The following is a 288,358-nucleotide window of genomic DNA, read 5'->3' as shown; positions in this document are numbered from 1 at the left end:
GTATTAACTTAAAGTGGCTGATAATATTGCACGACCCACTTTTCAGTTTATTATTTTTTATAAAAGTTTAAAATAAGCAATAAATTTCATTCAACTTCGCAATTGTGTCCCACTTGTTATAATGATATATCGTCAGGGTCACGTAGTTAGTGACGCACATCCGGCGCCGTTAGCGACATCGCAGCGTGTGACACCTATGTGCGACCTTAAACGATCTCAAAAGAGGCAAAAATCGTTGGCTGTGATACATCGTTCATTTACCAAAACTTGTTGTCTGGTCAGTAGCGAGGTTGTTTGTCGTTCCTGCGGCAGTATACATCACTATGTGTGACACCACAGGAACGAGGAACAACCTCGTACCTGCGGCTGCCCGCAATGAGGAAGGAAAGAGGTGGGCGGGATGTTTGTCCCGTTCATCTCCGCCCCTCTTCTTCTAATGGACGGCTGCCATGTGACGTAGCTGTGACGCCGCACGAACCGCCCCCTTAGAAAGGAGGCGGTTCGCCAGCCACAGCGACGTCGCAGGGAAGGTAAGTCCGTGTGACGGGTGTTAGCGATGTTGTGCGCCACAAGTAGCGATTTACCCGTGACACACAACAGACGGGGGCAGGTACGCTTGCTAGCGATATCGATAGCGATATCGCAGCGTGTAAAGTACCCTTAATACATACTGCAGTCACATGCTCTTCCTATTACCTCCTCTCTTTTTTTTGAGTTCTAACTTTATGAACAGCACACAAACCAAGCAACTGAAAACTTATAGACAGGATTGGAGTTGTACTAGACATACAGCATGCCAATATTATTCTTGCCATATAACCTGCAGGTTTCGCCATATGCTGGACACTTGCTTTTGTCTCTCTCATGTCTTGTGCTTGATCTCATCTTTCCTCTCATAGATACTGCATTTATCATTCTCACTGGTGCCTGCCATCATATCCAAGCTGTATTTTGTCAGCTCAGCAGCCCTGCAGATTTGCATGCATTTCGATAAGGTCATTTCCTCCTCTCTCAGTAATCTTTCTCTGAGACTGTTAAGGGCGTGACTCAACCGGTCACTTTTTCGATCTGACTGCTGTTTCAAATCATAATGTCATGAGTGCACGCGAGAATGAATGATAACAGACACTATATCGGTTATGGACCTTCTCCATGACAGACCCTGAGGCAACTGGTCTTTATTGTTTAAAACTTTTCACAGCTCTTCAGAAGTGAAGGGTGTGGACAAAATACAGTCCAATCAAATATCGTGGGTCGGGGCTTCATGATATATAGAAATCTGCATAATCTCTTCCTGATTGGTCAGTCCAGGCTTAGGAATGTCTTTGTTCATCATCTCCTTTGGGTGTTGTCTGGGATATAGCTCGCCATCTTCAAGTTACATAAACTGATATATACTGTGTTTAAAGAAAATCACTAAATATGCAATATACACATATATGTATTTGTAAAAGAGAACAAAGACATGCATAAATATGTGTGTTAGTTTACATCTACTAAACTATATACCTGAGTCTATGAAATGGCTGAATTAAGTATTTTTGGATACTCAATTCTTATCCTCAACAGTCCCCCCCTTAAAAACTTATTTCTGCCATTTCTGAATTCTAAGGGTACTGTGTTCCCTTAGGAAGAGAGGTAGATAGATCTGTTGAAAAACCTGCCTAACTGAACGTTGAGGCATGGGCGGAAAGGGAAAGGGGTTTTCTTCACCGGTTTGAGACCAAGGACTCCTAGGCGAGTCCTTACCCTTTGTAGTTGGACTTTCCCATGTCTCAAGGTTCTCTAAGTCCTCTCTTCTAACTGTTTTGGCAATAATGGTCTGAGACTGTACAGGTTTTTTGAAAAGGATAAGTATGAGCAGAACGCTCAGTGCAGCTCTGGTTGGTCGACCCTTTTGCAATGCGAGGCGTGGATCCATAGATTTTTCTACGGTTGGATCGGCTCATCTAGTGTTAACTCATGGCTCTTTTTTTCGCTTGTCCTTTAGGATCAATCAGTCTCCTGACTGGAGACCATATGCTACTACCTCTGATTTAAGATCTGGAATTGTAGAATACACCTGTTTATCACACTGTTTAGTCAATCATATAAAAATTGCACATGCCTGTGCTAAACCAAAAAACATCTTATATAAAAACCTGTTTATTACGAAAAGAAAACAAAACAAACATTTTGTACACGATTTGCCAGTTTCCACTTTTCTATAAAATATACACCTTTCTGTAAACCAATTTTTTTTTACATACCACCATCATGTACTTCTCAGCAATAATGTCGTTTTCTGTACTGAAATGCCTCTGACCAAACCTGGAGAGAAATCTATACAACACGCACAGACTTGCAAACAACGTGCTCATGATATACATCTATCAGTTTGCAGTCTCTAAAAATGGGTAGAGCAGGTGCAAGGTGTTTCTGCGGATTCTTTACAGTTTTTTCACACTTAGTTCTAGGCACATGTCTTACAAGACCGGGTGAGTCTGCCCACCTGAGTACTGAACCTTGGTGTCACCCAACCACACACTGATAACTGTCTTACACAGATTTTAGTCCATACGTTACCTGGGCCATCATGGCAGAGAAAGCTTACTACCCTTTATCCACAGACCTTCCTCAGTCAGTTGGCTCCCTGCATGTCACACTCCATTCCTTGTTGATTTGCTTTGTTCCTGTAGGGATTTAAGAACACAGGAGTGACAAAAGTCACTGATGTGACAAGTGCCACCGAGGTATGGTACTGGTCTTGGTGAAAGACTCTCAACTCTTGGCCCGTTCACTGCTTCTTGGTCAGCTGCACCTGTGCGAGGATCTCCATCCGATTCCATCAGCTCAAATCTAGACTTTCTCTTCAGCATACCTAATTCATTTGACAACAGGAAAAAATCTACAACCTACAAACACCTCTAAAGACTCTTACCCACTCCTGTTCTACCCATCTAGAGAGGCATTTAATGCGTCACTGCCTCCTATACCCATAGGATGGGAGGGAGTGGTCGAATTTAGACTACCTCATGTTGTGCAAACCGCAGCATATCCAGTGTAGAATCGACCAACATCTTGTTCCATCTATAAAAAGAAAAAAACTAAAAAATATACATTAGATTATTGTTATAACTTTAACTCTGACCATAATACAGTTAATGGTCATCTATACTTCACATGACTGACAATACTAAATAAATAAACAAATAAACATATGAGACAAGACTTTCCTATTTCATTTAACAGATATGCCTCATACGTTTTGAAACTGGTTTTATTACTATCTAATATGCCTGCTGCGCCCTCTACTGTTGGAGAATATAATTAATACCTTCCCCCTTGGTTAATTGTTTATTTACCAATGTAACAAAATTCAGAGTTTTTATGCTGGTATTTCCTAAAAGGAAAAAAAACAAGACAGCAGGTAATAAATTAGCTACATACTAAAACTAAAAGTGAACAAACACTAAAAATAACGTATATCTTACAACAATATACATTGCTGGGGAATTTTAAAACCTTACAACACGGTTCATATATATATTCTGTATCTATAAAAGAAAGAAAACTAATTAATATTGGCAGTTTGTATGCAAAAATACAAAACAAAAACATAACCATAAAAAACAAAAACCTTATTCGTATATTTTAAGAAATATAATTTTTCTTGCAAAATTAATTAAACCATTCAGGTATTAGCAGGATACTATTAATAATTTCTTGTGAAATTTTGAACTCTAAGGGTTAAACAGAACTTACGTCACTATTGGGGAAAAAAAACACATTCCATTCTTATCTGTTAGTAAAAGCCAGAGAGAGAGAAGGAAAAAAAAAACCTCATCCTTTGTTTTAAACTCTGGACAAACATCTCCTTCTGCTCCTCGGATACACTGCTCAATGCTCTTACAAATGGATATAATACCTCCTGACATCAGTAGGGGTAAGTCGTTTACAAATTTTGTTTTAAATTAACTAACATAGTACAAAGATATATATTTACCTTCATCTATTCTATTTTATGATATAATGTTGCAGGACTTCTAAAATACCAATTGAATTTATGTGAATAGATACCTCTTACTATTTATCAATTCTGTAAAAATTTACTTATTTATCTTTGACTTGCATGTATTGGATAGCTGAGTAAAAAAATATACTATTTTACACTTATTCAAATGTGTTAGTCATATATACCAGAGAACACCTCCCACCGGGGATGGGTGGAGAGCCATTGTGAGGGGCGTGGCTTATGAGGTGTATTGCCATCAGTGGGTGAAGCAAGATGGCCACCACAGGAAGTTCCAGGCACCTGACCTCCGGGTGTAGCATCCATGTTGTGACTCCCTGGGTGTAATGGGAGTGGCTGCAACTAGGTAGTGAACCAGGGGTGTTACTTTTAGTGCCTCTAAACCAGCATGCATTCCAGCATACAAAGGAGAGGCTTGATTAGTACCAGATATAATGACTCCTAAAGAAGAACAATGAGGCACAGCTAGAGAAAAACATTAGTAATTCTACAAATAGCAACAGACAGTGAATGGGGTCTTTGTTCTTCATTATAAACTCACTGGAGATTAATATGGACGTCCGTACATGGGTTGCAGCCTGCCATCTGGTGTTAGTCCAACTACTTTACACAATTATTCACAATCTTTTTGTATACTGTTTCCCGCTTTTTTTTTTTCTTTTGTTTTCCTCCGGAGAGCTGTCTAGCCCCCCTTTACAAATGCGCGGGCAGTGTGCATTCCAGCTTGGGAAGGGAGGGGTCGTGCTGCTCATATTTTTCCCCATCTTTCCTTTGGAAAAGTATCCTGTTAGGAGAGAGTCTTTGAAACTGAACTAAGGACCGATAACTTCACAATCTCATCATAGATTCTTTGTACTACCCATGTCCATCATAACAGACAAATTTATACAACCTCTTGCAATTCTCAGCTCCTACTTAAAAAAAACATATTTCTTTTTGAACAGAGAATATACAAAGTGCTCTAATTGGACCGGCCGGTTCCAACCGGAATTCTTTCAGGTCTCGTCTGCGTGTCTAATGCAAACAGTGACTCGCGTCTAAAACGCAGGGGAATACGCTAATTCCGACACTTTCAACTGGAATTCTTTCCCACCTCGTTTGCGTCTGGGAGGCTTCCCACGCAAACAGCGGCACGCATCCATTACTAGAACGCAGGAGATACGCTAATTCCAACACTTTACTAACTGGAATTCTTTCCCGTCTCATTTGCGCAAACAGTGACTCATGTTTAAAACGCAGGGGAATGCGCTAATTCCACTTTAAGTTACCTTCCCTCCTCGCCTATTATCTATTCAATATTTAATATTTAATATCCAATAAGCAGTGAATGTGTTATCTGCAACACAGGGGAATCGCTAGTTCTAACACCTGAAATACTGAAAAACGCATACACCAGTTTGTTTCTCTCTCTCTCTCTTTGTATGTATATATACAGTTAGGTCCAGAAATATTTGGACAGTGACACAAGTTTTGTTATTTTAGCTGTTTACAAAAACATGTTCAGAAATACAATTATATAGAATATAGAAATGTGGCACTCCTTCTATAGTCGCTGGTGCTTGGATAGGGTCCCACCCCAGATCAAAAAATTGAAAAAAATCCAGCACTCAAAGCATTCAACTGGAATTGTTTTATATTTTATTCATTGTTCTGTGTAATTATTAAAGACGTTTCGGTCATCCGACCTTCATCAGTTTACACTACAATAAAAAGATACATGAAAAATTTTTTAAGTATACAGAAATAATGGCATTATACAATCATGGTAACAAAAAAGGACAGAAATATTCACCACATTATAATGCATGAACCATAAACTATGATATACAAAAAATGTCAACAAAAAGACAAAAATGAAGAATCTGTCAGTTGAGCCGCTTCACTAGCAGATATACTGTCCACCTAAAGATATAATTGAAATACAGATAAAATGTAACATAATAGAACCATTATACAACAAAAGGGGAACCAAACAGGAAACCCAAAAATTTATCCAAAAAATGTATATCTTGCTAATATAGAAGGACAAAAAGCCTAAGCACCAGCACTGAGACACTATTCTAATCTAATAAAACAGACAATACACAGAAATGCCATGTAATGAACACTCACCAGAAAGGGCTCTGTAGAAATATATGGAAAAGCTGGACCAGAGGAAAAAGCTGCCCGTCCGGGTCTGCAGTCAATGTAATCTGACAGTCCAATGTCCAGATTTAAATAGACCGCTCAATTAGCTCATTAACAAGTTACAGAGCGTCACTTCCGGTCCGAAAACCGGAAGTGACGTCACGGAGCGTCACTTCCGGTCCGAAAACCGGAAGTGACGTCACCGGTTGGCAAAGTGTAAATCCTGATGGTTGGCAACTGTAGACATACTCAGACAGCCACTCCTCACCGCAGGACGTCACTTCCGGTCCGCAAACCGGAAGTGACGATCCTGGTTGGCAAAATATAAACCAGATGGTTGGCAATTTAAAAACAAATTACCTAAAAGATCAAATAAAAGAAAAAATAGAAGAAATAAGATAAGAGGATTAAGGGAATGGTGTATTTATTCAGAATCAATTTAATAATTTTTTAATTTTTTATCAACTATAATCAACCCTAGTAAAAAAAGGAAAAAAAGAAAAGAAGAAAAGAGAAAAAAGAAAAACTATGAGGAATATACATCCCCCCCCTCCATTTCCTTATGTATATTCCTCATAGTTTTTCTTTTTTCTCTTTTCTTCTTTTCTTTTTTTCCTTTTTTTACTAGGGTTGATTATAGTTGATAAAAAATTAAAAAATTATTAAATTGATTCTGAATAAATACACCATTCCCTTAATCCTCTTATCTTATTTCTTCTATTTTTTCTTTTATTTGATCTTTTAGGTAATTTGTTTTTAAATTGCCAACCATCTGGTTTATATTTTGCCAACCAGGATCGTCACTTCCGGTTTGCGGACCGGAAGTGACGTCCTGCGGTGAGGAGTGGCTGTCTGAGTATGTCTACAGTTGCCAACCATCAGGATTTACACTTTGCCAACCGGTGACGTCACTTCCGGTTTTCGGACCGGAAGTGACGCTCCGTGACGTCACTTCCGGTTTTCGGACCGGAAGTGACGCTCTGTAACTTGTTAATGAGCTAATTGAGCGGTCTATTTAAATCTGGACATTGGACTGTCAGATTACATTGACTGCAGACCCGGACGGGCAGCTTTTTCCTCTGGTCCAGCTTTTCCATATATTTCTACAGAGCCCTTTCTGGTGAGTGTTCATTACATGGCATTTCTGTGTATTGTCTGTTTTATTAGATTAGAATAGTGTCTCAGTGCTGGTGCTTAGGCTTTTTGTCCTTCTATATTAGCAAGATATACATTTTTTGGATAAATTTTTGGGTTTCCTGTTTGGTTCCCCTTTTGTTGTATAATGGTTCTATTATGTTACATTTTATCTGTATTTCAATTATATCTTTAGGTGGACAGTATATCTGCTAGTGAAGCGGCTCAACTGACAGATTCTTCATTTTTGTCTTTTTGTTGACATTTTTTGTATATCATAGTTTATGGTTCATGCATTATAATGTGGTGAATATTTCTGTCCTTTTTTGTTACCATGATTGTATAATGCCATTATTTCTGTATACTTAAAAAATTTTTCATGTATCTTTTTATTGTAGTGTAAACTGATGAAGGTCGGATGACCGAAACGTCTTTAATAATTACACAGAACAATGAATAAAATATAAAACAATTCCAGTTGAATGCTTTGAGTGCTGGATTTTTTTCAATTTTTTTTTTTTTCAGAAATACAATTATATATATAATATGGGCTGAAAGTGCACACTCCCAGCTGCAATATGAGAGTTTTCACATCCAAATCGGAGAAAGGGTTTAGGAATCATAGCTCTGTAATGCATAGCCTCCTCTTTTTCAAGGGACGAAAAGTAATTGGACAAGGGACTCTAAGGGCTGCAATTAACTCTGAAGGCGTCTCCCTCGTTAACCTGTAATCAATGAAGTAGTTAAAAGGTCTGGGGTTGATTACAGGTGTGTGGTTTTGCATTTGGAAGTTGTTGCTGTGACCAGACAACATGCGGTCTAAGGAACTCTCAATTGAGGTGAAGCAGAACATCCTGAGGCTGAAAAAAAAGAAAAAATCCATCAGAGAGATAGCAGACATGCTTGGAGTAGCAAAATCAACAGTCGGGTACATTCTGAGAAAAAAGGAATTGACTGGTGAGCTTGGGAACTCAAAAAGGCCTGGGCGTCCACGGATGACAACAGTGGTGGATGATCGCCACATACTTTATTTGGTGAAGAAGAACCCATTCACAACATCAACTGAAGTCCAGAACACTCTCAGTGAAGTAGGTGTATCTGTCTCTAAGTCAACAGTAAAGAGAAGACTCTATGAAAGTAAATACAAAGGGTTCACATCTAGATGCAAACCATTCATCAATTTCAAAAATAGACAGGCCAGAGTTAAATTTGCTGAAAAACACCTCATGAAGCCAGCTCAGTTCTGGAAAAGTATTCTATGGACAGATGAGACAAATATTAACCTGTACCAGAATGATGGGAAGAAAAAAGTTTGGAGAAGAAAGGGAACGGCACATGATCCAAGGCACACCACATCCTCTGTAAAACATGCTGGAGGCAACATGATGGCATGGGCATGCATGGCTTTCAATGGCACTGGGTCACTTGTGTTTATTGATGACTAGAGATGAGCGAACCGGTCGCGGTTCGGCTCGAGGTTGGTTCGCCGAACGGACCTCCCGTTCGAGTTCGGTTCGTCGAACGTTCGACGAACCGAACTCGAACTGCATAGGAAACAATGGCAGGCAATCACAAACACAGAAAAACACCTAGAAAACACCCTCAAAGGTGTCCTAAAGGTGACAAACAACTCAAACACATTGGAAAGTGACAAGGACATATACTCATGCGAAAACAAAACAGCTGGACAAGGAAAAAGAGGAGGACACACAGATATAGGCATGGCACGCCCTTCTAAAATCATGTAAAACACCGCAAGGTGACTCCAAGCGGAGTCTCCATTTTTTCCAAAAATTGGGCCACACACACACCCACCCCTTCAGTGGCAGCAGTTGTGCCCCAGTTGTACACTTCACAGCTACATTTGCATCAAGCACATTCAAAAATACGCCATTCTTATCCATCCCCAGGATGACACCGGGGTAGGTAGCAAAGTCTTTGCTGACCCATGACTTGTTCATCTTGGCTTCTTTTAAAAACAATGTAAGCAAGAGTTACTCCAAGCGGAGTCTCCCTTTTTTCCAAAAATTGGGCCACACAGACACCCACCCCATCAGTGGCAGCACTTGGGCCCTAGTTGCAAACAGGATGTTTTGATTTGCATCAAGCACATTCAAAAATACGCCATTCTTATCCGTCCCCAGGATGACACCGGGGTAGGTAGCAAAGTCTTTGCTGATCCCAGCTCTGTTCATCTTGGCTTCTTTTAAAAACACATCAAGCAAGGGTTACTCCAAGCGGAGTCTCCCTTTTTTTCCAAAAATTGGGCCACACAGATACCCACCCCATCAGTGGCAGCACTTGGGCCCTAGTTGCAAACAGGATGTTTTGATTTGCATCAAGCACATTCAAAAATACGCCATTCTTATCCGTCCCCAGGATGACACCGGGGTAGGTAGCAAAGTCTTTGCTGATCCCAGCTCTGTTCATCTTGGCTTCTTTTAAAAACACATCAAGCAAGGGTTACTCCAAGCGGAGTCTCCCTTTTTTTCCAAAAATTGGGCCACACAGACACCCACCCCATCAGTGGCAGCACTTGGGCCCTAGTTGCAAACAGGATGTTTTGATTTGCATCAAGCACATTCAAAAATACGCCATTCTTATCCGTCCCCAGGATGACACCGGGGTAGGTAGCAAAGTCTTTGCTGATCCCAGCTCTGTTCATCTTGGCTTCTTTTAAAAACACATCAAGCAAGGGTTACTTCAAGCGGAGTCTCCCTTTTTTTCCAAAAATTGGGCCACACAGACACCCACCCCATCAGTGGCAGCACTTGGGCCCTAGTTGCAAACAGGATGTTTTGATTTGCATCAAGCACATTCAAAAATACGCCATTCTTATCCGTCCCCAGGATGACACCGGGGTAGGTAGCAAAGTCTTTGCTGATCCCAGCTCTGTTCATCTTGGCTTCTTTTAAAAACACATCAAGCAAGGGTTACTCCAAGCGGAGTCTCCCTTTTTTTCCAAAAATTGGGCCACACAGACACCCACCCCATCAGTGGCAGCACTTGGGCCCTAGTTGCAAACAGGATGTTTTGATTTGCATCAAGCACATTCAAAAATACGCCATTCTTATCCGTCCCCAGGATGACACCGGGGTAGGTAGCAAAGTCTTTCCTGATCCCAGCTCTGTTCATCTTGGCTTCTTTTAAAAACACATCAAGCAAGGGTTACTCCAAGCGGAGTCTCCCTTTTTTTCCAAAAATTGGGCCACACAGACACCCACCCCATCAGTGGCAGCACTTGGGCCCTAGTTGCAAACAGGATGTTTTGATTTGCATCAAGCACATTCCAAATCCACAAGCATTTACTCTCCCCAGGATGACACAGGGGTAGTAAATTCTTTCTGGATCCATGACTTGTTCATTTTGATGAACGTCAGTCTGTCCACATTGTCACTGGACAGACGCGTGCGCTTATCTGTCAGCACACACCCAGCAGCACTGAATACACGTTCAGAGACAACGCTGGCAGCTGGACACGACAAAATCTCCAAGGCGTAACTGGAGAGCTCTGGCCATTTTTCTATGTTTGAAGCCCAAAAGGAGCAAGGCTCCAGTTGCACAGTCATGGCATCGATGTTCATTTGGAGATACTCCTGTATCATCCTCTCCAGCCGTTGAGTATGTGTCAGACTTGTTGTCTCTGGTGGCCTTGCAAAAGAGGGTCTAAAAAAATTATGAAAAGATTCCATAAAATTGCTGTTACCGGCACCAGATACGGTCCTACTGGTACGGGTAGACTGGTGAAGATGACGAGACCGTCCCATGTTTGTCAAGTTACAACTGGGAGATTCCCTCCCTGCACCTGCACGGTTGTTTGGTGGAAAAGCCGAGCTAAGATCGAGTAACAGCTTCTGCTGATACTCCTGCATACGTGCGTCCCTTTCTATGGCTGGAATTATGTCACAAAATTTGGACTTGTACCGGGGATCTAATAGTGTGGCAATCCAGTAGTCATCATCACTTCTAATTTTGACAATACGACTGTCATGTTGGAGGTAGTGCAACAAAAAGGCACTCATGTGTCTTGCGCAGCCATGCGGACCAAGTCCACGCTGTGTTTGTGGCATAGAGGTGCTACCCGTTCTTTCTTCCTCTGACATCTCCCCCCAACCTCTTTCAACTGAAATTTGACCAAGGTCTCCCTCATCCGCTGAGTCTTCCATGTCCATGGACAGTTCGTCCTCCATTTCTTCATGTTCTCCTGCACCTTGCTCAACATTTCGCCTGCTACTATGCGCCCTTGTCGATCCCTGTTCCCCATGGTCCCATGCCTGCTGCGTTGGTGATGATGAACGTCTGGACCTTGGTGATGTTGTTGTCCCTTGCACATATGAATCCTCCTGTAGTTCCTCCCCTTCATGTTGTCCCACCCCCTGACTCCGAATAGTGTTTAGCGTGTGCTCCAGCATGTAAATGACTGGAATCGTCATGCTGATAATGGCATTGTCAGAGCTAAACATATTCGTCGCCATGTCGAAACTGTGCAGAAGGGTGCATAGGTCCTTGATCTGAGACCACTCCATCAGGGTGATCTGCCCCACCTCTGCATCTCGTTGGCCCAGGCTATACGTCATGACGTATTGCACCAGGGCTCTGCGGTGCTGCCACAGTCGCTGTAACATGTGGAGAGTTGAATTCCAGCGTGTCGCCACATCGCATTTCAGGCGATGAACCGGCAGGCCGAAAGACTTCTGTAGCGATGCAAGTCGCTCAGCTGCGGCGCTTGAACGCCGGAAGTGAGCAGACAGTTTTCGTGCCCTGTTCAGAAGGCCATCTAGGCCGGGATAGTGTGTTAAAAATTGCTGCACGACAAGGTTCAACACGTGAGCCATACAAGGTACGTGTGTCACCTTGCCCAGGCGAAGGGCCGCACCCAGGTTTGCAGCATTGTCGCACACGGCCTTACCAGGCTGCAGGTTGAGTGGAGACAACCATTTATTAAACTCGGACCGCAGAGCTGACCATAACTCCTCAGCTGTGTGACTCTTATTACCAAGACATGTCAAGCTAAAGACCGCCTGATGCCGTTGCGCTCGGCTGCCAGCATAGTAATGAGGCGTGCGTGATTCCTTCTGCGCAGTGAGAACGCTGGTGGCCTGACCAGGCAGGCTTGGGGCGGAGGTGGAGGACCCAGATGAGGTGGAGGATGCAGAAGCTGTGGCGGAACTTGGACAGACAGAGGATTGACACACAAGTCGTGGGGACGGCAAGACTTGTGCAGCAGACCCTTCACCATCTATCACCATAGTTACCCAGTGCCCAGTCAGCGACATGTAACGTCCCTGTCCATGCTTACTGGTCCAAGTATCGGTGGTGAAATGCACCCGTTCACACACAGAGTTTCTCAAGGAAGCGGTGATGTTGTGTGCAACATGCTGGTGTAGCGCGGGCACACCTTTCTTAGAGAAGTAGTGGCGACTAGGCATCTGGTACTGGGGCACAGCGACAGACATAAGGTCTCTAAAATCCTGTGTGTCCACTAGGCGGAAAGGCAGCATTTCGGTAGCCAACAGCTTACAGAGGGATAGAGTCAACCTCTCAGCTTTGTCATGGGTCGGAGGAAGTGGCCTTTTATTTGACCACATCTGAGGGACAGAGATCTGGCTGCTGTGTGTAGACGGTGTTGAGTAGGGTGTCCCTGGAAAAATGCAGGTTTGTGAGGAAAGTGCAGGCGGAGACATGATGTTGCCTTCATCCAACGTTGGTGCTATCGATGTCTGAGAGAGCTGTACACACTCACTTGTTTCCCCTTCCAAACCAACTGACGACCTTACAAGCAAACTGCCTGTTGCGGTTACAGTGGTGGAAGTTTTGCGTGGAAAAACAGGTGTGACAGCTGTCCCCACAGTCCTAGAAGATGAAGAGCGCGCGGATGCACTGGAAGGGGCGGGCGGTGGATGGTTCGCTCCGCTAGCCGGTATTGCAGCACGGTGAGCTTCCCACCGGGACTTATGATATTTATTCATGTGACGATTCATGGAAGAAGTTGTCAAACTGCTGAGGTTTTGACCTCTACTAACAGAATCATGACAAATGTTACATATCACATGAGTTGGGCGATCTTTTTCGATGTGAAAAAAGGCCCAGGCTAGGCAAGGCTTAGAGGCCATGCGACCTGTTGATCCACCCCGAATAATGCTCATAGGCAGAGTGGTGGCTGAGGATGCAGTTGTAGACGTGCTACCAGTGCTCCGACTCTGTCCAGGAAGGCGCAAGGTAACTTCGTCGTCGGTTGCATCCTCCTCCACCGCCTCTGTTGACCTCCTCGAGTGCCTGACTGGGGGTTGACAGTAGGTGGGATCTAGAACGTCATCATCAATTGTTGTGTTCGCACTCCCCTCCCCCTCAGACCGAGCCTCTTCTTGCCCTGACCGAATATTTAAGTTGTCATCCCAATCGGGTATCTGCGTCTCATCTTCATCAGTATGTTCCTCATTGTCTATAACCACAGGTGTTACAGTTTGTGACAAAGGGTCAACATTATGCTCAGAAACTTGGTCCTCACGGCCTGAATCTGAGTCACAAAGGTTCTGGGCATCACTGCAGACCATTTCCTGTTCTGTACTCACTGTAGCTTGGGAGCAGACCTCTGATTCCCAGGCTATAGTGTGACTGAACAGCTCTGCAGACTCAGCCATCTCAGTTCCACCATACTGTGCAGGGCTGATGGAGACTTCAGAGCTGGGAGAAATCAAGTGTGATTGGGATGACAACTCAGAGGAATGGTGTTTTTTGGATGCGGTACTTGAAGTGGCTGAGAGGGCACTTGTTGGACCACTTGAGATCCATTCAAGCATTTTCCTTTTTTGCCCATCATCTACCTTTGTTCCTCTTGTTCGTGTCCGTAAAAAAGGGAGCACATCGGATTGTCCACAATAAGTAGTAGACATCTTACTTTTGCTAGTAGATGGTCTATCTTCAGCAGATGATAATGGAGCTTTGGCACCTTCCCCACTGACAAAACCTTTTTTTCCTTTTCCACCACGCCTCTTCCCCTTTCCACCAGCATCTGTCATTTTGCCACTCATGTTGATTGCGACAAGATTGTGGACTGAAAATGTGGTAGTAAAAATTGAGAGGTGGTGAAGATTGCAGTGGTGGTCTAGCTTTATTAACAGCAGAATAATAAAGAATAAATATCCCTGACAATGTAACTTAGTTATAATTAGTTGGAGTGTGCAACGCAGGCAGATGCGCTCTGCAAATGTCTTGGCACTAGTAGGACTATAGCAAAGTCCAATAGCCACGTATAGGATGCCACTAGGTACACTGAGTGTGTGCTAGTATAATGGCTTAGTTATAATTAGTTGGAGTGTGCAACGCAGGCAGACGTGCTGCAAATGTCTTGGCACTAGTGGGACTATAGCAAAGTCCAATAGCCACGTATAGGATGCCACTAGGTACACTGAGTGTGTGCTAGTATAATGGCTTAGTTATAATTAGTTGGAGTGTGCAACGCAGGCAGACGTGCTGCAAATGTCTTGGCACTAGTGGGACTATAGCAAAGTCCAATAGCCACGTATAGGATGCCACTAGGTACACTGAGTGTTTGCTAGTAAAATTGCTTAGTTTAAAAAAGTTGTAGTGTGCAATGCAGGCAGACGTGCTCTGCAAATGTCTTTGCACTAGTGGGACTATAGCAAAGTCCAATAGCCACGTATAGGATGCCACTAGGTACACTGAGTGTGTGCTAGTATAATGGCTTAGTTATAATTAGTTGGAGTGTGCAACGCAGGCAGACGTGCTGCAAATGTCTTGGCACTAGTGGGACTATAGCAAAGTCCAATAGCCACGTATAGGATGCCACTAGGTACACTGAGTGTGTGCTAGTATAATGGCTTAGTTATAATTAGTTGGAGTGTGCAACGCAGGCAGACGTGCTGCAAATGTCTTGGCACTAGTGGGACTATAGCAAAGTCCAATAGCCACGTATAGGATGCCACTAGGTACACTGAGTGTGTGCTAGTATAATGGCTTAGTTATAATTAGTTGGAGTGTGCAACGCAGGCAGACGTGCTGCAAATGTCTTGGCACTAGTGGGACTATAGCAAAGTCCAATAGCCACGTATAGGATGCCACTAGGTTCACTGAGTGTGTGCTAGTATAATGGCTTAGTTATAATTAGTTGGAGTGTGCAACGCAGGCAGATGCGCTCTGCAAATGTCTTGGCACTAGTAGGACTATAGCAAAGTCCAATAGCCACGTATAGGATGCCACTAGGTACACTGAGTGTGTGCTAGTATAATGGCTTAGTTATAATTAGTTGGAGTGTGCAACGCAGGCAGACGTGCTGCAAATGTCTTGGCACTAGTGGGACTATAGCAAAGTCCAATAGCCACGTATAGGATGCCACTAGGTACACTGAGTGTGTGCTAGTATAATGGCTTAGTTATAATTAGTTGGAGTGTGCAACGCAGGCAGACGTGCTGCAAATGTCTTGGCACTAGTGGGACTATAGCAAAGTCCAATAGCCACGTATAGGATGCCACTAGGTACACTGAGTGTGTGCTAGTATAATGGCTTAGTTATAATTAGTTGGAGTGTGCAACGCAGGCAGACGTGCTGCAAATGTCTTGGCACTAGTGGGACTATAGCAAAGTCCAATAGCCACGTATAGGATGCCACTAGGTACACTGAGTGTGTGCTAGTATAATGGCTTAGTTATAATTAGTTGGAGTGTGCAACGCAGGCAGACGTGCTGCAAATGTCTTGGCACTAGTGGGACTATAGCAAAGTCCAATAGCCACGTATAGGATGCCACTAGGTACACTGAGTGTGTGCTAGTATAATGGCTTAGTTATAATTAGTTGGAGTGTGCAACGCAGGCAGACGTGCTGCAAATGTCTTGGCACTAGTGGGACTATAGCAAAGTCCAATAGCCACGTATAGGATGCCACTAGGTACACTGAGTGTGTGCTAGTATAATGGCTTAGTTATAATTAGTTGGAGTGTGCAACGCAGGCAGACGTGCTGCAAATGTCTTGGCACTAGTGGGACTATAGCAAAGTCCAATAGCCACGTATAGGATGCCACTAGGTTCACTGAGTGTGTGCTAGTATAATGGCTTAGTTATAATTAGTTGGAGTGTGCAACGCAGGCATATGCGCTCTGCAAATGTCTTGGCACTAGTAGGACTATAGCAAAGTCCAATAGCCACGTATAGGATGCCACTAAAAAACACTTAGTGTGTGCAAGTATAATGGCTTAGTTATAATTAGTTGGAGTGTGCAACGCAGGCATATGCGCTCTGCAAATGTCTTTGCACTAGTGGGACTATAGCAAAGTCCAATAGCCACGTATAGGATGCCACTAGGTACACTGAGTGTGTGCTAGTATAATGGCTTAGTTATAATTCGTTGGAGTGTGCAACGCAGGCAGATGCGCTCTGCAAATGTCTTGGCACTAGTGGGACTATAGCAAAGTCCAATAGCCACGTATAGGATGCCACTAGGTACACTGAATTTTTGCTAGTATAATGGCTTACTTAGAATGAGTTGGAGTGTGCAGAGGACAAGAGGGTACAGTGGCAGGATTGTGGTGCTCTGGGTAGAGGAATGGAAGACTGCCTTTCTATTCCCTCCTAATGGTGAAATGCAGGGAGGAAATCCCTGACCTGGGCTACACAGACGCTGTTGCTGTTTGCAGGACCTGTCACTTATGGCTCTCTGACCCTGCCGCTTTGAGCCCTTAAAAGGACTGCTAGAATGTGCTCTCCCTAAGCTGTCTAACGCTGTGTATGCAGCGCATACAGCTGTATCGGCTATAGGACTCAGGAGGACGGAGCTGCGACACTGATGTCTGACACCAAAGACGCAGAAGGCAGATAATGGCGTTCGTGAAGAAAATGTCCGGTTTTATAATGCAGGGACATGTGACATGCAGATCCTATCACACATGCCGTTGCTTCTCTGGCTCAAAGTCCACTTAGGTGTGTGTGTGTCTGTGATTGGCTGACATGCTGGCCCGCCCCACAAGACGCGCGCGCTTAGGGAAGGAAGACAAGAAAAAAAAAAAAAAAATGGCGATCGCCATTATAGAAACAGCAGTGATCTGAAGGCGCTGTTCACGCACACTATACACTGAAATGTGATAATAGTTTGATTCACAGAGTGACTTACACTATTACAGCAGAAACCAAGCTAGGATTTAGCTGTTTTTTGGCTGCTAGAACCGTTCTCGAACGTTTCTAGAACTATCGAGCTTTTGCAAAAAGCTCGAGTTCTAGTTCGATCTAGAACATGCCCCAAAATCACTCGAGCCGCGAACTGGAGAACCACGAACCACGAACCGCGCTCAACTCTATTGATGACATAACAGCAGACAAGAGTAGCCGGATGAATTCTGAAGTGTACCGGGATATACTTTCAGCCCAGATTCAGCCAAATGCCGCAAAGTTGATCGGACGGCGCTTCATAGTACAGATGGACAATGACCCCAAGCATACAGCCAAAGCTACCCAGGAGTTCATGAGTGCAAAAAAGTGGAACATTCTGCAATGGCCAAGTCAATCACCAGATCTTAACCCAATTGAGCATGCATTTCACTTGCTCAAATCCAGACTTAAGACGGAAAGACCCACAAACAAGCAAGACCTGAAGGCTGAGGCTGTAAAGGCCTGGCAAAGCATTAAGAAGGAGGAAACCCAGCGTTTGGTGATGTCCATGGGTTCCAGACTTAAGGCAGTGATTGCCTCCAAAGGATTCGCAACAAAATATTGAAAATAAAAATATTTTGTTTGGGTTTGGTTTATTTGTCCAATTACTTTTGACCTCCTAAAATGTGGAGTGTTTGTAAAGAAATGTGTAAAATTCCTACAATTTCTATCAGATATTTTTGTTCAAACCTTCAAATTAAACGTTACAATCTGCTCTTGAATTCTGTTGTAGAGGTTTCATTTCAAATCCAATGTGGTGGCATGCAGAGCCCAACTCGCGAAAATTGTGTCACTGTCCAAATATTTCTGGACCTAACTGTATATTTACAGTCAGGGCCAGAAATATTTGGACAGTGACACAAGTTTTGTTATTTTAGCTGTTTACAAAAACATGTTCAGAAATACAATTATATATATATAATATGGGCTGAAAGTGCACATTCCCAGCTGCAATATGAGAGTTTTCACATCCAAATCAGAGAAAGGGTTTAGGAATCATAGCTCTGTAATGCATAGCCTCCTCTTTTTCAAGGGACCAAAAGTAATTGGACAAGGGACTCTAAGGGCTGCAATTAACTCTGAAGGCATCTCCCTCGTTAACCTGTAATCAATGAAGTAGTTAAAAGGTCTGGGGTTGATTACAGGTGTGTGGTTTTGCATTTGGAAGCTGTTGCTGTGACCAGACAACATGCGGTCTAAGGAACTCTCAATTGAGGTGAAGCAGAACATCCTGAGGCTGAAAAAAAAGAAAAAATCCATCAGAGAGATAGCAGACATGCTTGGAGTAGCAAAATCAACAGTCGGGTACATTCTGAGAAAAAAGGAATTGACTGGTGAGCTTGGGAACTCAAAAAGGCCTGGGCGTCAACGGATGACAACAGTGGTCGATGATCGCCGCATACTTTCTTTGGTGAAGAAGAACCCGTTCACAACATCAACTGAAGTCCAGAACACTCTCAGTGAAGTAGGTGTATCTGTCTCTAAGTCAATAGTAAAGAGAAGACTCCATGAAAGTAAATACAAAGGGTTCACATCTAGATGCAAACCATTCATCAATTCCAAAACTAGACAGGCCAGAGTTAAATTTGCTGAAAAACACCTCATGAAGCCAGCTCAGTTCTGGAAAAGTATTCTATGGACAGATGAGACAAAGATCAACCTGTACCAGAATGATGGGAAGAAAAAAGTTTGGAGAAGAAAGGGAACGGCACATGATCCAAGGCACACCACATCCTCTGTAAAACATGGTGTAGGCAACGTGATGGCATGGGCATGCATGGCTTTCAATGGCACTGGGTCACTTGTGTTTATTGATGACATAACAGCAGACAAGAGTAGCCGGATGAATTCTGAAGTGTACCGGGATATACTTTCAGCCCAGATTCAGCCAAATGCCGCAAAGTTGATCGGACGGCGCTTCATAGTACAGATGGACAATGACCCCAAGCATACAGCCAAAGCTACCCAGGAGTTCACTGCTGCAAAAAAGTGGAACATTCTGCAATGGCCAAGTCAATCACCAGATCTTAACCCAATTGAGCATGCATTTCACTTGCTGAAATCCAGACTTAAGACGGAAAGACCCACAAACAAGCAAGACCTGAAGGCTGCGGCTGTAAAGGCCTGGCAAAGCATTAAGAAGGAGGAAACCCAGCATTTGGTGATGTCCATGGGTTCCAGACTTAAGGCAGTGATTGCCTCCAAAGGATTCGCAACAAAATATTGAAAATAAAAATATTTTGTTTGGGTTTGGTTTATTTGTCCAATTACTTTTGACCTCCTAAAATGTGGAGTGTTTGTAAAGAAATGTGTACAATTCCTACAATTTCTATCAGATATTTTTGTTCAAACCTTCAAATTAAACGTTACAATCTGCACTTGAATTCTGTTGTAGAGGTTTCATTTCAAATCCAATGTGGTGGCATGCAGAGCCCAACTCGCGAAAATTGTGTCACTGTCCAAATATTTCTGGACCTAACTGTATATATATATATATATATATATATATATATATATACTGCAGCAGTAGGTAATTGACCCCTCCTTCCTCTCTCCCTTTGGCTGCTCCTAAAGAATTCCTCTCAGTCACTCACACAAGCCTCCCCTCCTTCTTGCTTCCTCAATGTAAAGACTGCAGGCATGTAGCTGCGTAATTCGACTCCGCTCTCTGCCCTGTGTAAGCGGCTAATGAGCATATGACCCCCTCCTTTTCTTTCAATGTAAAGACTACGGCAATGGGGAATTGCTAACACACACTGACCCCCCCCCCCTTGCTTTCTTTCAGCTAGTCCTTTGTATACAGCAACAGACAATGAACTCTTTGAGAACTAAGTCAGAGCGAGGAATTTACAAGCTTTCTACGGAGCTGAAAGCCTTTGTTTACAACTCAGAAATACAGACAGTCAGTCAGATCGTATGACCCACGGACCCTATGACCCTATGGGGTCTGGGTCCTTTCCTTTGTTCTAGACTACCGGCAAGAGATAGGACCACGTTGAGGTCTACAACGCCAATATCCCCCCCAGATCAGAAGTCAAACCTTTCGCCAAAGGCCACCGACTCACAGGAAAAATCATATACATTGTACATGAAACTCACCTGTGGCTTTGAGAGTGATCAAATCTCATTGTTGGGGTCCCGGGTACTGGGAAATGGTCTCCTGGATCCGAGAGAGAAATTCAGCCAATCTTTCTTACGGTAATCTCAGCAGTGCCTCAACTGTTAAGGGTGTGACTCAACCGGTCACTTTTTCGATCTGACCGCTGTTTCAAATCATAATGTCATGAGTGCACGCGAGAATGAACGATAACAGACACTATATCGGTTATGGACCTTCTCCATGACAGACCTTGAGGCAACTGGTCTTTATTGTTTAAAACTTTCACAGCTCTTCAGAAGTGAAGGGTGTGGACAAAATACAGTCCAATCAAATATCGTGGGTCGGGGCTTCATGATATATAGAAATCTGCATAATCTCTTCCTGATTGGTCAGTCCAGGCTTAGGAATGTCTTTGTTCATCATCTCCTTTGGGTGTTGTCTGGGATATAGCGGCCATCTTCAAGTTACATATACTGATATATACTGTGTTTAAGGAAAATCACTAAATATGCAATATACACATATACGTATTAGTAAAAGAGAACAAAGACATGCATAAATATGTGTGTTAGTTTACATCTACGAAACTATATACCTGAGTCTATGAAATGGCTGAATTAAGTATTTTTGGATACTTAATTCTTATCCTCAACAAGACATGTTGCAGCCAATGTCCTCAGCTCTATCACATATTTGTCTACATTTTCACCATCCTCCTGCTGTCTTGTGAAAAAATTGTGTCTCTCCAGTCTTATTTTTCTTCGGGTCACAATGTATTTCTAATGCCTCCACAATCTCTGCTAGGACGAGGCGGTCTGTGTCTGGCAGTAAGGTCTGGGCTAGTTCTCTGCCTTTTTCCCCAATAAGTAATAAAACAGCTTTACTTTACGTTTATCATCACTGGGGGCCACTGTCAGATCCACAAAGGGTAAACTCTTCTTTCCAATGTCTCAATGTCTTCAGACCAGTCTCCATGTTGTAGTAATGACAAGCAATCTGTTACAGTGATATACTGTACAGTCCCAGTCTCACACACAAGCTCTGAGGATTTGCAGATGTGTCACATGAAGGTTCTGTGTCCAGCTGCCACTGTGTTCTGTTTGCTCTCTCTCAGTGGATATGTGTCGCCCAGGGCTATGGGGTACTCGGTCCCGGGCGGTGTATTGCTGGGGAGATGTCACTGGGTGACCATTGCCTGGTTCCGTTAGCCAGGGGACCAGGGGCATACATAGAAATCATGGGACTCCATAGCAAAAGTCTGAATGCCCCCCCCAAAATAAAAAAAATAAATACAATAAAATATTAATATAATAAACAGCATATATATTACTGGGGGGGCCATACAAGTTAGGCTAGATTCCCATTTCCGCCAAAATGTATCAGTCAAAATCCGCAGCTCTGGTAAACAACGGAATCCGTTTAGCGGATTCCGTTGTGTCCCATAGACTTGTATTAGTGGCAGATTGCGTCTGATGACCTTGCGTTACATCCGCTGCGCAGCGGTCAGTCGTTTTTTAACTGACCGCCGGGCAGAAACAACGTAGAATTTAACATTTTTTGGGCCGTCAAAATTAACGCAGGAATCCGTCGTAATCCGTCAATCTTGTAATGTTTTTCTATGGTGCTGGATTCCGTCGTAATCCGTTTACGACAGAATCCAGCGCTGGATCCTGTCAATTTCTACTGAGCATGCCCAGGAAGTAAGCAATCAGATAGCAAGCTCCTAAATTAGGAAAGGTATATAAAGAAGCTGTAATCAACAATCAGACAATGCTACCTGACCAGAGCCAGAGCAAACCAGCCAGAGAAGACCTTCAGCCAACATCTACACAAGGAGGAACAGCCAGTGCCAGGATGAGGAAATTCTGCGACCTGTTGTCACCCATATTTTGTGCATTTTATTATTTTTTGTTTTGCTTTTCTTTTCTTTTTGTTTAGTTTTTTTTATTCATTCTTCTGAAATGTATATATTTGTACTGTCAATTTCTTAAATAAGGAACCTCTGCTTTTTTTTTTTAAATTTGCAAAAAAAAAGGAATTAAAAATATGCACAATCTGTTCATTTTTCATAATTTTGCGCCTGTTTAGTGTTTTTATATGCTGGAAAATTTGGGTTTTGAAAGATATTGGTTTGTGGATTTATCCACACTGCTCCAAACAAAATGGTAATGCACTTTGGTGCTGGGGAGATCTTTTAAGGTTAAACGTTACCCTGGGCGTGGGGTTAGTTAATGGTGTTTGATGAGGTTTGAAAAATAGAATTACAGAGGGAGGGAAATTTTGGTTTGCCCAAGGGAAAATCGTATTATTGTGGTGGCTTAAGCAGGCTTTACATGCTACGAGATCGCTACAGCGATCTCGTTGGGGTCACGGATTTTCTGACGCACATCCGGCCGCTGTAGCGATGTCGTTGTGTGTGACTCCTAGGAGCGATTTTGGATCGTTGCAAAAACGTCCAAAATCGCTCCTCGTTGACATGGGGGTCCTCTCCCAATTATCGCTGCTGTCGCTTGGGCGAAGTTGATCCTCGTCCCTGCGGCAGCACACATCACTACGTGTGACGCCGCAGGAACGAGGAACCTCTCCTTACCTGCCACACACCAGCAATGAGGAAGGAAGAAGGTGGGCGGGATGTTCGTCTCGCTCATCTTCGCCCCTCCGCTTTCATTGGGCGGCCGCTTAGTGACATCGCTGTGACGCCGAGCGAACCGCCCCCTTAGAAAGGAGGCGGTTTGCCGGTCACAGCAACGTCGCTGAGCAGGTAAGTACGTGTGACGCTGCCGTAGCGATAATGTTCACTACGGTAGCGATCTTCACATATCGGCATAACGATAGGGGCGGGTGCTATCACGCTCGCCATCGCTAGCATCGGCTAGCGATGTTGCAGCGTGTAAAGCCACCCTAAGGGTATGGATTTCATCAGCTTATGGGATTATTGTAGTTAGGTGAATTGGGTTAATGGGATTATTGTGGGTAGGTGGGTTAGCATGGCGATATTGATGGATTTTTGGGGTTAGTTGGGTTAGGGTGGTTATATTTTAAGTATCTTTGTTTGCAGGCCAATGTATCGGTGATTAGCAACCGGTTTGTTTTTCTAATGTGTGTTTCATCTCTCCATAGCGCTGAAAGTCATCAGTGGTGATCCGTTACCAACACATGTAAGTGTCTATGTGTTCAGGCCAATGTACCGGTGATTAGCAACTAGTTTGTTTTTCTAACGTTTTTTTTGTCTCTCCATAGCGCTGAAAGTCATCAGTGGTGATCCGTTACCAACACATGTAAGTATCTGTGTGCAGGCCAATAGATTAGCAACCGGTTTGTTTTTCTAATGTGTTTTTTGTTTTATTTTTTATAGCTTATATTTGACAAACATGTCTTCTTCTGGGAGCCCCCCTTCAAGGCGACAGCGATTGTAGGTAATTATTAACAACATATTAACTTTGTAATCTGAGATGAAATATAACAAGATTTGTCTAACTTGCATATAGAAGGAGGAAGCTGAAGCACAGGGGAACCCAGAAGAAGGCGAACGGGGTGGCGAGATGCCTGGTGCAGTCTTGCAACATGTAAGTACATTCATATAACTTATATCACAAACATTACACCACAGAATAGTTATCCAAAAAACCCATACATTGCACAATTATTTTGAGGCGATATCATTCCAAAACTATTGGGGTAAGTAGACAACATACATCACAGCACATACGTTCCTTCAAAACATAAAGAAAAAATATCTTAGAAAAATAATATAACTAGTTAATATGTTGTTGGTGCTAATGTTTTTGATTCTATTTTTAGGTGCAAGGTGGTGACCGCCGTAGAGATCCTCCCAGTGACACCCAAGGGTTGTTGTGAGCGTGGCGGTGGTCAACAGCGTGTGAGTTTGTTTTTTCACTATTTTTTTATTAGCAATTTTGAAAATGTATTATCAAATACATGTTTTTAATGTAAAATATGGTTTTGATTATACAGGTTTCACAGCGGTGGCAGGACAGGGAGTCTGATGGGGAGCAATCAGGACTAGATGTCGACTTCCTCATCGACCTCGTCCATGAAAGGCAGCCGTTGTGGGACATGCAAGACCACCACCATGCTGATGCTGTAGTCACCTGACGGCTTTGGGACGAAATCGCTGTAATCCTGATTGATGGATGGGAGGATCTCAACACGAGGGCCAAAAACAAAGCACGTAAGTATAGCTAATTCACTGAATGTACTTGTCAGCTTTACACTGTAATTCGCTGATTCTTGTGTATTATCTATTTTCAGGTACAAAGCTGATCACCCGGTGCGGTCCCTACGTGAGGGACTACAATAAGGAAATGCAGGCTCCTAGTGGATCACCACGACGCAAGGGCTCCAAATACAAGTATGCCGGAGCCCTTGCGTTCCTGAAATTGACCATGGTTGCAAGAAGGTAATTGCACTATCTTTGAGTTCATTTGTAATGTATTTATGCTTAATCTATTTTGACAACAGCATGCTGCTGAAAATTAAAAAATAATTTTAAGTTTTTTTGGTTTACTCCCACCGAACATTCAGTAGCACGATGGAGCCTGCAGCAGTCCTGCCCCCTCCTGGAGCGATGTCAGAAGAGACCGTCACCAGTGACCCCTGTGATCCCTCCCTCTCTTCCACCTCTACTTCTGATCCCTCACTCCCTTCCACCTCTACTTCTGATCCCACCCTCCCTTCAACCTCTATTTCTGATGCCACCCAACCTTCCACCTCTACTTCTTCTACCTCTTTACCTTCCATCCCATCTTTCTCAGCAGCATACTGGCAGACCTCAGTACATGCAGCTGCTGCTCAGCAGCGAGTAGGTGTTCCCTTATCCAACACCTTGGACGCTTCTGACACTCGAATACCTTTTGGTTCGGTGCGATAGCGCCCAAGAGGACAGGATAGGGGCAGCTCCGAAATCTTACATCTGAACGCATCCATTCATAGCTTCATGAAGGTTCTATCAGAGCAAATGATTGCTGGCTTCAACCTGATAAACCATAGTTTCCAGGAGTTGTCCAGCAAGATGGATCTGATGCGTTCAGAGGCAAGACCCACTCAACATTATTTCCAATCTATAGTCGGACAGCTGGAAAGCCTACCCTCTGAGCATCAACTGTATGTGATGCAGGCCTGCCAGAAAGCTCTTTCAAAAGTGCGTTCCCATTCCTCTATTACTTTGCCCACCACTTCACCACCTCACCCCGCAGCCCCACCTCAACCACCTCACCCAGCAGTCCCTCCTCAACCACCTCACCCAGCAGTCCCTCCTCAACCACCTCACCCAGCAGTCCCTCCTCAACCACGTCAGCCAGCAGCCCCTCCTCAACCACCTCAGCCAGCAGCCCCTCCTCAACCACCTCAGCCAGCAGCCCCTCCTCAACCACCTCAGCCAGCAGCCCCTTCTCAACCACCTCAGCCAGCAGCCTCTCCTCCACCAACACCTGACCAGTTCCAGCCACCTGCCCATTACCAGTACCAGTGAGCAATCTCAACCCCAACTGCAATCCCTGCCCATCATCCACACTCTATCCAAACTTACATTCCTTCTCCATCTCCACTTTCTAGCCCACATATGTCAGCCCCAACTCCATCCCCATCCTCATTGTCCGCTCCACGTACACAACATTACCCGTACCATCATTCTGTGTCTGCCCCCTTTTACTACAAAATCCACCATCTCCCAGCCCTCATCCATATTCTCTCTCAAACCTCTTTTCTTCCTAACACTTCTCTTAGCTTTACCACACCTTCCCCTTCTGTATTACCTTCCGCCCAACCTTCACCTTCCCCATCCTCTCTTCATACCCCATCTGTTGAAGGGGGCAGCCCTGCAAGCCTCTCCAGCCTTATCCCCACCCCCAAAGGCATATGAAAATTTGTAAAATATTTTTACACCACTGTTAAATTTAAAATAATTTATGTGTTATTTAAATTTAATTTTGTGTCTGTTTTTTATATAAAGTACTACAGTTTTCAAATCTGTTTTATTTAAATTTTAAAAGTGTTTTTGAAAAATCAAGTGTTCGAAAAAAATATAAATAACATTACATTACAAACACATCACAAAAAATACAATTCTCAATATTACTCAATATGACGCTAATTGTGCAAAAATTATGCAAACATTATAAAACATTTAAGCCTGCTTTACATGTTACGATTCTGCATACGATATCGTCTGCGATCATAACCGCCCCCATCGTATGTGCGGCACGTTCAATTTTGTTGAATGTGCCACACAAACGATTAACCCCCGTCACACGTACTTACCTGTCCATACGACCTCGATGTGGGCGGCGAACGTCCACTTCCTGGAGTGGGAGGGACGTTCGGCGTCACATTGACGTCACGCGGCAGCCGGCCAATAGAAGCGGAGGGGCGGAGATGAGCGGGACATAAACATCCCGCCCACCTCTTTCCTTCTGCATTGCTGGCCGGGAGCCGCAGGACGTAAGTAAGATCTGTTCATCGTTCCCGTGGTGTCATACACTGCGATGTGTGCTACCCCGGGTACGATGAACAACCTGACGTTCAATTCATGAGGAATGAACGACGTGTGTGCGATGATCGTTTTACCGTTCATTCGCAATCGCATGTAGCTTTTACACACTACAATGTACCTTACGATGCCGGATGTGCGTCACTTACGATATGACCCTGCCGACACATCGTAAGATATATTGTAGTGTGTAAAGCGGGCTTAAGTGTGAAAGATGGTACAAATAATAGAAATTTAAAATAAAAAAAATCACACCATTTGATCCTGCCAGTCCAGTCTGCCAACTGGAGAAACAAAGTAAGTGGCGAACTGTTCACGGACTTGCAAGACATCTCGACTGCTTTGAAAGGTGATGTTTGTATACCCTGGCAATGGATTTGTAGAAAGTTGTTCCTCAGTAGTAATTTCACCGTGTGATAAAAGAAAGTTATGTAAAACCACACATGCTTTCACAACATGGTCAACATTGTCAACTTTCAAATTTATTGCACTTGACAAAACTCGCCATTTTGCAGTTAGTATGCCAAAAGCGCATTCAACCATGTGGCGAGCTCGACTTAACCGATAATTGAATATTTTCCTGGTGTGTGATAGGGCACGGCTTGAAAACGGTTTCATCAAATGTTTGTCTAGTTGGAATGCCTCATCTCCCACACAAACGAATGGCATCGGTGGTCCATCGGTGTTTGGAAGCGGTGTGGCTGCAGGGAAGGAGAAACTGTCTCCGTACAAATTGTGTCCCATTGCTGATAGTTTGAAAACCTGAGTCATTAGCTCAGCAATAAACGTATACTCTGCGTCAGCTATTGCCATCAACACAATGGAAAAGTACTTCTTGTAATTAAAGTATTCGGAGCCTGTGAGAGCTGGCTTGATTATCCGAATATGCTTTCCGTTTACAGCCCCGCAAGTTTGGGAACTGACATATTTCTTGAAATTTGGATGCAATTGACAACCAATCTTGTTGTGTGGGATGTGGGATATATTCGGATTGCAGACTATCCCACAATGCTTGGCATGTTGTTATACCAATTCCAGCAATTGTTGATTTTTCAACACTGAATTGGAAGTGCAGAGATGCAAAAGACTCCCCTGTTGCCAAAAAGCTGTAAAAAAATAAAGAAAAAATAATCAACAATCACCAATAAGACAGGCAATAAATTACATTACAGTATGGGTAGGACATAGGCTACTATACAATTGGCTTACCAGAGTGTTATCATTAGCCGCTCTGCAGAAGGGATTGCCATGCGGCAAAATGTATCCATGCGGCGTATGAATGGGTGCACCTTCTCAACCAAAATGTCGAACATTTGGCCAGACATCCGTACGTAACTGTGGAATTTTTCATGGTGGCTTCTCAGTTACAAGTACAGGGTATTAAAAACCCCAAGGGACATCCTCACTGAGTTGATAGAGTGGATCCAAAACCGCCTACACTGTTGATGCTGCTCCTTTGCAACCGTATATGCCAACATGTTGGCTTGATAAGAGTATTCCATAAAAGCCATCATAATTTTAGAAGTAACAGCATCCAACTTGATTCTTCTTCTCCAACCCCTAAAGATGACCTGTGAAAACACATTTATATACATCTCCAAAAGTTCTGCCACTCCCATTGGGCTGCCCAAAAAAAATAAATAAATTGACGGATGACGACGGATCCGTTGCAAAACGGACGCATAACGGATGTAACGGACGCGACGCATGCGTTATTTCACAGGAATCCGCTATCGGATTCCTGTGAAAAAACACAAAAATTTCGTCCGCTGCAGAAAAAAAATGACGGTTCCGTCGTTTTGATGCAGCGACGGACCCGACGCAACAGAAAGGACGGAAATGTGAACCTAGCCTTACTGGGAAGCCAGTGGGGGGCATAAAAGTTACTGGGGATGCATGTACACATTATGAATTAATCTTTATGCTAGCGAGGCTCTACATCTACCAGTCCAGTAAGTAGACTATTACTGGGCGCAGCTACGTCTGCAGCGCACCAGTCTAGGCAGTGCTGTGTGCCTGTGCTCCTTTCTTGTGACTGTGTGTGATGCACTGGACACCACAGGGCCTGACGTTCGCTGAGTAATGCTGTGACAAAATAGTCATACAATTACCAAAAAACACATACTATATAGTGTTACTGAACAGAACCCACCATACCAAGACCAATAATACTACTATACATTGCAAAATAATGCCACCACACCATGACCAAATATTATCAGCACATGGAGTCTGAATATAACCACTGTCCTGTTCCTGAGCAAAGTCCATTGCACAAAGACCAGTGGGTTTACACCGCAAATCCCTAAAAAATCTGCAGTTTGTGAACTTGGCCAAAGGTAGCGGTGTCCTCCTTCATGCCCCTCACCCCACACACAATATAAAATTTTCAGATGTCTCTTCCATATAACAGTAACGATTATCACCCTCTTTTAGCCTTAGGTACCATAATAAATCACTGCACAGCACAGGGATAACACACACAGTGATGTCACAGCACAGGGATAAAACACACACAGTGTTGTCACAGCACAGGGATAAAACACACACAGTGATGTCACAGCACAGGGATAAAACACATAGTGATGTCACAGCACAGGGTTAACACACACAGTGATGTCACAGTACAGGGTTAACACACAATATTATGCTCAGGTCTCTAGCTCCTTCTGTTCTGCTTAGCTCCATATTTTCAATCTCCTGCGCTGTACTGAACAAGCTCCGCCCCCTCTCCTAATTGGCTGTTCTCCTGGCATCTCTTACACCTCTCTGATTGGAAGAAGATGCTGCCTGTCCACTCCCTCCTCTTCAGCAGAGGCCGCGTCATGTGCAGTGTGGGCGTGTCTGCTCCTCTGTGTTGCGATGGACTACAGCTATACAAATAGTGCAGGCCCCCTGCAAGCTGCAAGCTTAATCTGCTGCTTGGTGACTGGGCAGCCCATGCCGGGAATGAGAAAGTGAAATTGCAGACACAGCGGGCAGCCATCACGGGGCCCCTTTCAGGTCACGGGCCCCATAGCAGTGGCGTGGCCTGCCTCTATTGACGGTACGCCACTGCTGGGGACGCTTTTTAAAAGGGGTATATTTACAGAGGAGATTAGATAAAAGTTTATATTGTGACGCCACTTGCTGGTTAGTGGAGCCGCCGCTGCATAGTTCTCACTACTGGGGCTGGTGTTGGTGGCAGCCTGGATGTTGGGCTCTCCGCAAGTAGGGCCAGGCCCCAGAGGATAGGTGATGTTTATGGGTGCAGAAAAAAGGTAGGCCACACAAGGGTTTTCAGTGTAACTGTTTCCTTTACTCACAGTGAGAAGGAAACTGGTCACCCGAATAAGGCTGGTCTTGACCGCTGGTCTCCTTTGTCCCAGTGCCAGTGTAGTGACCTGGTGTCTTCTTTCTCCTGCACCTGTCTTTGGTTGGTGGGTCCCCATGGCTTGGAGCGTCTGGGGGTCCCCTCCTGGTAGTCTCTCAACTGTAGTCCGTATGATGGTAGCGTGAACCCTGTGGGGTCAGTTTCTCTGGTCCGGTTCCCCGATTCTCCCGTTGCTATGGTGTCCCGATTGTCAAGGTCAGTGAGGCCCTTGATGGTCCCCTCACTGTGCAGATTTTATCAGGTCTGCCTGGAGCATTTGCCTGACCTAGGATTCTGTATCACGTTGGTGCTATGGTACCGGGAGTGCTCCACCGGCAACCAAACGCCTAGGCCCTCAGGTCACTGTCACACTCCTGTCAGTGCTTCCTCTCTCTCTCACGGTCACTGACCAGCTCCTCTTGCTGTCACTGACTGACTCCTGTCCCCTCCCACCTGGTTGTCATCTAGTGGACTGGATCAGCTCCACCCCTGGGTGGCCATCCACTGGGTCCAACCCTAGTCTGTCATCAGTCATTGGGGATGGGGAAAAACAGGGATTAATTGTGATTTGCTGGTACCGGCACTGGTCTTCTGGGTCCCTAGGGGTAGGCCCTGCATCCTGGTGGGGATGCAGTACCTTGAAGCTCCCTGATGGTATCAGGGGCACTACAGATATCTTCAGGCTTTATTACAAGTGGTGTTGTCAGCCATTACATCTGTCTCCTGCCTGCACCCTCTCTGCTGTACCAGCAAGTTGCCTCTTTTCTGTGGTGCACACATACAAGTAGTGAGACACCTGGAAGCTCCTAGAGGCCATATGTGGCGCCCCTGCAGCTTCAAGCGCCACAGGATACTGCACCATATTTAAGGTGCAATATTCATCTTGGAAACAGAGGAGGTCATCGCTGGTAACAACCACAAAAACACTCATCCAACACATAAAAATGGGAGCTCTTCCACTGGGACCGAGCTAGGGTAGGTGCTTGGGTGGCCATTACGAGGTATGGGACCTCTTGCCCACTAGTTCATGAACCCAGGAGGTGGGGCATCCACAGGGGATGTTAGCAGCCATATAACACAGAAGACAGTAGAGAGTTAGCACCGGACAGCGTCCAAGTGAGGACGCACTTGGGAACAAGCAAGCACAGACACAAATAGTTCGGGGCCCGTGGACTGGAGCTGGAGGCTCGACCCAGGTTCTTAGGAAAGAAGGGGATCCCAGGTTTCACGGGGAGTGCAAAAGGCACCCGTTACCCATTCCAGCTGGGGTGGAGGAAAACCATCAAAAGGTGACACACAGAAGGAAACACCGGCCTCGACCGCCGATGTATGTGGGATTGGCTGAAGCCCATCACAGCATATCCCGGTACTCCAACAGCAGTGTGCTTCCCGTAAGTAAAGAACTTGAACTGCACTATCTGTGTCATCTCATCCCTGCCAGCGCTCCCATCATCACGCCCCTGCGCCATAGGCGACAACTATAATCATCACCTCCCTGGGGCATAGCTCTGCCTGTGGAGAGCTGAACCATCCGAGCTACGTTGTCATCCGCCCCAGCAAAGAAGTCCCGCACTGGCGGTTGATATTGGCTGCACACCACAGGTGGCGTCACAAACAACTACCGCCATCATTCCCATCCAAAAAGCTTTATTGACACCGCCGGGGTCACAGAACCGGTCAAGGCCACCACGGCGACCCAGAAGAAGAACCGCGGCCCGGTAACGAGTAGTCCCCGACTCGGTGGGAGCGTCACAACCATCACAAGCAACTCTAGCTGTGGCCAGCAGCAGTCGCGGGTTTGCAGTTCACTTGAGCAGCAAGGGTTGCCTAGCCTGGGCCTTTATTGAGACCACAAAGGTTGACTAGACTTATATTATCTGCCAACTTTGTAAAAAATACCTTGGAAGACGCAGAAATTCCAATAATTTGAAAAACATGCAGGAACCACTACATGTGCATGCATTATTCTGGGAATCTTACTGCACAAAAACCCCAGCCTAGCATGCCTCACCAACCACCGGCCGCTCCATCAATACAGATAAGTATTTTTATGAATAGAAGAATGTTAGTTACCTATTTGAAACTACAGCTAAGTATCTCTTCTATTCATGAATGTCAGTTACTTATTCATGAACTAAAACTTATTCTACTTAGCCCTAAGCATAATTTGTTTCGGTTATACATTCCGTTAATATTTCAATTAGGTATATGTGGAGAAGCAATACATAAAGCATTCAAAGGACAGATTATCTTATTATCAAACAATTCATAGCCTAGGCTTTCACAGTCCCCCTTAATAAGGTTATCTGTCTTCTAACTCCGTGAGGGCTACCCAGAGACTACAGTGTCCCACAGCTATGGTATATAGGTGAGTGCTAAAAATGCCCTTGGGCCTTTCCTAACATCTTCGTCTCAGTTCCCACAGAGGGGACCCGAGCCCTGTGGCACCCTTATATAACAACCTCCTAAGTTTGAGTTTGGGTTGTCGAGCTTTGATGGTAACCATTGTGTCAGTTTAGGAGGGGGCTACTGGTGTATGTAATGCTGAAGGGAAGTTTGCCATGGCTATAGACTCGTTTGCCCCCTTATTACAGCATGGCAAACCCAGTAAACAATAATTATAGCAAAAACCAACACTAGAAGGGTTATAAATTTAATCCCTATCTGAATTAGCATCCCTTGAATAATTAACAAACCTTTGCTGATTGTAATACAGATAATTTATCCATGCAACATTTTTGTTAACCGTGGTGATTGGAATAAGAGACTCAAACCCCTGCTGCTACTTCGTCTCTTGCTTTATACTCATTTTGGACCCCCCTTGGTACTCCAATTACGTCTATATACACATGTAGATCCTCCAGCAGATCATTAGTCGACACAGCTCTCTGGGCCCTAGCCATACCTTCTACACTGATTTTTATCTGCTCAGGAGTAACTTCATGGTTTACTGGTGCTATAAGGATGGGCAATAATTAGAGATAAGCCACCCCCTAGAGTTCGAGTTCGGTTCGGTTCGTCGAACGGTGTCCCGTTCGAAGAGTCATTCGACAAACCATTCGACGAACCTCTCAAACCCCATTGAAAACAATGGGAGGCAATCACAAACACATAAAAACAAATTATAAATGTACACATACAGTTAATAAATATTGCCATAACACTTACCTGTCCATGCGATGCGTCCTGCACGCTGTCTCCTGCCGCTTTTCCATCGGTAATCGCTGCATCCTCCCGGTAACCAGCAGTGATGACAGCACCTATCGTGACGTCAAAATAGCCATGTGACCAGTCACGTGTCTATTATCTCATTGGCTACAGACTGGTCACATGGCTTTGATTTCATGCTAGGTCCTGTCATTGCACTCTCCGGTACACGGTGCACGTTTGTGTATCGCCGTGTACCGGCGACATGCTCTAGCACACGGTCGACTCCCCGTTCTACTTCCCCTTGACTGGCTGACACAGCTGGTCAATAATGGAGATCACCGTTGTCATAGCAACGCACTTGTTAGCGGTGACGTCACCGCTTACAGCCGCAACGGCACCGGGAATCACGTGATCGGAGCACCGTTGCTATGGCAACCCGTCTATCAGCGGTGACGTTACCGCTAACAGCCAGCAGCACTGATCACTCATGGAGTGAAAAGTCTGCACGGAGAGCAGCAGCGTCTTTCTCCCATGCAGTGCTGCTGATGGAGCAGAGCTGCATGGGCTGAAGGAGGAAGAAGACAGAAGACCATGGATCGTGGAGGGGTAAGAGGGAGTAATAAACATGGAGTCTCTAATGTGTCTGTGTATTTATTTCTATGAAAGTATTTTTTCTCTGTGTGGTGTCTTTTTTTTAACCCTTTATTGGAGATTCTTAATGGCAGGGTCAAATTTGCCTGACATTAAGAATCTCTGACTTAATACTAGCTAGTAAAACAATGCTAGTATTAACTCATTATTACCCAGCAAGCCACCGTCACCAGGGTAGCTGGAGGAGTTGGATATAGCGCCAGAAGATGGCGCTTCTATGAGAGCGCCATTTTCTGGGGCGGCTGCGGACTGCAATTCGCAGAAGAGGGGCCCAAAAAGCTCGGGCTAACCTGTGCTGTGGATCCAATCTCCAGCTGCCTAGTTGTACCCGGCTGGACACAAAAAGGGGGCGAAACCTACGTCGTTTTTTTTTTTTTTAATTATTTCATGAAATTCATGAAATAATTAAAAAAAGGGCTTCCCTATATTTTTAGTTCCCAGCCAGGTACAAATAGGCAGCTGGGGGTTGGGGGAAGCCGTACCTGCCTGCTGTACCTGGCTAGCATACAAAAATATGGCGAAGCTCACGTCATTTTTTTTGTAGTTTTTTGGCAAAAAAAATATAAAATGCTTCCCTGGATTTTCCATTGCCAGTGAAGGTAACACCAAGCAGTGGGGGTTAGCAGCCAGTAGCTGCTTGGATTACCCTTAGCTAGCAATACAAAAAATGCAGCGGGAGCCCATATATATTTTTTGTAATTATTTATTTAAATAACTAAAAACAAAAAGGGCTTCCCTGTATTTTGATTGCCTGACATCACAGTGCTGTAAAAATAAATCTTTAAAAAAAATGACGTAGCGCTCCGCGGTATTTTTCATTCTCAGCGCAGATAAAGCAGACAGCTACTGGTTGCCACCCCCATCTGCCTGGTGTTACCTTAGCTGGCAATCAAAATATAGGGAAGCCCATTAATTTTTTTTATTTAAAAAAATAGTTAACCCCTTAACGACCCTTAACGTACTGGGTACGTCATGGTGACATGGTGCAAAACGACTCATGACGTACCCAGTACGTCATGGCGAAATCGTGGCCCCGGAGCCCCAGTGAGTGCAATCGGTTTACAAAAACCTTAGATTCAGGGAGGAGGGGACCTCTGCCTGACCTCAGGAGGGGTGGTGCCTCCTCCCCGGACCTACGATGGCTGTGATTGGCTGACGAACACCGCTCAGCCAATCACAGCCAGTGTAATGTTTCAGCCATTGAAAATGGCTGGAACATTAAAATCCAGCCCTGATCAGTGCAGCTGTAGCACTGGCAATTGGCTGGAGCTGGGTGATCGTTGCTTCACCCGCCCCCAGCTCTGATTGGAGAGATCGGCCTTGTGACCGATCTCTCCAATCACCTTGGACCTGGGGCTGGTGACCACTCCCCTCCGCTTTACTCAGTCCATGGAAGCCGAGGGGAGCGATCCCTGCAAGTGCCCTGGTAAGCCCCTGGCCCCGATCCGCTGCCACCGACGCCACCGACGCTGATTTGCTGCCACCGCCGCCGATCTCCTCTATCTGCTGCAGCTGCCTCCATCTGCCACCGCTCTCCCTCATCAGCCGCTGCCCCCCTCCGTGATCTCCTGCCCGCTCTCTCCCATCCTCAACTGCTGCCCCCTCCACCATCTCCCACCCTGTGCAATCTGCCGCCGGCCTCCGCCATCTCACCTGCCCAATCTGCCGCCGGCCTCCGCCATCTCACGTGCCCAATCTGCCGCCCGCCTTCGCCATCTCACGTGCCCGATCTGCCGCCCGCCTCCGCCATCTCACATGCCCAATCTGGCGCCCGCCTCCACCATCTCACGTGTCCGATCTGCCACCGGCCTCCGCCATCTCACGTGCCCGATCTGCCACTGGCTTCCGCCATCTCACGTGCTTGATCTGCCGCCAGCCTCTGCCATCTCACGTGCCCGATCTGCCTCCAGCCTCCGCCATCTCACATGCCCGATCTACCGCCGACCTCCGCCATCTCACTTGCCCGAATTGCTGCCTGCCTCTGCCATCTCACCTGCTCGATCTGCCGCCCACCTCCGCCATCTCACCTTCCCGATCTGCCGCCTGCCTCTGCCATCTCACCTTCCCGATCTGCTGCCCGCCTCCGCCATCTCACCTTCCTTATCTGCCGCCCACCTCCACATTCTCACCTTCCCGATCTGCTACCCACTCCCCCATCTCACCTGCCCGATCTGCCGCTGGCCTCCGCCATCTCAACTTCCCGATCTGCCGCCCGCCTCCACATTCTCACCTTCCCGATCTCCTGCCCGTTCTCTCCCATCCTCATCTGCTGCCCGCCTCCGCCATCTCACCTTCCCGATCTGCTGCCCCCTCCCCATCTCACCATCCCCGATGTGCTACCCTCTCCCCCATCTCACCCTCCCCGATCTGCTACCCCTCCCCATCTCACCTTCCTTGATCTGCTGCCTGGTCTCCCTCATCAGCTGCTGCCCCCCTCCCTGTTTTGCTGCCCCCTCTCTCGCCCTCCCTGATCTGCTGCCTGCTCTCTCCCATCCTCTTCATCTGAAGCACCCTCCCCCACCTCTCACTCTCCCCGATCTGCTGCCCCCTCCACCACCTCTCACCCTGATCTGCTGCCCGCCCTCTCCCATCCTCCACCGCTCTTTCATCTGCCGCTCCCTCTCCCATCCTCCGCCACGCCCTCTCCCATCCTCCACCGCGCCCTCTCCCATCCTCCGCCGCGCCCTCTCCCATCCTCCACCATGCCCTCTCTCATCCTCCGCCCATCTTTTTTTTCATCCCACCTAGTTCCCCCCTTTTTGCAGCACATCCGTGCGTGCGTTTTGATTTTTTTTCTGTAAACTAAGAAAGAAATACAAATAAACTTAGTTTAGGGCCAGTAATATTATACTGTAGTAATCGGCAACTACAGTATTTTTTACTGAATATTGTAAGGGTCAGATCAGTGCCACACGTGAGAGCGATGCACGAGTCTCACATTGCATCATCCGGCACGGTCGCTCTCTTCCAGACAGGAGTGTGCGGCTGTGCCGGATGATGCGATGCAAGATTCGTGCATCGCTCTCACGTGTGGCACTTGCCATAGTGTCAGTTGCAGGCGCTCATTATTTTATTATTTTTTTTACTGACATCCGTAATTTTTATTTCGCCAAACTAATTTTTTTGTATGGGGGGGTTTAGTTTCCAAAATGGGGTCACATGTGGGGGAGCTCCATTATTTAGGCCCCTTAGGGGGTCTCCAAATGCAACATGGCGTCCACTAATAATTCCAACCAATTTTGCTGTGAAATGGCGCTCCTTCTCTTCTGAGCCCCGCTGTGCGCCCAAACAATTGATTTCCACCACATATGAGGTAAGTGCGTACTCAGGAGAAAATGGACAATACATTTTATGGTGCATTTTTTCCTGATACCCTTGTGAAAAAAAAGCTACCTAGTTGAAGCAACAGTTTTGTGGTAATTTTTTTTTTCTTTTCACAGCTCAACGTTATAAACTTTTGTGAAGCCCCCAGGGGTTCAAAGTGCACATCAAACATCTAGAAAAATTATTTGAGGGCTCTAGTTTCCAAAATAGGGTCACTTGTGGGGGAGCTCCATTGTTTAGGCACCTCAGGGGGTCTTCAAACCCGACATGGCGTCCGCTAATGAATGCAGCTAATTTTGCACTCTAAAATTAAAATGGCGCTCCTTGCCTTCCGAGTCCTGCCGTGTGCCCAAACATTTCATTTCCACCACATATGAGGTATCTGTGTACTCAGGAGAAAATGGACAATACATTTTATAGTGCATTTTTTCCTGATACCCTTGTGAAAAAAAAGCTACCTAGTTGAAGCAACAGTTTTGTGGTAAAAAAAAATAATTTTCTTTTCACAGCTCAATGTTATAAACTTCTGTGAAGCCCCCAGGGGTTCAAAGTGCACATCAAACATCTAGAAAAATTATTTGAGGGCTCTAGTTTCCAAAATGGGGTCACTTGTGGGGAAGCTCCATTGTTTAGGCACCTCATGGTGTCTTCAAACACGACATGGCGTCCGCTAATGAGTGCAGCTAATTTTGCACTCAAAAATTCAAATGGCGCTCCTTGCCTTCCGAGTCCTGCCGTGTGCCCAATTATTTGATTTCCACCACATATGAGGTATCTATGTACTCAGGAGAAAATGGACAATACATTTTATGGTGCATTTTTCCTGATACCCTTGTGAAAAAAAAGCTACCTAGTTGAAGCAACAGTTTTGTGGTAAAAAAAAAAAAATTCTTTTCACAGCTCAATGTTATAAACTTCTGTGAAGCCCCCAGGGGTTCAAAGTGCACATCAAACATCTAGAAAAATTATTTGAGGGCTCTAGTTTCCAAAATGGGGTCACTTGTGGGGAAGCTCCATTGTTTAGGCACCTCAGGGGGTCTTCAAACACGACATGGCGTCCGCTAATGAGTGCAGCTAATTTTGCACTCAAAAATTCAAATGGCGCTCCTTGCCTTCCGAGTCCTGCCGTGTGCCCAATTATTTGATTTCCACCACATTAAAGGTATCTATGTACTCAGGAGAAAATGGACAATACATTTTATGGTGCATTTTTTCCTGATACCCTTGTGAAAATGCTAAATTTTATGGCTAAAGTAACATTTTTGTGTAAAAATTTCATTTTTTCCTTCTACATTGCTTTGGTTGCTGTGAAGCTCCTAAAGGGTTAATAAACTTCTTTGATGTGGTTTTGAGCAGAGTGAGGGGAGCAGATTTTAGAATGGGGTCACTTTTGGGTATTTTCTGTCGCCTAGGTTTCTCAAATCACTCCAAATGTGATGTGATACCTAAAAAAATTTTTTTTCTAAATTTTGTTGGAAAAATGAGAAATTGCTGATGAACTTTGAACCCTTCTAACTTCCTAACGGAAAAAAAATTTGTTTAAAAAATTGCGCTGGTGTAAAGCAGACAAGTGGGAAATGTTATTTAGTAACTATTTTGTGTGACATATCTCTCAGATTTGTGGGCATAAAATTTTAAATTTTGAAAATTGTGAAATTTTCAAAATTTTCGCCAAATTTCCGAAATTTTCACAAATAAACCCAAAATATATCGGCCTAAATTTACCACTGACATGAAGTACAATATAACACGAAAAAACAATGTCAGAATCGCCAGGATCCGTTGAAGCGTTCCAGAGTTATAACCTGTCAAAGTGACACTGGTAAAAATTGCAAAAAATGGCCGGTCTTTAAGGTGAAAACAGGCTGGGGGCTGAAGGGGTTAAAAAAAATGGCGTTGGGTCCCCCCATTCTTGATAGCCAGCTAGGGTAAAGCAGAAGGCTGGAGCGTGAAAACCACAGCTGGCAGCTTTACCGTGGTTAGGGATGTGGAGGTCACCCCAGGCTCTTTTTTTATAATTATTTTATAAATATTAATAATTACAAAAAAAAGTAGGGTCCCCCAAATTGGATCACCAGCCAAGGTAAAGCGGACAGCTGTGGTCTAGTATTCTCAGGGTGGGAAGGTCCATAGTTATTGGCCCTTCACAGCCTAAAAATAGCAGGCCACAGGCGCCCCGAAAGTGGCGCATCCACTAGATGCGCCAATCCTGGCGCTTCACCCCAGCTCATGCCGTGACCTAGTGCGGTGGCAAACGGGGTAATAAATGGGGTTGATACTAGCTGTAAGGTCACCTGACATCAAACCCAGCAGTTTGTGATGTAATGGCGTCTATCAGATACCCGACATCACAAACTATCAGTACTAACAAAAAAAATAGACAAAAAGAAATGTATTTGAAAAAACACTCCCCAAAACATTCCCTCTTTCACCAATTTATTGTAAGGAAAAGAATAAGACGGTCCCACGATGACTCTGGACCGTCTAGAATATGGGGGGACACACTCACGGAACGTATCCCCATTTTCTAGGAGTGCAGACCCTCCATGGGAGGAGTGTGGGTGCAATGAATCTGCACCCACTCTCCCCGGGTCCACAGCAGCAGAGTCCATGTCGTAACTGTTGCTACCAAAGCTGCAATGCCCTGCTCATGAGGTAAGGGCATGCCTAATCAGAACTATACTAAATTTGCTAATATAGGTATGTCCTAATATTATTACTATTCCACCTACTGTAAATTGGGGATAGGATCTTGGAGATGGAATACCCCTTTAAGTCCAGTTATCCAGCTGAATGAATACAAAACAACAGAGCTCGCTATTTAGACATGTTTTCTTGTGGCGTATAACGGACTCTCATGTTTGGTAGTCGTTCAGCAGGGCAACTATAAAATCAATTACCTCCATTTGGAAATGTAGTATAGCTCTCCTGATCAACTTCGTTCCTTACCTCATGAGCAGGACATTGCAGTAGCTTACAGATGCATGGTTACCGCCACTCACTGTGTCTAAACACAGGAAGCTGAGCTGACAGCCGCTCTGTGCATGCGGCAGCATCTATTGTGAAGGAGGGGGCCGCAGGGGATCAACGCTGCACAGGTACCGTGGGACACCGGGGAACACCGGTGCGGTTATAGAGGGTGACCTGGCAAGGCCTGGGGAGGAGTTTTCTGTCGCATGTGTCATGGCATATGCGACAGAAATCAGAGGAGTAGGGTGTGCACGCGGCCATCTTGGATTTCTGGGAGGGGGAGGGGGGGCACTTTGGCGAGATCGGGGGACCGGAGGGGACCGGGGAGGAGATTTATCTCCCATCTGACATGTTTGTTCATGCCAGTTGGAAGATAAATAATTTTTTACCGGCGCTGTCATTTACTGTAACGTGATCATCGGTATACGGTGTATACCGGTGATCACCTGAGCGGGGCCCGGAAAAAACAGCCTGAATCATGATCTCCAGGGTCTCAGCTACCCCTGAAAGCCCGGAGATTTTCTGTCGCTGGGGGGCGCTATTCACTTATTTCTGCCTGCTGTTTATAAACGGCAGATCAGAATAAGGCTACATTCACACAACTGATCCGTTTTTGCGGTCCGCAAAAAACGTTAGTTTTTTTTCACGGGTGTATCCGTGTGGCATCCGTTTCCGTTCCGTAGACGGTCCGTATGTCATCTGTTTGTCATCCGTGTGCCTTCCGTTTTTTTTTTGCGTACTGCAAAAAAACTGAAGGAGGGAAAATACATAAATTTAGCCAGGATCTATAGCTTCAACCTACATGAGGCAGTCACATGTTCACTCCAGTGCCATTTTCTACTGCTTTTCACAGCGTAGAGCGCTCTGGTGATTTTCCTGTGCTTGTACACTTCATATCAGTCTTTTCTGTCATTATAATGGCAGAAAGACACATCATGTCCCACTCTCCTGCATTTTGTAATTTTGCACCCTTTGGTGCCTTTCATGTGGCACTACGGGGTGCTTAGCCTTGTATTTAGCCAAAAAAATAAATACATTTAAAAAAAAAATGATGTAGGCTTCCCCCTATTTTTGATAGCCAGCTAGGGTAAAGCAGACGGCTGCAGCCTGCAAACCACAGCTGGCAGCTTCACCTTGGCTGGTAATCCAAAACTGAGGGCACCCCACGCTGTTATTTTAAATTAAATAAATAATAATAAAAAAAAAAAACACGTGAGGGTCCCCCCAAAATTGGATCACCAGCCAAGGTAAAGCAGACAGCTGGGGTCTGATATTCTCAGACTAGGGAGGTCCATGGTTATTGGACTCTCCCCAGCCTAAAAATAGCAGGCCGCAGCCGCCCCAAAAGTGGCGCATCCATTAGATGCGCCAATCCTGGTGCTTCGCCCCAGCTCATCCCGTGCCCAGGTGCGGTGGCAAACGGGGTAGTATATGGGGTTAATACCAGATGTGTAATGTCACCTGGCATCAAGCCCTGGGGTTCGTGATGTCACGCGTCTATCAGATACCTGACATCACCAACCCAGTCAGTAATAAAAAAAAATAGACGACAAACACATTTTTATTTGAAAAAACACTCCTCAAAACATTCCCTCTTTCACCAATTTATTAGAAAGAAAAACAAATCCAGGTCTGCTGCAATCCAAGGGGTTCCCATGACGATCCATACCATAGTCACTGTCCCAGTCAATGAAGAACAGAATGTTACTCCATTTGCTGGGAGAGCAATGCAGTGACCTGAGCTAACATCAATAGCCCAGGCCACTGCAGGGGATGATAAGTGCTGCTGTCAGGAGCGAGGTACATTACCTGCGGTGACGATCTCCTGCACTGCTGATAGCAGAGCTGTCACTGACTTCAATGACCGCCGCCTTCACAGCCAAGTATCGCGGGAGCCTGTGACGTCACTGCTAGTCACAGTCTTGGGTCGGCAGCAAGAGGAGATGTGACAAGTGGCGGCAATGGAGGACAGTGACAATGCAGGTAAGCCGAGCAGGGTAATGTGTGCAGAGTGTGAGGTGGGTGGAGCCAAGCGGGGTAATGTGTGCGGAGTGCGAGGTGGGTGGAGCCAAGCGGGGTAATGTGTGCTGAGTGCGAGGTGGGTGGAGCCTAGCGGGGCCATGTGTGCAGGCAGCGGAGTGCAAAGTGGGTGGAGCCTAGCGGGTCCATGTGGCACTGAGGACGTCAGTGCCGGGGACTGTATGGCTGGGGACAGGTGAGTGTGAGTGTGTGTGTGTACATGCCGAGTGCAGGAGGGGGCGGAGCCGAGCGGGGAAGTGTCGGCTCCCTGCACACATAACCAGGGTAAATATCGGGTTACCAAGCAAAGCGCTTTGCTTGGATACCCGATATATACATTGGTTACCAGCTTACCGCAGGCTGCCAGCGATGGCTCCCTGCATACTGTAGCTGTAAAAAGCCCTGCTTTTGGTGATTGAACCGTTCTCGAACGTAACTCGAACTGTCGAGCTTTTAGCAAAAAGCTCAAGTTCGAGTTCGATCTCGAGCACCCCCCAAAATCACTCGAACATGAAATCGGCGAACTTCGAACCTCGCTCAACTCTAGCAATAATACTTTCATCAGGGCACACTGACCTTTCCAGGGGAGTTCTAGCCTAGACCTCACTTTCAGGTCCCCACATAACCAATATATATCTGCTACCGAATGGGTGTGGTTCTTTTTCCGATATTAAATGAGAAGGAGGATACTTGGTCAGTGCTTGTCCAACCAGGGCCGATTCGTGAACCTTGGTAATCTGCTCTTGCTAAAGAGCCAAAGCGTGATGAGGCTTCATGTGAACAGTTTGAGGCGCTGACTTAGAGAAGCCTTCTGAGATAATGGGTGGAATGGCAGCCGCTCTCTGCTCCAGTTGTTTCAGGAACATTGGTTTCTGAGGCGAGACGTTAACTCGCGTGTCACTGTCAGTGCTCAGCAGACTAGGCCGTGGAGACATCTGCCTGGTGGGATGGGCTCTCCCAAACTTTTCCCGGGATTAGAGGGTTTACAGCTGGCATTTTGTATTAAGGAAAGTCACTGAATATATTTATACAGTATATGTGTTAGTAGAAAACAAAAGCATTCATAAATATGTATGTTAGGCTACATTAACTAAACTACGTATCTGGGTCTGTGAAATGGCTGAATGAAGTATTTCAGGTTACTCAATTCTTATCCTCAACACTTCTTCCTCAGTCATCATGGCAAGTGTACTCACACAAGTCTCTGGCCACAGATTTTCCACTTGTTTTCCCTTTACAGACGGGGTGAGTGAGTTTCCATCAGCTATTACAGAAGTGGACAAACCTGCTGTTTTTGACTGAACTCAGACACTGAGCACACTACATCATTCTCAATCCACCATAACATCTATGCCCGCACCTCTTTCACAGTCCACCATTTTGTCGTGAATACTCCACTCCACCCTCTCTCAGCACAGCAGCCAGCTCTCGGTTTTGCGGTTGTGGTCATGTAAAAGATTACTATCTACTACACATGCCAAAGCTAAGAACTTCAACTTCACCAAATCCAATCTGTTGGCCATGTTAATGCTGCCTTTCTGCCTGGAGGATACAGATTGCTTCCAAAAGCTGATGGCCATCGCAGTCCCCCAGTACCAGTTGCCCAGTTGCCACTACTTTTCTAATAAAGTTGTGCCTGCGCTACACCGGCATGTCACAAACAACATCACCCATTCCTTGAAAAACTCTGTGTTTGACAGTGCATTTCACTACTGACATCTGGACAAACAAGTTTGACCAGGAGGCGTTACATTTCGCTGACTAGGCACTGGGTGACTCTGGTGGCTGTGGGGGCAGGTGAGGAAGGGGCTGCTCCACAAGTCTTGAAATCCCCAAGGCTTGAGGGACAAACCTCTGTATCTACCACTTCCTCCACTGCTTGTGCCTTCTCCACCTCTTCTAAGGGGTACTGATCACATAGCGAGATCGCTAGCGAGATCGCTGCTAAGTCACAGGTTTTGTGACGTACCAGTGACCTCATCAGAGATCTCGCTGTGTGTGACACTAAGCAGTGACCTGGCCCCTGCTGTGAAATCGCTGATCATTACACACTGTTCTAGTTCATTTTTTGCTCGTTGGTCTCCCGCTGTGCAGAACACAGGTAACCAAGCAAAGCGCTTTGCTTAGTTACCCAATATTTACCCTGGTTACCAAGCGCAGCATCATACAGGAGTCGCTGGTGGCTGGTGAGATCTGTCTGATTGACAGCTCACCAGCAACCATGTAGCAACGCACCAGCAATCCTGACAAGGTCATATCGTGGTCGGAATCGCTGGTACGTCGTTTAGTGAAATGGTACCCTAAGGCCTCCACCTGAGCCTTCAACTTCTCCCTAAGTGTGGCTAAGCAGAAAAGTAGTTTAAACTGTTGCATGAGGTATGAGGCTCCCAGCACAGCAGGGGAGCTACACTGATCACTCACCCACCTCTTAATTTTAACTTAATTTGAAAGCTGTAAGTGCTGGCCCAGACCCTGTCTCATGCATGGCCCATGCCTCACTGCTGTGCTAAGACACTATTGGTACTCTGGGGCAATTGATGACACTTTCTTTGTCTCTGCCTATAATTTTTGGAAATGGGGATGGGGACTCCTAGTTGGGGGTCCTTAGTGTGTTTTGCCTGTAGCAGTAGGGTTCCCAGACTGGCATGCATGCAGCTACCTTTTACTCATCTAGTACATTATCGCTACGGCAGCTTCACACGCACTTACCTGCCCTGCGACGTCGCTCTGGCCGGCGACACGCCTCCTTCCTAAGGGGGCGGGTCGTGCGGCGTCACAACGACGTCACACAGCAGGCGGCCAATAGAAGTGGAGGGGCGGAGATGAGCGGGACATAAACATCCCGCCTACCTCCGTCCTTCCGCATAGCCGGCGTGAGCCGCGGTGACGCAGGTAAGCTGATGTTCCTCGCTCCTGCGGCTTCTCACACAGCGATGTGTGCTGCCGCAGGAACGAGGAACAACATCGTACCGTCGCTGCAGCGAAACTATGAAAATGTCACTACACCGATGATACGATTACGACACTTTTGCGCTCGTTAATCGTATCAAAAAGGATTTACACACTACGATATCGTCAGCGAGGCCGGATGTGCGTCACTTTTGATTTGACCCCACCGACATCGCAGCTGCGTTGTTGTAGTGTGCAAAGTACCCTTTACAGTCTATGAAGCTAATATTGGCACCTGAGAGTGGCTGAGCAAAAAAGCAGTTTCAGCTGTTGCATGAGGTATGAGAGCTCCCAGCACAGCAGGCCTACACCAGTCACTCACCTACCCACCTCTTAATTTTAACTTAATTTGAAAGCTATAAATGCTGACCCAAACTCTGTCTCATGGTGGGCAGTGTAGGGTGTAGCAAAAGTGCCCCAGACTGTGCGGTGCCTATCTCCCCTCTGTTTCCTCCCCCTCCTCCCATGCCTGTTGCCCAATAAGTTCCTGGTTTTGGGGTCTCGGTGGCTTGTGAGGGGAAGGTGACGTCCCTATTGATCCTCCTACCAAGCCCTGTAACCTATGGGGTGCCTGTTTAGCCCCATATATATATAGCCCCCTTATCCCCTGGGACGTCCTTTTCCCCCAATGGTATTGGGGTGTTGTTTCAAAAGTTTGAGTAAAGCTATGACTAATACCCATCCAAGCTATGGTGTGTTTGTCTTGTTTTTTACGGCTTGGGGCGAGGAGGTGGGGTTGGTTGGTTGTCATGCGTGCAGTCTGGTGGGCAGTGTAGAATGTAGCGAAAGTGCCCCAGACTGTGCAGTGCCTATCGTCCCTCAGTTTCCTCCTCGTCATTCCATGCCTGTTATTCTAAAAGTTCCTTATATATTCCTTGTATACAGTGCCTACAAGTAGTATTCAACGCCTTGCAGATTTAGCAGGTTTGATAAGATGCAAATAAGTTAGAGCCTGCAAACTTCAAACAAGAGCAGGATTTATTAACAGATGCATAAATCTTAGAAACCAACAAGTTATGTTGCTCAGTTAAATTTTAATAAATTTTCAAAATAAAAGTGTGGGTCAATTATTATTCAACCCCTAGGTTTAATATTTTGTGGAATAACCCTTGTTTGCAATTACAGCTAATAATCGTCTTTTATAAGACCTGATCAGGCCGGCACAGGTCTCTGGAGTTATCTTGGCCCACTCCTCCATGCAGATCTTCTCCAAGTTATCTAGGTTCTTTGGGTGTCTCATGTGGACTTTAATCTTGAGCTCCTTCCACAAGTTTTCAATTGGGTTAAGGTCAGGAGACTGTCTAGGCCACTGCAACACCTTGATTTTTTCCCTCTTGAACCAGACCTTGGTTTTCTTGGCTGTGTGCCTTGGGTCGTTGTCTTGTTGGAAGATGAAATGACGACCCATCTTAAGATCCTTGATGGAGGAGCGGAGGTTCTTGGCCAAAATCTCCAGGTAGGCCGTGCTATCCATATTCCCATGAATGCGGACCAGATGGCCAGGCCCCTTGGCTGAGAAACAGCCCCACAGCATGATGCTGCCACCACCATGCTTGACTGTAGGGATGGTATTCTTGGGGTCGTATGCAGTGCTATCCAGTCTCCAAACGTCACGTGTGTGGTTGTCACCAAAGATCTCGATCTTGGTCTCATCAGACCAGAGAACCTTGAACCAGTCTGTCTCAGAGTCCTCCAAGTGATCATGAGCAAACTGTAGACGAGCCTTGACATGACGTTTTGAAAGTAAAGGTACCTTACGGGCTCGTCTGGAACGGAGACCATTGCGGTGGAGTACGTTACTTATGGTATTGACTGAAACCAATGTCCCCACTGCCATGAGATCTTCCCGGAGCTCCTTCCTTGTTGTCCTTGGGTTAGCCTTGACTCTTCGGACAAGCCTGGCCTCGGCACGGGTGGAAACTTTCAAAGGCTGTCCAAGCCGTGGAAGGCTAACAGTATTTCCATAAGCCTTCCACTTCCGGATGATGCTCCCAACAGTGGAGACAGCTAGGCCCAACTCCTTGGAAAGGGTTTTGTACCCCTTGCCAGCCTTGTGACCCTCCACGATCTTGTCTCTGATGGCCTTGGAATGCTCCTTTGTCTTTCCAATGTTGACCAAGTATGAGTGCTGTTCACAAGTTTGGGGAGGGTCTTAATTACTCAGAAAAGGCTGGAAAAAGAGTTAATTAATCCAAACATGTGAAGCTCATTGTTCTTTGTGCCTGAAATACTTCTTAATACTTTAGGGGAACCAAACAGAATTCTGGTGGTTTGAGGGGTTGAATAATAAATGACCCTCTGAATAAACTTTTCACAATTTAAAAAAATAAATAAATAAATAAATTACATTCTTTTTTGCTGCAGTGCATTTCACACTTCCAGGCTGATCTACAGTCCAAATGTCACAATGCCAAGTTAATTCCGAATGTGTAAACCTGCTAAATCTGCAGGGGGTTGAATACTACTTGTAGGCACTGTATATATATATATGCACTGCTCAATGGGGGATTAAGTACAGACGTTCCCACACACCGATGCATACAGAGATGGGAAAGTTAGTTGGGTAGATAATTAAAGGAGCGGGTGTGGGGGGTGATTTGGGAGAGGATGCATCGGTCATCAGTAAATGCCTTTTATAAGGAAAATCAAATTAAGATAATTATGTCCTGGTACCATACTCTGGAATTATTACATAAATGTAATCCTACTATCCCAGACACGTGCTGGCGGTGTGGGAACCCAGGGGCTTCCCCATTCCATATTTTTTGGACATGCCCAAACATAAAGGAGGTACTGGAGAGAAGTGGAATTATTGATAGGGAGGGTCCTTTCACATCCAATCCCCTAAAGGGTGCTTGTTCTGTTTGCTGTGTCTCTCAGTAATCACAACATAGTATGTTGCAAGCGATAGCACCCGCTCCCGTCGTTCGTGCGACAGTTGGTGATCGCTGCCCTAGCGAACAATATCGCTACGGCAGCGTCACACGCACATACCTGTTTAGCGACGTCGCTGTGACCACCGAACAATCCCTCCTTAAAGGGGGAGGTACGTTCAATGTCACAGCGGCGTCACTAAGCGGCCGCCCAATAGCAGAAAAACAAGACAAACACATGGCGTGTGGCAAGGGAGAGGGATTGATTGGTGGTCATGCAGACAGTCTGCATGGCCCATGCCTGACTGCTGTCACAAGACACTATTACTCTGGTGCTATTGATGCCACTTTCCTAACATTTTTAAAAACAGAGGATGGCTGAATTATTCAGCCATCACTTCCCTCTAACAGCTATTAATCTGTTAAATGCTGGTTTTAATCTCTGACAGGGGCCCTTTGATGCGTACCATCGCGGTGGGGCACATCATTCCACTAAACCATTGGCTCACCCATAGCATGATCGCGGGGCACCGGTGGATTGCCATAACAGTCAGAGGTCTGCGTACTTGTTATGACGATTCTCCAATGAAAGCCAGCATTTAGCTGGGATTCATAGGATACTGTTATGTACTGCTATGTATAGTACAAGCAGTCAGCTAATTGTGTGTTCAAGTCCAATAAAGAGACTAACAAATAAAATGAAAAAAAAAAATGTTTTACAAAAGTTCAAATCACACCCCTTTTCCCCCATTGAAAATAAAGTAATTAAGAAATTACAAAATACACATATTTCATGTGATGGCGTTTGTAATTGTCCAATCTATCAAAATATAAAATAAATTAATCCGATCGGTAACCTGCGTACTAAAAAGATATCAAAACACCAGAATTATGGGGGGTGGAGGATCTCCTGCAGCCATAACATTTCAATAACAGGTGATCAAAACATCTTATTGTGTCGCCCTGGGCAAGCCAGGGGACACAGGTCACAACACCACCACACCCCACACTCCAGGTAGGCACATCACAGCTAACCAAAAATCCTTGTTGCCTTCCTCCAGAGGCTGATGATTCACACCAGGGGGTGGGCCAGGCGGTTGGCTCCGCCCACCTAGGAGATCACAGCTCTGGAGGCAGGGAGTACCAGGCAGTCCAGTGAGGGACATGAACGAGTGAACAGAGTAGCCCGGGGAGTGCAAGAGTGAAGAGCAGATTAGCTCAGGAGGAGCTTGAGTGAGGAGCTAAAGTAAACAACAGAGAGTGTGCAAAGCCTGAAGGGTCCAGCTTTGTGGAGGGCCAGAACAGCAAGGTCAGCGACGGCGGTGACTGTCTGGAGGGGGACCGTTTGGAAGTTCCTGGAAGGACCCCGTTGGCTGTGTGCCCGGTGGTCTGGAGCAGTGTTCCGAAGGACAGTCAGCACCAGGGCAGGGGCCTCTCGGACCCCGGCAAGGCTAGGAGTCGCCAAATTTGCCGAATCCGTCAGTGAAGGGGACGAAGATCCCCCAGCAACCAAGTCCCGATTGACGGCAACAGCCCAACCCGAAGCAGAGAGACACCGCCACCGCCAAGGCACCAGTTTCTCAGGGCCAGCGCCTGCGTGCAAAGTGTAGAGCTCCTCCGGCCCAGATTGCAGTCGGGGAGCGGGTAACCTGAGGGAATCCACCGCTACCATCAGTCAAACATAGGTGCAAGGAAGAGGGACATCACCGTCACCTACCGGGAGTGCAGGTGCAGCCGTCTGTGGGACCGTCCTACCAGCCGTTTGGTTTACCGTACAAACTGTGTCCATGTCTCAGGCTGAGTGAGTACCACAGTGCCGCAAGGCACAGCGCTGCCCCCGCGTCCCTGCGCCCACCAGGCCCCGCACCTCACAAACCATCACCGGGCCCCGGGATCACCAACCCCTACCCACGGAGGGGCAACACAACACCTGGCTGCTCCCCATCACCATCCCCGGGACCCCCGCATTGAGCAGCAGTGGTGTAATCACCACAACCGTGGGTGGCGTCACGAACTATAACAATCCCCGCACCCAACAAACCCCCTTTCACTCACGGGCGAGGAGTGTCGCTCGAAGAACCCCGGGATCCGGCCCACAGCTCGAGCCACCACTGAGCAGCTGCCGGACCCGAGCAGAAGGGGTGAGCGTAGTGTGCCGACACCCTCCTCCCCGCCCGCGACAACTTGGCGTCACGAACAGGATCTTACCGCTCTGCCGTCTGGTAGAGGTGCGCCTTGTTACCGCCGGAGGTATCCGGCAGAAAAATTGCAGCAGCCGCCATCTTTGGCGCGAAGAGTTCCCGCTCGAGCGTCTTCTCGAGCAGTAGAGGCGCGAAGGCCAAAACCCCGCCCCGAGAGAGGAGGGGCCGGAAAGAGCTAAGGGGGACGAAAACAAGATGTCTGCGCCCGACGGAGCCGCTGGAGGAGCGGTGGTCGCAGCCGCAGCGGCACCCACGGATGGGAATGGGCCTGCCCAAGCCCCGGTTGTACCGGCGGGAGGTGCCGCGACCCCCGCGCTCGCTCAGGTCATGCCGTTTTCCTTGCCCTATGCACCCGGAGCTGCCTGGCTACCGCAGTATGATGGGAAACTGGATGCCCTACAGGCCTTCCGGAAAAAGCTTAACCCGTTGCTGGAGCTGTACCCCCTGACTGATAAGCAACGAGCGGCGATAGTGCTAGGCCAGCTAACCGGTGCGGCGGAGCAGGAAGCGGAGACCTGGGCCGAGGGGGACCGGCTCTCTGTAGCCACCATCTTTGAGAAGCTACAGACTGCCTTCGAGACCCGGACTGAAGCTGAGCTGAGGATGCAGTTTTACCAGTGCCGGCAACGAGCCGGGGATAGCATTCGGGACTATGCTCTACGTCTGCAGACCGCCCTCCGCACGCTGAAGCGGGTGAACTCTATTAATGAGGCGGATAGCAACAAGATGCTGGTGGAGCAATTTGCGCAGGGGATGAGGTCCCCTGAGGATCGTAAACAACTCCGGCTGTGGGCCCTGGAACACCCTGATGTGGACTTTGCTGTGTTAAAAGAGCGGGCTATCAAAGCACTCCAGCCCCCGGCTGCTGAAGTTCTGGAACCCGTCCCGTGGCCCGTCGAGACAGCTCCTGTTGTGGCGGCCTCAGCCAAACCAACCTCTGTAATGCCTGCAGCCCCAAGCAGCACAGTCGAAGAGTTGGCAGCCCAGGTCCGTCGCATGGATGGAGACCTTGCCAAAATCCTTGCGGCACTGCAACCTTTGACCAGATCTCAGCCTCCAGCGCAGATACAGCTTGCTGACAGTCCCGAGGATGTTCCCTGGATGCAGCAGAGAAGTGCTAACAACCCGCGGAGCAGACCTCCAATCTGCTACAAGTGCCGTAAGCCGGGCAATTACTACCGACAGTGCCCGTTAAACGAGCAACCCCTGGGGCCCCGGGCCAATCCTCAGGAGTAGAACATCGTGGCCCCCCGGACTGGCGAGACCGATATATCGGGGCCCGCCCTATCATCCCCGTGGCTGTGGACGGCATACCAGTGATGGCTCTCTTGGACACTGGATCACAGGTAACTACTATACCGTACAAGTTGTACCAGCGGTATTGGGCCGTAGACGAGCTGGCGCCCCCAGACAATAGCATAACGTTGATAGCCGCTAATGGACTTCCATTGACCCAGGTGGGGTATAAACAAGTGGCTATGACAGTGGGGCAAGCTGAACTACAACACCAGGGTATGATTGTGATCATGAATGAACCCAGTGATCATAACCCGAAAATAGTGCTGGGAACCAATGTGATGGAACACTGCATGGCTGATGTGTTGACCCTATTGCAACAGCTGGCCGCCACAGCGGCGGGGAGCCGGCAGAGGGCTGTGCAGCGTGAAATCCGTGCCCTGATGTACCGCCAGCATGTAAGCTCAACAGGAGGGGAGATTGGTGGAGTGAGAGTGATGGATGTTGCTCCATTGACTGTACCCCTAGGAGTGAGATGATGATCTGGTGTAGGGCAGCAGTAGGGCCTCAGGGGCGTGACTACCCCGCAATGATGGAGCCCATGCCTTCCGAGCACTGGCCCACTGTAATGGCCGCCCGAGGGGAGGTGGATGTGAAGAAAGGGAGAGTGCCTGTGAGAGTGTTGAACTGTGGGGAGGAAGAAGTCAGGCTTCCCCGGTATGCCACCATTGCCAAGCCGCTTACCCTGGACCCTCACACTATCCATGAAGCCAGCCCATCCACGCCCCAACCTGCCACCAACACTCCCCCACCCCAGGGGGACATAAAAGAGTGGCACCAACAGCTACATGTAGGCACTGATGATACCCCTACACATCACAGGGCAGGGGTACACAGGGTGGTGCAGGAGTACGAACAGGTTTTCAGTAAGCACCCCCTAGACTTCGGGCAGATCAAGGGGGTCCAACACCACATTCCCACAGGTGAACATCCCCCTGTCAAAGAGAGGTACAGACCTATTCCCCCTGCACATTACCAGTGTGCCAAGGATATGTTGAGGAATATGAAGGAGGCGGGGGTTATTCGGGATAGCTGTAGTCCCTGGGCCGCTCCGTTGGTACTGGTTAAGAAGAAGGACGGTACCATGCGGATGTGTGTGGACTACCGGAAGATCAACCAGATAACCCATAAAGATGCCTATCCATTACCGCGTATTGAAGAGTCTTTGGCCGCACTGAGGACTGCAAACTACTTCTCGACCCTTGACCTCACCAGCGGGTACTGGCAAGTGGCCGTGGCTCCAGAGGACCGGGAGAAGACCGCCTTCACCACCCCGATGGGGCTCTGCGAATTCAATAGCATGCCGTTCGGGCTGTGCAATGCCCCTGGGACCTTCCAACGGTTGATGGAGTGCTGTCTGGGACATTTAAACTTCGAGACCGTCCTGCTGTATTTGGATGATGTGATTGTTTATTCCCAGACGTATGAAGCCCATCTGGAGCACCTGGCCGAGGTGTTCGCGTCCCTTGCCAAGTACGGGATGAAGTTGAAGCCCTCAAAATGCCACCTGCTGAAACCCAGGGTGCAGTATCTAGGGCATGTGGTGAGTGCGGATGGTGTCGCCCCCGACCCTGAGAAGATCACTGCCATCCAAAGCTGGCCGAGACCAACTACAGTGAGGGAGGTAAGGCAGTTTCTGGGTCTGGTGGGGTACTATCGGCGCTTTATAAAGGGGTACACGAAGATGGCTGCCCCCATGCAAGATCTCCTCGTGGGACAGACCAAAGGTGGTAGACCCATCGGAGCCCCACTGTCATGGGAGGACAAGCATGAGGAGTCCTTTTGCCAGTTGAAGGCGGCCCTGACCGGAGAAGAGGTCCTGGCGTACCCGGACTATGGGCGCCCATTCATCCTCCACACGGACGCCAGTAACGTGGGGCTAGGAGCGGTCCTATCCCAGATCCAGGATGGAAAGGAGAAGGTGATTGCCTACGCCAGCCGAAAACTCCGGCCGACCGAAAGGAACCCTGAGAACTATAGCTCCTTCAAGCTCGAGCTACTGGCGTTGGTGTGGGCTATCACGGAGCGGTTCCGTCACTATTTGGCGGCAGCAAAATTCACCGCATTCACTGACAACAATCCGCTGACTCACCTGAACACGGCCAAGTTGGGCGCGCTGGAGCAGCGGTGGGTAGCCCGGTTAGCCAACTATGATTTCACCATAAAGTACCGAGCTGGTCGTGTCAACATCAATGCAGATGCACTCTCCCGGATGCCCCATTTGTCAGAAGAGGGGTGCGAGGATGACGACCTCGAGGAGATTGAGTTGCCTGCGTTTCACCAGCCGCCTACTGAGAGGGTACAAGTATGTCAGCAAAGGGTGGATCTGGACCCGCGGCCCAGTCAAGAGTGGCAGGACGCCCAGGACCAAGTGCCGGCTGTCCGCCTTGTCAAGACCCTGGTGGAACAAGGTGCTATGGGAATAGACCCTGCCGCTCCAGCCGAAGCCCAACGCTTGTGGAAAGAACGGAAACGGCTTTATCTACACCAAGGGAGGCTGTACCGTGAGCTGATCAACCCGAAGACCCATGAGAAAATATGCCAGTTAATCGTTCCTCAAGCTGATGTCGCTACTGTCCTACAGGCATACCATGATGGTGCTGGCCACTTCGGGTGGAAGAAGCTGGAGATGCTGTTGAGGGAGCGGTTCTATTGGAGTGGGATGCGTGAATCGGTGGAAGCCTGGTGCCGAGAGTGCGGTCCTTGTACGCTGAGAAGAAAGGACGAGACTAGCCAGAGGGCACCGTTACATCCCATAGTCACCCATCAGCCGCTGGAGCTGGTCGCCCTAGACCATGTCAAACTCACCCCTAGCCGAAGTGGATACACCTACGCCTTGACCATGGTAGACCACTACTCAAGATTTATGGTGGTAGTCCCCGTTAAGGACTTGACTGGTCGAACCGCTGCTCGAGCGTTCCAGGCCTATTTTTGCCGACCCCATGGGTACCCCGAGAAGGTGCTGACTGACCAAGGCCCGGCTTTTGAAGCAGAAGTGTTTCACGAATTCTGCCAGTTGTACGGCTGCAAGAAGATCCGGACCACTCCGTACCACGCCCAGACCAACGGCATGTGCGAGAAAATGAACCATTTGGTCCTGGGGCTCCTCAAGACGCTACCGCTGGAAGAACGGAACATGTGGCCAGAAAAGTTACCCGACTTGGTCGACATGTACAATAATATCCTGTCCAGCTCGACGAAGTGCACCCCAGCATATCTGATGAGGGCTCGGCCTGGCCGCCTGCCGGTGGATCTGGAGATGGGGTTGGAGGCCCCGGAAGCACTCCCTTCAACGGCAGAGTGGGAAAGTCGGAGGAGGGCCCAATACCGGCAAATCCAGGAGTATGTGGAGAAAAACCTCAGTCGGAGTCGAGAACAGCAAGAGCACCGGTTCAATCAGAAGGCACCCGCAGGTCCTTTCCAGCCAGGAGATGTGGTGCTGAAACGGAAGAGGAAAGCCCACAAACTGGATGATCAGTGGGAGCAAGTCCCTTACGTCATACAACCCACAGAGTGGGACGATGGGAAGACCTACCAGATCAGTCGTGACCAAGGGGGTACCCTGGCCACCGTTTCTCAGGACCATCTAAAAAAATGCCCCCCAGCGTTGAAGGCAGAGGCCGAAGTACCGGTTCCTCCACCAGTGGAAAAGGCGGCAGAGGTAATCCACACTGTGATGGGTGACTTCCCAGCAAACTGGCCTACACAGAACGGCGCGGTGATACTTCCAGTGATACTGTTCCCACAACCCGTGGATGAAGTAGTGGAAGCGGTTAACCGTGAGCCAGAACCAGTGCCAGCGCCCAGGGATGAACCTGTACCCAGCCCCCCTACACCTCCGCCTGCTCCACACTATAGCAGGGAGGAGGAACCGATTGTTCCCTCTACCCCACTTTCTAGCAACACTGACACCGGGCCCCGAAGGTCCACCCGTTCCAACCTAGGTAGACCCCCACTTAGGTACAGGGAGACCGTTCTATGAGTAAAAGGGGTCCGCAAATGTGAAGGAGTGGTTGTTTGTTTGAAAAGTTTGAAAAAAAAGTTGAAAATGATAAGTGAAAATGATCCGAAGTTCACCTGATTGTCTGCTGTGATTGCAACCGGCTGGAGCCGGCACCGTTGTCCCCGTGGGGACCGTTTAAAAATGCATGGGAACTATCCATGGACAAGCCCGTGAACTTGCAGGGCAACCACAGACGTTAGTGGCTTGTAAATATGTTGGTTACCGTTACCGTTTTCCGCAATGCCGCCTCCGGAGAGGCAGATTGGAGGGAGGGCCCTGAGCAGAGCAGGCCAGGGCCCAGCCGCCAAAGGAACCGGTGGCTACCCTCTGGAGGGAAGGACAGATCCCGCTCAGGTACCGTGTGCTGGACTGTGGGTCAAGGGGTGCTGCCTGGGTTTTAGGGGCAGCATCAGGGCCAGGTTACTTGGGTGGGAGAGAGCGGAAACCGTAACCGTAAACCGTTGCAACGTTTAAGAAAATGTGCCTCCCGTCTTGGGAAGAAGTTATTAAAAATGTTATTCATGTTTGCTTAACCCTGTTACCCCTTTTTTCAGAAAAATAAAACCGGTGTAGGACGGCAGCCCGCGGACGGTCTGCATTTTGCTAAGGGGGAATGTGTCACCCTGGGCAAGCCAGGGGACACAGGTCACAACACCATCACACCCCACACTCCAGGTAGGCACATCACAGCTAACCAAAAATCCTTGTTGCCTTCCTCCAGAGGCTGATGATTCACACCAGGGGGTGGGCCAGGCGGTTGGCTCCACCCACCTAGGAGATCACAGCTCTGGAGGCAGGGAGTACCAGGCAGTCCAGTGAGGGACATGAACGAGTGAACAGAGTAGCCCGGGGAGGGCAAGAGTGAAGAGCAGATTAGCTCAGGAGGAGCTTGAGTGAGGAGCTAAAGTAAACAACAGAGAGTGTGCAAAGCCTGAAGGGTCCAGCTTTGTGGAGGGCCAGAACAGCAAGGTCAGCGACGGCGGTGACTGTCTGGAGGGGGACCGTTTGGAAGTTCCTGGAAGGACCCCGTTGGCTGTGTGCCCGGTGGTCTGGAGCAGTGTTCCGAAGGACAGTCAGCACCAGGGCAGGGGCCTCTCGGACCCCGGCAAGGCTAGGAGTCGCCAAATTTGCCGAATCCGTCAGTGAAGGGGACGAAGATCCCCCAGCAACCAAGTCCCGATTGACGGCAACAGCCCAACCCGAAGCAGAGAGACACCGCCACCGCCAAGGCACCAGTTTCTCAGGGCCAGCGCCTGCGGGCAAAGTGTAGAGCTCCTCCGGCCCAGATTGCAGTCGGGGAGCGGGTAACCGGAGGGAATCCACCGCTACCATCAGTCAAACATAGGTGCAAGGAAGAGGGACATCACCGTCACCTACCGGGAGTGCAGGTGCAGCCGTCTGTGGGACCGTCCTACCAGCCGTTTGGTTTACCGTACAAACTGTGTCCATGTCTCAGGCTGAGTGAGTACCACAGTGCCGCAAGGCACAGCGCTGCCCCCGCGTCCCTGCGCCCACCAGGCCCCGCACCTCACAAACCATCACCGGGCCCCGGGATCACCAACCCCTACCCACGGAGGGGCAACACAACACCTGGCTGCTCCCCATCACCATCCCCGGGACCCCCGCATTGAGCAGCAGTGGTGCAATCACCACAACCGTGGGTGGCGTCACGAACTATAACAATCCCCGCACCCAACAAACCCCCTTTCACTCACGGGCGAGGAGTGTCGCTCGAAGAACCCCGGGATCCGGCCCACAGCTCGAGCCACCACTGAGCAGCTGCCGGACCCGAGCAGAAGGGGTGAGCGTAGTGTGCCGACACCCTCCTCCCCGCCCGCGACATTATCTACCCCAAAATTGAATCATTAAAACGTCAACTCAGGGCGCAAAAAATGAGTCCTCACACAGCCTCAGATTGGACTCAAAGCCCTCCCAAAAAAAATCTACAAATTTCTGAAATTTGTTTCTAAAACTCAATAAATGCATTTTTAGGATCTACAAAATCTGAAAAATGTCCCTGCTATACAGAGGTTAATTCAGGTGTATAGAGTCGATATCCGCCATAACGAATAGCATGTCAGCTGGACCCAGGGAGAGAAAAGGATGGTTTGTTTGTTTGTTCATTTGTTAATTTAAGCCTAACCAACTGTAGCTATAGGAGAGGGTTTTTCCAAAACTGAAAACCCCATTTACAGGGAATCTGTCAGCAGGTTTTTTGCTACCTCATCTGAGAGCAGCATGATGAAGGTAAAGAGTCTCTGAACCTAACGATGTATCACTTAGATTTCCTGGCTGCAGCCATTCTGACACAATCTGAATTTTTAGATTTAGCCGTGTAGCAGAGCTGAGAGAGCTGTCCTCACCCACACAAGGCTCTCTATAGAGATTGTACAATGACAGTGAGGTGTCCGGCAGAAGATGGGACGTGCCAGACTGCCGTGCACATTACATTGTAATCTGAGCAATGATAATGGTCCTGCTGTTTAAAAAAACATAGCAAATAAACAACAGATGGGACTGTGACAAAACAGGCAGCCCTGAATTTTCTGTGTTAACCCCTGCAGCATGCTGACAGATTCCCTTTAACACTCTTGGCCCTAACGCACCTTCTGGCATTTGAATATGTGTCAAAAACATGGGTATTTTACGGAGTGTTTTTCCTGACAATATTCTGTTCTTTTGGTGCCGAAAAATCTGCTGCAAATGCTCAATGTGTGCACATAAAGTTTAATGCACAGAAATTGTAAATATTGGATAATAATTCTGAACTGCCACAAGTTCAAAACTTAAAGAACTTTGCTTACAGGCCACTTCCCATTTGTTCTGGGCCATAAACAGACAGAAAATTGCTCTTTTGCAGCTTGGTTATATGCACATATATGTTTGGTTCGAAAACTCTCCTCTTTCAAAAGCCGTTGCACTCATTAGTTTTGTTTCTCGTTGCTCAATGCATTGAAGAAATGTTGAAAATCCAGTACACCCAGCATTCTGGAGCTCGTAGGGTCTATTTTTCTTCTACGTATCATCAGTGCTATTCACTTTGCTTCTTTCGGTGTTTATTGTTTTGGTTTTTTTATTCTTCAATAGCTAACAATAGAAGAGAGCCCTTTTGTGAGCATATATAATATAATTATATACCGGCTGGATAACGTGATATACATTGAATAATTCATATATATTACACTACACACATACCCCTATTCCCTGAAAATAAGGCCTACCCCGAAAATAAGCCCTAGTAGGACTTTGGATGCTTTTTTGAGTATGCTTAAAATATAAACTGTACTCAAAAAATTAGCCCTATTTGCGGTTCCATAGGGAAGTGTCCAAGCAGCTTAAAAAATTAAAGAATAAAGCAGGACTCTTCATCAAAGAAAGCAGACATCCTCAAAAGAAAGCTGACCCCAAACAATTACACTTGACAAGTGCAGATGGAGGATGAGCTCTCATAAAGAGATCTACGTTACTGTCAGATCCCTCGCCATTCCAGCTGTATTGCACTACCACTCTCACAAACAGATCAGGCACAAGTATCACTCCACGCATGTGATACTGCTTTCAGTCACCAGGGAAAGCCACGTGTTTTAGAACACAGGGCAACCTGACAGTAAAGGCCGCTTTACACGCAACGACATCGCTAACGAGATGTCACTGGGATCACGGAATTCGTGACACACATTCGGTCTCGTTAGCGACGTCGTTGCGTGTGACACCTACGAGCGACCGCTAACGATCCAAAATACTCACCACATTGTTGATCATGGACACGTCGTTCATTTTCAAAATGTCATTGATCGCAGGTTGTTCGTCGTTCCTGAGGCAGCACACATCGCTACGTGTGAAACCACTGGAACAACGAACAACAGCGTACCTTCGTCCTCCGGCAACGAGGTGGCAGTGACCTTCATGCGGCTGCTCTCCGCACCTCCGCTTCTATTGGCGGGCCGCTGTGTGACCTTAGAAAAGAGGTTGTTCGCCGGCCGCAGCGACGTCGTTAGGAAGGTAAGTATGTGTGACGCGTACCTCCGATATTGTTCGCCACGGGCAGCGATTTGCCCGTGACGCACAAACGACGGCGGCGGCGGGTGTGATTGCTAGCAATGTCGCAGCGTGTGAAACGCCCTTAACACAGATGTAAGTGAGAGACCATTCACTTGCTATCTCTAATTGTTTGGGGTTTGGTAAGTGCGATTCTTTTAGGGGGTGTCTGCTTTCTTTGGGGAGTGAATTTAGCAATACATAGAGAATAATACATTAAAACAGGTAATTTAAACCTCTGTAAATCTGGTATGTACCCACCACTATAGGACGGGTTCTGCACCATGAGAATAGCAGATCAGATAAGAAAATGTGCATCTGCAGCAGGAATAGGGTTAACACAAAATGTTGATGTTCCAGAATGTGATGTCATGACTATACGAGGGGCTGGTGATAAGTCTTTGGCCTTGTGATCTTTTTTGTTTCTATGGTAACAAATGTCACATCACATGAAAGCCTTATGTGTCTAATATCTGTTTTCAAAATTTTGTGTTTGTTGCTTATAGCAACAGTGTTCTACGTACACAGGAAAACAAAATGGCGGAGTCTAATGCGATATTCACAGCAACTGAGAGCAGAGGAGAGATAAAATTCTTGTTTCTGCAAGGAAAGTCCTTGAAGGATATTCATGGTGATATGTCACAGACATTGGGGGATCAATGCCCTTCATATTCCACAGTTAAGAACTAGGTTGCCAAATTTAAAATGGGCCACTTCAGCACCAATGATAAGGAACGTCCTGAACGACCGAGAATGGTTGTTGTTCCAGAGATCGTCGATGCTGTGCACAACCTCATACTGAAGAATCTACGAATTTCAGCTAAAGCAATAACAGACATCATGGGGATTTCCCGTGAATGTGTTTGTGTCATTAATTATCCATGAACATTTGGACATGAGGAAGCTATCTGCAAAGTGGGTCCCCAAATGTTTTACAACAGATCAGAGGAGCATGCGAGTGAAAACTTCCCGGTCCATTTGTCAGCGTTTCCGGACTGCTAAGAACTTCCTGGATCAACTTGTCACTATGGATGAGACCTGGATTTATTTGTATGACCCTGAAAACAAGGAGCAGTCAAAAGAGTGGAGGCACAGTGGTTCTCCTCATCTAAAGAAGTTCAGGATTCAAAAATCAGCCCCTAAGGTGATGGCAAATAGGAATAACGTTTGGAACACCATTCTAAGTCCGAACTGGGTGCAAAAACCTAAAAAAAACCTAAAAAACCATCACTATGGGGAGATAAGGTAAGCACACCAGTGACTATGTAAGGGGAATACATGAAATAGCAGAACGTAGAGAAATACTTTGGCGTAGTGTTGGGGCTTTATTGCATTGATCAATTCAGTAGCTAAAGTTCATGGCAGTAATGCAGGTTCCATTTTTCACATTTTCACTCTTTCATATAGCTATTGGATTTTTCAAGTCAGTATTCACACAGCAGTTTCTGCTATTTCATGTATTCCCCTTACATAGTCACTGGTGTGCATACCTTATCTCCCCATAGTGATGTTTTTTTAGGTTTTTTGCACCCAGTTCAGACATAGAATGGTGTTCCAAACATTATTCCTATTTGTTAGTATTTTTTCGTTTGTGAACCCTCCCCAACCACACCTATTGCCAATCCATATCATACGCATATATAGCCTGGGTCTCAGCTTCCCATACACGGTAAGTTTTTTAACTGCATGAGAGGACACACACAAGCTAGGGACCCCAACGTAGAGAAATACTTTGGCGTAGTGTTGGGGCTCTATTGCATTGATCAATTCAGTAGCTAAATTTCTCTTGATTCATATGTTCATGGCAGTAATGCAGATTCCATTTTTCACATTTTCACTCTAGCATATAGCTATTGGATTTTTCAAGTCAGTATTCACACAGCAGTTTCTGCTATTTCATGTATTCCCCTTACATAGTCACTGGTGTGCATACCTTATCTCCCCATACCTAAGGTGATGGCGTCTGTGTTCTGGGATAAGAATGCCGTGCTGCTAGTGGACTACCTTCAAAAGGGTTCCCCCATCAATGCAAGGCATTACATTGAACCTTTGGACCAATTGAAGGCAGCTTTGAAGGCCAAAAGGCACGGCAAGCTGTCCAAAGGAATCTTGTTCCTGCAAGACAACGCCTCCGCTCACACTGCACAAGCGACTACGGCAAAACTGGCAGAGCTGGGCTTCCAGCTGGTTGACCACTCACCTTATTCACCAGATCTAGCTCCCTCCGACTATTGTTTCCAAACCTGAAGAAACACCTCAAGGGTACCAAATTTCACCCCATTTCTGATGCCATGGCTGCTATGGATGCCTTGTTTGAGGGACAACCAAAAGCCTTCTTTTTGCTAAGCTTACAGAACTTGGAATACCGATGTAAGAAGTGTGATGACATCAGTGGAGAGTATGTGGAATAAATGTAAAGTTTAACCATCCTATCTCATTTGTTTCTGGGTAAAGCCAAAGACTTATCAGCAGCCTCTCATATTTGAGCAAATGTAATTTTTTTTTGAGCAAGAATAAATGTAGATTGTTGTTTATGGGAAAATATAAGACATCCCCTGAAAATAAGCCCCAACACATCTTTCAGAACAAAATATGTGTTATTTTCGGAGGAACACAGTATTACAAAATGACATCAGGGCAAAACAAGACAAAAGAAAAAAAAAGGATATAAATAAATTTTTAAAAAAAACACATCTTTCTAAAGATTTCCTTCATGGTCAGGACACATTTTCCCTCTCAAGTGTTTGATGTGCTGATGTATTTTCTGATCCTAATTATAAATATATTATTAATATTTATTGCACTTTATTATGGTTGTTTTTGTTAAATTTTTGCTTTTTTTATGTATACAGATTTCAGGAATAGTCTCTGTATTTACTTGTTACCGCAGAACATTTCTGCTCTGGTAAGACTTTTCTCTTACAAAAACTGATTGTACTTGTTATTAGATGGAGAGAACACGCTATTAGAACCAAGGCTCCATCTAGTGGTGGAAAGTATGAATTTCACCCTTCACTGCACCACCTGGTGTTTGGAAACTAGAATTATTTTTTAATAATTCCTTTTTGCTGATGATTTGTTCAGTAGTGTTCAAGGACAGGATGATATATTTTTGTACCCTAGGCAGATATGGCTAATTACGCCTCATCCGTCTATATTTATACACCATAGTTACACAAGGAAGGTCAAAACATGGCTTTTTTGCACCATTCTATAGAGAGACCTGCAGTTAAAAAGAGAAAAAAAAGCTACAAATTAGGTGATGAAAAAATAGTTATCACGAGGTGTATAATTATAAGGATATATTTAAAAAGGGTTGGATAATGTGGCCTAGAAATAAAATAAAAAAATTAAAAAAAAATTCATACTAGTATGCAATTCACAATTTTTAGTCTTAAAGGGATTTTCTACTTTTAGGTGTTTGGACTTTGATGGCAGTGGTGTGTTATAATAAAGCTATCACTCGCCCTCCTGGGCCATATGTGGTTTTTCACAACTATTCCAGTCTTTCTGGGTTGGATTCATCAGTGATGTATGAATATAGTGCACATAAAGGGGGCTTTACACGCAGCGATATTGCTGGTGAAAGCACCCGCCCCCGTCGTTTGGGCATCACGGGCAAATTGCTGCCCGTGGCGCACAAAATCGTTAGTAGCTGTCACACGGACTTACCTGCCTAGCGACGTCGCTGTTGCCAGCGAACCGCCTCCTTTCTAAGGGGGCGGTTCGTTCGGCATCACAGCGACGTCACTAAGCGGCCGCCCAATAGAAGCGGAGGGGCGGAGATAGGCAGCCGTAAAATGCCACCCACCTCCTTCCTTCCTCATTGCCGGCGACCGCAGGTAAGCTGTAGTTCGTCGCTCCCGAGGTGTCACATGTAGCGATGTGTGCTGCCTCGGGAACGACGAACAACCTGCGTCCACAACAATCATCGATTTTATGAAAATGAACGACGTGTCAACGATCAATGATAAGGTGAGTATTTTTGATCGTTAACGGCCGTTCATTGGTTTCACACGCAACGACGACGCTAACGATGCCGGATGTGCGCCACAGAATCCGTGACCCCGGCGATATATCGTTAGATACCTCGTTACGTGTAACGGGGCCTTTACCGCTGCAGTCAATCACTGAGGTTAGCTGCTAATTATGATACAAGAGCTAAGAAGTAAATGTATGCCATGTGACCCCTGCCTCCATGTATTTACACATTGTCAAACTTGCATGTTCAATGTGTGCACAAGAAATAATAGTTATTATGGGGGGGAGGGGGTTTGGGGGGTTTGGAAAGGCGGATTCATTAGCAAATACCTATTCTGGGTTTGTTTTTTTGTTTTTTTCAGCTTTTACTGCATGGAGAAAAATGTGCTAATTTTATAGTAAATTGGGGAAATTTTGAGAAGGCTTGAGGACTGACCAGAGATTTTATTTATTCAACGGAAGGTACAGAAAAACCTCCAGTCATTATTCCTGATGCCTGGACTTTAATAGGTTAAACAGTGGCGTAACTAGAATTCGGCAAGACCCGGTGCAAGACTTGAATCTGGTACCCCCCATTCTCACCTCCCTGCATGTTAATCAGATGTATGGGCAATTGTGGCATTTTAAATCCTACAAATATATGTTTGCACTCTCCTCCCCCATTATGTAGTAATGTCCCCTAGACTATACTAATGTCCATTAGCATGTTATCCTGGGCTCCTTCTAGGTATATATGTTCCCCCCATCATGATATATATGTTCCCATCCAGTAAATAGGTCCCCCATCCTGGTATATATGTCCCCATCCTGGTATATGTCCCTCACCCTGAGCTCCTTCCTGGTATATATGTCCCCTATCCTGGTATATATGTCCCCATCCTGGTATATAGTCCCTTATGATGGGCCACTTCTTGCTGTATGTCCACATCCTGGTATATGTGTCCCCCAACCTGGGTCCCTTTCTGGTATATATTTCCCCTATCCAGGGCCCATCCTGGTATATAACTTTCCCATACTTCCTCTGCATATAAAAAAACAAAAATAACATTTCACTCACCTTGCTCTACTCCCTGCCACCCGGAGTCTTTTTCTACAGCTGGTGTGATGCCCCTGGACTAGTCAGGTCGTCACAGGGTACTGCACGCTCTTTAGTCTTAGAGCAGGACTCAATCCCCATGGTTCTGGATTCCCATCCTGCAGTACTGCCTCCACCAGCATCTACAAATCCTAGTCACAACTCGCACCACACCCTGTCAGGCACACCAGTGGGCTGCTAAGCTGGAATAGGGTCGCCCACCTAGGGGTCAGGCAGGGAGGTGGGAGGTGACAAGACAGTCGGCTCCAAGGGGGCAAAGTGTGAAGAAGTTGGTAGCCCTTGAGCTGTGAGGAGCTCGGAGGAAGCTGGGAGTTGGAGCTCCCAGGGAAGAAGCAGACTAGGTCACAGACGGTGGTCTGGACCCGGAGGAGTCGGAGACCTGGTCGCGGGAGATTGGGACTGGGTGCCTGGCTAGTCTTGGAGGATAGCCAGCCACCCCGAAGTCCAATAGCCGGGCTAGGATCGAAAGCACGTTGGGGTACATGGACCCTAGGTCGGGGAGAAGCTTCAAGCAATCCGGCAATTAACCTGCGGAGGACAGGGCCTATATGGACTGTTTCCACGAAGCTCAGAGATCGGGGGCACTAGCGCAACGAGGGGGATAGGGCTTTCCAAGCAAAGCAACCCACTGAAATCTGAAGCGTGAGTAAGTTCCTCTGCTACTCTTCGTATGGAGCTGGGCCCGGAAAACTCCAAGCTGACGGGCCACCTGAACACTCTAAAATACTGTGCCCGAAGGCAGGCCACAGAGCACCAGGCAGTGCTGCAGGGGACGGGACCCGGACGAGCTCCCCCAAGAGGGCAGCGGCACCCAGAGACTTGGTTTACCACGTTGTCAGTGTCTGCTTTCTTGCTGAGTGAGTACCTGATTAACCCCTGCAACCAGCGAGCCTGCGCTTCCCCTGCACTCCATTCCACCATCCAGGGTCCTGGGGCCTTTCCCTACCCGTGGAGGGTAACGTCATGTAGCTGCTCCACTCCATCACCCCGGGTACTCCCAATGGCAGCGGCGGTACTCCCTATTACCGCATACCACGGGTGGCGTCACGAACTACCTAACTCCCCTGTAAATAACCCCCCCATCACATTTCGGCATGACCCCGAGCCCCCGGGTCCGGAGACCCTCGAGCCACGAGTAGTGACACCCGGATCCGAGCGGTTCGACCGCTTCTGGGGCGGTACTCGTCCAAGACACTGGCACAGGAGATGGCAGATGACATTGGCATGCGTGCCGTGGAGCATGGCATCCAAGACAACATGTTTAAGGTAATAAAATACTATGAAGAAAAAGACATGGATCGCACATCCCAAAAAATACAATGATCTAAAGCCGCTAGGCAAAAAATTAAATAGAACATGAGGTTCTTTTGTTAACATTCTGATCAAATTGTATTAAGCCCACTGCCACGTCACGGCAAACCTCTGAGTGGGTCCCTATTCTAAACCTTGTAGTGCAGCACTGTGCACTAACCACCGCTGCAGTGACAAAGCGCCATCAGGGCAGGCGACCTGGTGAACTGGGAGCAAAAAAGGCTGACCCCTCTTGCAGTCTCCTGCTGATTAAAATCACCTGTGCAGTTCACATATGGGAGCCAGAGGGAGGTGAGTGCACAGCTCCTCTCACAGTGTGCTGGTACTGTGTGATGGCCGCTGTTGTGGTGGTGTCATGTCAGTGGGGCAGTGCGGCCTGGAGCCAAGGGGGCTCTGCAAATTATATGCAAGGCAATATATGTCAACACAGATTGATGGTTAGAGGATAATTAATCCATATAGCCAAATTCACATCTTGGAATAACTTTTTTCTGTTTTTATTGTAGTAATCTGAATGAATGTAATGGTCAAATGTGGCCACAAGGTGGAACCCAAGTAACATGAAAGACAGGTAACAGCTCAGTAAGGGGAGACCGCAAATGTAATACCTACTTGGATAACAACCCCATTTATGTCTTCCAGTTTTAAAAGGCAAAGTCAGTTTTGACACGTAGGACCTTAGTACAAGAAGATCTTTTGGCGGTCAACAATGGGCAATTTGACAGAATTCATAACACAAAGAGCACTGAAAAAGTCAAAGTATAGGATAGCAGACAATTATATGCAAGACAATACGTGGGTGAACGTGGTGGTTTGGCCTACCACAATGTACGAAAGGGAAGCCTTCAAGCAACTTAAAGAGCAAAATTCTTATTCTCCCCTATCTTACAATCCACAAAATAAATTTTCTGGAGAAATCTTTAAGATCTTGGATAGGGCATTATCACAGGCCTTTGAAGACCTGATTCTTAAATTCCCGGGAAACCATACCTTGTAACCATTACTCAAGATTCATAAGGATTCAAGGTGTCCCCTGGGGCGTCCGATTGTCTCTGGCATCAGAGGGATCAGTGACCTAGTGTACAAGTTCATTGAACATTACTTGCACCCTCTGGTCGAGACCTTGCCCTCCTATGTCAGAGACACTATGGATCTACTGACAAGAGTTGATGGCTTTGCTTTGGATAATGACGTACTGTTAGTGACTGCGAACAAGGAGTTCTTATATATGAGTATTCGGTATCATCATGGTTTGGAGACAGCAAGATTTTTTCTCAATATGAGTAATTGGGATGCAGTTACGGGCTTTGATTCTTGAATTATTACAATTTGTACTCACTCATAATTTTTTCACAAATAAAGATTGCTTCTTTCTGCAGGAGCGCAGCACTGCAATTGGCACGAAATGTGGGCCATCGTACGCAAACCTTTCTCGTTTTTTGGGAGAGGGAGGTTTTAGGGGATACATGCCGCTACCCAGGCGTAATACTGGCTTTGCTATATTGATAATTGGAAGGGTTCTGTCTCTGAAATCCAGGACTTTAAGTCCCATTTAAATTCAAATCACAATAATATATGGTTGACTTATAAATACCATCAACGTGAAAGTGATGGAATCTGACAATCTCAAGTGCAAATGTGGCGCCCCTGAGTCTTCAGTCGCCACAAGGTACTGCATCTCATTTAAGGTGCAGCATTCATCTCGGGTGAGGAGGAGGTTAATCACTAGTGTTTCCACATTTCACTTTACATACAGCTTAGGTGCCTTCTCACTGGGGACCGGACTAGGGTAGGCTGGGGGTGGCCATCACGAAGCATGGGATTTTCCCGGTCACTAGAACAACCACCTGGGGGGCTGGTACCACTTGGGGTAGAAGTAGGAGCAACCTTCACACAATCTTCAGTCAAGTCGGGACTATAGTTCTGGCAACAAGACACAATTCTCTTCAACTTCTTCTCAGAGCCTGAGGCTTGGAGCAGGAAGCTCAGCCCGGGTTCTTCACTTCATCAAGGGGTAACCCTTGTGAAAGGAGACACTCTGACACTGGTGGTGACCTCTGACTTATCCAGGATCAGCTGGGGCCCATCACGGCAGAAACCGGCATTCCATGGGCGGCTATCATACAGTGAGTAAAGACCTTGAACCGCAACCACTGTGTCAGCCCGTTCTTGCCAGCACCGTCATCCCCATCCTCCCCTGGGGCCTGGCTCTACCTGTGGGGAGCTGAACCATCCGAGCTGCGACACCATCCTCCCCAGAGGACAGCATCCGCAGCGGCAGCTAATCCCTGACCGCACACCACAGGTGGCGTCACGAGACAACTACTGCCAACATCCTCAACCCCTTCCTCATCATCATCCCCATTCAACTATCCTTTTATTGACACCGACGGGGTCACGAAACTGGGCAGGGCCACCCGTGACATACCCTGACCCTCACCGGCCCAGTGACAAGTATTCCCAAGGCCCCGTGGGGCCCGTCACAAACATCTGGGCTGAAGTATTAGCATTAGAAAATGACAGTAAGGCGATAGAATATGTCATCTTACAAAACCTATCTACCACCACCAAAATGACGGCATTACCAGCAGAGGAAGGTAAATCCGTAATAAAGTCCATGGAAATGTCTATCCAAGATTGACTGGGAACACTCAAAGGCTACAGACATCCTGAAGGACAAGAGTCCGATGCCTTTGAGTGTGCACAGGCGACACACGCAGATACCACATCCCACCAGATTCTGGGCCACCAAAAATGACGCAATATGACACCCAAAGTACCTTTAACCCTAGGATGACCAGCCACAACATAATCATGATGCTCTCCCTGAACCCTAAGACAAAGATTCGGGGAACAAATGACTTGTTCACCAGAACCCTAGATGGCACCTCACCTTGAGTCTTAGCAATTTCCGATTCTACATCAGTAATGAGCATCGACACCACCACTCCCTTTCGAAGGATGGGGACAGGTTCCTCAGAAGGTCCCCAGAAAACGTCTGGACAAGGCTTTAATGTTTTTAGAACCAAGGCGATAAGTAACGTAAAGATGAAACCTATTGAAAAACAATGATCACCGAACTTATCTTGGTGTAAGACGCTTAGCCGACTAAATGTAAAGAAGGTTTTTATGTTCAGTAATTAGTGTAACCGGATGAATAGTTCCTTACAGAAAGTATCTCCATTCCTCAAACACTAATTTGATTGCCAGTAATTAAATGTTACCAATATCGTAATTACAATCCACCCAACATATTTTCTTAGAAAAGAAGGTGCATGGATGCAGTTTACCAAGATTCAGAACCTTGAGACAATACAGCCACCACCCCCACTTCTCGTGCATTTACCTCTGCGTAAAAGGTTGAGACACGTCAAGCTGTATCAATATAGATGCAGACGAGACGCACTTCTTAATGCAGTTGAAAGCATGCAAAGCACTCTGAGTCCATTTAGATAAGTCTGGACCCTTCTTAGTCATTTTAGTAAGTGGTCTTGCAAAGGCAGAGCAATTTTTAATAAACTGCCTATAATAATTAGCTAATCCTAAAAAATATTGCAGAGCTTTAAGGTTTTCGGGATAGTCCCATTTCAAAATAGCCTATAATTTAGAGGGATCCAGTAGAAATAATGCACCCCAAAAATGGAGGTTCCTGAGAGGCGAACACACATATTTATTCTCTCTGAGGATTTGTAATACTTGAGTGACACATTCCAAATGAGACCCAAAATCCTGTGAATATATGAGAACATCATCAAGGTAAATGATTACAAATTTCCCTAACAGATAAGAAAACACATCATTAATAAAATGCTGACATACCACAGGTGTGTTGGTAAAACCAAATTGCATCACCAAATTTTCAAAGTGCCCCTCCGGTGTATTGAACGCCATCATTCACTCATATCCCTGTCTGACTCAAATCAGATTATAGGTCCCCCCAAGGTCGAGTTTAGAGAACCATTTATCACCGGCAAGCAGATAAATAGGTAACGAATAAGTGGCATGTGATACGGATCACGAACCGTTATTTGGTTGAGCTCACAGAAGTCCAGACATGGTCGTAGTCCACAATCCTTCTTTTTAACAAAGAAGAAATCAGCAAGGATGACCTAATGTGTCCTTTAGCCAAATTCACCGTTATATATGCCTTAAGCGCTAGTGTCTCATGGCCCGACAAATTATACAGCCTGCACTTGGGCAACTTTGCCCCTCAACCTTATGGTGCAGTCATAAGGTCTATGCAGTGGCAACTCCTGAAAACCCTTCTCAGAGAACACATCACCAAAATCTGAGAAAGGATCCGAACAACTAGTTGTTACCGCCGAAATACAGGTTCCTAGACAGTGTTCCGCAAAATCTGTGCTCCGTTTAAAGGGACTCTGTCACCTGGTTTTTCCACCTAATCTGAGAGCAGCATAACGTAGGAATCCTGATTCCAGTGATGTGTCACTTACTGGGCTGTGTAGCGTAGCTTTTATAAAATCACTGTTTAATCAGTGGTAGATTACCATTAGGGGACTACTTAGCATGTCCAGTATCTGCATGAGCTCATTATATCCCTGCTCTATGTTCAAATAACTGCTAGATCTTCAGCACAGAACACATTGATTTTATCAAAATGACAGCAAGCAGCCCAACACGTGATACATCGCTAGAATCAGGGTCTCTGTCTACATTATGCTTCTCTGAGATGGGGAAGCAAAAACCGGGTGACAGATTCTCTTTAATGTTGTCTTGGGTTTTCCAGTCAACAATGGCGTAATGTAATGCAAACCAGGGGAACCCTGGTACAATTTATACAGGGAAGCCCTTAAGCACATAACAAGAAATGAACTTCAAATGGAGTACCCCTATGGGGAGTTCCAGCCCCTGTACACACTCAACAAAACCTCCTTGAGAAAGATAAGACGAGTCAATGGCAAAATCCGAACTAGATTTGATAACTCCTTCACTTCTAACCCAGAAGAACGAGCAAACTGTTCATCAATAATATTGCCCCTGAACCACTATCCACAGTAATAGGTACAACAAGGTCCCCAACTTTAACCTCAGCAAGTATTAAACATTGAGACCTCATAGTGGAGGAAATACATAGTCCCTGGTTAGAAACCGCCAACCAACCAGGGTCTAGAAGTTTTCTGACTACCATTTTTCTTTGGGCACAGAAGGAAAAGTACTAACAAAGTGTCCCTTTTTGCCACAGTAAAAACAAACTCCTCCCCTTATAACAGTAGGGAAGCTTTTCCTGTCATGGGATGTCCCTCCAAGCTGCATGGGCTCGGGTGAGGCCTCCAGAGTAATGTCGATATGATAACCCCCTCCCAGAGAGTATTGGTATTTTATTATGAGACCTCTGTCAGAAACGATGATCAATATGAATTACAAGAGACAAGCACAATCAAGAGATGGGGGAGTTTCATACATTACCAACGCTTCCTTTACCCTCTCGGACACATATTGAAAAAATTGGCTTTTGAGCGCAGGATCGTTCCACAGAGTGTCCACGGTCCAGCACAGAATTTGGCACAAAAGTCCTCTATAAGTCGATTGAAGTGAATGGATCTTACACTCAGCTAAAGATACTTTGTCTGAATCATCATGAATAAGACCAAGTGCAGAGAAAAATCTGTCCACCAAAAAACCGTCAGAGAATGTACAGAATTGACACCAAAGTGAAGAAGAGAGTGGGCATGCGAGCAGGAGTGTGAAACACTCACCATCCTGCTCAGGAAGCAACTGGGCCTACTGACACTCTTCAGACATCACCTGCCAAGACTCCCGAGATCCAGACTGCATGATCAAGCCGAGAAAACCAGACGTTGCCTGTCAAGACCCCCGTGTTCCAGATTGTGCGGTCTAGTGGAGGAGATCAATTCCTGTGGGCAATCTGAATGGGCCAGGCCATTGCTTCCTGCTTAGCTCTGCGGTACTTAGTCATGTCAAGTAGTTCCTAAATTGGACTGTATTACTGTTATTGGGATTTTTTCTATTTTCTATTGCTAGTGGGATGTTGTTCGATTTTTTTCCCTGATGGAGCATTTTCACAGTTTATTGCTGCTGCTACCATGGGTCTCAGGCAGTTTGTGACCTGCCGGTTTGATTCAGTGTTTTATGGAATGAGCCGGAGGTCATTCTTAATTTCAAGTCTATGAGAGTCTCGTTCTTGTTCTCAAAGAATTGCATTGCAGGGCTTGTGACGTAACACCTGACTTATCAGAAATTGTGGCCACGTTACCGAAGCTGCGCCAACAAAAGTTAAAGACTCTGAAGACTGAGTAAATGACTGGGACAGGAATATTAGATTAGCATCACCACTCCAGCGCTTAAAAAATGCTGGTAGTAGTGCTTTAAGTGCAGAATCCAAGATTGTCTGTACTATAAAAAACACATTTAAAACTCTGCTTCACATCTGCATGACAAAAACATCAAATAAAGCAAAAATGCAGCAAAAATGCAATAACCATAGAAGATTATTTCGTAGTTCGGTGTGAACATCTGCAGAAAACAAAAAAACACAGTATTTACACAATGTGTGAACTCGGCTTTACAGACACAAAAAAAAGCAAGGTGTCATTTAGTGAAGACTAAAGGCTACTTTACACACTGCGATATCGGTCCCGATATCGCTAGTGTGGGTACCCACCCCCATCTGTTGCGTGACACGGGCAAATCGCTGCCCGTGTCGCACAACAGCCGTCACACATACATACCTGTCCGGCGACGTCGCTGTGACGGGCGAACCGCCTCCTTTCTAAGGGGGCATTCCGTGCGGCGTCACAGCGACGTCACTGAACCGCCGCCCAATAGCAGCGGAGGGGCGGAGCTGAGCGGGACGTAACATCCCGCCCACCTCCTTCCTTCCTCATAGCGGCCGGGAGGCAGGTAAGGGGAGCTTCCTCGTTCCTGCGGCGTCACACGCAGCGATGTGTGCTGCCGCAGGAACGAGGAACAACCTCGTTACTGCTGCAGTAACGAGATTTGAGAATGGACCCCCGTGTCGCCGATTAGCGATTTTGCACGTTTTTGCAACGATGCAAAATCGCTTATCGGTGTCACACGCAACGGCATCGCTAATGCGGCCGGATGTGCATCACGAATTCCGTGACCCCAACGACTCCGCATTAGCGATGTCGCAGCGTGTAAAGCCCGCTTAAGTACAAATTTGAAAGTTCTGATTGCTACAACTATGAATGAATGAATGAATGAATGAATGAACAAAAAACAAAGATCTCAACTAGAGATGAGCAGATCAATTTGCAGGACTCCAGTCCAGCATCCAGGTCAAATTTATTTTGCCAATATGTAGGGGGTCTGTATTTCTACTGTGGAGGTGTGGAGCACTTCATCCATTCATTTCCCGGGAGACCAGGACTCTCCTGCCTAGGGTCAGTTGGAAGAGTGACCTTTGGCGAGAACAAATCTTTGTTGACCCTACCTGTCTGTTGAGTGTAAAGGCATTCGGTTCTCTGAATTTGACAACCTAAATTCCGGATTTGTTGAAAACGTTCGCCAACAACCTGTGATGTATCATTACCAGATCCCCGTCCAATGCCTCCGAAGTCCCTTGACGGTTTCTGTGGTGGATGTGTGCCGCCCCTGTGGAAGCAGCCGAGCTGCTCGGATCTGGGTTCACTGTGGCTCGAGGGTCTCCGGACCCGGGGTTGTGCGGCAACTCAAATGAAATGGAGTATTTACAGGGGAAATTATATAGTTAGTGACGCCACCCGTGGTGTACGGTAATTTGGGAGTTCCGCCACTGCCGTTGGGAGTATCCGGGGTGATGGAGTGGGGCAGCAAGGTGTCGTTGCCCTCCACGGGTAGGGGAAGATGCCCCGGGACTCGGTGAGGGGGTGCGGTGGGATGCAGGAGTCACTCTCGTACTTACTCAGTCCATAAGCAGACGCTGATAACCGGGTAAACCAACTCTCTGGGTGCCGCTGCCACTGAGGGGAGCTCGTCCAAGTCCCGTCCCCTACAGTATTGCCTGGTGATCCGTGACCTGCCTCCTGGCACTTAGTTTAACTTCAACGTGGTGGCCTAGTAGTATGGAACTAGCCGGACCCCGCTCCCCACTGTGGCTAAGTGTGGGAGGTTGCTCTCAGGGCTCATGCTTGGGATTTTTTGGACTGTTTTGGATTAGAAATTCCTATCCCCCTCGTTGCACTAATGCCCCGATTCTGGAGCGGGTGGGAACAGATCATAAAGGCTCCATTCTCCTCAGGTGAATTGTCGGGTTGCCTGAAGCTACTCCCCGACCTAGGGTCCGTGTATCCCATCGTGGCTTCGGTCCCAGACCAGTGATGGTGCTAGGCTGCCGGCTGTCCTACTCAACAGGTCCAGGCACCTCACCATGATTCCCTGCGACCGGGGTCCCACTCCTCTAGGCCCAGACCACCATCTGCAACCTAGACAGCTTCTCTTGGGAGCCACTACTCCCAACCTCCTCTGAGCTCTTCACAGTTCGAGGGTTCCTCACTACACTCTTCACTCTTTCTGACTACACTCCACACCTTCCCTCCCTGACCCCCCAGGTGGACGACTCTATTCCACTCAAGCCGTCCACTGGTGTGCCTGGTGGGTGTGGTGCAGGGTCTATCTAGCATTTGATTTTCTGTTGGAAGCAACACTGTCAGACAGGGATTCAAAACCATGAGGGACTTGGAATACTGCATGGAAGGGCAGTTTGTGCAGTACCCTGTGACGACCTGATAGTCCAGGGGCGTCACAGATGGAATGTCAAGCGCCAGGGAGGGGCAGTCGTGAGCGAGGGTCTTAGCAGATGTCCTCAACCCACCCCGGCACAGTACAGACACAGGGGGCAGAGTGGAGTAGGTGTTATGCGGTGGTTGTGTGGAGGTGGTACCTGCTGTCTGCTGTATCTCCGAATCTTCAGACAGCTTCTCTGCCTCCCATTCACTTTCATGGGCCTCATGCCCCATGCGTTTAGTAAACAGGTGACCACTAGGTAAAACTTGCAAAACATTACTGTATAGCAGTTTAACAGATATTTTCCACTTCTTCATTACAGAGTCCTCATCAACATTATCATCCTTCAAATACTTTGGTTCTAACATCCGATTCAGCCTTGAGAATACAGCCATGGTGTGGTGACTGACCCTTCCTCTTTGGACACACTCTCTTAGCATGGTGGTGGGACACTCAGCTAACGGATAGGTAGACACTTGCATTACCGCCGCAACTGCTTTCCCCCTGGTACCGGCAGATGATGCCTCAAGTAGGAGCACTCCTAGACTTAAATCCCGATGCAATAGAGTCCTTGCTATCACCCTGCTCTTCCCTCTCTTTCCTTCAGCCTCTGTTCCTGTAGCAGGGACCAGGGGATGGTGGAGGTTTGAGCTTCCTCCAATCCTTAAGTCCTGTCCCTGTCAGCTCCACTATTTTGACTCCACTCTGCGCTTCAGCTTCTGTCCCTTCTGGACTTCTTTCTCTTGTTCCTTGCACTAGAACAACTTTTCCCTATCTACAGGCCTGCTCAACTTCTAGCCTTTTTATCCCCTCCTATCCTGGGGACCGTCCCTCCCTATTTAACTCTCTCTTCCCTGCCATGGCCCAGTACATCCCTTCTATCTAAGGAACCCAGGACTCATGACCCCCAGTGGCAGCCGGCTGTACTACACACGAAGAAACAATACAAATATATAAACTTTGCCCTATCCAATACCAAAGTAAAAGTGGAGGCAGTTGGGTACTGGTCACCCTATTACAGGAACACTCTGCACGGAACAAATGATTTGTTTCCCAGCAGGTGGAACTTCAAGTAGGAGCTTCGCATACGGAGAAGATATCCTTCCTGGTGCTTCTAAACTTGTCCTGTCCTCTTGTTCTGTGCCCACAATCCTGAGAGGTGTTTCAGTGAGGCAGAATTGCAGCAAAAAATATCTGGTTCCTGAAGCCCCAGTGATGACTACCCTGGAGGCCGGTGTCGTCTTTCGCCTTTGAGAGTCCAGGAACAAGTCCGTCAAGCAGAAACCATGCAGTCTAAATCTTCCACCAGCCATGAATTCATCCACCAAATCTAAAGACAAGTTGCTGGAGAAGAGAACTCTTTTAGGCCTGGTGAAAAGGGGACGTAAGGGAGGGTTACTGTAGTGCCGGCATCCCTGCAGGGACAGCAACGTTCCACCCTGACTGGGTTGCGTCCTCCCCCACTGCCCTGCAGCCATCCACATGTGCTCCTGCTCTTTCTTTCCCCCAAGGCTTTTGCACACCGCAATGTTTAGGGCACACACGTGCACACTGGCCCATCTCTTAAAGGGCCGGTGCATTTTGCGGAAATGCTTCTCAGCCAAGGGCTGAAAGGCACTATGTATTTAAAGCACCCTCCCAACGGGGGAGGTGCCTGTGTAGCGCCATTAGTTAGTTAGTCTTCTGTCTGCTAGCTAGTTGTCATGTGCTGTAGTTCCTGTGTCTGTCCCCTATAGTGGTAGATGCCTTCCCAAACCTATCTGTCCCTACTGTGCCCACCTTACCTGTCTGTATCCAACCCCCTGTCTGCTTCAGCCATCCGACCTGTGCCTGCCTGCACCTGTGTCTGTACCTAAGTCTGTCTCCTGTCCTGGGGTCAGCTGCCACAGTCTCAGTCACTGCCTTGGGAGTGGTACCTGGCATCTCCCTCTCGGCAGGTGCTTAGTCAAGCCCCTTCCACTAAAACGTAATCCCGGGATCCCCTTGCTGTCCAGTGGGTCCACTCCAAGCCCAGAAAGGAAAAGACAAAGGTAATAGTAATCATCAGCATTAGGACTGAGAAGAAAAGGACCATATCTCAGCAGACAGAGAAACTGACCACAGAGCAAGAAGTCATCGAATCAAATCCCCAAGTCAAGGCATGACAATCATTTCATTGCAAATTGACCACAGAAACTCTCAGTTGGTTTCAGAGAAAGAAAATAAAGCTTCTAGAGTGGCGTAGCCAATCACCTGAACTGAATCCAATAGAAAATTTATGGAAGAAACTAAAGCTCAGAGTTCATAGAACGAGCCTACGTAACTTTCAGGATTTGAAGAGTGTTTGTGTTTTAGAATGGGTCAAAATCACACCTGAGCAATGCATGTGACTAGTTTCTCCATACAGGAGGCGTTTTTAAGCTGTCATTACCAACAAAGGCTTTTGTACGACGTATTAAATAAATTTCAGTAACTGTGTTAATTACCTTTTCCCTGTGTAATTTCTCATTATTATACATCACTAAATTTATGGACATCTATGATTTGATTTATTTGCTGGTGTAGATTGGATGGGTTGTTACTGACATCTAGTGAGAAATTCATGTCAATAGCACCTTTAGAAATATATTTACTTAGAAAATTGGTGACGTGTTCAATACTTATTTTATTCGCTGTAAACCTCCTTCTCTAAATCCTTCCAAAATAGATTCTTATTTGAACACAACTACATAGTGTTACTGCGCTGGTATTTACCACCCCCAAGGTGGCTCAAGCAGTTCAGAGACGTTAAATTCCAGGTGATATGCTTCATACATTGCCAAAAACGTCTTTGCCTTTAGCTATGTTGCTATATACTTATTCTTACCGGTATTTTTCAAGTGAAAGAGGCCCTGTAAAACAAACACATCTTCATTAATCCAAAAAACAACTTATGTCATTATCTCTTTTGTCTTTGCCAACTATAGCAGCTGCTTAAAAATTGAATGTTTTCTAAGGAAAAACATCGCCTTTCATGGTATATAACAAAGAATTTCTTCTATTTTCCAAGATAGATAAGAGATATTTAAGAAAACTGGACCCCATAATGCAAACAAATTTATTATACTCCAAAAACAACATCCTTATTAACCCATTTGATGCCCTTATCCTAGATATTCCAGTTTGCCTTGTTATCCCACGATTAAAAAGCTTGACCTTGTCCATGTCATTTATAAAATGCTTTTTTTTAATAAATTATTTTATTTATTGTATTATACAATTTTTTTTCTCTAGTCATTTGAGTAACACCAAGCTTAGGTGTGAGATGATTGAATCAGGACACAATGAACTGACAACATATTTTCTCTGAGCGATGAAGTACATCGAAGGCGCAGTCAATCATCTAGGACCGAGGTACAGAGAAACAGTGCAGCACCTAATGAATACTAATAAAAAAAAAACAATGAAAAAACAAAAGGCTGACTCACTGTGTGCTATAGTTGAATAAATGAGGTCTCGACCAAACCCCATCAACCAAGAAGAATATATGTATAAGACATATCAGAGACTAGAAAAGCATACAAAAAGAAAATGATAGACAATACCTTCTGGGGTGAGAGGAAAGAGAAAGAAGAAAAGGGGCAAGATACAGCAGGGAGTGGGCGACAAACTGTAGCATTCAGTCCAGGATGGATCCACGGGACCATGCACCGGACTCCCCCAGGGAGGCCACCAGGAGCGAACCGCTATACAGGGACTGTCTGGCGACCACCCCAGAGGGCCTAGATGCAAAGCAGCCGGAACACAGGCGGGATACGGGGAGTGTCCTTGGAAGGTCAGGGCAGAATACGGGGACTGATGCCACGGACCAGAGGGAATCTAGACGGATGACCGGAGTCGGGTGGAGACAGCAGGCGAAGTCCGGAACCAGTGATAAATGCAGGCTGGAGACGTCGGATGTAATCCAGAGCTGGTGGCGGAGTGAAGCAGAGGGAAGATGGTGAGATCCACTGCTAACTGTCATTAGGGAATCTCCAGGGAGCCGGAAGAGCTGAGGCATACACTGGGCGTCAGGTTCTGAGGGTAGAGACAGGGTTAATCCAGGAACAGAACACAGAGGGCTTGAACATTAACACAAGAGACTAAGCTGCAAGAACTCGTTGAACAAGCACCGTCCACATGCAAAAGGAAGTCTATTATACCCTGCACCTGTAATCGGCCATATCCTGTTCCAGGGATGCTGGCCCTTTAAGAAGAGGTGAATGAGCGTGCCCGCGCCCTAATGCGCATGCGCGAAGCCCGGGAGCCTGAGACAAGTACAGGATGCCGGGGACAGGACACAGGGGAGCCGGGGGCAGAGTCCCAAGCCGTAGGAAGCCGGCGGGACCGCCGAGCAGGGAGCACGCAAGATACAGGGGAGTAGGAGCGGGAACAGCAGCCGCGGTCAGTACGCACGTGGACAGTGGATAAGGAGTGGCGCTGTGATCCCAGGACCAGATCAGTGAGTAAGGAGCGGTGCCGGGGCCCCGGGGGCGTGACAGAAACCCCCCACGCCTCCCTCACCGCAACCTGGCCAGGAAACTGCACAGAAGAGGAGCAGCGACGTTCTCCCGAGGTTCCCAGGATCGTTCCTCAGGACCGAAACCTTCCCAATCAATGAGAAAGTACGACCTACCTCTCACCCTCTTCATGGCCAAGATGTCTCTTACCTCGTACACATCATCATCAGAAGCAAGAGGAGGAGGAGAACTACCGGTATCAGGGAAGTAGGGCGAGAGGACCACCGGTTTGAGCAAGGATACGTGGAAGGAATTCGGAATGCGCATCGTGGCTGGAAGCTGCAGTTTGTACAAAACTTCGTTGATCCTTTTGAGAATCTTAAAAGGACCGATGTATCGAGGACCCAACTTGTACGATGGGATCTTCAGCCGGACGTATTTGGAGGACAGCCACACGTTATCTCCCGGGGAGAAATGAGGAGGATCGAGGCGTCGTTTGTCAGCATGTTTCTTCATCCAAAGAAGGCACATTCCAGGGATGTCTTGACAGCACTCCATATGTTGGAGAAGTCTGTGGAGAGTGCATCAGCAGCAGGAACACCAGAACTAGAGGGCACCGGCAGCGGCACGGAAGGCTGAAGACCATAGACAATACGGAAGGGAGAACTGGCGGAGGATTCACTGACATGATGATTGTAGGAGAACTCAGCCCACGGAAGCAGCTTGGACCAGTCGTCATGATGGGAATTGATGAAGTGCCGGAGAAAGGATGTCAGAACTTGGTTGACTCGTTCGACTTGGCCGTTTGACTGAGGATGGTATGCAGACGAGAAGTCCAGAGACACTCCTAGTTATTTGCAGAGCGCCCTCTAGAAGCGCGAGGTGAATTGAGTTCCCCTGTCGGACAATATGTGCAGAGGAAAGCCGTGAAGTCGGAAAATGTGTTGAATGAAGTTGTCTGTGAGTTCCGGAGCAGGGAGCAGTCCAGGCAAGGGGACAAAATGAGCCATTTTGGAGAAACGGTCCACCACGACCCAGATGGTTGAATAGCCAGAAGATGAGGGCAAGTCCCTGATAAAATCTATGGTGATATATCTGCCATGGTATGGAAGGAATGGGCAGAGGCAAGAGACGACCAGAGGGCAGCTGCCTGGGAGTCTTGTTGCGGGCACAGGATGGACATGCCGACACAAAAGAGATGACATCCTTGTGGAGAGACGGCCACCAGTAGTGACAGGCGATCAGGCACCAAGTCTTCTTCTGGACTGCATGTCCAGCCACCTTCGAGGAATGGCCCCATATAAGAACTTTCCGTCTGTCGTTCTCTGCAACGAAGGTCTTCCCCGGGAGAATGTGTGACAAGGTGATCGGAGACACTGAGATGACCTTACTAGGACAAATGATGGACTGGTCCTTCTCGTCCTCTTGCTCTGCAGGTACAAAGGACCGGGACAGGGCATCTGCCCGCACGTTCTTGTCAGCATCCAGAAATGGAGTTGAAAGTCAAACCGGGCAAAAAACAAGGACCACCGGGCTTGTCGCAGATTGAGTCTTCGGGCCGAATGCAGGTACGCCAGGTTTTTATGGTCAGTGTAGATTATGACCGGATATACAGCTCCCTCCAGCAGGTATCACCACTCCTCCAAGGCCAGCTTTATAGCCAGAAGCTCCCGATCGCCGATGGTATAGTTGCGTTCCGGGACGGAGAAGGCATTGGAGAAGAAGCCACAGGTAACCATTCTTCTGGAGGACGATTTCTGCATGAGTACGTCACCGGCGCCCGAAGAGGAGGAATCCACTTCCAACATGAATGGTCTATTCAGCTCGGGTCTATGGAGAACTGGAGCGGAAGCAAATGCCTGTTTCAAGGAATGGAAGGCATCTTCGGCCTCAGGAGACCATTCCTGTGGATTCGCTCCTTTCCAGGTCATGGCGGAGAGGAGGGCCGTCCGGTTTGAGAAGTGGGGGATGAATTGACGATAATAGTTCTCAAATTCAACGAAGCGTTGAATGGCTTTCAGTCCTGAGGGAAGAGGCCATTTAAGGATGGAGGACACTTTCTCCGGATCCATCTGTAGGCCCGTATCGGAAATAACGTATCCAAGAAAAGGAAGGGATGTCTGTTCAAACACGCACTTCTTATATTTGGCGTACAGGCGATTCTCTCTAAAGCCTGCTTTACACGCTGCCATGTATCTTACAATGTGTCGGCGGGGTCACGTCGTAAGTGACGCACATCCGGCATCGTAAGTTACATTGCAGTGTGTGACAGGTACGTGCGATTGCGATTGAACGTTAAAACATTCACCGCATACACATTGTGCCTTTCTCTAGAATTGCATGTCAGATTGTTCATCGTACCCGGGGTAGCACACATTGCAATGTGTGACACCCAGGGAACGATGAACAGATCTTACCTACGTCCTGCGGCTCCCGGACCACAATGCGGAAGGAAGGAGGTGGGCGGGATGTTTGCGTCCCGCTCATCTCCGCCCCTCCGCTTCTATTGCCCGGCTGCCGTGTGACGTCGATGTGACGCCGAACGTCCCTCCCACTCCAGGAAGTGGACGTTCGCCGCCCACATCGACGTCGTATGGAAAGTAAGTACGTGTGAAGGGGGTTAATCGTTTGTGCGGCACGTTCAACAAATTGAACGTGCCACACATACGATGGGGGCGTTGCAAATCGCATACGATATCGTATGCAAAATTGCAACGTGTAAAGCAGGCTTAAGCCTCTGCAGGACGAGACGCATATGCCTCCTGTGGGTCGATATGTCCGAAGAAGAACACAGGATGTCGTCCAGATAGATGACCACACAGTCGTACAGCAGGACCCGAAAGACGTCATTCACCAACTCCTGAAAGACAGCCGGGCCATTTCAGAGACCGAACGGCATCACACAGTATTCGTAGTGCCTGTCCCGGGTATTAAAGGCGGTCTTCCATTCGTCTCCCGGGCGAATACGGACCAAGTTGTACGCTCCACGGAGATCAAGTTTGGTGAAGATGCAGGCCCCTCTAAGCCGATCGAAGAGCTCTGGGATGAGAGGAAGAGGGTATTTGTTTTTCACGGTTATCTGGTTTAGACCCCTGTAGTCAATGCATGGCCGAAGGGATCCATCCTTCTTTTTCACGAAGAAAAACCCGGCCCCTGCAGGGGATGCAGATCTCTGGATAAACATCCTCGCCATGTTCTCAGCAATGTATTCCGACATGGCCTGTGTCTCTGCTGGTGACAAGGGATACACGTGACCTCGGAGAGGAGTAGACCCTGGCTGCAGGTCTATGGCACAGTCATAGGGTCTATGCGGTAGCAATACCTCGGCTTCTTTTTTGTCAAAGACGTCCGCAAAGGAAATAGGCAGACGGCAGTCTTGGTAGGGAGTCCGGTGTCGGAGGCTGATGGAGTGGACGAACTGGTTGAAGACAAGTCTCGTGGCAGGCCTGGCCCCATGTAGTGATCTCCCCGGAACGCCAACTGACGACAGGTTCATGTGCTCGTAACCAGGGTAGCCCCAGCAGGATTGGGTGAGCAAGCTTCGGCAGGGCGTAGAAGGCGATCCGTTCAGTGTGCAATGTGCCTATACTGAGTTCCATGGGTGTTGTGACGAAGAGCACAGCCTTGGAGAGGGGTCTCCCGTCCACGGAAGCGATCACCAGGGGTTCCGAGAGTGGCCTGACAGGAATGCGATATTTGTCCATCGTCGCCTGTTGTATGAAGTTGCCCGCTGAGCTGAAGTCCAGATACGCCTCCGCAGTGAACCAGGACTCCTTCCCTGTCACTTGGAAGGTCAGTGTGACCAGGGATGAGAGGGCCTTGGCGCCTAGGTTGGCCTCTCCTAACAACCCTAGGCCTTGGAGTTTCCCGACCTTTCAGGAAAAGAACGGATCAGGTGTGTGTTGTCTCCACAATAGAGGCATAGGCCCTTGGTGAGCCGCTCCACCCAGCGTAGTGCCGCTTGACCCAGACTATCCACTTGAATAGGTTCGGAGGTATAAGAACCGGATGACAGCAACTGTGGGGGAACAGACGTCTTCGGAGTAGGAACGTGACGCACCGGTCTCCTCTCACGGATTGCTTCCTTGGTCCGTTCCTGGAAGCGGAGGTCAATCCGGGAGGCCAGAGAGATTAGGCCATCCAAGGTAGTTGGTACTTCACGTCCAGCCAACTCGTCCTTGATGTGACCGGAAAGACCCTCCCAGAAGGCGGCGGACAACGCTTCATTGTTCCATCCTAATTCAGAGGCAAGCGTGCGAAAATGGATGGCGTACTGGCCAACCGTTAGAGCTCCTTGGCATAACCGAAGGAGTGAAGAAGCCGCTGAGGTGGTGCGTCTGGGCTCGTCAAAGGTTCTGCGAAAGGTCTCCAGAAAGTCCCGAATGTTGTGGGTCACCGGATCTTCTCTCTCCCACAGGGGATTCATCCAGGCCAACGCCTCCCCCTCAAGATGAGACATCAGAAAGGCCACCTTTGCTTGATCCGAGATAAAAAAGATGTGGGAGTAACTTGAAATGCAGGGAGCATTGCTTCAAGAGGGCTTGAACACTAGCACAAGAGACTAAGCTGCAAGAACTCGTTGAACAAGCACCGCCCGTATGCAAAAGGAAGTCTATTATACCCTGCACCTGTAATCGGCCATATCCTGTTCCAGGGATGCTGGCCCTTTAAAAAGAAGTGAATGAGCGTGCCCTCGCCCTAATGCGCATGCGCGAAACCCGGGTGCCTGAGACAAGCACAGGAGGCCAGGGACAGGACGCAGGGGAGGCGGGGGCAGAGTCCCGGGCCGCAGGAAGCCGGCGGGACCACCGAGCAGGGAGCACAGGAGACGCTGAGGAGCAGGAGCGTGAGCAGCGGCCACGGTCGGTCCGCACGTGGACCGGGTCAGTGGATAAGGAGCCCCGGGGGCATGACACAAACATTCAACACATTACTTTTGTAACAAAAACCTGTATTCACATAACTCTTAAAAGGAGATCCAGTAATATCATTACTTAAAGGGGTTGTCCAGCTTTAGGGTGCAAGTCTGCAGTCTCTCCAGGATTTCTCTCGTGCTGCACCAGTTTTCTGGACTGCGCTACCCCAGACAATCCAGTTAATTCCCAGTAGCCAGTTTCAACTGTGCCCTTAAAAACACATGTCTTAAGACTAGCCTATCACCTCACCTCACTAATCTAAACAACTATCCCCTGTTTTCTCCTCCACACACAAGGTAGCACTTTGTATCTGTACCTGTGCAGATACTGGCTGGTCACTGGTTCATGCAGCATTATTTGAATCCCCTTATTTATTATACTGATGGCTGGACCTTACATGATAAACACTTTATTATATTTACCTTTTGTGTCACCCCTATTTCCTCATAGGCCCCCTTCACATGTAGGAGGGAAAGTTGTGTGGCATGTCTATTTAATAAAGGATTTTTGTGTGTGTGTCTTTATTTTTCATTACTGGGTTAGTAATGGGGTGTCTGATAACCACCTCTTCATTTCTAATACCTAGGCTTGATGCCAGCTCTGTTTTTGGACAATACATAACTGACATTAACCCCAAAAACCATTATCCTGATTGCCAACGCACCAGGTCAATTGGGAAGAGCCAAGGCAAAATGATGCTCCACTTCTGGGGCAGGTACAGGCTGGTATTTTTAGGTTGGCAAGGGACCAATAACCAAGGACCTGATAGTGTCAGTTAATATAAAAAAAACCTGACAGGCGCATCCAAGAAACAGACAAACGTGAACAGGTGCATACTGAATGAACTAGTCAATACAATTAAAGCAAATACAGCTGCACACTGAAATACTACACTAGATAAACATTAAATATAATACATCTGAAACTGCATTACTGCCATAGAAAAAAGGATTAAAATTAGGTACTTGGTACCTATGAATTTGACCAGTTGAGGATAAGCCCAGCAGCCAGTGACAAGGTAGGTGTACCTCAATGTGTGGACCCTATCCAGGAATGCCTCTACCTCGGCTGAAAACCTACAATTTAACGGGCAACTAGGATCTAACTATAATTCTAATTAATACATCCTTCGTTGGTGGGCAAAATGTTCAGTGAGAAGGGCGTATACTACAAATATTAAAAAACTGACACCTAGGAAGGAAGGAACTAGTCAAATTGGCCAAAATAATACAGTTCCAAATGTCTTATATTCTTTTGCTGGTGATCAAAAATGGGGTGAATCCCACATTTTTTTTATTTAATTCAATCATTTATTTATTTGGTTAATAGCTGTACAATCTATCTATCTATCTATCTATCTATCTATCTATCTATCTCTATCATCTATCTCTTTATCTCTCTATCTTTACACATCGTTAACAACTTTACGACCAAGGGCATACCAGTACGTCCTTGATTGTATAGCGGTAATCACCGCTGGCTGCTGCAGTGAGCCAGTGGTGATCCCCACACATATCTGCTGATTTGAACAGCAGACATGTGGGGCTAACAGGTGTGAGTGGATCCGCGATCCACCCGCGCCTGCTAGCCACTTAGATCGCGCTGTCAAAATGTGACAAAATGTGCAATTTAAATGGCCACGGTGGAGAATGCACCGTTCTTCGTCATCGGTGGCCCCGTGACGTGATCGCGTGGAGCCGATGGTTGACATGGTAGCGACGCGTCATGTGATGACTCCTGTCGCTATCATGATGTATTTCCTGTGCGAGCCCATAGAGCGGCGGCTCACACAGGAACGCTGCATTTCTGCTGAACAGAGTTATGCAGCTCTAATCAACAGAAATGCGCAAGCGATCAGACTGTGCAGCGATAACGTCCCCTAGGGGGACTAAAAAAATAAATAAATGTAAAAAATGTTTTTAAAAATATGAAAAATAAGAAAAAACTACTCACCCCTCATTCGCCCCATTGAAAATAAAAAACTGTTAAAAAATAGAAAATATATACACTAATTTGGTATCACTGCGTTCATAAATGCTCGACCTATCAAAATATAAAATCAATAAATCTGTTGGGTACACGGGGTGGCAAGAAAAAAATTCCAAATGCCAAAATTCTGTTTTTTGGTTGTCGCAAAAAAATGTTTTAAAACGCAATAACATGATCAAAACGTTGCATCTGCACAAAAATGGTATAATTAAAAATATCAGCTCAAGACGCAAAAAAATAAGCTGTCACTGAGTCCCAGATCCCTAAAAATGAGAACGCTAAGGGCGGCTTTGCACGTTGCAACATCACACGTGCGATGTCGGTGGGGTCAAATCGAAAGTGACGCACATCCGGCGTCACTTTCGACATTGTAGTGTGTAAATTCTAGATGACACGATTAACGAGCGCAAAAGCATCATTACCGTATCATCGGTGTATTCTCCGACATTTCCATAATGCCGGTGCCGCGACAGGTACGATGTTGTTCCTTGTTCCTGCGGCAGCACACATCGCTGTGTATGAAGCCGCAGGAGCGAGGAACTTCACCCTACCTGCCGCTAGCGGCTATGCGGAAGGAAGGAGGTGGGCAGGATGTTTATATCCTGCTCATCTCCGCCCCTCCACTTCTATTGGCCGCCTGCCGTGTGACGTCGCTCTGACGTTGTACGACCAGCCCCCTTAGGAAGGAGGCGGGTCGCCGGCCAGAGCGACATCGCACGCCAGGTGAGTGCATGTGATGCTGCCGTAGCAATAATGTTCGCTACGGCAGCTATCACAAGATATCGCTGCTGCGACGGGGGCGGGGACTATCGCGTGCGACATCGCAGCATCGGCTTGCGATGTCGCAACGTGCAAAGCCCGCCTAAGGCTCTCAGAAAATGGCACAAAAAGCTCTACTCTTTTTTTGGACAAACTTCTGAATTTTTTTTACCTTAGATCAAAGTAAAAGTATACATGTTTGGTATGTACAAATTTGTACCGACCTGAGACATCATACGGACACATCAGTTTTACTATATAGTGAACAGGGTGAATAAAACATCCCAAAAACAATTGTGCAATTGCACCTTTTTTTATAATTTCACAGAACTTTTTTTCCTGCTTTACAGTACACTATATGGTAAAACTAATGGTTTCATTAAAACGTACAACTCATCCCGAAAAAAAAATAAGTCCATATGTGGCAATATTGGCGGAAATATAAGAAAGCTATAGCTTTAGGAAGAAGGGGAGTAAAAAACGAAAACAAAAATTGTCCAGGAGTAAAGGGGTTAACATCTAAAAAAATATTAATTTCAGTGTGAAGTGTTTTTTTCTGTTACGTGTCAGGCCTGTTTCACACGTCAGTGATTCTGGTACGTATGTGACAGTTTTTATACGTACCAGAATCACTGACATACGCAGACCCATTAAAATCAATGGGTCTACCCCCACATCAGTGATTTTTCACTGACTGTGTCTCCATGTGGCGTACACGTGTGACCGTGTGCTCCGCACGGAGACATGTCCGTTTTTTTATGCCATCACTGATGTCCCACGGACCACACTATGGTGCGATATGTGTAACCCATACCAGAAAAACACGTACATTGAAAATAAAAAGCTTTTTAAACTCATCCATCTCCAACAACGCTGTCTCCGGCCACTGCTCTCTGCTGCTTCCAAGCCGGCTAATTATACTCATTAATATGCACTGCACAGAAGACCTGGAAGTAGCTGCAGCGGTGAGACAGCAGTGGCCGGACACAGCATTCAGGAGACTTCAGCACCATGGAAAGCAGGAGCGGGGATAGGTGAGTTTATCTCTATGTTCTATCACGGATCATGGATCATGGATAGCACATGGAGAACACGTGTACCGTGAATCACGGCACACGGAGGGACACATACATGTTTAACACGTCTGTGCTTTTCACTGACGTGTGAAACAGACATCACCTGGATTTCACATAGATGGCACCCGGATAGCACATAGAATCACACATGTAAAAATGGAGGGCCACACGGATGGCGAAAACGGAAATTGCCTCACGTTTTCTTTGTGTGCACGTGTGAAGGGGGCCATAGATTGTACGCCAAATTTTATGTCTTGAGCTGAGGTTATTTTGTAATGTCTTATCTTGTTTGTACAAGTTTTTTCTGAATTGTAAAGTGCTGTAGAAAAAATATCATAACATGGGATGATCTTGTGCCTGCATACTCCCAAGCGCCCACTAGGTGGCATCAGAGCCCTCTATTGCATCTTATAAGAAAAAAAACAGTCACTCCTATAACAATTAGCACGATCCTTTCATTTTCCTTGTGGTCTGAAGAGGCTGAGCTTTCAGCAAATCCCATATCCTGCTCTCAGCAGAGCAAGGCTGCCTATAGGAGATGTACAGGGATCCTGGGGTCAGTGCACACTGCTCATAGTGCACATGCTGACTGATGCATGGGTGTGTTACAGACTGCAGCCCTCACTGAGCACTCATGGTATAACTTATAGGAAGACAACAATGCCCCTTGAAGTGTAATGTGATCTGCATCCCCCCTGACATGGCTGCAGGACAGAGCCTTATGTTTAGAAAGAAAATATTTGCAAGCCCCATCTTCTCTCTGATGCCTTCTCATCTCAAGGAGCCTCAGTACAAGGAAACATCCAAACAAGGAGCTGAAGACTCATCCACTGCCTCCTCTGCAGCTCATCTGACCTGGTAAGAATGTAACTGGCACCCAGTGCCCATTGTATATATTCAAGTGTATGAGAAGAATGTGGATACAATGAATCAAGTGCTATAGCATATACATTTATTTCACATTTGTGAAGGTATAATAGTGAAATGATGATGGGAGAGGTATAAATATTTTTGGTTTGGAGGATACACCAGTTGATGTGACGAGACGCTGATTTGTGGTGTACCAAGAACAGATCGATTCTGGATATTGACTCTCATTTGTAGAAAAGGAAACACAAACACAACAATCAATTTATCCCATGTCTTTAATCTACACAATTCATGAACCCATTTGCTGATAGAGACACTCGACCTATAAGGAGCAGTCTCCAAATCTCAGGCAGAATTATAAAATCCAGCATGTGCGCCTTCATTTTATATGAAGGTGTAGCTTGGCTTTGCTTCACCTGCGGCAAAGCAATCAGTCCCTGTATTAAAGGGAATCTGTCAGTGGGCTCAACCTTCCTAAGCCGTCTATATGGGCGTGAAGGTCATAGAAAGATGAATAAAATGATATGTTGATATCTGCGATCTGATGAAGGGTTCTCGAGAAATCCACATTTTTCTTAACTTGAAAGTAAGATGTTGAGATCTATGATCGGGACATAGATCTCTGAAAGAATCTGTCTTCCAAGGTTATTTTAAATGAAAGGGGGTATTATCAGTGTGAAACATGTAGATCAGGAGAGCAGACTGTCAGTCATTACATGTCTCACACTGGTAATGCCCCCTTTCAGTTACAATAAGCTCTGGAGGTAGATTCTCAGAGAGATCTACCGTATTTTTTCGTTTTATAAGACTCACTGGATTATAAGACGCACCCCAAATTTGAAGGAGGAAAATAGGAAAAAATATATTTTTTACTGTTAAAATGAGGGTCTGTCTAAGGCTAAGGCCACAAGGGGGACTACTGCAATCTTCGTATGACGGGATAGCATAGCGGGAGCCGAATGTCATGCGAGTGTCACTGTGAGTGAGGTCCGATTGTGTGATTGGACCACAGCTGCGGGGGGCGAGCCGACACTAAGGAGGGGAGGGCAGGTGCTGTGGAGGGTAGAGCCAGCGCTGCAGAGGAGAGGGAGGGATTTATCTCCCTCTCTACTCCGTTGCCGGCTATTGCCATTCTCGCTCTGCACTCGCAGTACACCAGTGTACTGCGAGTACAGTGTTATTTTTCTCTCACCCCATGGATGCTGGCACATAGGCTAATATTTGTACGAGTGGAATGCAATGTTTTATCGCATTCCACTCGCTCCAATTTTCATGCCTTGTGTCTTATGCCTTATAATCCTAGTGCATTACCTCACCAGGGGGAGTGGCGGTGGTAGAGTGGCTCAGGAAGGTCACAGGAGGCAGGGTAGGCGATGCTGAGGGCTCGGAGGAGGGGGTGTCACGGCTCAATAGGGTCAGCAATACTGCGAGCTCACGGGGTGTCATAGCGGCGGGCACCATTGATCTGCTGGCCAGCTTGGAGGAGGGGATATCGCAGCTCAAGAGGGTCACTGTGCAGCAGTGGAGGGTCAGCGATACTGCAGGCTTACTGCAGCAAGCACCATTGATCTGCCGGCAGACAGCGGGCTCCATTGAATTGCCGGAAGACTTTAAGAAAATGGCCATGAAGGAGGTGCGTGCACAGATTGACACAATGAACTTCAAGAAAATGGCCGCTGAGTCCTATCTACGCACGCGCCACCTCCACGGCCATTTTCTTGAAGGCCATCTTGTCAACTGCGAGCAATTCAAAGCAGCCCGCAGATCAATGGCGCCCGCCACCGCAACACCCCACGATCCAAGCAGTATCGCCAACCCTTCACTGAAGAACATCGACTCTCTTGAGCCGCGACACCCCCAATTCCAAGCCTGCTGGTAGATCAATGGCACCCGCCGCAGTGACACCCCATGAGCCAGCAGTATCGCCGACTCTGCGCCACCACTGCTGCCCTGGTAAGCCATATGCGGTTTGTAAGATGTACCCCCATTTTTCCCTCAATTTTTGCGGAAAAAAGTACATTTTATAAATCGGAAAATACGATATGTCCAGCCCGCAGATCTTAACAGATAATTTACATATTAAGAAAAATGTGGATCTCTCAGGAATCATTCATTGGATTACAGATATCAAGATATTATTTAGCTCCCTACGAACTTCATGCCCATATAGATGCCTTAGGAGGTTTATTTCTACTGACAAATTCCATTTAACTCTTTCACGACCTTTGATGTAAGTTTACATTATGGTCAATAGGGAGTTCATAACCTATGTCGTAAACTTATGTCTTAGTGATTGCGTGGGCACAGGAACTGAGAGCTTGACAAAAATGATAGCTGAGCTCCGGCTGCCACAGCCAGGTCCGGTGCCTGCATTGCCCCAGGATGTTTAACCCCCTAAATGTTGCGATCAATTGCAATCACAGCTTTTAGAAGGCTGGGAGAGGGAATGCGCTCCCTTTTCCACCTAATTGGGACCCCTGAAACGTGATTATGGGCGTTTGATCGTTACTATGGTAATCCGAGGTCAAATGACAACCTACAGGTTAGCTGGCTTTGATGCACTGTTAGACCATGGTCAAAAAGGCTTCTGTCAGTGCAGGAAAAGAATATCTCACCAACCATTAAGCATGGGGGTGGATCAATCATGCTTTGGGGTTGTGTTGTACCTACTGGCACAGGGAACATTTCACAGTTAGATGGAAGAATGGATTCATTGAAATTTAAACAAATTCTTAATGCAAACAGAACACATCTGTAAAAAAGGTTGAAGTTAAAAAGAGGATGACTTTTACAAATGGAGAATGATCCTAAACACACGTCAAAATCCACAATAGAAGAACTCAAAAGGCGCAAGCTGAAGATTTTAAAATGGCCCTAACAGTCCCCTGATTTGAACATCATTGAAATTCTGTGGTTAGACCTAAAAAGAGCAGTGCATGCAAGACAAAAATAATCAATCATGTTTTTACGCCATTTTCAAATCACCATGAATAATCTGATCACGGTGTTGTGCGGGTCATTACAATAATGGGTGAACCAAATATGTCCATGTTATTTGCTGATTTGTGATGCATATTATTATTTTTTTTAATTGACATTAAAATGTATTTGCTTTATTTTTTATATTTTTTTAGTAATTTTATATGAAGAAAATAAATATCTATTTTATCCTCCATCTAGAAAACAGTCCCTGACAGAAGTTCTGTCGCTTATCCATGTTATGTAAATAAAAGCTTATAACCTGACTTTAAATTCATCCATTGGTTTCATAAATTACTCTTTTGAAATCTGAACCCCTCCCAAATTTGGTTTAGGTTATAAAAATAAAGTTGCTGCAAAGCTGAAATATTGATTATTGAATGAACACAGAAAGGTCAGATTTTAGCAAGACAAAAGTTTTGTTGCCTTGTCATATAATGCACCCAATCCTAGTTTACATCCTCACCTGTGCTCACTAAATGATCAGTTAATTATTGGGTGTGTATAAAAAGAAACCCAGCACCCCAGACCTTCAGTTAAACTGCAAGTTGACCTCTGACAACATGCCAAAAATCCACCCTGCAACCAAAGCTTTGATTATCAAGAGGCTGAAGAACAGATCCACTGCAGTGGTGGCTGGCACCTTTAATCAGTCTCAGCGTCAAGTACAAAGAATTAAAAAAAGATTTGAATAGACTGGAGATGTTTTTGACAAGCCCAGTGTTACGTCACCACCGGAGTCTGCTCCATCGACTTCTGCTCCGATCGCCAGGCGACACTGTGTTTCTGCCGTGGATGGTGCTGGTGATGGGAGAGGAGTCGATGCCAGCGGCGCCGGTGAACGCAGGCTCCGTTCATCCACTGGTCTGGATTTCCTGGGCATCTGCAGTGCCACTGGCTGACTGACCACACCCTTTTTAATTCCCCTCCTGTCTGCTGACCTCTGCCAGAGATAGTTCTGAGAATTTTGGCTCCTGTTTCGTCCTGTGATTTTGTGTGCTGATTACCGCTTGTTTCCTGACTACCCTCCTACCTGCTGTTTTTGTACCTCGCTGCCCGATCCGGTTTTGACCTCTGCTTGTTTCTGATCACGTCTTTGCCTGCCGATTCTGTCCCTGTTCCGCAATTCCTGGTTTGACCCTGCCTGACGACTACTCTCTCAGACTGCAGCCTTCCACAGGTAGTGATCTCCAGGGCCCTGTGTAATTCCAAATCCCTGTATAGGGGTTAAAGGGTTTCAGGGTTCTAGGGGTCCTGCTTGGCTAGTGGCTTCCCTCTAGCCTGTCCATTACAGCCTGTCTGAGTCTGTGGATCCAGGCAGGCGTTACAACCAGGTCCGACAGACCCCACAAGACAACTGCTCAGGAGGAACGTTTGTTGGTTAGAAAATCCAAAGCCAGCCCCTCTTCCACTGCAGTAGAGCTCCAAAAGGCCTGGTCATCTCAAGTCCCTGTGTCAACTAGAACAGTTTGTAGGATTCTGTCTCGAAATGGCCTCCATGGTCGAAGAAGTGCCCAGAAGCCAGCACTAAACAAAAGGCAATTAAAAAAACGTGTGGCATTTGCCAAGTCCCACAGCCTGCTAAACAGATGGATGCTGGAAAAGTGGCAGAAGGTGGATTTCTCAGATGAATCTTCAGTTGAATTACATCACACCCGCCGCAAATACTGCAGGAGAGCTACTGAAGCCCGTATGGATCCAGAAAACAGTTAACTTTGGTGGTGGAAAGAGCAAGGTCTGGGGTTACATTCAGTATGGGGGTGTGCGAAACATTTGCAGTGTGGAAAGCAATATCAATAGCCGAAAATATCAAGAAGTATTAGCTACCTCTTACATTCCCAATCATAAAAAGAGTCAAATTCTGCAGCAGGATGGAGCTCCATCTCATGCATCCATCTCTACAACAAAGTTCCTCCTGGCAAAGAAGATCAAGATGCTCAAGGACTGGCCAGCCCAGTCACCAGACATGAACATCATTGAGCATGTTTGGGGTAGGATTGAAGAGGAAGCTTGGAAGACAAAACCAAAGAATCTAGATGAACTCTGGGAGGCATGTAAGACTGCATTCTTTGCTATTCCTTATGACTTCATTAATAAATTGTATAAATCATTGTTGAACCGCATGGATGCAGTCCTTCAAGCTCATGGAAGTCACACAAAATATTAAATATGGCTCTAATGACACCACAACTTCATTCACCAATGTTATGCAACATATGCTTATATTAAAAGTTAATTATTTGTTTGAATTTCACATTACTTTCTGTGGGCGACAAAACTTTTGTCTTGCCAAAATCTGACCTTTCTGCAGCAACTTTATTTTCATAACTTAATCCAAAAGAGTAATTTATGAAACCAATGGATGAATTTAAAGTCAGGTTTTAAGCTTTTATTTACATAACATGGATAAGCGACAGAACTTCTGTCAGGGACTGTACAGGGACATAGACATACACTGCTATGTACAATGTATCTCTATCTACAAGTATAATCTGCCTGTGGAGTCAGATCCTGCAATGCAGTTTCAAGTATACAAAAATTCTCCCTGTGACATCACCAAAGCCTGTGCCTTAACTGTTTAACTGCTATGTGCAGTTATAGAGACTGTCAGTTAAAGTGTCAGGGACACTTACAAAATTAAGAGAAAATTTAATTTTTGCAATTAGAAAGAAATTTACATTTATTTTAATTATTTTTTAGTAATTTTATAGGACTAGAACAATGTGATTATTTCTTCACCTCTAGAACACAGGTACATAGAGATACCCTGCTGTGTACAATGTATCTCTATGTACCCTTATAATCTGTTCCTAGTTCACTGCCTGGACTACAAATCAAGTTTACCAAATCAGCTTATGTTCTTCAGTATTGGCTGTGGATCATTGGTAAAGCTTCTGCCTACAGACAATGAGTTCATGGGGAAGCCAGAGAGGGGATTTGTTTATTCAATTTATCTGCGTGCAGCAAGATGCCGGCCTCGCCCCTGAGGAGGAGGAGCCACAGAAGTGTCTAGGAGAGGTGAGAGGCAGTGTGGGACAAAGCCTTGACTGCCAGGACAGCAGGACTGAGGTCTTAAATCGGGACAGTCCTGCTGAATTTGGGACAGTTGGATGCTAAGGCCTCATTCACATGAACTTTTTGAATCTGTTTTTTTCTCACGGATACAGCACGTACCCATAATAACCTAAGGTGGTATTGACTTGATCATGTTTTTTGACGAACCGTATGTCTGTTCAAAACTCAGAGACCGGTATCACTGCTGAAAAGGACCAATACAAGTCTATGGGTCAGTGAAAAACATGTACCTCTGTATTTACCATTGAAAAGGATAGGAACTTTGCAATTTATTTATTTATCCATCTGTGAAAAACACTTATGACACTGATGGTAAGGTTAAAAAAGGGACACACTGTTCCAAAAGACTGATGACACCGATACCATTTTTTCATGCCTGTGTTTAAATAAGATAGTGTGAATGAGGCCTTAGATATAGGTAAAAAAACATAGGTTTTCCAATTGATGATGATGGAGAAAGTTCACCTCCTACTCATCATCCCTTTCAGATGTCACAGATCATTATGCTATTTTGCTGGGGTCATTGAGACACATGCCCGCAATCACCTATCATGGATTGTCATCACTGTTAAGGCCACTTTACACGCAAAGACATCGCTAACGAGATATCATTGGGGTCACAGAATTCGTGAAGCACATCCGGCCTCGTTAGCGACGTCGTTGCGTGTGACACGCACGAGCGACCGCTAATGATCAAAAATACTCGCCTAATCGTTGATCGTTGACATGTCATTCTAATCCCAAATATCATTGCTGCTTTTGGACGCAGGTTGTTCGTCGTTCCTGAGGCAGCACACATCGCTACGTGTGACACCCCAGGAATGACGAACAGCACCGTACCTACGTCCTCCGGCAACAAGGTGGGCTTGTCTTTCATGCGGCTGCTCTCCGCCCCTCCGCTTCTATTGGATGCCTGCCGTGTGACGTCGCTGTGACGCCGCACTAACTGCCCACTTAGAAAAGAGGCTGTTTGCCGGCCACAGCGACGTCGAAGGAAAGGTATGTCCGTGTGATGGGTACTAGCGATATTGTGCGCCACGGGCAGCGATTTGCCCGTGACGCACAAACGACGGGGGCGGGTGCGATCGGTAGCGACATTACTAGTGATGTCACTGCGTGTAAAGTGGCCTTAAAGGGGTTGTCCACTTCTCATTGGAGGCAGCTTTTATGTTTTTTACACAGCTCATAAAAAAGTGAAGGCTGCAGCCGATCAGCAGCAGTGGTCATGTGACACTATGTCAAGACATCGGTGAGGGATCTGAGCCAGAGAGCAGCAAGGCAGTGCTCCAAGAGGTAAGTATTGAGTTTGATTACTTTATGTAGCACCCTGATGTTGTGCATTAGTAGACAACTCTTTTAAGACCTGCAAAAGTCAAATTAGGGGAAATATCAGATTTTTTTTCCAGTACCCAAAAAATATTTTTTCAATGTGTGCTAAACATATATCAATGGAGCAGTAATAGAGTCCATGCAGGGAATGTCTGCAGCTGTGAGTCACATACATAGAGTAATCGTATGGAGCAATCCGGCCGTGGCAGTGCCAACCGTCAGTGCTGTGACTTGATGAAGTGCCAGTTTCTTCTTATGTATTTACCGCAGTGTAAAAAAGAAGATATTGTTAAATTATACAGTGCCGAAATAATGGGAGTAGTTAATGTCTGGTCCATCTGCGTACATCTATAATATCACAGCACAGTGACCGTATACAAGGACACTCATCTCCTTATGTCTGGGATTCGGGACTTATCACATGTGCACACGTTCACCTGCCGCCCATGGTACTAAGCAGATGATCTATGGTTCCCATGGGTGCTCAATGAGCTTTGTGAGTCTGGGAGGACGAAGAGGAAGGAGGGAGGTAGAGAGGAGGGGTTCTGCTACCAGGCCTGCAGCTGCCACAGATGCTGCTCTCAGCTATGTGACCCCACAGGAGATTTCCTACAGAGTTTAGATGGAACGTTCCCAGATTGGTCCTCCGGAGGGTGGATGCGGTCTTGTTGCTAAGAAACGTCTTCTTTGTTCTCAGGTATCCAGGTAAGTGAATAATAACTGCAGTCTAATCCGGATGACGATGACATGACACACGCTGCACAGATCTGCAGACGCCACGGCGCTCGTCACTGCAGAGAACACCTGAGTAATCAATTATTGAGATGGGTAAATGAATTAGACTGGATGTGACGGAAGATGGCAGAGATGCCTCAAGGTCATGAGTAAGGACACTGCTGCTATACGTAGAGACAATAAAACATTTGCTAATTATATTTTGGGCTGGTCTGATGATTTCGGAAAGATTAGGTTACAGTCTTTGACTCAATAGTGGGGGTCGTTTACTTTTGTGTCCTCTCTTAATAACCCTTTGAAGACATAGGAATGAATACTTGAGAGCAGCATTTCCCGGACTACCGGAATGTGGAGAGGCAGGGGGTAGACCGCCGCCGGATACTGTATATACAAGCTGGCTGGAAATGAAGGTGGCCACTGTTATGAGATGGACATCAGCTGTCAGATGAAGGATCAGACTCCTTCCAGTACTTTTTAGAAGGATAGTCAGATTCAGGCCATTTATTATGTCTGATAATAGCCATACAGTGCTGGCCAAAAGTATTGGCACCCCTGCAATTCTGTCAGATAATACTCAGCTTCTTCTTGAAAATGATTGTAATCACAAATTCTTTGATATTATTAACTTCATTTAATTTGTCTTCAATGAAAAAAAATAAAAAAAATTGTCATAAAGCCAAATTGGATATAATTTCACACCAAACATAAAAAAGGGGGTGGATAAAAGTATTGGCACTGTTTGAAAAATAATGTGATGCTTCTCTAATTTGTGTAATTATCAGCACCTGTAACTTACCTGTGGCACCTAACAGGTGTTGGCAATAACTAAATCACACTTGCAGCCAGTTGAAATGGAGTAAAGTTGACTCAACCTCTGTCCTGTGTCCTTGTGTGTACCACATTGAGCATGGAGAAAAGAAAGAAGACCAAAGAACTGTCTGAGGACTTGAGAATCCAAATTCTGAGGAAGCATAAGCAATCTCAAGGCTACAAGTCCATCCCCAAAGACCTGAAAGTTCCTGTGTCTACGGTGCGCAGTGTCATCAAGAAGCTTAAAGCCCATGGCACTGTGGCTAACCTCCCTAGATGTGAAAGGAAAAGAAAAATTGACAAGAGATTTCAACGCAAGATTGTGCGGATGGTGGATAAAGAACCTCGACTAACATCCAAACAAGTTCAAGCTGCCCTGCAGTCCGAGGGTACAACAGTGTCAACCCGTACTATCCGTCGGCGTCTGAATGAAAAGGGCCTGTATGGTAGGATACCCAGGAAGACCCCACTTCTTACCCCGAGACATAAAAAAGCCAGGCTGGAGTTTGCCAAAACTTACCTGAGAAAGCCTAAAACGTTTTGGAAGAATGTTCTCTGGTCAGATGAGACAAAAGTAGAGCTTTTTGGGAAAAGCCATCAACATAGAGTTTACAGGAAAAAAAAACAGGCATTCAAAGAAAAGAACACGGTCCCTACAGTCAAACATGGCTGAAGTTCCCTGATGTTTTGGGGTTGCTTTGCTGCCTCTGGCACTGGACTGCTTGACTGTGTGCATGGCATTATGAAGTTTGAAGACTACCAACAAATTTTGCAGCATAATGTAGGGCCCAGTGTGAGAAAGCTGGGTCTTCCTCAGAGGTCATGGGTCTTCCAGCAGGACAATGACCCAAAACACACTTCAAAAAGCACTAGAAAATGGTTTGAAAGAAAGCACTGGAGACTACTAAAGTGGCCAGCAATGAGTCCAGACCTGAATCCCATAGAACACCTGTGGAGAGATCTCACAATGGCAGTTTGGAGAAGGCACCCTTCAAATCTCAGGAACCTGGAGCAGTTTGCCAAAGAAGAATGGTCTAAAATTCCAGCAGAGCATTGTAAGAAACTCATTGATGGTTACCGGAAGCGAAAGATCGCAGTTATTTTGGCTAAAGGTTGTGCAACCAAGTATTAGGCTAAGGGTGCCAATACTTTTGTCTGGCCCATTTTTGGTGTTTTGTGTGAAATGATTAATGATTTGATTTTTGTTTCATTCTCTTTTGTGTTTTTTCATTGCAAGCAAAATAAATGAAGATAATAATACCAAAGAATTTGTGATTGCAATCATTTTCAAGAAGAAACTGAGTATTATCTGACAGAACTGCAGGGGTGCCAATACTTTTGGCCAGCACTGTAAGTATAGCCATAAATGTAAAATAATAAACTAATGTGCTGTCAATGAATCAAACTATAGTAAATTGTAATGTGCTGTCAATGAATCAAACTATAGTAAATTGTAATGTGCTGTCAATGAATCAAACTATAGTAAATTGTAATGTGCTGTCAATGAATCAAAGAATGGCAGATAGTTTTATCTAGTTTTTTCAGAATCTGTTGGAAGATTAAAGGGGTTGTCCAGTCTTCTGATAGAAGTCTGTAGTTATTCTATGTAATTGCAGGCTTATGAATCCTTGTAGCATGCGGTGCTTTCAGGATTCACAGGTATTGGTAGCGACAGCGGGCGTACACATGAACGCAAGTATGCGATTGCATATATACGATCACATGATGACTAGCTGTGCTCAGCTTCTCTCACTTTACTTGTATTAAGAGGAGCCAGACATGTCTAGTTGGAATATATACGGTATGTAGTCACGCGAGTGCCGACTCTCACCGATAATACTGGGTAATCCTCACAGCATGTGCACCGCATGCTATCAGGATTCAGAAGTCTGCAATTACATAGAGTCACTACTAGAGTTGAGCGCGGTTCGCGGTTCGAGGTTCTCCAGTTCGCGGCTCGAGTGATTTTGGGGGCTGTTCTAGATCGAACTAGAGCTCGAGCTTTTTGCTAAAGCTCGATAGTTCTAGATACGTTCGAGAACGGTTCTAGCAACAAAAAGACCAGCTAATTCCTAGCTGGCTTTCCGCTGTAATAGTGTAAGTCACTCTGTGACTCACACTATTATGACATTTCAGTGTATAGTGTGCGGGAACAGCACATTCAGATCACTGCTGTATGTATAATGGCGATCGCCTTTTTTTTTTTTTTCCTTGTCTTCCTTCCCTAAGCGCACCAGCATGTCAGCCAATCCCAGACACACACAGCTAAGTGTACTTTTAGCCAGAGAAGCAACGGCATGTGTGATAGGATGTCCATGTCACCTGTCCCTGCATTATAAAACCGGACATTTTCCTCCAGCACGCCATTATCTGCCTTCTGCGTCCTTGGTGTCAGACATCACTGGCGCAGCTCCTATCGCCGATGCTGCTGTGTACGCTCCATACACAGCGCTGTACAGCATAGGGATAGCACTTTCTATCAGTCCTTTTAAGGGCTCGTACCGGCAGGGTCAGAGCCATAGGTGACAGGTCCGTGAAAACAGAGTGTAACAGCTACACAAGATGACAGCGTCTGTGTAGCTAAGGTCAGGGATTTCCTCGCTGCATTTCCCCATTAGGAGGGATAGAAAGGCAGGCTTCCTTTCCTCTACCCAGAGCACCACAATCCTGGCACTGTACCCTCCTGCCCTTTGCGCACTCAAACTCATTGTTACTAAGCCATTATACTAGCAAACACTGAGTGAACTTAGTGGCATCCTAAACGTGGCTGTTGGACCTCTGTATTGTCCCACTAGTGCAAAGATATTTGCAGCACGTCTGCCTGCACTGCACACTCAAACTCATTGTTACTAAGCCATTATACTAGCAAACACTGAGTGAACTTAGTGTCATCCTAAACGTGGCTGTTGGACTTCTGTATTGTCCCACTAGTGCAAAGATATTTGCAGCACGTCTGCCTGCATTGCACACTCAAACTCATTGTTACTAAGCCATTATACTAGCAAAAACTGCTGCAACTTAGTGGCATACAAAAAGTGGCTGTTGTACGCCATTTGTGCCCCACAGGTGCCAAGCTATTTACAGCACCTCTACATGACACCCTCCTGCTCTGTTTTTAAAAGCTATAATAATAGCAAAAACTGCTGCAACTTAGTGGCATACAAAAAGCGGCTGTTGGACTTCTGTATTGTCCCACTAGTGCAAAGATATTTGCAGCACGTCTGCCTGCATTGCACACTCAAACTCATTGTTACTTACTAAGACATTATAATACCAAAAATTGAGTAAACTTAGTGGCATACAAGAAGTGGCTGTTGTACTCCATTAGTGTCCCACTGGTGCAAATCTATGTGCAGCACCTCTTCATGACACCCTCCTGCTCTGTTTTTAATAAGCTATAATAATAGCAAAAACTGCTGCAACTTAGTGGCATACAAAAAGTGGCTGTTGTACTCCATTTGTGCCCCACTGGTGCCAAGCTATGTGCAGCACCTCTGCATGACACCCTCCTGCTCTGTTTTTAAAAGCTATAATAATAGCAAAAAATGCTGCCATTTAGTGGCATCATAGAACTGGCTGTTGGACTTCCATTAGTGTCCCACTGGTGCAAATCTATTTGCAGCGCCTCTGCATGACACCCTCATGCACATTTTGCTACGCTAATTTTATAGCAAACTCAGGGAATTCATTGCTGCATTTGATAATTCAGAGGGATAGAAAGTGATGCTTCCTTTAGCTTTTCCTTCTGTTCATAGACAGCATCTCCAAGTCCACACCCGAAGAGCAATTTCTCCTCCACGTGTAAGTGTGGAGAGGCAGCTAGTGCGCATGCATGTGCCGATTTACCCCAGCTGCAGCCTAACTACAGTGTTTCGCCTAGTGAGTATGCTCAGCCTGACTGTGCCATTCCTGAGGCTAAAGCGGGCTTTACACGCTGCGACATCGCTAATGCGGAGTCGTTGGGGTCACGGAATTCGTGATGCACATCCGGCTGCATTAGCGATGCCGTTGCGTGTGACACCGATAAGCGATTTTGCATCGTTGCAAAAACCTGCAAAATCGCTAATTGGCGACATGGGGGTCCATTCTCAAATCTCGTTACTGCAGCAGTAACGAGGTTGTTCCTCGTTCCTGCGGCAGCACACATCGCTGCGTGTGACGCCGCAGGAACGAGGAAGCTCCCCTTACCTGCCTCCCGGCCGCTATGCGGAAGGAAGGAGGTGGGCGGGATGTTACGTCCCGCTCAGCTCCGCCCCTCCGCTGCTATTGGGCGGCGGTTCAGTGACGTCGCTGTGACGCCGCACGGACCGCCCCCTTAGAAAGGAGGCGGTTCGCCCGTCACAGCGACGTCGCCGGACAGGTATGTATGTGTGACGGCTGTTGTGCGACACGGGCAGCGATTTGCCCGTGTCGCGCAACAGATGGGGGCGGGTACCCACACTAGCGATATCGGGACCGATATCGCAGTGTGTAAAGTAGCCTTTAGTCTTCATTTCGGGATACAACGCATGCTCCCACACTTAGTGCGAAAAGCCTCTTTGCACAGGTACTTGCATTCCGTGCCGGGTCTAAGTCCTGTTTTGTGCCGAGACACCATGCTAAAGCTGATAGTCTTTTTTCAGAGACTGTATTTCATGCAACTGAGCATGCTCAGGCACTTACTGCATCAGCGACTAGGTCCGGTAATGAACTCTTTGGCCCTGCCCCTGATGTGGGGGGCCCATATAGACCACAGGGCATCAGGTGTCCTGACGATGTGGCTATGCCACTCCCAAATGCCTTGCAGAGGCCCGCCCCTATGACTTGTCACCTCATTATTGATGGTCAGACGATAACTGGTGAGGTGTTTGTGTCGTGGCAGCCATGAGGTCATTATTGATGTTTCGGTTCCAAATAGGACGCTAGTTATGCCACTCATGACGTGTCACTCTGCTTTTGTCTCCAGGAGGTGCATTGTGGTCCACCCTGGTTTGGGGCGGACCAAGGTTATAAAACGGGCTGGAGCCAACAAGGAGGTGCGCAGTCTTCTATTATGCTCCGAAAGAGCACACCTCCATGTGTTGAACCCATTGCGGCTTTAGGCCAGAGGTAGGCAGGGATAGGGCGTCGATGCAGGCCGCCACCACAGTTGGTAACGCAGAACGGTTAAGACCAGCTCCTGTCCTACAAGTCCTGCTTGTGCAGCCCAGTGGCATTAACAGGCCTGCTGCTGCTGATGCGCCTGCTGTCCACAGGTGTGGCCCCAATGCACACGGTCAGCGTACTGAATGGCCCCTGTGATGTTAACAGGGAGTTCCTGGGCTGGGTGGGCATGTGGACCCTGTGACGCTAACAGGGCTCCCAGTCTCCAGATCCGAGTGGCGTCTAACTCGGTTCAGGCAACTATTAGTTTCATAGCCACACAGATCTGTATCCTCCATCTAACCTTCCAGTTGCCAACCTCTCCTTTTCCATCTGGGAGCACGGTGGACACTGACTGCTGATGGGGATATATACCTTTCTCTTTCTTTTCTTATTAATTTTCGTTATATAGCGGTAACATAGTATATACCACCTTATCCAAATCTGCCAGTCCCACCGTAACAGATGGTGTTTTTTCATCAAATGTTACTTTTGCTTAACCAACAAACCCACGGACAAAAACTTTTTTCCCCTTTCCAACACACCTGTTCCCCTTTTCACCAGCATCTGTCCTTTTTCAACTCATTTGGTATATGACCAAAAGTGCAACTCTGCAGGGACACCGTACTCAATGCCATCTCAGCACAGCAGCCAGCCCTCGGTCCCTCAGATGTGGACAAGTAAAAGACCATTTCCTCCTCTCCATGACAAAGCATTGAGATTCACTCTGTGCAGCACTGGTGTTTACTGGAAAAGCAGATCTAAGAATCCGTACAACCTTCTGCAGATACTCCTGTATAGGTGCGTCCCTTTCTATGGCAGGAATTATTTCGCCAAATTTTGTCTTGTACCGGGGATCAAACAGTGTGGCAACCCAGTAGTTAGCATTACTTCGAATTCGTACAATCCGAGGGTCATGTTGTAGGTAGTGCAGCAAGAAGGCGCTCATGTATCTTGTGCATCCAGGAGGACCAAGTCCTTGGTGTGTTGGTGGCAGAGAGGTGAGAATCATGCCTCCTTCCTCTGCCCTCTCCCCCCAACCTCGCACAACCTAAATGTGAGCAAGCTCTCACTCATCTGCTGAGTCTTCCATGCCCATCGCCAGTTCGTCCTCCATTTCTTCATGGGCTCCTGCACCTTCCTCAACAATTTTTGCAGATACTATGCGCCCTTGTTAATCCCTCTCCCCCACCGTCCCTTGACTTCCGCCTAGGTGCCGCTCACCGTCTGGACCTTGTAGATCTTATTATCCCTTCTGCATATGACTCCTCCTGTACTTCCTCCCCTTCCTCTTGGACCAACACCTGACTCCGAATAATGCATACAGTGTGCTCCATCTTGTAGATGACCAGAATTGTCACGCTGAGAATGGCATCGCCAGTGCTAAAGATCTTCATCGATATTTGTAAACTGTGTAGAAGGGTGCATAGGTCCTTGATCTGACACCACTCCAGCAGCGTGATCTGCACCACCTCTGGATCAAGTTAGCCCAGGGTATACGTCATACCGTATTTCAGCAGGGCTCTGCGGTGCTGCCACAGACGCTGCAACATGTGCAGATTCAAATTCCTGCGTGTCGGAACATCGCATTTCAGGCGTTTAACCGCCAGACCCTAAGACTTCAGGAGCGATGAAAGTTGTTGAGCTGCTGGGTGCGAAGGATGAAAGTGAGCACATAGTAGCGTGCCCGCTGCACAAGGCCATGTAGGCCGGGATGGTATTTTAAAAATTGCTGGAGAATCAGATTCAACACGTGAGCCATACAAGGCCCGTGTGTCACATTGCCCTGACGAAGGGCCGCAGACAGGTTTGCATCATTGCCGCACACGGCTGTTAAGTCACCAACGTAGTCCACTCAATCAATTTGTACTCCGGTCGCCAGGTGACAACGTGTTCCTTTCATGCATAGTGCTGATGATGGGAGAGGAGTCGATGCCAGCGGCACAGGTGGACGCAGGTTATGCTCACCCACTACCTTGACAGATGCAGAACCACAGGCTGAATGTAGGTGGTGGGTATCTCACAGATGAAGTACCATCATTCAGCTACAACCAATGGGAATACACCGCACCCTTTTTTAGGCCCCTCCTGTCTGCAGACCACTGCCAGACAAAGCTATGAACCTCTTGTTACTGTTACCCCCAGTTCAGTTTTATGATTTTGTGTGCTTGTTACCTGTGACTACTTTTCCTGCTTGCTGTTTATGTACCTCGTTGGCCGATCCGCATTTCACCTCTGCTTGTTTTCTGATTAAGTCCTGGCCATCCCATTCTTTTCCTCTTCCTCAATTAATGTTTTGACCCTGCATGACTACTATTCTCTGGAACTGCAGCCTTCCACAGGTATTGATCAACTTGGGTTCTGTGTAATTCCAAATCACTGTATAGGGGTTAAAGGGTTTCAGGGTTCTGGGTGTCCAGCTTGGTGAGTGCCTTCCCTCTAGCCTATCCTTTACAGCCCATCTGAGTGTGTCGATCCAGGCAGGCGTTACACCGTGCCCTGGTCAGAAGGCCATGTAGGCCGGGATAGTGTTTTAAAAATTGCTGGACAACCAGGTTCAACACGTGAGCCATACAAGGCACGTGTGTCACATTGCCGTGAAGAAGGGTCGCAGACTGGTTTGCATCATTGTCGCACCCGACCTTCCCTGGCTGCTGGTTGAGTGGAGACAACCATTGATGAAACTCGGTCTCACTCTCCAGAGCTAACCGTCCACAATTCCTCAGCGGTGTCTCACATTTCCCCTACATTTCAAAGTAAACATTTGACCGCCTGATGGCCTTGAGCTCTGCTGCCAGCATAGTAAGGAGGTGTGTGGGATTCCTTGGGCGCAGTTACAAGGAAGGGTGGACTGACCACACAGGGTTTGGGCTGAGGTGGAGGACCCACACGAGGTTGAGGAGGCAGAAGCAGTGGAGGAACTTGTACATACAGAGGAAGGATTGACACACAAGTCGTGGGGATGGCAAGACTTGTACAGCAAACCCTTCTCCATCTCTCACCATAGTTACCCAGTGCCCAGTCAGCAACATGTAACTCCCCTGTCCATGCTTACTGGTCCAAGTATCTGTGGTGAAATGCACCCTGTCACACACAGAGTTTCTCAAGGAATCGGTGAGGTTGTGTGCAACCTGCTGTGGTAGCGCGGGCATGCCTTTCTTGGAGAAGGAGTGACGACTGGCCATCGGCTCTTGGGGCACTGCAATGGGCATAAGGTCTCGAAAATCCTCAGTCTCAAAAGGGTGTAAAGGCAGCCTTTCTGTTGCCAACAAGTTGCAGATGATGAAACTCAACCTCTTAGTCATGTCATGCCCTTCGAAAATCATGTAAAACACAGCGAGGGGACTCCAACCACAGTCTCCCTCGTTTCCACTAATTGGGCCACACACACCCCACTTGACTGGCATCACTTGACCCCCTTTTCAAAATGAAAAAGATGCTTTGCATGAAGCACTCTCAAAAATACGCGTGCCTTTCACGTCCCCTGAATGACCCAGGGGAAGAAAAGTCCTCTGAGAGCCATGACTTGTTCATCTTGGTTCTTTTTTCAAAAGCGAGGAGACTCCAACCACAGTCTCCCTCGTTTCCACTAATTGGGCCACACACACCCCACTTGACTGGCATCAGTTGACCCCATTTTCAAGATGAAAAAGATGCTTTGCATGAAGCACTCTCAAAAATACGCGTGCCTTTCACGTCCCCTGGATGACCCAGGGGAAGAAAAGTCCTCTGAGAGCCATGACTTGTTCATCTTGGTTCTTTTTTCAAAAGCGAGGGGACTCCAACCACAGTCTCCCTCATTTCCACTAATTGGGCCACACACACCCCACTTGACTGGCATCACTTGATCCCCCTTTTCAAAAAGAAAAAGATGCTTTGCATGAAGCACTCTCAAAAATACGCGTGCCTTTCACGTCCCCTGGATGACCCAGGGGAAGAAAAGTCCTCTGAGAGCCATGACTTGTTCATCTTGGTTCTTTTTTCAAAAGCGAGGGGACTCCAACCACAGTCTCCCTCGTTTCCACTAATTGGGCCACACACACCCCACTTGACTGGCATCACTTGATCCCCCTTTTCAAAATGAAAAAGATGCTTTGCATGAAGCACTCTCAAAAATACGCGTGCCTTTCACGTCACCTGGATGACCCAGGGGAAGAAAAGTCCTCTGAGAGCCATGACTTGTTCATCTTGGTTCTTTTTTCAAAAGCGAGGGGACTCCAACCACAGTCTCCCTCGTTTCCACTAATTGGGCCACACACACCCCACTTGACTGGCATCAGTTGACCCCATTTTCAAGATGAAAAAGATGCTTTGCATGAAGCACTCTCAAAAATACGCGTGCCTTTCACGTCCCCTGGATGACCCAGGGGAAGAAAAGTCCTCTGAGAGCCATGACTTGTTCATGTTGGTTCTTTTTTCAAAAGCAAGGGGACTCCAACCACAGTCTCCCTCGTTTCCACTAATTGGGCCACACACACCCCACTTGACTGGCATCACTTGATCCCCCTTTTCAAAATGAAAAAGATGCTTTGCATGAAGCACTCTCAAAAATACGCGTGCCTTTCACGTCCCCTGGATGACCCAGGGGAAGAAAAGTCCTCTGAGAGCCATGTCCACATTGTCAGTGGACAGACATGTGTGCTTATCTGCCAGCAGACCCCCAGCAGCACTGAAGACAGGTTCCGAGAGAACGCTGGCTGCAGGACACGACAAGATCCCCAAGGCGTACGTGGCAAGCTCAGTCAATTTATCCAGAATGGAAGCCTAAAATGAGCAGGGCTCAAGTTGCACAGTAATGGCATCGACGTTTCCTTGCATATACTCATATATCTGTGTGTCCTCCTCTTTTTCCTTGTCCAGCTCTTTTGTTTTCACATGAGTATATGTCCTTGTCACTTTCACATGTGTTTGTGTTGTGTTGTGAGTTGTTTGTCACCTTTTGGACACCTTTGAGGGTGTTTTCTAGGTGTTTTTATGTGTTTGTGAATGCCTGCCATTGTTTCCTATGCAGTTCGAGTTCGGTTCGTCGAACGTTCGACGAACCGAACTCGAACGGGACCTCCGTTCGGCGAACCGAACTCGAGCCGAACCACGACCGGTTCGCTCATCTCTAGTCACTACAGACTCTTATCAAAAGACCAGACAACCCCTTTAAGGATTTTATCAGGATGACCATTTCCATCGCCACCAATTGGTTAGGAACACACCCCACCACTGCCACCAATTTGCCAGGAACACATCCTACTCCTACCTTGATTACCCATTTGTGAGGAGCACATCCCACCGCTGCTACCAATTTGTCAGGAACACATCCCACCACTGCCACCAATTCATCACGAACACATCTCACCACTGCAACCAATTTGTCAGGAACACATCCCACCACTGCCACCAAGTCATCAGGAACACATCCTACCACTGCCACCAACTCATCAGGAACACATCCTACCGCTGCCACCAATTTGTCAGGAACAGCACTGCAGCCGCCACCAATTTGTCAGGAACGCATTCCACTGTTGCCACCAATTTGTCAGGAACAACACTGCAGGGGCCACCAATTTGTCAGGAACACATCCCACCACTGCCACCAATTTGTCAGGAATACATCCCACCACTGCTACCAATTTGTCAGGAACACATCCCACCTCTGCCACCAACTCATCAGGAACACATCCCACCACTGCCACCAATTTGTCAGGAGCACAACTCTTGTGCACAACTTATGCCTCAGATACTAGTGTAAAGGAGGGCTCCGCTTCCCACTCTCATTGGTCCACATACCTATCACTATAGGCTGACAATGAGCTGAATGCACCCCACAGATAGTTCTCACATGCACACCGGACTTTTTGCTGCCACCACTCACAGTCACCACTTGCTGTTTTGATAGGCTAGCTATACGTTTGCACTTGAACACACTAGCACACACTATCCAGCTTTCCTGAGCACCTGATAAGTACTCTCTTGCACTCTGACACTCACAGGGAAACACAACAAGGTATTCTCACTCTCTGAAGGTTTTGTGGGTACGTCTAGAGCAGAAAAGTCAATCAAAAGAAAATTAGTCTGGATCGAAATTGCCTTCAAGATATAAGTACTATGCTCTGAAGTCTCTTTAGAACCCAAGGCAAAAGAAATGGAGGTCCAGGAAGGGGTTAAATATTCATAAAAGCTTATACTCTCTTGTCGTGGGCTCACACCTAAGTTGTCCCCCTGGATCCTTTGCCTGATAGCATGTATTCTTCACACCTTCCAACACTGTCATTGTTATGCGTTGCATCCCACATGACTGTGTGAGGTCTAGAGCCAGAAGATCTGAAGAGCACAAGATAGACAATGGAGGACCCTCGGGGAGCTCTGGCAGTAGGACAAGTGAGGGACAGTTTTAAGACAAAGTTTAAGCCTTAATTAGTTTTTAACCCTTTCCCAGCCATATAAAGAATCTAAAAAATGACAGCTAGCTAGTCCGAAAAAGAGTGAGGTCTACATATACTCCACCCTCTGCCCAAAATTTTTTTTATAAAGATAGCACTATTTTACCAAACCCATATGACTAAGGCTAGGTTCACATTTCCGTTGTTTATTATCAGTCACAATCCACCTCTCTGATAAACAACGCAATCCGTTTTTGCGCATTCCGTTGTTTCCCATAGACTTGCATGAGCGGCGGATTGTGACTGATGCCCTTGCGTTGCATCTGCCGCTCAACTGATCAGTCGTGGAACAACTGACCATCGGGCGGCAGGAACGCAGCTTGTAACGTTTTCTGAGCAGCGGAATCCTTTTGATTTCGCTGCACATGCTCTTTCTCGGCGGCGGCGATCAGTCGCTCTCAAAAGCCGGCGGCCGGGAGATCAGCTGATCGCTCACAGAAGCCGGTGGCCAGCTTATGAGAGCGATCAGCTGATCATTCACAATAGCCGGCCGATCAGCTGATCGTTCACAGAAGCCGGCTATTGTGAACGATCACTTGTTTTACAACGGAATCCGCTTTCTTGTGACAATAAACTATGTATAGCCTTAAGCGGGCTTTACACACAGCGACATCGCTAGCGATGTCGCTGGTGAAAGCACCCGCCTCCGTCGGTTGCGCGTCACGGGCAAATCTCTGCCCGTAGTGCACAACATCGCTAACACTCGTCACACGGACTTACCTGCCTAGTGACGTCGCTGTGGCCGGCGAACCGCCTCCTTTCTAAGGGGGGTGGTTTGTGCGGCGTCACAGCGGCGTCACTAAGTGTCTGCCCAATAGAAGCGGAGGGGCGGAGATGAGCGGCCGAAACATCCCGCCCACCTCCTTCCTTCCTCATTGCCAGCAGCCGCAGGTATAATGTAGTTCCTCGTTACTGCGGTGTCACACATAGCGATGTGTGCTGCCGCAGGAACGACGAACAACCTGCGTCCTGCAACAGCAACGATAATCGGGATTAGAACGACCGGTCAACGATCAACGATTAGGTCAGTAATTTTGATCGTTTAACGGTCGTTCGTGCGTTTCACACGCAACGGCATCGCTAACGAGGCCGGATGTGCGTCGCGAATTCCGTGACCCCAACAACATCTTGTTAGCGATGTCGTTGTGTGTAAAGCCCGCTTTAGTCTTAAAAGAGCTGCCCAGTTTTAAAGATCCATGTTCAAATTAAATATTAGAAAAATCTAAAAATAATTATTAGAAGAAGGTCAACATGTTCTGGTCCCTCATTGCTTGGTCAAGGTGGTCAGTGGTGATAAAGAGCATCAATTGCTTTAGAGGATCGGTTATTTTTGCATTATACAAAGAAGCCATTGACTAGACTCAGTTCTGTGTAGTACTTAATTTCCCCAGTGGGGGAACTGTAGGGAAATTGAGCACATAAAGTTGACAAGAGGGGTAGGGGACACTTTGCGTTTAGCATATTGTCAAGCGACCCTACTGACAAGCAGGGATTGCCTTAAGTGGATAGATCCTTTAAAGCACTATTACAGTATTTTTTTTTTTTTTGCCCCGATTTAGTGGTGCTTTAAATCTAAGTCCCCTGAGCCCTGTCTTATGCTTGCGCTTCGCTGCCTTCATTGTTTTCCAGCGGCGCTCCGGTCAGTCTGCACTAGCCAGCAGTCCCAGTGTTTCATGCAGCATGCTGGTGGTCACTCTGCAATGCATCTCTATGGGAGCCTCGTTCTAGCCTTGTTCTCGCTCTCATAGCCTTGTATTGCATGTCTGGGACGTAGCTTTTGTCTTCCGGACAGACAGAAGCTACGGGCACAATATGGCACCCTAGGAGTGGAGTGGTGTTGAAAAAGTATGAAAATGCTAGAAGGGTTATAAGACGTATAAGACGGGGGGAGGGGGGCTTACATTTAAAGCACCACTCCAGTGGTGGAAAAAAAAAATAAATGCTGTAATGATGCTTTAAAGAATACCTGTCAACAAGTCAAAAGGGGCCAATTTTTCTATGAGGGGATGACTCACGGAGTAATTATACAAAACAACCTAAAGTCACGCCCCAGAGGATTCTCTTTCTAAAAACTATAAAAAATCAGCACTAATAATCATTTTTATTTGTATACTGCCAATATATTCCATAGCACTTTGCAATCCAGAGGGGATATTGTCATAAATGTAGTTATGTTGAGCAGATCAGTAGCCAGGGGGCCATGGATCAATGCTGTGAACAGGTAATTAAAGTGGGTTATCTGGTGGAGAGCAGACATGTAGTGTGGACATAGCAATTATCAAGGGTCTGTGATTGTGGAAGTATTCTGTGGGTAGAAGTATGAAAATTTTGGTAGCTGGCAACTTACAGGAACGCAATATCTCCCTGAATTCTGGATATAATATACCCATGTGTGGTATGTATATATATATATATATATATATATATATATATATATATATATATATAAATAAAAATATATATATATATCTTTATATATATACATATATATATATATATATATATATATATATATATATATATATATATATATACAACCTTCGAAGTATGTTCGGTAAAATGATGGCTGTATTGTTTCTCTAGGAGGTTCCTGTGAAATAATATGATCCAGAATGGAAACTTAGCCACAAAAATGGAGATTTAATCACATCCAATCAGCAGTCCTCCTCTGACCTCAGCAGAGGGAGGGTGCGGGGTCTCATAGACCCTTTTTGACATCTCATCTACTGACATTGTCAGACCCCAGGAGAAGCAACGAGTATTGCAGATATTTCCCTCAGCCTTCTCTGCCAGAAGCTCTCACAAATCCAATTCGTAAGACAAATCCCTTTTCTTTTATACTGTTTTTGCTTATGTTTTTTATTATTCCATCTTTTGTAACTTTTTTAACCACTATACTTTTTTAAATATTAAATCTAAAATGTAATACGTTTGTTCCTTGCTGCTCTAACAGTACCCACAAACCCTGCAGAGGGCGAGAAATGCTTGGCTGTATTACATTGTGTATACCAGAGTGCAAGAAGCGATGACCCTGTAATCAAAGAAAAAGACATCAGACTTTTTCTTAGAGTTCAGGGTTATCCTACCTTTCTAATGTGAACAGGTGAATGTAGCCTTAGGACTCAAGTTTCACATATGTATTACATTTCATGGATAACACATGTTCCCATTATAGTCTATGGGACTGTTAACAAGTCCTATGTTTCTATTGTGTCCAAAAAAAACACCCAGATAATTTGGAGATGTTGGGTGACCTGCTCTGCTGGTGTGTAACCAATCGAGGAGTCATAATCAGTCGAAAGTAGTAGTAGAGCAGATTATTCTCTACATGTTTCAAAGTATTCCAACTTCTTCAGCATTAAAACATCTTCTTCCTGAAGAAGTTGGAGCACTTCAAGACATGTAGAGAATAAACTACACTACTAGTACTTTCACCTGTATCTGGTTCCTCGATCGGATACACACCAGCACACCTTTCCTTGTTCATTAAGCTATGGGGTTCAGATCAGGTGAACAAGGTGGCCATGTTATTATTTTGTCATCTTTTAGACTTTTACTGGCCAGCCACGCTGTGGAGTAGTTGGGTGCATGTGATGAAGCATTGTCCTGCATGAAAATCATGTTTTCCTTGAACAATACCGACTTCTTCCTGTACCACTGCTTGAAGAAGTTGTCTTCCAGAAACTGGCAGTAGGTCTTCACTCCATCCTCAACCCGAAAAGGTCCCACAAGTTCATCTTTGATGATACCAGCCCATACCAGTACCCCACCTCCACCTTGCTGGCGTCTGAGTCGGAGTGGAGCTCTCTGCCCTTTACTGATCCAGCCTCTGGCCCATCCATCTGGCCCATCAAGAGTCACTCTCATTTCATCAGTCCATAAAACCTTTGAAAAATCAGTCTTAAGATATTTCTTGGCCCAGTCTTGACGTTTTATTTTATGTTTCTTGTTCAAAGGTGGTGGTTTTTCAGCCTTCCTTACCTTGGCCATGTACCTGAGTATGGCACACCTTGTGCTTTTTGATACTCCAGTAACGTTGCAGCTCTGAAATATGGCCAAACTGGAGGCAAATGGCATCTTGGCAGCTTCACACTTGATTTTCCTCAATTCATGGGCAGTTATTGTGCGCCATTTTTGCCCAACATGCTTCTTGCGACCCTGTTGGCTATTTGCCATGAAACGCTTGATTGTTCGGTGATCATGCTTCAAAAGTTTGGCAATTTCAAGACTGCTGCATCCCTCTGCAAGACATCTCACAATTTTGGACTTTTCAGAGCCCATCATATCTCTCTTCTGACCCATTTTGCCAAAGGAAAGGAAGTTGCCTAATAATTAAGTGCACATTATATAGAGTGTTGATGTCATTACATGGGAAGCAACGATTATAGACTGACACTGTGTGTATACACAGATATCTGCTGGGACCCGGGTGTGAGAACTTCAGGAAACTTTATAGCTTTGTTATATATAATTTATAGCATCTTTTGCAATTATGTTCTTTTCTAATCCATTTTGCAAACGTTTCTTGGAATTCTTATTATCATTGCAGGTTGTTTAATTATTTAGAACACACAATTTGTACTGACAGATGATCTGTAATATAGGCTTGAAGAGCAACTCTAAGTTTACCGACTGAGTGATAGATTCACAAACTGAAAAGATTTCTGAGGTTTTTTACCATTTTTTTTATGTAGATAATAATAGTTTTTTGAATTAGATATATAATTGTATTACATATGCAAATGGGTTATCAGTTTGGGCCACTATTAAATGTTTATTCCCAAAATATCTAGTTCTACCTTACTCCTAATATAGGAACAATTTAATAACTTTTAGGGTTCCAATTGCTGGGACCCTCCTTGGTGAGGAAAACCAAGTGTAGAGCCGCTGACAGTGTGTGACGTCACACAGCCGATGAATTTGGAATCCCGCGAGGTTCGCACCTCCTAACGCGTTTTGGAACACCCAAGTTCCTTCATTGGTGGAGACTGTGGTTAGGCTGTAGTAGGCAGATTTTAATAGCTGCTGATGGTCCCAAGTGCTTTAAAGTGAACCTGTCAGGTGCCATATGCACCCAGCACCACGAGCAGTTCTGGGTGCATATTTCTAATCCCTGCCTAACTGTCCCAGCATCTAGTAAAATAGCTAAAGAGATCTTTAGAAAAAGTATTTCTAAAGATTCTTTATGATATGCTAATGAGCACTGGGACTAGTCGCAAGAGCGTTAGTTCCCCCGACTAGTTGGCCTTCTTGGTATGTTAACACGTCCACAGGGGTGTACTAACATGCTATTCAATGCCCATTTCTCACCGTCATTAGGGGTGATGTATGTACCTGTGTCCGTTATCACCTGTGTCTGTTGTGTACGCGTCCTGGCTTCAGAGAGGTCTAGTGCGCATGATCGGAAATGCAGGGACTTCTGATCATACGCATTGCCCGGCATCTGATGTGGTGACAACAGACACAGTTACGCATGTCACTGCTGATGACACCAGGAAGTGAGCATTGAATAGCATATTAGTACACCCCTGTTGGTGTGCTAACATTCTAAGAGGGCGGACTATTTGGGGGAAGTAACACCCTTACAACTAGTCACTTGTTACGGGGGGACCGGCAGATTAGGACCAGGGGGTATATATCCTAATCGCCAGTCGGGGCCCACCGTGCTCCAGATTACAAAGGAGCTGCTGGCACCTGAGGGTTAGGCGGAGACTATAGAGCTGGATGGCTCTGAGATAATCCAGGAACTCTGGGAACCGGTCACGTGTGTTGGGACACGTCAGACCGGACGACAACCCGATTAGCGTTTTGGTGCACCTAGCGCTACACCAACCACGTGTGCAGGAAACACGTCAGGCCGGGTGGTAACCAGGTAGCGTTGACCGGAAGACCGCTACGAAAGCGCCCTGTCGGCCACGTGTGTAGGACACGTCAGGCCGAGCGGTCCTCCGATTAGCGTTTCTGGCCACCTCTCGACTGGCCACGTGTGTGTAGGACATGTCAGGCCAGATGAGTACACCAGTAGCGTTGACCGGGAAGCCGAGGAGGATAAGGAACACCCTGTTAACTCCACAGGGGTCCTGGGGTACGCTGTCCGTGCGCGTAGGGGGCACAACCGGACAGGTGGCGCAGCAGGTGCGTTGTCCGTGTGCGTAGGGGGCACAATCGGACAGGTGGCGCAGCAGGTGCGTTGTCCGTGTGCGTAGGAGGCACAATCGGACAGGTGGCGCAGCAGGTGCGTTGTCCGTGTGCGTAGGGGGCACAATCGGACAGGAAGCACAGCAGCCGCAGCCCAGTTAATGCCACTGGGCTGCTATAGCAAGACTGGAACGGCAGGAGGGAAGCACGGTGCCTGACCCTGATGTGCCGAGCCACGAATCTTGGCGTGACAGGCACCGTTCGCCTAACCCTACCTACCGCTTCCCAACATAGGCTTATGCCGCAATGAGGCTCTAACATGGAGGTGTGCTCTGACTGAGCAAAAGTGAAGACTGCGCCCTCCATGTTGTCTCCAGCCCCTTTTATAACCTGGGTCCGCCCCAAACCCAGGGTGGAACCACCAAGGTCCAATAGCAGAGTGCCATGTCATCAGTGACGTCACATGCGACCTATCCGGAACCGCCACGTCATTGATGACCTCATGGCAGCCACGCCCCAAACACTTCACCAGTCATCGTCTGACGACCAATACTGAGGTGCCAGATCATAGGGGCGGGCCTCTGCGAGCCAGTCCGGAGTTGCCACGTCATCAGGACACCTGACACCCTCTGCCCTATTAGGGCCTGCCACCTCACGGACATGCTCAGTGAGGTCCTTACCGGACCTAGCCTCTGGTGCACTAAGTGCCTGAGCATGCCCAGTAGCCTGAGCAACAGGCTCAGAAAGCAGACTATCAGTTTGAGCATGCTCAGTAGGCACATCCCAGCACTTAGACACAGCACGAAGTCCAAGTACCTGTGCAAAGAGGCTGTTAGGGTTAATTGTGGGAGCATGCTCAGTAGCCTGAACTGAGGACTTAGTCTCAGACATAACACAATCAGGCTGAGCATGCTCACTAGGCAAAACACCCAGCTTCAACTCTGGCTGGGGTAAATCGGCGCACGCATGCGCACTAGCCGCCTCTCCACACTTAGACGTGGTGGAAGGAACAGCCAACTGGACGACCCGAGGCACGGCCAAGAACGGCAGCCGGTGCCTGGGCGCAACAGGAACCGCAGCAGGCTGCTTGCGGCTATGGCGGCGCCGGTTCGTAACATCACTGAGCTCATTAGCATATCGTAAAGGATCTTTAGAAATACTTTTTCTAAAGATCTCTTTATGTATGCTACTAGATACAGGGACAGTTAGGCAGGGATTAGAGATATGCACCCAGAACCGCTCATGGGTCTGGGTGCGTATTGCACCTGACAGGTTCCCTTTAACTCTTTCAGTACTGGCACTCACATTATTTGCTTACTTATTGAAGGCAAAAAGGATATTTTGGTCTCAATATATACTTATATTAAAAAAGCTAATATTAGTATTAATAAATGCACTAAAATATTCCTACGTAATTGGACACAAATGAAGGTGAAGAGACATAATGAATATAGACGCTCAAAACCCCTATCTAGTCAATTTTGTTACACATGAATGGGTTAAAATAATCTAAAAGAATTTTAAAAAGTGTATAAATAAAAACCTATTGATTAAAATGGGGTGATAAGTTCATTAAGAATATAAATGTATCAGATTGGAGTCCATTAGGTTTCTATGTCGGAGGAGTGTCTTGAATTAATATAACTGTAACGAACTCAGCTTTGAGAATATTAGATTGATGCATTTTCTTTAGATGGAAGCCAAGAATGCAAGTGTTCCCCTACTGCAAGAAGGGATCTTGAAAATAGTAAAAAATTAAAACATACAAGGTTTGGAGGTTTTTTTTGCAAAATGAATTTATTATATTTAGTGAAGATGGACAACCCCAGTCTAAGATGACAAGTCTGCAGTCACTCTATGTCACCCTATGTGACTGCAGACTTGTGAATCCTCACATTGCGCTCATATTGTGTCAACTTTCTATGACCTGCATGCCTATATACAGTGGGGAAAATAAGTACCATATTTTTCGTTTTATAAGACGCACTGAATTATAAGACGCACCCCAAATTTAGAAGAGGAAAATAGCAAAAAATTATTTTTAATGTTAAAATTAGGGTCTATCTTATAATCCTAGTGCGTCTTATAATATCTGACCGGGGGGAGTGGCGGTGGTTGAGTGGCTCAGGAAGGTCACAGGATACAGGGTCGACGATGCTGCGGGCTGAGATGAGGGGGTGTCGTGGCTTAGGAGGGTCAGTGGACAGAGGGTCGGTGATACTGCAGGCTCACGGTGTCACGGCGGCAGGCGCCATTAATCTGCTAGCAGACTGCGGGCTCCATTGAATTGCCTGCGGTTGATGAGATTAACTTCAAGAAAATGGCCGCGGATGTGGCGCGTGCGCTGATAGGACTCTGCGGCCATTTTCTTGAAGTCCATCTCGTCAATCTACGCACGCGCCGCCTTCGCGGCCATTTTCTTGAAGTCCATCGCGTCAACCATGAGCAATTCAATGGAGCCCGCAGCCCGCTGTCAGATCAGTGGTGCCCGCCGCATCGCCGATCCTCTGTCCTGTGACCCTCCTGAGTCGCTCCACTACAGTGACACCCCCTCCTCCGAGCCCTCAGTATCACCGACCCTGCCTCCTGTCACCCTGCTCCATCAAAGCCGCTCCGGTAAGGCTGCTTTCACACATCCGGCTTGAGCTCTGCGGCTCAATCCGGCTGTGGAAGCTATGCAACGGATGCGGTGAAAACACCGCATCCTTTGCATAAGTTTTTCCTTTGCGGCCCGTCCGGTTTTTGCCGCTTGCGGCATGCTACTGAGCATGCGCAGTGGCAAAAACCGCATGCGGCGGCCGGATGCGGTTATTGCCGCATCGCGCCGCATCCGGCCGCCATAGGCATGCATTGAAAAATGCGCCGCATCGGCCGAATGCGGCGCAATGCGGGTTTTTTTGCCGCACGAAAAAACGTGCCAGGCAACGTTCCATCCGGCCGCCGCATCGGCTAAATCTGCCGCATGCGGTAAAAACCGGATGGAACGCAAGGCCATGCGGCACAATGCGGCACTAATTAAAGTCTATGCAGGAAAATCGCAACCGGCAGCAAAAAAAAACGGTTGCGATTTTCCTGCAAAGTGCCGGAGTGTGCCGCATTGCAGAAACCGGAGGTTTGAAAGCAGCCTAAGCCATATCCAGATTATAAGACGCACCCCCATTTTACCCCCAGTTTTGGGGAGGACAGTGCGTTTTATAATCCGGAAAATATGGTATTTGATACACTGCCATCTTTAGAAGTTTTCCCACTTACAAAGAATGGAGAGGTCTGTAATTTTATGTTAGGTACACTTCAACTGTAACAGAGAATCCCCAAAAAATCCAGAAAATCACACTGTATGATTTTTAAATAATTAATTTGTATTTTATTGCATAAAATAAGTATTTGATACAGTAGAAAAACAGAACTTAATATTTGGTACAGAAACCTTTGTTTGCAATTACAGAGGTCAGGCATTGCTTTTTGACCAAGTTCGCACACACTGCAGCAAGGTTTTTGGCGACTCCTCCATGCAGATGTTCTCCAGATCTTTCAGGTTTTGAGGCTGTCACTGGGCAACATTGACTTTCAGCTACCTCCAAATATTTTCTGTTGAGTTCAGGCCTGATGACTTGCTAGGCCACTACAGGATCTTAACATGCTTCTTATGGTACCACTTCTTAGTTGCCCTAGCTGTGTGCTTTGGGTCATTGTCACGCTGGAAGACACAGCCACGACATATCTTCAATGCTCTTACTGAGTGAAAGACGTTGTTGGCCAAAATCTTACGATACATGACCCCATCCATCCTACCTTCAATACGGTGCAGTCGTCCTGTCCCCTTTGCAGAAAAGCATCCAATAAAGAATGATATTTCCACCCCACATGCTTCGCCGTTGTGATGGTGGTCTTGACTCATCCTTCTTCTTCCTCCAAACACGGCAAGTGGAGTTGATAATAAAACGTTCTATCTTGGTCTCTTCTGACTACACACCTCCTCTGGATCATCCAGATGGTAATTTGTGAACTTCAAAGGTCCTGGATATTAGTTGGCGTGAGCAAGAGAACCTTTCCCTGCAGGATTTTAATTAATGATGGCATAGTGTGTTACTAACAGTAATCTTTACGACTGTGGTCCCAGCTCTCTTCAGGTCATTGACCAGGTCCTCCTGTGTAGTTCTGGTCTGATACCTGACCTTTCTCAGATCCATCATTATACCATGAAGCGAGATCTTGCATGAATCACCAGACCGAGAAAGATTGACAGTCATCTTTTGTTTCTTCCATTTACTAATAATTGCGTCAACAGTTGTTGCCTTCTCACCAAGCTGCTTGCCTATTGTCCTGTAGCCCATCCCAACCTTGTGCAGGTGTACTATTTTGCCCTTGGGGTCTTTAAACTGCTCTTTGACCTTCGTCATGGTGGAAAGGTTGCAGTGTGATTGATTGAGTTTGTGGCCAGGTGTCTTTTATACAGGTAACGATTCAAACAGGTGCAATTAATACAGGTAATGAGTGCAGAGTAGGAGGGCTTCAAAAAGAAAAAATAACAAGTCTGTGCAGCCCTGCTCTGTGCGGCAGTGGGTGGCTCTGCGCTGCGAGGCTCTGTGCGGTGGCGGGCGACCCTGCTCTGCGAGGCTCTGTGCGGAGGCGAGTGGCCTTATTATGCGAGGCTCTGTGCGGTGGGGGGCGGCCCTGCTCTGCGAGCGTCTGTGTGGTGGCAAGTGGCCCTCCTATGCGAGGCTCTGTGCGGCGGGGCGGCCCTACTGTGCGAGACTCTGTGCGGCTGCGGGCCGCCCTGCAGTGCGAGGCTCTGGGCGATGAGGCACGGGCCATTCTGAACATGTCGGCAGTAAGGGCTTTCAAATAATGGCGCCCAGAGTAGGCGCATGCGCAGATGGCTCAAGCTCTCATCTGCACATGCGCCGACTGCGGTCGCCATTTCTTTGAAGCTCTCACTGCTGACATCTCCAGAATGGTAGTGCCTCACCACCGGCAGCGAGCACCAGCATCGAGCAGTGCCAGCTGCCCCAGCATCGTGCAGTGCCGGCTTCCCTACCATCATGCAGTGCCGGCTTACCAGTATCATCCAGTGCCAGTGTACCGCCCCACGCTCGGCTGCAGCCGAGCCACTCAGATCCGGGCTCGTTGGTGGGTGGCTTGAGCGCCTCCGGACCCGGGGTCACTTCGCTCTGAAAGGGGGTGCTGGCGCTTTTGGTGGGGGTTAGATAGGTGCACGGCCGGAGCCGCGCTTGAGTTTGTGACGCCACCCACGGGTCGTGGTGAAGTTGGGCACCACCGTTGGGCACCCGGGGGAGCTGGTAGTGCAGCAAGATGTTAACCCCTGCGTGGGCAGGGATGATGGCCCCGGGACCCGTTGGGGAGTATCTGGGTGGTGCAGGGCGGTGCGCGGCCGAATGGTACTGTTGTACTCACGGTTATTGACACACACAAGTCTCTGGTAAACCAAGTTGATGGTGGTCGGTGCCCGCAGCTGGCTGCATCTGGTCCCCCACCTGGTTCGGTGGTCTTGACCTTTCTCCTGCACCGTGTTGTGTACTTGGGCTGCCTGCGATTCAGTGACGGGAGTCCGCTCCCCGGCTTTGTGAATGTCGAGGGAGCCCTTTTGCCCGCAGACGCTGGCCCGTGGGATCTCTCTGCCTGTGCGTTGGCTTTCTATCCCCCTCGGTGGGCTGTTGTCTTTAGTCGGGACTTGGGTGGGAAAGGACCTATAGTCCAGACCGCAATCAGTTAATTAACTCAGTCCAGTGGATTCTGGACCTCGTTTCAGGGTCTTAGTACCCCCCTGTGTGCTCCGGTTTCCGAGTCGGTTCCCTGCTTCGGTACCGGCGGGCCACTACCCTGTCCCGGTCAACCACGGTTCCACTGAGCCGTCTTCCAGGCTCCTGCAGGCTAAGGCCACCATTTGCCTCCTAGCCAAGGTACCGGGGCTCCGACCCTGACACCTGTCAGACTGTCACAGGCCTGGGCACAGGCCTGCTTCCACTACTGACCACTCACTCAACTGAACTGAATTGACTAACTTTTCCTGCCTCAGGCCCTCTGAACTCCTCGGTGGGTGTGGCCAACCGTCTGGCTCCGCCCCCTGGTGTGTCCATCAAGCACTGAGGGAGGTGACTAGGTTCTAATGGTTGGCTGATGACACCTTATTGGGGGACAGGTGTAGTGTGGGGGTCTACCTGTGACTACCTGGCTAGTCCAGGGCGTCACACCAGCTGCCCCAGCATCATACAGAACCGGCTGCCCCACCATCATGCAGCGCCGGCTGCCCAGCATCATGCAGCGCTGTAGCCTGCAGTGAGTATCTAGGCCTCCCTCTGTACTGCCGATAGCATCGCCGCCGTTCTCTTATACCGATCCTGCCTCCTGTGACCCCCGCTGCTGTTTCACCTCCCCAATAAGACACCAGCGGATTATAAAACGTACCCCATACTTTTGTTTTTACCTTTTTTTTTCTTTAAATTTGGGGTGCGTCTTATAAAACGATCAAAAAACCCCAATACTTATTTTCCCCACTGTACAGTGCCTACAAGTAGTATTCAACCCCCTGCAGATTTAGCAGGTTTACACATTTGGAATTAACTTGGCATTGTGACATTTGGACTGTAGATCAGCATGGAAGTGTGAAATGCACTGCAGCAAAAAAGAATGTTATTTCTTTTTTTTTTTTTTTTTTTTTTTTAAATTGTGAAAAGTTTATTCAGAGGGTCATTTATTATTCAACCCCTCAAACCACAAGAATTCTGTTTGGTTCCCCTAAAGTATTAAGAAGTATTTCAGGCACAAAGAACAATGAGCTTCACATGTTTGGATTAATTATCTCTTTTTCCAGCCTTTTCTGACTAATTAAGACCCTCCCCAAACTTGTGAACAGCACTCATACTTGGTCAACATGGGAAAGACAAAGGAGCATTCCAAGGCGATCAGAGACAAGATCGTGGAGGGTCACAAGGCTGGCAAGGGGTACAAAACCCTTTCCAAGGAGTTGGCCTACCTGTCTCCACTGTTAGGAGCATCATCCGGAAGTGGAAGGCTTATGGAACTACTGTTAGCCTTCCACGGCCTGGACAGCCTTTGAAAGTATCCACCCGTGCCGAGGCCAGGCTTGTCCGAAGAGTCAAGGCTAACCCAAGGACAACAAGGAAGGAGCTGCGGGAAGATCTCATGGCAGTGGGGACATTGGTTTCAGTCAATACCATAAGTAACGTACTCCACCGCAATGGTCTCCGTTCCGGACGAGCCCGTAAGGTACCTTTACTTTCAAAGCGTCATGTCAAGGCTCGTCTACAGTTTGCTCATGATCACTTGGAGGACTCTGAGACAGACTGGTTCAAGGTTCTCTGGTCTGATGAGACCAAGATCGAGATCTTTGGTGCCAACCACACACGTGACGTTTGGAGACTGGATGGCACTGCATATGACCCCAAGAATACCATCCCTACAGTCAAGCATGGTGGTAGCAGCATCATGCTGTGGGGCTGTTTCTCAGCCAAGGGGCCTGGCCATCTGGTCCGCATCCATGGGAAGATGGATAGCATGGCCTACCTGGAGATTTTGGCCAAGAACCTCCGCTCCTCCATCAAAGATCTTAAGATGGGTCGTCATTTCATCTTCCAACAAGACAACAACCCAAAGCACACAGCCAAGAAAACCAAGGCCTGGTTCAAGAGGGAAAAAATCAAGGTGTTGCAGTGGCCTAGTCAGTCTCCTGACCTTAACCCAATTGAAAACTTGTGGAAGGAGCTCAAGATTAAAGTCCACATGAGACACCCAAAGAACCTAGATAACTTGGAGAAGATCTGCATGGAGGAGTGGGCCAAGATAACTCCAGAGACCTGTGCCGGCCTGATCAGGTCTTATAAAAGACGATTATTAGCTGTAATTGCAAACAAGGCTTATTCCACAAAATATTAAACCTAGGGGTTGAATAATAATTGACCCACACTTTTATGTTGAAAATTTATTAAAATTTAACTGAGCAACATAACTTGTTGGTTTGTAAGATTTATGCATCTGTTAATAAATCCTGCTCTTGTTTGAAGTTTGCAGGCTCTAACTTATTTGCATCTTATCACACCTGCTAAATCTGCAGGGGGTTGAATACTACTTGTAGGCACTGTAAATAGGCATGCAGGTCATAGAAAGTTGAATAAAATATACCTTGATATCTTCAATCTGATGAATGGTTCTTAAGAAATCTACATATCTTTTATATTCAAGTGAGCTGGCACAGAGCTCTTTTCAGCTTATTTGCATGTAAGAAAAATGTGGATTTCTCGGAAACTATTCATCGGATTGAAGATATCAAGGTATAATTTTATTCAAATTTCTATGCCTATATAGATTGCTTAGTAGGGTTGATCCTTCTGACATTCATGTAATGAATGAGTAGAGTTCAGCAGAGGGAGGAATCCTGAGTAGGGGACCCTCCTCTATTGCTTACAAAGCACATATAAAGGGGAAAACTGAAACAGACATTCCATTTGTAGTAGTATTCCATTTACTTGTGATACTCACATTATCTATAAACTAAAGGGAATTTTTACATTCCTCCTTGTAGTTCTGCTGCTCTATCATCAAAGTTTATTAAACATTGTCACTGTGCCGGGGAGGAAAACCAACTTAATAAAGTGACCACAGGTATGAGGAATGTTTTAAAAACTATGGGCACAAGTCACCAAATAGTAATCGCCAAGTTGTCTTGTGTAAAACTAGTTGAAATGTCGCAGTTTGCTTACGTTGTGACAGAACAGCACCCAAATCCATTGATACTCCATGTCAGAATGGCTGTATAATAATTTTTTAAAGTTTAAATTCAGTCTCCCCCCCCCCACTTAGCCTGATTAACAGCCCCTCAGTGTCCCTCCTACCTGCTGAGCTCTCACACTGATTAGCACAAGCTGCAGCAGTCAGTGAGGCTAGGTGGGTGGGTGGGTTGGTTGGCGGATGCTGAATATAATTGAGACTTGTGATTTCTCTCACTCTTTAGTTAAACTCATTAAATGCTTATTTAATATCTGGAATGTACAGACATTCTGACATAGATTTTCAAAATAATTACACCAGCCTTATTGGGGTTCTAAGAGATTTGTCTACATAAGTATTCATTTTTTATTGTGATATTTAGTGCCAGATCCACTTTTAAGGAAACTTATCATAACAGGATTCCACCTCTTATGCGGCTTTACACGATACGAGCTATCGTGCGATTGCACGAGCGATCGTACCCGCCCCCGTCGTTTGTGCGTCACGGGCAATTAGTTGCCCGTGGCGCACAAAGTCGTTAAACCGCCGTCACACGTACTTACCTGCTGAGCGACATCGCTGTGGGCGGCGAACATCCACTTCCTGACGTAGAAGGGACGTTCGGCATCACAGCGACGTCACACAGCGGCCGGCCAATAGTAGCGGAGGGGCGGAGATGAGCAGGATGTAAACATTCCGCCCACCTCCTTCCTTCCACATAGCCGGCGGGTGCCGCGGGACGCAGGTAAGCTGTGTTCATCGTCCCCGAGATTTCACACTGAGCAATGTGTGCTACCCTGGGTACGATGAACAACCGGCGCCATGTTAAATAAACAATTTATAACAACTCAGCGACGAGTACACGACTCACAATTTGTAAGCGATTCTGCGTCACTCAAAGGTGTCACACGAGACGAGGCCGTGAACAATGCCGGATGTGCATCACAAAAACCGTGACCCGACGATGCATCGCACGATAGCTCGTCTCATGTAAAGCCCACATTACTAATGTCAGGGCAGTACAGGGTGTCTGATTAGCTTATAAAATGTGTCCTTATCGCAGGTAACATCACAAGAAGGCAGAAAAGAAGAGAAGATGGTGAATTCTATGATAGGTTTCTCTCATCTATTGACACCAAAGAGCCCAAGAAGGTCTTACTCTGAGTATATAGGAAGATAGATGTAAACATAGAAGTCTTGCTATGTGACCTGCAATGCTATGGAACAAGCTCCCATAGGAAAGCTTAATGGATGAAAGTGGGGAAAGATTTAAGAAAGGATTTGACGCTTTGCTTGAGAAATACAACAGCCTACAGAACAAAGAGTGATAGCGCAGGGAGACCAGGGCTTGCTGCGCTACTGCTGAGTTTAACTGTATCAGCATGCTATACACACCTATACAGTTAAAAACTCCAGGAACACCCCCCTTTTTAATGTGCCAAATGATCGCGGCTCTTCCCCGCCTTCCTCCGGTACCGCCCAGCACTCAAGATTTCTAGCAGCTGCTTACTTCCCTCTCCCCACTGAGAACACATGCATGCTTAACCAAGTCATAAATACATGTATATGGATGTCACACGAAAAACTGTCAGTTAAGTAAGGACCACCGTTACCAACCAATCACAAGAAAGAAGGGGCTGCGGCACCACTTTCAACCCTTCCCAGAAGTGTGTTGCAAATATGTATGTTTATAACCCAGTGTAAATTTTGCAACTGAGCCTCTCTTCCAATATGTGTGTATATATATATATATATATATATATATATATATATAATATCACAAAACTGAGTACACCCCTTACATTTTTGTGAATATTTTATTATATCTTTTCATGGGACTACTCTGAAGTTATGACACTTTCATACAATTGAAAGTAATCAGTGTCCATCTTGAATATGTCATGAGTTTGACACATCCTGATGTCACCTCTTGGTGACCTAGGGTCAGGAGATCTCAGCAGGGTCAGGCCTTCTGACTGTTGTGTTGCTGATGTATTTTGCCATCTGTGCTGAAGGGGTTAAGGACCCTTTCCTTGCTGGTGAGAATTCTCTTAGCCTTCAGCTGCAGCTTGTTATTATCTTTCCCTTCCCCTATATCTACCCTCCTCCGGCTTCACTCCACTCCAGGTATAGTTAATCCTTATACTAACCACATTGTAGGAGCTCGACGTTGTATAGCTGAAGTGTTCGTTCCAACTGCAACAGTGAAGCTCCCTACTGTAGAACATTTGGAGTCCTTTTATGTTTGTTTCCTTGCCTGTTTTTCTGGGTGTTCCACTTGCACTCCTGCCCCTTGACTCTCTTGGGGCTGAGAGTGGGGACAAAGGTTACTTCACCTTTAGGGGTAAATCTGGTGACAGTGATAGCCTAGGGACCCCCAGCTTGACGGACAGTGTGACAATATAACAGTGTAAATTTGGTGTGCCCTCTAAATAACTCAACACAAAGTCATTAATGTCTAAACCTGCTGGCAACAAAAGTACAAAAATGAGTACACCTGTAAGTGAAAATGGCCAAATTGTGCCACAGGTGTCAATATTTTGTGGGGTCACCATTATTTCCAAGTACTGCCTTAACTTTCTTAGGCATGGCGTTCACTAGAGCTTCACAGGATCCACTGGAATCTTCTTCTACTCCTGTCACAATGACTTGGATAGCGGTGAACCGGGGCCTATAAACTGTCCCTCATGGTAGGGAGCCCTATGCTATGAACAAAAATGGAAGGAATCCAGCCACCGAAAAATAAAAATTAAAGCATGGCTTTGTAATTTATTTAGGAAGTCAATAGGTTGTTTCTGGAACTTAGAGTCTTTTGATAGAGTGGTTGGATACCAGAAATTCCAAATCAGTGAGTTTTATATGTTAATAATTAACGATTCATTTCATGAAATTGAATGAACAGTTACTCAAAACAGCATTCCATCCATTCTCAAACTCACCCTCATAATTGGTAATACACCTCTTATTTATCCGTTAACCCCTCAGCACCATGTCCAAATCCAGGTATTTCTGCAAGGTGGTAGGTCAGATTTTGGCAAGACAAAAGTTTTGTCATATAATGCACCCAATCCTAGTTTACATCCTCACCTGTGCTCACTAAATAATTGGTTAATTAGTGGGTGTGTATAAAAAGAAACTCAGCACCCCAGACCTTCACTTGAAATGCAACTTGACCTCTGACAACATGCCAAAAATTCACCCTGTGACCAAAGCCTTGATTATCAAGAGGCTGAAGACCAGATCCACTGCAGTGGTGGCTGGCACCTTTAATGTGTCACAGTGTCAAGTACAAAGAATTAAAAAAAGATTTGTAGAGACTGCAGATGTTTTTTGACAAGCCCAGGTCCGGTAGATCCACAAGACAACTGCTCAGGAGGAACATTTGTTGGTTAGAAAATCCAAAGCCAGCCCCTCTTCCACTGCAGCAGAGCTCCAAAAGGCCTGGTCACTTCAAGTCCATGTGTCAACTAGAACAGTTTGTAGGATTCTGTCTCGAAATGGCCTCCATGGTTGAATCAGTGCCCAGAAGCCAGCACTAAACAAAATGCAATTAAAAAACATGTGGCATTTGCCAAGTCCCACAGCCTGCTAAACAGGTGGATGCTGGAAAAGTGGCAGAAGGTGGATTTCTCAGATAAATCTTCAGTTGAATTACACCACAGCCACTGCAAATACTGCAGGAGACCTATTGGAGCCTATATGGATCCAAAATACACCCAGAAAACAGTTAAGTTTGGTGTTGGAAAGATCATGGTCTGGGGTTACATTCAGTATGGGGGTGTGCAAAACATTTGCAGGTAGAAGGCAATATCAACAGCCTAAAATATCAAGCAGTATTAGCTACCGCTTACATTCCTAATCATAAAAGGGGTCAAATTCTGCAGCAGGATGGAGCTCCATCTCATACATACATGTCTACAACAAAGTTCCTCCTTGCAAAGAAGATCAAGACTGACCAGCCCATTCACCAGACATGACCATCATTGAGCATGTTTGGAGTAGGATGAAAGAGGAAGCTTGGAAGACAAAACCTGGGAGGCATGTAAGACTGCATTCTTTGCTATTCCTGATGACTTCATCAATAAATTGTATAAATCATTGTTGAACCGCATGGATGCAGACCTTCAAGCTCATGGAAGTCACACAAAATATTAAATATGGCTGTAACAGCACCACAACTTCATTCACCAATGTTATGCAACATATCTTTGTATTAGAAGTTAATTATTTGTTTGAATTTCACATTACTTTCTGTGGGTGACAAAACTAACTTTTTATTTTTTTAAAGTAATTTATAAAACCAATGGATGAATTTAAAGTCAGGGTATAAGCTATATATATATATATATATATATATATACACATATATTTATATCTGTTTTATGCGGCTAATATGGCTAATATGAGTAAGCACTTTCCTTTATATTAACTACTATGATGTATGATGCTGGATACTTGTTACTCTCTGCAGCGGATGCACTTTGCACTTTATATTGATATACCATGGGAACCTCCAATTGGAACTTCCCTGTTTTTGTGATAATCGTTTTAGAGTTGCATTTTGTGACTTCTCCAGCATACACCTATGGTTTTTCCTGCATTTACTTGCAGTGATACCCTATCTTGGCCTGCCCTAAACTGATATATTTTTATCTGGAATCCTTCACACCTCACCTGTGCTACTATGATTATTTTTAGATTGTCTCCTGTAATTTTGGTGTGAATTTTTTAAATCTTTTTGTGCAATAAAGATATTTGATATTTTACCAGAATTGGACATGTTTGGAGTTTTTTGTCTACTCAAACATATTATATTGGTCATCATTCTCACTATATCTTTCTCGTGTTTAAATATGTATGTGTGTGCATATATATATATATATACAGTATATACAGTCATATGAAAAAGTTTGGGCACCCCTATTAATGTTAACCTTTTTTCTTTTAACAATTTGGGTTTTTGCAACAGCTATTTCAGTTTCATACATCTAATAAATGATGGACTCAGTAATATTTCTGGATTGAAATGAGGTTTATTGTACTAACAAAAAATGTACAATCTGTATTTAAACAAAATTTGATAGGTGCATAAGTATGGGCACCCTTATAAATTTCTTGATTTGAACACTCTTAACTACTTTTTACTGACTTACTGAAGCACTAAATTGGTTTTGTAACCTCATTGAGCTTTGAACTTCATAGGCAGGTGTATCCAATCATGAGAAAAGGTATTTAAGGTGGCCACTTGCAAGTTGTTCTCCTATTTGAATCTCCTATGAAGAGTGGCATCATGGGCTCCTCAAAACAACTCTCAAATGATCTGTAAACAAAAATTATTCAACATAGTTGTTCAGGGGAAGGATACAAAAAGTTGTCTCAGAGATTTAAACTGTCAGTTTCCACTGTGAAGAACATAGTAAGGAAATAGAAGAACACAGGTACAGTTCTTGTTAAGGCCAGAAGTGGCAGGCCAAGAAAAATATCAGAAAGGCAGAGAAGAAGAATGGTGAGAACAGTCAAGGACAATCCACAGACCACCTCCAAAGACCTGCAGCTTCATCTTGCTGCAGATGGTGTCACTGTGCATCGGTCAACAATACAGCACATTTTGCACAAGGAGAAGCTGTATGGGAGAGTGATGCAAAAGAAGCCGTTTCTGAAAGGATGCCACAAACAGAGTCGCCTGAGGTATGCAAAAGCACTTTTGGACAAGCCAGTGACATTTTGGAAGAAGGTCCTGTGGACTGATGAAACAAAGATTGAGTTATTTGGTCATACAAAAAGGCGTTATGCATGGAGACAAAAAAACACAGCATTCCAAGAAAAGCACTTGCTACCCACAGTAAAATTTGGTGGAGGTTCCATCATGCTTTGGGGCTGTGTGGCCAATGCCGGCACCGGGAATCTTGTTAAAGTTGAGGGTCGCATGGATTCAACTCAGTATCAGCAGATTCTTGACAATAATGTGCAAGAATCAGTGACGAAATTGAAGTTACGAAGGGGATGGATATTTCAGCAAGACAATGATCCAAAACCCCGCTCCAAATCTACTCAGGCATTCATGCAGAGGAACAATTACAATGTTCTGGAATGGCCATCACAGTCCCCAGACCTGAATATCATTGAAAATCTGTGGGATGATTTGAAGCGTGCGGTCCATGCTCGGCGACCATCAAACTTAACTGAACTGGAATTGTTGTGTAAACAGGAATGGGCAAATATACCTTCATCCAGGATCCAGGAACTCATTAAAAGCTACAGGAAGCGACTAGAGGCTGTGATTTTTGCAAAAGGGGGATTACAAAATATTAATGTCACTTTTATGTTGAGGTGCCATACTTATGCACCTATCAAATTTTGTTTAAATGCGGATTGCACATTTTCTGTTAGTACAATAAACTTCATTTCAATCCAGAAATATTACTGAGTCCATCAGTTATTAGATATATGAAACTAAAATAGCTGTTATATATATATATATATATATATATATATATATATATATATATATATATATGACAATGAAAAATACTTCAGTTCTGGGAGCATGTAACTGGAAGGTACAACACAAAATCACAAGTGACCAGATCACCAGACATAAGGAAGGAAACATCGGTGCTCAGGAATCCTAGACCAGTAACCAGGTTAGAACATGTGTTTAATTATGTACATGCATGTAGATTTTTTTCCCCCTTTTTTGGCTTTTCAAAAAAAAAATGTTCTTCTCTTTTTTTTCGTTTCCTCTTTCTCTCCCCCCCCCTTTTTTTCACTGGCATGTTTAATTATTGAAATTAGTCTAATCTTAGGCTATATGTATTACCAGTTTGTGTTTTCATCTGTCATGATTAAGAGCAGGAGATCTGCCAGAAATGCGTAGATGGAGACCTGTTTTACCCAAGCTGTAATTATGGACTTTTTTCTCGGTTTTTAATGGTTTTCTATTAAAAGTCATGTTTTAATTTTTATTTTGCGGTTGCTGGATTCTTTCCATTTTTGTTTATTGTTCTAACCTAGTTACTGGTTCAGGATTTCTGAGCACTGCTTTTACCTTCATTATGTCTGGCGAGCTGTTCACTTGAGTTTTTGTGTTAGCCTCATGCTATCCCTATTCTCAAGGATACCCCTAATGGTGAAGATGCCTGAGTTTCTTTCTAGGCCCTACTCCTGACCAGTCCTGATCTGTTTCCCCCTCCAAGGAGGGATGGGACATGATTGTAATGAAAGTCACAGATATAGACAGACAAGGGAAAAAACAAAACTCTGTCACACAGCGTACACACACATAGGTGAAGAAATAAGAGATTCAGGAGGAAACACAGGAGAATGAAGGAAGCTACAAAATAACAGGGGTTAAACGTCTACAACTGCAATTAACAAATAGCATAATTTCATCAGAGAATATGGGACACCACACCTCACAGTCCAACATAGAAGCTATAGCTGGCATGGGTAGAAGATTCCATCCAGCTTAAATAGAAGTGGAGCAGATATGATTGGCCTCTCCACAATGTGATCGAAGGAACCTAAGAAGCACACTAGCAGAGATTTACTCTTGCTAGCCTGCCTATGACTCAGCACACAGCAGGTCGATGACCGAGTTTGCCTGTGTTGATCCCAAACACCAGAGAAACCATTGAGCAGAGTGTCAGAATCTGCAATATGAACAGAGCCCGATGCCACCATAACATTCGGCAAAGTTTGTGCAAAACTTCGTGTGATACCTCCATGATGATATTATGGAGCTGGTGGATGTTAGAGACCTTGTACTCCTCGATCTTCCATTTGAGGATGCCCCACACATACTCAATAGGATTTACTATAGGTCTGGAGATATGGTTGGCCAGTCCAGCTCGTTTCCAGTTTCTTTAGCAAGACATTGGTGGTCCTGGAAGTGTGTTTGGGGTCACTATGTTGGAATACTGCCCTCTTGCCTAATTTCCAAAGGGAGATCATAATCTGCTTCAGTATGTCACAGTACATGCCGACAGTCATGGTTCCCGCAATGAAATGTAGCACTCCACATCAGGCAGCACTCACGCAGCCCAAAACCATGACACTCACACCACCTTGCTTGACTGTAGGCAAGACACCGTTGTCTTTGTACACCTTGCCTGGTTGCCACCACACACGCTTGACACCATCTTAATCACAGAAGTTTATTTTGGTCTCATTAGACCACAGGACATGTTTTCAGTAATCCATGTTTTTACTCTTCAGCAAACTGTTTGTGAGCTTTCTGGTGCATCATCATTAAAAGAGGCTTTCTTCTAGGATGACAGCCATGCAGACCAATTTAATGCACTGTTCGGCATATGGTCTATGTACTGACAGGCTGATCCTCCACTCCTTTAACATCTGCAGCAATGCTGGCAGCTCTCATATGTCTAGTTGGAAAAAAACAACCTCTGGATATGACACTGAGCATGTCTACTAAACTTTGATCGACCATGGCGAAGCCTGTTCTGAGTGGAACCTGTGTTCTTTAACCACTGTATGGTCAACCTGTCTTATTAAACCACTGTATGGTCTTGGCAACTGTGCTCAAGTTCAGTTTCAGGGTTTTGGCAATCTTCTTCAAGCCTAGGATATCTTATGTAGTGCAACAATTATTTTTTTCAAATCCTCAAAGAATTGTTTGCCATGATTGTCATGTGATGAATGGTTCTGCATGCACTTGGTGGCACAGCGACGTCAGACTCTCCACACACTATAGTGTCTGACAAACAACCTGAGGCTTCTGAATTGCTCAGCCAGTACTGGGTGTCGGCTGATTCAGGTTCACTTGTCTTCAGGCCTGCAGGAGTTAATTCCTGTAGACTGGTGAGCGGGAACTAGGATCTCAGAATGCTAATTGCCACATACAGCTGTCTCTTTCCTATTTAAGCAAGGATGGTTGACCTTAGGGAGATCATCATCCACCACTGCGGAGACACCATCACGTGTTTCTCAACGCAGTGATTCTAGAGCAATGCACCCTGGGAAGTATTCAACGCAAGAAGGCCTGCGGAGACACCATCACATGTTTCTCAATGCTGGCAGGAAACTAGTCAGGTCTTTCACTGGGAAGGAACAACCACGAGAAGGGCAGTCTCCAGTCAAGGAGACCACCTATGCCAAACATGGTATCCATCCACAGACAGCCGTTTCGGGGTATTTGCCCCTCATCAGTGTAGAGTAGGAATCTGGCTAGTGGGAGCATTGCCTAGTAAAAGACTATGTGAGCAAGGATGGTTGACCTTAGGGAGATCAACATCCACCACTGCGGAGACACCATCACGTGTTTCTCAACGCAGTGATTCTAGAGCAATGCACCCTGGGAAGTATTCAAAGCAAGAAGGCCTGCGGAGACACCATCACATGTTTCTCAACGCTGGCAGGAAACTAGCCAGGTCTTTCACCTGCGGAGAAACACGTGATGGTGTCTCTGCAGTGGTGGATGTTGATCTCCCTAAGGTCAACCATCCTTGCTCACATAGTCTTTTACTAGGCAATGCTCCCACTAGCCAGATTCCTATTCCACACTGATGAGGGGGAAATACCCCGAAACGGCTGTCTGTGGATGGATACCATGTTTGGCATAGGTGGTCTCCTTGACTGGAGACTGCCCTTCCTGTGGTTGTTCCTTCCCGGTGAAAGACCTGGCTAGTTTCCTGCCAGCGTTGAGAAACATGTGATGGTGTCTCCGCAGGCCTTCTTGCTTTGAATCTTTCCTATTTAAGGTACGGCTTTCTTCCAGTATGTGCCAATGATAGCTTAAGTATAAGCTCCAGCAATCCCAGTCTTTGTGGTGATACTGTTAATGGTGATCTGTGTTGTGATATTGAGTGGTGTGGACATTCCCCTGTTGTGTGTTACTTTCTTCCCTTTTCGTTGTTCCCCTGTACATATATAGTCTCTCCTTTGTGTTTAGAGTGCAGTTTGTATGAGCTTTCATTCTCCCTTGTCTGTGTTGTTTTTTGGGGTTTTGTTATTGTGTTTTCTGGCCCACCCAAAAGATGAGGGAGAGGGGAAGTAAGAACAGGGCTCGGACAGGAGTCAGGGACACGCTGGGGGCTCGAACCTAGCTACCATCAAGCCTACCTCCAAGATAAGGGACAGTGCAGGGTCTTGAGTCTGAGGGCCAGCCTAGGAACCCCTGTTCTGTCATTATATACTCCACGACAATAAGATGTCATGTTGAACCTCCAGTGACCAGTATGAGAGAGTGTGTGAGCGATAACACTAAATTTAATACCTCTGCTCCCTATTCACACGTGAGACCTTACAAGACTAATGAGTCACATGACACTGGCGATTGAAAATGGCTACTTGGGCACAATTTTACCATTTTCAATTAGGGGTGTACTTTCTTTTGTTGCCAGCGATTTTGACATTATTTACAAAATTTACATACAAGGAAGAGGGGGCAATAGCTCAGGAGCAAAGAGGTGCAAGGGACAAGGGACATATTTATTGCAAGTATCAGAGCCTCTTTAGACAACTACTTTGTACAGTGACTAAGCAAAAGCAGGAGCCAACGTGATGGCAAAATGCCATACTGCTGAAGACCTTTTGTACTAGGGATTGGTAGGAGTGTCAGCAGTTGGACCTCTACCATTTAGTCAGGTATGTCATAAACTGTATTGACTGGAGAGAAAAAAATAGCCAACCAAGAGCCAATGTTTCTAGCGCCCCCTCCTACCTTGAAAGTACCACATGCATAGATTGGTATTTTTGTGGCAGTTATGAAAAGTCTTCTCCATAGTAGGTGACTCCAGAAGATGTAACACATCAAATGAATCTGACTATGTCATAATATAATGGTAAAATAGGACCATTGTATTAATAACATTGCTTCATCATAATTTCGAAGTGCTACCATCTGTCCCCTGTTAAGCTATGACTCCCTGGTAATTGAATTGGTACATCTGCTGGAAAGCAGACACAAAGCCGGGGCTCTGTATATACCAGAAGTATACATTTAGCACCTGGATAGATAAGGCCTTCTATCTTTAAAGGACTAGCTGCAGACAGAATGTCACTGGTTTTGCAGTCATGAATATTTGGATTTTTGTGACAGGCATAGGTCCTACAGTTATGAGAGGCACATTTTTTTACATAACTGTGTAATGTGTGCATCAGCCCCAAATTAATATTGGTCCAATCGATGGGGTTGTATAGGCCATATTTCCTATCTGTGGATAGCTAAAATCAAGATAGGAAATATTGCATTAATATCTCCCACCTGAGAGCTCAAGAGTCAGATAACCTGAAGATCAGGGATTCCATAATTTTTTGGGACCCAAGCCGCAACCCGTTGACTAGCCCTCATCTGAGGTCACGAAAGGGAGGTATGTGGAAGTGGCTGATATCTAATAAATACAGATTCTGAGTTTTTGCCGTTGTTCAATGATGGAAGATACAAGACTATGTAGGATTGTACCCTCCAAAAAGAATTTTACCACCCCTGCAATCACAAGTCAAGTGCTTTTATTTTGTTTATCCTTTTTATTTTAATTAATTGCATATACTGTTGTGTCTTGCCCTTTTAAATAGTTTAGTTCCTCTTGCTCTATAAACTGTATCCATGAAGCTTTGTGAGGCAAAACGTTACGAGTAACGGGTGTCCAATTAGACTGTATAAGTGATTGGTGGTGGCAGCTAGTTTTCTTGGGGTTATTGCAGGGCCTGGCAGTGACCATACTGAAGTATACATACAGTTAGGGCCAGAAATATTTGGACAGTGACACAATTTTCGCGAGTTGGGCTCTGCATGCCACCACATTGGATTTGAAATGAAACCTCTACAACAGAATTCAAGTGCAGATTGTAACGTTTAATTTGAAGGTTTGAACAAAAATATCTGATAGAAATTGTAGGAATTGTACACATTTCTTTACAAACACTCCACATTTTAGGAGGTCAAAAGTAATTGGACAAATAAACCAAACCCAAACAAAATATTTTTATTTTCAATATTTTGTTGCGAATCCTTTGGAGGCAATCACTGCCTTAAGTCTGGAACCCATGGACATCACCAAACGCTGGGTTTCCTCCTTCTTAATGCTTTGCCAGGCCTTTACAGCCGCAGCCTTCATGTCTTGCTTGTTTGTGGGTCTTTCCGTCTTAAGTCTGGATTTGAGCAAGTGAAATGCATGCTCAATTGGGTTAAGATCTGGTGATTGACTTGGCCATTGCAGAATGTTCCACTTTTTTGCACTCATGAACTCCTGGGTAGCTTTGGCTGTATGCTTGGGGTCATTGTCCATCTGTACTATGAAGCGCCGTCCGATCAACTTTGCGGCATTTGGCTGAATCTGGGCTGAAAGTATATCCCGGTACACTTCAGAATTCATCCGGCTACTCTTGTCTGCTGTTATGTCATCAATAAACACAAGTGACCCAGTGCCATTGAAAGCCATGCATGCCCATGCCATCACGTTGCCTCCACCATGTTTTACAGAGGATGTGGTGTGCCTTGGATCATGTGCCGTTCCCTTTCTTCTCCAAACTTTTTTCTTCCCATCATTCTGGTACAGGTTGATCTTTGTCTCATCTGTCCATAGAATACTTTTCCAGAACTGAGCTGGCTTCATGAGGTGTTTTTCAGCAAATTTAACTCTGGCCTGTCTATTTTTGGAATTGATGAATGGTTTGCATCTAGATGTGAACCCTTTGTATTTACTTTCATTGAGTCTTCTCTTTACTGTTGACTTAGAGACAGATACACCTACTTCACTGAGAGTGTTCTGGACTTCAGTTGATGTTGTGAACGGGTTCTTCTTCAACAAAGAATGTATGCGGCGATCATCCACCACTGTTGTCATCCGTGGACGCCCAGGCCTTTTTGAGTTCCCAAGCTCACCAGTCAATTCCTTTTTTCTCAGAATGTACCCGACTGTTGATTTTGCTACTCCAAGCATGTCTGCTATCTCTCTGATGGATTTTTTCTTTTTTTTCAGCCTCAGGATGTTCTGTTTCACCTCAATTGAGAGTTCCTTAGACCGCATGTTGTCTGGTCACAGCAACAGCTTCCAAATGCAAAACCACACACCTGTAATCAACCCCAGACCTTTTAACTACTTCATTGATTACAGGTTAACGAGGGAGATGCCTTCAGAGTTAATTGCAGCCCTTAGAGTCCCTTGTCTAATTACTTTTGGTCCTTTTAAAAAGAGGAGGCTATGCATTACAGAGCTATGATTCCTAAACCCTTTCTCCGATTTGGATGTGAAAACTCTCATATTGCAGCTGGGAGTGTGCACTTTCAGCCCATATTATATATATAATTGTATTTCTGAACATGTTTTTGTAAACAGCTAAAATAACAAAACTTGTGTCACTGTCCAAATATTTCTGGACCTAACTGTATGTATGTATGTATGTATATATATATTCCATGCTTTGGAATTGGTTGTGTATATATTATACATTCATCGTGAAAACGTGCAATAAGCAGCATAGTAGCGAAAGCAGTTGTCACCTTATCCATCAATCGTCAGTCAATTGCATATTGTCCTGACGATTGGAGGCAGCGGAGTACTGTTTGTGACATCTGGTGGCATCGATGGGATATCTGCATGATCTCCCAGGCTGTTTCCCTAACTGGCTACATCTGGTATAAATGAAGAAAAGTGCCCAGGAAGGTCTTGTATGTCTTTTTTTGGCATCCATTGTACTGCCATGGTAGCAAGATTACAGGTTTTACTATAGTTTCCCTTTAAGCCAGTTTCACAGAAGGTAGTTTGTTGCAGGTTTTTTGCCCAAAATGTCCAAAAATTATCAGGACCTAAAAATGGTCTGAGTGGTATCTATTTATCATTAAAATGTATTTTTATCCAGGATATTCTTGAGTAGGTTGAAGTTCAAAGACCATCACATAAGGATAAAATTCTGAAAAGCAATAAAAGTAAATTGAGTTATATTTATTGCTTATGTACAATAAGCCAGAAACAGATAAATTAATTTTCTTGTGAAAGTGTTTTCTATTACAGGGCATAATGAGAAATCTGTAATACTAGAACACAGATGAATTTGTGAACGGAGAGAGAGTAATATAAGATACCCCCCAGAGAGGTCAATGTTAAAGGAGACAAGCATGGGAAATGACTCAAGAAACAATCAGGTCAGGATGCAGACATAAGGTTGAGATTTAATTGACCGTTTCCTTTTGAAGAATGGGAAGAAAAATATTATATTATATTATATTATATATATATACATATATATATATATATATATATACACACACATATATATATATATATACATATATATATATATATATATATATATATATATATATATATATATATATATATTGTGATGGTGTGGGCCCCGAGTGTATGGGGGCCACACGTCAGGTAGCGTCAGCAACACACGTACAGTCTCTTTATAACAATTCCAGCAGTTTATTTAAAATACTCCCAACATAAACTGCTCTTGTACATAAACGATCCACGTACCATGGCTTCCAGTTCATTACAAGTCCATAGTGGAAGTTTAACCACTTTCCCCACTCTCTGGCATCTGCCAGGAGACACCTCTAGCTGAGGTTCCTTCTCAGTCCCCAGGGCCCTCTGCAGACCACTGTGTCTGTGTCTCCTCCAGGAGAGGTTCGGCCCTACAGCCCTGGCCTGGCTGCACTCACCTCAGTCTCGACTCAGACTCAATTTCAGAGCCCTGTGCTCAGCCTCCACACAGGTTGCTCCATCCAGAGCTCTCTGCTCTGCTCTCACTTTTCAGAGCACACACTGCCAGTCTCCTAAATCAAGCTGGACACAATCACAGGTGGAGGTCTGTGATTCTCAGACCTGCACAGCACACTGGGATTATTAAAGGGAACCTGACCCTTATATGCAACAAGAAGCCTTTGTGGACTACAAGTCCCATAACAACCTCTTCCGTTTAAATATCGCAGGTACCTTCTCCACTGTGACATATAGCGACCATTTACCACATTGGTGGTCGCTACCTCACATATCCCCCCCCTCTGTTCAAACTTGTAGGGTTGAACACTCGATACCCTACAGGGGTCCCGAGACAGGGTATCAGGGCCACCTTGCCCTACCAGGCAAGAGGGCCCTTTAGGACAACCTCGAGCTTCCGTTCTCGCCAGACCGTCCGTCACCAAACCCTGCACAGGAAACCCACTTCTCAGACACGGTCCCCGGCCAGACCCATCCCTCCAAGGCTGTTGCCCAGGTCTGTGCAAGAGGGAGACTCTCCCTTAGTTGGCACCATCGTCCTGTCAGTCCCTGAGCTAACCTGACCACTAGGGGCCTCACTATCGAGGGGCCTCCGTGGGGAGATGATAGAAGAGACGCCATAACTAGGACCTCCGCATGATCCGTTCACAGATCTCTCGTGGGCTCTTCTTCCCGGGCATCTTCGTCTGTGTCTCGGATAGCGTACTCTCTTGTCAGCGTCTTTGGCTAACGATGCAGCACTCCTTTCATTCAGTCCTTCGGATTGTGTCTCGCAGGACGGAGACCCTTCAGAGTCCGTACTATAGCCTGACAAATACCCGGGTCCTCTGTGACCCCGGCTCATTTTATCAACAGACTTTCTTTTGCCCTCTGAGGCAACCCGTTCATCGAGTGGGCTACCTTTCTCTTCTGGGCCATAGCCCCTATATGGTCGCCATCCCACACCAATTTGGCAGAGTTGGTTCGCAATTCTCTGTCTTTCTAAATTCAACTGTTTTAAGTCTTCCAAGTATCCCAGGCGGTATTTTAGGAGGACTCGTATATCTGCAACACACTCTGTCGTTCCCGCAATGGCACAGGGAACCATACCGACTTCACAGGGTATCCTGGCTTCATTATGAATATCAATTCTTACTCTCGTCACGCCGGTCTTATCAACCATCTCCTGCATGGCTCTTCCATGTCGTCTAATAAGCCTCATAACCATCTCTTTGGGCACTTGAATGATCTCTTCAACAAACTCCAATAACCGTCGAGCTGTCTTCACCGCTTCTGCAGTTTTCCCATAGATACGGAAGGTTCCGCTGTCTTTTTCTAAGTGTACAGCTGTAACCCCTGGAACCTTCCTGGCTTGCTTAATGTTATTTCTTAGCGCTCTCAATGCCAGCCCGATCAATGTTGTCTTCACAACCACCACTTCTTGAAACCCTGTGGTCAGCTGCGCCAAGCGTCTGGCGTCTTCATCCTTCTTGGCAGTGATGAGCCAGTTCGTACGAAGACACCGGAGGTGCATGTCACTTAGGATGGCCACTCCCTTCTTTGTGACGTCGCTAAAAGAGCATACCACCAACCGATTAGTCTCTGCGGCAAAGTACACTTTACAGGCCCCTACTGCCTTCTGGAATCTCTCATGCACCTTCTTACTGGCACAGGCTTCTCTTAAGTCTTCCGGCACGTCTATCCGGCACTTGAAGACTGGTCTGCTTCCTTCACTGTCAAGGACACTAGACTGTTCCTGAGGTCTCTTGTCTTCCTCCATATTCTCCATCAAAGGCTTCACCTGTTGAGTTACACACGCCTCGGGTTTCAGGCTCTTAGCTGAGCCAATCGCCTTGTCTGCGATCTTGATCTTACCCACTGAGTCATACTATATACAGTGCCTACAAGTAGTATTCAACCCCCTGCAAATTTAGTAGGTTTACACATTCGGAATTAACTTGGCATTGTGACATTTGGACTGTAGATCAGCCTGGAAGTGTGAAATGCACTGCAGCAAAAAATAATGTTATTTCTTTTTTTTTAAATTGTGAAAAGTTTATTCAGAGGGTCATTTATTATTCAACCCCTCAATCCACCAGAATTCTGTTTGGTTCCCCTAAAGTATTAAGAAGTATTTCAGGCACAAAGAACAATGAGCTTCACATGTTTGGATTAATTATCTCTTTTTCCAGCCTTTTCTGACTAATTAAGACCCTCCCCAAACTTATGAACAGCACTCATACTTGGTCAACATGGGAAAGACAAAGGAGCATTCCAAGGCCATCAGAGACAAGATCGTGGAGGGTCACAAGGCTGGCAAGGGGTACAAAACCCTTTCCAAGGAGTTGGGCCTACCTGTCTCCACTGTTGGGAGCATCATCCAGAAGTGGAAGGCTTATGGAACTACTATTAGCCTTCCACGGCCTGGACAGCCTTTGAAAGTTTCCACCCGTGCCGAGGCCAGGCTTGTCCGAAGAGTCAAGGCTAACCCAAGGACAACAAGGAAGGAGCTCCGGGAAGATCTCATGGCAGTGGGGACATTGGTTTCAGTCAATACCATAAGTAACGTACTCCACCGCAATGGTCTCCGTTCCAGACGAGCCCGTAAGGTACCTTTACTTTCAAAGCGTCATGTTAAGGCTCGTCTACAGTTTGCTCATGATCACTTGGAGGACTCTGAGACAGACTGTTTCAAGGTTCTCTGGTCTGATGAGACCAAGATCGAGATCTTTGGTGCCAACCACACGTGACGTTTGGAGACTGGATGGCACTGCATACGACCCCAAGAATACCATCCCTACAGTCAAGCATGGTGGTGGCAGCATCATGCTGTGGGGCTGTTTCTCAGCCAAGGGGCCTGGCCATCTGGTCCGCATCCATGGGAAGATGGATAGCACGGCCTACCTGGAGATTTTGGAACCTCCGCTCCTCCATCAAGGATCTTAAGATGGGTCGTCATTTCATCTTCCAACAAAGACAACGACCCAAAGCACACAGCCAAGAAAACCAAGGCTTGGTTCAAGAGGGAAAAAATCAAGGTGTTGCAGTGGCCTAGTCAGTCTCCTGACCTTAACCCAATTGAAAACTTGTGGAAGGTGCTCAAGATTAAAGTCCACATGAGACACCCAAAGAACCTAGATAAGTTGGAGAAGATCTGCATGGAGGAGTGGGCCAAGATAACTCCAGAGACCTGTGCCGGCCTGATCAGGTCTTATAAAAGACGATTATTAGCTGTAATTGCAAACAAGGGTTATTCCACAAAATATTAAACCTAGGGGTTGAATAATAATTGACCCACACTTTTATGTTGAAAATTTATTAAAATTTAACTGAGCAACATAACTTGTTGGTTTGTAAGATTTAGGCATCTGTTCATAAATCCTGCTCTTGTTTGAAGTTTGCAGGCTCTAACTTATTTGCATCTTATCAAACCTGCTAAATCTGCAGGGGGTTGAATACTACTTGTAGGCACTGTAAGGAAAAGGCTGCACATCAAACTTAGATAATGGTATAATGCCTCAAGCATATGGAAAAATATTGGAAAATACAATGAAAAATGCTACTTGCTAACTTGAACATGTGAATAATGAATTGCATACCTGCCATGAATATTAGGAAAAAGGAGATATTTAGCAATCGCATTGATCAATGTAACTGAGCCCCAAAACCTCGTCAAGGTATATCTCTATATTGGGGTCCCTAGCTCTGTGACCCTAACTGTGTCATCTCATTGCAATTAAAAACTGCTGTGGGTGGAGAGGGGTAACCAAGGACTTTCTTATATAGGAGATGGAAAAAACATGGCCGAAAAGGGCGGAGCTGTGTTCACATTCAGAAAAAAAAAACTACATATAACTGAATAGGATAACTGAAGTGAGCACTAATATATACTGTATATTAGATAATAGTATAATGCCTCAAGCATATGGAAAAATATTCCAATATTTTTCCATATGCTTGAGGCATTATACTATTATCTAAGTTTGATGTGCAGCCTTATCCTTATATAGTATGTATTTTTTGGCTTGCACTCATAATATATATATTAGTGCTCACTTCAGTTATCCTATTCAGTTACCCACTGAGTCAGTCAGGTTCTCAGCTCCTGATGAGATCTTACGTCCGATCTCCACCTCTTAATCAGAGGCTCTTTCCACTTTTACAGCACCAGCCGTGTCTTGGGACTTCACTGCATTCCCTCCAACTTCCTCTTGGGTCTCTGCAGTGTCACCCTCTGCCTTCTCTTGGGCATTTACAGCATCACCTTCTACCAGGGTGTCACACCCTTCAGCACGGTACTCTGTTCTTCTTAGAACCTTGGCACCATTTTCAACATTCAGCACCTTAACACTGGGTAGCTTACCGGTCCGCTCACCAGGACCTTTGTGGATTTGTACTCCACCAACACTGTCTTGGATTACTTCTCCTATATTACTCTGTAGTATGTCATCTCCTACAGCGCTTTCATCCGACAGACCACCAGCTTCATGCTTGGAAATTATAGAAGACACCGCCATTACTTCTTTGGACGGTTCTTTCCCTGCAATTTCACCCTGCTGAATTCTGTCGTTACAATGTGTCAGTTCCAGTACAGACACATCTTTCTTTTGCATGATTTTGCTGTCCGACTCTACATTAGCGGTTGCTATCGGCAACGTGCCTTTCTCAACCTTCTCTGCACACTCAGATTCTGGAAGGTTATCCGCACTGTGGGCAGAAATACACGACACTGTCTCTATCTGGTCCATATTTTCAGAGGTTGTAGCTTGCTCCGCCCTTCTGCGCCTGTTGCACCTTCGGCGACGGGAGGAGTATTTCCCCTCTTTGCTCATCAGTATGTCACTGTACCCATTTGTCACTTTAGTAAAGTCAGTGTCTATTCTGGAGTCATCGTCACTCCCCCTGGTGTTCTGGACTACCACGTCCCCACTTAACCAGGTGTCGGACCCCTTGTCTGGAGCTCTCCCATTTTTAACGGTCACACTATCATTTGTTACTTTAACGGTCATGTCACTAAGTTGGGCATGTCCCCCATTATCTTTGGTCACCCCCAACTTAGGACTGTCCTTACGTGGAGGTACCTCTTCCTCAGTGTACCTCAATGTCCCACCGGGAACCTGTATAACGTCTTGCAGAAAAGAGGCTTCCGTAGGCGGGAGCCGACTTATTCCTGTGCAATCGGTCCCAGCCTCTGTCTTCCATAAGTCCCGAAAGAACTCAAAGTCCTGTCCTATGATAACCGGATATAGCAGATCTGGAGCTACACCCACATTAGAGCGCCCCATACGTTTGGCCATCTGAATCATCACCCTGGCCAGAGGATATTCTTTAGTGGTCCCATGCACACAACGTCCTTCTATTGTCCTACCCACCATAAAATGGAGATCGGACATGGGTCTCACTAAGGTCAACTTGCTACCCGGGTCTAACAGACCAGACACACTTAGCCCATTCAAGACCACGGAGAACTTCTGTGGCCTCACATCGGATGGATAGCCTATACCGCAGGTAGGACATAGGTAAGGCGAATCCCATTGCCCCTTGCTATAGTCCCTCTGTTCGGATTTTGAATGCTCCACCCCCTTGTGGGTCACCACCGCTTTCTGGGGTCCCGCCCCCTGTTGGGTAACTACCCCGTTCCGGGCCTCCGCCCCCTTTTGGGCAACCACCCCTTTTTGGGACTCCGCCCCCCTTTGGGGTTTCCATGCAATGTCCTTAGCCCCCAGTTCACACTGTTCGCTCTTATCTCCCTGGGCACCCAGTGTCCATACTGGCCCCCCAAAGGGAACGCTCAAACTGGTTCATGGCTGCGACATCGCTGCACTCTAACAGCTCCTGCTGTCCCCGGACCAGGAACTTGTACAGCTCCTCCACAATGTCCGCAGGGACCATTCCCTCTTTTTGGCTTTCAGCCCCCACTGCTGTCGCTGGACCTCCTGGCACATGCTGTTGGTGCTGCTGACTCTACAGCAGCCGGTTCAGGAGCTCCTCCATGCTGCAACGAGAAGAGGAACAGGAGGGGCGCTCCAATGGATAATACCCGGTGGTCAAAGACGGGGGGGGTTAGACAACCACTAACCTTTCCAGGTTGTACCGCCCGTACAACCAGGATCTCCAGCCTGTGGTGTATCACTGCTCACCACACAGGGCCCCGCAATTCCGGGTTGGCCTGGAACCTCCAGTCACTGGTCTCTCGCCACTGCAGCACGGAACCCCGCAGACCCGCTGATTCACCGCTAGCAGCTGGAGTACGCTGTCCCTGTTCGTGGACCCGCCGATCCACCGCCAGCTGCTTGAGTGCGCCGACACGATTTTCATGGACCCGCCGATCCACCGCAAACCACTGAGTGCGCCGACACGATTTTCGTGGACCCGCCGATCCACCGCAAACCACTTGTATCCAGAGGAATACGTCCTAGACCGTTACTCTCAGCAACCATGCTGCATTGCCCCTAGCAACCAGGCCGCATGCCCGCATTCTCCACCATAATGTGACGGTGTGGGCCCCGAGTGTATGGGGGCCACACGTCAGGTAGCGTCAGCAACACACGTACAGTCTCTTTATAACAATTCCAGCAGTTTATTTAAAATACTCCCAACATAAACTGCTCTTGTACATAAACGATCCACGTACCATGGGTTCCAGTCCATTACAAGTCCATAGTGGATGTTTAACCACTTTCCCCACTCTCTGGCACCTGCCAGCAGACACCTCTAGCTGAGGTTCCTTCTCAGCCCCCAGGGCCCTCTGCAGACCACTGGGTCTGTGTCTCCTCCAGGAGAGGTTCGGCCCTACAGCCCTGGCCTGGCTGCACTCACCTCAGTCTCGACTCAGACTCAATTTCAGAGCCCTGTGCTCAGCCTCCACACAGGTTGCTCCATCCAGAGCTCTCTGCTCTGCTCTCACTCTTCAGAGCACACACTGCCAGTCTCCTAAATCAAGCTGGACACACCCACAGGTGGAGGTCTGTGATTCTCAGACCTGCACAGCACACTGGGATTATTAAAGGGAACCTGACCCTTATATGCAGCAAGAAGCCTTTGTGGACTACAAGTCCCATAGCAACCTCTTCCATTTAAATATCGCAGGTACCTTCTCCACTGTGACATATAGCGACCATTTACCACATTGGTGGTCGCTACCTCACAATATACACACATATATATATATATATATATATATATATATATACACACACACACAGACTATTTGTCTCCCGATTCTTCAAGAGGATGGAAAGAGGAAGGTCTGTATCTATACAGTCGAAATTGTTCCTGAAAATTAAGTATTTCTCCAAGAAAGTGATTATAATTACACATTTTGTCATACACATGCTTATTTCCTTTGTTTGTATTGGAACAACACAAATAATCACAGAACAAAAGGCAAATTGGATATAATTGGATATAATTTCATACAAAACACTAATTCCAGAATTGTGGGTAAACAACTTCCCTTTTTCCCTATGTTTTATCTATTGTGTAATTCAAAATTGCAATTAATCTTTATTAATAATAAAAAGGGGTCTCACTGTATGAAAATTGGTAAATGCATTGTATATCCCTGGCTACCACCTGAAGTTGGTCCTAGTTATATTAATTTTTTATACAGTTCCCCCCCTCTTTTTTATATGATAGCTGCCCCTAGACTATGGGCAATCCTCTTAATTGTATCTTTAGATATGGTTAGCTTATATATTGCTCTGGTGTAGAGGGAGAATATACAATATTGAAGGTAATCATAAAAAATTGGTCCTGCATAATATCCTCCCCACATCTTTATGTCCTGACAACTATTCCCTATATTCTAGGATATGGGGTGACATTTAGAAGACTTTAGAAGGCAAAATGGAATAGTTCTTTAAATGTTTTTAAGACAAGTAAATATAAGTTATATATTATAGTAATTGTCAACTATTATAAGTCCATGGCATTGTAGCTAATCTCCCTTAACAAGAAAAATTGGTGAAAGGTTTGAATGCAGGAAAGTCCAGATGGTGGATAAGGAGCCTCAATTAAGTTGCAAAGAAATTCAAGTTGTCCTGGAGGCTCAGGGTGCATCAGTGTCAATGCGAACTATCTGTTGACATTTGAATGAAATGAAACACTATGGGTGGGGACCCAAGAGGACCCCACTTCTGACACACAGACTCCTGGACTTGTGTCATGAAACTGCTTTCCACAACATTTACCTTTGTAGAAAAGTTCGGCTGTTCCTTACCAAGTTTTAAACTTCCAACGCAGCTGTTTTTGTTTCAGTTAATGATTGTTCCAATCCACATATGAAAATGATGATCACTATCAACTGTTTGTTATAACTGTGGTCACAGGGTGAATCTGCAGTAAGGCTATGTGCCCATGGGAGTTTGTACCTGCGGATATATCCGCAGGTACATCCGCAGGTTAACCCCAGCTGCTCGCCGTAATCCTAGTACAGCGAAATAGCTGCAGTAAACCATTCGTGCGACTTACATGCAGAAGTCCCGACTCCCGCAGACAATCTGCAACCAAATCTGCATGTTCTGGTAGGAGAAATGCTGTGGCAAAATTGTGTGTTTTTGCAGCTTTTGCCATATTTTTTAATGCGTTTTTTAATGCGTTTTTTCGAAAACGCAGGAAAAAATGCTAAAAGAATTTATATGCAGCAGATTTTTTCTCTATATGCATCTATGTAGTGCCTGAAAAAAATGCAGGTAAGATAAACACACCCTTTTTAAGCACAGAATGAAAGATTTGTTTGTACTATTAAAATTCATAGCTTCACCAAAAACGCATCAAATAAGGTGGAAAACGCATTAAAGACATGCAGCAAACACGCAATAATCAAAGAAGATTGTAATTGCATTGTGTTTTGCAGATACCTGCAGAATATGTGCAGAAAAAAGCGCTATCAGCTGTGTGTGAACACGGCCTTAGCGTTACATTTTTATTACAGTTTTTATGGCTTTAATAGAGAAAAATAATCATGAATGCCACGTTTTTATGCCATATTCCAATCAACATAAATAATTTGGTTGCTCTGTTGTGTGGGTCATTATGGTTACAGGGAGACAAATACTGTATGTCCATTTTATTTACTGATTTGTGATGTTTTTTATTTTTTTAAAAGTGCATTAAAATGTCATTATTTTAATTGTTTTTATTATTTTTTAGTAACTTTATAGGAAGAAAAAAATCTCTCTTTAAGGCTATGTGCCCACGGGACAATGTACCTGCGGATTTTGCCCCAGGTTTGTCCGCAGGTTTCCCGCAGCTGCTCCCCGGAATCCGCAACTATCCATTGCTGCGGGATTCGAGCATTTTTGTGGCGGTAAACCTGCGGGACAAGTGCGGAAATACCTGCGGAAGTCCCGCCCTCTATCTCCATGGTGGAAGGCTGGACATCCGCAGATAATTCCGCATGAATAATTGACATGCAGTTACGTGCGACTGCGGGAAATCCGGAGCATTTTCTGCAGCCGCACATACCGCAGCATTGATACAGCACTCCCCATATCCCATAGGATAACATGGGGAATGTCTGTACTTGTGCAAACCTGCGGATTTATCTGGAAAGTCCAGATAAATCCGCAGGTTTTCCGCGGCAAAATCCGCAGGTACATTGTCCCATGGGCACATAGCCTTATTCTCCCTCTAGAATACAGGGACATAGTAAACTGCTCTGTACAATGTATTTTTGTGCACCAGTATAATCTGTCTGTAGAGTTAAAACCTGCATTACAGCTTTAATTATGCAAAAGTCAGTCATCAGAGGTTTAGCTGCTGCCTTTAACTCTAGAAGTTGTTGGTTTAAATCCAAGGAACACTCCACCCAAAGAAAGATAAGTTGGTGTTTTTGCAGTTAGAAAGAAATTGATATTTTTGCAATTGTTTGTATATATATTTTCTTTTTTTTTTAGTAATTTACTAGGAACAAAACCATCTGATTATTTCTTCATGTCTAGAATATAGGTACACAGAAATGCTTTGCTGTGTACAGATCAATCTCTATGTACCTGTATAATCAGCTTCTGGGTTCCTTGCCCATAGTACAGCTCCAGATTCCCAAACTCCTCCTATCACTTTCAGTTAGGGTGGTGGCTCATTGCTAGGGCTGCTGCCTCCAGTTAATGGCGTCATGAGTGTGAGTTTCGGGGAGACCAGAGTAGGGAATTATTTACTTAATTTATCTGCATGCAGAGGGAAACCGGCCTGAGGAGTAACTACAGAGCCAGAAAACAAATCCAGTATAGTGTTACATCGTGCTAATTGAACTCTGAACTAGGGATGAGCGTACACGGTGTTTGGGCCGAGCACCAACTTTTTTTAAAAAACAGAGTTCGGGTTTGGAGTTCGGGTGCTATACGTTTGCTGGTCACTCACGCAAGAATAACTGTGCTCAGGTACGCTTGGTACTCAGCCAAGATAGACCCACTTGCAGTGTCTGAACGGCTCCCACTGGGGGTAACAACAGCATGATCAAATGTAGTGTACTACCCCAAAAAAAAAAAATGGAAAATTTCCACCTACCCTCCCAAAAGTGTTCTTTTATAGCTGGATTTATGAGGGTGGAGACTCGAACTGACAATCAGTGACTTCCATTGGGGTTTGGACCAAACCGCCGAACCGAATTTCCATGGTTCTGCTCATCTTTACTCTCAACTGGCTGCAGTTCACATTTCATTATCATCTCTTGACAATGAATCTCCAGTAGCTATTTTGTTATATCGTAAAGCTCACATCAAGATATTTCTGAGCCCAAAGGTCAAATTTATAGGAGGTCCGTCAACCAACATACAAACTTTGTCCAGATGTTCACTCTACCCTTACTTGTTGAAATCAGACATGAAGTGAGAGAGCAAACAGAGCTCTTGCTTCCTCCAGTTGGGCTCACTGAGGTTGTGCTGAGCATGAGTGGACCCACTGGACACAGGGGGGATCCAGGCTGATTTGGGAGAGGCTTATCTAAGTATCTACTGGGTATTCACCAGAGCCTCTGGTGAGGATGGGCTTGACGGCCAGTAGACACCAAGTGCCACTCCCTGGGCAGTGTCTGGGACTGTGCCAGCTGACCCCCAGGGTAGGGACAGGCCCAGGTACAGACAGGCACAGTCTCTGGTACAGACAGGTGCAGCTGAGATGGCTCATGCAGACAGTCAGAGAGGGTATAGCAGGTACTCACAGGTATTGTATGGTGGACACAGGGAAAGGAAACATGGGACCTGACAACTAGGTAGAAAGACAATAACTAACTGACCATGTTGCTCAGGAGCCTCCCCTAGCGGGAGGATGCCTTAAGTACCCAGTGGCTCTCAGCCAGAGGCAAGTATGGATAATAGTGTGCTGACCTTTTAAGAACAGCAAAGATGCACACTCCTGAGCAACCTGTGTGGCATGCAAAGGCCCCTGGAGCACGATGCAGCAGGGGAGCACGTGGTCGGCTGTGAAGCAGTGGAGGAGGATGCAGGCCAGCCATGGTGGGGAGTATGTAGGCATCCCTGCAGCGATGCTGGCATTACACCTCAAGATGTCATTTATGCTGATTGGTTTCTAGGATCGCGTGATATAGCAGTGGCACGTGATACCGGGAGAGCCAGTGCTGACAACGTTGGAATGGCATCGGCAGTGGAGGTGAGTATAGTTGTTACAATTTACTGAGGGGATAGGGGTTGAAAGGTGGTTGTCCAAGTAGTGGACAACCCCATTATGGTCGGTATAAGAGGTTATACTCTATACAGTGATAATAGGAGACGTTGGCCATTGTCAGTGCTTTCAGCCGCATAGATGTAATAAAGTGTTGAGTTCTGCAGCTGGAATTCTGCTCACTTAGTTGTGGGAATACAGCTGTGTACTCGTCGTCAGAGCAGGATATGAATGCGCTCAGTCTCAACATCCTGTGAAAATATCAATCATTTATGTATGGTGTTTGTGTACTTGAAAGCATCTAGAGCTATAAGCATCAAGAAGGAAATCTCATTCTGGGAATTTACCACTCAGGACACAACTGCATCTGATAACAAACATTACATCATGAAACTCAATTATGATGCTTCCTTACTTATTTCTTCTTTATTCAACATAAAAGACATTTATATTTATATACAGTAATGTCAGAACTCTTTTACTATTTACTTTCATCCGCTCTGTTGTGCAGATCAGCTCCTATTCTGTTCAATAGGAGCTGATCTGCAATACCCTAGAGTGGCCACTAAGCAGCATGATGGCGCTCTGATGTCTCATGTCATACATTGTTTATGTAATACATAGTAGTAGTGAGTAATGTGTAACCATGTAATGTTTAGTATAGGAATGTTAAGTAGGAATGTTAGCAATTAGGTATGATGTAAGTGAAGTATGTATAGTGTAACAGATACATGCTGATTGCTGAGGGAACTACAGCCAGGATGGGAGGCGTGCCAGAGAGCAGAGGGTTGGTTATGAGAGAGGCCAGGAAGACGTTGAGTTAGGACGAGCTCTGTACTAGGGCCCGTCACGGAACCAGGAGGTATCCTCTAACGGTCCAGAGCCTACAGCTCACCTTGGTATGGGCTTAAAAGAGTCCAGGGACCAGTCGAGTGTTGGGACAAGTGTATCGATGGTAGGCCCATATACAGGTCGAGAGACTAGAAGCCATCCTAGATAGTTGAGCGGACCAAGGAAGTCGTGGGACTGGGAAACAGGGGAAAACAGAAGGCTAGACTCGACTACTGGAAGGATGATACCCAGGGCGAGGGCTAAACAGGAAATGTACTCCAAAAGATCATGGCAGCAGAACATGAATGTAACGGCCATGTCTGTCCAGGAGATTGAAGATCGAACAAAACAGATGTTGTTTTGCACAAAGTCTCTCTTTGTGATGTGTTGCCCTGGTACATCTACAACGGGTGGTGGATGCACCCCTGATGACCCAAGTAAGTGGCGCAGAACACAATCACAAGTTCAGTTTAGTAAAGTAGAGCGGAGCCCTGCCAGCCATCGGCTCCCCTCTACAGTTACACCCAGCTGCTGCCGATAACAGCCTATCCATGGTAGTTTTGGGTGTCAGACATTATCTTATATTAGTAATCTATCTTAACGATAGGTCATCAATATGAAAGTAGTGGACAACGCCTTTAAAATTATGAGATGCATAACGAGGCACTCCAATGTAATAGGTGCACACTTTTAGGCCTTGATTCATCATTTGCATTTTTTAAGTCACTTTCTTTTTTTGTCTTGTGGTATCTGTTGACGTTTTCTATACCAAATTCATCAAATTTGTTCTCTGTCCATGCATGACCTGAAAATGGGGCTAGAAAATCTAGTACTGGCTCTTTTTATTGATCTGGGTCAGCATGCATGACTCTATTGCGTCCAAAATGGGTCCCTATAAAATATGTGCTCACCCCAGGTGAATATACACTTAAAGTTAGATTAATGCAGCTGAAACCCCATAAATTGCAACTGAAACACCACCTACTGGCAGCCAATCTAATCGCTGGGTGGATGGGGGCTTTGTCGTTTGTCTCTCTCATTATTCTGGCATTTGGCAAATATAAATAATTTTGGTTCCTAATTGACCTAAAACGCAAAAGGTTTATTCTGATTTCATGTCAGATAGTGAGAAAAACCTGCAGATGTGTCTTTATAGATAGTGTATGTGAACTTCTGGTTTCAACTGTATATGCTAATATCATCAGGATTGCAGGATTAGAATAGGGGAAGTATTTAGTAGTTATTTTAGTAAATTCCGAAATCTTCAATGAACACTACGCTCAGAGATGCCCTCCCGGATATTTTTACAGTAGTGACGTCATGAAGGCAGACTTTTTTTTAGCACAGTCCACATTTTAAATTATGTATGTCATAACGTGGAACACTTCGTTTTCTTTATAAAGGAAGGGGATCGCTTAGTGATTAATGTTTCATAGCAGGAGAAAAAGTAATTACAATAAAGGCAGGAAGGCTTTGAAGTCTTTTTTTTATATTGTAACAATAGTATTTTAACAAGAGATTAGTCAGAAACACGGCATCAATGGGACAAGGTTACTGTATGTTTTTAGAGCCACTTTCCATATCTTGTAAGTTTTGGGGTTTTTTTTTGTATTGTTGCCCTTGTAATAGCGTTACTTATTTCAATTAGAAGAATTGAGCACAACAAAGGGTTTCTTCTCATTTTGTGTAGTGCATCTTATTTTGTGTCTTGTTATTTGCTTCCACAGAAGGGCCATCCACCTAGAGTGCTAATGTTGCGGGCAGGGGTGACTGACCACGGCAGGGAAGGCTACCCGAGGCACTCGGATCCGGGATCGTGGCTGTGGCTCAAGTGGCAGCCGGATCCGGGGCTCGTGCAGCAGGCCGCCGCCCACAACAATAAAAAGGGTGTATTTTTCAAGGGAAGAGTTTGTCAGTGACGCCACCCGATGGTTGCGGTGATGGTTGGTGACACCGCCACTGCCTTGGTATGGGACGCCCTGGGCTGATGGAGACGGGCAGCAGGATGGTATCCCCTCCATGGGTAGGGGAGGTGTTGTCCCGGGGCACAGGTGTACGGGGAAGGATGCTGCGGAGTGTATTCTGCAGTGCTGGACCGGGTAGTATTGGTGTACTCACAGTTCTAGAGGAATTCACACAAAGTTCAAGTGGTAAACCAAATTGCCAGCGACCGGTGACCTTCAGCGGGTGTATTCGGGTCCCACACCCTGGTACAGCAAACAGGGGTCCCTTCCTCCTGCACTTAGTGTTTGTCTCCTTAGTTTGACTACTCGGCTTGAAACAGGGAAGTCCACTCCCAGTGATTCTGTGTGTTGGGAGCTGTGGCCCGCGAGAACTGACCTGTGGGATCTTAGCAGGCAATTGCGGAGCCCTATCCCCCTCTTTGGGCTTCCGTCTCGCTCTCTGGGCTTGCTGGTGGGACAAGACATGGAATCTTGTCCCCTGCTGGCTAATTGACAAGGGGCTTGAAGCTGTCCTCGACCTAGGGTCCACCGACTGTGCATGGCCTCCGGACTAGATTCCCGCTGTCGGCACCAGCGGGCTACAACCCCGCCCCAGTCCACTTAAGGTCTACCGCGACCAGATCTCCATCACCTGTGGCCCTGTCTGCCGACTGCCACCTAGTCAGTAGTCCTGTAGTCCAGAGGCTCCAACCCCTGACTACCCTGTCCCTTCACACTCCTCTCACTTCCTCCTCCTAAGCTTGACTGTCGTGTTCCCTCCCAGAACACCTCAGGACCCCTAGGTGGGCGTCACCATCTGCTTGTCCCCGCCCACTGGTGTGTCCCTATTGTCATGGGGGGTGACTAGGCTTTGCTGGCTGATGTTGCGTACCTGGGTGTGGGTTTGTGTTGGTATGCCAAAGAGGATGGAGTCCTGCACCTGGAAGATTTGTGCAGTCTCTGTGACAACCTGGTTTTGCCAAGGCGTCACACTAAAGCATGGGGTCACTTTAAAGATAACTCCCAGGTAGAGATTAATGGGCTTGTGGAAGTTCGGGTTCACTGGCCAGACTTTAGTTAAACGTTAAGTTTGGGACTTGACCTGAACTTGACCCCAAACTCCATATAAGTCAATGAAGACCCAAACATCTGTGGTGGAAAATGACTGTAAAATGGTTGTGGTAAGAGCTAGGGGGCTGCAAATGGAATAAAAGTGGGAGTAAATACTGTATAAACAAATGTGCATAGGGAATAAATTAAAAAATAAATTTTTGATAACCAGCACAGATAAAGCAGACAACTGCGGGCTGCAACCCTCAGCAGTCAGCTTTACCTTGCCTGGTTATCAAAAACAGAGTGGATCCCACAATGTTTTTTAAATTATTTAAATAAATAATTTAAAAAACTGATGTGGAGTCCCCCCTATTTTTTGATAATCAGCCAGCTTGGGGCTGGTATTACAAGGCTTGGATGGCCCATGGTTATTTGTCCCCTACAAGCCTAAAAATAGCAGCCCGCAGGCATCCCAGAAGTGGCGTAATTCCAGGGCTTTGCCCAGCTCTTCCTGATTGCCCTGGTGTGGTGGCAATTGGGGTAATACATTTTGGGGTTGAGGTCAGCTGTGAATCGACAGCTGGAATCAAGCTCTGGAGTTATTAATGGAAAGGCATCTATCAGACACCCCCCATTACTAACCCCTCCCAGCCTACATTTAAGCTAGGAAGGGCCCAATTACTATGGGTCTTCCAACTCTGGAAATACCAGCCCCCATCTGTCTGCCTCCATTTAGCTGGGTGTCAAAAATAGAAGAGGAGCCAACACTGTTTTTTTAATGATATCAATAAATAATTTAAAAAAACAGCATGGGATCCCCTCTAATTGTGATAACCAGCCAAGGTAAAGCAGACAGCTCAGGGTTGCAGCCCATAGCTGCCTGTTTTACTTATGGTGGTTACCAAAAATAGACGGGAGCCACATAATTTTTGTTTTGTCTTTATTGTTCAGTCATCTTCTGCATGCAATAAAGCTTGTTGATCCTTTCAGTGAAAAACATACTGTTAATAGCTGCCAGGAACTAAGCCGCACTATTGACTAATTGTACAGACCAGTCCCCGGTGGCTTCTCCCCACCCACTGACAGTGACTGACAAGCCTCTACCCATGTGCGCGTATAGGCAGACACTTGTCAGTCACTGTCAGTGGGCGGGGTTGAGTTCACTGGGGACCCGCCTGTACAATTAGTGAATAGGGCAGCAGCTATTAACAGTATGTTTTTCTCTGAAACGCCGCAGCATTTCAGAGTTAAACATACATGTCTGTGATCGTACAGCTAGTGGCTGATACATGCTGTCCACGGTGTGGGATGACAGGTTCATTTAAGGACATAATATCTGGGCATATCTTTATACTGGTTTGAGGAACTATGCATTGAAGTGAGTTTGTGTATGTTGTGAGTCGTGTAGTCAAGTTCTTCAGAAGCCATTTTATTAATATCAGTGGAGGTTCTTCTTTTCATGCTCCACAGAAGACCTTGATCTTGGAGTCTAGAGTTCTCTGCATTTCACATTTTATAAATATTTTACCAGCTTTCTTCAGGTTAGTACATTACAATATTAATTAGTATTTAATGAGAACTTGACAGCTGATACATCTGATCGAACCACAGGCACTAAGTACCAGACACTGGTTGTATGATCTCAGGCAGGTATGTTTGACTCTGAATTGTTGCGGTGTTTGATATATGTGTGTGTATATATATATATATATATTTATTTATATAGCGATATTAATTCCACAGCGCTTAACATATCTTGACAACACTGTCCCCATCAGGGCTCACAATCTAAGTTCCCTAGCTGTATGTTTTTGGAGTGTGGGAGGAAACCCACGTAAACACGGGGAGAACATACAAACTCTTTGCAGATGTTGTGCTTAGTGGGACTTGAACCTAGGACCCCAGCGCTGCAAGACTGCAGTCCTAACCACTGAGCCACCATGCCGCCCGAGATAAAATCATACAATAAGAAATGGCCAAGGAACAAGCTGCATTGGTAACTAGCCAAAAAGACCAGTCCCTATCAGCAGAGAGGCACCGCCAGGCGCCCACCTTTTTGATCGGTCTCCCTTTCAGCTTAGTCCTGGTGGCTTTCAAAATATGTTTTTCTCTGAAGTGCCGCAGTGTTTCAGAATCAAACATATGTAAATCATTCTGCCAGTGTCTGATACATGCTGCGCGTGATTCAAGCAGCATGTATCTGCTGTCAGTTTCCTTTTAACCATAGTCTTTCATAGCAGCAGCTGTTGTTATCACTACCTGGATGTTCACACCGTTGGGAAATGTCCTTTTACCTTTAAATGGGTATCTTCATCTCTCTACACTTTTTAAAGGACGTGTCCCATGAACAAAGTACTTTTTAATCAATAGATCTTGGAATAAGTGCCACAATTGAATGTGTTTAAAAAAAATGTTCCTGTGCTGAGATAATCTTATATATGTGCCCCTGCTATGTACTGTGTAATGGATGTGTCTGACTGTACAGGGAACATGGTCTGATCATACCACATCTCCTAAGCAGTTAAAGAAGAAAACGAGATTATACAGACAGAACAGCATGGGATCACAGCTGCTTCTTCCTGTGAGGTAAAATATTTCTAGGCCTGTTTAAAAACAATTTTTACCTTACAGAAAAAAAAATGTTTTATCTCACAGAAGAAAAATAGCTGTAATCCCATGCTGTTCTGTATTTATACTCTATTTTTCTTCCTCCCCTACCCAGGAGCTGTGGTATGATCAGACTATGTCCCTGTATGGTCAGACACGGCCATTACACAGTACATAGCAAGAGCACATATGTAAGATTATCTCAACACAGGAATATTTTTTTTTAATGTGTCCATGATAGGCAAGGTTTATTTCTACATTACGATATGTTTTTTTCTTAAGATTTGTTAAAGGGAACCTGTCAGGTGCAATATTCCCCCTTGAACTACGAGCAGTTCTGGGTGCATATTACTATTCCCTGCCTAACCGTCCCTGTATACACTAGCATAGACCCGCAACACACATCCGTGTAATTTGTATGTGTGCGGTACGTATTTGCATGTACCGGAGACACGTACATACGGAGACCCATGTTATTCAATGGTAGATGGCACACACACGTAAAATCACACGGAACGTGTGACCATGTGGTAAGTACGTGTTTGCGCTTTTCTACACGGACGACATGTCCGTTTTTGGACGGCAGCACGCAGGCACTGACCCGCTTTAGTCTATGGGTCCGTGCCTGCACGTACCGCACACAGAGTATGTCCGTGTTCAGCACGTTTCGTGCGTGTGCGTTTTTACACTAGCGATCTTATTTTTTGTTTTTTTTTAAATTAAAGTCAGTATACTTACCATTTTTTCTGCTGTTCTCAGTCATACTTACATTGGCGCTCGGTCTTTTTCTTCCTCCGGCCCATACCGCTCCCCAATCACCAGCGCGGCGAGGAACAGCTGTGCAGAGAATACGCGGCAACAATTACTTTGAATATGCCTGCCGCTCATTAATCAATCTCGTATTCCCTGCTTTCCCCACCCACAGACGCCTGTGATTGGTTGCAGTCAGACACGCCCCCCACGCTGAGTGACAGCTGTCTCACAGCACCCAATCACAGCAGCCAGTGGGCGTGTCTATACTGTGCAGTAAAATAAATAAATAATTAAAAAAAACCGGCGTGCGGTCCCCCCCAATTTTAATACCAGCCAGATAAAGCCATACGGCTGAAGGCTGGTATTCTCAGGATGGGGAGCCCCACGTTATGGGGAGCCCCCCAGCCTAACAATATCAGTCAGCAGCCGCCCAGAATTGCTGCATACATTATATGCGACAGTTCTGGGACTGTACCCGGCTCTTCCCGATTTGCCCTGGTGCGTTGGCAAATCGGGGTAATAAGGAGTTTTTGGCAGCCCATAGCTGCCAATAAGTCCTAGATTAATCATGTCAGGCGTCTCCCCGAGATTCCTTCCATGATTAATCTGTAAATTACAGTAAATAAACACACACACCCGAACAATCCTTTATTAGAAAAAAAAACACAAACATATACCCTGGTTCACCACTTTAATAAGCCCGAAAAAGCAGGGAATACGAGATTGATTAATGAGTGGCCGGCATATTCAAAGTAATTGTTGCCGCGTATTCTCTACACAGCTGTTCCTCGCCGCGCTGGTGATCAGGGAGCGGTGAGTATGAGAGAGGGCTGCTCACTTCAGTCACTCGGGGGATTAGCGGTCACTGGTGAATCCTTCACAGGTGACCGCTAATCAGTACGCGGCATACAGACAGAGCCGCGGCATGACAATGAAGTAGGGTGAAGTTCACCCGAGTTCATTCTCATCGCGCAACTCTGTCTGCTGTCAGCTGACATGTATCAACGACATTGTGCAACACACAAACGGACATTCCACACGGACATTCCACGTACACTTACACGGGCATTTTAGACACAAACACGGACATTTTACACGTACACACGGCTCGCATACGCCATCACATGGATGCCATAAGTACCGGAGAAACGCCCCAAAAAAACAGAACACGGACCCGAAAAACGGACGTGTCACACGGACGTTTTTTTTGCGGAAGTGTGTTTTAGGCCATAGATAAAGAGATCTTTAGAAAAAGTATTTCTGAAGATCTTTTATCTTATGCTAATGAGCGAGGGGTGTTAGTTCCCCTGGCTAGTTGGCTCCATTAGCATGTTAGTACGCCCCTGTGGGCCCCTGTGGGTGTGCTAACGTGCTAACATGCCAGGGGAACTAACGTCCAGGGGACTAGTCTCCGCGCTCATTAGCATAAGATAAAAGATATTTAGAAATACTTTTTGTGAAGATCTCTTTATCTATGCTAGTGTATACAGGGACCGTTATGCCGGGAATAGCAATATGCACCCAGAACTGCTCTTGGTTCTAGGTGCATATTGAACCTGACAGTTTCCCTTTAAGTAAATTGTGAAAACATTAAGACATTTTTGTCCAATTGTTAGTGTTTTTTCTCTTTTTTTTTCATTTACACCTATTTCTTCTTTAAACTCGTGCTTCCGCCTATTTTTTGCATTCTCCTGTTGTTTTTTATGTTTACCATTGTGGGAGGTGCTTTTTTTCTTGAAATGTCTTGGCTAATTCATCAATTGCAACTTTTTAAAAAGTTGCAAAATTTGCCTCAAATGTTCCCAATTCTCCCCTTGGAGTGATTTTATATACTAATTTGAGGCATTTAGTAAAATGCTCTACTTTTTGAACTAAAAAGTCACAAAACGGGTCTAAAGTGGGCTTTACATGCTACGAGATCGCTACAGCAATCCCGTTGGGGTCACGGATTTTGTGACGCACATCCAGCCGCTGTAGCTATCTCGTTGTGTGTGACTGCTAGGAGCGATTTTGGATCGTTGCAAAAACGTCCAAAATCGCTCCTCGCTGACATGGGGGTCCATTCTCAAATATCGCTGCTGTCGCGTGGGCGAAGTTGATTCTCGTCCCTGCGGCAGCACACATCGCTAAGTGTGACGCCGCAGGAACGAGGAACCTCTCCTTACCTGCCACACGCCAGCAATGAGGAAGGAAGGAGGTGGGCAGGATGTTCGTTCCGCTCATCTCCGCCCCTCCGCTTTCATTGGCCGGCCGCTTAGTGACGTCGCGGTGATGTCGCTGTGATGACGAACGTCCCTCCCCCTTGAGGGAGGGATTGTTCGGCACTCACAGCGACACCGCCGACCAGGTAAGTTCGTGTGATGCTGCCGTAGCGATAATGTGCGCTGCGGCAGCGATCACCAAATATCGGCATAACGATAGGGGCGGGTGCTATCACGCTCGCCATTGCTAGCATCGGCTAGCGATGTCGCAGCGTGTAAAGCCCGCTTTAGACAAAAATAAAGAACATTTCTTATTTTGCACAAAATTCACAAACCACTTGCACCATTTTGAAGAATTTGGCCTCAAAAAATTCCACAAGGCAAAAAATTAAATTCTCCTGCAAATGGATTAATTGGGACCTAAGAGTGGTTTGAACTGTTTGCTCAGAGTTAAGGCCCCGTTACACGCAACGACGGATCTAACGATATATCGCTGGGGTAACGGATTCCGTGACGCACATCCGGCATCGTTAGCGACGTCGTTGCGTGTGACAGCAAGGAATGACCATTAACGATGGAAAATACTCACCTTATCGTCCATCGTTGACACGTCGTTCCTTTTTTAAATAATCGTTGATTGTTGTGCACGCAGGTTGTTCGTCATTCCCGAGGCAGCACACATCGCTACGTGTGACACCTCAGGAACGATGAACTGCAGCTTACCTGTGGCCGCCGGCAATGCGGAAGGAAGGAGATGGGCGGGATGTTACGTCCCGCTCATCTCCGCCCCTCCACTTCTATTGGGTGGCCGCTTAGTGACGCCGCTGTGACATCGCACGACCCGCCCCCTTAGAAAGAAGGCAGTTCGCTGGAAACAGTGACGTCGCTAGGCAGGTAAGTCCGTGTGACGATTTTGTGCACCACGGGCAGCGATTTGCCCGTGACGCACAAACGACGGGGGCGGATGCTTTCACCAGCGATATTACTAGCGATATCGCTGCTTGTAACACCCCCTTTAATTTAACAGATTGTCCATTTTCTCTACATACTTTGGCTTACAATGTGTAAGAAGGGCTTTTATGATATGTACTTCCTGAGGTGGAAATAAGATGACAATTTTTTTATGTTGGTCCAAAAAGTCATTCTCCAGCTTTGTTTTTAAGAATATCTCATGTGCCAAAGAGTATCAGCTCATCTTCGAATTCCACGTTATGACATTTAGAACTTTGTTACCAGTTGGAGGTGTGTCCCTGACAATGGCCAATCAGAGCTGACAACGGCCAATCAGTGCCGACAATGGCCAATCAGTGTTGACAATGTCCAAAAATATTTTGGCACAGATATTTGACCATGGAAATGGTCACACCTAGTTGTCAATTTATACATTTCTAGAAAGAATAGTAGGAGCAGTGCAGCACAGAGTTCTAAGAAATGGTAATCCAAATGGTTTTGCATGGGTTATAGAACTTGTTACTAAAACAGATCATATGTCATAACAGGTTCCCTTTTTTTTCAGTGAGGGTCTGTATTTCAAATTCGGCTGGCAAACGTTTTCAAGTTTTTATAACATTATCAGAAAGTATGTTTAAAGCATGAGACATGACATGTCGTCCTCATCTATGTTCATTCAAAGTTTTTACATAGAGAATATATATAGTAGCGTACGTCCGTGGTCCATATGTAAATGTCCTTTATAATAGAACATCCTGATATTGATCAATGTCCATTATCCTATCCTCATAACTCTACATTTGAAAGTAGAGCTGCATACAGTGATTAATGTATTGTATATCCTTGAGTAAAATTGCCAAGCCACTCTAATCTTGACTGTTACATCTCCACAGTTCTTGTTCCAAAAGTGGATGCAAATATAAGTGCAGTGTTTATGTAATGATTAACAGAGGTAGCATTTATCCCTTTCAAGTAGTAATTGTACATTTTTTTTTAAGCTCGGAGACATACATTGGTTGAAATATGTATTGAACACATTACCAATTTTCTAATATATTTGTAAAGGTGCTATTGACATGAATGTCTCACCAGATGTTGGTAATAACTAGGGATGATCGATTATCTGGCTTCCCAAATATTTTCCGAATACCTCGTCGCTATTTGACTATTCAATGCGCAAACTAAGTCTATGGGAAGCCCGAATAGTTCTGAATAGTTGGTATTCGGGTTTCCCATAGACTTACATTGCGCATCGAATATTCGTGAATAGTCGAATAGCGGCGAGGTATTCGGAAATTATTTGCGAAGCCAGATAATCGAAGTATTCGATCATCCCTAGTAATAACCCATCCAATCCACACAGCCAAATACATCAAACCAGATGTTCATAAATGAGAAATGACACAGGTATTGAACACATGAAGAAAGACAGGTACAAATATCCATGGAAAGTCATGACACCAGCTGAAATCTATCAGTAATTAGAAAACAATTCTAACAGTGAAAAAATAATATCAGCTGATTCAACTCATGACCTTTTAAAAGGTGTCTCATTACCAAGGAGCCACACAAGAAACATCTCATGATGGGTAAAACCAGTGATCTGTCTCAAGATCTTCACAACCTAATTGTTGCAAAACATACTGATGGCATTCGCTACAGAAGAATGTCTAAACTACTGAAGGTTCCAGTGAGCTCTGTTGGGGCCATAATTCAAAAGTGGAAAGACATAATTTCACTATAAAACAGCCATGACAAGGCGCTTCTGTCAAGATTTCAGAGAGAGGAGTGAAAATAGTTCACAAGAGTTGTCCAAAAGCCAAGGAGCAACTATGACCTGGAATCAGCAGGTTCAATTGTTAAAAAAAAAAGTAAGTAATTCACTCAACCTCCATGGCGTACATGCACACTCACCATGCAAAAAAAGCATGTTCAAGCGTGTTTAAAGTTTACTCATCAACTTTAAAACAAGACTGAGAAATTTTCGGAGAATATAGTCTGGTCAGATTAAACTAAGTTGGAACTCTTTTAATGCCATAATACACACCTTGTTTGGAGACCAAAAGGCACTGCCTATCACCCCAGTGAAGTTTGGAGGTGGTAACATCTTGGTGTGGTGCTGTTTTCCATCATACTGTACTGGCTAGCTATAATTTTATGAAAAAAAAAATGAACAAATGTACCAAGAGATTCTTGCTAAAATTACATTTGCTCCCATCTACCAGAATGATGCAGGTGATCTAAAACTCAAAGTTCATAGAAGGAATCCACGGAACTTTCAGGATTTCAAGAGTGTTTGTATGGAAGAATGTGCCAAATTCACACCTGAGCAATGCATGTAAGTAGATTCTCCATACGAGAGGCATCTTGAAGCTGTAATCACCAACAAAGCCTTTTGTATGAATTAAATACATTTCAGTAACCTTGTTCAATGTGTTTCCCTGTGTCATTTCTCATTATTACACATCACTAAATTTGTAGACATCTATGGTTTCATCTGTAACCAATGCCATCAGTATGTTGTGCAACAATAAGGTTACAAAGCTCTTGAGACAGCTCACTGCTGTTACCCATCATGAGACGTTTCTTGTGTGGCTCCTTTGTAATAGGACACTTTTTTATAGGCCATTAGTTGAACCAACTATTATTTATCACTAAGTGGCAGGCTTGCTTTCTAATTAGTGATTGATTTTAGTGTCATGACTTTCCATGGCTTTTTGTACCTCTCTTTCTTCATGTTTTCAATACTTTTCTTCATACAGGAGCATGTTACATACTTTTCCCTGTGTCATTTCTCATTTTTACATATCACTAACTTTATAGACATCTAAGGTTTGATTTCTTTGCCTATGTTGATTGGATGGGTTGTTACCGACATCATACAATTTGATGATGGTATAACATGTAACAACCTCTCTAGATATGGTTAAATGGTTTTAGGAAAGGAGACATTTAGGACCTCTGTTTTCTTGATATTTATACCAACTAATATACTACTTGGTATAAAAACATCATCATTGCACAAAAGACTGAATTGTCATAACGCTGGATCTTGCAGAACAGGTTTTGACACAATAATGGGCCTTAAGGGGCCAGCGGAAGATAATCCTCTTTTGTAAGTGGCTTTAGAGACAATCATTTGTCCCTAGGGTCCATTTCTGTTTAGTTATTTCACAAATAACACAATAGATCTTATTAATGACATGTCTTGTGTGTATGATAATTACTAGATGTATTGCAAGGGTATATTTTTATTTACATAATGCAGAAAAGTGACACTCAGTATCCATTGAAAAAAAACCCTTTTTATTAAACTACCATTAAAGTATACATTCCTACAGAGCTGGTGGGAGGATTGTAGACGACTGCCAACACCTGTAGAAATGCTTGTTTCAGCACAAATTGGCCATCGTCTATAAACCTCCCACAAGCTCCATAGCAATGTATATTTTAACGGTAGTTTAATATAAGTTTTTTATGGATAGTGACTGCCACTTTTGTGTTTTTATGGACTATCAAAACTATCATTTTTAAGTAGAAGACCACTGGATCCACAAGACAATATATTAGACTGTGCCAAGCTTTATATTTTCGCTACCTAATGGATAGCATATTTATATATATCTTAACATAGGTTGCAAAAAGTAATATGGACAAGGTCTTGGCAAGCAGCCAAACGCTTAACCCTATTTTTGTGTACGTGCCACACTAGTAGGATACTATAATTGGTGGTTTCCTTTTAATAAGGGATGGTAAAGCCAATAATATATTCTATATTCACATATTTTTCATTAGTTACTATAGCTTATTGCTGTCAAAACTAATTTAAGACAACATACTGTTTTTAATTTTTTTTTTCATTTGGGTGGAACTTGTACTTTGGCTTTAGCAGTGCCTACCACATGGTCAACAGAGATAACCTAATCAGTGGATGAAAGAGGCTAAAGGAGAAATAAAGATGTCAAACATCATTTTTTAAGGGCATGCTGATCAGTCTTTGTTTTTTAATATGCTACATTATAGCGTGAGAATGGAAATGGAGAAATTCCAATCACATTCACAAACATCTTTGGTTTACCATCACAGCTAATTTTAAATGCTAACCGGTTAATTCAAAAATACAGTGGTTCTGTCAGCGATATCTGTATACCTAACAGCAATTGATTATTTAGTACATTTGGTTATGTAACTCTCTAAGTCTCGATTGTCCCGCTTTGACAATTTCACACATTTGGTTTCGAATTTTTATTGAATAAAGACAGAAATAAAAGAAGCAATAAATAGCAGCTTGAAGATGGGTGAAAAATGGTAGAATCCATTCATAAGACTCCAGTCCATCAGTAAGGTCTGCATTGGGTGCATGCTGAACGGAAAACCTGTGAATCTCTTTCCCGACCCTTCTTTTGAATGGACGTTCTGGTGCGACGTCTTCATTGCGGCATAACCGGGATACCGGGATTGTGCTAGCTAGCTAATCAAAAGAGGATCTGGGAATGAAAGGAGATATGAAAATTTGCAGCCCTCCTTTCCAGCAGTCACAGAATGCAGAAAGTGGTTGATGGTCCGGAATCAATTCTCCCAACTCTAGTGAAACGTAAGCTCAGAGTAGTGACTGAGTTAGTGGAATGTGAAAATGCTGTAGTATCAGAGGCATATCTAGTTGGGGCAAGCGGTGCATTTGACCCTGCCGCAGCCACCAGGAGGACGCTTTCGGGCCACCTGATGCAGCAGTACAAGTTGTCTCCCTGGCTGCTGCAGTTTTGCATTTTGTTGCCCCCGGTTTGGGATTTGGCTGTCAGAGGTTGTGCAGCGCGCCAGCCCAAAGTAATCAATTGTACTCAAGTCTTTCAGTTGCTGTCAGTTTCAACTGAGCATTGAGAGAATTAGAAAAAGCAGCTTGTCTGTATGTGACTCTAAGTTCACAAATCGCATATGAACGTCACATGACAACTAGTCAAATGGAACTCTTGCCCCAGGGTCTGGAAAACTTAGATCTGCCTCTGGCAAGATTAAATAATGTTGCTTGATACCTAAAGGAAACAATCTTGGGGGGGAAAAAAGTTCATAGTGTAATGTCTAATTTAGGTTATATGTTTGGTGTTCCTTTTTGAACCCTTCTTTTTCATTTTTCCAAATTCACCTTGTCCGTTTGATTTTCAATTGGTACAGTCAAGAGTGTTAAATCGGTTAATTCCAGTATCTGGTGGTCTAGCACAGTTAAGAGTTTAATGTGAAGACTCCTGGTAGTCAGAGAAATGTTTTATTGTAAAGGGGTCTTTCCGCTAACAAAGTTCATTTTCAAGTCAACTTTGGAATAATAACATTCTTTAGAGAGGCTTCCCGTCTAAAGTTCAAGGAGGGGAATATAGTATCTGAGCAATGATGGCTTCTGAACTGTACATGTAGTCATATGGTATTTGAGTTGAATATCTGAGATATCATGGACTTAGGTTGTGCTTCATTGATAGGAGGCATTAATTAGCCGCAGTTTTTACCATTTTGGCTGTGATACAGCGTTATTCACACACAAATACCGTAGTTCATATAGTCTAAACAAAACCTGGTTCTCTTTAAGATCTCCTACCATGTACTAGGGAGAATTAATACTGTTACAGAGTGCAACAATGCTTCAGTTTTAAGGCCGCTTTACATGTAGCGACATTGCTAGCAACATCGCTAGCAATCGCACCCGCCCCCGTCGTGTGTGCGTCACGGGCAAATCGATGCCCGTGGCGAACAATATCGCTTGTACGCGTCACACACACATACCTTCCTAACAACGTTGCTGTGGCCGGCGAACAAACTCTTTTTTAAGGGGGAGGTTCGTGCGGCATCACAGCGACGTCACACAGCGGGCCACCAATAGAAGCGGAGGGACGGAGAGCAGCCGCATTAACGTCACTCTCACCTCGTTGCCGGAGGACGCAGGAACGCTGCTGTTCATCATTCCCGGGGTGTCACACGTAGCGATATGTGCTGCATCAGGAACGACGAACAACCTGCATCCAAAAAGATCAATGATCTTTGGGAAAGGAACGACGTGTCAACAATCAACGATTTTTGACGTTGTTCGGATCGTTAGTGGTCGCTCGTAGGTGTCACATGCAACGACGTCGCTAACGACGCCAGATGTGCGTCACGAATACCGTGACCCCAGCGATATCTCGTTAGCGATGTTGTTGCATGTAAGTGGGCCTTTAGTCTTTCTCAGACAGTGAACTGCTTAGAGTATTTAAGATTAATTTCAGAACATTTTGGATTACTTTTTCTTCAATTGTGCAACCGCGAAATACAGCAGCAGTGACATTTTTTGGCATAAATAGAGTCAGCTAACAGCTGATTTATGAGGTTCCATGTATTTGACTTCCACCAATCTGTTATTGCCTACATTTTCTATAAGCAGGTTATCAATATCACAGTCCTGGACAACACCTTTAATATACAATGCTTCATTGTTATATTTGTGTATTATTTTATATTATAGAACTGGACAAATCCTTGCATAGGTTCAGTAAGTCCGTGACTTTTTTACTTCAGTATTTGTAAGCCAAAACCAGAAGTGGGTAATAAATGCAGAAGTGGTGCCCGTGTTTCGATTACTTTTCTTCTGATTGCTCCTCTCCTGATTTTGACTACACATACTGATCTAAAATAACTCACCAAATACTCAACGTGTGCACATGGCCTTGTACTTAGTTAGCCAATGTTTCCAGAAATCATGTAAAGAGTAACCGTTCTCCAGACCTTAATCTGTCAGTAGATTTGGGGCCTATAAGCTGTGGCCAGCACCACTGGGCTCTTATATACATCATTCTAACATGCTATATATAAGAGCCCAGGCTGCTGTGTAGAACGTAAAAATCACTTTATAATACTTACCTAAATGTTCGCTGCGGTGGAGTTGGGTTATATGGGCGTCTCCGTTCTCCGCTGCTGGCGCCTCCTCTTTCAGCCATATTTGTCTTCCTCCTTCTGAAGCTGTGGTACATGACGCATCCTATGTCATTCACACTCGCCAACATTGAGGTCCTGCGCAGGCCCGGGACTAGCGAGTGTGTATGACGTAGGACATGTCATGCACACAGGCTTCAGAAGGAAGACGAAGATGGCCGAAAGAGGAGGCGCCGGTATAGGAGAACGGAGACGCCCATATGACCCAAATCCATCACAGCGACCATTTAGGTGAGTATTATAAAGTGATTTTTACGTTCTACACAGCGGCCTGGACTCTTATATACAGCATATTAGAATGCTGTCTATAAGAGAACCACTGGTAGTGGCTGCAGCTTATAGGCCCCAAATCTGCTGACAGGTTCCCTTTAAATAAATGCAAATATTAAGCGGTACCATATAGCTCCAGTATAGCGGGACTTGTGAGGAGACTGAATAAAAGCCTTATATTTGCATTCATTAAACGTTAGGCGTGCAGTTACATTATTTTGTTTGATGATATTGAATGCTTTTACACAGACAACTTTAAGGGTCTTTCATTAGATGTATTCGAAGCAAAAAATAAAATAAAAAAGTTGAACACGTGAACAAGCTCTTACATGCACACTGAACTTAGCTGACTTCTAAAGTTTACAGTAAATTGTACTTAAAATATATTAAAATTGCATTAGAATTTTTTTTAGTGTATAGAGTATATACAAATATGTAAAACTTTTGTTTTTACTTCTATATTTCTTAAATCATGGTTTTTCATAAATCAGGTAACATGTGCACAATGAATGGGGGATATGATGAAGATAACATAGATCAGGGCTTTCCTGTTAAATCCTTCTCCGATCCCAGCTGTGCCCCTTTGGTTTTCCCCACCGGCCGCTGTTAATTTGGCTGTACCGATGTCATCACCTGTACCACACGTCACTGCTGCAGCAATTTACTGGCCTCATTACTACTTTTGTTGTTTTGTCACATTAGATAAAATTTTGTCCAATCCTGAAAAAAAACACTTTTTCCTTTTTGCCTATCCTTTGGAGCCTTAAGCTCAGGTGCAGTTCTTTATAACCACTCCCCTTCACATGTCTTACCATCTGATATCGGGAAAGTGTATTTTTGTACCGTGTTAGTCAGTAGAGATAAAAAATTTGTTTAAAGAACTGAGAGTTCTCAGTGATTGATACTTTTTAATGGCTAACTGAGAAGATGGTAATAATAGCAAGCTTTCGAGACTACTCAGGTCCCTTTATCAGCCTCAGTATAACACAAAATCTGAAGAAAATTAAGAAACGTGCTCCTCAGAGCATCTGGGGGCATCACAACTCTTGACCAGACCTCACTCAGAGGACAATAAAACTTTCACACTCCTTATCTATGAACTTCTCCAATATTTACTGCCACAACTGATTGTCCCCTTGCCATACTGATAGTTCTGCTTCACGTAACTTGTCTTTTATTACTGCTCCATTCTATGTCCTGTTATGTATAAATATGTGACTCTTCAGATTTTGTGTTATACTGAGCCTGATGAAGAGACCTGAGTAGTCTCGAAAGCTTGTTATTATTACCATCTTTTCAGTTAGCCATTAAAAGGTATCAACTACTGTGGACTCTCAGTTCTTTTAAACAATTTTTTCATCTGATAACGGTTATAGATTCTCGTATCTAAGCTGTCCACTTTGGAAGCAGCCAGTCTCTGGAAGAAGCTGACTGCTGATTTTTTTTACATTGGCAGCTGTGGTGTTAGCTACATTGGAGAAGTCTGTAGTGTTTTCCTTTTTATTTCTATTTTCCCTTGTCTGTCTTTCTTCCCTTGTGTTGGATTATTGCAGTGGTGAGACCAGTGCTCTCGCCGGCCTTCTCACTAACCAAGCTGAGTTCAGAGCAACTGAGGGCCTAGGCACATGATCGGGGACAGAGTGAAAGAACCCATATAGGGACATTAGGGAGTGCAGGGATCATCCTCAGGTGAGTGTAAGAGGTGGCCCCGCTCCCCTCTCTCCAACACCAGGGCCCACTGTTGTATCGTGTACCCGGTTGACCCTGTTTGCTGCTGCGCTCACTGAAGTTTCCTTTATTCCTGGCGGAATCCCGGAAGTCACTGTGTGGTAGTCACCCATACTATATGGGCCCATACTATCCCTTTGTGTGCTAAGAAGTTCACACAAAGACACACAAATATTTTTAGGGGTTTTTTTAGTCAAGAAATTATTATGCTATAGTCCATCAGATGTTGTACAGAGATCATCCATATGATGCACACTTTGTCCTTTAATCGTTTTAAGTGCTGGATTATCAGCTGGTTTACAGTTACATAAGAGTAGATAAGATAATATTAAAAAATCTAATTCTAAGCACAGAACTTGCAAGAGTAAAAACTAAAAGAGAGACACAGCAGGGACGAGCACAGTCCCTGAAAAGAGCAGCACTGATGGTGCTTCGTTTCATGGAGGGGTCAGTGCCTGTGGTAGTGACCGCAGCCTCTGCTCCCTACACTGAGGACGCTTTGTTTGAGAATCCCAGCATGCACTGTGATTCTCAAATGAAAAGTCATCACACAGGAAATAGGAAAAATAATAGAATACCAGTTTGATAAGTGTAGTTAGGGAATGGTAGGGAATTTCTAATACAAGTATATTGAATATAGCTTAGATTAGGGCATTAAATAGATAGGGATTTAGTTTGACTTTGGACCACCCCTTTAAGGATGGGTCACATGACCGTATTTTCTCCATTCAAGAAAAATTGTCTGATTATGTCCTAAATGTGAAATGCTAATGCTGAAAACAACCACATGCCCGATTATAAAAGGGTTTTGACACTTGTGCAAATACTTTATTTCAGTTTTGTTATTTTTAATTTCGCCATCAAAATTATTTCAGTTAGTTAAAGAAAACTTCTGAAATGATCAGTCTTGATATAATCTTTTTCCAAAATAAGAACCTTTTTATATGAAAGATGAGGTCCTGGCTGGGTGTGTGAGACGATATCATAGGGACGGTAAGCCCATGTAGGGTGAAGGAGGCAAATGGTTTTGGCCAGCCTTGACCTGATAATGACTTATTCAGGAAAGAAGACCTCCAGGTTCACCAAATGTTGTCCTTTGATGACAACTATACATACCAGACAGCAGGTACACAACTTCTCATTTGTTTCAGTAATATCCTGTATCCTTAAGCACACTTTCTTGAGAGACATCTGAGATGTTCCTGTTCTCACAGGTCTGGATAACTTCAGCATAATCCAGTTCATCTCCACAATACAGTTTTTGAAAACCATTCTATAATCCCTGGAGTTCTGCATCTGAATCTCCTGGTAGAGGAGGGTGTTTTACCAATATGGCGTGCTTCCAGCTTCACCCGCGACAGTCTCTTGTCCCGTGTGCTATTCAGTTTTGGCCCATTACCTTTAGGAGCTGAAAGTCATTTGGAGCCTGACTGCTAGAAGTCCTCCTAGACCTGATGCAGTCCCTTACTATATATTTTGGTTGATTACTTTGGATCATGCGGTCCTATTTCCGGTCTCTTTATTGCTGTCTGCCCCAGATCACCAGATCACCCACTATATGTGGTCTTGGTGACCATTTAGATTATAGGCCTATTCTTGTCATGCTGTGCTCTAATTGACTTTCTCGAAGGAAACCATCTCTTTTCCTACATGATAAGCCCCTCCCATTGTGGGCTAGTTCCAAATTTAACTACTTCTTGCCCTATTGTCAACATAAACACTTACTACATTGTTACACATTATACATTGCATCACAATACACAGGACATAATACACATTATACTCCACATGATAATAATGTGATTGGTGTCTTAAGTAATGAATGCAACAAGTCCACCTCCTTACATATTCTTAAGGGATATGGGACCCCCAGAAGAAACAAAACACTTTATTTAGATATCTCTGCTATAGACAATGGAAGGGTAGTGGTGTACATGTGTGACAACCACTCAAAAGGGAATTTCAGAAATCTATTCCAGAGATCATGCGAGGTTCCTGCGATCAACAACATATCTTGCTAAAAAGAGAAGTGACATTAGAAGATAATTTGTACAGAGAGATGAAAAAGATAACTGCAAGCTCTGGTAGATGTTCAGTTCTTCTATATTCTTGTTCACTACTCCTGTACTGCCTCCACAGGAAAAATGAAGTACTACACAATTTTTTAAAATGTCTCCCGAAGAAGAGGGAGATGAGATGGACATTCTAGTTCTCCACTGTCTGCTCTGGAAAATAAGTTATTAGGGTATTTCAAAAAGGTTATATAAGGGATTTTATACAAAAAATCCACAAAGAACCAGCGCTAGATGGGTTTTTTTATATATAATTTTATTAAAGAAAATATTGCTATCCTTGTTCCAAGGCAGGGTATTTAATAGTACACAATACACTAAAAAATTTTCTTAGAACCACATATACCAGAAAAAACACAATATAAATAAGTCAGAATTGAAAATACAAATAAAAATAAAGATAGAAATAAAAATATTAATAATAATAAAAATATGAAAGATAAATCAAAAACCACACAAAGGGTTTTGGTATAAACCCGTTTCCTCAGAGGTGATCCGATATTCACAATATATTCACTCTAACTAAGGGGTTTGTGGTAACCTGACATCTCCTCCACAACCTGTATTGTTCACGACCACATGCTTCCAAGTAGGTGCTTGGAAAATTGAACAAGTTAATCCTGCATTGACAACAACTTCAGTTTATCTAACGGAGGAATCAGGTCTATATTACTACAGATCAAAATCTGCTGGCAAATCCCACTGACATCACATTGGGGATTGAGGGTTTCTGATTTCTACAACATTTTGTGCAAAGCTTGATGTGTGCAAAATAGGCTTGCAAATTAGTCAGAGGTGGTGTGGTACACCTATATGCTATCAGTCACAATATTTTACTAAATCAAGTATATGCCACCGGCCGGGGCATTACGATAGCTGAGTTAGAAATTAATTATTGTGAATATCGGATCACCTCTGAGGAAACGGGTTTATACCAAAACCCTTTGTGTGGTTTTTGATTTATCTTTCATATTTTTATTATTATTAATATTTTTATTTCTATCTTTATTTTTATTTTTATTTGTATTTTCAATTCTGACTTATTTATATTGTGTTTTTTCTGGTATATGTGGTTCTAAGAAAAATTTTTAGTGTATTGTGTACTATTAAATACCCTGCCTTGGAACAAGGATAGCAATATTTTCTTTAATAAAATTATATATAAAAAAACCCATCTAGCGCTGGTTCTTTGTGGATTTTTTGTATAAAATCCCTTATATAATTTATTAAAACCTGGCTAAGTAAAGGGGTGTCTTTGCCAATAGAACCAAGCTGCAAGAATATAGCAGGTTTTTTTCAGGGTTAAGCGCTGCCATTTGCCTGCAGGCACTTTAGAATGTATTTCAAAAAGGGTTTTCCAATCTAAACAATCCTGTCATGAGTGTGTCCCACCCAGGGGAGATCTCAGGCAAGACTGGAATCAGAAGATCACAACGCCTAAAGGGGGCTTTACACGCTGCGACATCGCTAATGCGGAGTCGTTGGGGTCACGGAATTTGTGACTCACATCCGGCCGCATTAGCGATGTTGCTGCGTGTGACACCGATGAGCGATTTTGCATCGTTGCAAAAACGTGCAAAATCGCTCATCGGTGACATGGGGGTCCATTCTCGATTATCGTTACTGCAGCAGTAACGATGTAGTTCGTCGCTCCTGCGGCAGCACACATCGCTATGTGTGACGCTGCAGGAACGAGGAACCTCTCCTTACCTGCCTCCCGGCCGCTATGAGGAAGGAAGGAGGTGGGCGGGATGTTCCGGGCGCTCATCTCCGCCCCTCCGCTTCTATTGGGCGGCCGCTCAGTGACGTCGCTGTGACACCGCACAAACCGCCCCCTTAGAAAGGAGGCGGTTCGCCGGTCACAGCGACGTCGCCAGGCAGGTAAGTATGTGTGACGGGTCTGCGCGGCACGGGCAGCGATTTGCCCGTGTCGCACAACAGATGGGGGCGGGTACCCACGCTAGCGACATCGGGACCGATATCGCAGCGTGTAAAGTAGCCTTTAGTGTTCGCAGATTCACTACTGATATTTGAATAACATCTACTTGCTTGTAGTGCTGTAAGAGTTACGCACTCTTTCTTGTCTGACTGCTGTCTGTAGCTTTAATCCCAGGTGCAGCTCTTTTGTGATCACTCCCCATCACTAAATAAAATCACGTGCTATATCATCTGACGCTGGTGATAGAATCGAATCCTCAGTATTTCTATGTGGTCCACTTTGGAAGGAGCCAGACTCTGGAAGAAGCTTTAGTTTTGTGTAGTTTGCAGCTGTGGTGTTAGCTGTATTGTACCTGCTTGGAGTGCTTTTACCTTTTGTGTCTATTTCCTCTGTCTGGTATCCTACCCTTGTGTTTCTTTATTGGAGAGGTGAGACTAGTGCTCTCACCTGCCAGCTCAATAGCCAGGGTGAACTTAGGGCAATCAAGTGCTTAAGCAGGTGATCGGGGATGGGGGAAAGAACCCATATAGGGAGGTCAGGGATGGCAAGGTACAGCCTCAGGTGAGTGCAGGTGATGACCCCACTCCCCTCTCTCTAGCGCCAGGGCCCTCCATTGTATTGTGGCCTCTATGTACCCTGTGTGTTGCAGCACCTTCTGGGGGTTTTCCTGGTACCTGGCAAAATCAGGTTTGTCACTTTGTGATTTCACGAATAATAATGGATAAGGTTATTTAGCGATAAATACAACAATTTTGCAAAACAATTGAGATCCACTTCAAAACTGCTACAAATGATGGCTCACAGTCTATTCTATAGTCTATGATGTGCCATGTATTAAGTCTGAATAGCAGGACTAGAGTTCATTGATTAGCATTGGGATGCTGGGTTTGAAGACAACATCTGTGTGGAGTGTATATGTTGTATATGTTCCCCCACATGTTTTGTAGGTTCTCTCTTGTAAAAATGTGCTGGTAGGTTTACTTTTTTAAATATAGTTGTCTGTAGTGTGTCTGCTATAGGGGAAATGAGACTGTGAGCCTCATAAGGGGACAAGGACTAGTTTGAGTAATGGCAGTTTCTGTACAGGGGTGTGGAATATGTATATAGTCAAAGGAAAATAATAGTAATAATAATAATCATAATCACATACTTCATTAAAACTTTCTCTTTATAACAGATCAAAATGGAGGAAAACATTCCAGAACATGGGAAGGATCCTCCACAGCAGAGCCCTTACATGCTCTTCCTACTGGTTCTGGTCTTCTTCATCACTGGACTTTTAGGTTTTCTGATCTGTCATATCCTTAAGAAGAAAGGCTACAGGTGTCGGACGGCCCCTGAAGAAGACTATGAGATAAAGGATGTTGCAAGTAGTGAACAAGACAGTAAGTTTACTGTGTTGATGGTAACATTATCGAAGATGGATTTCTAGATAATTTTGCAATTTAATGTCTTTATTGTAATCAATATTTCAATATACAATAGCTGCTTTACCAAAAGAGAGGAACCATTGTGTAGATACCATTTTTTCCCCAAAAATAAACCTTCCCCCAAAAATAAGTCCTCAGCAGGAATTTTCAGAATTTTCAGTGTAAGGCTTAAATATAAGCCCTACCCCGAAAATAAGCCCTAGTCGCGGTTCAATAATTAAGTGTCCATGCAACTAAAAAAGTTAAAGATACTTCAGGACACTTCATTATAGTAAGTAGACACCCCCAAAAGAAAGGAGAAAGAAGACCCCACAATCACACTCACCAGATGCCGAGATGGAGGACCTGCAGCGGAACGCACACCTATACACATCAGATTGCACACTCGCACACATCAGATCGCACAACCACACACATCAGATCGCACACCCACACACATCAGATCGCACACCCACACTCATCAGATTTCACTCCGACACACATCAGATCGCACACACAATCACACATCAGATCGCATATGTGACACCTCACAGAGCCCAGGATAGGAGCTTCAATCCTAACCTGGTATACCCGTCGCCGGGCCAGTGGTTTGCAGAGGTCATGGCCTGACCCAGTTCTGTGGCCCCGTGGTGCACAGTAAAAGGGGCAAGCAGGTATTGTTCCTGGAGAGGTTGTCACCAATTGCAGTGGTGACTGGGGTCCCGGCCTCCTCCACTGCGGACCCTTCCTCCGACCTTCCCCCTCCAGGAGTGGAACGGATGATGTTAACTACGCCACCTATGGTATGCGGCCACGGATAAGGCCGCCGCTACAGGGTACCTCGCCGGGGAAGATGTTGGGGTGCAGCCGGGATGATATCGCTCCCCACAGGCAGAGCGTCCCTTGGGAGGGAGAACGGGGAACTGGGAATCGCCAGATGACAAACAGAGTCAGAGTCACTGGGTTGCGAGTTTCAGATTTGTTTACTCACAGGTCTTTATGTCGCATCCAGGATGCTGGTCTTTACTGCGATGACTCCGGTTGTTCCCACGCAGGGCAGAGGTCAAAGTCTGGTAGGGCAGCCTGTGAGCTTTCTCCTTTTTGTTCACTCGTGTGGTGGTCTCCTCCTGGTTTCTGGAGCTCTTGGGACCCACTACTCTGCCACCCGAAGCTGCGCTGGTTCCAAGGGGGCAACAAAATCCTCCCCTCTGTAACCCTCTTCTCCATGCCGCATGACTACCGGTCCCAGGCTCTCAACTCCTTCCCGGCTGGCCACCTCTCCCATTTCAAGTCTCTGCAGGCTAATGGACCTGGTTCCTCCTAACTGGCGGCATTCGCTCTCTCAGCTTAGGGGCCCCCAGCCATCCCCTCGCCCGGTCCAAGGTAAGGAAAGGGTGTATGAACCGGTCTAGACCTGGTTGTTCTGCCTCCCTGACAGACAGGTCCTCCCAGGGAGCTGGTCACTGCGTGTCCACTCTGTCTGGTCTCTCAAGCAGTTCTGAGGTAAAATGAAACTAAACTGTCTGTTTTGTAACTCCCTCCTGCACATGCCCCCACCTGAGGAATTCCCTCTGTCTCTGTGTTTGCAAGGCTGTGTGATGCAGATAACGAAACTTACCAGACCTTAACCTCCCCCAACCCAGGTTGGACGGACATTGTAAAATACATAAAATACAATACCCTGTAGCAACCAGTCTCAGGAGCGCTATACATACCCACGCACATCAGATCGCACACCCACACTCATCAGATTGCACACCCACACACATCAGATCTCACCCACACACATCAGATCACGCACCCACACACATCAGATCACACACACAATCAGATCACACGTCCACACACATCAAATCACACGCACACACACAAGTATCAGATCACACACCCACACTCACTACATTGGGCAATACCGATTGCTTCTGACCGGCAGAGAATCCTGGAACAGTGCAATGAAACGCATAGAGGACCTGAGGTGGAACGCATCAATGCGTTCCACCACCAAATCCTCAATGCCTTCCACTGCACTGCATCCCAACTTCCCCTGCTGGCCGGAAGCAATCTGTATCGCCAGTTGTGGTGAGTGTGTGTGTGTGTGTGTGTGCGATCTGATGTTTCATTGTGTGTGCGATCTGATGTGTGATTGTGTGTGCGATCTGATATGTGATTTTGTGTGCGATCTGATGTGTGATTGTGTGTGCAATCTGATGTGTGATTGTGTGTGATCTGATGTGTGTATATTAGCATGAGTGTGTACAATTTGATGTGTGTGCGTGTGTCAGCTTGACACAGGGAAGTACCACGTGGAGCATAACTGCTTGGAACGCCTAAGATCGCAGAAGGACCTGGGAGCCATGCAGATGCCCGGAGTCTGGTAAGTATGATTCTCTTGGGAAGGAGGAATCTGAATTTTTTGGGGGAGGAAGGGGGGGTTGGGGGTAAACTTACCCCCAACCATGTTTCCCCAAGAAAAAGTCCTACCCGAAACTAAAACTTTAGCACTTTTTGGGGGGGACAAAAAAAGTATAAGACAGTGTCTTATTTTTAGAAAAACACAGTTGTTGGCTATACTGATCCAAATTGAGGACCATGAAGGGGAGAATTCTTCCTTTATAATTATAATAGAAAATTATAGCCTTTGTAATATTGTAGGCATAACCTTGTTAAACTATTTAGCTAGCCAACTGACCCTACTACCACTGCAATGGCCCAATTAATTGGGCAGTTTTATAGGTACACTCATTCCTGACCAATGACCTATCTAAACAGACTGGCAATCTCCTGACAAACCAGAAAAATGGTCCTTATTTAAAGGACTGCTTAAAAATCATTAATGACAGCACATCATCCTATGTAGAGATAAGCGAACCCGTGGAAGTTCGGTTTGGCGGGTGAGGCTGAACCGACCCTCCATGGGTTCGGACTTGACCACAATCCCAATGGAGGTCACTGATTGGCAGTTTGGGTCTCCGCCCACATGAAGCCAGCCATAAGCAGAACAGTTTTGGGGGACGGGTGGATGGGGTTTTACATTTTTTGGGTGGGTGCACACTACATCCGATCATGCTGTTGTTACCCCCACTGTGAGCCATTCAAACACTGCACATGGCTTGTACTGGGCTACGCAACGCGCGTACCCAAGCACAGCGATGCTCATGGGAGTAGTCAGTATACGTAAAGCACCCGAACTTTGTTTGCTCATCTCTAGTCCTGTGTCAAGAGGTGATGTCCTGCATAATCTCATGTTTGATTGATACTGAAAAATCATTTTAATGACCATTCTGTGCACACAAAATGTTCTAAATGTGCTAAACAGGCCAATAAATGACCGCCAACTGACTTCCATGTAGCCAAACGGCAGTCATTTAGCAGCTGTGATCGGTCTTTGGAATAGAGGCTGCACAAATATGCTGGGTATAAACTGTAGCTTACGTGTCCAATATTAAAGGTGTGCCCTTGGGTTTCGTAAAAGCTTTCTATGAATTTCTTATGTAGACATGTCAACAATATTTACTGAGCAATATACTGACCTGTATTAGAAGGATATAAAACAAAAAGAGACAGCAGTAGGTGCATGGGTACAATATACAAGGGGGCCAAGGAAGGAGAAAATACAGCAGGAAAAGCCATAATTATAGACACCTTATTTTGGCAGAACACCCACTGTGCATGATGGGACACAATATAGCTATAACCAAGCAGCAGGCTACTTGTATAGCTAAACTACAAACTCAGTTTGATAAAAAAAAAAGGGCACTAAGTTGTATATTTCCCTCAAGTGAAAGAAAACTTAAGGCTATGTGCGCACTAGAAAAGTGATTTTTCTCAAGAAAATGTCTTGAGAAACTTCTGGGAGTTGAAGATTAATGCACCTGCGGTAAAAAAAACCACAAAAACCGCGGCAAAAACGCATACGTTTTTGCCGCGATTTGCCGCGGTTTTTCCGCAGGTTGGTCCCTGCGGTTTTTTTATGCTGAACTGTAATAAATAATATAGATAATAGATAGATAATCGATAGACAGATAATGGATAGAGGGAAAAATGGATAGATGAATAGATAGATAGATAGATGAGAAAGACCTATACAATGTCCCACCTCCCTGCATTTTCTAAGCTGGCACCCTTTAGTGACTTTCATGTGGCACTAAAGGGTGCCTAGCCTTGTATTTAGCCAAAAAATAAATATTATAACGTGAGGTCCCCCCCATCTTTTGTAGCCAGCTAGGGTAAAGCAGACGGCTGCAGCCTGCAAACCACAGCTGGCAGCTTTACCTTGGCTGGTAATCCAAAGCAGAGGGCACCTTACGCTGTTATTTTACATTAAATAAATAATTTAAAACAAAAAACATGGGGTCCCCCCAAATTGGATCACCAACCAAGGTAAAGCGGACAGCTGTGGTCTGGTATTCTCAGACTAGGGAGGTCCACTGTTATTGGACACTTCCCAGCCTAAAAATAGCAGGCTGCATCCGCCCCAGAAGTGGTGCATCCATTAGACGTGCCAATCCTGGCGCTTCGCCCCAACTCATCCCGTTGCCCTGGTGCGGTGGCAAACGGGGTAATATATGGGGTTGATGCCATATGTGTAATGTCACTTGGCATCAGGCCCTGGGGTTAGTGATGTCACGCGTCTATCAGATACCTGACATCACCAACCCAGTCAGTAAGAAATAAAAATAGACAACAAAAAAAGTTTTATTTGAAAAAACACTCCCCACATTCCCTCTTTCACCAATTTATTGAAAAGAACAATCAAATCCTGGTCCGGCGTAATCCAATAAGGGGGGGGGGGTCCCACGGCGATCCATACCATAGTCCCAGTCCCAGTCAATGAACAACAGAATGTTCCCCATTGGCTGGGAGAGCAATGCAGTGACCTGAGCTAACATAAATAGCCCAGGTCACTGCAGGGGATGATGAGCGCTGCTGTCAGGAGGATAGATGAGATCATTACCTGCTGTGATGATCTCCTGCAGTTCTGCCATCAGCGCTGTCACTGACTTCTGTGCCCGCCGCGTTCTCAGCAGTATCGCGAGAGCCCGTGACATCACCGCTAGTGACAGTCTCGGGCCGCGGGTATAGACGGCAGTGACAGCGGTGACGTCAGGAGGCAGGAGATCGTCACAGCAGGTAATGATCTCATCTCACCTCCTGACAGCAGCGCTCGGCATCCCCGCGGCTGCACGCACTGCTGTGTGTCAGTGTCTGCCTGCGCTGCAGGGTGACAAGCTGATGACACTGCGGGCAGACACTGACACTGCTGTGCTGGCAGCGGCGGGGCTGGGCAGGACATAGACTGCACGGGCACCCACCGGACGTCACACGGAAGTGCTTCTCTGCGGCGTCCAGGGAGTGTGACGTGTGTGTTTACTCTGCTACGCTTCCTCTTCTGTCATAATGACATCACTCGCTGCAAAACCACAGGCAGCGATGAACATTCCCGCAGGTAAATCGTGGCTATACCGGGGGTATACCGCACATCATTTGCTACCTGCGGTATACCCCCGGAATTTCGCGATTACATTACAGTGAATGGAGTGAAATACCGGGGGTATTCCGCAGGTACCTGCGGAAAAGAAGTGACAAGCACATTTTCTCAAGAAATTTTCTCAAGAAAATCTTCACAAAGAATTTTCTTGAGAAAAAAATGCAGCGTGCGCACAGCTATTTTTTTTCCCCATAGGTTTTGCTGGGAAATGTCTGCAGAAAGATTTCAAACATTTCTCAAGAAATTTCCGCAGCAAAACCGCTAGCAAATCCGTGGGTAAAACGGCCTAGTGCGCACATAGCCTAAGGCTAGTTTCACATATCCGGCTTTTCGCCGGTTTGACGGATGCGGCGCACGCCAGTACAGTATGGTACAGTACAGCGTCAGCAGCAACTTCCGGGTCACATGCTCCGATCACATGACAGCCATGTGACCGGCGCTTGTTGTGCTGCTAGTGTACTGTATACACTGTACTGGTGTGTCGCCCTGGGATAAGAGGTACTCAGATCCGGGCCACGGGGTCACTTTTGTGGGTATCACGGTGGCGTGACCCGGTCTGTGATCCCAGGCTCCACAGTAAGAAGGGGATTAGGTAAGGGAGATTGTCCGTGACGCCACCCGTGGTGTGCGGTGAGGTAACGGAGCACCGCCGCTGCCGGTAAATGGATCCCGGGGATGGTGGCGGGCAGCAAGGTGGTGATTTCCCTCCACGGGTAGGGTGTTGGTGTCCCGGGACCCCGGTGAGGTAGTGCAGGGAGGAGATGGAGACGGTCTGAGAGCTGTGCGTCCGGTTGGACTGGGGGATGTTGTTACTCACAGTTCGTTTTGCAAGAAAATTCACACAGAGTCAGGAATTAACCAAAAACTGCCAGAGTCCGCAGCCTTCGGTACGGAGGGTGTTAGTGTCCCACACATGGTGCAGCAGCCCCTGTTCTTTCCCTGCAGCCAGGTGCCTCTTTCTCCACTCTTTCTCTTTCTCCTCAGCCGGGAACGGGGAGTCCACTCCCCTGCAGTGATCCGGGTCACCCTTGGTACCGGCGGGCCGCTACCCTGCCCCGGCTACCTCTGGCCCCTTCCTCACTACCAGCCTGTCCCGGCCCCTTTTGGAGCACGCTTCTGTGGCAGCCCAGGAGCTACAACTCCGAGCTCCTCTCCTCTCTCTCTCTCCACACACTCTGCTCCAGCCCCTCCCCTCCTGCTCTGTTTTGCTCTTACACTGGGGGAGGTGGTTTGTCCTGCTGCACTGGTGTGGGATCAGGTTACCAAGGAGCATTAACTCTTTCTGTGACAACCTGGCTTTGCCAGGGCGTCATACTGGCGTGCGCCGCATCCACCAAACCGGCGAAAAGCTTGTCTCTATTTAAATTTTCAAGTCTAAATTACTTAAGGGTACTTTACATGCTGCGACATCGCTAGCGATCTCGTTAGCTATGTGAAATTCTAGATCGCAAGTGCAATCTTTAGAGATCGCACATAGGTCATTTTACGCATGTGCGATCTCTAAAGATCGCACTTGCGATCTAGAATTTCACATCGCTAACGGGATCGCTAGTGATGTCGCAGTGTGTAAAGTACCCTTAAGACTGCCCACACAATACAACCATTTAGTGCCCTAATAATTTGTTGCTTTTAAAACACGTAGAATTTTGCACCACTTTTGAAATGGGTAAAGGTATAGTACAGAAATTAGCTTTCTTTGCTATAAGGTCAAGTTTCTACTGGATGGTTCTGTCCTTGTGCCGCCTTGGGCAATTGCACATTTAACCACCCATTAAAAGCTGACATGCTTATGGCATGCTTAAGTCTCTAAGATCGGCCTAGCTGTAGGGTGGCATAGAATACAGCCCATCTTTTTATTAGGTTTAATATAATACAGCCATCCAGTACCTAAATTCTTGTTGGTCACTCTACTGTCAAGATGCTCCTGGAAATTTTCTAGCAAATTGCCTATTTTTCCACCCCTTCATAGCACTTCAATCTCATAAGTCAGCCAAGTAGTGGGAGTGACCGAAAAAAGTCTATACTTCCATTCTCAGGACATCTTTCAGTATTCCTCACAACTTTTAGAGTCAATAAGAGAGACTAATGCGGCCGTCACACGGTACGATATATTTGGCGATATGTCGTCAGGGTCACGTTGTTAGTGTGTCGCCCGGGGGATAGGGGTACTCAGATCCGGGCCAAAGGTCACTTCAGTAAGTATCACGGTGGCGCGACCCGGTCTGTGATCCCAGGCTCCACAATAAAAGGGGGATTAAGTAGGGGAAATTGTCCGTGACGCCACCCATGGGATGCGGTGATAAGGTGGTGGCACCGCCGCTGCCTCTGGGGACCGTGCCCGGGACTGATGGTGTGAGGGCAGCAAGGTGGGATCCCCTCCACGGGTAGGGGAGTTGTAGTCCCGGGGCCCAATTGGGAGTGGTGGTTTGGGGAATAACGGGTGCAGTCCACGGCTTGGACCGGGTGGTGCAGGAGTACTCACAGTATAAGAAATGACTGACACGAGTCCAGAATTGAACCAAGTTGCTGGTAACTGGTGCCCACAGCCGGTTGCTGTGAGGACGGGTCCCACACCCGTGTGTGTGATTCAGGTGCTCTTTTCCTGCCCGAGGTCTGTGTCTACTCTGCACACTGGTCCGGACTGGGTCCCGACAGCTGGCACCGGGGGGGGGGGGGCCACTACCCTCGCCCAGTCCACTCCGGGTCCCCACAAGTGGCTGGCCTGCTCCTGAGGCCCTTACTACCACTTCTCCTCTGCTCCCAACGAAGCTGCTTCCAGAACTCTCTCCTCCTGCAGACTGACTCTAAACTCAACCCTGCTCTGCTCTTTCTAAGCTCCTCCCTCTTCCCTTGGAGGGGGTGAGTGGGACCTGATTGGATGGTGTGTTTCTGTGTGTGGGAAACTTCCCAATGGAGTGTGAGATCTGCACCAAAAACATGGATGCAGACCTTTGTGACACCCTGGTTTTGCCAGGGCGGCACACACCCCCTTGGTTTAATGCAGACCGTCCGCGGGCTGCCCAGCTACCTGCATTTATTAAACGGGAAAAAGAAAAATTAAACATTACAAACATGCATCTTCCCACATCGGGAGGTACGTTTGCTCAAACTTTAAACTGTTCTGCCACCCCCACCTGCGGTGCAGACAGCCCCCTCCGGAACTTGAGGACATTCAGCAGGGGTGACAGTCCATAAAACAGTCAACTTTTTAACTTGCGGGTAGCCGTCCATGTTCCGCTACCGTCGCTGCTGCTGCCGCCGCTCCCAGTACGGGGCACGGGTCCCGTGCCCCGCCTCTGGCTTAAGGAGCAGGCCCATTTGGATGCCCTCGGCGCCGGCTACAACCGGCCTCGCTAACTGCCGAGGGCTCCATCTCTCACTGGCCTGCTCCTCCTCTCTGCAGGTGCACTCCGGCTGCTCCACAGCCGGGACAGGGTACCTGGGAGCGGCTGGCGCCGCATCTGGGGCAGACTTCCAATCAGGTGCCTCCTCCGTTGCGGCCGGGCGGACTGCCGGAGCCGACGCCATCACCATTGCGGCTGGGCGGACTGCCAATGCCGGGTGAGATGTCATCGGGATTGCGGCTTGCTTGTCCAGGAATGGGATTAGGCAAAGTCCTGGCGTCCCTGCCTTTACAGTCCTGGTTACATGACAGGGAATCCTCACCCGCCCCCCCCCCCCCTTGGTCTTTTCGGGGCACTCCGCTTTCTTTCTGCAGCGCTGCTCTGTTTCCAGGGGGCGGGGCTTCACCTTCGTGCCCTTTCTCTTGGGGAAGATGACTGTGGCGGGAATTTTTCGCAGCCAAGATGGCGGACTTTCAAAATTTTTGGCCGGACACCGCCGGCGGGGACTGCAAGGCGCACTTCTACTGGTAAGTAGATGGGTAGGATCCTGTTCTTGACGCCAATTTGTCGCGGGCGGCGGGGCGCGCTCGCCACGCTCGGGTCCGGGGCTTCTGCTACTGCTGCTCGGTGGCTCGAGCGGGGCACCGGACCCGGGGACTCGAGCAGCGCTCCTCGCCCGTGAGTGAAAAGGGTTGGTTTGTTTAGGGAGATTGTTTGTGACACCACCCACGGGACGTGGTGATGATGGCACCACTGCTGCTGGTGACGGGGATCCCGGGAGAGATGGTAGGGAGCAGCCGGGATGTAGTCCCCTCCGTGGGTAGGGGTTGGTGTCCCCGGGGCCCAGTGGTGTGATGGGAAGGCTGGATGGCTGGGGTGCAGGGTTGCAGGGACAGCGCGGCGTGGTGCCAGAAGGCACTGGTGTACTCACTCAGACAATCACTGACAGAGTCTCTGGTAAACCAAAACGGCCGGATGGATGGGTCCCGCAGCCGGCTACAGTGCTGTTGTTGTGCTCTCCCCGGACGGCTGATGGTGGCTGTCTTTCCCTGCACCTGTGTAAACTGTGTTGACTCCGATGGTTTCCCAAACGGTAGTCTGCTCCCGGCGTAAAGGTACCGTAGGAGCCCTTTTGCCCGCAGGCGCTTGCCCTTGGATCTTTAGCCTGTGGCGGTGGCTGTATATCTGCACGGTGTGGACTGTTGCCTTCTAGCGGGACTTGGTTGTTAGGAAACCCCTAGGGTTCCGGTCACACTCGGGATTTGACTGTTGTCGGCGACTCCAAGCCTAGTCGGGGTCCGATGGCCCTGCCTGTGTGCTTAACTTCACTCCGCTCCCCGGTTCGGTACCGGTGGGCCGCCGCCCAACCCCGGCCCTACGGTTCAACAGAGATCCGTTGACTGCTGCAGACGGCCAACCTTGCTGTAGGTGCCTGGGCTCCGACCCAGACACTTGCAGACTTTGCTCCTCTCACTGTCACTGCCTGACACAATCTGTGTCTGCCCTAAACTGCACTGCTTTTTCCCGCCTCCAGGCCTGTGAACTCCTCGGTGGGCGGGGCCAACCGCCTGGCTCCGCCCCACCTGGTGTGGACATCAGCCCCTGGAGGGAGGCAACAAGGGTTTTTGTCTGACTGTTGTAACTGCCTAGGGTGGGGGTGTGTGTGTCTGTGATGACCTGGCTAGTCCAGGGCGCCACATTAGTGACACACATCCGGCATCGTCAGAGATATCGTATCGTGTGACACCTATGAACGAGCAGAAATACTCACCTTCTCGTTCATCGTTGGCACGTCGTTCATTTTCATAATCTCGTTTCCTCCTTCTGTGCTCCGGTTGTTCGTCGTTCCCGTGGCAGCACACATCGCTCCGTGTGACACCCCGGGAGCGACGAACACAGCTTACCTGCGGCCGCCGGCAATGCGGAAGAAGGAGGTGGGCGGGATGTTACGTCCCGCTCATCTCCGCCCCTCTGCTTCTATTGGCCGGCTGCCGTGTGACGTCGCTGTGACGCTGAACGTCCCTCCCCCTTCAGGAAGAGGATGTTCGCTGCCCACAGCAACATTGCCCGGGAGGTAAGTACGTGTGACGGGGTGTTAACGACTATGTGCGCCACGGGCAACTAATTGCCCGTGACGCACAAACGACGGGGGTGGGTGCGATTGCTCATGCGATCGCACGATTTATCGTCCCGTGTGACGCCCGCATAAGTATGCTACACACTTCTCAGCATTTCTCTTTACTCTCGGGCCATCTCCTCAGGCTGTGAAGGCCGCTTTACATGCTGCGATATCGCTAGCCGATGCTAGCGATGTCGAGCGTGATAGCACCCGCCCCCATCGTACGACCGATATGTGGTGATCGCTGCCGTAGCGAACATTATCGCTACGGCAGCGTCACATGCACATACCTGCTCTGCGACGTCGCTATGAGCATCGAACTACCTCCTTTCTAAGGGGGCGGTTCGTTCAGCGTCACAGTGACGTCACTAAGCGACGTCAAAGCGGAGGGGCGGAGATGAGCGGGACGAACATGCCGCCCACCTTCTTCCTTCCTCATTTCTGGCGGGACGCAGGTAAGGAGAGGTTCCTCGTTCCTGCAGTGTCACATGTAGCGATGTGTGCTGCCGCAGGTACGAGGAACAACATCGTTACTGCAGCAGCAACGATATTTGGGAAGAGGGGGGCATGTCACCGTTTAGCGATTTTGAATGTTTTTGCAATGATTCTAAATCGCTCATAGGTGTCACACGCAACGACATCGCTAACGCGGCGGATGTGCGTCACAAATACCGTGACCCCAACGACATCGCTTTAGCGATCTCGTAGCGTGTAAGGCCACCTTACGGCTGTCTCCTCTGCATTTCTTTCTGCTTTTAAGCCATCTTTTCGGGTTCCTCTCTGCCCTCAGTCCATCTTTTCAATGTCTTGTCTCCTCCCTTAGGCAATCTCATCGGCACTCCATCTGATCAGCGCTCCTGTCTACCTTCAGGCCATCTCAGCACTACTGCCAACCCTCAGGCCATCTACTCAGTGCTTCTGTCTACTTTCAGGCCATTTCTTCATTGCTCCTGTCTACCCTCAGACCATCTTCTTAGCGCTCCTCTTTGCCCACAGGCCTTCTGCTCAGTTTTCCTCTTTGCACTCAGGCCATCTCCTCCGCGCTCCTGTCTACCTTCAGGCCATCTCCTCAGCGCTCCTACCTACCCTCAGGCCATCTACTCAGCACTCCTCTCTGACGTCAGGCCAGCTCCTGAACTCTCCTCTCTCCTTTCAGGCTGTCTCATCAATGCTCCTGTATACCATCATGTTGTCTCCTCATCGTTTCCTTCTGCACTCATGCTGTCTCCTCAGTGTTCCTTTCTGCTCTCAGGCCATCTCATTAGTGCTCCTTTTATCCCTCAGGCTGTCTGCTCTGCATTCTTCTCCACTATCAGGCTAACACTTGGAGTTCCTTTCTGTTCTCAGGCCATCTTGTCAGCATTCCTCTCCACTATTAGGCTATCTCTACAGCCTTCCTCTCTGTCCTCTCTGCTCTTTGCCTTCAGGCCTGTTCCTCAGAATTCAAAACAAAAGTGAGGAAACAGCTTAACACAATCAGAGAAAAAAAATGGAGGGAGCTTAAAGGGAACCTGTCATGTAAAAAAATATATAAAATACCATTTTAAAACTGCCTGTCCACCACACTGAAAGGCCAGCTATTGGCAGGAAATTAAATTTATTTGTCTCAGCAGCCTCGGACTTTCAGTCGTAAAGGCACGGCTGGAGCAGTTTCACTCGCCGTCTAGTGTGCAGGGAGTGGCAGTTGTAACTATTGACTGACAGCTGGTTCTGCTTTGCATAAGTGCAGAGCCATCTGTTAGAGTATACTTGTGCTCATGTTGCCCAGTGCTGGGCTGATGATAGGAGACAAGGAGGTCATGGTGCCAATGAGAGACATTCAGTAGACCACCTTGGACAGCGGATCAGAGCTGAAAATCCAGAACTGTTCTGATGTATCAGGAACAGTTGCAACTTTTAGATTTATTTTTTTAATTCATTCATAGTTGTATAAGCCATGATGTCTTCATTTTTATGTAAGCTTCACAGGTTGAGTTTATTTTAGTGCTGTGTTGCCAAACACGTATGTAGATGTTACATTAAAATACATTTTTTTTATATAGTGGTCAAAAAGAACCATCATTTTTTATGATATTTACTGTTCACTGTAATCTGTTCACTCTATTGTGAAACTGCTGCTTGCCATGCAAGAGGTTGAGAGTTTAAATCCTGGGGGAAATGTGACGCACCTGGACTATTCAGGTCGTCACAGGGTACTGCACAAACTGCCCTACCCATGCAGTATTCAACCCCTCATGGTTCTGGGTCTCTATCCTGCAGTGTTGCCTCCATCAGCATTCACAAATCCTAGATACACTTTGCACCACGCCTGTCAGGCACACCAGTCTGCTTAAGCTGGAATAGGGCTGTCCACCTAGGGGTCAGAAAGAGTGGTGGGACGGGGGAAGTCAGCGAGGGAGGAAGTGCAGAGCAGAGCTGACAGGCAGAACAGAAGGAGCTCCCCAGTGAGAAGTTGGCTCCAGGGGAGCGAAGTTTGAGGAAGCTGGGATTTGGAGCTCCCAGAGGAGGAGAATCCTAGGTCACAGGCGGGGGTTTGGACCTAAAGGAGTCGGACCCCCGGTCCCAGGGGATTGAGGCTAGGTGCCAGGACCGGTCTAGTGGACAGTCAGCAGCCTGGGACTAATCGCCGATCTGGGGCCGAAGGCACAGCAGGGTGCATGGACCCTAGGTCGGGGAGAAGCTGTATGCAACCCGGCAATTAACCTGAGGAGAGCGGAGCCTTTATGGACTGTTCCCACCAGCTCCAGAATCGGGGCACTAGCGCAACGAGGGGGATAGGGCTTTCCAAACAAGCGACCCACTGAAATCCTAAGCGTGAGCTCTGAGAGTAGGCTCCTCCACTTAGCCACAGTAGGGAGCGGGGCCCGGATAGCTCCAAGCTACCGGACACTTTAAAATTTAGTGCATGGAGGCAGGTTACAGACCACCAGCAACACTGCAGAGGACGGGACCCGGACGAGCTCCCCTTGAGAGGCAGCGGCACCCACAGACTTGGTTTACCCGGTTGTCAGCGTCTGCTTATTGGCTGAGTGAGTACCTCAGTGATTTCCCCTTCACAGCACCTAATAACTTTATCCAGAGTTCCGGGGCCTACCCCTACCCGTGGAGGGCAACGACACCTTGCTGCCCCACTCCATCACCCCAGGTACTCCCAATTACCGCACACCACGGGTGGCGTCACGAACTATAACTCTCCTGTAAATATCCCCCTTTTACTTTAGAGTGTGGCCCTAAGCCCCCAGGTCTGGAGACCCTCGAGCCACGAACGGACACTACCCACGGATCCGAGCGGTTCGATCCGCTGCTGGGGCGGCACAGAAACAAGAAAATTGCAGAAATTATTTAATTGTATATAAACAGAACAGAAAGATAAGAAATGCTATCTCTCCACACACCCCCACAAGCAAGATGGAGGAGGAACTGATGAACAATCGCTGTCATGTCCTCAGTAACGTTGAGCAAGTATAGCAAGGAAACAGAGATATTGCCCAGCTGCTGGTCACAGGGTTGAATTTGGGACATATTCCTGACCTCCCGAGACAACTCCCCCAATTCAACACAATTCTGTTGGATGCAGGATGTTTGGGAGCTATACTTTCAGTTCATTGATACCTCTGGATAAGGTACTGGATTTTCAATGTTTGACAATATTTTGTGCAGTGTATATGCCGAAAAACTATCTATATTTTTTCTTTATAGACAATGCCTTTCTGTTATATAAAAGAAACTCATCCATCAGATTTTCCAATAAAATTGCAATTTTAGTTTATTAGTCACTAATAGTCACAATATACTATATCTTCCTTTGCTGTGAAATGGAAATGTAGAGATAGAAATGAAGAACTGGCCGCTCAGTGCAGCCACACTAATGGATAGTCATTGGATTGTGAACCAAATGCATTTAAACAACTAAAGATTGTGGTTACAATATAAAGCTTTTCAGATATTTTTTAACCGTTGCATTGATTTTTCTTCTCGTCCAGTTACAGAAGAGATGTCTAATGAAGATACCGTAGAACGTATAGTCAAGTGCATTATTCAGAATGAAGGTTGGTATTTTAATTGTTGTTTTTTTTGTGATATTGAATCAGAATTCTTAATCAAATCCTAATTTATTTAATTATTTTTTTTTAGCAAATGCAGAAGCGCTAAAGCAAATGTTGGGAGACACTGAAGGGGATGTTCAAATTGGTCCCAGGTAAGGACAGTTTCAATGACTTAGTATATTGTAGCAGCTATTAAAGGGAACCGGTCACCAGATTTAGTGACTATAAGCTGCGGCCATCACCAGTAGACTATTATATACAGCATTCTAGAATACTGTATATAAGGGCCCAGGCTCTGTGCTCTGTGTAACATAAAAAACACTCACCTAGGAGGCAGTCCCGTCCGATAGGTGTCTCTGCTCTCCGGTCCAGCACCTCTTCTCTGCTGCGATGGCTGTTCTCCTACTTTGCAGGTCCGTGTGCATGACGCAGAAACCCTTATATAAGTGCTCAGTGTACCGCCCCACGGGCTCGGCTGCGACCGCCGAGCCGCTCGGATCCGTGCTCGTACGGTGGGTGGTGGCTCGAGCCTCTCACGGACCCAGGGGTCACGTCGCTCTGCAGGGGAGTTGGCGCTACACGCAGGGACTTGACGGGGTGATTCCACGGCCGGGGCCGCGGTGGTTTGGTTTGGAATGTAAGTTCGTGACGCCACCCACGGGTTGTGTGAATAGATGGACACCATCGCTGCCGTTAACTAGGCCTCCCGGGGACGGTATTGCGCAGCTTGGTGTTAACCCCTCCATGGGTAGGGAGATGATGGTCCCGGGAACCCGAGGGAGGCGCCGAGGCGCGGGAGCGGGTGCGTACAGGGTGCTGATGCTGTGCGGCGCGGTGCGCGGCCCGAAGGCACTGGTGTACTCACTATGACACAATACACTGGAGTCTCTGGTAAACCAAACGGAGTGATGAACGGGGCCTGCAGCCGGCTGCAGCTTGTCCCAGAAGAGGTTGGTGGTTTCCGCCTTTCTCCTGCACCTCTTTGTATGAATGTTTGACTCCTATGCCTAAGCAACGGTAGTCCGCTCCCCGACTTGTATATGCCGTAGGAGCCCGTTTGCCCGCAGACGCTGGCCCTTTGGGTCTCTATGCCTTGGCAGTGGCATTAACCTGTATGGTTGGGCTGTTGTCTTCTAACGGGTCTTCTGTGGGATAGGTCCTAAAGTCCAGTCCTCAATCAGTTGATTTGACTCGGCCCTGTCGGTTCAGGGCTTTGTACTGGGTCTGAGTACCCCTCCTGGTGCTCCAGTTTCCAATCGGTTCCCCGGTTCGGTACCGGTGGGCCACCGCCCGACCCCGGTCCCTACGGTTCCACTGGCTGTAATCTCAGCTCCTGCAGGCGGCCACCACCATCTGCCTCCATCCAAAGGCGACTGGGCTCCGACCCAGCCACCGGGGTAGCTTGTTGGCAGACCTGGACACAGGACTGCCCTTGAACTTGACTTCTCTCTACCCTGCACTACCAATTGTGCGTCGACTTGTGTGTCTTTTCCCGCCTCCAGGCCTGTGAACTCCTCGGTGGGTGGAGCCTACCACCTGGCTCCTCCACCCTGGTGTGGACATCAAACCTGGAGGGTGGTGACAAGGGTTTCTTGGTTGGCTGCTGTCACCTGATCGAGGAGGGGGTGATGTGTGTGTGACTACCTGGGACGACCTGACTAGTCTAGGGCGTCACATCAGCACAGACCATAGGATAAATGTGAACTGATTAAAAATGTTCTGAACCCCTCATTACCACCAAATAGCATTCAACTCAACCCAAAAAAAAAAACAAGACCCTACTCAGGTGGGTAATCTGTTAACAGAAATATAGGGGGCTTCCATGTTACTAGTAACACAGGCTCTGGAGAAGTGCTGGCCAAACAGTACTATACAGTCACATGGCGTGTATTGCCACTTTCAGTAAAAATTGTGTAACACATTATGGGGTCTTTTTTACCTATTTCCCTTGTGAAAATTAGAAATCTGATATTAAAACAACATTTTAGTGGTGAATATGTAATTTTTTTTTCTTCACTGCCCAATAGTATAAAAATTTGAGACACACCTGTCAATATGCACTTCTAGATGAATTCATTGAGGGGTGCAGTTTATAAAATGGGGTCACTTATGGGGTTCTGCTATTTTGGCATGCAAGGGGCTCTTCAAATGTGGCATGGCATCTATTATTACCAAAATGGCGCTCCAAAGTTCAAATAGCACTGCTTCTGAACCCTGCCATGCACCCAAACAGTCGTTTTGCATCATGTATGGGGTATTGATATACTGAGGAGAAATTGCACAAGAAGGTCCATTATTTAGGCACATCAAGGGCTCTGCAAATTCAATATGGCATCTGATAATGTTTCCAGACAATTTTGCATTTAAAAACTAAAATATCCTTTCCAAGCCCCACTGTGCACCCAAACAATACTTTCATACCACATATGTGCTATTGGGGTACTCAGGAGAAATTGTGCAACAAAAATTGTACTGTGCATTTTCTTCTGTTTTCCTTGTAAAAATGAAAGATTTGGGGTTAAAGCAATATTTTTGTGGTGAAAATTTGTTTTTGCATTTTGAAGGCTCAACATTATAGAATTGTGCGAAGCACCTGGGAGTTCAAGGTGCTCACCAAATCATAAATTCTTTGAGGGGTCTAGTTTCCATAATGAAATCATTTCCACTGTGTTCTGCAAACGCAAAAAGGTGTTCGTTATCGACTCCAGCCAATTTTGGGCTTTAAAATTGAAATGGTGCTCCTTGCTTTCCGAGCACTACTTTGCGCCCAAACTGTAGATTTCCACCCTATGTGGGGCTATAGTAAAATTGTTGTGGGAAAAAGTAAAATTTTGCTTCCACATTGCTTTATTCCCTGTGAAGCACCTAAAAGGTTAATAAACTTCTTGAATGTGGTTTTGAGCAGTCTGAGGGGTGCAGTTTTTAGAATGGTGTCACTTTTGGGTATTTATTGTCACCTAGACGTCTCAAAAACACTTCAAGTGTGATGTGGTCCCTTAACAGAATGGTTTTGTTAATTTTTTGGATAAATGAGAAGTTGTTGATAAACGTTAAACCCTTTTAACTTCCTAACACAAAAAAATGATGCTTCAAAAATTGTGCTGATGTAAAGTAGACATGTGGGAAATGTTATTTGTTAACTATTATGTAAGAGAAAACTGTCTGGTTTAAGGGCATAAAAATAACATTTTTTGGAAAATTTCCATTACAGTGGAACCTTGGTTAACGAGAACAATCCATTCTGGGACTGTGCTTGTTAACCAAGTTACTCGTCTAGCAAAGCAAGATTTCCCATTGGAAATCATTGCAATGCAGACAGTTCGTTCCACAACTTGTTAAATGTCCCATTCTGGTCCCCTATTGTGTCATTCCACAAACGCACAAACACGCACAAACATGCACAAATACACACAAACACGCACACACACATATTATGTTCCTCACCTTACCTTCCGTTCCATCGCTGGCCTCCTGGATCTTGCAGTTCGCTGGTAGAGGATGTGTATCGGGTAACCATCGCAACGAGGGAGGACCTTCCGCTGCCAGAGCGCTGACGTCAAAAGCAGGAGCCGCTTGCCTCTGATTGGTTAGCTCGCTGCCTTTGAATAGCAGCTGACAGCGGAAGTTCCTCTCTCGTCGCGATGGTTACCGATACACATCCTGGAGCGGCGAACTACAAGAACCGTGAGGCCGGCGAGGGAACAAAAGGTAAGGTGAGCATAATATGTGTCTGTTTGTGCGTGTTTGTGTGTGTTTGTGCGGACTGTAAGAGCGGGTCAGAGCGCGTGGGTGTACGGAACCGGAAGTGTGTGCGGTGAGTGCTTTGCTCATACGGCAAAGCTTGCTCTTAAAGTGCGTTACAAATTTACAGCAAGCTTTGTTCGTTAAGCAGAATACTCGCTAACTGGGTTACTTGTTAACCGAGGCTCCACTGTATTTTTTAAAAATAAACTCAAAAAATATCCTAAATTTATTGCTAAAATGAAGTACTGTACATGTCACGAAAAACAATCTCAGAATCACTGGGATCCCTTGAAGTGTTCACTGGTCAGAATTAAAAAAAATTGCCCTGGTCAGGAAGGTGAAAACAGTCTGGGGGGTGAAGGGGTTAAAAACCAAAAACATCCCCTTTAAATCTGTCTAAACTGACGTAAAAGAAGAAACATCCTGTCTTCTATTACATCTGTCCCTTTCTCTAATTAGAGAAATTAATCTGTGGCTTTGAGTCTGGTATAATGGCAAATTAACCGAGCTGGATGTTTATTTAGCACGAGGTTATATTAGGACATTAGAAAATAATTGCAATGATTCAAGGAGAGTTGTTTAAGATAAAACATGTAATTAAAGGGACTTTTTGAGGAAAGAACGAATAGTACGGTTTATCCTTACCATAGTATTGGGCATTAATATGTTAGTGGTGCTTGGTGAACCTATGGTACTCAAGCTAATCAGCAGAATAAAGACACTGTGGGGCTCGCTTGTTCTCGGGATCATGGGGCTACAGCAGTCAGACCATAAGTGATCACACATGAATAGCCTAACTAATGCTGGCCATACAATAGAAATGTTGTGCGGCCAAATAATCTGATAAAGACCATTTTGTCCTGACTGTGACACAAACAAGCAGGACAAATGCCAACCTATGACAGATATCTAAAGAACATCTCATCTGCCATGTTGGATTTTTTTCAGTCATTGTCAGGTGCAGATCTTGAAATGACAAAAGTCATTTGCATCAGGCTACAGATCAGTGTAAATTACATATGTGTCTTTTCTAATCTTTCCTCTTGGCCTATGATTCGTAAAACACTTATGCTATAGGGGCCCTAGTGGTTATGATCTTAATTTCATCTTGGTTTTCCCAGCACGTGGTAATGAATGAAATCTATACAACAAGATTTTGGAGTATCTTGCCAAATTTCTGGGGATGTTCCATCTGAAAGAGGAGGTTATCTAAAAATACTGTGTATCATAAGTAGTAGGTGATTTAAAGAAGTTGTCCACTACTTGCAGAACCCCTTCTCAATCACGGTTTCCCCCAACTAAAATAATAAGAGCTGTGATGACCTTCGGTGACAGGGACGTTCCAGTGGTGTCGGCCCAGGCTCTCCCGGGGCTAACAATGTTACGACATAACAATGTCACATAATCCCTTCAGCTAATTAGTGGCCTCATTGTCCCCTCCTTCAGATGTAATAGACTTCCTGGAGAAAGTCAAAGCTGCTGCTTCTCTTTCACCTACTTTGATTTGTCCAAGGAAAGGGACAATTAAGTAACCACTGATTGGCCATGGAGAACGCGTTAAATAACTATGTCATGTGAGCCTAGGGAGAGCCACTGCTGACACCCTTGAACATGCAGTGGATTCTTGCATGGTGAGTGTGCATACAAGCCATGGAGGTTGAGAGCATTACTTATTGTTTTCTTTGAAACAATTGTACCCGCTTATTCTAGATCATTCTGTAGCTCTCCAGAGCTGGTCCTTGGCTCTTGGACAACCCTTCTGATAATCACTCCTCTGTCTGAAATCTTGTGGGGAGTACCGGGTTATTGCTTCTTTATGGTGAGATTACGCTCTTTATTCTTCTAGCTTTTGGCCCCAACAGAGCTTACTGGAAGTTTTAGTAGTTTAGAAATTCTTCTGCAACCAATGTCATCAGTATGTTTTGCAACAATAAGGTTGTGCAGGTCTTAAGACAGCTCACTGATTTTACCCATCATAAGATGTTTCTTGTGGGGCTCTTTGGTAATGAAACAACTTTTTATAGGCCATCAGTTGAACCAGCTGATATTATTTTTCACTAAGTCACAGGATTGCTTTCTAATTATTGATAGATTTCAGGTGGTGTCATGACTTTCCATGGCTTTTTGCACCTCTCTTTCTTCATGTGTTCAATACTTTTTCCCTTATTTATCATTTCTCATAATTACATATAATTTATAGACATCTATGGTTTGATTTCTTTGCATGAGTAGATTGTATGCATTGTTACCGACATCTGGTGAGAAATTCATATCAATAGCAATAGAGATATATTTACTTAAAAAATGTGTGACGTGTTCAATACTTATTTCACCTAACTGATCCTTGAATATGCCAAAAATGCCTGACCGATTTGAATAAATGTTTCACAAATAGAATTTTCCTGTATATTGTAAGTCAATAAAAATAGAATGTAGGGTGGCCCTACACTTTATATAGTTGTTGGCTGAGCATGTAGTTTTTTTTAGTGAGGAGTCAGTGTCCTCCCAAAATTCTTGACAACAGCTTATCTCCATGGAGAGCAGTTTAAATTTTATCTGCCCAATCCTGAAAAGGGTTTTCCCATGAGTAAAGTACAGTTTAATCAACAGATCTTGAAATAATAATAAATTCTACAATTGGATGTGTTAGAAAAAAAATGTTCTTGTCATCAAATAATCTTATAAATGTGTCCCTTGCAGCATAAGTCACACATAAGTTAGTGTACAGAATAAACAGCAGGGGCTCACGGTACCTGTACCTTAAGGTAACACATTTCTCTACCTGAGGTAATAGAGGAACAAGTGTTTCTGCCACGTCTCCATCTCTCTGAGTTCATCAAGTTAGTGAAGTAAGAGCACCAGTGGCCTCTGAGCCTAAATGTGCCTGACTTCATTTATGAGGAACTCAGACATGATGATGTGGTAGAAGCACATTCCTGTGATAAAATAGACAGAGAAATGTGTTGCCTCAGAAAGTATCAGATGTGAGGCTCTGCTGATTCAGCTGTATATTCACTTATCACAAGTGACATGCTTTCTAGCCAGGACCTGTGGTATGTGCCAACCATGAACTAGAGCAGCTATACATGGTCAGACATGGCCATTACACAGTACATAGCAGGGTCACAGTTATAAGATTATCTCAGCACAGGAAAAATTTTTAACACATCCATGGTAATTGTGGAACTTGTTATTATATCAAGATCTATTAATTAAAATGTACATACTTTGTTTATGGAACTACCCCTATCTGGATCGGGCAGCTTGTATATAAACTGTTCTCGCTGAAGATAAGCTGCTTTACAGAATATTTACTATTTTCACTCCTGTGATAAAGAAAGACAGGGAAATGTGTTACCTAAAAAGTAGCAGGCGTTACTCCCATGGTGTTGTGATGCCCTGGACTAGCCAGGTAGTCACAGGTAGGCCCTTGCACAAACACCCTACCCCTAAAAAGGTATCAGCAGCCAACCTAAAAACCCTGAGTCACCCCTCTCAGGTCTTGATGTTCACACCCGGGGGCGGAGCCAGGCAGTTGGCCACGCCCTCTGAGGAGTTCGGATAGCCTGAGGCTGGAAAAACAGGCAGATGAGTTAGGAGAGGAGAGTAGTTGGAAAGTAGTAACGTCTGTCAGGGATCTGGGTAGGAGCCCGGATACCCTGTGGCCAGGAGGCAGACAGTGGTGGCCGCCTGCAGGAGCTGGGAAGACAGCCGGTGGAACCGTCAGGGACCGGGACAGAGTAGTGGCGTGCCGGTACCGATCTGGGGAACCGAACAGAAACCGGAGAACCAGGAGGGGTACTCAGACCCAGTACGAGGCCCAGAAGCCACTGGACTGAGTCAAATTCACTGATTGGGGTCTGGACCTTAGGTTCTTTCCCACCCAAGTCCCGACTGAAGGCAACAGCCCAACGAGGGGGATAGAAAGCCACTGCCCAGGCATAGAGTTCCCACAGGCCAGCGTCTGCGGGCAAACGGGCTCCCCGACATCCACTAACCGGGGAGCGGACTCCCGTCGCTGAAGCGAAGAAAGTCAGCATTCTACTACAGAGGTGCAGGAGAAAGGCGGGAACCACCAAGCTGAGTAAGGGGCAAAGCGCATCCGGCTGCGGGCACCGACCACCATCCTTTTGGTTTACCAGAGACTCCGGTGTATCTGTCATAGTGAGTACAACAGTGCCCTCGGGCCGCGCACCGCACCGCACCATGCCGCCCGCACCTCCTTCTCGCCCCAATCGGGCCCCCGGGGCCACCAACCCCTGCCCACGGAGGGGATCAACGCCAACCTGCATAACACCGTCCCTGGGAGCCTAGTCAACGGCAGCGGTGGTGCCCACTCACTCACCACAAACCGTGGGTGGCGTCACGAACTTAACCCCCAAACAACCACGGCCCCCGGCCGTGAACCTCCCCACCGAACACCACCCCTCACGTAGCACCAGCATCCCTTCAGAGCGACGTGACCCCCGGGTCCGGGAGGAGCTCGAGCCACCCACCGACGAGCACGGATCCGAGCGGCTCGGCAGCCGGCCGAGCCCCGGGGCGGTACAGTGTTTCATCTGTACACTCATGTACCATAATTGACTTATTCTTCTCTCCCTGGAAAGGGGCTGTTGTATGTGCCAGCCATGAAGTGGAGCAGTGCTATATGGTCAAACACATTCAGGGTCTCAAACACACGGCCCGCAGCTCGCATGTGGTCCCTCTGGCTGGTTCTTGCTGCCCGCAGGCAAGTGGACCTGGTAACGATTGCGGCCGGTGCAGGGGCCGCAGCCGTAAACGCTTTATTTCAGATGAATGTTTTGCCGGTGCTATGCAGAGTCAAGCTCTCTATGTACATCTATTCCAATGGCAGACGCTGGCCAATCAGAGGCAAGCAGCTGCTTGCCTCTGATTGGCCGGTAGCTGCCATTGGAATAGATGTGCAGAGAGAGCTTGTCTGCGCAGTGTCGTCAAAACATTCATCTGAATTTTTGGATGGGCACATTACTACAGGATAGGCACAATGATTGACACATTACTACAGGATGAACACATGGATAGGCACATTACAGGATGGGCACAAGGATGGACACATTACTACAGGATAGGCACAAGGATGGGCACATTACTACATGATGGGGGCAAGAATGGGCACATTACTACAGGATGGGCACAAGGATGGGACATTACTAGAGAATGGGCACAAGGATGGGCACATTACTACAGGATGGGCACATAGATGGGCATATTACTATAGGGTGGGCACATTAGTAAAATGGGACAAGGATGGGTCTATTACTATAACATGGGGACAAGGATAAAGCACACTATTACAGGATGGGGACATGGATGGGCACATTACTATAGAATGGGGACAAGGATGGACACATTACTATAGTATGGGTACAAGGATGGGCACAAGGATTAACATATTACTACAAGATTAATGGGCACATTACTTCAAGAAGACAAGGATGGGCACATTACTACAGGATGGGGACCAGGATGGAAACTACAACACGATGTTGGCCAAAATTACTATATGGTGCTAATTGTAAAACTATATTGCTTACAAAAAGAGGATAAAATTAAAAAAAATAAATAAAATAAAGCATGAAAATGTTTTTACCATCACATTTTTTTTATTTAAAAAAAAAACGTGCACGTTCGTTATAATGAAGAAGCAAAAAATGTTCAAAAACAATGCTCCAAAGGTGTATAGAAAAAAAAATATAGTACCAATAAAAATGCCACTTTGTCCTATGTGCAGCCCATATACCCAGCCGAGATTGAGACCCCTGCATTACATAGTACATAGAAGTGACGTACATACTATAGTACTATCACCTCAGCACAGGGACTTTTCCTAACACATCTAATTGTGGAATTTATTATTACAAAATCTATTAATTAAAATGCATTTTGTTCATGGGACAACCCCTTTAACTCCAATAACATCCTCTGTCGAAGAAACGTTGAGAGGCCCACATACACATCAGGTAGCCATCTGGTCCTGCAAAATCAGTGGATTGGATCTGCTTTATTCGAATGTGTATTACAGACAAATATCACTTTTCTTTTATGATACTTACTTTGGGTCATGGTCATCAAGGCTGAAAATCTATGACGTTTCACAATTCAGTCTTTTTGGAAATATTTAGAAATTATTTCCTTTTCTGTGATTTTTCTTTTTTGAAGAATTACACAAAGGCCAACCCAATAAATAAACCATTGAAAAAGTTAGCTACAAAAGGTTTTTAGCCTTCCTTTGAAAAATTCCGTATTATTACAGTTGCCGTCAGCACAACAGGGGATTCTTCCGAACATTTCATATTCCCAGTATGAGGCAATATTGTTAAGAGTAGTTATTTTAGCCACGGTCATTGCTGCACTATGGAGCTTTGAGGCAAAGACTATTAATAGGCAGAAAATGATGAACTTGCCGTGAGTTTCAAGGGCAGATCATGATGGGAGAATTCCTGTTTTCTGCTCACAAATTTAAAGGTGATGTTACATATTTGAATTATAGTTTACGTACAGACCATAGGCACAGATTGCTACTTTCAGCCCTTGGAGACAGGATCCAACACTATTTTTTTTAAATAACAGTCATTACTGAATGGCAGGTTTTGACCCACTGTTGGACCCCTCACAGGGAAATCTCCCGTGAATGTGAGGCTTTGCAACATAGAAATTAAAGGGGTTGTCCACTACTTTTACATTGATGGCCTGTCCTCAGGATAGGTCATCAGTATCTGGCTGTCAGGGATCCGACACCTGGCACCCCCGCCAATTAGCTGCCTATGGTGTCGGCTGTGGTAGCTGGCGGCCAGAAATGCTTAGTTTCGGAGATGCCCCATCTTCTGATAGCGGCCGCGGCCGGGTACTGCACATCTTCCTCCTATTGATTTGAATAGGAGGCTGATATACAGAATCCGATCGCGGCTGCTATCAGTTGACGCAGCTCCGGAACTGAGCATTTTCGGCCACCTACTGCCGGTACCGAGAACAGCTGACCCTGGCTGATCAGACATTGATGACCTATCTTAAGGATAGGCCATCAATGTAAAAGTAGTGTACAACTCAATAATAATTGACATAAAAATTTGCCCACACTGTTTCACAGTTTGCATAATTTTTGCAATGGGAATGACAGAAATGAGAATATTAAAAGGGGACTAGTATTTTAGGATATGGGCTGTGGGATATTCCAGGTTGGGATTTTCTTATCTTTCTTGTTTACACAAGAAGACCATGATTATTAAATGATCACCGATCGACTAAATGCAAGCCAATCGGTGGCCGTTTGCTGCTTGCATGAGTTGTCCAATCACACAACTAAGTAGCGTTTTGCGCATGCGTTAGTAATTTGTCAGGCCCCTCACACAATTATTTTTCTTGGTTTATTTGTTGGAAAATTTCTGGCATATTTACACAAACTCATAATTACCAAACGAGGGTTCTAACAAACGCCTGTTCCTGATTATTATTATTTTGTCTAAATCATCCTTAAAGGGGGTTCTACACGCAGCAATATCGCTAGCGATATCGCTGGTGAAAGCACCTATCCCCGTCGTTTGTGCGTCACGGGCAAATCGATGCCCGTGGCGCACAATGTCGTTAGGAGCCGTAACATGGACTTACCTGCCTAGCGCTGTTGCTGGCTAACACATCACGGCGTCACAGCGGTGTCACTAAGCGGCCGCCCAATAGAAGCGGAGGGGTGGAGATGAGCGGCCGTAACATCCCGCCCACCTCCTTCCTTCCGCATTGCCGGCAGCCGCAGATAAGCGTTTTTTTGTCGTTCCCGGGGTGTCACATGTAGCAATGTGTGCTGCCTCGGGAACGACGAACAACCTGCGAGCTCAACAATCAACGATTTTTTGAAAAGGAACGATGTGTCAACAATGGACGATAAGGTGAGTATTTTCCATCGTTAACAGTCACTCCTTGTTGTCACATGCAACGACGTCGCTAACGATGCCAGATGTGCGTCACGGAATCCGTGACCCCGGCGATATATCATTAGATACGTCGTTGCGTGTAACTGGGCCTTTAGGTTCAAAATTGCATCAATTGCCCAAAGTTGATAAGAGTCATCTTGCTTTGTCATCTTTCTTTTGCCAGTTTATGTCCACATCGTGAAAGCCAGGATGCCGGACCTCCTCATCACCACACAGTACATCTTGGATCCACTCAAGCCCCCTGTATGCATTGTACGCGGAAGAAAAGAAGTTTGTTACATCGTATGGGCCGATCGAAGGACAGCAAAGGAAAGGCACATCCAGGAGAGGTCACGGTATTCTCTGTTGGAAGGTATTGCCTACTTACTAAACTATCATACTGTATCGTCATGTCCTAGAAGAAATCCGTTGAAATATCCCTTAATAGGGGTGCTCATGAAATGCCACTGCCCATAGCTGATTTGGGGGGAAAATGACCACTTTCTGGTCATTTTCCATCAAGTGACTACTACATGAAAATTGTAATGGATGGATTAGATGTGCTGATATTTTAGCAGTTTTCCAATGTGATTCATAGAATGGAGGTTTTGAGTGGAGGGTCAAAACCTCTGATGTCCATATTCCCTATAAGTCCATTATAAATACAGATATATACTATTAGTTGCAAAAAGAGTGTACAATACTGTACATATATACATGTTTATACACTTGCTGATCTGTCGTCCTCCTGGAAAACCTATGCCTATATGCTCCTATATTCATATCTTCTGTTTCCAAAAATATCTTCGCTCTTGTCCATGGTCCATTTCTGGTATTGCAGAGGAGGGGTTGTCCATTACTTTTAAATTGATGACCTATCCGAAGCACAAGTCATCAATATAAGATTATTATGGGTTCGACAACCCCATTGACCAGTTGTGATCTCCTCCAGCGACAGCCAAAAGCAAACAGTGCATCTGAAAGAGAAGAGAATAGGAGCCGATCTGCAGTACAGACAGCTCCCACCAGTGTATGGCGCTGTGGAGTTCCGCTCTGTACACTGCCCCACGAGAAGATCACAGCTGATCAGTGAGGTTTGCCAGGTGTCGGAGCCCCATTAATTTTATGGATAGATCATCAAAATATACATAGTGGACTACCCCTTTAAGTAAATAGAGCTTAGCTACAATATTATACACAGCCCAACGACTCAAGTAGTTTTTGTCTTATACTACTTTCCACTTTTGAGATAACTTTGTAAACTACATTTATAATCCATTTCAACAATTATGTCTGAAATTTAATTATACAACTACAATAAGATATATTGATTTTAGCATTATATTATCAGCACACTTTATGTGCTTGTAAAAAGCCTTTCTACTGTAATCTGCTTTAGGAAAAATATGATCATTATGCCAGTAAGACAGTAAGAATAGTTTAAGCCCCCTTGTTCTTTCAATGCGATTCGCTCCAGTTCCCCATTTGTGAAAGGCCTAATTAATTATCATAACTCCCAACCATTCCAGATTGTGTCCCCATTTAAGGGCTCAATCCCACTTTCCCAGCAGTCGGGGCTTTTGTCCCAACGTCCTCTCACCTCTCCTCGCCTGCTCAATAGCGCCTCCTTGAGGATGGTGCCGGATATTCTGCATGCAGATAAAATAAAAAAGCAGTTCCCTTCTTTGGCCTCGCTGAGACTCAAACTCCAGAACTCCTTGTCTATAGTTAGCAGCACTACCAATGAGCCATGTGAAAGAGCTAGGCAAATTTGGTATACTTGACCTGCAGTGCAGATAGGGAACCCAGAAGCAGATTATGCAGATACATAAAGATACATCTGTAAACAGCAGAGCATTTCTATGTACCTATATTCTAGAGGAGATGAAATAATCAGATTTTGTTCCTAGCGATGTCGCAGCGTGTAAAGTACCCCTTAGACCAACAACTTCTACAGTTGCAAGCAGCAGATAGAGCATTCAGCCACAGGCACTACTGATGTCACTGTGAGAATTTTGTATAGTTGAAGCTGCAGTGCAGGTTCTGACTCCACAGGCAGATTATACTGGTATAGAGATAGAAATTCACTGCTATGTGCAATATATGTTACTATATTCTGGAAGGATAATAAAATAGAGATTGTTTTTCTTCCTATAATTACTAAAAAAAATAATGAAAAACAATTAAAATAATGACATTTAATGCGCTTTTAACATGGACATACTTGGTGTCCCTGTAGTCACAACAACGCGAATAACAGAGATCAGATTATTTAAGGTATTTGGATAATGGCATAAAAACAAGGCATGATTGATTATTTTTCTTTATAAAACCCTTAAAAATGTAGCGCTGAGGCCATATTCACATGTATCGTAAATGCTGCATTTTTGTCTACTGCTTTTTTTCTGCAGGTGTCCGCACCACATGATGCAATAACAATCTTCTCTGATTATTGTGTGTTTACTGCATTTTTTTTATCCGTTTTCCCCTTATTTTATGCATTTTTGGTGCAGATGTGAATCCGCTTTCCCAGACTGCTCCTGGCAGCGATCCAGCCGCTTCTGCTGATTTCGCGTCAACAGAGCAGAGGCTTCTTTTCCGCTCTCCTCTGTAGATTGGCGGGACAGCCGACTTCATGCTGATTGACAGCCAGTTCCCCCAGTTAGGCAGCGGGTAGCCGGTGGTCAATCAGCATGATGTTGCCAGTCCTGTCAGGTCCACAGAGCAGAGCGTAAAAGAAACCTCTGCTCTGTTGACAAAGCCATTGTATTGCCAGCAGGAGCGGTCTGAGATCGTTGTGTGCTGGCAAAGGACAGCAGCAGGCACAAGAGGCAGGTAGGTAGGTAGCAACTACCTGCCTGTAGTTCTTGGGCACATTTAAGAGAAAAAGAAATCCCGGATATATCTTTTAAGGGTACGTCCGCATGCTGCATTTTTGTGGTAACCACAAAAATGCACTCTGTAGCCAAAAAAAATGTGGCCAAAAAACATCAGAAACACATGCATTTTTGGTGTATTTTTATGCGTTTTTCATCACCAATGAGCGAAAAATGCAGGGAAAAACAATATGAATCAATATGAGGTCTGTGGTTGCTAAGTATTTTCTGCTTGACAACCATGTTAATTAATGGTTGTTAAGCAGTGTGTCCTTGGCAACTAACTTGTCAGGAATGGATAGCATTAGTCAGATCATGTCAGTTTGCTATATTAACCAGAATATTCTGAAAATACATTTTGGTGGACAAGTCTCTTTACCCTTTGGTGTGAATAATTGTGCAAAAGGTCTAATTTTACATTTCTATATATATTTTTTTGCAATTCCAATCAATATTTGATCATTTTATTTATGCATTTGTGTCCTTTATAGATTCAGAGTGACTCATATCGGAAAGAAATCCAGTATTCAAGGGGCTCAGGATGACCAAAACATCTCCAGCGATCCCATTTCTTTTGACAAAGATGCAGACGGACAGCCGGAAACCAAAACTAAAAATGGTATCAAGCTACAACAAGCTTTTGAGACACAAGGGCTCTCACAAAATGGACCAGAATTAGTGGGATTGGCTAAATCAGAGGTCAAGGAAGCTGTGATCAACATCAATGGACATAACCATATAGAGGGGATGGCTGATAAAAATTCATCCAAGAGTAAAGGAACCAAAGATAGAAGGAGTAGTGCTCCGGAGCAGACAGCTGCACAACGGGAAAGGATAGACATGCTTCAGTTAAGAGGACAAGGCAAGCAAAAAGGAGCAAGTGGAGAAAATTCGGAAATCCAGGTGATTACCAATAATATTGTGCATAGAACAAGGCCCAAACATGCAGACTTTCAGTGCTGACCATGTGGCCACATGCAGACTTTCAGTGTTGACCATGTGGCCACATGCAGACTTTCAGTGCTGACCATGTGGCCACATGCAGGCTGTCAGCGCTGACCATGTGGCCACATGTAGACTTTCAGTGCTGACCATGTAGCCACATGTAGACTTTCAGTGCTGACCATGTAGCCACATGTAGACTTTCAGTGCTGACCATGTGGCCTTTGCTTGTCTGTTCTTCCATTTTGGACACTGTTCAGTGTGACTATTTTCTGGACACAGACTGCAGAGGGCTCCTGTGCAAGGAATGTGTCTGGGCTCTCCTCCTTCCATCCAACAGAAAAGTTTGGTGGATACGAATGAAAAGGATTTCCAACAGCAAAACTGGAACCCTGCCTGCTTTAACATAATCAATGGCCTCATCAGCGCAAACGTCTGAATCCCGTTTTCCAGGGTATCAGACATAAACCCTGATGGAGTCACTGACCATTGCCAAAAATGCTATGTGAACCCAGCCTCAGGCTTTGTACACAGTTATCTTCTGCTGCAACTTCCCATTTCAAAGTGTGAATTGGGGAGATACTGAAAAAACAATTATGCCCTAGCATACAGGACCCACCAGCCCACATACAACATACTTCTCACCCCTCAAAAAATAGAACAAGACTTGTGGTGACATAATTATGTTTTGTTGTGACACCAAGAGATGAGTGGCGCTAAAGTTGTCACATCTGCACATATTTGTCAGGACGTGCACAATCACCAGGTATCGTTCACCTGTCCTTTTCATTAGAATAGGACATGCGTACAGTATCTGCCTATTGTGCCTATTGTGTTTTCCTTGTAGATATGTGCAAGGAGACGTTATAAGAGTCGCTCACCTCCCGATACAGACGTTAGCCGTGTTGGACCTTGTTAGGCTTTCTTTACATGTTGCAACCCTGGTATACTTTTTTCTTAACCATAGCGTTTTTTGCCACAATTTCTAAAACTCTAGATTGTTTTAGTGCCACTATTGTGGAAAACAAAGTGCATAGTGACCACCAAGAACAATTTTAATAAATTAACAGCGGGATGTTTGTCAAATACATGTGGTCCTGATAGAGTGCAATCATTATATGCGTGAAAGTATATGTATAAGAGAGAATCGAAGAAATGTTTAGAGTTCGTAATAGATATTGCAATATGATACTGTCAAACTGGTGACTAGGATGTGACTAGATAGGGACCCCTAAGCTGGCAATCAGACTAGGTAGTACTCTGAGCTGACCCTCAATCCAGAGGTACACTTGATAGTGAGGTCTGGGCCCCCAGCGTGTCCCTATCTCATGTCCAAGACCCTGATGTCACACCATCCACACCCACAACCCAAGCTTTGGGCCAGGACAGTAGTTACAAAACCCCATCGAAAAAAAATACAGACCATGTGCAAGTATATGGAGTTAAATCATTTTTTGCATCTTGGTGTCATTAAATATTTTGCACCATTTGCCTACTAATTTGTTGCATAGCCTATTGCTGGCTGCAGAATGAGTTTAATAATAATAATAATAATAATAATAATAAAGTTTATTTATATAGCGCCAACATATTCCGCAGCACTTTACAATCCGGTGGGGGGTTGTATAGACCAATACAAAACAAAATAGTACATAATTCAACAGCTACAGTAGGAATGAGGGCCCTGCTCGAAAGCTTACAATCTATGGGGAAAAGGGGGACACAAGAGGTGAAGCACACTTGTAGATCTGGACGGCCATTGTTATGCTAGTTAATTGGTTACATATAAAGATGAATGATCTGGTCTTTAGACAGTAACCTTTTGGGTGCCCTTACGTGCTATTGGTTTTATGTAGGATGTGATGACAGACATAGGAGAGAGAAGGTTACGAGTATTTAGAAGGTGGGACGGGGGAGAGTTAGGTTAGTAAGTTATTATGATAAGCTTGTCTGAAGAGATGTGTTTTTAATGTACGCTTAAAAACTTGGAAGCTGGACATTAGTCGCATTCTTTGGGGTAGTGCATTTCAGAAAACTGGCGTGGCACGAGAAAAGTCTTGGAGATGGAGGTGTGAGGTTCATATTATGGAGTATGTTAGTCTAAGATCATTTGCGGAACGAAGGGGGCGGGTAGGATGATAGACAGAGATGAGGGATGAGATATATGGTGGTGCAGAGCTGTGCAGAGCTTTGTGGGTGAGGGATATGAGTTTGTATTGTATTCTGTAGCTGATAGGTAGCCAGTGTAGTGACTGGCACAAGGTAGAGGCATCGGTGAAGCGGTTGGACAGGAATATGACCCTGGCTGCTGGATTCAAGATGGATTGGAGAGGGGAGAGTTTGGTCCGGGGGAGACCAATCAATAAAGAGTTGCAGTAATCCAGGCGGGAATGAATAGGAGCGACAGTAAGGGTTTTTGCAGTTTCGAAAGTAAGAAATGGTCGGATTCTGGAGATGTTTTTGAGATGTAGGCGACATGTGCGAATGAGTGATTGTATATGGGGAATGAAGGAGAGTTCTGAGTCAAATATGACCCCAAAACAGCTAGCATGCTGCTTGGGAATAATGATTAAATCATCAAAGGTAATTGAAATGTCGGGTGTAGATTGGTTGGTAGAGGGAGAAAACACAGGAAACTCAGTTTTGGAGAGATTCAGTTTCAGATAGAGGGAGGACATGCTTTGATAGACAGCAGATAGACAATCTCTGGTCTTTTGTAACAAAACAGGTGTGATGATTGGAGATGATGTATATAATTGGGTGTCATCAGCATAGAAATGGTATTGGAAACCGAATCTGCTGATGGTTTGTCCAATAGGGGCGATGTATAGAGAGAAAAGGAGAGGGCCCAAGACTGAGCCTTGAGGAACCCCAAAGGTGAGGGGGAGAGGAGTGGAGTAAGAGCCAGCAAAGGAAACAGTGAAGGAGCGGTCGGAGAGAGATAGGAGGAGAACCAGGCGAGAGCGATGTCCTTGAGGCCAATAGAGCAGAGCATGGTGAGGAGAAGTTGGTGATCCACAGTGTCAAAAGCAGCTGAAAGATCCAAGAGAAACAATAGGGAATAGTGGCCTTTAGATTTTGCTGTTAATAGATCATTTGAGACTTTGGTGAGGGCCGTTTCGGTGGAGTGTAAAGAGCGGAAACCAGATTGAGAGGGATCGAGAAGTGAATTTTCAGATAAATATCGGATTAGCCGAGAGTGGACCAAGCGTTCCAGGAGCTTAGAGATAAAGGGAAGGTTAGAGACTGGTCTATAGTTAGCTGCACAGTTCTGATTGGGGGAAGGTTTTTTAAGTAGAGGGGTTATGATCGCTTGTTTAAATGATGAAGGAAAGATACCTGATGAAAGAGAGAGGTTAAACATTTTGGTTAGATAAGTAGTGACAGCTGGGGAGAGAGCCTCAAGGAGATGTGAGGGAAGAGAGTCACTGGTGCATGTTGTTGGGCGGGAAGAGGCAAGGAGAGGCGTCACTTCTTCTGTGACTGGCTCGAATATTGATAGTGAGCTTGAGGTGCGGGAGAGGAGGGGATTCAGGCTCTGAGGGGATTTTTCAAAGATTTCTTTGCAGCTGTCATTGATCTTTTGTAAGAAGAAAGTAGCCAGATCATCAGAGCTTAAGTTGGTGACTGGGGTCTGTGCTTTAGGGCTCAGGAGGGAGTGGAAGGTTTCAAAGAGTCGTTTAGGATTGTTGGCTAATGAAGTGATGAGAGTGGTAAAGTATACTTGTTTAGCCAGATGGAGAGCAGAGTTATAGGTTTTGAGCATGAACTTATAGTGGATGAAGTCTTCAACTGAGAAGGATTTTCTCCACAAACGCTCAGCACACCTAGAACAGCGCTGTAGGAAACGTGTTTGAAGCATGTGCCAGGGCTGCTGCTGCCTGTGTGGTTTTTTTCTGCATGTAGCTGGTGCAGCTTCATCCAGGGCACTCTGCAATGTCTTATTATAATGTGACACTGCAGAGTCTGCGCAGGAGAGGGAGGAGATGGGAGCCAAGGATGACTGCAAATTGTTCATTAGCAGCTGGGTATTGATGGCGCTTAGATTTCTGTATGGGCGATAAGTGGGGGTGTCTCGAGTTTGAAGACCGTTTGTGATGGAAAAGGAGAGAAGGTTGTGGTCAGAGAATGGGAGAGGGGAACTGGTGAAAGTCATGAAGAGTGCAGAGGCGGGAGAAGACCAGGTCCAGTGTGTTCCCATCCTCATGTGTAGGAGACTTAGTGAGCTGTGAGAGGCCAAAGGATGAGGTTAGAGAAAGAAAATGGGTGGCAGATGGTGAGAGTGGGTCGTCAATAGGGATGTTGAAATCTCCCATGATGAGAGTGGGAAGGTCACAGGATAAAAAGTGTGGAAGCCAAGTGACAAAATGATCAAGGAACTGATGGGAGGAGCCTGGAGGGCGATACACAACTGCCACTTGCAGGGAGAATGGTTTGAAGAGTCTAATGGTGTGGACTTCAAAAGACGGAAACATGAGTGAGGGTACTGGAGGGGAAGACCTGGAAGGCACACTGTGATGAGAGGAGCAGACCAACACCTCCTCCTGATTTGTTCTCAGGTCTTGGAGTATGTGAGAATTGGAGCCCACCGTGTGAGAGAGCAGCAGCAGCGGTAGTGTCTGAGTGCTGGATCTGTGACGCCCTGGACTAGCCAGGTAGTCACAAGTAGACCCCCTGCACAAACACCAGCCCCTAATAAGGTGACAGCAGCCAACCTACAAAACCTTGTCACCTCTCTCAGTGTTCAATGGTTACACCAGGGGGCGGAGCCAGGCGGTTGACCACGCCCACCGAGGAGTCCAGAGGGCCTGAGACAGGAAACAAACAGGCAGTTAAAGTTGAGCAGTCTGTCAGTTAGTTCAAGTCAGTCTGGCAGTGGAGTGGAGTTTAAGTGCAGCAGGCCTGTGGCGTCAGGTCTGCAGCAACAACACTCACCGGTGCCGGGGTCGTAGCCCTGGTACCGTGGCAAGGAGGCAGACGGTGTTTGCCGCCTGCAGGAGTCGGGAAGACGGCTGGTGGAACCATAAGGGACCGAGACAGGGTAGTGGCCCACCGGAACCGAACCGGGGAGCCAACTGGAAACCGGAGCACCAGGAGGGGTACTCAGACCCAGAACGAGGTCCAGAAGCCACTGGACCATGTCGAATTCACTGATTGAGGTCTGGACCTTAGGTCCTTTCCCGTCACAAGACCCGAAAGACGGCAACAGCCCACCGAGGGGGATAGAAAGCCACCGCACAGGCAGAGAGTTCCCACGGGCCAGCGCCTGTGGGCAAACGGGTTCCCAGACACACATCAAGCCGGGGAGCGGACTACCGTTGCTGAAGCATAGGCAGTTAAGTTCTACAAAGAGGTGCATGAGAAAGGCGGTAACCACCAACCTGAGAAAGGGGCAAAGCGCAGCCGGCTGCGGGCACCGACCACCCTCCTTTTTGGTTTACCAAAGATTCCAGTGTATCTGTCATAGTGAGTACAACAGTGCCCTCGGGTCGCGCACCGCACCACACCATCTTGCCCGCACCTCACCACCACCGGGCCCCGGGACCATCACCCCCTGCCCACGGAGGGGTCAACACCAGGCTGCATAACATCGTCCCCGGGAGCCTAGTTAACGGCAGCGGTGGTGTCCACATTCACCACAACCCATGGGTGGCGTCACGAACTTACACCTTTAAACTCCACTGACTCGGCCGTGAAGCTTCCCCACCGAAATCCCTACATGTAGCGCTAACTCCCTTCCAGAGAGACATGACCCCCCGGGTCCGGGAGGAGCTTAAGCCACCCACCGACAAGCACGTACCCGAGCAGTACACATTGACTCTTCTGGCGTCACAAACAGAATTGAACCCATCCACATACCGGTGAAAGTGCGCCTTGAAGCAGAAGTCAGCGGTGACCCGTTGAAAAATTTCAGAATCCGCCATCTTGTTACTATCCCTTGGTGCGAAGTTTCCTGCCAGGCCCGTCTTCCCCGCGAAAAGAGCGTGTGAGATGAAGGCCTGCCCCCTGGGAACAGAGTGGTGCAGAAGTTTGTGCGGCTGAAAAGTGAAGCTGAACAGAAAGAAAGCGGAGTGCCCCGAAAAGACCAAGGGGGGCGGGTGAAGATCCCGTGCCATGTGACCGAGTAGATAAAGGGCAGGGACTCCAGGACTCTACCACCCGTTGTGTTCCTGGACCCCAAGGCAACATGTCCGCCCCGTCCGGCAAGCCAGAATTCCCGGAGCCCGCGCCTGGAACAGCGGCGTGGGTGGAAGCCCGGACAGCGGCAATATGTCACCGCAACCAGGCCCAGGTGTGTCTCCTGATGGAGCGATGGACAGCCGAGGTGGAGTAGCTGTCTGCGGTCGCACGTGCGTACGAAGTGGAGGCAACCTTAGAGGAGTGGGTGGGCGACCCACGCCCCTATGTCCCCGAGGGACCGGCCACTGCGGCTGAGGGACCCGGTCTGCCCTGACCCCCTATACTGCCTCCCCCGTTGTCCGTGTCGATCACCACTGCTCCCCTGCCCGGTCCGCTGCTACCAGCACCGCAGCGGGGTCCGCCTCATCGGCCTGCGGGGATCCGCATGCAGGGAAGGACGCCGGCGGAAAAGGAAAAGCTACATTTCCCGCGTGGGCAGCGAGCGAGGCGCCCGGCCCAAAAGGCCTCCCGATAGTCAGTTTGGAGCCAGAGGGGGCGATCAACGGAGGAGGCTGCGGCCCCCGCCCAGGACGCTGGAGCTGAGGCGGCATGGGGCCGCCAGGGACGGCGACGTAGCTGGAAAGAAAGTTGGCGCAGTTCTGTATCCAGGTATGGGTCGGGTCGATGCAGCAGGCTCTGGGCTGGAAGCAGGAGATACAAGAGATGGCGGCTGTAGTGCAGGCGAACGAGAGGCCCGCCTCAGGGAAAGCACCCCGGCAGGACCAGACCATGCAGACCCTTTCAGACCCGCAGACCCGCCGACCCGTCAGGAGACAGGACCCGTTCACGATGAGACCCCTGAATCCCAGATGTCCCAGATCTCCGTGCAAGCCTTGAGTGTAAGGAGGGCGTACATGGGTGCTCAGCTGCACGTCCGCCTCTCTCCGCCGCCCTCTGACCATGATGATGATGAGGAGTAAAAGGTATCGGATCTCGGCTACCCCAGTTGTTGTCCCCATTGGGACTATGCTGCCCGTCCCCATTGGGACTTTACTGTTTTACCCCATTCCAACATGGACAAGGCTGTGAACTTGCAGGCCACCCAATAACTTTTTGGCTTGTAAATAATTCCCTGACCACCCTTCAGATCCCACAGCCTTCGGAGAGGCAGACTGGAGGAAGGACCTGCAGCAGAGGAGGCCGAGGTCCAGTCACCAATGCAACCGGTGACAACCCTCCGGGTCAGGGGTTCCCTGGACGTGGGGCCTCTGAGAGACTGCCGAGTAAGGAACTTATTACCCGGCCCGTTTGGGCAACACCTGGGCCCGTTCCTGTCCCTGGACTGGGGAAAAGGGGTGCTGCCTGTTTCCTAGAGGAGGCATCAAGGCTAGGTTTGTTTGGGTGGGTGACTGAAGGACCTGGTCCTGTTCCCGTTAAATAAAAATGTTTTATTATGCAACGTTTAAAAATGTGCCTCCCACAAGGGATGATTTCCATATACGCCTGAATTGTACAAAGTTTAGTATACTTGTATTTGTGTTTTCCCCGTTTTATCTTTCAGCAAATAAAAATAAACCGGTGGTGGTCGGGCAGCCTGCGGACGGTCTGCATTAAACCAAGGGGGAATGTGACGCCCTGGACTAGCCAGGTAGTCACAGGTAGACCCCCTGCACAAACACCAGCCTCTAATAAGGTGACAGCAGCCAACCTACAAAACCTTGTCATCTCTCTCAGTGTTCAATGGCCACACCAGGGGGCGGAGCCAGGCAGTTGGCCATGCCCACCGAGGAGTCCAGAGGGCCTGAGACAGGAAACAAACAGGCAGTTCAAGTTGAGCAGTCTCAGTTAGTTCAAATCAGTCTGACAGTGGAGTGGAGTTCAAGTGCAGCAGGCCTGTGGCGTCAGGTCTGCAGCAACAACACTGACCGGTGCCGGGGTCGTAGCCCTGGTACCGTGGCAAGGAGGCAGACGGTGGTTGCCGCCTGCAGGAGCCAGGAAGACGGCTGGTGGAACCGTAAGGGACCGGGACAGGGTAGTGGCCCGCCGGAACCGTACCGGGGAGCCAACTGGAAACCGGAGCACCAGGAGGGGTACTCAGACCCAGAACGAGGTCCAGAAGCCACTGGACCACATTGAATTCACTGATTGAGGTCTGGACCTTAGGTCCTTTCCCGTCCCAAGACCCGAAAGACGGCAACAGCCCACCGAGGGGAATAAAAAGCCACCGCACAGGCAGAGAGTTCCCACGGGCCAGCGCCTGCGGGCAAATGGATTCCCCGACACACATCAAGCCGGGGAGCAGACTACCGTTGCGGAAGCATAGGCAGTCAAGTTCTACAAAGAGGTGCAGGAGAAAGGCGGGAACCACCAACCTGAGAAAGGGGCAAAGCGCAGCCGGCTACGGGCACCGACCACCCTCCTTTTTGGTTTACCAAAGATTCCAGTGTATCTGTCATAGTGAGTACAACAGTGCCCTCGGGCCGCGCACCACACCACACCATCTTGCCCGCACCTCACCACCACTGGGCCCCGGGACCATCACCCCCTGCCCACGGAGGGGTTAACACCAGGCTGCATAACATCATCCCCGGGAGCCTAGTTAACGGCAGCGGTGGTGTCCACATTCACCACAACCCGTGGGTGGCGTCACGTATACCTTTAAACTCCACCGAAATCCCTACACGTAGCGCCAACTCGCTTCCAGAGCGACGTGACCCCCGGGTCCGGGAGGAGCTCGAGCCACCCACCGACGAGCACGGACCTGAGCGGCTCGGCAGCCCCGGGGCGGTACAGATCCAGGTTTCTATAAGAGCAAGAAGGTTCAGGGAATTGGAGAGGAAAAAGTCATGAATGTAGAGGAGTTTGTTGCACACTGACCTTGCATTCCAGAGTGCGCAATTAAAAGGGGCAGGAGAAGGTGAGCACTGGATATTGATAAGATGAGCAGGGTTTCTATGTGTTGCAGGATGAGAGTTATATGTACTAAAGGATGGGGGCCCGGGTTTGGGGGAGATGTCACCAGCAGCTAGGAGGAGGAGGAAAAAGAGAAAGAGCAGGAGATTCAGTGTTTTGTGTGAGCGTTTTGTGTGCTGTGGGGGGGTAGTGGATGGTTTTGAATGGTTAAAAAATGTTAGTAAAGCCTGCTTTACACCTTACGATCCAGCATACGATATCGTATGCGATCATAACCGCCCCCATCGTATGTGCGGCACGTTCAATTTGTTGAATGTGCTGCACAAATGATTAGCCCCCGTCACACGTACTTACCCGTCTATATGACCTCACTGTGGGCGGCAAACGTCCACTTCCTGGAGTGGGAGGGACGTCCGGCGTCACAGCGACGTCACGCGACAGCCGGCCAATAGAAGCGGAGGGGAGGAGCTGAGCGGGACGTAAACATCCTGCCCACCTCCTTCCTTCCGCATTGCTGGCCGGGAGCCGCAGGACGCAGGTAAGATCTGTTCATCGTGTCGGGGTGTCACACACTGCGATGTGTGCTACCCCGAGTACGATGAACAATCTGATGTTCAATTCTAGAGAAATGAACGATGTGCGTGCGATGAACGTTTTACCGTTCAATCGCAATCGCAAGTACCTGTCACACACTGCAATGTACCTTACGATGCCGGATGTGCGTCACTTATGACGTGACCCCGCCGACACATTGTAAGATACATTGCAGCGTGTAAAGCGGGCTTTAGGCCTCAATGTTGTACATGAGAGAGGGAAGGAGAGAGGGGCTGATATAGAGACAAGGCACAGAATGTGTAGGAGGGGGGTATAAGTGAGGAAGTGCAGAAACCAAGACATATAAGAAACTAAGCGTTAGGACAAATGAATAGTGTACTAGAGCAGAACCAGAATCATGCTTGTGAGAATCCATCAGCAAGCTTATTTTGTTCACACATCAAAATTAAATGTTCAGGGAAATAGCTTTTAAAAGGAAAATAGTCCAAAATTTGTAATAAAACCCAACTGCAAAAATGATTTTAAGTCCATAATACATGTATTTACGGCGCCTTGAAAAATTATTCATACCCGATGAACATCACCCACAAACTTAAATATATTTTATTGGGATTTTGTGTGATATGCCAACACAAAGTAGAAAGCATGTGTGATGTGTAAAGGAAAAGACACATGGCTTTCTAAATATTTTAAAAATATAAATCTGAAAATAGTGCCGGTGTTTGTATTCAACCCCTTTTAGGTCAATAATTTGTAGGACCACCTTTCGCTCAAATTACTACCACAACTCTTTTGGGGTATGTCTCTCCCAGCTTTGCATATCTAGAGCCTGAAAGTTTTCCCTATTATTCTTTGCAAAATTTCTCTAGCTCAGTGAGGTTGGGTGGAGGCGTCTATGAACGCCAATTTTCAAGTCTTGTCACAGATTCTCAATGTGATCTGTATCTGGACTGTGACTGAGCCTTTCACACATGAATATGGTTTGATTTAAATCATGCATTATAGCTCTGGTAGTATGTTTAATGTCTTTTGTAGCTGCTACGTTTTTTTCTCCAGGATTGCCCTGTATTTAGCTCCATCCATCTTCTATCATTTCTGACTAGTATCCATGTTCCTCCTGAAGAAACGCATCTCCATGGCATGATGCTGCCACCACCATGTTTGACGGTGGGGATGGTGTTTTCAGGGTAATGTGCAGTGATAGTTTTCCACCACATATTATGTTTTGCATTTAGCTCATAAAGTTCTACTTTGGTCTCATCATGAGGCACCTTCTTCCATATGCTGGCTGTATCCCCTAAATGCCTTTTTACAAACTGCAAATGGGTCTTCTTATAGCTTGTTTTTAAAAATGTTTTTCTTCTTGCCAGTCTTCCATAAAGACCAGATTTGTGGAGTATACGAGTAATATATTTTCTCACCTGAGCTGTGGATCTCTCCAGCTTCTCCAGAGTGACCATGGGACTCTTGGCTGTTTCTCTAATTAGTGCTCTTTTTGTTTTGGATGTCAGTTTAGATGGACGGCCATGTCTTGGTAGGTTTCAGTTGTATCATACTCCTTCCATTTTTGCATGGTGGATTGAACAGTGCTCCGTGAGATGTTCAGAGCTAATGCTTTTTTTTTGTAAAACCTAACCCTGCTTTACTCTTCTGCACAACTTTATCCCTGACCTGTCTTGTGTGTTCCTTGGTTTTCATGATGGTGTTTGATTCTTAAACAAACCTCTGAGGCCGTCACAGAACAGCTGCAGGTATACTGATCATGAATTGTACACAGATGGACCCAATTTATTAAGGTGACTTCTGGATGCAATTGGTCAATCAGGATTTTATTTAGGGTAATCGGACTACAGGAGAACAAATACATGTCACAAATTTCAAATTTATATTTTTAAAATATTTACAAAACCTTGTATCATTTCCTATACATTTCACAAATACTTGCTATGTTGTGTTGGTATAGAACGTAAAATCCCAATACAATATATTTAAATTTGGGGTTGTAATGTGAAAAAATGTGGAAAACATCACAGGGGAATGAATACTTTTTCAAAGCACTGCAAGTTCAGAAAAGATTTGCTGCTTTTATATGGGCCTGATAGACTAGTTGTGTATGGGAAGGCCGCCCAATATTACTACTACAAATTCCAGAGCTGCTTTCCTTCAAAGGAAGCCATTCTTATTGAGATAGCGGAAACATGGGAAAACTCCCCCGACGGGAATCGGTCCATTCGGGTTTGCCATTGTCCAAAATTTGAATGGCGCTTTGATGTCCGGTGTGATTACAGTAGCCTTGTGTCACGTTTTTCAGATCCTCTTAGATGGTCTCATCTTTCCTGAATGTGTAATATAAGCTGCTGAATGAATGAGGTGCAATGTTCTGGGATTCGGCCAAGACACTTAGCTCCATGAATTGTATCCTCAGATACTAATGGCTTTTAATGGCTTTTCAAACACTCAGAGGAGAACTGGAGAACGCAGGTTGCCATTATCATCGTGGGTGACCTTTAGTAGACGTTGCTTCAGTTTAGATTTTGTTGGCTCAGTTATTGCTTAAAAATCTTTTGGGTAAGTCGGCATCTATTCTGATCACGTCATTAAAAAAATTCCGTTGTTTACAGCAACAAATGATTGATTAAAAATAAAGAGATTGCAGCAGGAGATACATATTTGGATATTTTTTATCCAATGTAGCAGTAAGGGACAACTTCCACGTAAAATAAAGAAAATCTATTGTCATTGAACTAAGCTGTCAAGAATTATTGCAAACTCCGTTGTGATAGGAGATTGTCATTATTCCGATGTGCAGAACATTCTGTATCATTCTGCTATGCTCTCCTGCAGAGCGTTTTGCAGGATGAATGCTCCGGTGGTTGTTTCACAAGCACTAGGTTTCACGCTGGTCCTGGGAGGTGCTCTCAAAGATGCTTCTCGTTACCGGTGATTGCTCTGCTTCATTAGGGAGCGTGTTAGTTCAGGACGCTGCCAGTTGTACTTCCTGTTTACAGTTGCGCTGCTGACTCCTGTGGTGCTCAGTGTTCAGATTTTGGTCTCTCGACTCCGGAATGTTGTTTACCTGTCTCTGTCTGTCCTCCTCTGTTTCTGTTGTGACTTCCCGGCTTCTGACCTCGGACTTCCCCCTGACCGCGTCCTCGCCTGCTCCCTGTATCTTGTATGTACTCTCCTAGAACCCTGACCTTCGGCTTGTATCTTGACCTCGTCTCTGTCTGCCCCCCGTGTACTATCGTGCCTTCCTGGTTTATGTTCTCGGCTTATCTGACTACCTCTACATTTACTGTGTACAAGTAGTGTCTAGCGCCACCTTGTGACAGTCATCATAGAGACAAACTGATGCTCCCCCTCTCCAAATTGACATAGGGAAAGGAGTATTGTTCTATTCCTAGACATCTTGTGAGACCAAATAATCCTGTTAAACTTTACTATGCCAGATTGTATGCACTCTTGGCATAATTAGCACTAGAGATGTCTGATGACTATGTTTTCTTATCTTTATGGCAATACACATGCTTGTAGGGAAGACTGATGTAGACTGAACATTGGGTTTGGCCAGATTTATGTAGTTTTAGATATATGCCCATTCTTTCTGTAAGGTAAATGCAGGTTTCATTCAATTGTATGAGATAAAAAGGAGCATCAACTTCTTTAAAGGGGAGCTGTCAGCAGGTTTTTGCTACTTCATCTAAGAGCAGCATAATGTAGGAAAAGAGATTCTGGTTCCAACGATGTATCACTTTGTTTACTGGATGCAACAGTTGTAAAATAATCAGAGGTCTTAGATGTAGCATGCAGCAGAGCTCAGAAAGCTAGCCCCGCCCACTACATGGCCTTTTGTGTACATTACAAAATACATACAGCTGCGCTCTAGAGTGCTAATAATGAATAAGGGAACTCTGGCATTACTGCTATACGAATATTTGATAAAAAAAAGAGATACCATATGTTTCGGATTATAAGACGAGGGGTGTGTCTTAAGATCCGAATTTAGCTTCCCGGGGGGGGCTATTTGCGCGGCGACCGGGTGCGTTCAGGCGGCTGGGTGCCTGTGGCTGCGTGCGGGCGGCCGGGTGCCTGTTGGTGCCGGCTTCCTCTCTGTCCTGGAGGCCGGCTGCCTCTCTGTAAGGGGGCAGGCAGGTGGCCTGTTGGCTGCCACTCTGTGCGTGCCTGCTGGCAGGTGGCTGTGCGGACTGCGGTGGCTGTGCGGTGAGTGTCCCAGTTCAAATGATGGCGCCGGGAGTCAGCGCGTGCGCAGATGGAGCTCTTGCATGAGAGCTCCATCTGTGCATGCGCCGCTCCGGGAGTAAGCGCGTGCACAAATGAAGCCCTTGGATGAGAGCTCCATCTGCGCATGTGCCGCTCCAGGCGCCATCATTTGAATTGGGACTGCGGACACTGGGACACTCACTGCACCGGCCTGCTCCACTACTGAGCCGCCGCTGAAGCCACACTGACACCACGGACCCGCCACTGCTTCCGCTACTGACACCACAGACCCGCCGCTGGTGCCACCACTGACCGCCGCCGCTGCTGCCGCTACTGACCGCCGCCGCTGCTGCTACCGCCACTGACCGCCGCCGCTGCTGCTACCGCCACTGACCGCCGCTGCTGCCACCACGGACCTGCCACTGCTGCCAGCACAACCTCTGCCTCCTGTGACCCTCTTTACCACCACTGCTGCCCCCCTCCGGTAAGACAACGCTGGAGTATAAGACGGACTCCATTTTTATTTTTTTTTACCTTTTTTATCTCTAAATTTGGGGTGCGTCTTATAATCCGGTGCGCTTTATAAAATGAAAAATACGTTACTTAGCTTATGTATTGGCCAATGCATGTGAACCCAGTAACTAACGGCAAGGTGATCTCAATATATTGCATTACTTTCTGACTGAGCACTCCACCAAATAACCAGGCTGTGTCCATCCTTCTTTATAGCTGGATCCTTTCTGCCCAGACATGTAGGTTTTTAACCCAGATAGAGGCATTTAAGTTAGGGTTCCAGTATATTAGAGATCACCTTGCCATTGGTTACCAGGCTCACATGCATTGGCCAATACATTATATAAGTATCTCTTTATTCAAATATTCCTCTACCAGTAATGCAATACCAGAGTTCACCTATTCAGTGTTCTAGAGTGAAGCTGTACGTGTTTTGTAGTTATAATGTATTTTCAGCTAGCACCTGTTCACACCTGTTGGATGTACGGGTTAGTCTTTTTTATATTTTTTTTTGTACATTGTCTATTGACAGTGAGCTACTTATTACTGGAGGGAGCGTGGTTGGACAACTGCTCACCAGCACTGTAGTCCTGGCAGATAAAACTTTAATTGTAAATAAACAACAGCAGAAAGGCCAATAAGTGACACATCGCAGAATTCAGTGTTTAAACTCCTACATAAGGCTGTCCTCAGATTACATAACAAAAACCTGCTGATAGTTTCCTTTTAAAGGGGTCTTCTCAAGTTATCTCCTATCCAAAGGATAAGTGATATCTCTCTGATTGCTGGGTATCCAACCATCATGGCCCCTACCAATCTTGTGAGAATCCAGGCTTTGAAGGGCCCTGACTGAGTGGAGGGAGGTTGATCATGCACACTGGACTCCGTTTGATCTACTATCCAGCATTATCCGTCTTTTTATATGGATGTAGTAGGTTTGATTTTAGTCATTCCGGACAACCAGGAACAGAATTATTGGTGGTATATGCACCCACGCTTTGTTGGCTGAGAGCACCCATATGCCCTTTAGTCATAAAAGAAGACACCAGTACTATAAATGGCACATGGTAGATGAGGGCTCAGTTGCAGATTTAGCAAATGGCCCCCTACCGACCCCTCTGAGGGTTACATACCAGCTGCTCTTTAGAATAAATTGTAGAGACTTTGGACGGTCAAATTGTAGACCACAAATGGATTTGTCACCAGCTGAACTTTAGTATCATAAAATAACTCTTATCATTTTGTTTGTTCCACAGGCAAACAAAGACAACTTCTCGCGGGAGCAATGATGTGTAAGTCACTGGAGAGTTATTGATTTCGGGATAGTGCGATTTTGGAAGCTATTAGTGTCTTATGACTCAGCAGCACATTAGAGATGAGGCCAGAGATCCTGTTGGTTTCCTTCCTACAACATTGAATTATATTCACAGAATGATATTTACTCCATCAAAATTATATTTCAAGGATTTCTATAAAAACCAAGATTATATTTTTAAAATGCTGATGTGAGTGGTAACCTGTGGGATGAAAATGATATGGCATTTATGGGTGCTCGTTTTCATCTCCACCCTGTGTACTCCCACCTAGCAATTACATGTCCACCAACATATATTGTACATGTGCCTTCCATCACTGCCAAAGCAGTGAACCCTGTAACTATTCAACATGTTACATAAAGCCTTCTTTATACGTTGCAATTTCGCATACGATCTCGTATGCGATTGGCAACGCCCCCATCGTATGTGTAGCACGTTCAATTTGTTGAACATGCAGCACAAACGATTAACCCCCGTCACACGTACTTACCTTCCATACGACCTCGATGTGGGCGGCGAACATCCACTTCCTGGAGTGGGAGGGACGTTCGGCGTCACATCGACGTCACACGGCAGCCGGCCAATAGATGCAGAGGGGCGTAGCTGAGCGGTACGTAAACATCCCGCCCACCTCCTTCCTTCCGCATTACCGGCCGGGAGCCGCAGGACACAGGTAAGATCTGTTCATTGTTCCCGGGGTGTCACACGCTGCGATGTGTGCTATCCTGGGAACGTTGAACAATCTGACGTGCAATTCTAGAGACAGGTACGATGTGTATGCGGTGAATGTTTTAACGTTCAATCGCAATCGCACGTAGCTGTCACACACTGCAATGTACCTTACAATGCCGGATGTGCGTCACTTACGACGTGACCCCGCCGACACATTGTAAGATATATTGCAGCGTGTAAAGCGGGCTTTAGACTATATTACCCGTATGGAAGTTTGAGAACAATACATTAGGGCTGTCTGTCCACCACGTCCTATAGTCTTTGATATCATTGTCGCAATAGTAGAGATATACTTGGATATCCGAGGCTGAAAAGGGCAGAGTCTCCAGTGAGAATACAGTTGTGATGACTGCCACAAGATGGTGCTAGACACTACTAATATGCAGTAAATGGAGAGATAGTCAGACAGGCCAAGATCATAAAACAGGAGGGCATGACAGTACACGGGGGGGGCAGACAGAGACAAGGTCGAGATTCAAGCCGAAGGTCAGGTTCCAGAAGAGTACATACAAGATACAGGGAGCAGGCATGGATGTGATCAGGAGGCAGTCCAAGGTCAGCAGGAAGTCCGAGGTCAGAAGCCAGAAAGTCACAACAGAAACGAAACAGGGGAGGACAGGCAGAGATGGGTAAATAGCAGTCCGCAGTCGAGAGACCAAGATCTGAACACTGAGCACCATGGGAGACAACAACACAACTGTAAACAGGAAGTACGACTGGCGGCGTCCTGAGCTAACACACTCCCTAATGAAGCAGAGCAATCACCAGGAACGAGGTGCGTGAGCACCTCCCAGGACCAGCGTGAAACCCAGTGCTGTGAAACAACCAGCAGAGCATTCATCCTGCAAAATGCTCTGCACATTCGGCAACGTATACTGGCTCTGTAGGAGAGCATAGTGGAAGAAAACCGAATGTTCTTCACATAGGAATCGTAGCAATAGTGTAGACTTTCAGTAGTTTATTGTCCAAAGCGTTTTAGGGCTCTACTAGCCCCTTCTTCAAGAAAATGAGACCACAGGTGAAATTAAAGGGAGCCTGTCACAAACTTTAACCCCTTCCAAACCATTAGCATGATTGTATAGTTCTTTAAAAGACAAGCCATTCAATCTTTTTATAGCCCCCAAGCACTGCTCCAGTAGCGAGAAATCGTGTTTTAAACTTGTGTTGGGAAGTGCAATGGGGTGTGGCCTCATACTCTATGTCCTCCCTTGGCTGACTGACAGGTTAGTGGCTGTGTACCATAGCAAACAACCTGTCAGTCAGCCAGGAGAGGCTGCTGCTAAGTAGCAAAAACAGTGTGAGGCTGAGAAGCTAGAACTGCATCGCCACACCATATTGCACTTACCAACACAAGTTCAAAACACAATTTCTCACTACTGGAGCAGTGCTTTGGGGTCATATAGGAATCAAGGTATCTTTTAAAGGGCTACACAATCATATTAAATGTTTTAGGTTGGGGTGTTAAAGATTCTGACTGGTTCCCTTTAAATGTTCATTCAAATCAATACGTTATCATGGAATCTTTATTTCATCCAATTACAGATAATCAGATTATGACAATTAGCCAAGTCATTGCAGTAAACGTATCCATGACACACTGTATGAGGCGAGATGTATACCATCGCCTGATCATCAGCAGTAACGAAACTAAATGGAGATTACATTTACTGGCTGACTCCATTATGTGGGATCCGAGGAGGGCAATTAACCTCTTATGAGATCTTTTATATTCTAAGGTGAATCTTAAAAATTGGTAGACTTCTATTTTTCCTTGTGACCTTTATGTGAAGACTGAGGTGTTCTCGTAATTTCTGTGCCCTTTTCTTTTTCATATTTAGCATTTTTTACCTAACACCTGAGGCGACGGACACATTCGCTGACGGAGAAGAGACCAGGCCTTGTGTGTCTCCTCGCGCATGAAATAAAGAAGAAGGTGGACGTCACGGGCAGCAGGAACAATGCACTGGCTAAATACAAGTCAGACTTATTCTTTCCATTCTGCAAAGGGAAGCCTTAAAGATATGTAAAGCTGCAAAGCTTTGTATATATTTTATTTTGGTTTTTTTAAAGGGACTGATCACTATTTTTTGTGGTTGTATACCTTGATTGTATATATTGCTGTATAGTCCACCATTGCTACTAAATCCATGTATCGGTGAAACCAATACTCTAACTACACAAGTCTTCTAGTGGTGCCACAGCGCTGAATTGTGGCACTTGGCCCGGAGGTGACTGAAGCAAGAATCTGGAGACGTCCTACACCAATGATTTGTGTCTTCACATTAAAAGGGTGTTTGATTTTATTAATCTATCTGTATGAAGAAACTTGTCAACTTTTGGAAACTGCCTTGAAATGAGTCTAAGGTAGTGGCGAAACCCCCCTTTGACAAACCACACCCTATTTAGCAAACCACACCACACCCTATTTAGCAGACCATACCACACAGACCACACCACATCCTATTTAACAGACCACACCCTATTTAGAAGACCACACCACTCCCTATTTAGCAGACCACACCACACAGACCACACCACACCACACAGACCACACCACACAGACCACACCACACCACACAGACCACACCACACCACACAGACCACACCACAGCCTAGTTAACAGACCACACACCACACCCTATTTAGCAGACCACACCACACCCTATTTAGCAGACCATACCACACTAACCACACCCTATTTAGAAGACCACACCACTCCCTATTTAGCAGATCACACCACTCCCTATTTAGCAGACCACACCACACAGACCACACCACACCACACAGACCACACCACACCCTAGTTAACAGACCACACACCACACCCTAATTAGCAGACCACACCACACCCTATTTAGCAGACCACACCACACAGACCACACCACACCCTAGTTAACAGACCACACACCACACCCTATTTAGCAGACCACACCACACCCTATTTAGCAGAACACATGACACTCTATTTACCAAACCACACCACACATACCACACCACATCCTATTTAACAGACCACACTCTATTTAGAAGACCACACCAGTCCCTATTTAGCAGACCACACCACACCCTATTTAGCAGACCACACCACACAGACCACACCACATCCTATTTAACAGATCACTCCCTATTTAGCAGACCACACCACACCCTATTTAGCAAACCACACCACACAGACCACACCACATCCTATTTAACAGACCACACTCCACACCCTATTTAGCAGACCACACGACACCCTGTTTAGCAGACCACACCACACTCTATTTAGCAGCCCACACCACACTCTATTTAGCAGCCCACACACCACACCCTAATTAAAAAACCACATCCCTTTACACAGTCATGTCCAGACCTGGCCAGTTACAGTCCATACACAGGAATTAAGGATGTTTACTCCCAACATTATAATGGGCCTGCTATCCGGCGCACAGTGCTGTCTTGTGAAAGAATGGAGGAAATCCAAATCCTGTCTGAGGAAGCAGTAAACAGGAGGTTTCTGGGATACTTGGGAAATATTTTCCTTGTAGTACTACAGCCTAGGCACTGGGAGCAGTACACAAGGCCATAAGCACTGGGTAAGTGCAATGGCAGAACTATGATTCCCGCTGCAGAGACAAGCAGTGCAGGATAAGGATGATTGACAGCTGCATTGTGAGAACATGTGAAGGATATGAGAGCTGGAGGAAAATAGATGAAAGGAATATTGTGCGTCCATATTGTTTAGTGTATGGCAACTGTAGAGAGGAGCTGTACGTAATCATACAGTGCGATTTATTATGGTATCGAATTAAAAAGCTGTGCAGGTTGTAGTCCGCAGAAGAATCTTTAGTATTCATTTTCCCTGCAGCGCCACCTCAGGTAAAATGAAGCATTACACTATTCCTATATAAATTAATGGGCTGTCTGTGTAAATTATGTACATGCTGAGCCCTCCAGAGTGAGATGGATACAATATGTAGCAACAATTTCTTCTAGTTAATGGGTACCCACTTTAAATATTCAATAACAGAGTACTTGGAATATTTTTGTAAACCAGATATCCCCTTCAATTACACTGACAGTATTTAACTATGTATTTAATTAAAGGCAGCAAAAATTACATTAAAGGGAGTCTGTCTCCAAATTTTGCTAAGCCATCTGAGAAGAATATGATTTGGGAGCTGAAATTCTGATTCCAGTAATGTATCACTTATGGGGCTGGTTGCTATAGTTTTGATTTAAAATTGTTTTATCTGCTGCAGCTCTACCAGTTCTCTTAATGCTTATAGCCCCTCCCACACCACTGATTGGTAGCTTTCAATAAGGCATACACCGAAAGCTGCCAATCAGTAGTGGGGGCAGTTTACTAGTGCTCTAGTGATTATCTCATGCTGATAAAACAATGATTTTACAAAACTACAGCAAGCAGTCCAATAAGTGCTGGAATCAGGGTCTCTGTCTCTACATTGAGTGCTCTCAGAGTAGGTAGAAAAAACCTGGTGACGGATACCCTTTAAAAAATGTGTGAGATCAATTTGTTTTCAATATTTTTGGTCTTATAGTTTTTAGACAATTAAAAAAAACAACTACACTCCCTGACAGACGTTCTGTCGCTTACCCATGTTATGTAAATAAAAGCTTATAACCTGAATTTAAATTCATCCAATGGTTTTATAAATTACTCTTTTGAAAGCTCAAACCCTCCCAAATTTGGTTTAGGTTATGAAAATAAAGTTGCTGCAAAGCTGAAATATTGATCATTTAATGAACACAGAAAGGTCAGATTTTAGTAAGACAAACGTTTTGTCGCCTTGTCATATAATGCACCCGATCCTAGTTTACATCCTCACCTGTCCTCACTAAATGATTGGTTAATTAGTGGGTGTGTATAAAAAGAAACCCAGCACCCCAGACCTTCAGGTGAACTGCAACTTGACCTCTGACAACATGCCAAAAATCCACCTTGCGACCAAAGCCTTGATTATCAAGAGGCTGAAGACCAGATCCACTGCAGAGGTGGCTGGCACCTTTAATGTGTCTCAGCATCAAGTACCAATAATTAAAAAAAGATTTGAAGAGGCTGGAGATGTTTTTGACAAGCCCAGGTCCAGCAGACCCCGCTAGACAACTGCTCAGGAGGAACATTTATTGGTTAGAAAATCCAAAGCCAGCCCCTCTTTCACTGCAGCAGAGCTCCAACAGGCCTGGTCAGCTCAAGTCCCTGTGTCAACTAGAACAGTTTGTAGGATTTTGTCTCGAAATGGCTTCCATGGTCAAATCAGTGCCCTAAAGCCAGCACTAAACAAAAGGCAATTAAAAAATCGTGTGGCATTTGCCAAGTCCCACTGCCTGCTAAACAGATGGACGCTGGAAAAGTGGCAGAAGGTGGATTTCTCTGATGAATCTTCAATTGAATTACACCGTAGCCGCCGCAAATACTGCAGGAGACCTACTGGAGCCCGTATGGATCCAAAATACACCCAGAAAACAGTTAAGTTTGGTGGTGGAAAGATCATGGTCTGGGGTTACATTCAGTATGGGGGTGTGCCAAACATTTGCAAGGTGGAAGGCAATATCAATAACCTAAAATATCAAGAAGTATTAGCTACCTCTTACATTCCCAATCATAAAAGAAGTCACATTTTGCAGCAGGATGGTGCTCCATCTCATACATCCATCTCTACAACAAAGTTCCTCCTGTCAAAGAAGATCAAGGTGCTCAAGGACTGGCCAGCCCAGTCACCAGACATGAACATTATTGAGCTTGTTTGGGGTAGGATGAAAGAGGAAGCTTGGAAGACAAAACCAAAGAATCTAGATGAACTCTGGGAGGTATGTAAGACTGCATTCTTTGCTATTCCTGATGACTTCATCAGTAAATTGTATGAATCATTGTTGAACCGTATGGATGCAGTCCTTCAAGCTCATGGAAGTCACACAAAATATTAAATATGGCACTAATAGCACCACAACTTCATTCACCAATGTTATGCAACATATCTTTGTATTAGAAGTTAATTATTTGTTTGAATTTCACATTACTTTCTGTGGGCGAAAAAACTTTTGTCTTGCCAAAATCTGACCTTTCTGTGTTCATTAAATGATCAATATTTCAGCAACTTTATTTTCATAACCTAAACCAAATTTGGGAGGGTTTCAGCTTTCAAAAGAGTAATTTATAAAACCAATGGATGAATCTAAATTCAGGTTATAAGCTTTTATTTACATAACATAGATAAGCGACAGAACTTCTGTCAGGGAGTGTAGAGGTTGTATTATTCTATATCACATGTGAATGATGAAAAGTGGAACGAGATGGAATTATGTAAGTTATTCACCTTACTACTATGCATTGAATTTATTTTATGGAGTTTTTTTCTGTGATTTCATAATTTTATATTCATTAATAATTTTTATAGTGCTTAATAACTAAGATGTCCTTAATCCACTACAATTATGTCTCAAAATTCTAATGCAGAGGAAGAAAGTCTCCTATGTATAATCTTCTAACAACCTTATATCTGCTATAACTGCGACGGCAGAAGACAGAACAATGTGTGTTTTGTGACTTCATGACCTTAAGGCTTCATTCACACATCCGTGTGAGTGAGATCTTGCAAGATTGTTATTTTCCACTGTGACGCTCAGATTTTTCTTTCTGGGCAAAATCTCAAAACTTTTACACAGATTTTTGAAATATGAGTTGAGCGTTTCTACAGATAAACCTTTTGACGTATTCTCACATACAAGGGGCATATATGAAAGCTAAAGTAAGACAGTAGATTAGTGAAGCCAAAATCTGATGGAGGGAGCAGCAGAAACACTATATCATCACACATATTTTTCAGGTATGGTCCTGTACCCCAAGGAGCCATCCTACCCCAATAGTTTGAGGGCTCAATTTAACTATAACCAAATTTTGAACTATTTCGCCTGAAAATTCTACAACTTTTGGTGGCTCGATAAATGATTCAGTTTTAATAATTGTTACCTAACTGGCTCAGTTATCAAAGGTTAAGTCCAAACGTCCACTTGTTCTCGATGACATACTTGTTAATAGCCCCTATTTTGTGGGTCCGGTAAAGCACCCTTCAAAAGGGCTGGTGCGCCACTCGTGCAAAAGTAGGCATTTTTGGGGGCTTTTCCATGGTGGGGCTTAAAGGCTTCCATCTTTAGAAGTTATCTATTGGATAGGTGATAATGTGTTGATCGGTGGGTGTCCGACCTCTGGGATCCCAATAAGGGATCATCCCTCAATGGCTGGTAAAATCTAAGCGCTGTATCTGGCTTTGTCCGGCAGTCCCATAGAGTATGACTGGAGCGGGGTGCACCGCTCTATTTAGATGAGTCTCTACAGAGCCATATTCTTGGATTTGGTGGGGGCTTCACTGATCACCAAGTTATTATCCAACCTATGGCTAGAGGGTAACTTCTACTAACCTTTTATATGTCCAAAATATTGTGTTCTAAGTGTTGTTTACTATGAGATGAGTGTGCTTTGTATGTGATACGCTGCTTTCTTCTTGTATGCACTGCCAGACTATGTAACACAGGGTAACTGAAGTCCAATGCAATGTGTTTTCTGCCCTACCTCACATTTCTGTCCTTGAATTTGACAGACTAGTCAGCACAATTAAATAGCCATGTATTTGTATATGTATAAACCAGACATCTTCATGTCATGGGCCTCGCAGGGGACTTCCACAATTAGGCCTCTATTTGCTTAGGCTCCATCCGGTGTGAAGTGCAGTGGAGGAGCGTATTCAAAATTATAGATTAAATAATTAATTTCATCCCTCCATTAATCAGGCCACGAGATCCCCAATAAAAGCTTCATACAGATTTCTGTACAAGAAATAGTTACCTAAACCAGTCACCTTTTAACGCCATGTTGCCTTTAGGCTCAACATTTCGTCCTTTATAATTTTTACTGAATATTAATTTTTTCTGAATTTATCTTTATAGCGTCAAAATCACCTGCATAGGAATATAACTAAATCAGTCCATGCAAACAGTATATATGGTATTTCAGGTCTTTGAAAGCTACATCCATTGACACCTTGATATCTTCTATTTGTTGCTGCATTCCCATGAAATAAGCATTTTCAGTCATATGCAAATGAGGTGATAAGTGCCCTGGGTGTGATAGAGCACTTCTTGAGCCTCGGTCTTCCAAGGTTGTTTCCCCATCTAGCTTCAGCTTCTTCAGCTTGATTGATAGCTCATAGTCTGATTTTCTTGCCTGGCACCAGATGTCAGAGATAATGAGCTTGGAATCTAGCTAAAGAAGCTGGTGCTGGGCGGGGAAACAATCTGAGGAGGCAGAGGCTCAGGACATTCTCTGTTAGGGCCAGATCACTGAACTCATTTGCATATGAATTAAAACTAATTTCTCGGGAATGCAGCAACAGATAAAATAAATAAAGGTGCTGATGGATATAGCATTTAAAGATCTGCATGTTCATTTATGCTTCTGGAGGGATTATTGCTCTAACTGACAAATTCTCTTTTAAAGACTTGCATGCCCATATATGCAGTTTGGGACGATCTTACTGACAGATTCTCTTTAAAGAACTGTTTCATGATCATCAGTTTCCATAGAGCAGTATTTCTCCCATAATATCTTTTTTAGGGGAAATACTGTATTTTCCTGGAACTATTTCAAAGGTGCCAACACTTTTGGCCATGACATATATACAGGTGAAATAAGTATTGAATATGTCACCATTTTTCTAAGTAAATATATTTCTAAGGGTGCTTTTGACATGAATTTCTCACTAGATGTCGGTAACAGCCCATGCAATCCACACAGGCAAAGACATCAAACCATAGATGCCCATAAATTGAGTAGTTTAATAATGAAAAATTGCACAGAGAAAGAGTATTCAACATGCTTTCTTCATACAAAAGAGTTTTTTTTGTTGCTGACAGCTTCAAGATGTCTCCTGTATGGAGAAACTAGTCACATGCATTGCTCAGATGTGATTTTGTCCCATTCTTCTACACAAATGTTCTTCAAATCATGAACTCTCAGCTTTAGTTCTTTCCATATATTTTCTATTGGATTCAGGTCAGGTGATTGGCTGGGCCATTCCAGCAGCTTTATTTTCTCTCTCTGAAACAAATTGAGAGTTTTCTTGGCTGTGTGTTTGAGATCTTTGTCTTGCTGAAATGTCTACCCTTGTTTCATCTTCGTCATTGTGATAGATGGCAGCGGATTTGTATCAAGAATGTCTCTGTACATTTGTCCATTCATCCTTCCTTCAATTACATGAAATTTTCCAGTGCCATATGCTGAAAAACAGCCCCACACCGTGATGTCCCCATTTTTGGGGTGATATGCAGTGCCTTTTGACTTCCAAACAAGGTGTATATTATGGAATAGAATTCAATTTTGGTCTCACCCGACCAGACCATATTCACCCAGTATCTCACAGGGTTGTCTGAATTTTGTTGTGCAAACTTTAAATGTTTTTGAACTTGCTTTTTATCCAGCAATGGAGTCTTGCATGGAGATTAAGCCATGGAGATTAAGTGCATTACTTACCGTATATACTCGAGGATAAGCCGACCCAAGTATAAGTCGAGACACCCAATTTTATCACTAAAAACTGGGAAGACTTATTGACTCGAGCATAAGCATAGGGTAGAAAATGCAGCAGCTACTGGTAGTAATGTGCCCATATTGTCCCCTGTAGTAATGAGCCCTCTAGTAATGTGCCCCATCCTTTAGTAATGTCCTCATTCTGGTCCCCTTCTTGTTTCCTATTATGCCGTTGTTCACATACACACAAAAAGTTATTCTCATCTGTCCTCCATTGCCATGGTGTTCTGTTACTGGCTTCTTGCAGACCACAGGCACATAGACCCCCCGATGATCTCAGCTGGTGCAGGGGCGGCCGCTGCTGCTGTTGTCTGCGCTTTACTTCACTTAAATGGTTTGCGGCGCCGCAAATTATTCAAGTGAAGTAAAGCACTGATGACAACAGCAGCGGCCGCCCCTGCACCAGCTGAGATCATCGGGGGGTCTATGTGCCTGTGGTCTGCAAGAAACCGGTAAGAGAACACCAGGGGAATGGAGGACAGGTGAGAATAATTTTTTGTGGGACCCTCACTCGAGTATAAGCCAAGGGGGACGTTTTCAGCATAAAAAATGGGCTGAAAAACTCTGCTTATACTCCAGTATATACACTGTTATTTTTTAACCCCTTCACGACCGGCCGATTTTTCGCTTTCCGTTTTTTTTTCGCCATTCTTTCTGAGAGACGTAACTTTTTTTATTTTTCAGTCAATATGGTCATGTCAGGGCTCATTTTTTGCGGAACGAGCTGTACTTTTAAATGAAACCATACGTTTTACCATATAGTGTACTGGAAAACGGCAAACAAATTCCAAATGCAGAAAAATTGCAAAGAAAGTGCGATAGCACTATTGTTTTTGAGATATTTTATTCACTGTGTTCACTGTATGGTAAAATGGATGTGTCGGTGTGATGCCTCAGGTCAGTGCAAGTTCGTAGACACCAAACATGTATAGGTTTACTTTTATATAAGGGGTTAAATAAATTTGAAAGTTTGTCTGAAAAAAGTGGCGCACGTTTTACGCCATATTCCGTGACCCGTAGCGTTCTCATTTTTTGGGATCTATGGCTCAGTGACAGCTTATTTTTTGCGACTCGAGCTGACGTTTTTAATGGTATCATTTTTACGCAGATGCTACGTTTATTACGGTTATTGCATTTTGCGCAAAAGTTGTGGCGACAAAAAAACGTCATTTTGGCATTTGGAATTTTTTTGCCACTACGCAGTTTACTGATCAGATTAATTGATTTTATATTTTGATAGATCGGGCGTTTCTGAACGTGGCGATACCAAATATTTGTATATTTTTTATTATTTTAACCCTTTAATTTTCAATGGGGCGAAAGGGGGGTGATTTGAACTTTTAGATTTTTTTGGGTTTTTTTTAAAACTTTTTTTTTTACTTTTTTTTTTTTTTTTACTAGTCCCCCTAGGGGGCTATTGCGATCAGCAATCCGATCGCTCTGCACTATCTGCTGATCACAGCTACACAGCTGTAAACAGCAGATACGTGCACTTCCTGCTTCCCTGGCCTCCGTACAAAGCGAAAGTGAAAGTGGTTCATGTCTAGCACAGGAGTCAGCACATGACCCTGTGCTACCATGACAACCACCGGAAGTCACATGATAATGTCACGTGACTTCCGGTATCGGGCGGTAAGTAAAACTTTACCGCGATCGCGTTTATAATGGCGCTGTCACATATTGACAGCGCCATTTCAGGGGTTAAACGGCACGAGCAGATAACGATTCTGCTCGTGCCTAGCAGGCACACATCTCAGCTGTGAAAATAAGCTGAGACGTGCGCCGATCGCAGCATGCTGCTGCCGGCAGACCGCGGGCAGTAACGTTATGACCGCTAGGACGTAATTTTACTGCACGCGGTCGTTAAGGAGTTAAATAACTGTACTTGCTGATTCCAGGTCTTTCTGTAGCTTTCCACAGGTGGTCCTTGACTCTTGTCCAACTGATCTAATAATTTTTTCACTCTTCTGTATGAAATGTTGCAAGGAGCACCTGGTTGTAGCTGGTGTATGGTGAAATGATGTTCTTTCCACTTCCGGGTTATGGCCCCAACAGTGCTCACTGGAACCTTCAGTAGTTTTCGAAATTCTGTAACCAATGCCTTTAGTATGTTTTGCAGTATTGCTTCTAAATTACTGATAGATTTCAGCTGGTGTCATGACTTTGCATGGCTTTTTGCACTTTTCTTAATGCATATGTTCAATACTTTTTGTGGATTGGATGGGTTGTTACCGACATCTGGTGATAAATTAATGTCAATAGCAGCTTTAGAAATATATTTCATTGGAAAATTAGTGACGTGTTCAATACTTATTTCACCCACTATATATATTTCCAAAAGAGAAAAGGAGCGGTGGTCCCTGGGTACAGACAAGAATTGTTGACAAGGGATCATGTTACCAAGATGTTTATTCATACAACGTGTTTGGGAATCGAGTTCTCCCTGGTTAGAGTCCACCCGATTACAAATCCTCTTATGAATAACGAGCCTGGCAATGCAATCCCTTTGAAACACACTCGGAGCATCTCTCTCTTTTGTCCCTTCATTATTTATTCTAAGGACACAGGAAGTGGACATCCTCTTTAAGGCTGGGGCCACACAGGGATTACTGCGATCCCCTTGCATGACACTCAGCTCACGCTGGCAGTACAGCAGAGCCGAGTGTCATGCAAGTGTCCCTGCGACTGAGGTCCGATCATGCGAGCGGTCCTCAGCTGTGGGGGGCAGACCGGTGCTGCGGAGGGGAGGGAGAAATTTCTCTCCCTCTCTCCTCTGTTGCCGGCTATTGCCATTCTGGCACTGCACTCGCGGTACACCGGTGTACTGCGAGTGCAGTGCTATTTTTCTCTCGCCCCATTGACTTGAATGGGTGAGAGAGAAACAATGATCGCATTACGATCGCAGCATGCTGTGATTGTATTCTCGGTCCGATTAGGGCTGAGAAAATAATCGCTCGCGTGCGCTGACACACAGGCTAATATTGGTACGAGTGGAGTGCGATTTTTTATCGCACTCCACTCGCACCGTTTTTCTCGCTGTGTGTCTTAGGCCTAACTCCAGTTCTCTAAAGTGTGAGTGCTCTAATCGCTATAAAGATATACAAGGTAATTAATAAAGATTTTAGAACCTTCGATATATTAATATATTATTTTACAGCTTGACATTGTGCCAGTTGGGCTGTCATGTTCTCCCAGCTAAAGTTGTGTGCCTATTATAAAGTTGTGTGCCTACAGTTTGCCAATTTCAGCTTTTCGTTCTTACGGCTTGAGCCAAAAATGGTCAAACAATGATAAAAGATTCTTCCATTGTCTCGTGTAAATATTTTATGCTTATGGGGATTTTTATGCAATAGCAAGATGTAGTCAATTTATTGTCAGTAAATACAAAATCCCAGCAAGTGTGTAGCATTTTTTTTTAATAATGCACCGTGGGTGGGTGAAATGCATGGAAATGTCAGGTTGTTGATTCTGCATTGATTAAAAATCTTTACCACAAAAGCTTGTTGTGTCCATTTATCATTACATTATAGTGATTAGTGATCAAAGCGTCTTCTTATTTTATCAAAGCTATCACGTTCTGACATTTAGGTCGGGGTCACGTGAGCGTATGTTGTCTCATGCTAGAAAATTGGATCAATAATGCAAATGACACTCAGATCAAACTCTGATCAGAGTTTCTGCTTAAGGGTGCTTTACACGCTGCGACATCGCTAGCGATTGCTAGCGATGTCGCGAGCGTTAGCACCCGCCCCCGTCGGTGGTGCGATATGGGGTGATCGCTACCGTAGTGAACATTATCGCTACAGCAGCGTCACATGCCCATACCTGTTCTGCGACGTCGCTGTGCCGCTGAACAATCCCTCCTTCAAGGGGGAGGTGCGTTTGGCATCACAGCGACGTCACAAAACGGCCGTGCAATAGCAGAGGAGGGGCGGAGATGAGCAGCAGGAACATGCCGCCCACCTCCTTCCTTCCTCATTGCCGGTGGACGGAGGTAAGGAGATGATCGTAGCTCCTGCGGTGTCACACACAGCGATGTGTGATGCCGCAGGAACGAGGAACAACCTCGGTACGTACGAGACAACGATTTTTGGTAAATGAACGACCTCTCCAATACCAACAATTTTTGTCTCTTTTGCGATCGTTTAAGGTCGCTCCTGCCTGTCACACGCTGCGATGTCGCCAACGGCGCCAGATGTGCGTCACAAACACCGTGACCCCAACGATATATCATTAGCCTTGTCGCAGCGTGTAAATGGCCCTTAAGTGTCCTCATCTGAGAGAATCCTTAGCACGTTGTCAGGGGAAGATGGAGAACACAATTTCTCCATCCTCTCCATTGTGTGAGTCCACGGAAATTGGACTGCACTCAGATGTCATCCGAATGCGGTCCAATAATTTCCACCAGCATAGACTTGAATGGGTGAGCTCCATTCAATTTGAGTTGCACATCACAGCATGCTGCAATTTTCTTCTCATGCCGAATTGTCACGAGGAAAAAAACCTTGATCACCATAGTATAACATTAGTGCAAATCCTATCCAATGTTTCACGATGTACATACTTGTGTAAACGAGCCCTTAGCCGTAGCGGTTATGGGGTTCCTGTTCCGCCCCCGAGCTGCTGCTGTAGTGTTTACCCCACTGACATGTTTACTTTGCTGCAGTGGTAATCTTTTGCACATCTGTGTAACTGCTGCAGCCAATCACTGACCTCACCAGTGATTTTGGCATTTACAGAACAAGACAATGGTGGCCAGTACCTGATTGCAGCAGTTACCTGGGAGTACGAGCATGGTATTGCTGCAGGAAAGTCCCAACTCTGGAGGACAGAGAAGAGGGCACATTGAGGCATGTAGGATTGGGGTTCTTTTACAGCTTAGAAACACTTCCAACTCCTCCCAGTTGTTTTGTGTGCCCACATAGAAACAATATTCCTAGTGAAGCCTCCAAAGCTTATTTTGCGGCCCCCACATTGTCTCCACAAAGTAGAATGCCCCAAAGATATTCCCACACACAATGAGGTAGTAGTACCATAGTACTTTCTTAGGGGCCTTTCACACTGCATTCTGGTCCCTGTTCAGTGGTCCCATCGGGGCTTCTGTCCACCCCCCCACAAAATGGGTTTCGGACGTATGTGCAGATGGCACCATTGACTATAATGGTGCAGACGGAATGACCGTGTGCTCTGTCGTGCACCATTTTGGGGAGTATACGCTTACTGGAGACGAACACACAAACCCCGCCCACAAAAATGATTGGCATATGTCTGTGTTCACTGTGCATAGGAGGAAAGGTGTCAATCCATGATGGGGGCACAGTTTATCAGAGCTCATGAATATGGAAGACTACATGGCAGCAGATCTACTAATCCTCTAGTGATAATCTCCTGCTGACGAAACTGTGATTTTAGCAAAATGTCAGCAAGCAGCCCAGTAAGTGACTCATCAGGGTCTCTCTATCTACATTATGCTGCTCTCAGGTGGCAAAAAACTTGTTGACAGATGTCTTCAAAGAGGTTGTTTCATCATAGCAAGTTATCATCCATCCATAGGACCAGCGATAATTTTCTGATCACGGAGGGTCCAACCACTGGAATACCCACCCAACCCAAGAACAGCTCTGGAATAGAACATTTCTATGGAACTGCCATAGACAGTAAAGGACATCGCCTGGCATTTTCTGCAGTTCCACAGTCAATGATTGGAGTGTTGACACACAATGTGCAACCAATGATTTATCCAATACGGGGTTACAGTGCCAGCGATGAGGATGAGAGTTTACGAAATCTAATTCATGTATTGCAGAGAAATACAATGCAAATTCACTGACGCTGTGAATTAGTCATCTGTGGTATGTATATATTGCTTTTCATTTCAATGCAAATGGTGAAATCTTTGGTAAGTCTTCCTAACCTTTCAAAGTCGATAGACATGCTTGAATGAATATTATTTATTATTATAGCGCCATTTATTCCATGGCGCTTTACATGTGAAAAGAGGCATACATAGACATGTACAATACTTATGAACAATAGAAGGCACGGACTGGTAGAGAAGGAGAGAGGACCCTACCCGCGAGGGCTCACAGTCTACAGGGGATGGGTGAGGGTACGGTGATACTGATACTGATTGTACGGTGGTACTGTTTACTGATAGTTACGGAATGTTGTAGGTTTGTCGGAAGAGGTGGATATTCACGTTCAATTTGAAGGTTTCTACGGTAGGCAAGAGTCAGAAAGAGATATATCAGCAGGAAAAGAGCAGGTCAGTTAATGGTAAACCTGGGTAGAAGTTGAAACATACCTGCGAGAATATTAGAAAAACAGAGACCAATTAGAGCGGACCTCATATTTGTTGTAATATACATGGACCCCATAGAATACATACAAAAACTTGTGAACAAGAAAGGGTATTTATCATGTTTTTTTAAGTAAAACTACTGTACCACAGTTGTGAAAAAGTATACAGTTTTTATTATTACAAAAAGTGCAAATATCAAAAATCACATGTGATGACAGTTAGTAGTTAGACATACATAGTTAAAATCCAATTAGATGAGACAGAGAGAGAAAAAGGTCCCAGGGAGGGAGACAGACTACCCCTTAACTAAAACTGGTAAGAAAGTAGTATTACTATATCCCGGGGGGGGGGCATATAAGTAACCAAAAGATATCAATAGTATACCCCCTGGGCTAGTGGAGTGATGGAATGTCCATACATTAAACAGTAACCAACAGGATAAGGTCCAGATCAGGGCCTGAATACACCAGTATGTAACACCACCAGAATAATCTCAGAGAAAAAAAAAAATAATTAAAAATTGGTGGGTAAATTGGCACCTGAAGGACCTACCTGTGGTATGTATAGCACCCAGAAAGGGAGTCTGTCAGCCTCACATGTGGACCCGGTCCCCACACGTGTTTCGCATGTGCTTCAACGGGAGACCGTGTCTCTTGTTGAAGCACATGCGAAACACGTGTGGGGACCGGGTCCACATGTGAGGCTGACAGACTCCCTTTCTGGGTGCTATACATACCACAGGTAGGTCCTTCAGGTGCCAATATACCCACCACTTTTTAAAAAAAAATGTTTTCTCCGAGATTATTCTGGTCGTGTTACATACTGGTGTACTCAGGCCCTGATTTGGATCTTATCCTGTTGGTTACTGTTTAATTTCTTTTGGTTACTTATATGCCCCCTCGGGATATAGTAATACTACTTTCTTACCAGTTTTAGTTAAGGGGTAGTCTGTCTCCCTCCCTGGGACCTTTTTCTCTCTGTCTCATCTAATTGGATTTTAACTATGTATGTCTAACTACTGTCATCACATGTGATTTTTGATATTTGCACTTTTTGTAATAATAAAAACTGTACTTTTTCACAACTGTGGTACAGTAGTTTTACTTAAAAAAACATGCTAAATACCCCTTCTTGTTCACAAGTTTTTGTATACCTGCGGGAATAGTAGGCATGATGATTTGATGATAAAGCAATGATGATAGATGACCACGTGCATCATATTAATTCTGGTCTAATTCATTGCAGTACACTTGTATGATGGACACTTAATCTTTATAGTATAAATGAGAAGTTTGGAAAGGGTTAATACTGCTCTGCTCAATGAGAAAACAATACCTTGAATGCGATTTATTAATCCTACACATTTCAGAGTCATCCAATTTCTTCTTCAGGTATAAATCACATATACAATGTGCACTTGCACAACATATATAAGTAGAGTCTACTGTGTGTTACGAGGGACTATAGGGATAGTGGGAAACCGGGGCCCCTAAGCTGACCCTCAGACTAGGTCACCCTGTCCTATCCCTATTCTCAGAGATACTCCTAATGGTGGGGATGTCTAAGTCTCCTTCCTGGCCCTGCTTCTGAACAGCTCTGATCTTTTACCCCCTCCCTGTCTCCCAGGGGGGCTGGGACAGGAGTGTGATTTAACCCACAGAAATAGACAAACGGGGGAAACCAAAACTCTGTCAAACAGCATACACACAGAGGTATAAGACAACAAGAGATTAGGAGAAAAACAAGAGCAGGATGGAAAAAAGACAATGGGTAAACTCTACAACAACACCAAGTACAGGCTGCTCTCCCCAGCAAATCTCAGACACCACAGCACACAGACCAACACAGCAGAAACTACAGTCGACGTGGGTGGAAGATCTCCAAACTAAGTATGAGAGGAGCGGGTGTGATAGGCTTCTTTACAACATGTGATCCCAGAAGCCTAACAAGCAGGCTAACAGAGGTTAACTCTTGCTAGCCTGTCTATGAATCCACACACAGCTGGTTGATGCCCGAGTCTACCTCTGTAGATCAGAAACACCAGGGAAACCATCAGGTGAAGTGTCAGAATCTGCAATTTGAAAAGCGTCTGATGCCACCATGACCGTTGGCAAGTTTTGCGTAAAACTCTCTGTGACAATATGTCTTCTGTCGGTGCACATGGTCTCTGTGATTTGACCCTGAAAAAGGAGTTGGATGACTCTGAAACGCGTAGGATTAATAAAATTGCATAAAAGGATTTGATGTCTTCGTTTTTCCATTGGGCAGCACAGTATTAACCCTTTCCACACTTATCGTTTGTATTTATCTGCAAGGGTTTGCAGCAGCCATACTAATCATGTGGTTGTGTCGCACACAACTACCTCAGGTGAGCACCACCATATATTTTAGTTGATCGAGTCTCAATACCCTATTGCGCTCCTCTTCTTTTTTGGTTCTTACTAATCTTTATAGTATGCCCTTTTAATATGTCCTAAATTACACATTAATATGTCCCAGTCAATCAGTGTAAGGGTGAATGTAGGTAAAAACCTGATGTCTGAATGAGGCCTAAGTGACCAGCTGCTAAGAACCAGCAGAGAGGCACTGACTGTCTCTCATGGCGGCATTAAAAAAATTTCCAGTTCTTCACTCAAATCTGCTGATATCACAATGACAGCGGGGATGTATGTTATTTCGAGACTATTTGTTTTAGCCTGGCCTAATTTTGCTTTGGTAGGGGGTTGCTTATGAATGTGTAATTTAATAAGAAGCAGATGTAAACCATACTGGGGCCTAAGCATCAGGAGGTCGAGTTCATAACAGGGGCACATTTTTCCAGGGATTGGATTCCTACAGCCTTCACGATGTTCAGTCTCCTCGTCTGTCAGACGTGCCATCGACTTACTGCTCGAACACTGTCCTCATGAAACGTGACATTTTGGAAAAGAGCAAAAACACACAATCCAGCATACACGAGGGATTAAAGAGAAACTCTGCAGCTGGAACATAGTAACGTTTCTGTTGTCAATGACTTGCGATAGATCAAGGAGAGCATTGACCATTTCACTCACTGAATGCGATGGTGTTTACTCAATTGGCCTGCGATGCCAGGTAGAATGCAGGAAACACTTCCATTAAAAGTCCAACAGGTTTGTTAAAGCAGCAAATAAACCTCTCCAGGAATATAATACAAAGCCTTCTCTGGCTGAAAAGAATACATACCCAGTCCGTATCACTTGCGATCCACCCGCACAGGCTCGGATACAGTTTCACAAGTATCCCAGTGGAGTTCTCGATCAGTCACTGACCCCAGTCAGCATCCACACTTCTCTGCATGAAGTTCCTTCCTGGAAGCATAGCAGCTTCCTCATACTGCCATATGCCAAATAAACAGTCTCATTAAGACAACCATGGGTGACGGTACATGTGGACAACCAGACCCACCCATTGCTCCAGTTACCCGTAAACCTGGCCCTGTGAATCCTTTAACAAGCTTTATGGCACTACAGTTACCAGAATAGAAATTCCAGATTTGCATCCAAGAGGACAACCACCTCTGTGATACTTACTCGCCATTCACAATGTAGCCAGTTGCTATGTTACAGGGTTCAGTAAGGTAATATGTCAAATACAGTGCAGATCAAAATTAGAAAACAACATACAATTTCCTAAATATTAAGATCATTGTGCAATCCTATGTAATTATAGTCTAACATTCATAAACTAGCAGTATTTTAAGATAGAACACTGAGCAAAATTAAAGAACTCTTCAGATACCTGCAAGTTATTGGTGTTAATCTGGCACCTGGTGCCAATTTCCTTAACTATCTGACAAACCCTATGTAAGGCCCCCTTCACACGTCCGTGAAACACGTGCGTGTTTGTTCCGTCTCCGTATATACCGGAGACACGGACAAACATGCACCAATGTTAATCTATGTTTGAGGTCACACGTGCGTTATTTCATGATGTCCGTGTGTGCGAGTCCGTGATCCGTATGTGTTTCCGTGTTGAATGGAAGCATGTCCGTTTTCTGCACGGAGCACGCACACATGGACCCAATGAAAGTCTATGGGTATGTGCGCACATGTTAGTAAACACGTATGTATCTCCCTATGGTCCGTGTCCGTTTGGTGTTTTTTTCTAGCGATGTCGGTCATTCTTTCTATTTCTGTGAATGTCGGTCAATCTCCCTCAGTCCGTCGGTCTCTCTCTGTCTTGTCTGTCCCTCTCTCACAGTCTGTTGGTCAGTCTCCAGCCTCTCTCATGCTTACCGTTCCCCGATCACTGACGCGGCGCTGCACAGCTGTAAAATAAACTCTGGCGGCTTTTACTATTTTGAAAAAGCTGTCCGCTCATTAATCAATCTCGTATTCCCTGCTTTCCCCACCCACCGGCGCCTATGATTGGTTGCAGTAAGACACGCCCCCACGCTGAGTGACAGCTGTCTCACTGCAACCAATCACAGCAGCCGGTGGGCGGGTCTATACTGTGCAGACAAAAAAATAAATAATTAAAAAAACGACGTGCAGTCCCCCCCATTTTGATAACAGCCAGGGTAAAGCCACACGGCTGAAGGCTGGTATTCTCAGGATCGGGAGCACCACGTTATGGGGAGCCCCCAGCCTAACAATATCAGCCAGCAGCTGCCCAGAATTGCCGCATCCATTAGATGCGATAGTTCTGGGACTCTACCCGGCTCTTCCCGATTTGCCCTGGTGTGTTGGCAAATCGGGGTAATAAGGAGTTATTGGCAGCCCATAGCTGCCAATAAGTCCTAGATTAATCATTGCAGGCATCTATGAGACTCGCCCAATGATTAATCTGTAAGTTACAATAAATAAACACACACAGTGAAAAAATCCTTTATTTGAAATAATAAACACTACAAAAAACCCGCGTTCACCAATTTATTAAGCCCCAAAAACCCCTCCAGGTCCGGCGTAATCCACGGAGGACTCTCGTCGCTTACAGCTCTGCTACATGAAGGTGACAGGAGCTGCAGAAGAACACCGCTGCTCCTGTCACCTCCACGCAGCAACTGAGGTGAGTATCGCGATCAGCTGAGCTTTCACTGAGGTTAGTCGCGGCCACCACTGGATCCTCCAACTATGACAGAAAGTTGCCCGAGTGACAGCGATGAAGTCACAGGTGAGTTGCGGTCATGAGTGGAGGATCCAGCTAGCCACGGGTAACCCGAGGGACGGCAGCGCTAATCGCGCTGCTCAATTCAGTCACTCAGGGGATTAGCGGTCACCGGTGAGTCCTTCACGGGTGACCGCTAATCAGTATACGACACAGTCAGAGCCGCGGGATGACAATGAAGTCGGGTGAAGTTCACCCGAGTTCATTCTCAGCGTGCGACTGTCTGCTGTAAGCGGGTATGTATCAACGACATGTTACATCACACACGGACATTTCACACGGACAACACACACACGTCACTTAAGTTTCACACGCACACACGGACATTACACATGCACACACGGCTAGCATACGCAGTTCACACAGATGCCACACGGACCTTAAAAACGGACACAAAAACAGAACACGGACCCGAAAAACAGCCCGTAACACACAAGCATGTATTTTCACGGACGTGTGAAGGGGGCCTAACTTTCCAATTTACACTGACTTTGCAAAAATGGTGTGTTGTTCGAAAGTGACTGAAATCCTCCAGCAGCACGTTGCCCAGATGAAGGCCAAAGGGATGAACCTATCAGCCATAGCAAGAGAAGTTGGTCATTCCAAGTCTGTGATTTCAAGAATATTGCACCTTTACAACATCACAAAGTCTTTCAAATCCACCTCAAGAAGGCTGTTTGCCCTCGAAAGACAAATGCAAGAGAGGACAGGATAATGTGGAGAATCTCCATGGGTAATACTATCAATAAACAAGCAGGAATTGCTCACCAGTTCAGCAATCAGCAGGGTAAGCATCTGTCTTATCATACAGTGTCACGGCGTTTAAGAGCATTTGGACTGAAAGCCCACTCTGTAGTGATCAAACCTCTCATTAGCAGAAAGAATCAAAAAGCTAGACTCACCTTTGGTGAGGAGCATGTTGTGTGGACAGAGGAGAAGTGGTCCACAGTTTATTTTAGTGATGAAAGCAAGTTTAATTTACTTGGGTCTGATTGAAAACATTATCTTTGTCGACAAATTGGGGAAATACTGAAACCAATGTTAAGAAGTCAGTGAAAGGTGGTGGAGGAAGTGTCATGGTTTGGGGAATGTTTTCTTTAGCAGGAGTGTGACCTCTCATACAGCTACAAATGCAGAGGGAATACAAGTGTGGATCAGAACCTTCTTCAACTACACGTGGTTCCTTACTTCTGTTCATCACTCAATCAGCCAGCAATTTTCATGCAGGACAATGCCACCTGTCACGCAGCAAATAGGGTAAAGTAGTTCCTTGAAACAGAAAACATTGCAACGATGAAATGGCCAACCCTGATCTAAGCCCAATAGAAAACCTCTGGAAAATCCTTGGTGACAAAGTTATGGCCAATAAACCTACAACAGTCAAAAAAATAAAAAACTGTGGAAGAGACTGGAAGAAGAGTGGACCAAAATCACACCAGAACAGTGTGAGAGAGAATAGTGATGTCCTGTGGCCGCAGATGTGGTGAAGTCATTCAACGCAAAGGCCTGTACACTTCCTACTGATTGGTGACTTATAATCTTTCTCTGTGCTACATTCATTGCTGTTCTCTTCATCATCACAATTTAGGCAAAAGAAGGTTTTATTGTTGAGAAAGTTTGGATCTTTTGTAAAACACTGTTCTAGTGGCATGGTGCACCCCTTACAAAAAAAACAAACAAACAAATTTCAAATGTTCATCAATGCAGATTAATTATTTCTGAAAAAGCAAGTGATCATCCATTGTTCTCTAATTTTGATCTCCAGTATGTGTGTATATATACACACAGTATGTATTTTATGTATATATATATATATAGATGGATACTATATATATATATATATATATATATATATATATATATATATATATATATACATACATATATACATATATATATACACACACACACACACATACATACATACTGTGTATATATACACACACACCGGTATATACATACACACATACACACTGTATGTGTGTGTGTGTGTGTGTGTGTATTGCAAAAACATTATATGGAATTGTGAAAAATTAATCAATATGTATTTCATCACGGCATAAAATGGAAAAAAAAAGACAACAAAAAAAACAAAAACACAAACAAGACCACAACCTACTATAAGTATCTTTCCTACATTGGTACATTTCACCGCTACTTGTATATGGGATCTTGGTACGTCTGCAGCAGCCAAGAATGTATTATGTCAGTCGTAATAAATCAATAGAAAAAGTCACCATTATTTGGAAACAGACATTTATTAGAAATAAGTATTAGAAATAAATATCTTTTTATGCAAAATCATTTTTAGCGCAAGAAGGCAAACAGTAAGATCTCCAGATAACAATCAGCATTTTAAACAGCTATTACCAAACAAGCCAGCAGTTAAAGGGTCAATAAATCACATGACTACATTGGTCTATAGATTGTCTAGGACTTGAAGGGAATCTATCATTAGCATAATTCAGAGTCTAAAGGGGGCTTTACACGGTAGCGATATCGCTAGCAATTTGTAGCGATAGCGAGCGTGTAAGTACCCGCCCCCCGTCGCGCATGCGGTTGTTTGTGATCGCTGCCGTAGCGAACATTATCGCTACGGCAGCGTCACACATACTTACCTGGTCGGCGGCGTCGCTGTGACTGCCGAACAATCCCTCCTTCAAGGGGGAGGGACGTTCGGCATCGAAGCGACGTCACCGCAATGTCACTAAGCGGCCGGCCAATCAAAGCGGAGGGGCGGAGATGAGCAGGACGTAACATCCTGCCCACCTCCTTCCTTCCGCATTGTGGCCGGCGGCAGGTAAGGAGACGTTCCTTGCTCCTGCGGTGTCACACATAGCGATGAACCACCTGGATAAACAACCCTTACCGATTTTTGAGTTTGGGACGACCTCTCCATGGTGAACGATTTTCACCATTTTTGAGGTCGCTTAAGGTCGCTGGTAAGTGTTACATGCTGCGATATCGTTAATGACGCCGGATGTGCGTCACTAACAACGTGACCCCGACGATAAAACATTAACGATATCGTAGCGTATAAAGCCCCCTTAAGACCTTGATTCCAGCAATGTGTCACTTACAGGGCTGGCTGCTGTAGTTTTGATAAAAACACAAGCAAAAAATCATTACAGGTCTAGTAATTCTAGTTGTCCATAATCATGAGCTCTGTATAACCCCGCCCCTACTACTGATTGGCAGCTTTCTGCCTATGCACAGTGTACATAGAAAGCTGACAATAAGTGATCTTAGTGGCGTTTTGCAGAGCTCAGCATTCAGAGAACTGGTAGATCTGGAGAAGATAAGACGTGGCTTTATAAAAACTAGAGCAAGCAGCCCAGTAAGTGATACATTGCTGGAATCAGGTGCTCTGCTCCTACATGATGCTGTTCTCTGATGGCGTAGGAAATACCTGCTGCTAAATTCCCTTTGAAGGGTTATTCTCATCTCAGACCTCTATATATGCTTTAAATATGTGATCGATGGGGGGTCTAACCTCCAAGCTCAACTATTTTCAGAACTGCTATGTGGTTCCACTTCAGAGACATTGGTGACAAACAGAGAACAAGGGACCCTGTTATCAATACAGGTGTGGCTCCCATAGAATGTTATGCCATAAATGTCTGAAATAAGAATACCTCTTTAAAGGGAATCTGTCAGCAGATTTGTGCTACCTCATCTGAAAGCAGCATAATATAGGCAAAGAGATCCTGAATTCAACAATGTATCACTTAGATTACTGTCTGCAGCCGGTCTAACACAAAACACAGAATCAGAATTTTTAGTTTTAGTCCAGACAGCTGCCCCCATCCACACCAGGCTCTCTGTAGAGATTGACACCTCACTGTCAATGTATAATCAGAGGAGGGGGTGTGCCGGACTGCCATTTGCATGACTTTGTAGTCCGAGCAATGATAACGGTCCTGCTGCTTAAACAAATACACAGATCGGACTGACAAGACCGGCATTCCTGATATTTTTTTGTTAACCCTTGCAGCATACTGTATTCAGCTTACATAGCAAAAACCTGCTGACGGATTCCCTTTAATGAGGGAGCACTTTGGATACATTTATGCACCTGACTTCAAGTTTTACCCTTTTAATTTTTTTTAAAGCACACCATCATTATGTGCAGTAACACCCGGTTGTAAGGAGACTTTGTGCAGTTATATTTGTAAGATTCACAAGGTGGCAAAAGCCCAATGAGCACATATTATAGTGAATGCATTCCTTTTACAGACAAGAATAACATGCAGAGGAATGCAGTCTGACCTCTTCATAGGTATTTATGTAAACTTGTGGAAGGAGAACTATTACATAGAAGATGATCCATATAGAATTATAGAAAGATGGCACTCACCAGGTTGTTGCTGTGCATAAGGTGATTTTTATTGAAACGTGGAGGTTACATGTGTGGGGGCCGGCGGGGAGGGAGCCTTCACCAGGCACGTCAGACGACGGCCGTTTTGCACTTCCAATGTGCTTCAGCTGGTCTCAGTGCGAAACAGCCGTCGTCTGACGTGCTGTATGTGCACCCCGGATTTTCTGCCTGTGTATGACGGACTATAAAGTGGGTGATATAATAGTGTCTAGCAGTGCCCTGGATTCTTCCCTTACATTTGAGTTATTACATAGAAGACGTTTCTTGGAAACACTATTTTGCTCCCAAAATAGCTCTAAGCACTGTTTAAAGATGCTCTTTAAAGTGAATGCATCACCTTTACAATTGTGCTTTTTAAGTCCAAAAATATGGACTGATTGATTCAATATAGTTTTACAGAAATCAGAGCTGGTTATGTCTGAGCTCTAAATCACATGCAAAAAAAAATAATTTAGGAGTTAAGACATAACAACCACCACTAGAGTTAGCACGAGAGCCGACTGTACACAGTGCGACCAATCTAATGAATGTATAATGGTATGTAAGCTCCCCCTAGTGGTGGCTCAAGGTAGAACTAAACAGAATCCTTCAGCAGTTTTGACTCAGATGACATAGAAGACCTGTAGAGGGGTTGAAACATAACTTTGTGCAGGGTTTTAGAAGTACCATAAATGAAAAAGTGAATTATCCCTTGCCTTTTTCCTGACCAACTGTTTTAACCCCGTTCAAGCCCTGTTCAATGTCTGTCAGGGTATATTGTTCTTAATTTGACCAGACATGAGTTTCTTTAGTGTCAACTTGTGTTTGTTAAGTCATTGTTTGCCGCTGGACTTATTGGAGCTTTCCATTGTCTGAGGATGTGTATAGCTAATGTAATGTAAATTCCCTCAGCCTCTCTGTCTACGTCACTCAGAGGAGAATGATACAGGAGAATTATCTATGCGGATTGGAATGACACACAATAAGAGCACAGTCTAATTCCACCAATTCTGTAAGACCACCATACCCTGGAATGAATGACCGGGAGATATAAAAAAAAAAAAAAAAAAGAACTGCTTGAGTCACCAGGGTGTTCTTTTGCTACATGGCTTCAATCTAGGGGTTTCGGTCCCGGATGGAAGTCCTTTACTTAGCCTAGTTACTTTGGTGCTGGTTAGCTTATCAGAAACTGGATTACGGTATATAGTGCAGGAGTACAGCCGAGGATTTGGATGGAAGAAACCCAGGTTGGGACAATTCGGTTACCTGGCTACGGACTTTGTTGTACTTGTGAAGCTTTCTACGCTTGTCAATATCCTGGTCCCAGTGGGTGCCTGCCAAAAGCAGGGTGCTGCTGGTTTGGGGTATGTGGCCCTGGAAGCTCCGAAAGCACAAATATTCTAATCCCTGGTGAGCCAGCAGAAGGCTGAGACTTGTGTGATTTGCATGGTTTTGTGTTATATGCCTTTGACTGTTGGGGATCCAATAAAGTCTAATTATTGTGGTTCCTGCACCCTGTGTTGTCTGAGTAGTGTTCTGACAATGGGTAAGGAGTTCGGGCGTTCAGTTGGGAGCCCTGGTCCATGAGGTCTTTCTAAAGATGACCGGGCCAGCAGACAAGAGCACCCAGTGACCCCGTGTCTCCACACCCATCACCTCCAAGCCTGTTTTCCCCTACCTGACCAGGCCAAATTTTACAATTCTGACCAGTGTCATTTTATAAGGTAATAAACTCTGGAACGCTTCAATATTCTCCAGTGATACTATGAACGTTTTATCGTGACAAGTTGTACTTTGTTAGTGGTAAATTTTACCGATAGGATTTGCATTCATTTATGAAAATATTGAAAATTTGACAAAAAATTTGAACATTTTGCAAGTTTCAAACTTTTAATTTTTGTGCCCTAAAACCGGATAGTTAGATCACACAAAATCATTAATAAATAACATTTGCCACATGTCTAATTTACATAAGCACCATTTTTGAAAAATAGTTTTTTTGGAAGTTAGAAGGGGTAAATGTTTATCAGCAATTTCTCATTTTTCCAACTAAATTTGTTAAACCAATTTTTTTTAGGGATCACATCACATGTGAAGTGGCTTTGTGAGGCCGAGGTGATAGAAAATAACCAAAAGTGACACCATTCTAAAAACTACACCCCTCAAAGTGCTCAAAACCACATCCAAGAAGTGTATTAACACTTTACTTTTGTTCCTATGAAGCACCTAATGTTGAAGGAAAAAATGAAAACTTTACTTTGTCCAATGAAAATATTGCTTTAGCCCCAATTTTTTCACTTTCATAAGGGTAACAGGAGAAAATTCACCACACAATCTGTTATACAATTTCGTCTGAGTACTGGGAAGCCCTATATGTGGTGGAAAACTACTGTTTGGGCACACGGCAGGGCTCAGAAGGGAAGGAGCGCTTATTTGAATTTTAGAGCGCAAAATAGGCTGAAATAGATTGCGGACACAATGTCTAATTTGGAGAGCTCTTGATGTGCCTAAACAGTGGAAACTCCCCACAAATGACCTCATTTTTAAAGTACATCTCTTAATGAACTCATCTAGGGGTGCAGTGAGCATATTGACACCACAGGCGTGCCATAGAATTTTATACAATTGGGTGAAGAAAGAATAATTACATATTTTTCACTAAAATGTTGTTTTAGCCACAAGATTTTATTTTTTATAAAGGATAATAAGAAAAAATGGACCACACTGTTTTTTACGTCAATTTTTCTGAGTGCGCCAATACCCTCCTTGTAAGCAGGAAGTACTTTTGTGGTACAGTGCAATGCTGAGATGGGAAGGAGCACCATATTGGACTTTTCTGGAATGGTTTGCGGGTCACATTGGCAGAGCCCCTGAGGTGCAAGAACAGTAGAAATTCCCCACAAGTGACCCCATTTATAAAAAATACTCCCCTCAGTGAATTCATCTAGGGGGTACAGTGAGTATATTGACAGCACAGATGTGTCACAAAACTTTATACTATTGGGCAGTGAAGAAAAAATAATTACATTTTTACCACTAAATGATTTTTAGCCCTAGATTTTTAATTTTCACAAGGGAAATGGGTAAAAAAAAAAAGGCCCCATAATGTGTTACACAATTTCTCCTGAATGTGGCAATACCCCACAGGTGACTGCACAGTACTGTTTGGCTACACGGCAGGGCTCAGGAGGGAAGGGGAGCCATTTGATGTTTGGAGCACAGATTTTCTAAGAATGGTTTCGGGACTCCATGTGCAGAGCCCCTAAGAGCCAAAAAAGCAGAAACACCATCAAGTGACCACATTTTGGAAATTACACTCCTCTGGGAATTCATGTATGGTTGTACTAACAATTTTGTCTCTCGAAAAGACCCACGGAGTCAAACACAGTGAATGCTGCAAAACTAAAAATTGCAAATAAGCCGTTGTAATGCCCAATACATTGTAGTGCCTGTATATTGTGACCAGCTTGTGCTTCTGTAGACACACACACTATAAATTAAGCAGGTATCCTCACTACAACAATCCCAAACATGTGGATGTTAACTGTGGTTTAGGCACATTGTGGTGCTCATAAGGGAGGGGGGCATTTGGATTTGGGAGTGCAGATTTTGCTGGATCTCTTTTTAGGAGACAGCCATAGTGCTTTACCAGATCCTTTGTGCTATCAGTAACGTGGAAGCCCCATATATTTCTGTTTCCATCTACAACTCCAAAATATGTGATTGAGGTAAAACCCCCGACAGATCCATTCACTAATGAGGCAGCAAACTGTTGCTTGAATGAAATTTTGTGTTTGCTTAAAAAGACATGTAAAAAGATGGACACCGCAGAACCAAAGGCCAGACAAGAGTTCGAAGTGACTCCCTTTGCCTCATTACAGTGATTTTTGCATCAGAAATTTTGTCTGAATCACATTTTTCAGAAATATACATGTAATGCCTGGTGTAAGGGGCTCAGCGTAGAGTGCAGGATAAATATGAGCGGCTTCTTACTACAATTAACTTTCTTATTTTTCTTGTATTTTTAAATGACAGTATTCATGATGTACTGAAAAATGGGAAAACAATTCTATGTAGGGTGAAATTTAAAACAAAACACAACAGAATTGCAGTGTTTCTCGTGCGGTAAAAATGAATCATGGTTCCCCAGGTCAGTACAAGCACAGAGATAACAATCTTGTATAGTTTTTTTTTTATTTTAGTAGTGAAGAAAAATTAAGAAATTTGTAAGAAAGAAAAAAAAATCTTAGGCTTATAACGTTCTATTTTTCAGCCGATGGGGCTGTGTAAGGGCTTGGTGTTTTTGCGTATCAAGCTGACATTTTTTATTGATATTAATTTGGGGTGCATGCAACATATTGCAGGCCTTCAGCAACCCATTGGTCCCCCGTGATTGTGTCACAAGAGGGAAGTGGGCCAGGCTGGCAAGCATGCACATTGGTGACAACATCTAAATACCACAGTCAGTGATAGTAAAACAGAAGCAATTATGGAGGGCGCCAATCGCTGCTGGTATGAGTGGTGCTGCCTATGTATTACAGCCGGGATCTACCAGGTATGGAGCTGTGCCCACTCCATACACGCACACGCTGACTGAGGTACATGTATGGCAGAGTGCGGTTAGATGTTACTCTACTGCATCTCGCTTCTACAAGTGCCCGGAGAGTGCTCCCAAATGCTAAAGTGCACTTGTCTCTCAGCCGCAGGTGCTCCACAACCCTCCCAGGTACATTTGTAGTGTCCATAGGAAGGAACGTCAGCATTAAGGACTATCTTTTGGGGACTTACAGAAATGTAATAGCCAAAACTCATGTTTCTTCTTCTTCTGCTAAAACTGTACACACTACTATGTATGAATAAGTCTACAGGTCTCCTAACTTTAGTTTTGATCCTTGCAGAATCTCTTAAAAGGGACTCTGTCACCAGGTTTTTGGTACTTCATCTAAAAGCAGTATAATGTAGAGGCAGAGACCCCAATTCCAGCAATGTGTCACTTACTATGCTAGATGCAGCGGTTGTGATGCAGTCAGATTTTTGTGGTGCTCAATAAGCTAACCCCGCCCACACCACTGATTGACATCTTTCTATGCTGAGGGCATGGTTTCACCAGGAGGCATGAGAGCAGCTAGTCCGTCAGTCATAACCTCCTGCTGATAAAACACTGATTGTATTGAAACAACACCACACAGTCTATTAAGTTAAATCAGTGTCTCAGTCATGCGTGTGCAAAGGTTATTGTGAAGGGAGGGGGAGCAGGATCAGTTGTTATTTTGTCTATTGTGAATTCTGGATCCTGTGCTATCACCGATGTATAGAGCTATTACCTGTCATAATAATCCTGTCTCTGATGATAATGAGCCTGCTGAAATCTGTTCCTGAAAGTCTCAAAAAGCCACAGTGGCCATAGTGAAATTTTTCATTTTTTAATTAAATACATGCAATAAATACATAAGTGTAATATACAAAATATGTAATTTTCTGATGTGCTCATAATTTCATTTTTGGCTAAACTTAATTTCATCCATAACCTGCCAAATTTCAATGTGACTGATCCCTTGTTCTCAAATGAAATATCTAGATCACTCCCCAATGCACTCTTGGATAAACTGAGCATGCTTGAAAATTGGGAGGGGGAGAAGTAGGGGAGGTCAGGAAGAATGGCGGACAGACCACAAAGTTGTCTGAAAGTTACTGGATATCTATGGATACCTTTAATTTGGCCTATGTGTGATTATCATACAGTGCAAGATAATATTTACCAAAATGTAAATCACCAGAATGGGTTTTATATGTTAAGCTAGCAAGGAATTCTGGGCGATTTCAGCTCTGAGGCCTGTAATGTGTGAATTTAGCTCTGTATTTAGAACACTAGCTGAAACATAGTAATGTAATACATATGTAAAATTACGCATTTTTCTATGTCACAATCAATAAAAAAAAATCGCGGATTATTGCCGTCCCATGAAGCAGCTTTATTTTATGATTTTTCAGTCTTTAAACAAAGCCCTTAAAGTACAATAAATATCAAAACAATGCAAAAAAAATGTATAATACAATCCCTTACCATATACGAAAAGTGCAAAGATTGCATGATAAAAAGAAAGTTCATTACAGCAATGCATTAAATATCAGGTTTTGTGGAATACTGCCCCCTACAGGAATCATCAGTCTCTTTGGTAATCTAGATTAGGTTCTTTCCGGTTTGTGATTAGGTCCATGTACTGTGCATGTAACTGCATCCAATCAGCATCTTGTGAACGAGAGCAATGAGATTGTCCGGCAGAAATTAATAAAACATGCAGGCGCCGCTGTTCTCCAGACATTAGTGATCTGATGATGCACTCTCACTTCCTTTTGTTGGGGGTGGTGGCGCTGCCCGCATCTGCAAAGTGAAAAAGATGTAAAATAATGCAACTCAAAGGGCAGGTCTCCATTAAAGGGAATCTGTTAACAGCATGTAATAGGGGCAGAGAGCCCAAGTATCTTGTTGTGGATAGCAACATATCTAGCATGCCTGGGACGAGTAGTGATGAGCGAGCACTACCATGCTCGGATGCTTGGTTCTCATAAATAGTGATGAGCGAGCACTACCATGCTCGGGTGCTAAGTACTCGTAACTAGTGATAAGCGAGCACTACCATGCTCGAGTGCTCAGTAATCGTAACTAGAGATGAGCGGGCACTACCATGCTCAGGTGCTCAGTACTCGTAACTAGTGATGAGCGAGCACTACCATGCTCGGTGGCTCTGTACTCGTAACTAGTGATGAGCGGGCACTACCATGCTCAGGGGCTCTGTATTTGTAACTAGTGATGAGCAGGCACTACCATGCTCGGGGGCTCTGTACTCGTAACTAGTGATGAGCGAGCACTACCATGCTCGGGTGCTAAGTACTCGTAACTAGTGATGAGCGAGCACTACCATGCTCGGGTGCTCAGTACTCGTAACTAGTGATGAGTGAGCACTACCATGCTCGGGTGCTCAGTACTCGTAACTAGTGATGAGCGAGCACTACCATGCTCGAGTGCTCAGTAATCGTAACTAGAGATGAGCGGGCACTACCATGCTCAGGTGCTCAGTACTCGTAACTAGTGATGAGCGGGCACTACCATGCTCGGGGGCTCTGTATTTGTAACTAGTGATGAGCGGGCACTACCATGCTCAGGTGCTCAGTAATCGTAACTAGTGATGAGCGAGCACTACCATGCTCGGGGGCTCTGTACTCGTAACTAGTGATGAGCGGGCACTACCATGCTCGGGGGCTCTGTATTTGTAACTAGTGATGAGCAGGCACTACCATGCTTGGGGGCTCTGTACTCGTAACTAGTGATGAGCGGGCACTACCATGCTCAGGTGCTCAGTACTCGTAACTAGTGATGAGCGGGCACTACCATGCTCGGGTGCTCAGTAATCGTAACTAGTGATGAGAGGGCACTACCATGCTCAGGTGCTCAGTACTCGTAACTAGTGATGAGCAAGCACTACCATGCTTGGGTATTCGGTACTTGAAACAAGTAGGTCGGACGGCAATGAGAAACTTGAGCATTTTTCCAGATCTTCCAAAAAATGCTCAAGTTTCCCATTGACTTCTATTACACTCGGGTACATGGATTTCGCCCGTCAGAGAATCGAACCTGTTTGTCTCGAGTACCTAGCACCTGAGCATGGTAATGCTCGCTCATCACTAGTGAGGAGGCCTATGAGCCATGCCTTACACTGATGAAGGGCAATGCCCCGAAACATCATATTTGCAAACGAAGTGTCTGGTTTGGCTTTTATTCTAAGTCGTGTAGCAAGGCTTGTTAAAGGGTCAATATAGCCTGTTAGGATTGCTACTTCCAATAGGTGAAACTAGAGTTTGAGTCCTCGTCCTCTCTGAAGAGGCAATCTGCATACTTTTTATTTATGAATTTTCGCGGCCATTAGACGCACATGCCTGCGCACATCTCCATTTAGTCGCCTCATGTGTGTGGCCACCTTAGGCTGTTAAATGGATGTCAGAGAACTTGCAATAACTCAGGGGTACGACATCATCCTCCTGGCAGTGGTCGTTTTCGATGATGGCCTATAATTAGGATAAGTCATCAACAGATCCAGAGCTGTCCAGTCTTCTGATAGCACATCCGCTACCGGTTGATAGAGCAGCTTCGGAACTGAGCATTTCCGGCCGCCTAATGCCGCCACTAGCACTGAGAACAGCTGATCAGTGGGGGTGCTGGGTTTCGGACTGGACGATCAGGCATTGATTACCTATCCTAAGGATAGACCATCAACGTAAAACAACCACTGCCACATGCATGGCGCGGTCCCATAAATAATAAGGTGATGGTGCCACAGTCCCTTGAATCAGCTACTCAGTAATGGTGCCGATGGCTGAACTCCCAGTTTTGATCACCTAGGATCCCTGAGGATATAGTTACACACGAAACCTTTTGCCCTCCAATACCTTAATAGAGGCTATAGGAGGCACACATGGACAGACAGATGGATAGGAGGAGGCAGAGCAGAGGATGTAAGCTAGAAAGTCTCTATATCCATTCATGAAGACACTTACTGGTCTCAGGCGTGTGGCTGCAAAATCTGGAGAGCTGTGCGCGCTCCCCGATCCGTTCTGTCTGGAGTCTGTAAACAGATAGAAAGCCAGACATTACTCTGCCAGGAATACACTGTATACACCGGCTCCCTGTGAAACGTCCCAGAGAACCAGCGAGGGATCTGCCTCCCACCAAACGAAAAAAGCCCTTCTAAAATGTAAAGACTAGGTGTTGAGAGCCCACTGCACAAACTCTCCAACCAGGAGCTCGGGGGCTTCATTTGGTACACACATCATCTCTTGAACAGGAGCAGCCAATTGTGAGGATATTTTAAGCATGCTTGCCAACTTATGAAAGGGTTCTTCATTGAGAATAAGGAAGTTGAACATTTTTGGCATTATGTGCCACCAATATCATATGGGAAACACCTAACTTAGTATATACAAGAGCTTTTTAATTACACCTCACAGTTCAGACCCGGTAAGAAAATATACAATACCACCAAAATCCCAAAATATGTATTTCCGAGGACCCAACACAGACCTCTATTACAAACCCCAAATTAGACCCATTTTATAAAGACTCTTAATGCGGATCTCCATACAAACCTGACCAGAATCCTAAATTGATGCACTCTTCAGAGCACACCAATAATTTAGACCTCACAAAAAAAACCTTACTTGGAGAAGTCCATACCCCTCCTTTCTAAGGACACCAGACCAGGTACCTAAATACCCATCTTGCTCTTTTCATGTGTATTTCTTTACTCCCATTGCAGACAACATCCCAAAGCCAGAGCTTTACTACAAAATGAAGATGGGTATACTACAGTTGTTACCAGGTTAGGGGCCCATTCAGATGTTTCGCCCCCCTGAGCTGAACCACTACCTATGGCATCAGTGAGAATTAAAGAAATACACAGGCATGTGATCTCCAAAGCTCTCCAAAATTTTAATGAGCCGCATCTCTTTTCTAGTCTTCAGAAATATAGATGTACCACGCATAAATGTAGGTGTTTCTTACAGGATAGGCAAACAGTAGAATACATAACTGCATAGTGGATGCAGACACTGCCAAATGCCCCCTAGCAGCTCTTTGTCCAAAGAGTGGACTCTCATCCCCTATAAACAGGTTTTGGCAGGTTTTAAGTTTTTTAACTCTTTCCTTACTTTAACAATAGTAATAAACAAAAGAGGCATGTATACAGCGTTGTGTGTGTGCTGCAGTATTTCCTTCTCTCACAACAGTGCCAGTCACCGAACCCTTATAAAAAGCATAAAATTCCGCAACGGTGCCTCCATGATAGGGACAACCTTATAGTGCCCCCATTATGCAGCCTTCATAATACCTCTAAATACAGTGTGTCCACCCATATCCTGTCCACCGCCATTAACTTGAGAATGGCGGCAGCTATAGGCATAGAAGTGGTGTCTAGGTATAGTAAAGTATCCATGTGCTACACAATGAAACCACCTATAGCGCCATCTGGTGGAAAACAACGGAGTTAGCAATTTTATTTAAAAAACGGAACGAGATAGAGAAAAAAAGTGAATTACAAAGTTGTAGGGCATCATCAATTCAATACGAATCGACACCTTGCATACAGAAATGCTATGATTAGAATGTGTAAAACTCACAAGGCTGCGGACGTGAAAAGATACCTCATGGAAACCTTCCTACAAGTCATTGGGTATGGTGGTTGCGTGGAGTGGCCTCCACACTCACCTGACCTGACCCCATTGGACTTCTTTCTGTCAGGTCACATCAAACAGCAGGTGTATGCGACCCCTCCACCAACATTGCAGGATCTACGACGACGTATTACAGATGCGTGTGCAAACGTGTCACCTACCATATTGCACAACGTGCAGCAAGATACAGTATGCTGTGCAGAGTCCAGATGTGCATTGCAGCTGACGGTGGCCACTTTGAGCATCAAAGTTAAATGAGCGCCATATGCGTGACCAGCATTCAATGTTTTGGGGAGTCATGGGTTTCATATCATAGCATTTCTGTATGCAAGGTGTCGATTCGTATTGAAGAATTGATGATGCCCTGCAATTTTTTAATTCACTTTTTTTCTCTATCTCGTTCCGTTTGAGATAAAAATGCTAACTCTGTTGTTTTCCACCAGGTGGCGCTATAGGTGGTTTCATTGCGTAGCGCATGGCTACTTTACTATACCTAGACACCACTTCTATGCCTATAGCTGCCGCCATTCTCAAGTTAATGGTGGTGGACAGGATATGGGTGGACACACTGTATATTCTGTTAGAGGACCCACAGTGCAATGTGCCCTTAATAAACATCCCCAAAACATAAAACAGCAGCTTGATGGAGCAACGTTTGGGCACCATATTTCCAGTGTTACATGCTGCTCTAAAATAATAAAATACCTGTGCCATTTGTAGAGAGTCTTTGGCTGGAGAGTGGAGAGTGCATGGGAGGCAAGAAAGGCGGCGGGGCCGGAGACGGTAAATCCTGCCAAAAAAGAAGGAGCAGAATATGACCACACTGGACAAAAAGAAAGAAACATAACACGGGCTGGAGCAGAGCTCTGCCAACCTATAATGCACTTTTACCATTCGCTATCCTCGCTTGTTCTACTCTGTACAATGTGCTAAGTCTTCTGCTCTTACATGGAGATGGTCACCGCATGTACAAACATTCTGTCCTAACATTCAGCACTTCTCTGTACGGTGAATCTAACACTCTGGCAGGACAATACTCCAAGCCACCTTGTGGTAGATGTAAGTATTACAAGATAAAACATTTTCTGCCCTTTATGTTTCCATTGTATCCCAGAACTAAAGCTGTACATAACATAGAGGGCTGTTACAGGACCTTGGAAAATAGGGGCCTAGCCACGATTGGCAGTTTCATTTTTAGTACTAGGTGGCAACATACACTATTAATGGCATTGCTGAATGAGATCTCTAAAGGAGAGGAAAAAGAAAAAGAAATATAAGGACATGTCATTATAAATAAATTCCTAAATGCTCTTAATTAGTAACCTCACACTTGTTTTGCCTAGATAGGTAAATACTGGAGAATTAAAAAGTATCTGTAACCTGCACTTAAAAGAACAGGTCCATGTGTGCATGTGCGGTTCAGCTCCTTCCTCCATGCATAAGAAGAGGCGCGCCCAGTGGATATTCTGACCTAATACCGGAGATACCAAAAATACTAAGGTGAGAAAAGGCTGCTCACACTGCTGTCCACTCTGTCTGGTCTAATACTGAAGATACCAGGGGTGCTGAGGTGAGAAGAGGCTGCTCCCATTGCTGTCCACTGTCTGGTCTAATACTGGAGATACCAGGGGTGCTGAGGTGAGAAGAGGCTGCTCACACTGCTGTCCACCCTGTCTGGTCTGATACTGGAGATACCAGGGGTGCTGAGGTGAGACGAGGCTGCTCACACTGCTGTCCACCCTGTCCGCAGGCTTTCTTGTTTTGAATATTTCCCAGGGGGCATTGCTCTAGAATCACTGCGTTGAGAAACACGTGATGGTGTCTCCGCAGTGTTGGATGTTGATCTCCCTAAGGTCAACCATCCTTGCTTATGTAGTCTTGTACTAGGCATTGCTCCCACTAGCCAGTTTCCTACTCCACACTGATGAGGGGCAAATACCCCGAAACAGCTGTCTGTGGATGGATACCATGTTTGGCATAGGTGGTCTCCTTGACTGGAGACTGCCCTTCCCGTGGTTGTTCCTTCCCGGTGAAATACCTGGCTAGTTTCCTGCCAGCGTTGAGAAACATGTGATGGTGTCTCCGCAGGCTTTCTTGTTCTGAGGTGAGAAGACGCTGCTCACACTGCTGTCCACCCTGTCTGGTCTGATACTGGAGATACCAGGGGGGCTGAGGTGAGAAGAGCTGCTCACACTGCTGTCCACCCTGTCTGGTCTGATACTGGAGATACCAGGGGTGCTGAGGTGAGAAGAGGCTGCTCACACTGCTGTCCACCCTGTCTGGTCTGATACTGGAGATACCAGGGGTGCTGAGGTGAGAAGAGGCTGCTCACACTGCTGTCCACCCTGTCTGGTCTAATACTGAAGATAGCAGGGGTGCTGAGACTGCTCACACTGCTGGCCTCCCTGTCTGTTCTAATACTGGAGATAGCAGGGGTGTTGACGTGAGAAGAGGCTGCTCACACTGCTGTCCTAACCGTCTTTTCTGATGCAGTACTGGAGATATCAGGAGTCTTCAGGTAAAAAAAAAAAAAAAAAATGTCCACAATGCTGTCCATCCTGTCCATATCATCTAATATTGGAGATGCCAGGGATATGAAGGCTGCTCGAATTGCTGTCTATCTGACCTAATACTGGAGACACCAGAGGTGCTCAAATAAAACAAGGCTGTTCCCACTGCTGTGTACCCGGTCTTGCTGATGTAATACTGGAAACACCAGGAGTGCCAAGGTAAAAAGAGGCTGTTCACACTGATGGCCAGATTGTCGATATGATGTAATACTGAAGATATCAGTGGTGCTTAAGAAAGAAGATTCAGCTCACATTCCTTCCATCCTGTCTATAAGATCTAATACAGGAGATATGGAGGATGCTGTAGGAAGGGGAGGCTGCTCACACTGCTATCTATGATGTTATTGTTATCCTTTATTGAAAATACGAGAGATACAGAGGTAAGAAGAGACTGCTCACACTGCTGACCACCCTGTCTTTCTGATCGAACAGTGAAGAAACAAAGAATACTCAGGTAATAAGAGACTGCTCACAATGCTGCCCAGCATGTCATTTTGATCTAATAAGAGATACTAGGGGTGCTGATATAAGAATACACTGCCCACTATGAGCAGTCTATTCTAATCTCAGCACCCCTGATATCTTCCAGGGTGATCTATATTTCATCATAAAAATATGGTGTACAACAGTAGGATCTGCCTCTTATTATCCAAGTGTTCCTGGTGTTTCCAGAATTACAAAAGAAAGGCACGATGAACACCAAAGTGAGCAGCCACATCTTACTAAAGCATCCATATTATCTTAAATATTAGGTCAGATAGATAGGGTGGACAGCAGTATGAGCAGCCTCTTCTTACCTCAACACCCCTGATATATCAGAATTAGATCAGAAGATAAGGGTGTACAGCACTTGGAGTAGCTTCTTATTTTCTGGTATCTGCAAAGTCAGATCAAGAGACAGGGTGGACAGCAGCATCAGCAGCCTCTCCTTACCTTAGCACTCTGCAACAAAATAGTGGTCATTGTTTTATGGTATAGTGAATACTTCAATGGACAAAATTATTATCTAACTAAAGGTATGATTTAATGATAATTTCTTTCAAAATTTTTGTTCAGTTCCTGGAAAACCCCTTTAACAAGGAAGGAATAAAGAATTTAAACACATGAATTAAAAGCTCAATCCAGGAGGAAGAAGAAAATTTCTCTGATATGATACATTACAAAATTTCATATTTTTATAAGTACCATTGATCTCTGATGTAAAAAATATGATGACGGCAATTCTTTAAATATTTTCGGTACAGACCTGCTGAGAGTCTGTATCATCTCCTGTTAATTCTTCCACTACAAGTGATGGAAAGACTCCGACTCGGCCATTGAATTCCCCTTTCCAAAAGCCATCGTCAACTCCACCTTCTTCCCTGCGGATAATTTGGATAATGGCTCCTTCAGGAAAAGTCAGCTCTTCTTCACTTTGACCTTCGTAGTCGTAAAGAGCTCTGGCGAGAGACACTGGAGAGTGTAATACTAAATGTCAGGTAAAAGTCTACAAACCAGCTCGGGTGAAGGAATGGTAACTAGTCATTCGGCCAACTTTTACAGTAGAGTAAATTAATAATGAAATAAAAAAAGTCTAATGAAGATAACCCGGTCCAGCTTGCTACATGTGCCTCGTTCAGGACTCCCCTATGAGCCAGAAAGGGAAAACATTGTGGTGTACGGTGTCCATTTTAGGACATGATCATTTATCAAAGTCAAACATCAGAATATCCTGTCTGACATCAGACTCCCGACATCTCACTCCCGACATCAGACTCCCGACATCAGACTCCCGACATCAGACTCCCGACATCAGACTCCCGACATCAGACTCCCGACATCTCACTCCCGACATCTCACTCCCGACATCTCACTCCCGACATCTCACTCCCGACATCTCACTCCCGACATCTCACTCCCGACATCTCACTCCCGACATCTCACTCCCGACATCTCACTCCCGACATCTCACTCCCGACATCTCACTCCCGACATCAGACATCTCACTCCCGACATCTCACTCCCGACATCTCACTCCCGACATCTCACTCCCGACATCTCACTCCCGACATCTCACTCCCGACATCTCACTCCCGACATCTCACTCCCGACATTGTTTTCTTATTATATACTGTACTACTGTCTAAATACCTAATCAAATACATAATGAACTTAAAGCTTAAAAGGGGTTATCTAGCTTATTTTGCCTATTCTTTTTTTATTTAACAATTGGGCTATATAGGGGCAGGTAGATAGAGAACAACTACATACCTGCCCTGCTGTTATAGCCAGCTCCTGTCCCAGCACAGAACGGTCATGTGTCCATTCCTGCCAAGATTTTGCGGCTTCCTGTGATGTCACGTTGACAGAGGCAGGAGCTTGTTGACGGGCATCACAGCCGACGTCATTTTTGCTTCCTACTGCCGACCAGGTACAGTGCGACACAGCCCCTGCCCCCTCTCATCCTCACTCGCCCCCTTCCATACTCTCCCACGCCCCCTGTGCAATGTCTTCTCCCCTGCCCTATATGTGCTGGTGCCCTGGACAAACAGGGGGGCCCACTCGTTATCTGGGCCATCTTCAGCGCTGTTTGCCCGATGGTGTCCCCAGCTCTTTATGGTGTATGGGGCCCAGGTAACTGTCTTCCCCCTCCACCGTGCGTTCTCTCCTCACTCTGTGCGCAGCGTCCTTAGCTCCTGGCTTTTGAATCCTGCCGGAACCAGAGACCAGGGTCGTCACCTGACATCAGCACTGATCTCCTGCATTGCTGGGACGCTGCGCTTATCACACAGCACACAGGGGGGAGAAGAGAGAGCATGGGGTGAGAGACAGCATGGGGTGAGAGACCGCAAGGGGAGAAAGATAGCACAGGGTGAGAGACTGCAGTGGGGAGAAGAGTCAGCATGGGGTGAGAGACCGCAGGGGGAAGGAGAGTCAGCACAGGGTGCGAGATCACAGGGGGAGTTGAGAGCGAAAGGGGTGAGAGATCATAGGAGGGAGAAGAGACATCATGAGGTGAGAGACCACAAGGGGGAGAAGAGAGAGCACGGGGTGAGAGACCACAAGGGGAGGACAGCACGTGGTGAGTGACTGAAGGGGGAAGAAGAGAGAACACGGGGTGAGAGACCACAGGGGGGAGAAAAGAGAGCACGAGGTGAGAGACCACAGGGGGGAGAAGAGACAGCATGGGATGAGAGACCACAGTGGGGGAAGAAGAGAAAGCTAGAAGTGAGTGACCGCAGAGGGGAGAAGAGAGAGCACAGGGTGAGAGACCGCAGGGGGGAGACGAGAGAGCACAGGGTGAGAGACTCCAGAGGGGAGACGAAAGCACATGGGGTGAGGGACCACAGGCGGAGAAAAGACAGGATGGGGTGGGAGACCGCAGGGGGAAAAGAGACAGCGTGGGGTGAGAGACTGCAGGGGGGAGAAGAGACAGCACAGGGTGAGAGACCGCAGAGGGGAAAAGAGACAGCGTGGGGTGAGAGACTGCAGGGGGGAGAAGAGACAGCACAGGGTGAGAGACCGCAGAGGGGAAAAGAGACAGCATGGTGTGAGTGACCGCAGGGGGAAAAAAATAACATATGTTTGTAATATTTTTTTTCCCATTTCTTTATAGTAGTTTTATAGGAACAAAAGAATCAGATATATACTGCATCTCTATGTAGATGAAGGAAAATGTCAATCTATAGCTCAATGGTAGAGCTGCTGCCTATGTACAAAGAGCTCATCACAAGCTCATGAGTTCTAGCCCCTCCCGGAAAACCAGCACAGATGAGAATTTAATTTATGCACTGCACGTCTTGAGTTAATTAATTCACTGTACTGAGGAGGAGGAGCCAGGACAAAAGCATTGAACTGTGGGAGAGAGCCCTCAAAACGGGACAATCCTGCTGAATCCGGGATGGTTGAGAGGTATGGGATTAATAGAAATCTTCTAAAGATAAAAGCCACCTGCATCACAAGTGCCCTGCACTTATTGAACTTAACAAGTTTTCCCCCCACTTCTACAGATCTGCATGTGTTTTCATAAATTACTTTATTTGGTGGGGGGGGGGCAATACATTATTTAGGCATACCTCCGTCCGCAGATCGTTCCAGTTCCAGTATCGCAGTGAGGGACTGTGCTCCCGAAAGTCCTTCGATGTGACCCGCACTTAGAGATTCTGAGACCCTCTGGTTAATGTAAGTAATGTACTTTTCTGGGACATAACCCACTTGTCCATCTTTATTTCGAGCCTTAAGTGAAAATGTGAAAAGGTACAGACTGTTACCCTAAGAGCTTATTACGAGATAAATGAATTTGATTTCCATTTTGCGAGGACTGGACTCGGTGTTCTCTTCAGCTCATTCAGATAATAACTTTTATGCCTTCAAAACGAAGTGTGTCATTTCAGAAAGTTCTACAAAGACCATTACAGAAAAGTTTAATGTCCTACTTAAACAAGTAAATCTATATATTTACAAAGATATTACCTAATTAGCCATGAATCTTACTTCTAAAATTACCTTTAGAGCTCAGCAGATTATGCTGAAATGCAGACTTTTCCTTTCTCTTATCTCTGTGTTCTTCTTGTCTGACATTTTACATTACATTAGTTTATTGACCAATCAGTCTTCAGCTATCACTGCTATTGCTATATTGTAGAAGAATAAGAGATATCCTGATTGAATGCTGATGCTGCTGTGATTACAGGACATTAAAGTTTGGGCAACCCTGATCAAAATTACGGTTATTGTAAACAGTTAAGCAAGTTGAAGATGAAATGATCGTCACATTAGGCCCTCGTCCTCTCCGATTGCGGCAGGTTTCTTTATTTTTAAAAAGAAGAATGGTGGATTACTCTGTCCTAGGGCCTTCTTTTTTAGGAAGTTGTCGCCAGCCGAACGTAACTATGGTATTGGGAATAGGGAATTACTTGCCATCAAGTTGGCATTTGAAGAATAGCAGCTCTTCCTGGAGGGGGCTGTCCATGTCCACCTGGTTGATGTCATCACCAACCACAAAAACTTATTGTATCTAGAGTCTACCAAGCTTCTTTCTCAGAGACAAGCTTAATACAACTTGTTTTTCAATAGGTTTTACTTTACCGTTACCTACCGCCCTAAAGCCCCGGTCACATTAAACGACTTACCAACGATCCCGAAAACGATGCGACCTGATAAGGATCGCTGGTAAGTCGCTGGGAGGTCGCTGGTGAGATGTCACACAGTCAGACCTTACCAACGACGCAGTAACAATCAGTGACCTGTATAACAATGAGCGACCTGTACAGGAGGTCATTGGTAGGTGTCAAACACAGCGATGCGTCCTGCCCAGCAGGACATCGCCTTTGAACAAAATGGTCCGGACCATTTGGCAACGACTAGCGATCTCACAGCAGGGGCCTGATCGCTGGTAGGTGTCACACATAACGAGATCGCTGGTGAGATCGTTGCTGCGTCACAGAAACGGTTGCGCAGCGACGATCTTGTTAGCGATCTTGTTGTGTGCGACGGGACCTTAAGTCTAAAAACACCAAGGCGGATGCATTATCCAGGTCTTTTCTGGGTGGAGAAACACAGGAGGAACCTTTCTGCCCATCCTGCAGAAAGGTGTTGTGGATTCAGATGTCAGTACTGAGGTGGAGTCTGAGATTGCTGAGGCTCAGGATGAGGCACCATCTGGGGTTCCTGCTAAAAAGTCATTTGTTTCTTTGAACCTTCATCTTAAGGTTTTGGGGGAGCACCACGATTCAGTTATGGTTGGTCATCCAGGGGTGAAGGGTACTCTAGACCTCCTGTTGTGTTGTTTTTGGTGGCCTAAGATATGTAGGGATGTTGTCTCTTATGTGTCTGCATGTTCCATATGTGCGCAATCTAAGCCTTCACACTCCCGTCAGTCTGGGTGTTTGCTACCGTTGTCCATTCCTAGCGAACCACGGACGGATATTTAGATGGATTTTATTATCGATCTGCCCTCCTATGCTGGTAATACAGTGATTTTTGTAGTGGTTGACAGATTCTCCAAGATAACCCATTTTGTTGCTTTGCGTTCTTTACCGAATGCCATTAGCCCAGGTATTCATATGGGACGTTGTCCGGCTCCAAGGTGTTCTGTCTGATATCGTCATGTAAAAAGGTCTTGGCAGTTTTCATGGTCTGATCAAAATTAGGCAGTCATTCACATTTCTAGGTATTGTTATTTAGTACTGCCTGCTGTCAATTTGCTAGTGAACTAGATAAAAAGGTCTTGGCAGTTTTCATTGCCTGGTCAAAATTACGCAGTTAATGGAATATGTTGGTGATATATAAAGCTATTGTCATTATTTATCATCCTTACCGACTTGACTCCCATTGCTAAACAAACTGCAAGTGACTGACTAATGAGTAACTGATTAATGTCCTTATTAATCCTTCTCTGCAGTTGGGACCCAGAACTTCACTACACAGACTGAGAATGGTAGACATGCGATCTACCAGCAAACATGGGCTGCGAATATGTGAAACCTCTCTGCACCAATATAAAAGCTTGGTATGAGAGAGGTCTATGACTGGTAGTAACAATACAGATTAGTGATCTTGGAAATTGACAAAAAGATCCATACTGACCTTTACCCACTCCTCCACATCTCCATCCTCAATCACCTCCAGTCTTTCACCTTGAGTGATTGTCAGCTCATCCGTTTGTGAACCCTAAAGATACAAGTATCAGAAGGTTAATCTTTGCCATTCATTATGACACTCTCCATCTTTTTACACCACTGCCTTTCTTTATAAAGCCAAAAACTCAAGACAACCTTAGCCTTGTAATGAGAAAGAAAACAGCAGAGTAATACACAAGCTCTACAAGACTTATTTGCTAGGGAGGTGCATTTTTTTCCATTTCCTTTTAGATCAATGAGCATGAGATTCCCAGCTTTGTAAAAAAAAATGATTTGTTGACAATGAGAGGTTTATGCTATACAGTATCTGTATGTGTTGTCACTCTGTGGCTGTGATGTGGATTGAGAGATCAGAGTATTTTATGTGTATTTGAGCCGCACCACTTCTATGTTGCTTTATACTGCTCCTCTGATGTTAAGCGGAAGCTATGACAAAAACTGTTAACATAAGGCCTCCAGAAATGTCATTCTCTGCAATCAAATAAATAGAGCTGTGGAAATAAAAGCGCAGATAGGGTATTACCCCAATAACATGGGGTGAGGGGGGGGGGAGTAAAAACTCACCAGATGTGGTTGTGCAAGTCACAACTCCTTTACTCGCATATAATACTCTGATCCAGGCTGCAGCCACCCGATGGCAGATAACAGAGAATAGTGGAGAGGGGTGATAATGCCGCGCCAAAAGATCACTTGCAATGTCAGATTAATGTCAATTATCTTTATTATTGGCATAGGTCTACGCGTTTCAGGAGCTCTGCTCCCTTCCTCAGGACCGACAAGCATCAAAGAAACATCAAATCCCATGATTTGATGTTTCTTTGATGCTTGTCGGTCCTGAGGAAGGGAGCAGAGCTCCTGAAACGTGTAGACCTATGTCAATAATAAAGATACGTTAATCTGACATTGCAAGTGATCTTTTGGCGCGGCATTATCACCCCTCTCCACTATTCTCTATTCTCTGCAATCACAGAGGGCAGGACCATCCCTCTGACAACACTTCCAGGTTCTCCTCTTGTGACTTCTGCTTCTGTCGCCAGGTGCCGTCATATTCATTCTGCAGGCAGTGCTGGTGATGGAGATGTTGGGACTCAACGCTCTATGCAGCACAGACTCTGTCCAGCCACCAAGATGAAAGTTGCGTGGATCTATAGTGTTGCCCAGTCTGGCTGTATGGATGTGTGTGCGGTCCAGCTGGAGAACTCCGCTCCCTACTTCAGCCTGTTGGAAAGCACCACACCCTACTTAAGCTCCCAGGTTGCTGCTGGAAGATGGCCGATATACCTTTGTCTACTCTAGTTCAGTCCTGCGGTCTCCGCTCACGCCTTTTGTTTTGGTGTGTCCCTGTTACCTGTCCACTGTCATTTCCTAGACACTGAAGATAAATATAAATAGTGGCCTTTTATTGAGAAGAAGTTGTAGGACCAGCACAAGTACAGACGTTTCGGTCTGACTGGCATAGTCAGGTATGACGCAGTGTCCACCGCTGTCTATGTGGACACAGCGAGGAGAGGAATACGGGTGTAAGCCGCGCTAAAACCACAGAATCCAGAAGATTTAAATAAATCCTTTTATTTACACAAGTCTACGCGTTTCAGAGATAGTAGGATTTTTGTGTACTCACCGTAAAATCTCTTTCTCTTAGTCTTCATTGGGGGACACAGGACCATGGGTTATGCTGCTGTCACTAGGAGGCTGACACTAAGTAAACAGAAAAAGTTAGCTCCTCCCCAGCAGTATAACCCCTGAGCCAGAGGCGGGCTCAATCAGTTTAGTGCACAAGCAGTAGGAGGAGAGCCAAACAATCCTGGATAAAAACAAGGTAGAAAAACTATGACGAACAGTCGTGTGACCAGTGACCTGGGAATATGGGCACTGGGGAAACAGGCATGTCATATATAACGAAAAACACAAGCAGGGTGGGTGCTGTGTCCCCCAATGAAGACTAAGAGAAAGAGATTTTACGGTGAGTACACAAAAATCCTACTTTCTCTGTCGTTTCATTGGGGGACACAGGACCATGGGACGTCCAAAAGCAGTCCCTGGGTGGGAAGAAAACCATCACCGGAGATAGGAAGGAAGTCGCTTCCCCTTGCCGGGCTGACCCGGACCTACAAGCGCCTACGTTGTTACAGGTGTGCCATTGCCACCCGCAAACCTTACACCAAGACTGGCCTCTGCCGAAGCTTGAGTGAGAACCTGTTAGAAACTAGCAAAGGTACGCCGACTAGATCGGGTGGTGGACCAGAGGACCTGGTTGACCGACGTCCGGAGCCCAATCTTGCAAGGGTGCCCCTTGCTCGGTAGACCGCGGCGGAAGTCCGACCTTCATGCGATAGTCTTCACATATGGAGGAAAGGATCCATGTGATATTCAGGCCCTTTGCGCCGGCCTATGCTTCTTGGGAAAGGGCGGAAGAATGGACTGACAGTCGGTGTAACCGACAAAAAAATGGTGTCCTGCCGACACGAAAGACTGAGGGCTCGTACCAGCCCTAGAACGAACTATGCCTCTTTCAGGCTGAGAGGGGAGCCTAGAACCGACAAAAACGAAACCTAAAGTCCTCTTCTGGAAGGAAAGCCGAGGTGTCTCGGACAGAAATGAAGGGTTCTGGCTGGAGCCCCCCCCTTATCCTGCTGGCGGAGCGGAAAAAGGGGGAGAAAAGACTACGAGAGGGCTGACCGCCCTAATGCCGTCTATAACAACCAGATGGCCACGAGGAGCCCACCTATCAAAACAGGTGGGAGCAGGGAAAAAAGGGGTACCCTGAGCAAACTCATCACTGGATTATGGTCCCACTTTTCTAGTGAACGATGAAAAACGCCGAGCCAGATGGACATTTCTCTGAGCGAAGGCCCTGATTGACGGAAAGTGACAAGTCTCTGAAGATGCGGTCCTCACACCACCGGGGGAGCTCTTTCCACGTGGAAATAACTCTTCGAGGGAACTGGATTCCAGGCCCTCCTCAATGTCTGTCATCATCTTGTTCACAGACCTGACCGAGCCAGCACCCGGGATCCACTGGTGAGGCCATGGAACCTGGGACTCCTGAGTCCTGGTAGACTAGAGGGGCCCCGACACGGAAGAATCTGGCGGTCTGGAAGGAGCCACGGGGCATCTGCGAGGAGATGAGTAAGGTATGCGAAACTATGCTCGCCTGGGCCACTCCCGAGCTATCGCCTGCCTAGGTCCCTCTTGAGAACCCTCGAGATCATGGAAAGCAGCGGGAAGATGCACGAGAGCCTGAACAGGCTACACGACCGGTCTTGGGCGTCGTCCTCTAGTCCGGAGCAGGTGGCGTACTCGACGCACCATTGACTTGAGAGTTGGATCGGAAGGCCAAAAGTCACGACTGGAGGTCTTCCTTCGCCAGAGATCTGGCTGTTGATATCCCTGTTGGAGCCCTTTACCTACGCGAGACCTATCGTACCGCGGAAATCGGCCGCCCAAACGTCCACGCTCGGGATGTGCTGCCGAGATTAGCGAATGAAAGAGCCCGTCCCAGAGCAAGAACCTCTTGGCCTCTTCTCTTGCCCTGACGCTCCCTGCGTCTTCCTGGTGGATGATGCACATCACTGCTGTGGCATGGTCCGACTGGAACCTGACTGGACAATACAACCCAGAGAAGAAATGGTAACCGGGCTAACCGAATGGCTCTGAGTCCGGAATGTTGAAGGGGAGACGACACTCTAGGGGTGTCCCTCGGGACCGTGCCGAGGAATGGTGGGGTAGCATACCCTAGTACGGGAGGCTGGTGACGGTTGATAATAAGCTCCAGAGGAGGAAAGGGAATCTTCCCAGGGATGGTTGCGAGGATTGGTCCTCTAGGAGGAAATTGGCCGGTCACCCTCGAAGACGGAACCCTCCTGTCCCCGTTCTTCAGTGTGTTCCGTTGGAGAGTCCGGGATGAATCTGGTATGTGCACCATCGCTAACACCGCCACAGGCTGTCGAGGACTCGCATAGCAAAAAACCGAAGGGAAAAAACGGGAGCGGGAGGCAAAGAGCCGCAGGACCCTGTGCCAGGAGGGAAACTGCTCCTGCGGGAGGAGTAGCAACCCTTGAACGGCTCGAATACCGTGCCTGAGGAGTGATGGACCGGGCCGGGTCTGGGAGGACTCCTTCCTGTAGCTCAGCTACCCTAGTAGCGAAAAGTGATGATGATGGTCTAAACCTCAAGGCGAGGGTCCTTGAAGGGAGACTCTGGGTCTCCCGGTCGTTCCTGGGCAGAGAGAGCCTGGGGATGCGTAGGGATCGTGATCCCTGCAAGCACTCTTAGAAAGCTGGGACGGTCCGCAGCCACGCAAAGCGGAGATGGCTGTTGTAGGGATAAAGGTTCCCTGACGAACCTAACGTGAGGGAACGAGTCCTGGTGCATCAGGGCCGATGCCGGGAAAGGGATGTACCCTTCCCTTACGTAGCCAGTCTACCCTGACGTAGCCTAGGGGATAAACTGGACTCGCCTATCTCCGAAAGGGCGATCCCGAGAGCCGGAAGAGAAGTCAGCGACTTCCTAGATGTCGAATCTGCGTTCCTGATCCCGAGTCAGAGCTCTCGACGGGTAGGTACCCTGATGTTAGAGGCTCAGGCCGTGTAGCGGGCAGACACCAGATTTTGTAAAGAGAGGGTACTCACTGAAGCTGATAACCAGTCCTGGATCGGCATAGGTGGAGCGCGGACCGCTGCGTAGAGTGTCCGTGGAGTCCCTGCGGAGCGTCACGATAGGGACGAGAAGCCAGGAGGAACCCAGGCGGGTCAAGTACAGGGTAGCGTGCCCCTTCATCACGGAGCCCTCTACGAGAAGGGGGAAGACAATATAAGGGACTCACCGCTGGTAAAAATTGTGTCCGAGGAATATCCGTGCTCACGCAGTCACACGGCGAACTGGATGTCCACTGAAAACCCGCAGGGGCCCCCACCTTCCTGTCTGCAAGGTGCCATGCCCCCTCTCTCCAGAGCCCTCTGGGGGAATGATAATGACAATAACACGACTTACCGCAGGTAAACGCCGTGTCTGGTTGCTGTCTGTGATCACTCAGCGACTCCAGTGTGGCATGCCCATTCTCACCGAGACCCCTTTTTGGAGAAGGGAATAAAGACGATGACTAGACTTACCGCTGGTAAACGTCGTGTATGGCAGTTGACTGTGAGCACGCGGTAACTCGGCGAGCTCTGGACGTCGTCTGAGCAGGGTCCGCTCCAAATGACTTAAGGGGGACCTGCGTGCATGGAGATAAGGGGGCTGTCCGTAGCCCTACGGCCTGACTCACCAATTCCAGCAGGCCTTTAGACATGCGCCAAAACATCCAGGTCCTGCTCGGAGTCCAGCAGAGGTGGAAAGCCTGGGCCATCACCCGAGAGGTCGGAAGACTGCCGGAGAAAAGGCAGTCTGGACCTGGGGAATAAGGTGGAAAACAGGGGGGCCACAAAAGACGAGACCTGTCGGGTCCGCTTCTAGCATAGGAAAGGTCCCTGGTACGAGACTCACCTCCCCGAGGGGATTGCGCTAGACCTATGGAAGGTATAACCGAGTATTGGCCGGGGACGCAGCGCATGCGCGCGAAGCCGAGGGACGGCGGCGAGGGGATCTATGACCTGAGACAGGGCATTAACCCGCCGGAGGGGACTAAACTAAAATCTCGAGCTGGGAGCGCGATATAAAAAAGGTGAAGCAAAACAAGTGCCCGAAAGTACTGTAAGAGTTAAGGTGTAAAAAACTCATGTATGTAAAATTTTTAATAAAAATCGACCTAAAATAAAAAATATCCACTCAAGAAAAGTGTGTTTTATTTTCTCCCCCGGAAAAAGAAGGTGATGCTGAGGCCTCAGTAAACCCAGACTAGTAGTCTGGAATAAACTCCCATTCTCTTTTTTTTTTTTTTTTTTTTCCTTTCTTTATTTAAAATGGACGCTGTGAGCGGGAAAAAACTATCCCCCACCCCCCAAGTGATGCCTGGAGCACGGCGGAGGGCGGGAACGGAGAGGCCGGCGTCCAATAGCGCCGTGCGGGAGGCGGGCCTGGGGACGCCGAGGACAGGGCCGAAGCCGGGGGCTAAATTTTGAAGGTGCCGGGGCGAACAGAGGCCGCGCCGGCGGACCCGGCCGCAGGCGGCGGCGGAGAGGATCCTCGGCGCGCTGTGCGGGATGCGGTATGGGCACGCCGAGGACGGGGCCTAAGCAGAGGCACCGTCGCGGGCAGAGGCCGCGCCGGCGGACCCGACTGCAGGTGGCGGCGAGGATCCTCGGCGCGCTGTGCGGTAGGCGGCCTGGGGGACCGAGGACAGTGGCCGAGCCGAGGTGCCGTTGCGGGCAGAGGCAGCGCCGGCGGAGCCGACCTCCGGCGTTTGAAGCTGTTAAAAGGTACAGGGGCAGCGCCGGCGGGCCCGGCCGCAAGCGGCGGCGGCGCAGCAGCGATGCGGGGCCGCCCGACCTCGGAGTCGGCAGGGAGCTCCACGGACGCAGCGGGGGAGTCCGGCGAGTAGGCCCAGACCGGGGCCTAAATTTCTGCAGCCGTCCGAGGGGGGAGAAGGTAGTGGTCCTACCTGATCCGCGGCGCGCTGTCCAGTGTGCAGGCTGAGACTCTGCACATGCTCCTGTGTGCACCGCTCAGCGAAGGAATGGCGGCGGGCACCAGGAAGCAGGCTGAAGAAGGCAGGGAGTTGGACGCCATTGGGGTGGAAGCCCCTAAATGTAGCAGCGTTGCGGGCCCCATCCAAAAACTCTAGATGCGCTGCGGAGGTCCGGTCCCTGCTGTATGCCCCTTGCGACCCTTTGGGGTGGTACCGCAGGGTGAATAGGGGTGCCCAGGAAAGTTCAGCCCCGCGTGCCAACCGGGGAGTGGTACCGTGGAATTGGACGGGGGAGAGGGCCCGACAACTCAAGCCTCTGCGACCCAGGGGAGTGGTACCCACACGGGCTGCGAGAGCTGAGGTAGAGAAAAGATACCTGCAGAAAAAGAAAATTACCACAGATGAGAGCGACGAGCGTCGCCGAGAAAAAAATGAAAAAATATACGCAAAAAATCAAGTGGCTGAAGGGGGCCCAGTCGGCCCACATCAGCCTCCTACGACACTAAGCAAAAAACTGATTGAGCCCGCCTCTGGCTCAGGGGTTATACTGCTGGGGAGGAGCTAACTTTTTCTGTTTACTTAGTGTCAGCCTCCTAGTGACAGCAGCATAACCCATGGTCCTGTGTCCCCCAATGAAACGACAGAGAAATATCCATCTCCTTCTTCAGGACAAAAGGAATCATACATCAGTATCAGCCATGCAAGGCTTATATATAGAAGTCCACATATGCCACATATAGATTTACCGCATCATCAGCTCCCGTGACTCATGGCTATGTCACATTTCCACAGTCACATCACGTATGTGGACACCGCATCATACCGGACTACGCAAATTGCTACACCTTCTGAGAACCCCCTGAATGCAAACTGATGAAGGTCATTGACCGAAACGTCTGTGTTTGTGCTGGTCCTACAAGTTCTTCTCAATAAAAGACCACTATTCACATTTATCTGGAGTGCCAAGTTTCTATATCTACTTGAGACGGTTTTGGACCCTACTTAAGCACCACCCCAGAAGTGCCGTGTGTATCAACTCACTGTCATTTCCTGACCATTCTTTTTAATGATGAGAGCACAAAAATTCTTAAGTACTTTATTCGAGTTGAGCAGGTTGCACTCTCTGTCGGACTTGACTTAAGTAACGAGTATAATGGATGCCAATTATGGAGTAGTTCGGCACTCCGCCCACATACACCAAGCCATAAACCAAGCATTTCCGGGGGAGGGTGTGTGGATTTTTTTTTTCCTTTTGACAACACATTGGCTCTCCACTGGGGTGCCAGCTCCCATCATTCACTGACGACTCAGCCAAACACCCAAGATACTCGGCTGAGTACCAAGTGTACCAGGAGCAACCCTATCGAGTAGTGGCGAGCATGCTCACTCATCAGTACCCATTTCTTGCTGATTTTGCACAGTACTGTGCTCCTGGTTCTGACCTAGATACCTGAAAACCCCTGCCAGCCTGCATCACCGGCCAGCAGCTAATTTGGACCCTGTGTAAGTCCAGAGAGTCTTGTACAGGAGTTAAAGGGTTAAGACCCAAGGCAACCCCTGGGATCTGGTACACAGGGCAGCCTACGCTACCATTAATTCAACAAAAGTGGGAAGGTAATTTTTTACTAAACTGAAAAGTGGAATCAGCTTTGCTTTTGTACACAGGTGGATCTGGAAAGGAAAAAAAGGATACCTCGCAATAAACATATTTTTTCAATGAGAGTGAATTGTATATGTATGCTTGTATTGAATTGTAGTAAAACTAAGAAAAAGAGCGCAACATAGTGTCTTACCAGATATTAAAATAAAAGTATGTTACTGTACACTCACCTAGTGTGGTTGTGAAAGTCACAACTAACACAAAAAGTACACAGATAATAGGCGGCTGCCGCAGCCCCACGTGTAGATATCTTCAATGCTGGAGAGCAGAAGGGGTTAACGCTGCGCTGTCGCAAAAGGATGAGAAAAAAAATGTTGATTTAAGGAAAGATTATTTTATTCCATAGATCTCCGCGTTTCGAGGTGAGGACCTCTTCTTCAGGACCACAAAAATCAGAAAAATCAACAATACAATTTTTGTTTTGTTGATTTTTCTGGTCCTGAAGAAGAGGTCCTCACCTCGAAACGCGGAGATCTATGGAATAAAATAATCTTTCATTAAATCGCCAATTTTTTTATCATCCTTTGGCGACAGTGCTGCGTTAACCCCTTCTACTCTCCAGCATTGAAGATATTATTGAATTGTATGCATTGGTCGAATCTTCCTGTACAGAATGTAACACATGCAGATTTGCCAGTGGAAAAATCCCTGGAAAATCCATTGCTGATTTAAAGATCCACAGCATGTCCTCGATTCTTCAGTGGGAAAAACTGTTACGATGTGAGGGGTTTTGATATATCATACCGTAATTTCTTGCACCAAAGGGTTTCCATAGACAAGTTCTAGAAAACTACCTATTGTAAAATGGCAGATAAAAATTGCAGGTTGTCATGATGTAACCGGACGGCTATTCGAGCTCCGGCAGCCTACCGTGTAGTTATACAGCACGTGACACGGGGTGGGATAGGAGCGGTTGCCACTGAGGCTAAGAGGGGATTCTTCAAATATTTCACCGCTATCATCCATGTCCTCGAATTCAGAGAAATCAAAGTCTTCCATCTGAAAAATAGAAAACATGTTGCTAATAAATATAAATGAACCTTGGAAGGGATTCAAGAGCTCAGCGGGGACCACAGTAAACTAGATTATCAGCGAAGAGTAAACTGAAATGCAATATTTGGAATCGGAACCCAAAAATTGTGAATATTTTTCATATGTGAAACTAACAGAATCCAGTCCCATCAGTTATGTGACGGCTGTATTAAATAGGTGCTCACACCAGAAACACCAGTCAATAGGTCTTACTGGTAAATCTGAACAGTCACCCACCTTTGAAGTGTGTCCATCATATGACCAATGTTTTCTATATTTAAAGCGTAACCATAGTTTTCATTTTTATTTCCTAAAACAATAGTACACATGGGAATAAGCAACTTTGTAATATATCTTATCAGACAAATCTGCTTTTTTCTTGTCCCAGACTAATCATTCACTCTAAATCTGTGTTCAGTGAAGATAAGAGGCGACAGTTGGTGCTTATAAGACTCTACGTAGAGGAGAGAAGGGAGGAGGATCTTGAGGCGAACTCAGACATTCTACTTCAAGTTCTCCATACAACATTATGAGCACTAACTGTCATCTCTTTTGATGAGCAAACCCAAACTGTAAAGTTTGGCATCCGTACTGAATAGCAGTTGTTCGGGGTCCCAGACCGGGATATAGACTTCTCTGGGATGTTCGTGTTACAGTTCAGATTCGGAAACCCCGATAATAAGAAAAAAACAAAAGGATTAAAGCAGCAGCAATATATTTACAGAGCCTCCCCACGCCGGTAACACTACTTCCTGGTCTGCTCATCAGTGATTATGCATATTCACTGCTTTCCCCGCCCACTGGTGGCTCTGATTGGCTGCTCGTAGACCATGCCCCCACCCTCTCTAACAGCGCCTGTGATTGGTTGGCATCACAGGTGCAATTTGCATGCTTCTAGTGGAGTATAAAACAAATAAATAAATTTAAAAAAATGGCGTAGGATCCACCCTGTATACCAATACCAGCACAGATAACGCCATGGCTACAGGCTGCCACCCTCAGCCATGGGCTTATCTTGGCTGTGTATCAAAATAAGAGGAAATGTATTTATTTATGTTAAGCGGGCTTTACACGCTACGAGATCACTACAGCGATCTCGTTGGGGTCACGGATTTTGTGACGCACATCCGGCCGCTGTAGCGATCTCGTTATGTGTGACTCCTAGGAGCGATTTTGGATCGTTGCAAAAACGTCCAAAATCGCTCCTCGTTGACATGGGGGTCCTCTCCCAATTATCGCTGATGTCGCTGGGGCGAAGTTGATCCTCGTCCCTGCTGCAGCACACATCGCTACGTGTGAAGCCACAGGAACGAGGAACCTCTCCTTACCTGCCACACGCCAGCAATGAGGAAGGAAGAAGGTGGGCGGGATGTTCGTCCCGCTCATCTCCGCCCCTCCACTTTGATTAGGCGGCTGCTTAGTGACGTTGCTGTGACGCCGAGCAAACCGCCCCCTTAGAAAGGAGGCGGTTCGCCGGTCACAGCGACGTCGCCGGCAGGTAAGTATGTGTGACGCTGCCTTAGCGATAATGTTCGCTACGGCAGCGATCTTCACATATCGGCATAACGATAGGGGCGGGTGCTATCACGCTCGCCATCGCTAGCATCGGCTAGCGATGTCGCAGCGTGTAAAGCCACCCTTACACTCCACTATAAGTATGTAGACAGCATCTGTGCTGCCAACCAATTACAGGCGCTGTTAGAGAAGGTGAGGGTGTGGTTTACTGGCAGTCAATCAGAGCCACCGGAGGGTGGAGAAAGCAGTGAGTATGTATGAGGACTAATGAGCGGACCATGAAATAGCGTTACAGCGAGCGGGAGACTCCGTAAGTATAATGCTCACCCTAACGCCATTTTTTACAGTATGTGTTTTGTTCCCTATAGACTTATGTGGGGTTCGGTGTCTAGGCAGATGTTCGGGTTCACTTTTTTTAAGGTAGGCCGGACCCACCGGACCCGAATATCTGCGCATTCGCTTATCACTAGTCATCTCATCTCAGTAATGGGAAAATCGGTTTTCTCTGAAGACAGATTTTTTTCCTGTGAATTTAGAGTATTGGAAATGATTGATCAGTCCTGGCAGAAAATAAAGCAGATTTCCCTGATAATATATATTACAATGTTTGCCATCTTCACGTGTATTATTGATTTATGAAATAAAAAAAAATAATTAAAACAAAAATAACTCTAAATAAACTGTGAAGATTTCAATTAAAAAGGCAGAGGGAGGAATATCGAATTAATTTTGGACCTTTAATTTTATAAAGAAAATACCTAATTTGCTAAAACAGCAGTAACCCCTTTAATAAAACATATATTAACTTCAGATTTCTTTATTTTCACATTTATTCCCGCTATTTTTACGACTGATTTATGGGGCCAAAGTAATTGTTGTTTAGTTCAAATAAAATCCTCTTGGAAAGGACACGCTAATAAGGATATTAATAAAGATCAGCTTTATCGCTAAATTGCGAAGGGCATTGTGCGTCTCTGACTGATCACCATAGAGATGAACATTTTACGGGATTACATTTTTCTAATTAGTAAAAGGGCATCAACGAAATGTAAAGAAATTCATCCATAGATTTAACTCTGAAATAGAGGAAATCTCCCGTGTGCGGAATGCAGGAGCTCATGGAGACATCGTGTGGTCACTTTAGGTACTGCAAGCTAAAACATGAAAATCTAAATGTCAGAAATTTTATACTATTTTCAGCACAATACACAAACTTCCCGGCTTACAGAGAACAGAAAGAGGGACAACACAACATTTTTGGCCTTGTCCTTCACCACAACCCATAGCCACAAATTTACCATTTCTTTATCAGGTGGCAGAGGGGGCACGGAAGTAGTGACGGACATTCATTGCCCGAAACAGCAAGGCGTAAAACCAAATCCTGGGCTGTCCCACTGTATCTGGGAGGGCTGTGATCTATGGATTTAATTTTTTATTCATTCAGCCATAACTTTTTGCATTTTGTACATAAACTTCACTTTATGAGGTCTTGCTTTTTTATGCAAGTCAAGAAATCCATCAGTCCAATTGATCAAAATCAAGGGATAAACCCATATACTATGCATATGGTCCACCAAAATAAACATGATAATAAAGGAGAAAGAAAGGTGGACTTAGGAAAATAAGAATGAATTTTATTGGTAACAAGTTTTAAAAAACTAACATGATTATAACAGTTAAAATGGCATAGAAAATGGGCCAGCTATGCAGACATACAAAACAGACAAACATTGAAGAATCAAAGCAATGGCAGTATCCTGACAGATTAATTGTACATATAAAGGCCAAATTGCCTATTCAAAGTTGTCAGCTAAGAAGCCATGTAGAAAAAAACAGCAGCAGTCAGCCCCCTGCAGGGCAAAGTGAGATTGAACCGCGCAGTTAATGAAATGTAAAAAGGATTAAGGGTATGTGCGCACGTTGCTTTTTACCTGCTTTTTACCTGCTTTTTTGCTGCTTTTTCTTCTGCGCTGTTTAATGCCAAAATGGATGTGTTCTTCTATTCAAGCAAAGTCTATGGGAATTTGGGTTTCTTGTTCACACTATGTTGTTCAAAATGCTGCCTTTTTGAGGCAGAACTTTGGTCAAAAACTCAGCTTTTCAAAGAAGCAACATGTCAATTGTTTTTGCCATTTGGGTTTTGCACTGCAAAGCTGAGTTTTTGACCAAAGTTCTGCCACAAAAAGGCAGCATTTTGAACAACATAGTGTGAACAAGAAACCCAAATTCCCATAGACTTTGCTTGAATAGAAGAACACATCCATTTTGGCATTAAACAGCGCAGAAGAAAAAGCAGCAAAAAAGCAGGTAAAAAGCAGGTAAAAAGCAACGTGCGCACATACCCTAAGTCAGTTGAATAAGATAGATGAACATCATACAAACCGGCACAAGGAGGTAAAACCTGCAGGGGGGGACTGGCGGAAACCACCCAACGCGCGTTTCACGTGTCTTAGTGCTCGCTTTATCAAGGGGTCGAGACGAGCTGTAGTTTTTTTTAAGTACCATTTTAACAAACGTGTCTGTCTATAAGACTGTGTTCACACACAGCTTAAATACTGTGTTATTTATGCTGCATTTCACTGTCCAAGAAAAGTGGATGTGATTTCTTAAACTCCTGCCTGCTGTGCATCTAAAGACGCTGTTGAACTCTGAATTTTTTGGGTGCATTTAAGCTTGTATGGGGAATCTGAATAAAAAAGTATGTAAAAAAACACAATTTACATCTTTAAGAATCAAACATTTTCTGTGCTATTAAAAGAGCATTAACAATGCGGCTTTAAATTCGGCACCAGAAATACTCTTGTAATTTTACAGGACGATTGAAGAAAAAAAAAAAAAAGTGTGACTTATTTTAACCCTATAATACAGGCACATAGAAATGCACTGATATATAGAGATGAAACTCTATGTGCCAGTACAATGTGCCTGTAGTGAAGAACACCAGTCATATTCAAGTAGAAAAAATTCTTCTGTGTTTGGCATTGCAGCCTTTGGCTCGTTGGCTGCTGACTGCCAAGTAAGAGGCTGGGTATTCGTATTATGAAGAAGACCAGACGTCAAGAAAATTGAAGAATGACTTGTATGAATGCAAATATGTACAAAGCGCATAACGGTGCCATTGTCAGAAGTGGAGGAACCACTAACCAATCCACATGCAGTGAGCCTGCAAGGAGAGGAGACATCGCAGACAGAGTGAAATTCGGGATGTAGCCTAGCCTTCTGGGAGAGCAGGAGGTCATCCCCAAGTCATAAAATGTTCTGCTAGATCTGAGATGGCTGGAAGCTATACAGTACAGTCATACGTATGGAAATATGGGTCACTGGAAGTGGTGAGTAAGGACACTAAATCAATGAGACGTCAGAATGTGAAAATTGCAATGCTGCCCCCACACAATGTATCCCTGGATAAAGTATCTCACTAGTGCCCCCTACTGGCAGTAGAGCTAAAGTACTGGGAGTAGAGATAAAGTGCCTCCTACTAGAAGTAAAGCTAATTTACCATGGAGCATTACCAATAAGTTTCCATACACTGCTGGTCTCCATACGTCAAATATGGAAGTTACAGAAAAACATAGTAAAATTAAAAATGCATTTCAAATGAAACTTACAGAAGGAGACATGTCCCCATTAGACATCCGGGCTTCACTCATACGCCTCTCTTGTTCTAATTCTTCGTTAGCTTGTGTCATGGCACCCGATAGCCACGTGTCCACATCCACCTTAACCTGGCGTAGCAGCTCCACACGAGCGTCGGCTTTTACCTTGCTGACCTGAAACAAAAAAAAATGCTGAATACAATGTGCAGACACGATGGAATTGATAAAAAAAATTGGCAAAGAAAATGGATAGCGCTGCATAAAGAGGCAAAGGATTTCACTTTTATTTTTTTCTATTTAGAAACCCTTTGAACTTTTGCTATTATTTTATCGCACTGATGCCTAAAAAATAAGCTACTTCGTAAACAATTTTGTTTAATAATGTGTGAACAATATACAGATCAAACGCAGATCAATGTGGCTCCATGGTAACAGACTACAAACAAACCCCGTGTACTGTAGTCTGGTCTTACTGTGCGTTAACCTTTACTTCTACTCCTTAGGGGAACAAATGTAAAAAACCCATATGACTGCAGCACCACACTATACAAAGGTCTATGGAGCTGTATACAGAAAATGGTACCTTGAAGTTAGTCTTAAGGCCACTTTACACGCTGCGATATCGGTACCGATATCGCTAGCATGGGTACCCGCCCCCATCTGTTGTGCGACACGGGTAAATCGCTGCCTGTGCCGCACAACATCGCCCAGACCCGTCACACTACTTACCTGCCCGGCGACGTCGCTGTGACTGGCGAACCGCCTCCTTTCTAAGGGGGCGGTTCGTTCAGCGTCACAGCGACGTCACAGCTGCGTCACTGAACCGCTGCCCAATAGAAGCGGAGGGGCGGAGATGAGCAGGACGTAACATCCCGCCCACCTCCTTCCTTCCGCATAGCGGCCGGGAGGCAGATAAGGAGAGCTTCCTCGTTCCAGCGGTGTCACACGTACCGATGTGTGCTGCCGCAGGAACGAGGAACAACTTCGTTACTGCTGCAGTAACGATATTTGAGAATGGACCCCCATGTCATCGATGAGAGATTTTGTACGTTTTTTGCGACGATGCAAAATCGCTCATCGGTGTCACACGCATCGGCATCGCTAATGCGGCCGGATGTGCGTCACAAATTCCGTGACCCTAACGACTTCACATTAGCGATGTCACAGCGTGTAAAGCCCCCTTTAAGGCCGCTTTACACACAACGACATCGCTAATGAGATGTCGTTGGGGTCACGGAATTCGTGATGCACATCCGGCCTCGTTAGCGACGTTGTTGCGTGTGAAACGCACGAACGACCGTTAATGATCAAAATTAATCACCTGATCGTTGATGCGTCGTTCCTTTCCAGATTATCATTGCTGTTGCAGGACGCAGGTTGTTCGTCGTTCCTGCGGCAGCACACATCGCTACGTGTGACACCGCAGGAACGAGGAACATCATCTTACCTGCGGCCGCACGCAATGAGGAAGGAAGGAGGTGGGCGGGATGTTATGTCCCGCTCATCTCCGCCCCTCCGCTTCTATTGGGCGGCCGCTTAGTGACGCCGCTGTGACGCCGAACGAACCTCCCCCTTCGAAAGGAGGCGGTTCGCCGGCCACAGCGACGTCACTAGGCAGGTAAGTATGTGTGACGGGGACTAACGATATTGTGCGTCACGGACAGCGATTTGCTCGTGACGCACAACCGACGGGGGGCAGGTGCGATCGGCAGTGTAAAGCGGCCTTTAGGGGTTGATTCATCAAAGCTTTTATGCCAAAAGTGTGTTGTAAAAGCTTTGAAAAGTCACCCAATTTTTACACTGAGTTGTGCAAAAATTGTGTAGCTTTTGAATGAAATGGAACCATTTGAACCAGATCCGCCGGAATGAGCGGAGGTGTGGTGGACCCGGGACGGGATGGTGTGGGTCACTCCTGCATGACCAATTCATCAAAAGTGTTGACGTTTTGTACGGCAGAAATGCTACTCCAGTGTCTAATTTGAGTAGAATTTCTGGCACAAGGAGGTGTATGCTACTCAGATGATGAGCCAAATTCATTAGGTGGTGTGCGCCCCTCAACAAATTTGGTGCTTTGTACTCCAGCTAGACTGATGAACGGCCCCTTAAGGTTCCATAAACATCATGGGGCCTGATTCATCAATACCGCTGATATCCACGTCGGTGTTGATGTGTTGGCGCACACCTCTTAATGAATCAGGAGTGTCTGAAAGGTGGTTTGCATATCACCATCCTCAGACACTGGAGAAAGATTTCTGGCATAAGTAACGCCTTAGTTCATCATGAATTAAAGGAGCTGTGGCGTTTTGTGCCACAGCAAAACTGGAAAAATGCCAAAAAATGCTAGTTTTGTGCAATTTCGATCCATGCAGAAATGTTCCAGCTTTTCAAAGCAATTTACACCAGAATACTAGTATAAAAGCTTTGATGAATCGAAACCTTTCTGTGGGATCACTCCCATCTATAGGATCAGTGCTGACTCCCTCCCATTCAGTCACATGGTAGAGTTAAGCGGGCTTTACACACTGCGATATCGGTCCCGATATCGCTAGTGTGCGTACCCGCCCCCATCTGTTGTGCGACACAGGCAAATCGCTGCCCGTGCCGCACAACATCGCCCAGACCCGTCACACATACTTACCTGCCCGGCGACGTCGCTGTGACCGGCGAATCACCTCCTTTCTAAAGGGGCGGTCCGTGCGGCGTAACAGCGACATCACTGAGCGGCCGCCCAATAGCAGCGGAGGGGCGGAGATGAGCGGGACGTAACATCCCGCCCACCTCCTTCCTTCCGCATAGCGGCCGGGAGGCAGGTAAGGGGAGCTTCCTCGTTCCTGTGGTGTCACACGGAGCGATGTGTGCTGCCGCAGGAATGAGGAACAACCTCGTTACTGCTGCAGTAACGATTTTTGAGAATGGACCCCCATGTCACCGATGAGCGATTTTGCACGTTTTTGCAACGATGCAAAATCGCTTATCGGTGTCACACGCAACGGCATCGCTAATGCAGCTGGATGTGCGTCACCAATTTCGTGACCCCAACGAGTTCGCATTAGCGATGTCGTAGCGTGTAAAGCCCCCTTTAGTCAATATCCAGCAGATTTTACACCTCTTGCAATATAGAAATGTATAGAAATTAGAAGCGCATGTTTGTGCAGAGGCCACAGCTGAACCCCCTTAGGCTCAGTCCTGTGCTGCTCTTTCAGTTGGCATCATGTGTGACGCCCCACGGATGCTGATCCTCTTCAGGGACCCCACAGGTCTTGGACAATTTGGCAGACAGGTAAGGTAAGTTATTTTATGTATCGTGGCGCCACTCACGGCTTGCGGTTAGGGTTGTAATAACCGCCGCTGCAGGTTTTATGAGCTTCTGGGGCTGATGAGGTCTGCAGCTAGATGGTGTAGCCTCCCGTGAGTGAGGCAGGCCCCAGGAGCTCGGGTGAGCAGGGTAGCCAGTCCCAAAATAACTCAGGCAGAGTCCAAGAGTCTTTTAACTGGTTTTTACTCACTTCAGATGTTTCTGTGAGCTGACCCGGGCGATGCTGCAATAAACCAGGTGAAAACAGGTGTCCTTCGGGCCAGTCTGAGGGTGACAATTAGCTCGCCTTCCTAGCACATCTGTTTTCGGAAAACCCCTGACCTGAAGTACCATGGGGGTCTATCCAGGGAGTCGCAACTGCCTTTTCTCCCCTGTGTTCAGCCCGTTTTCCGGCAGCGTGGACCAAGGAAGATGGCTCCAGGCTCTGTACCCTTTATGGGTCCCTGCTTTGCTGCGGAGGCTCAGACCTGTGAGGTTGGTGAGGTACCTGTAGTTCCCCTCACCGGCAGGTTTAACAGGTTGATAAACTGAGGTCTGCTCTAGGGACCTGTACCCCGTACGTGCCTAGTCACCAGGGGCACCTTTTCAGCATCCTCACTCGATGACCGTTCTCCCCCACTAACTGTCACTACACCGCGCAGGGTCTGACTAGTGGCAGCTCGCGCATCGCCTAGCAAACGCCGCGCTCCACTACCAGACTGGCTCTTCTATCTCCCTGACAACCTCTGCACTTTAGCTCCCAGCTGCTCCACTACACCTCTTGATGAGATTTGAAAGCTAGCCCCCTCCAGGGACTACCCAAGGGTCCCCTCTAAAGGTGTGGGAGACCTGGTGGCTATGTGTCTGTGCGTACACACCTCATTCTGGCCTTTAGGGTTACCTGGAAGTACTGTCCCAGCATGGGTGTAGTACTGAGTGGTGCCTGACCAGGTCAGGGGCGCCACACATGTCTAGTCCTTTAGGAATAAAATTAACCTTGAAGCATAAAAATGCATAAACATATGAAAGATCTGAATGGTAACGCCTCTCCTCGTTCAGAGTGCCAAATCGGTGCAAGGAGACTTAAAGGCCTTCAATGCTCCTCTGGGAACTTAAATATTAAATATGCAAAAAGCCACTTCAGAGAAGACGAGGACTGGAACTCTAGCACCACCCATTGAAGAGGCAGTTTGCATATTTAAATTCCCAGAGGAGCATTGCATGGCCTATAAGTCTCCTTACATCAACTTGGCACTTTCCACAAGCAGAAACATTCCTCCCTTAGGCTATGTTCACACTGGGCGTTTTAGAAGCGTTTTTTAGCTACGGATTTGCCTTGGTTTTATGTAAATCATATACTAATAAAATGCTCTTTTTTACAGTGCCAGCAAATTCTATGAGATTTCAGAAATCTCATGCACACACACAAATCACCTCCAGGATTTTCCTGACTGTTTTGTGAACCACCTCCGGTTTTGATGCATTATGAAAAGAATGAACATGTCAATTCATTTCAGTGGTTTTGCCATGGATTATCACCCTATTGACAGGTGGACTTGCAGATACCCTGGATAGGCGGGTCTAACCAGATTAATAAAAAAACCCGGTTCCGGCCCGGAATTGATTCAGGGTATCTGGCAGGCACTTAAAAACTGTGGTGGAAAGGATGGAGGATTGGAGCAGGAGAGCTATATTTACCGAATCATCGGTGCGGCTGTACGCTCCCGCTGTCCCTCCTTCACTTCCCAGGCCGCTCATTACCGTCGTAACATATTCACTGCTTTTATCTGTGATTGCTTGCAGTCTGACACGCCCCCAGCCTGTGTCGCATCTGACTGCAATCAAGCACAGAACCGGTCTGCAGGTCTATTGTACAGAAAATGAATGAGCCGCGTGTTCAACAGTGACCTCACTCACGCTATTTACGGTCACAGCTGTGACCAGAAATCAGCTGAGTGAAGTGACCGGTGATTACGCGGCTCATTCATTCTCTGGAGCTCACAGCGGGCTATAATGGGGGTCTATAATGCTATACAGATGCCTGTGGTGGTGGGATATGGGGTGTCTGTTGACTGCTGTGGGGGAAGCTTGTGGTGGGTTTGGAACGCAGGGACAGCGTCCTTAGCCCTACAAGCCAGGGAGAGCGTCCTTAGCCCTACAAGCCAGGGACAGCGTCCTTAGCCCTACAAGCCAGGGACAGCGTCCTTAGCCCTACAAGCCAGGGAGAGCGTCCTTAGCCCTACAACCCAGGGAGAGCGTCCTTAGCCCTACAACCCAGGGAGAGCGTCCTTAGCCCTACAACCCAGGGAGAGCGTCCTTAGCCCTACAACCCAGGGAGAGCGTCCTTAGCCCTACAACCCAGGGAGAGCGTCCTTAGCCCTGCAACTCAGGGACAGTGAGTTCCCTTAGTGCTACAACACATGGAAAGGCCCTTAGGCCTACAACCCAGGGACAGTGCCCTTATTCTTACAATCCAGGGACAGTGCCCTTAGCCCTACAACCCAGGGACTGCAACCTTAGCCTTACAACCCAGGGACAGCAAACTTAGCATGACAGCTCTCATACAGCCCTACTACTTAGGGGCAGCTCTTTTAGCCCCAGGCCAGTTTGTGCATTGCAGTCGAAGGTCATACTATGTTGTATGCAGATATGAATGAGCCCTTACAATTACAAGTGGCCGTTTGAAGGCAGCCATAATGCTGATGTGGCCCTCTGTGAAAATGAGTTTGACACCCCTACTCTACGTCAACATTACAGAACAATAGGCTGAATCGGATGGACTCACAGAGAGGTCACTTTACACTTGATGGATACAAACTACTTGTAAGTTGCCCATACCTCAGCTTTTCTCACGCTTTCTTTCACTTCCTCCATTTTCTGGACTATACTAAGGACCTCCTCTTCAGAGGCAATCTTCAGTCTGTCTTCTAATCGTTGAAGGACCTAGAATATTAGCAGATTTTGTGATAACATGTTATTTCAGACTGTGTTCCTTAAAGTTTCTCTAGATTTACAAGCCAGTTTTATAATAATTTCTAATATGATCGTATGATGTACAATACAAAATTATATCGTGGTACCGTGTTAGATAGAAATATCAATGTAAATACCTTTATGCCCAAAAGTGACAACAGTATTCTAGGAGTGATATCATTATTGGCTAACTAGAAAAATTATATTAGTAGCTGTCCGAGCACAATGGCTCCTTCGTCAGGCAGGTTTACAAAATAATTACTGAGACAAATGCACAACATATAAGACATGTTACAAGAAAAAAAACCACAAATAGGGATGAATCTACCCAGGCACACTAAGGAATGAACAGGATACGCCTGTGGGAAAACATTTCTCGGGACCTGGACACAGTATGGTAGAATTAAAAGAGAAAAATCTGGGAATAATGGTGTTCAAGTCTTTGACAATACGACTCAATTTAACCTGGATTTATGACTCACAACTAGTGATGGGCAAAGCAGAACTGTAAAGTTTGGGGTTCGTACCGGACACCTATTGTCCGTGCACGAACCCAAAACAATGACGTCTAAGGGAAGCCCATTTTACTCTTCGCGGTCGGCCACCCAGATAAGAATACCAAAAAAAAGGAAAGCGGAAGCAAAATGCGGTTTAAAGCAGGATAATTATACTTACCCAGTTTCTGCGCGGCCGTCACACT

At 45.8% G+C, this 288,358-nt stretch overlaps 2 protein-coding genes across 4 annotated transcripts in view; one reads left to right on the top strand and one right to left on the bottom strand.

Moving 5' to 3' along the window:
* Positions 1 to 88,630: 88,630 nt before the first annotated feature.
* Positions 88,631 to 224,543, top strand: RELL2 (RELT like 2). Of its 3 annotated transcripts, XM_075344400.1 has the most exons (8): positions 88,631 to 89,012; positions 175,155 to 175,362; positions 190,321 to 190,386; positions 190,472 to 190,535; positions 202,237 to 202,425; positions 205,420 to 205,831; positions 221,449 to 221,484; positions 224,079 to 224,543. In XM_075344400.1, the coding sequence occupies exons 2-7, from the start codon at positions 175,161 to 175,163 to the stop codon at positions 221,479 to 221,481; spliced, it is 966 nt and encodes a 321-aa protein (XP_075200515.1). In that variant the 5' UTR covers positions 88,631 to 89,012; positions 175,155 to 175,160; the 3' UTR covers positions 221,482 to 221,484; positions 224,079 to 224,543. The 3 variants fall into 3 exon arrangements, with proteins under 3 accessions (XP_075200515.1, XP_075200513.1, XP_075200514.1); XM_075344398.1 differs by lacking the exons at positions 221,449 to 221,484; positions 224,079 to 224,543 and adding an exon at positions 216,829 to 216,945; XM_075344399.1 differs by lacking the exons at positions 88,631 to 89,012; positions 221,449 to 221,484; positions 224,079 to 224,543 and adding exons at positions 96,995 to 97,112; positions 216,829 to 216,945.
* A 28,472-nt stretch (positions 224,544 to 253,015) lies between these two features.
* The window catches only part of FCHSD1 (FCH and double SH3 domains 1), a 231,530-nt gene continuing 196,187 nt past the window's right edge, over positions 253,016 to 288,358 (bottom strand). The window contains exons 12-20 of the mRNA XM_075344397.1: positions 287,524 to 287,628; positions 281,403 to 281,564; positions 276,118 to 276,246; positions 266,970 to 267,053; positions 264,458 to 264,617; positions 261,649 to 261,854; positions 258,538 to 258,622; positions 256,162 to 256,229; positions 253,016 to 253,990 (exon numbers count right to left, since the gene is read on the bottom strand). Coding sequence (XP_075200512.1) covers positions 253,931 to 253,990; positions 256,162 to 256,229; positions 258,538 to 258,622; positions 261,649 to 261,854; positions 264,458 to 264,617; positions 266,970 to 267,053; positions 276,118 to 276,246; positions 281,403 to 281,564; positions 287,524 to 287,628 — 1,059 coding nt within the window. The 3' untranslated portion in view covers positions 253,016 to 253,930. The remainder of the gene's footprint in view (positions 253,991 to 256,161; positions 256,230 to 258,537; positions 258,623 to 261,648; positions 261,855 to 264,457; positions 264,618 to 266,969; positions 267,054 to 276,117; positions 276,247 to 281,402; positions 281,565 to 287,523; positions 287,629 to 288,358) is intronic.

The sequence above is a fragment of the Anomaloglossus baeobatrachus genome, chromosome 4, assembly GCF_048569485.1.
Source record: "Anomaloglossus baeobatrachus isolate aAnoBae1 chromosome 4, aAnoBae1.hap1, whole genome shotgun sequence".
Taxonomy (NCBI): Eukaryota; Metazoa; Chordata; class Amphibia; order Anura; family Aromobatidae; genus Anomaloglossus; species Anomaloglossus baeobatrachus.
The sequence above is the reverse complement of the archived record's forward strand: the minus strand, read 5'-3'. Positions and strand labels throughout refer to the sequence as shown.

What these genes read in the sequence shown, in the direction of transcription:
- RELL2 (XM_075344398.1), top strand. Translation starts at nt 175,161, where the DNA reads ATGGAGGAAAACATTCCAGAACATGGGAAGGATCCTCCACAGCAGAGC. An exon ending in ACGGTATTCTCTGTTGGAAG is followed by an intron (nt 202,426 to 205,419) that starts GTATTGCCTACT and finishes TGTCCTTTATAG; the next exon opens with ATTCAGAGTGACTCATATCG. An exon ending in GAGAAAATTCGGAAATCCAG is followed by an intron (nt 205,832 to 216,828) that starts GTGATTACCAAT and finishes TCTTCTTGCCAG; the next exon opens with TCTTCCATAAAGACCAGATT.